Source organism: Gopherus flavomarginatus, chromosome 8, assembly GCF_025201925.1.
Source record: "Gopherus flavomarginatus isolate rGopFla2 chromosome 8, rGopFla2.mat.asm, whole genome shotgun sequence".
In the NCBI taxonomy this organism is placed as follows: Eukaryota; Metazoa; Chordata; order Testudines; family Testudinidae; genus Gopherus; species Gopherus flavomarginatus.
The window spans coordinates 35,267,393-35,555,750 of NC_066624.1; the positions used below are offsets into that span (position 1 = coordinate 35,267,393).

At 41.3% G+C, this 288,358-nt stretch overlaps 1 non-coding gene across 1 annotated transcript; it reads left to right on the top strand.

Moving 5' to 3' along the window:
• The first annotated feature begins 166,521 nt into the window (after nucleotides 1-166,521).
• On the top strand, nucleotides 166,522-166,604 carry TRNAL-UAA (transfer RNA leucine (anticodon UAA)). The gene has a single exon. It is a non-coding gene; the product is annotated as a tRNA-Leu (tRNA).
• The last annotated feature ends 121,754 nt before the right edge of the window (nucleotides 166,605-288,358 follow it).

Below are 288,358 nucleotides of genomic sequence, written 5' to 3' on the forward strand. Positions count from 1 at the left end.
AGGGTCTACATCATAAATGTGGTTTATCACATGGATATCACCCCTACTTATAAATATCTTTGAGGCAGGGACCAATCTTTATTAGCTGACTGTGAAATACCACCAATATTTTGAGTGTTCATAGACAAATACATTCACACTCACACACACAGATTAATCCAAGTGCTAAGATTTTACTAGCTCCTGAAAAGACTTTTTTTTCCATTTCCAAAACACAACTTTCTTCATTTGTATTCTCAAACATTCAGCATTACTTCAATCTTATTAAGTATCAGAGGGGTAGCAGTGTTAGTCTGGATCTGTAAAAAGCAGCAAAAGAGTCCTGTGGCACCTTATAGACTAGCAGATGTATTGGAGCATAAGCTTTTGTGGATGAATACCCACTTTGTCAGACACATGTAATGGAAATTTCCAGAGGCAGGTATAAATATGCAGGCCAGAATCAGTCTGGAGATAACGAGGTTTCAGTCAGGGAGGATGAGGCCCTCTTCTAACAGTTGAGGTGTGACCACCAAGGGAGGAGAAACTGCTTTTGTGAAACTGCTTTTGTAGTTGGCTACAAAAGCAGTTTCTCCCCCTTTGGTGGTTACACCTCAACTGTTAAAAGAGGGCCTCATCCTCCCTGACTGAACTAACCTCGTTATCTCCAGACTGATTCTGGCCTGCATATTTATACCTGCCTCTGGAAATGTCCATTACATGTATCTGACGAAGTGGGTATTCATCCACAAAAGCTTATGCTCCAATACATCTGTTAGTCTATAAAGTGCCACAGGACTCTTTGTTGCTTCAACCTATTGTTAGTTTTCATTTTTTATTTGTTTTTAGTTTGTCTGACAAAATTGCACAGTCTCCATAATACCAAAGGAAAAAATTAGTTCAAAAGTTATGTTCGGAATATATTTGACTCGAACTCGAATGATGAAAACAAAAAGGGAAGATAATCAAGTACAACAGATGTAGGAACTATGGGACAGAACAAAGAAATCTAATCTCATACATCAATTATGACAGTACACATTGGGAAGAAATAATAGAATTGACATGGTTCTGGACTGTTGTATCACATATGATCCACAAATATTCTAAAAAGAAATGTAGATAATATTAAATTAAGAAAACAAATTGCCCAGTTATGCTCCCTTCTCAATCACTGGTGTTGACTAAGTGACCCTATTATACTCGAAGGTTCACTTTGTTGCAAAAGTGCTATTACCAGAAAGTAGCTGAGCTCTACACAGTTTCTGTATAAATTGCTATATGACCCAGCTTGTGAACAGTATTTCATAGGAAGAATATTAGCTGCTGTATCTATAGGTCTATCTGGTGAAATAGCTCACTGTTTAGAGCAAACACCTAGTGTATTCTTGATAAATAATCCCTGTAAGTGCATTCTTAACATGTCCCTAGGTTCAATGGGCTCAGTGGAACACTTTGTTCCAGCTGGTTTCTTTACAACAGACAAATGATGCACTCCTGGTTCCCTACATATTTATATTTTACTACTGCATGTAGGACAATCAAAGTACAATATTCAAATAAGCAGGGGAAAACTGTGACCATCTGGAAAGAATTTCAAGGGACTCACATTTTTATTCTGCACTTGGCAATAGAAGCCAGATAATATTTATTTATTTTCACTGATTTTTCTCTTTTTCTCCATTTTACAAAGGTGAATTTTATTTTGCAACCTCAAACATCAGTACTGCTGAGATTCTGTATAGGCTTAGGTGTTGGCTCGCAAAGATGATTGTGGGCTTCGGGCCCTAATGATTTCATGACAAACTACTAGGAACCCAAATACCACAGCGTTTATGCAGGCAAAATACATGTAGTCTTCATGGAACTTTGGTTGCTGCACCAGAATGAAACAGCAGCCAGCCAGCCAGCTGATGGTATTGAGTGCATTTCTGCTATAGACCCAGCAAAGAGAGTGTAGTACTGAACTATTAAAAACAGTGTAGGGAAAAGGAACAAACACTTTAGATGTTTATAATTTTTATAAGGTTTTTTTTATATTAGTCTCCATCTTAGACTAAAAATATTTAACTAAATTTCTTACAAAAATATAAACATTGTGAGCATTGCCTTCAAGTTCAAGGTTAACAAGTGAAAAGTTCAAGATTAAGGATAACATTCCAGCCAAATTATTATTTCATTGTTGCCAAGTGGTTTTAAGATACACTCTTCCCTTTAAGTCACTATTTAGTCCTCTTTTTGAACAAAGAAGTTAAATAATATTGCAGAGCTGTGGATGAGTATCAATGCACGTGCAGTTATTAAAATAGCCATTAAAAATAATGTTTTACCATCATTGTTTGAAGTTTTTAACAAACCTTTTTTTCAGTGAATTTTCTAGTTAACTGGTCCAATTGCAATATAGTCTAGTACAGAAAGTAGCAGGGAATGGCAATTTACATTTGACAATACAAGTATTAATTTAATATCTGTGATAACCGCAATTTGATAAGCACACCTGTCTAGAGACACCCAAGTAACCCTAAGATGAGCTGATAGAGCTCATTACAATGTGCAACATTAATATACTGCAGCTTATAACTGTTCCTGCCTTTAATGGCTAGATAAGATGCCAGAGACCTTTTGTAGGATCATTCGTTGGCTTAGACTGAAGCTAAGGCAAAATAAATGTAAAGGCAAGTATTACAGCTACATGGTAGTAGTTTAAAAACAAAATATTACAAATTGGCAGCCAGACCTATTGCAGACTGTATATTTACAACTATTTCTATGCCGTTTAAATAGGATATTAACATACATAAATCTGATTACCTACTCACACACACCAAGGCATCATTCAATATATTTAACTATTTGCAGACTAGCTGCTCCTCAACACCCTCTTCAAGTTATAGATGAGACATTCACTTACCTTAAGTAAAATTTGAGGTTCCTAAAATTAACTTCTCATATGTATATTGTTACCACATTTTTAGCCTCAGGTTCTCACTTTGACACTGCTTCAGTAATGTTTTCTTATTTCTAATCCAAAAATTAGTTTTGAGTATATCATATGCTAAAGCACAAAGGAATAGTGTTTGGCCATGCTACTTACCGGAAAGGGATAAAGTATACAAACTTGCACTGTGTAATCCACTTATCTATCTCTATGTATGAATTCTGTGCCCATCTACTTAATATATTGAAACCTGTGCCCAATTGCCATCTTGAAACCTTCTATGATAATTATCAATGCCTGGGGAAATACCTCCATCGATGGTGGTTCAGAATATGCTTAAGGGATTCTTCTGCATCAGGTGTAGGAAGAAAAGTTAAACAGATAAATTGCTCCTACTTTTCATTTAAATTAGATAGCACGGTAAAGAGGAAACTCAAGGAAAGGAAATGGAAACTGCCCCAATGTTGGTTGAGAGTAATTGTTATCTCTTCCAAAGGGATCATGAGGTTTGCTTGTTTTCTACTACAATGTATTTAATAAAAAAGTAGATACGCTCCAAGTAATTGAAAAACCAAGTATGATCTATGCAGAATTACTAAACGTTTCACCAGTTCGGATATAAAAACCTGTTTTATCCTTTCAGGCAAATTTTATAATATTCTTTACAGCAGGCTAATTCATGTTCCAAAGACTACTTTTAGGGCCAAATCCTGGATGCATTCAGTTAACTAACATCTTTTTATTGGTCTAATGAGACTAAGATTTGACTCTTTCTTCTGTAATTTAAATATGGTCCTATACAGAATGTCTTACATGTGCAGAACAAGTTTTGTACCAGCTTCCGACTTGTGACTGTGCAAACTTGTCTTTCAATTGATAGAATTATTTTTCATTGCCTGATCAACTGAATTACCAACCAAAATGACAATAATCACTAAAGTTTCCAGTTTATCTGTTACATTAGAAAGAAAGCTACTAACCTCAGTGCTTACAGACTTAACCTCTGACAGACCTTCTCATATACAAACACTCATATATTGTATATTATTAGTACTGATGTAGAGACTTCAGAGTTTCTACATCAGTAGAAAGAGCAAATTTCTCAACAGGAAGCAAAGTACAGAGAAGAGTAAAAGAAGAAGATGATGATGAAGAAGCAGCTTCATCTAGACACTCAGAAGACAATACTCATCTCTCCTCAACCAGAAACACACTGTCTAATTAAATACAGCTGGAGACTGCACAAAAGAAATTCATTTAATTAACTGGCAACCTGCTGACACTGTAATTAAGCTATGAAAACGCAACTGCCTCATACCAGATTTTAAAAATTAGTCAATTACCTGTGCTGGGAAGTTTGCCTTACGCCTTAAAGACAACTGGCAAACTAGTGAAAATGAACTTTATCGGGAAGATGAAATTTCTTTATGTTTATATGTGCAGAAATAAAAAGACCTGCCATTGGTAGAATATAATGATATGAAAAGTTTTGAGTACAGCGACAAGAAGTTCTGCTACCCTATTTCTCCTCCAGAGAAGCGGAGTGTCAGACCAGTTTCAGAGTGTTATGGCCACCCTCCCTTTCTTTATGAGTATGTGAGAGGGGAACATGCAAACTTTCTCTTGTAACTTGGGGCCAAAAAATTTCCATATCATGTCAGAACATTCTGTGCAAAAAGCATTTTCCTTAACTGCTGCTTCTGCAGCTGTCTAGTAATGAACCTCTGGTTCAAGTATCAACTTGCTTGAATTTGCAATGTGCACTGCCAGTAGGAAAGTACCGATTTCAGCCATTTTATCAACCTTTGAGTCTTTAGCTGAGATCCAGAATAAAGCACCACTTACTGTACTAACAGTTAAAACAAGTTGGAACAAGGAAGCTTTGTACATTCCTCATGTTTCACTACCTAATGGAGCAATGATAATGCTTCAGCTGAGTGGACATTAATGGAAGCCATCTGGTACATTCTCACTCCTTTTCAAAAAGCCACCTCCATCGTGCCCTTTGAAGCCACTACTTACACATAATCCCTGTAATTGGTTTCTCAAGCAACATTTTTTGAAAAAATGTGTTGAAATTATGTTGACCCTGATCTGTATCCATGCCCTTTATTAATAGTCTAGACAAAATGACAACAGTGTGTTACTTTTTAACGATCTCAGGCTTTATAGCTTTGCAGCTGCTCTTAGAACCAACCAAAATGCAAAGTTTCAGAGTAAAATCTAATCCCAGAAAAAAAAAAGTATTGTGCAGATAGAACAGGTCTACAGTAGAACTTCTGTGTTCGTTTTCTGGCTATCATCCATGTGACTTGTCAGCCTGGGTGTAGTTGGAGGGAGAGCAATGCCTCCCTACCCTCCAAAAAATTGCAAGCCTCAGGCATTCATATAATTTGCCCCCTCCCCCAGGCACAGCTTCATTGGCCTGACAGGAGCTGCTCCCTGCAAATATAGAAGTCAAACTACACTTATGTTTATCAGCTATGTGTGCACTTAATAGAACTGTGTAGAGCACAGTGTGTGCAGCTACACAATGCAGTGAAAGGAGGGCCGGCGCTACCATTTAGGCAGCCTAGGCAATCGCCTAGGGGGCCAGGATTATTCGGGGGGGGGGGGTGTGTGGCATTTTGCCGGGGGGGGGCGGCAGGCGGCTCCGGTGGACCTGCCGCAGTCGTGCCTGCGGAGGGTGTGCTGGTCCGCAGCTCCAGTGGAGCTACGGCAGTCATGCCTGCAGACGGTCGGCTGCTCGCATGGCTGCGGTGGACCTCCCGCAGGCATGCCTGCGGCAGCTCCACCGGACCCACGGACCAACGGACCCTCCGCAGGAATGACTGCGGCAGCTCCACCGGAGCTGCAGGATCAGCGCGGGGGGCGGCGAAATGGCCGTGCACCTAGGGTGCAAGAAACCCTAGCGCCGGTCCTGAGTGAAAGGCCCCAGCAGAGGGGAGCTGCTGTAGCCTATCCCCTCTGCCTCCTTGCTGCTGCATGCAGCTATTCCTTGCAGTGGGAAGGCAGCAAGACACCCTGCTGCTCAAAATAGCAGTGACAGGGAGGAACTACTTGGGCACATAGAAAGCCTTTGTAGAATATACACCTGGGTTCAAGCATGTGGGGTGTTTTAGTCTCCTAACTTGTGCTTCACCGTCTACATTGCTATTTAGCTGGGCATGCACTATGTGTACTCTACATGCTGCTATTAGTGTAAATTAAAAAATTCAGCCAAACCCACAACTCCTCTGTAATACAGCAGAATTTACCCATCTCGCAAGCATTTTGTGAAATGTAATTAACTGATGCCTGTGAAGAGCTTTGAGATCCAAAAGGAAACAATTGCTTTATAATGCAAAATTAATGAAAACTTCTGTATAGGAAATTGAGGTTCTGCAACACATGAGAATCCATTTCCTATAAGAACTAATACTGCATGTATCAGTCCCAGAGGTAAGAAAAATTATCTATAATGGTCTAGAAGCTCAGCTGGTATAAACTGGCAAAGCTCCACTGAAGTTAATGAAACCATTGGACCAGCCCTGCTTACAATATTATTCATAGTCATCTCAGCTCCTTAAATAAAACCTGTAAGTTACAATATATGCCCAACAAATTAATCTAATTTCAAGAATTGAGGCGGACTCACAATTTCTATTTAAAAGTAACAGTGACAAGCAACAACATTTATGCTTAATATTTTTCATCCTTCAAGTCTCAGAGCACTTATTTCACAGAAGTAGACAATGCTTCTTATTTTACAAACAGAGGCACCATATGTCAACAGACAAATTTCAAAAAGAATATATTTTGGGGATGCCCCAATTTTTGTTCATACCACCTGAGACAGCAGGGAGCTGAAATTTATAGGGACAGTAGACATTTTTTCACTCTGATTTTTGCATGATTGGCACGTCTGAAAAATCATGCCCAAAATGTTTCAAACTCTGTACCAAAAAAAACAGTGGCTGCATCTGAAAACACTGGCATAAGTGACTTGTCCAATCTTTAAACAGCAGATATGTGGCAGAGTTGAAAATAAAGCCTAGCACCATATTAGCTGATAATCAAGGCCTCCTGTCTTGCCAATTCACCTAATCTTTGAATAATTGTCCTTTAAACTGCCACCACACTTTTTAGATACACTGTAGTCTAGATTAAATTACCATAAAGTGGGTGCAAAAATTGTTGCAAAACCATACACCAAGAATAGTTATCCGTGGTTTACTTTCAAACTAGGAGTCCCACAGAGGTCTATCTTGGCTTCAATATTTTCCTTCATGACTTCGTTAATGGAATGTAGAGTATGTTTATAAAAATTTACAGATGATACCAAGCTGGGAGGGGTTCCAAGCACTTTGGAGAACAGGATTAGAATTCAAAATTACGTTGACAAATTGGAGAACTGGTCTGAAACAAACAAGATGAAATTCAATGAAGACAAGAGCAAAGTATTACATTTAAGAAAGAAAAAATCAAACACCCAGTTACAAAATGGGATATAACTGGCTAGGCAGTAGTACTGCAGAAAAGGATCCAAAGATTATAATGGATCACAAATTGAGTATGAGTCAACAAAGCAATGCAGTTGCAAGAAAAGGCTAATGTGTATTAACAGGAGTGTCACATGTAAGACACAGGAATTGTCTGGAGATAGTCAGGCCTCAGCTGAAGTACTGTGGCCAGTTCTGGGTGCCACACTTCAAAAAAGATGTGGACAAATTGGAGAGAGTACAGAGGAGAAAAACAAAAACGAAAAAGGTTAGAAAATCTGACCTATGAAGAAAGGTTAAAAGAACTGTCATGTTTAGTCTAGAGAAAAGACTGAGAGGGACTCAACAACAGTCTTCAACTATGATAAGGGCTGTCATAAAGAGGATGATGATCAATTGTTCTCCAATGTCCACTGAAGGTAGGACAAGAAGTAATGGGTTTAATCTGCAGCAAGGGAGATTTAGATTAGATATCAGGAAAAACTTTCTAACTATAAATATAGTCAAGCACTGGAACTGGCCAGGGCTGCCCAGAGGATTCAGGGGGCCTGGGGCAAAGCAATTTCGGGGTCCCTTTCCATTAAAAAAAAGTTGCAATGCTATAGAATACTATATTCTCATAGAGGCCCCTGCAGCACCTGGGGCAAATTGCCCCACTTCCTGGCTCCTCCTCCCCCCTGGGCAGCCCTGGAACTGGCTTTCAAAGGAGGCTGTGGAAATTCTCATCCTTGGAGGTTTTTAAAAAAAGGGTAGACAAACACCAGTGAGGGATGATGTAAGTAAACTTGGTCCTACCTCAGCACAGAGGACTGCAGTGGTCTTCTTGAGGTCCCATCAAGTCCTATATTTCTATTATTCTATGATAACGTTAATATTGCAAAATCACTATTCTGATCAACAGTAATTTTCTTGGCTCAGCCTTAAATAGATTTACAAAGACCTTTTTCCCTTCATTAGGAACTACAGTTCTGTTCTGCAAAATATAACAATATCAGTTCAGAAGTATGCAACTATTTTCTTTCTGTTTGGTTTACGTATTCACAGCTGACTCCATATTCTCAAGATTTGGGGTAAATTTTGAACCCAGAAACTCAAAGTAAAACTAATTAAAATTCAGAATTTCAACTGATTGTTTTTTTCATTAAAGTACAGCTTGCTGTGAAGGGGGGACGGAGGAGGACTAATGTCAGGGTGTCCCCTCTCTTTTGCTCCTGCACCTGACTTACCCCTTCTCCATACAGCAGGGTGGGGACATCACAGGGCTCAGGAGGGAGGGAGCTTGCTGGCCGCAGCTGCTGTCTCAACTTCCTGATCTACTTAAAAAAGCAATGAGTGGTGTCAGCTTACTTAAAGGGGAAATGCACATCTCTCTCTGTCACGCAGGGTGTGTCTCTCTGTCTGTGTTTGCCACACTATCTCCCCTCCTTCCATTTGTGCTGCCTTGTAGAGTGTGAGGCTACATTAACAACAATGTGTTAACCCTTGAGAGCTCAGCCAAATGCTAGTTCATCATTTAGGCATTCCCCGGGAAATATCCTACCCTCTTCCACCCTCTGACTTCACCACCTCAACTAAGCTTCACAATCGTTGCTGTGTACAGTATTAAACTTTATGTGTATACATAGGTTTTTGTCTGGTGAAAAAAATTTCCTGGAACCTTCCCTCCCCTTTACATTAGTTCTTATGGGAAAATTGGATTTGGTTAACATCATTTTGCTTAAAGTTGCATTTTTCAGGAACATAACTACAACATTAAGTGAGGAGTTACTATAATTTACCCAATGAAAACTGCTGTTAATACATTTAGAACTAATCTGATCCTGTGAGAGTTCTGGATGAATGGACTGCAATTATAAATTTCAATGAGCTCTACATAGGTACAAGGGTTCATGCTCTTTGAAGGATTGGGGCCTAAATTTCTAAGAAAATCACCCTCAGCTTTTGGAGTATGTCAAAACAACTAAGAGTTGCATTTTGGAGCTTCCCTCCTTTTTGTGCCGTCCCTCTATCACCATTGTCTCAGCTCATGCTTATTCATCTTATCTGAAACAATTCAAAGGGTTATTTGTGAGTCTCAATAACCTCTAGAATGACATTATCAAGTTTAACCCTCTCTAACCTCACTTGTTCTGTAGTAGAACTTTCAGACTAAACTGAGATAGTGGTAATAATCAGAATGGTTTCTTGCATCCTGGCAGATTCACCTGTTTACACCTTTGCCGCCGTTCGGACACACACAACTATCACAAAAGATCTGCTGATGCTGCTCGTTCTGGTATTTATGAAACTGCTTGGAATAAACTGTTCACCATAGAAATGATGTTCACAAAGTAACTCTGGCTGTGTCCAATTTGTGGAAGTTTGCCACAAATTTTCCACCTCTTCAGGGAAACTGGTGGAAGATGCAGTACAAATCAAGTTCCCATGGCCAGAACCATTTTTACTTTCAGTTACACTGTGGAAAAGCAAGTCAAATAGAAACAACGGTAAAGAAATGGCCCTGGAGCAGGAGACTTATCTGCAGTGCAGCTCCCAAGGGTCCTAACCCTGATTCTTATCTGGTGGGAATTTAATGGCAAATTTCTGTATAGTAGACAGGGCTGAAAATGAGGGCTGAAACATCACAGTTTTTAAATTTACCATGCTTTATTTTAGTATAATTTATAGAGATATGATTAGTCCAGATATAGTACTAATATTAAAAGAGGCAATGAGAGAGGTAGATAAGTATTAATACAATTAACAATATTTACAACAATTTATGTCCCAGAATGTGCTGCAGACTGCCTCATATGCAGAGATTGCTTTATCCACAAACACTGAAACACAGTCTACTGCTGGGGTGGGCCAGGGGTCATTCTGTATCTCCAATACTACACAGTGTTGTCCCCATCCTTCATATGTGTATGCAGATTGATAATACTAGCTACTTGAAATGAAACTTCAGGTAAGTTATAATAATCTATCTTACTGAGAATTTTTTTCCCCTAAAACTTGATTCAGGCATGACTCATTTAATGTATACTATTTTCAGGTCTCCTATAAATCACATCCTTAATATGGGCAAAATCCTGTTGAGCAGGAGTTCTAGGTAAGAACATCATGTAGGAACCTCTTCCACTTTCCTCCACAGCCATGTTTCTCTTTCTCTCTCTCTCTCTCTCTCACACATACACACACAGAATACTCCACAAGCCTTGCAAACAGAGCTTGTAAGTTCCTTGAACCATGTCAATAAGTGCAACTGAGCTTACAGAAACCATAGCTGTTGTTCAGAGTTTACAAAGTTGACCGATACAGAGAAGCACAGCAATATGAGAGTCATGAATGGTCCATAATGGTCAGCATGGAGTCACACTGTTGTGTCACAGGGAGCTGGAGAAGAAATGCAGAGACATGGGACCTTCACTCAAATGACCCAGGCACTTGCAGGTTGACTCAGTTTTATGGTACTCCCTCACTGATGTTCGGGAGCATGTTCAGAGCTAGGGGCAGAATGTCCCTGCATATTCTGTGTGTGGGTGGGTTTGCCAAAAACTAAAAAAAAAAAAAAAAAAAAAAAAAAAAAAAAAAAAAAAAACCAAACCAAAAACCTGACACTCATAGCCAGCTGAATACCCTTGAAAGAAACTGAAGCTGAACTAGTGAGTTTTTTCCACACATAGGAGATAATAGGATCAACAATGGGATAATGAACATCATCTGGGTTTGTTTCAGATAAACATGCTGTCTCTACAACAAAAACCCACTCTCCTCAAATCCACCCTAGGCCTTTCTGTTTCCTGGGGGATAAATGGGAACAAATTGTATCAAATCTTCTGAGAACGGACTTACGAAATTTTCAGTCCTACCTGCTTCTGACAATGCTGGGAAAGAATAGCTTTTTGTGTGGTACTACTTCGCTTCCACCTCCAGATCTGGTCAGAAGATGACAAAATTGAGGAATATTTCAAGATGAAGGCTATACAAACATTTTCCATGGTTCAGTTTGGTTTTGCTTAGAGTTTGAGAAATGCTTAAAGGCTGAATGTTCTATATATCCTTTATGTAGACAACAATATTTACCCTCCCCAACAAAGATTTTATTGATGGAGTTGAGCAAATTAGAGAGACAACTGAAAAGACTGATAAATATACAATTGAAAACAGAAATATAATCTCTCTGTTTAACTATTCACAACATAAAGCCTCTCACTATAAAAAAAATCTTTTTCTGCAATAATTCTTGTGTTTTTTCCCATGGTATCAAAAGGTACATACATGAATAGATTACTTTTTAATGTCAATGAATGCAGAGAGCAAAGAGAAATTTTCCCTGGTTGAGGTTGCTATGGTGAAGAAGGTATACGCGAAGAGTCATGGCCAAGAGATATAGTTGGAAATGAAAAAGAAAAGCAAATGCTACAGAAAAGTAAGGGCACACAGAAAACTTGTGTGGCTGAAACCAGCTCATAATCACATACTTAAATCAAATATGAAGGGTACATTTTTCAGTGTGTTCAGTGGGGCAAAATGTGATAATAAGGGGAGTTGAAGTTTCCTAGCTAAAAGCCCATGCACTAGTTTTGTAATTACTACATGAACATTAGGCGCAAACCTGGAAGCCTTCCCACACTACAACCAAGTGCAGCGTTAGCATTGCATTGATTTACACTACATGAGTAGGTGGGAAAAAGTGCAGCTATGAGGAGAGTGTTGACAGTTCTGTGTCTGTAATACAGTCGCCCTCAGGTATCTTCCATCCCAGCCTTTTCTCGGGGAATTTCTCGAGATGACTGGGAATTTTCATACAGGTGCCAAACAGTTTACTTAAAATGTTGGCTGTGAATTACCAGTATTGCAAATTATCTTTCCTATCTGTAAGGAGGCAGCAGCTAAATGCAAGTCTTTTGGGGTTGCATGACAAACCCAACACACTCATTTCTAATTGAAAACATTCAAATATCCTCAAATTGATGACAACAAAGGAGAACATCAGCTGGGGAAGAAGAATAAGCAATGTTGCAGAAAAAAGTGTCTAACCTGCCTCTGCAGAATCAGACACTGTAACCCTGAGAGATTTACACATTCCTATAAAACATGACACTCACACTTCTACTTCAGATATTAGAATGGCCTAAATCTCACAGCAAAGGAATAACATTAGCGCTTTCAGGCTTGAGTTCTCAAAATATCTTGTAGCATAATTTGGTTTTACGTTGTTAGCAAGTCTATAGCCAAACTTTGCACTCCCTCCTGAGCGATTCTAGGGTATCTTGTGCAGCTGTGGTATAGGAACCTATGAAGGGACAGAAATGTGCCCACTTTAATTTGAAGAAAGGAAAAAATTGCATGCTGCTTGCCAGTTCCTTGACATTAAAAATGATGGGGTCTGACAGTTCTAGGGTTAAGTAGCCACTCATTCAGTACAGCATCGTTTATCTGCCAACAATGTATGTCTCTTGTTGTTACTTCAAAGGAAAAATTCAATAAAAATTTAAATAAAAACAGAGCTGTCAGTGTAATGCTTTAATATTTTAAACCATATGCATTCCTCTTCCTTTGCAAAGTGCTTTCTTACTTCCTGAAATAGTCCTATAATATACAATTCTCATTATTAAAATGAAAGAAAGCTAGTATTCTCTTTAAACATCTACACTTTCTGAAATACTAACATTAATTTTTAATAGATAGCATTATGAAACAGAGTGCAGTGTTTTAAGAATAATGTAGCATGTTTAAGACCTCTCTACATCTAGATGGAGAGGATTATAATAAAACACACTGCAGTACTCTAACATATCTATGCATATAATTCCATATACTATGCTGCATGGTTAAGCACTCAAAGTTGTGCGTACAATATCAATGGTTTCATTTCCTAACTTAAATTGCTCCCCCCATAAATATGCAATTACACACACAGTCTCTCAAATACAACACATTGTTAGTCTGCAGAGCCTTTGCTTTATACACTATACGAGTTTTGAAATGAATGAAGCAAGGGCTCCCATGTATTATTTAATGTCTGATCCAAAGCCCATTGAAATCAAAGGATCTTGCATTTTCCCTAAGTTTTTCACTGGGCAACTCCACACTTAATGAGTCTAGCAATTAAAAAGCCTGCAATATATATTGCCAGGATACAGAGTATTACTTTCAAAAGCTTCTAGTTCCATCAAATCCAATTCAGTTTTTACTAGAACACTAGAAGTCTCTCCCATATTAATGAGTGCATGTCTGTGTGTATTCTTTCTCTCTCTCCCTCCTGCCCCTTCCATAGTATGTATGTATGTACATAATAACAAAATAGGGATGTATTTGGAGACTGTTTCTTAGAATTCCAGAACTTAGCTCTGAAAGGTAAATACTTCACAGAAAACAGTTATTGGGCATGTGTAGGAGATTCAGAATATAATGGCTTTAATAAAACTGGGCAGTTTTGTACTAAATTGATAACATTCACTAAAAATCAAATTACCAGTCTTCCAAACCAATTAATACATACTAAGAAATAAAATTGTAAAATGTCATCAAGTTTATACACATACACCCTCCCACACACTTATATTTGATTTAAAAATTTACTCCCAGACAGAAATAATTTTGTTCTAGAGGAAAAATATTTCATTTCAGAGTAAAGTTTTATAGCTAAGTTACAAATTACAGTACTGAAGTTTTGCAGAGAAAATTATGATGAAAATTGACATTCAACATTAGCTTTACTGGTCCAAATATAATTATTAAAATAATAATCATTAACTAACTCAGGTATATGTTTAGTGCCTTGAATACTTATTCCCCATTAGGTGCAGAAATGTCCTCAATGCTTTTTGAGGGAAGTTGTAAATGTGCAAATTATCTAGTTAGTAAAGTGTTAACTATAAAATTCTTTTATAAATTAGGAAAGAATGGGCCTAAAATATAGGCAATAAAACTCAATGAGTATCTTAAATACTAACAAACCCATTGCTGAGCACCATGGTCACTGAGTTAATATAATTAGCAGCTCATGTAACGGATAATGTAATTAGCTTAACACATTAAAGTTATTGGCAAGGTCCTAGGGACCTTGGCAATAAAAAAAACCAACAACCTTGAACCCCATACAAGCAGTAGGTGTGCAGTGACAGCATTCAGACAGCTGCCCCATAACACTCTTAACATCACAGATTCAAGTTTGCTAAACAACAGATCAACCATTTCCACTGTTTTGCTGAAAACCCTGCAGTGAGGAAAGCAAAAATACTCATAAGTCAAAATTCCTTCACGCCCAAAATACAGTTATGAAGTAAAACCAAGGACAGTCATACGGGAACACACAAAACAAGACACCAAAACAGTCTTGCACACAAAACCAAATCAAAACCAACTATCAAGCTACAAAACCATGCCTGAATGCCCCACATTGCCTGAAGATACTTTGGAACAGAATTGAGGATGACATGATGTTCAGTTGAATGCTCCTTGATTCTGCATCCAGCCTGTGAGAATATGCCACCTTCTTAAAAGTGAGTGAAATAGAAAGAAATGAGTAATAAACCCCCTCCCCCCATAAATGGAGCTATATTACTCAGTACTAGAAAAGAAGAAGCCGCAGTCTAGAGCAATAATCTTATGGCCACAGCTGGTTGACTACTGTAGATTTAAAGGGCCAGCTGTCAGAGCAGAGCATGCTGGAAAGAGCTCCATTAAAAGCACTGAATCCTCACTGGAAATTCATTGATTTTTTTTTTTTAAAGAAAAGTACAGGCACATTTTTTTCACCTTCTACCAAATCAGTAATGAGAAAGGGGGGACACAAACTTGACACCAAACAGTAGGTAGTATAAATGGGGGCAGAGCAGTAGGGTCCCAGATAACTAGGTACCACTGTTCATTTAATAAATTATGCACTTTACCTAGTCTTATGCTGGACTCTGAATGGAATTGAGGATTGAGAAAAATATGCAGGCCCAGAAGGATTTGTTGAGAAGCTGAGCAGATTTGATTGCAAAAGATAGTCACAGAGTAACTTCTAGTTCCCCTGGGCTGGTATCTGCATACAGTGTTCTTCTTAATTTGCCCTGGACCCTTTTTGAATCACACTTTTCTGGTCTCCCAGTAGTTTACCCAACAAAGAATAAGAATCCCCCAGTTGTGCTGATAAGTCAAATAATGTCTTCATGCTCTCACTGGTCCCTTCATTTTACTCCTTTCATGTACTCCCCAGAGTAGTGCTTCTTCTTTATCATATAGGTCAAGATTTTCACAAATGACTGGTGATTTGAGGTGGCTAAAGTGAGACGCCCTCAAGGGGACTGATTTCTATGTTCAGGGACTGATTTATGTGTTAAAATTACCAGGTATGGCCTTAAGTTTTCCTGGCCCTACTTGCAGGCTAAGAAGCTCTATAAAGAAGTGTGCAAGCTGGGTCTTCAATAGTAAGTTTGTAAGGAGCCAGCCTGCACTGAGTTGTGCTTCTGCCTTAGGGAGAAGCCTGCTTTCTCTCTGCTTTTAGTTCTAATGTTAGCATTCTGGATTTTAAAAAATGGAGCAGTGTTAACATTGTTTTTATCAAACTTCTCTGTGTGTATGCTGTGAATGAAACAAATATGGTTCTAGGATTGGAATATCATTGTTCTCCACAAACACAAACCGGCAAATTTATAACTTCATTCTTTCACAGTTTGATATTTACACAATTTGCATGAAAACATGCCAAACCAAGGAAAAAATATACTCACCTGCCCTTTTCCAATGCCAGCACTGCTACACTGAGAAAAGGGATAAAAAAGCCAATAATCCTTCACTCAGTTGCTAGGAAACTATAACAAAGTTGCTAAAGAACTCCAGATGGACTGAGTATTGGCTGATGAGCCATTTATAAGTGGGGAAGTGTCATTGGGTTCTATGTTAAGTTTGATTTAATTTAATATCTTAATTCATGAGTGAATGGTAGGACAAAAGGGCATGTAAAATAAATAATAATATATGAAGATATACCTATCTCATAGGACTGGAGGGGACCCTGAAAGGTCATTGAGTCCAGCCCCCTGTCTTCACCAGCAGGACCAAGTACTGATTTTTGCCTGTGATCCTTAAGTGGCTCTCTCAAGGATTGAATTTATAACTTGGAGTACTGTAGGCTAATGTGCAAACCACTGAGCTATCCCTCCCCCGCCCCCAAAATGTTAATAATATTTACAGTTGACACTAAACTAGGAGATGTTGCAGACACTATGGAAGGTATAGAAATGAAACACAGGATACCTGGGAGATTAAACACATTGAGAGAGCAACAACATACATTTCAACTTGGAAAATACAGATTAAGTACACCTGGGAGAAACTAACCAGGAAGATGTATACTTCAGGGGAAGGAAAACCCTGAAGAGCTATGGAGTGACCCTGCACAGCAAATTGCACATGAGTTTGCAATGTAATACTGCAGCAAGAAGGCTGACTCAGGGGCCTGTGAACATGGACTCTTAGCATGTGGTAACCCAAGTGCACCACAGAACTTTTAGTGAGTAGCAGTAGGGTTCCCACAGCTACTTAGTATTCAGTGTGTTGCAGATTTACACACTGTCTTGCCATGCACTGTTTATGTTGACAAGCCCTCCATTTTGGGAAGAACAGGTCAGAAATTTTCATCTAAACTTTTCTTTTTAAACACAAAATATGGCATTTTGGAAAAATGAATTTTTTTATAAAAAACATTTGTTTTCTTAACAAACAAAAAATCAGGTTTTCAACTAAATTATAAAAAATAACGTAGAAAATGTTAACAAAAATGAACATTTTTTCGGTCAACATTTTTCCCAGGAAAGAAAAAATCCTGAGCAAATCTGCTTCGGAATCCTGTAAGAATAAGTGTTAGGTTACTGTAAAGGTAGTGACTATACAAATGAAATGTTGTACGGTTCGTATGGGCATGGCTATATTAATTACTGCATCAAGGCCATGGAAATGTGCCAAGTCTAAACTAACTAAAAAATATGGGAGCAGCAGTTACTCTCAATCCCTGAAGATACTGGAAATGGAGCCACTTTACCTAGGAAAGTAGGTCAGGCTTCTCAACACCTGAGAAGACAACAATGAGGGTAAGAAATGTCAGAGGTAGGTATGTTTTTGGATATTTGTATCTTATATGTATGGTACTTAGCATGTAGGATCAGAAGTGAACCTAATATTAGATTTTGTTTAGTCCAAACATATATATGTTTATGCAGGAACCATATTGAACTAACCCCAAATAAAAAGATTTGGATGAGAATGAAATTAACAACAAAAGGTTTCATCACCATGAAGGGGATCTTATCACTCCACAATGTCCACCCTAGCCCAGGTTCTCTGGTACTGTTCCCATTTGGCCCCGATATACAGAGTTGGTGAAGGTTCATTCAATGCAGAAGATCTACTGTGTGATCATAAAACCAAAAATGGAAACTTAATCCTCAATATAGTGACTGAACAAGCTTCCTTCAATGAGCCCAAAAAAGGATTGCATAATAGCAGAGTGGGCTCTTATTCTCATTGGCGCTTTCGTGTGTTACCACAATACAAACAGCATCCCAACAACTTGCTGGCTTTGTTTCCATGTTTAAAGCCCAAACTATGAGTGTTTCCTTCAGTTTTCAGTGCAGAAGCCTATAAAGCAGTACCATTAACCTTGTAATGGTTGGAGAAAGGATCAGCAAATTTCCTGAAACTTTTTATATGTAAAGTGTTTTGGATATTTGCTTCTTTTCCAAATTTACCAAACTGCAGAGTACTGAATATACCATACAGCAATATTAATTCTGTTTGCTGACTTCCAGTTCTTAAACAATTATCCTCTTGGTGGCCATAGCAGTTTTAAGTAGGAACACTTCATGTGCTTTATTGGCTGCCAGAAGGCTACACAAATCCTGAAGCAGAAAAATTCTAGGATCTAATAGGAGATCCATGCATAATATTTGATTGAAATGTCTGTTTATTTCCTCCCTTCTGTTTCATTACTAATTCAAAAAAATAATCTATGTGTTTGTTGACTACAAGCCAAAACTAGTAAGGAAGATTTATTTCAAACTTTTGAAAGGATATTGCAGATAAGAAAAGCTAACATGAGTTTTTAAACATTTAGTATCTTTCCTTCAAGACTAGGGACCACATTCCCATTTAATACCATGCACAGGGCTTGTACGGGGAGACTTTGACAAACCAGTAAAGTGCCTGAAACCACTATGGCTGATTGTTAAAGACAGCCTAGTCAGCAAGCTGTTAAAAGCAAGTCTCAGCTTGACCAAGGTGGGAGGGAAGGGAGGTTTAGGGTGCCACTGAAAGGGCGGCTTGACCTCGTGTCCTTCCTGATAAGAATTGGGTTGAAGTTGCTGATACAGCATTTTAAAAGAGTAGGATATGCCCCAGGAATGTCTATTGAGGTCTCAAGGCTGCAAGTTCTAGAATAACCCACACCTGGTTAATCAATAATCAGAAGGAACCTCTTGCTTGAAACTGCTTACTTAACAAGGTTTCTTTAAGGGACATGTGTCATGGTATAATTCCCCACTCTGAACCTTAGCGTCCAAAAGATGGGGTACCAGCATGAATTCCTCTAAGCTCAATCACCAGCCTAGAACCCGTAGCGCTGCCACCAACCAGGAATTCCAGTGCCTGGTACACTCTGGTCCCCCAAAAACCTGGCCTGGGGACCCCCAAGACCCAGACCCTCTGGATCTTACCACAAGGAAAGTAAACCCTTTCCCTCACTGTTGCCTCTCCCAGGCTTCCCCTCCCTGGGTTACCCTGGAAGATCACTGTGATTCAAACTCCTTGAATCACATAACAGAGAGGACAATTCACCTTCCTCCCTCCTTCTCTTTCCACCTCCCAGACTCTTCCTGAGAGAAAGTAATCCTGGCACAGAGAGAAATCAGCCTCTCTCTCCCTCTTCCCTCCTTTCTCTCCACCAATTCCCTGGTGAATCCAGACCCAGTTCCCTGGGGTCTCACCAGAATAAAAAAAAATCAGGTTCTTAAACAAGAAAAGCTTTTAATTAAAGAAAGAAAAAAACAGTAAAAATTATCTTTGTAAATTTAAGATGAATTAGGTACAGGGTCTTTCAGCTATAGACACTGGGAATACCCTCCCAGTCTAAGTATAGAAGTACAAATTAGAATCTTTTCAGCAAAATACCAATTTGAACTCCTTTCAGCCAAATACACATTTGCAAATAAAGAAAACAAACATAAGCCTAACTCGCTTTATCTACCTAGTACTCACTATTTTGAATCTATAAGAACCAGTATCAGGGAGATTGGAGAGAAACCTGGTTGCACATCTGAACCCTCTGAGCCCCAGAGTGAACAACAACCAAAACTAACAGCACAGCACAAAAACTTCCCTCCCTCAAGATTTGAAAGTATCCTGTCCTCTGATTGGTCCTCTGGTCAGGTGACAGCCAGGCTCACTGTTCTTGTTAACCCTTTCTAGTCAAAGAGATATGAAGTACTTCTGTGCTATTAACTTTTCTTATCTCTTTATGACAACATGTCACTGTATTACTAAAGTATAAATAAGTGAACTCGTTTCGGGACCGGTCTCTCCCTCTGGATGCATCTTTTGTTCCCCAGTGGCAGATGGGCTTCAGCTGTGTCACTCAAGAGCCACACTCAGCTTTGGTAATTATCAAAGGTTGGGGGTGTTTTACTAACCAGTTGCGGGCATGTGTAAGCGCTTGAGACTAAGTAAAGTTTAGCTTTAAGTGAAAGCACTCGTGTTGTCCTGTTTGTGTCAGCCATCTATCGGTTGGACGGCCGTGTCTCCCCTGATTTATTTCCTAACACCTCCTCGCACAGAGTAAAGTTACCAAGAGCTTTGGGTTGAAAGAACCCCGAGTAACAGGCTAGCATTAAATTCAGCATGTTCTGTCCCCCTTAAGGGACTGGGAATCTGGAGACTTATTAGGGCTTGTCTGCATAACAGTAGTTTGAGGTAATCTGGGGTGTGAATCTGCACCATGCAAGGCTGCTGCGCTCTAACTTTCCATGTGGACCCTGCTGATGTGCATTAACAATTAAGTAATGTGCTTAGATCTATTCCTGTTTCAAAAAGGGCTAGATGAAAGTGCATTAATGACTGTTAATGTGCATCAGCAGGCTCCACATGGACAATTAAAGCGCAGCAGGCTAGCGTGGCCTAGATTCACCCCCCGCTTGCTGTGAACAAAATGTTCGTGTAGACAAGCCCTTAGAGGATCTATCCCTGACTGTCATATACACGCAATATGACTTTAGCAAGCCACTCAATCTCCCTGTGCTTCATTTCCCTTACTTGTGAAGTGGTAAGTTATCGACATTGATAAAGTGCTTTGAGATCCTCAGATGACAAATACTATTCAATGAAAACTATTTACATACATCCAAGTAAAGAATCAGATCACTAGATCCCACTTTCCTTAAAAGTCTTGGGAAGTTTAGCAATTTTATACAGATAAAATTACACAATATCTTTGTTTTAGTTAAACAGGGGCAAAGTCTATATGAGAGTGCTTGCAAATGTAAGATAAAAAATGTTTTTGCCTCTACTACTGATTTATATTTGGCTAACAATCATCTTGTGGTATATGTGATAAACAAGATACCCTTTTATGAGGTAATAGTACCACAAAAATAAAGTTTGAAATCCTACTGTGGCGATCTGACCAAGCAATTGATGGAAAAGGCCTAAGATTTAAAAAGGCCTGCGATTTCGGCTTCTGCCTCTTCTGCTTTTAGCTAAAGGATGGGCCTAGGGATTTAAATGATAAAAGGAACCTGAGGATCAAGGACAGGACAGGCATTTAATCTCATATTTAACCATGTCAACTATTTACTAATTGGCCCGCTTGGCACGTAAATATATGCAGCTGTTTTCTCATGTATCCCCAAAGACATTTAATGCCAGAGGGTCAAGGCATGTACCTTATACTCCTTTCAAAATGACAAATGTATCCGCAACATATGTCTCTTGTATCCCCCTCCCCAAAATAATACATGTATTCTGTGTAACCTGTTATCTATAGGTCAGCATAATAACGTAAACGGGATGAGAACTAAAGTTGTTTGTTGCTGATTATAAAAGGGGCTCATGTCGCCCATGAAAGGTGTGTTCTTCTTCTCTGGCACTAGTCGAGAAGAAACACCCGTTCAGCTAAATGAGAATAAAGGTGTGGTACCCGTCTTCTTGTCCTCCGTGCCTCCTTGGTGTAATTAGGTAAATTCCAGGGGGAAACGGGCCCTATTTGGCTAACAAATGGCGACTCTGCCGGGACTTCTCTCCCTGTAGAGGGCGCTGACCGGTGACCGAGGGCGATTCCGAGGAGTGGCCATCTCGAGCCACTAGTTTGCTCGGGCCTCGGGTCGTTACAATCGGTCGGGGCGGCTGCGTCCTCTCTAAGAGAACTCCTAATGACACGGAGGCGAGACGGTGCCAGAAGAAGGGGAAGGTCCAACAGCCGGACGCGGCCACTCCGGATGGTAAGTGCGTTTTACCTCTTGGGTTTGAAGGATATAACGCCCCCGCAGTGTGGTTGGACCTCATAGGTAATCCCAGTGTGGAAACATACTGTGGATGTTTGATGGTTATGCTAAGTAAGCCAGGCAATGGTCAATGAATAATACCACTAATTTCACTAGCCCGTGGGTCGTATTGGATAATTACTGGGACATAGAACAGCCCCAGGGCTTGCTTTTGTTTTTGGGGGGAGTATTGCTTTTTCTCATATTGATGCTGTGCTGGAAGCCAAAATTGTAATAACCAGGTCTAGGACTTAAACCGACTCTAGCCGCCCTGAGACTCCTGCGAGGGGAAACCCCGTGACCACGATATCTTAATCGCAAGGGGGGTCGGTCAAACCCGTGACCAGGTTTAATTAAACACAAGCATTATGGGGTCCGGACAAAGCGCTTATGCTGGGACGCCCTTGGAATGTATGTTGAACAATTGGAAGGCGTTTAGACGCCAGGCTGATTATGGAGTGGCATTATGTAAGGATGACCTGATAAAATTCTGTACTGTGGAATGGCCAACATTTGGGGTGGATTGGCCCGCTGGGGGATCACTCAAGTTAAAAACTGTACAAGCTGTGCATAACATTGTAACTGGGGATGGACATTGGGACCAGTACCCCTATATAGATATCTGGCAGGATCTTGCAGCTAATCCTCCCCCCGGTTGCGAGAGTGTAGAGCCCAAGCCATTAGGGCCTTAATGGCTCGGACCCCTGATCAGCATCGAGGTCGTCCCCCTGTGAAAAAGCCCTGTCCACCAGCTGTGATTCCTACTGCCCCTGATCCTATGCCCCCTCCTCCAGTGTACCCTGGCCTTCCGGCCTCCCCGGCACAATCCCCTCCTCCTGTATCGAATACCCCAGAAAGCAGCCCCCCCCCTTTAAACCGACGACCCCGAAAGACAACTCAGGAGACAGTGACGAGGACGACCTTAGCGGTCAGGACTCCCCGATATCTGGCCGCCTGAGGAGTAGTCACGCTAGGACGGTCGAGGAGGCATGGAAAATAGTAGGCACCCCGGAAGATACAAAATTTGTTCTTACTAAGAGCCCCGCGGTAGACAAAACTGTGGCCGAGACAGTTCCGGTGCGTGAACTGCCCCTAAGGGAAACTGTGGGCCATGATGGTGGACTCACTATGATATATGTTCCTTTCACCACGAGTGACCTGTATAATTGGAAGCACCAGAACTCCTCGTTCTCGGACAATCACGCCCCATTAACAGCAGTTTTTGAAACCCTGGTCTCGGCCCATAACCCTACTTGGGGCGACATGAAAGTTGCTCTCAATACTCTACTCACTGCAGAGGAAAGGCGCTTGGTCCTTTCAAAGGCCCGGGAGGCACTAGTAGCAGGGGGAACGGATGTAGCTGACTTATCCAATCAGCTCCCTGAGGCTGCGCCCGCTTGGTCACATACAACTGCAGCGGGTCGAGAGCTCCATCACAAATATGCTTTAGCTATAGTACAGGGGATGAAACGCTGTATTAGGAAGACCCCAAATTGGGCCAAGCTGTATAATATTCGACAGGAAAAAAATAAGAACCCAGCCGCCTTTTATGAGCACTTGTGTAACACCTGTAAAAGATACACAAACCTCGACCCAGAGGATGCTAATGGAAAGCAAGTGCTCATTCCCCTCTTCATTGGGCAGTCCTATAAGGACATTAGGAAAAAACTGCAGAAATTAGACGGGGCATCGGGTAAAAACATAGAGAAGCTCTTAGAGATTGCGCTAAAAGTTTATGATCGCAGAGATGATGAGGAACGGAAAAAGGGGGCCCGCCTCCTGGCAATGGCCCTGAAAGGGGAAAGTGGGAAAGGGGGGGACAAAACTAAGGGATGAACAGGACTACAAGGGAAGGGAAAAAGCTCCCGTTTGGGGCGAAATCAGTGTGCTATCTGTAAGGAGGAGGGGCACTGGAAGAATGAATGCCTCCAGCGACATAGCAGAAGGGAGGGAAGCAAAAACAGAGTCCCACCTACGCCCGTTTTTTATAGCGAGGCGCAAGGCGAGACATTTGTATAGGGAGGCCGAGGGACCCAGCGGCCCCTCCTGGCGGCACAGCCCGCTGGCCTGGATCCCAGGGTAACAATTGAGGTAGGGGGCCGCCCAGTTAAAGCCCTTATTGATACAGGGGCTACCCTTAGCTTGCTTCCCCTTGCAGAGGCTCCCTGGGGGAGGGCTCAAGGGTGTACTATAGTCCAAGGAATAGAAGGACAAAATATAAAGTTAAAAAAATCTCTTCCCCTCCTAGTAAAAGTAGGAGACTGTCATATATCCCACCAATTCGTTTGTAGCCCCTCCTGTCCCATTGCGCTGCTAGGACGAGATCTGCTTACTAAATTGCAGGCAGAAATCTCGTTCAATAATAATGGGACTATGGAAGTTAGGCTTCCCAAACAACAAATTTCTAACTATCAAATGGCCCTTTTGAATGTTGAAAATCCTCCCCCGGCACAGCCGGAGAGTGAGAGGAACCAGCTGTCAGAGGTTAACCTTGAGGTCTGGGCTGAGGAGGGAGGTTTTGCTCGGGCTCGAAACGCTTTACCAGTACACATTTCCCTTAAGGAGGGAAGTCGCTCAGTTCGAATTCGACAATACCCCCTTAAGCTAACCACTCGGATCGGACTGAAACCTCTGATTCAAAAGTTTTTGCAGTGCGGTTGGTTAAGGGAGGGCACCTCCCCATACAATACTCCGATAATGGGAGTGCCTAAGCCTAATGGGCAATATCGATTAGTCCAAGACCTAAGGCAGATTAACAAGTTAATAGAGGCCCCCTATCCAGTTGTCCCAAACCCCCATACTATCTTGGGCCAAGTCCCCAAGAACCATAGCTAGTTTTCAGTGATAGATTTGAAAGACGCTTTCTTTTCTATACCCCTTGATCAGAAGTCTCAGAAACTGTTTGCCTTTGAATGGGAAGACCCAGACACCCATTACAAGGCTCAGTATCTCTGGACTGTTGTCCCCCAGGGACTTACTTGTGCACCCGAGATTTTTGGCAGCCAGCTAAAAAGAGACCTTGCCCCGTTCCTAGCTGGACATCCCTTGTGTAACGTAGTTCAGTACTGTGATGATTTACTCTTGAGCACTGAAACAGAGACAGCTTGTAAAGAACAGACAATAGAACTCCTTAACTTTCTTGGAGCACAGGGGTACAAGGTTTCCAGGGAAAAGGCCCAATTGGTTAAACAGCAGGTCACTTTTCTCGAATATCATCTTTGTCAGGGACGTCGTAGCTTAGGTAAAGATAGAATCCAGGCTATACTCGAAAGCCCTCAACCCCAAAATCCCAGAGAGCTAAGGGCTTTCTTGGGACTAACCGGTTTTTGCCGGCTTTGGATCCCCGACTACGGAGGGAAGGCTAAACCATTATACAAGTCCCTTACTAAAGAGGGTCTGCTTAACTGGGTATGGACCAAGGAAAAAGAAAAAGCATTTCAAGAGCTTAAAGAAGCCTTGGTTCAGCCTCCCGCTCTGGCTTTCCCGGATCCCCGGAAGCCATTCAGCCTATACGTTCATGAAAGGAGAGGGGTGGCATCGGGAGTCCTGTGTCAAAGGTCGGGACCAGCCTGGCGACCTGTGGGTTATTACTCCAAGGTATTGGACCCGGTCGCCAAGGGCTGGCCGGCTTGTTTACGAACCGCGGCTGCAACCGCTCTCCTGGTACAGGAGGCTGAGAAACTAACCTTGGGTGGGAATACTGAGGTTGTGGTGCCCCATGGAATACCCCAGATACTGGGAACAGAAGCCGGGAAAAAGCATTTAAACCCCAGTCGGCATACTAGATATGAGGTGGAACTTTTGTTAGCCCCAAACCAAACTTTTAAGACAGTCAGCTCCCTTAATCCAGCTACCTTACTGCCAGATCCCCAAGTCCCTTATGGGACTAATCCCCCCCATGATTGTATTAAAGTCTTACAACAAGAAACTAAACCCCGCCCTGATCTTTCAGATTTACCCTGGTCCAATCCTGATATTGAAATGTACGTAGATGGATCTAGTTATGTAGAAGATGGGAAGCGATTTACAGGAGCAGCTGTCATAGTTAAGGAAGGAGAAATGTACAAGTTTAAGCTTAGCCCCAACTTATCTGCCCAGGCGGTGGAACTGGTGGCTCTTATTGAGGCTCTCCGGATGGGAACTGAAAAAACTATTAATGTATACACTGACAGTCGTTATGCATACATGGTGGTGCATGCCCACGAAACCCTATGGAAAGAAAGGGGTTTCATTACGGCTTCAGGCCAAAAAATAGCCCATGAGGCCCTTATCAAATCATTACTTGAGGCCCTGATGCTTCCCCTCCGGGTAGCGGTGATACACGTGCGTGCACATGGGAGGGCCCCTGAAACTGAACAACGAAAGTACAATAGAATGGCTGATCAAGCCGCGAAAGAAGCCACACGAGAAGGAGCCATATGGCTCCTCTGGGTCCAGGATACGGAAGCCAGAACCCCTGATCCCCACTATACAGCAGAGGAAGTGTCCCATGCGCAGGCTGCAGGTGCCCAACAAACTCCCTCTGGGTGGTGAAAGTTGCCAGGGGGGGAGATTTTTGTACCTAGACCAGTACTTCAGGAGATTCTCCGATCCCTACATAAGGAGGGACATTTGGGATCAGGCGCTATGGTCGATTTGATCACCCGGTCCCTTCGGGGATTAGGTGCACACATGGAAGCCCAAAAAATTGTAAATAACTGCTCCGTTTGTCAGCGAACAAACCAAAAAGGGTGCGGTCCCCCTGCCCCAATGGGAGGTCAGCCCTGGGCTGCCTACCCTTTTCAAAGGTGGCAGGTGGACTTTGCTGAAGTCCCCCCTTGTAGGGGTTATAAGTATTTGCTTGTCTTTGTTGATCAATTTACTGGATGGGTGGAGTGTTACCCTACACGACATTGTCAGGCACGAGCCGTCACCAAAGCCCTGTTACATAAAATACTTCCCCGCTTCCACCTCCCGGAGGTGATTGAGTCAGACCGGGGAAGTCATTTTATCTCCCAGGTGGTTCAGCAGGTGTCACGAGCCCTTGGGATTCAATGGAAATTGCATACGCCCTGGAAACCACAAAGCTCGGGCCAAGTGGAAAGAATGAATAGAACTCTTAAGAACACTTTCACAAAACTGTGTATAGAATCTGGTTTAAAGTGGCCTGACGCTCTACCGCTCGCCCTTACTCGTATTCGAAGGGACCCACGTAAGGGTCTGAAACTCTCACCCTTTGAACTGGTCTTTGGGTTCCCTCCCCGAGTACTCATTCCGGGGTACCGAGAGGATGTAAACTGGGAAGTGGGGAATAACTCTTTGTGAAAACAGGTTTCTGCGCTACAATCTGTTTTGTTACAGTTACATCGATACGCAGCACCTTTCCAGACCCTTCCCTTGGAGCAACCTGTGCACTCCTTCCAGATCGGTAATCAGGTCCTTGTCAAAAAGTGGAAGCGTGATCCCCTCACGCCACGGTGGGACGGTCCACATACTGTATCGCTCATCAGCCAGGCCGCCGTTAAGGTCCTTGGGAGCGACAAGTGGACGCACCATACTCGAGTAAAGCGGTTACTGCACCCTGACCCAGAGGACAGCCTGACTGAAGAGGACATCAGCCCTCTGTCCTCTCCGGCTCCGGAAGCCCGGAGAAACACAGGCAAAAATTCTACTTGGAAATACCAAGGACTGAAAAAACTAAAAGAACTGTTTAAGAGACAGAAACAATGAAACCATCCTATGTTTTTCTAATATGTATGTTTAGTTATTCATATGGTTGGGAAAATAGGTTTATGCAACTAGGGGAAGTAATAGCAAATTCTTTTAATCTTACTAATTGTTGGGTATGTGGCGGTCCGGGAAAATTGAATGAGTGGCCCTGGGTAGCTCAGCCAGTACAGCCCAAGTGGTGGCTAAGCAGCTTAAGCATAGTACACAAGGGAACGGGGAGGTGGGCTGAGGACAACGGCCCTTAAAGACTCTATTCCGCTGAAGTAGGTGTCTTTTGCCTTAATCAAACAAAACATAAGGGAAGGTATATGGGGGAAAGTAAGTGTAAATGGACTTTATCTCTGGGATTTGATTGCTGGGATCCCCACTGTCGCCCATATAACTGTTTCAAGTACCAAGGACGATGGAACTTGACCCATGTAAAGCTAACTAACAATAGCTGGGTAAGATGTTCCTACTGAAATCACAGGGGCGATGGTAGTAAAGCAGTAGAATTAGATGGGTACTTTGATGCCCTCTTTCTAAGTTGCCAGCAAGATAACACCACTAACAAGCACCATGTGGTACGGTGGTATCAGTGGGCATGGCAACACCTTAATAAAACCCGAGTTACCCATTTTCGACAATTTTGGGCTAGTACCAACAGCCCAAAATTTGGTTGTAATTGTGTGTGGAAGGCAGGGGCTGGGGCGTGGAAATGTAACTACTGTAACCCAAATGTGGACAAATTCCTAGGGGGACCTATAGAATCAGGCAACGCCTTATACTATGAGGAACCGGGCCCTGCCAATTCCCCTGAAACCTGGGATGGCCCCTTTGCCAATGGAATCTGGGCCTTAAAAGGCCACTATTGGATCTGTGAATCCCATGCTTATCGTAGGTTGCCTCCAAACTGGTCGGGAATATGTTACATAGGATATATTAGGCCTCTATTCTTTTTATTACCTCAAGCCCAAGGAAATAAATTGGGAGTTAAAGTTTATGATGATTTAGTTAGAAAAAAATGGTCTTTGAATTCCACTTTAACCGCTGGAAGTTCTCAAAATTGGGGAGCTCAAAAATGGCCCCCTGAAAAAATCATCAAACATTATAAACCGGCCACCTGAAACCCCAGTGAGCTTGTATTCGGGGCCAGGAAACCAATTTATAATCTAAATCGAATTATTAGGCTACAGGCTATCTTGGAAATAATAACTAACCAAACAGCTGCAGCACTAGACCTCTTGGCCGATCAATCAACTCAAATGAGACACGCAATTCTCCAGCACCACATAGCTCTTGACTATTTGCTAGCAGAGGAAGGGGGACTCTGTGCAAAACTTAATGAGTCTAACTGCTGCTTACAAATAGACAATAATGGCCAGGCAGTAAAACAGTTAACTAAGGAGATGAGAAAAATAGCACATGTCCCAGTACAAACCTGGGACGGCTGGAACACAGATTGGTTTACCTCCTGGCTACCACAATGGGGATGGTTACGGAAAGGTTTCCTCCTTTTTATACTCTTTATCACCATCCTATTAACAGTCGCTTGCTTCACCCCGTGCTTAATTGCAGTGGTCCAAAAACTGGCTAGTCAAGTTACATATCAACAAATGATGATATTATACAAGCCGGAAGAATCTAAGGTGCAAGGCCTATAAGCTCTTAAAATGTTTTTAAGGGGGGAAAACTTGATGGAAAAGGCCTAAGATTTAAAAAGGCCTGCGATTTCGGCTTCTGCCTCTTCTGCTTTTAGCTAAAGGATGGGCCTAGGGATTTAAATGATAAAAGGAACCTGAGGATCAAGGACAGGACAGGCATTTAATCTCATATTTAACCATGTCAACTATTTACTAATTGGCCCGCTTGGCACGTAAATATATGCAGCTGTTTTCTCATGTATCCCCAAAGACATTTAATGCCAGAGGGTCAAGGCATGTACCTTATACTCCTTTCAAAATGACAAATGTATCCGCAACATATGTCTCTTGTATCCCCCTCCCCAAAATAATACATGTATTCTGTGTAACCTGTTATCTATAGGTCAGCATAATAACGTAAACGGGATGAGAACTAAAGTTGTTTGTTGCTGATTATAAAAGGGGCTCATGTCGCCCATGAAAGGTGTGTTCTTCTTCTCTGGCACTAGTCGAGAAGAAACACCCGTTCAGCTAAATGAGAATAAAGGTGTGGTACCCGTCTTCTTGTCCTCCATGCCTCCTTGGTGTAATTAGGTAAGCTCCAGGGGGAAACGGGCCCTATTTGGCTAACACAATCAATGGAAGTCCAATAGCTAATGAATGTGGCAGCTTCATCAGTGATTATTTTATGTATGGGCAGCCATCCTCACACTGTTGTTTTACAATCCTGATGTTGATACACCGGAACTGGAATCAATCATAAAAGCACTGTCTGGTGCCTAAAATAAATGTATATTTGCAAGTTATCTATCAGACAGTGGGAAATGCCTGGAACTAATTGTCAGAGAAAAACTCAGTTCTCGCTTTTTCTTTGGGTGCAGCAAAATCAAACAGGGTTACAGCTGGCCTAATTCTTGTTAACTGCTAGCCTGACTCTTGCTAACATGCATTAAGGTCCCCTACAAATTCTTGTCAATTCTTTCCCTATTTCCACATAATGTTTGCCATGAAATAGTAAAGAATTTGATGTTATAAGGGAAGATTAGCATCAATGAGGAGGGCATTATTTTTAAAATAAAGCTTTCCAATGTCAAGTATCAGAGGGTAGCCATGTTAGTCTGGATCTGTAAAAAGCAGCAAAGAGTCCTGTGGCACCTTACAGACTAACAGATGTATTGGAGCATAAGCTTCTGTGGATGAATACCCACTTCCTTGTGAGTATTCACCCACGAAAGCTTATGCTCCAATACATCTGTTAGTCTGTAAGGTGCCACAGGACTCTTTGTTGCTTTCCAATGTGTAAATGAGTTTGCTAAGATGAGAACTGTGATTAGCAAAAAAGAAGATTTGATCTAATAAAGGAAGCAATGGATCTATTACAAATGTAGTCTTTAGCAACCATTCATTTACCGTTGTGTAACGGGCATAAGCATAAGCTTTCTATCAAGTATTTGCGAGATGTTTAGGTGATGACCCCAGATCCCTTTGAATTTAGTGGCACTTCTTAGATAAACAGAATTTATTTTAAGAATACTCATGTAACAAAAGCACTTTTCACACTTCACCCCTCAAACCACTTCATATGAATGATTTAGTGACTGCATAGGCCAACTTGTCAATCTAAATGCTAACCCCCACACAAAGCTAACCTTCAGCAATGGAGAAAATGTGGCCAGGACACAAAAGTGATACCTCTGTTTTAAACCAACACCTGCCAATGAGCAGGAGCATGTTGTAAGGTGTCAGTTGGGCAAGTTCACAGCTGGTGCAATGATACAGCTATGTCTGAAGCCGCACTCCCTCAACAAAAGCCTCAGTTTGCCAAAGCACTAACACATAGGCATGTGCTTATGTCCACCTTTACGCAGCACAGGACATAACACATTGGACCTAAAAGGGGAACATAGCACCTGGCGTTCTAAGCCTATTTTTCTGTATGCTCACTAATTATTATTTTTCATGACAGAGTGCTACAAGCAACATATCAGAACCTAAGTGGAGCACAGAATCAGGTCCAAGAGGTGAATATAGCTGGACTGCTTGGTAATTAGTGACCATAATATAATTAAATTTAACATCTCGGTGGCAGGGAAAACTCCACAGCTGCCCAACACTGTAGCATTTCATTTCAGAAAGAGGAACTACACAAAAATGAGGAGGTTAGTGAAGCAGAAATTAAAAGGCACACTACCAAAAGGAAAATCCAGCAAGCTGCATGGACACTTTTTAAAGACACCAGAAAAGAGGCTCAACTTAAATGTACACCACGAATTAAGAAAACATAGTAAGAGAACCAAAAAAGAGTCACCATGGTTAAACAATAAAGTAAAAGAAGCAGTGAAAGGCAAAAAGGTATCCTTTAAAAAGTGGAAGATAAATCCTAATGAGGAAAATAGAAAAGAACATAAACTCTGCAAAATGAAGTGTAAAAATATAATTGGAAAGATCAAAAAATAATTTGAAGAACAGCTAGCCAAAGGTTCCAAAAATAATATCAATTTAAAAATGATAAGGTCATTGCAGAGAAACTAAATGAATTCTTTGCATGAGTCTTCACTGTTGAGGATGTCAGGGAGACTCCCAAACCTGAGCCATTTTTTGAGGTGACAGATCTGAGGAACTGTCCCAAACTGAGGTGTCATTAGAGGAGATTTTGGAATAAACTGATAAACGAAACAATAATAAGTCTCCCAGGACCTGATAGTATTCAGCCAAGAGTTCTGAAGGAACTCAAATGTGAAATTGCAGGACTACTAACTTTCATCTGTAACCTATAATTTAAATCAGCTTCTGTACCAAATGATTGGAGGATAGCTAATGTGACACGAATTTTTAAAAAGGGCTCCAGAGGTGACCCTGGCAACTACAGGCCAGTAAGCCTCACTTCAGTACCGGGCAAATTGGTTGAAACTATCATAAAAAACAAAATTTTCAGACATATAGATAAATATAATTTGTTGGGAAATAGACAACATGGTTATTGTAAAGAGAAATCATGCCTCATCAATCTACTAGAATTCTTTGAGGGGGTCAACAAGTATGCGGACAAAGGAGATCCAGTAGATATAGTGTATTTAGATTTTCAGAAAGCCTTTGACAAGGTCCCTCACCAAAGGCTTTTAAGCAAAGTAAGCGGTTATGGAATAAGAGGGAAGGTTCTCTCATGGATTGGTAACTCATTAAAAGATAGAAAAAAGGGGCAGGAATAAATGGTCAATTATCAGAATGGAGAGAGGTAAAAAGTGGTGTCCCTCAGGGATCTGTACTGGGCCCAGTCCTATTTAACATATTCATAAACAATCTGGGAAAAGGGGTAAACAGTGAGGTGGCAAAATTTGCAGGTGATACAAAACTACTCAAGATAGTTAAGTCCCAGGCAGACTGAGAAGAGCTACAAAAGGATCTCACAAAACTGGGTGACCGGGCAACAAAATGGCAGATGAAATTTAATGTTGATAAATGCAAAGTAATGCACATTGGAAAACATAATCCTAACTATACAAATACAATGATGGGGTCTATATTAGCTGTTACCACTCAAGAAAGAGATCTTGGAGTCCTGAATAGTTCTCTGAAATCATCCATTGAATGTGCAGTGGCAGTCAAAAAAGTGAACAGAATGTTGGGAATCAAGAAAGGGATAGATAACTAGACAGAAAATACCATATTGCCTCTATATGAATCCATGGTACTCCCACACCTTGAATACTGTGTGCAGATGTGGTTGCCCCATCTCAAAAAAAGGTATATTGGAATTGGAAAAGGTTCAGAAAAGGGCAACAAAAATGATTAGAGGTATACAATGACTTCCATAAGATGAGAGATTAATAAGACTGGGATTTTTCAGCTTGGAAAAGAAGTGACTAAGGAGGATTATGATGGAGGTCTATAAAATCATGAGAGGTATAGAGAAAGTAAATAAGGAAATGTTATTTATTCCTTCTCATAATACAAGAACAAGGGGCCACCAAATGAAATTAATCGGTATCAAGTTTAAAACAACACAAGAAAGTACTTTTTTATGCAACACACTATCAACCTCTGGAACTGCTTGCCAGAGGGTGTTGTGAAGGTCAATATTATAAAGGAGTTCAAAAGGGAGCTAGATAGATCCATAGAAGATAGGTCCATCAATGGATATTAGCCAGGATGGGCAGGAATGGTGTCCCTAGCTTCTGTTTGCCAGAAGCTGGGACTGGGTGACAGGGCATGAATCACGTGATGATAACCTGTCTGTTCATTCCCTTTGGGGCACCTCCCATTGGCCACTGTCAGAGGACAGGATACTGGGCTTGATGGACCTATGGCCTGACCCAGTATGGCCGTTCTTATGTTCTTATTGGTCTCATACTACTCTTCCCATCTTTCTCTTGCATTAGGATTGTTGGCTGTTGTGCCTATAATATAGTCTCCCTGAGAAACTGTCAGGTCACCTGAACTCCTTTATCCCTTAAGATTTTATTCCTGAGGGACATTATCTACCAGTTCTCTGAGTTTGTTAAAAAAGCTGCTTTTTTAAGTCCGTTGTCTATAGTGAAGCCCTACTGTAACATCACCCCTATTTCCCCCCTTTTATCTTTGTCCAGAGACTTTCAACTAGTATGCCTCTCACTTCTTTCTGGACCTCAGAACAAATATATATGTTCTTGATGTATAATGCAACACCATCTCCCTTTTTTCCCCTGCCTGTCCTTTCTGAACAAGCCATATCCTTCTATATTAATATTCCAGTCATGAGATTTATCCCACGAAGTCTCTGGGATGCCAATTACATTATAATTTAATGTATGTACTAATATTTACAGTTCTTCCTGTTCATTTCCTATACTTCTTGCACGTGTATAAAGATCTAAAATGCTGAGTATATTCCACTACTGATTTTCTTCTTGTTGCTCCTATGATCCTATTGCAATTTTCCATGTACCTCTCCACATCTAATCCTTTGTTAAGGTTCCCTTTTTTATGCTTACCTATGAGCTTTTATAACTTGCCCCCTTTGAACCTAAAGTCCTATTCACCCAATTGGCAAGTCAGTGTGCAAATATGCTCTCCCCACTTCATTGGTCAGGTGAATCCCAACTCTTCCCAGTACTCCTCCTTCCCAGAACAGCATCCCATGGTAAAGGAAGCTGAAGCCCTTCAGTCAACACAATCAGCACAGCCATACATTCATCTCCAGGATTCATGTGTCCCTGTCTGGGCCCTTACACTTAACCAAGAGGACAGATGAGAACACACATGCATTCCCAATTCCTTCACCCTCACTCCCAGAGCCCTGTGGTCATTTCAGACATGCTAAGGGCCAGGCCTTGCAGTATCATTGTTGCCCATGTGGATCAGCAGCATGGGGTACTGATCAGAGGAACAGATATGTCTCGGCAACCCTTCCATAATGTCTCAGATGTGGGTTCCAGGCAGCACACCACTCAGGACATCATGTCAATTCAGCAGGCGGATGCCTCCATTCCCCTCAGAAGGGAGTCCCTGACCACCAACACCTATGTACTTCCTTCTCTTGGGTATGGCAGCTGTGAGCCTCCCAGCCTTGGGGGCAGATGACTCATCTTCCTCAGTCACTGGGGTCTTGTTAGTTACTTCCTATTACCAGTACAGCATACTGGTTCTTGACCACAATGGACATGGGACCTGAGTGAGGAGGTGGAACACCATTTGTTGTCTGAGGTGGCCAGGAGCCAATCAGCTCCTTGTGATCAGCTGGTTTTCCTTTCTCCTCTGGTGCTGTTCCTGTGAGAGCACTAAACAAGATGAAAATAAAGGATAATGTTATGTATAATAATAAAGGAAATCAAAAATGAAAATTTATCTTCGAGTTAGACAAATCAAGGACCACCAGTCAACTTGAGACCATCTATTCTCCCAGAATTTATGTCAACCCATTGCATAGTTTTGGTAATCTTCTCCATCTACTCCTCTTCAAAACTGCCTCTAACTATAAACATTCTTTTAAAAAGATTGTTTCCTTTTTAATGTTTCTCCCTCTCACCTCCTTCAGATATTACTTAGCTTCCGGATTTTACTCTTTGCACCCTCCCTAAAAATAGAATTAAGTGCTGCACGCTTGGGTAGTAAAATTTGCTTGACAAATGTTGGTAAAGTTAAAGAAACAGCCACCTTAGTCTTTTCTTTTTTAAAGCTTGACAGTCATGACTAATTTGTTTTTCTGCTTTATTGGGGAAATTAGAGGACAATGGAAACTTTCCGGAAAGTCATCAGTTTTTGATAATTCCCAATGAACAAGCAATATTTCCTCTCACCTGCCATTGGATACAGCCTTGCAGTGATATTAAGTACTTTCAGTTCCCCAAAGCTACACAAATCCCAAACTACCCTTTTTATTACCCCTCTTTTATTGATGATGTTTGTCATTTTATGGGATGTGGTATAATAGGAGTGCAATTTAGTCACTGATGCACACAAATGTTACCTTATTGCAGTGTGTCAGCAGCAATAATCCTCTCTCAAATATGTTGAACAGTAGTCATAAACCTTCCCCAGCCAGAGGCAAGTTCTAGTGAGTGAAACCGTCAGCTGTGTGAAGAGATCTTCACAGGTTGGATTTTTTAATATGCATATTCATCAAAAATAGTAATAATTAAAGTGCAGAAGTGGATACATTCTTAGCATGGCCCAAAGAAAAGAGACATCAGAGTATCTCAGTTTTCAAACACTTTGATCTCTTTTTAATAGTCCCATGTGCAAAACTGTGAAGGAAGAGTTGAAGACCAGATGTTGTTTGCATTTCTCCATCATCTCGGGGAATGAGTGATTAGACCAGAGGCCCCGGAGTCAGTAAAGCTGGGGTGAAATCCTGATACTACTGAAACTGATAGCAAAACTCCCACTGCCTTCAACAGTTCCAGAATTTTACTTCTGGGTTCTGTGGACCAGAACCCACTCCCAGTAAAGTCAATGAGAGTTTGCCATTGACTTCAACAGAAGCAGACCCTATTGAGCCTCTGATTCACTTTGTCAGCTGGACAAGTCAGCTGGATAAAAGGTGCCACAGCAAGCAAGTGCACAAAATAGTAGCTTTAGTTAGAAACTGGCCGTACCTTATTTTTCTCTCTCATTAGAAAAACTCTTCACATTTCTGAAAATTGGAGTTATCACTTAATAACACAAGTTACAGAACTGACATTTTCACTTAAAAGGATCTGAATTAGTTCACTGAGTTGTAATTTATGTCTGGAAGTACTGGGGGTAAGTAGGAAGGGAAAAGGCAATTTGCTCACAAAACCTGCCTTAGTGCAGGCCAACACCATAAACTATCATCACTGTTTGCAGGAGAAATATCTCCAAGAGCCAGTAGTTCTAGGAGTGATAGAAAAGCATAGGAGTCCCTGTGACTAGTGTTGTGGACTGAATACAGAACTAGGAACCAGGCAGTAGAGAGTTATAATTTTGACTATCTGCATAAATTGCTTTGTGGCCTGGGACAAATAACTTAATTTCTGTGTCAGTTTTGCCATTTGTAAAATCAGGATATTTTTCTAAAAATTTCCCAGGAGCATTTTCAAGATTACCTAATGGTTGTAAAGCTCTTTGGAGTTGCAAATCTCTCATTTCCTTAAATGTTGTATTCAAAATAAACTTGCTATTTTCACAAAATCATTGGCTTTTTCTAAAAATCTCATTGCACAGGAAACATGACCCAAAAATTTAACATTTCTACCTGATGAAAACAAAGCTGATCCAAGAAGGCTGAAATCAAATATTTCAGTATCAAAAAGGGCACCCTGTGCCCAAGGGAATTTTGTGAGCCAACCAGTTGCTTTGGTCAGCTACCCTAGCTTAGCCTTCCTCTCAGCTTAGCAGAAATGAAATCTCTTCACCTGGTAGATTTTCCACCAGGAGAGTTCATGGTGGTGGAAGCCACTGCATTTTTTTGTTGTTGTTCATGTATTAGTCATCAGTGACTAAACTTTTTTTCTTTTGCTACTTACCTCTATTCCTAAGGCTTTGCCTTGTTTTGCATTATATGATGAATAAAAATAGTAGTTTACATTACATAGTGCCAGTCATCTTCTTTTCAAACCACCTATACATATCTGAATTATGCAGTTTACCTAGGATGGAGGGTGTAGTGGGCCGGCGTGGCTCCCCTCCTCCCCAGAGAGGGGTTGAGCCCCGGCAGAGGCCAGAGTGGGCAGAGCTACAGATCTCTGAGCCCGCCCCTCAAAGGGTCAGGCGGCGACCCGGAACTATAGAAGCTGGCCCTCAGAGCTCAGTCAGGCCCCAGTGGCTGGAGAGAACAGACGTCCCTCCGGGAGCTCGAAACTGGGAGATGCCGGCGACCCAGAGGAGCTGCCCAGACTGTCCGGAGCTTCCCCGCGCTCGCTACCAGGAGAAGCTGCCAGAGCTTCCCCGCGCCTACTACCCAGAGGAGCCGCTTGGGCTTCCCCGTGCCTGCTGCTACCTGGAGGAGCCACCGGTGCTACCGTAGCCCGAGTATCCCGAGGATCTCCCGGACCTACCACTCAGTCCTGGTCGTGACGAGCCTATGCTCCTGGACCCCGCTAAGGCCGATATTAGGACCCAGGTAGGTCCTGAGGGGGAGTACGGAAGCAGCCTGGGGGCAGCCGACCCCAGTCAGGCTGCGGAATTGCCGGAGCCTATGTCAGTGTGCTGCGGCCATGAACCCCACTGACTGACCAACGGAGTGACAGCCGCTGTTAGGGCCCCGGGCTGGGATGCAGTGGAGTGGGAGGACCTGCGTCCCCCCTGCCACCCCACTCCGGGGTGGCAGACTCCCCCTCTCCCTGGCCTGAGGAGGCTGACAACTGTTATCACTGAGCTTACTGCCTCAGCGTTTGCTGCCCGCCCTGACCTAGGGCTGGGCCTTAAAACTGCTACTGTTGCTCAGCCCTGACCGAGGCCTGAGCCTATTGACTCAGTGTTTTGCTGCCCCACCCTGGCCAAGGGTTGGGCCTTAAACTATTACCGTTGCTCAGCCCTGACCCAGGCCTGAGCTTACTGATTCTGTGTTGCTATCTGTCCTGACGTAGGAACTGGTGTCTCGCAGTTGTTACGGCTCAGCCCTGCCAGACGGCCTGAGCCCCTCGCCCGTCACGTGGACCAGTACCGCAAGGACTGCCGGGCTAACTTCCTGGGCCAACCGGAGCAGAGTGGGCCTGCGTGGCTCCCCTCCTCCCCAGAGAGGGTTGAGCCCCGGCACCCCCTGTTTACAGAGGGACATAGCCAGGCAGACAAAATGGGAGGCTGCCTGAGAGTGGAGGATGAGATTTTGGCCAAGATGCAGGGACATTGATTTTGACTTTATCTTGGCTCACCTTTCATGGATTGCTTCCCCCTAAAAATGAGTTTTTCTGGTGCTTGAGCACTTACCGTGAAGGTGATGATGAAAATAAAATGCGAGAAGATGATAAAAACACATTTAATATATTAGACATATTCTGATGCTTGTTAGTGTCCCTCTGTGCATAATGACCATTTCTGGCAGTCTACGCTAGCCAGCAGTGCTTGGCCCGAGAAACTGAAAAGCACTTAGTTTTTCCCCTGGGACTGGAAACTTCAACTCCCTACTTTCTACTAGCTCTAGGCCTTGAGACATAATTCCATTCTCTTAAATTGCAGCACTGCTTAAATTCCACTGGGTCATCCTTTATTTAAATTCTCATTAAGGGAGGCATGGGTAACATTACATTTACAGTACACTTTTCCCAGAAACTGTACTTTGAAATCCACCTATAAAGTTAAGCAGTTCTTTCATTAGCTCACAAATGCCAGACAGAGCACTCACTTGACAACCACATTCGGTTTTTTGGATTATTTACACAGAAAAAAACTTTACTCTTTTTCCAAAAATATAAAAGGAATTACACTTGCAGTTGGTGTCTGAAGATTATAACATATTAAGCAGGAGAAGACAGTTGAATATTAAATCATCTTGTCTATTCCAGCTTCATTCGATATTCCGATCCCAGTGATTCATAGTTTGACCTTTTGAGGGTGATGTGACAACAGTCGTTAATTCAAGTTGTGGAAATCTCAAGAGAGAAAATTGTGGTGCTTAATATTTTAAATTATATTTCTTTGCATATAGCAGTTAGAAAACAGGGTGAAGAATAGAGTGCTTGAAAAAATGGTGCTGAAAAATACATCTTTAAACAACATCTGGCTTAAAGAACTATCTACAAAGAGGCATTATTCCTCAGGCTTTGTCCACACTGGCTCGATATTGATCAGGCTGTGACACTGTGATCCCAAACCTGCACCAATTTACTTTCCTTCAAAATTAACTATTGTTACACTATTTGAGGCTGATTAAAATAATGTATTCCTTTAAAGCTGATGCAATATAAAGAAAGATTAATATGTGGATAGTTTTTTTAAGATTTGAAAGGTTTCTTTTTAATTAGGTGAGCAATCTGATAGTCCCCCATTGTTGATACATTATTATTTTTTTAAACACAAGAAGAAATTTGATTAATCTTGATTCAGTATATATACTCTGCCCAGAAAGAATATTCCACAAAAGTAGGCCATCGACCCTATTTAGTCTTGTGCTGCAGCAAATGAGACACAAGAATCTCTGTACCCATTATTTTGAGAGAGTTCTTTTTCAGTAATTAAAAGAGTTTAATGTTTCTTACCACTGACTGTGTTCTGTTCTAGTGGCCTACTATAAATGAATTGGATGTAGGGGTAGAACATTAATTCCATATGTTATGTGTAAAGAGAAAGCACTTTGGGCTGAAATTACAACTCAACCTACACACCAATCAGGCATGCTCCACAACTCCACAGCATCCAGAAGTATTCTTCTTCTATTCATTAAACCAAGTAGGGATCTGGAAATCTTGTTCTCTTTCTTGGTGACTTTTGGGCAGACCTATGAGGCTTTGTCTACACTACGAGGGAGATCAATCTAAGTTATGTAACTTCAGCTACGTGAAGAACATAGCTGAAGTCAGTATACTTACATCTACTTACTGCAGGGTTCACACTACGCGATGTCGACGGGAGACACTCTCCCATTGACTCCCCTTGTGCTTCTCATTCAGGTGAAGTACAGAAGTTGATGAGAGAGCGAGTGGCGGTCAATTTAGTGGGTCTTTATTAGACCCACTAAATCAACCGTCAATGCATCGATCGCCGCACATCAACCCCCTGATAACTGTAGACAAGCCCTTAGGCTATTTTCAAAGGTACTTAGGAATTTCTGTGCCAATTCCCACTGAAATTCAATATGATTTGGGTACCTAAATCAGTTAAAATCCTACCTTTAATCTCCAATTCAGCAAAGCTCCTAAGCACATGGTTAATTTTAAGTATTGTAAGCTTCCTCTTTACACATTAAATTTGGAATTAAATTCTGCACCTACCCCAAACTCATCTATATCATTAGTTAACTATATACTTAAAGTTAACCACATGCTTCAGTTTTCTCACTTCCCCTCCCTTTTTTGTTGGGCTCATTGCTACCTATTATTATTGTCATGTTTATCATTCCTATTGTTATGCTACTGTGCTTCCCAAACACATTGCCATGCCAGCAACATACTGCTCCAGCTCCACCAATTCCCAAGGCTCAGCTACGTTACACCTTCATAAAGATGCTAACAGACCTGCCTTCTCCATAGCATTTGGTGACTCTGACAACTCAGATCATCCCGTACCACAATCCAATACTTCACCTATCTCAGTCCAAATTAGGAGGGACTGCCCTAGGAAAAAGCAAAGCAGACATAAGAGACCCGTTTTGAGACATCTAACACTGCAGAAAACGCTAGCATAGGCTGGAAACAGAGCACATAGCAACACAAACTAAAATTGATGCTGATTAAAACAAGATCTGCTGCCAACAAACAATATATGACTTCATCAGTGATGAAGGACTGAGATATGACTGGATGACAGTGAAATCTATGTGCTAGTCTATTGTGTCCCTCCAGGGTACCTGGTACATCACAGGCCCAGATGGGACAAGGCGGCAGATGGTACCACATTCAACTTTGCATCAAACATCAAATCCAAAAGAAGTGCCTCAGGTAAGACAAATTCATTTGAATACATCCATCTAACAAAAGAAACCTGAACCAAAGATAACAGATTTCATACTCATTTATAGACCACCACTGGGAGATTTCTATGTGCATGTCAACAAGACCACAGATGCAAAAGTGCAAGAAATGATCTCCTCACCTGACCCCTTGGACTTTCCCAGGTCAGCTTTGGTCTAATCCATACAGCCGGTCACATCCCAAACTGAATCTCCAGCCTAGATGCCAATAGCTAGGACATCACAGCCCAGCCACTATCTTGGACTGACCAGCATCTCCTCAAGGCAGCTGTCAGGGCTCTTCCAGCTCCCATGGTTCCGGGAAAGATCGATGACCCTGATTTGACCAAATTGGACTCCACCAAATTGCAAAACATGCTGAAAGATAGCAGCCATCCACGCACAAGACAAGGAGTCAAAAATTTGGAGAATCATAATTGTATGCTAGCCTTGATCATCAACAAGAGCTCCTTCCAAACAGCTCCTTCCTCCCAAACATCCACCCAGATGCCCTTGGTATTTTGACAGTCTGTGCCAGATGATAAATTGGGGCAGAAACTCAAGCACCAATGGCATAAAATGAAGTCTGATACAGTCAAGATGAAACATTTAATCCCACCCCAAGCCTATTATGAGGCTGTATTATGGCCAAGAGAACCTTACTGCCTTTGCTGAAGTTGCCAAATTCTGCCCTTAGAGATGTATATGGTTGTAAAATGCTTTATCAGTCTGGCGTGTGTACAGCCTATATAAAAAATGATCACCAAGTACCCTGAAGAGTTATCATCCTACTTCAAGATAATGCACATCTAGGAAAGTTTCTCCAACAACCTGTACCAACCCACCTGTACCCACCAACCCATAGCCCACTGGCATTCCCAGAGTTCAGTAAATACAATCATCAGGAAGTTCTGGACACCATGGAAGAGTCACAACCCATGATTTGTGACTTTGACTCATGCCCTTCCTGGCTTGTGAAAGAGTCATAAGCAACTGTTACCTCTCATGACCAAAATAGCCAGCATCTCATTCATGGAAGGAATCTTCCCTTCTTCCTTCAAACAGTCCAATCACTGAACAAAACCACCGCTGATAAATCAGGTTTATCCAACTAACACAATCTCAAACCTCCTGCTCATGAGCAAGTTCAGAGATGTCAGCCAAAGGCCAATTACAAGTTCATGTAATTGAATTTAAAGCCCTAGACCCAGAATGATCTGGATTCAGGCCAGAGGATGTGACCAAAACCACTTTAGTCGCACTGATGGATGATCTCCTCCTGTCAATGGATAGAGAACATACATCAATTCTCATCCTCCTGTCTCTCCTGATAGAGGTAGCAGGGGTCCAGGGTTATGTGCTAAAATGAATCCACCAAATAAGTAATGATGGGAAACTGCACCTCCACCACTGGACATCTTGCTTGTGGAGTCTCACAAGCATCAACTATCTCACCTAGTCCTATCTACATGCATCCAGCAGGTGAGCTGATTAGATGACACAGGCTCAAGTGCCAGCAATATGCAGATGGATACAGCTCTAATTATCCTTCCCTACATACAACCACACTACTACCACCAAAGTGGCCCTCAGCTTTGATGAGATTAGCCCATGGAGCAAGAACTGCTGGCTGAAGCTCAATCAAAGCAAGACAGAGGTCAGACTGGTGAGCACAGGAAGGCATTTTGAAAAGTTAGGATCTATGGTGCAATCCTCTTTGAGTGAAGGCACACATCCACAATTGTTCAATTCAGTCCATAGTCTAGGGGCACTCTTGGATTCCTCACTGATGTTACACTCTCACATAGTGGCATTCATGAATACTAATTTCTACTATCTCTGCTTGGCTAGAAGTCTGCACCACAACCTGTAAGATGATGACCTGGCCTCAGTTGTACATGCCTTTGTCACCACTCAGCTGGACTACAGCAATGAATATACCAGGCCTGAAACCTTTGGCCCTCAGAAAACTCCAGCTAGTACAGAATGCTGCATTGTGTCTCCTCAATAACATGGGCTATTGTGAGTATATCAAACATGTCATCCACTCCCTTTGCTATATTCCCATAGAAAATCAAATCAAGTTCAAAGTCTTAGTTCTTACCTTCAAGGCACTCAGTGGCCTTGGCCCAAGATATCTTAAAGACTGCATAAGGCTCTGGGATGAGGACTGTGGTGGACAACTACACTCTTCTGGCACAGTGGAGCTTTCTACAGACAGGGTAAAGCTCATCTGTGTGGGAGACAGAGCCTTCTCAGGGCAGGCCCAACACTGTGGAATGAACTTCCTCAAGAACTGAGGCCATCACAAACCTCACCATCTTCTGCTCTTGCAAATGCATTCTTTAACCTTGCCTCTTCTAACATAAGCACACAGCAAACATAGCCACAAGACACACCACTGCACTCATTTCTTTCCTAGGAGAGAGTGTGAAGGAAAAAACATCACACGGCAAATGTTAGTCATCTTGCTTAATGTACTGCTGGAAGAAACTGATTCTATGGTGATGAGCATGGTATGAGAGTCTCTATAAAATAATTATACTTCTCTCAGAGTTATTCAGAGGCTACTTTAATGTTTGTAAAAACACTTTGAAATGTTCACATGGCAGACACTATAGCAGAGCGAAGTTTTATTTTGCTAAGAGTCTTTGCTGATCTTTAATGCATCCTGATTGGCCAGGTATGTAAAGTTAACAGGAATTACATTTAAACAGACAACTCAAGGGGGTGGGGGTGGGGGAACATGGGGAAATCACACAGACTTATCTCACCAGTTCTTTCAACTAAATAGAATCAGAGTCTCACACAACAAAATATCATCAGACATGCTCATATCAAGAGTGATAGGAGGCTATAGTTTCAGAATGGAATTGAGTGGTTGCAGTAAACAAAGGATTTAGTTTGGGTCTGGTGGGTCAGTGCTAAACAACTCTATACACCACTACTTTATGGTGGCTTCTTCACAGAACACATCAGCAGGTGTTCTAATGTCAATTTTAGGGACAAGTGCTTGTGAGAGCCAATTTGAAAATGGCAGAGTTCCAACAGCTGGAGCTTTCCCCAGGTTGCTGTGCAGCAGGGTAAGGCAGCTGCACTTGGCACTTCAACAATCATTCTGAGCAGCATTGATATATTTATTCATGTTTTCCTTATTTTAAATTTCTCCATTGATAACCAGTTTTGGGAAGATATTTTTTTCTGCAGAAGAAATGTATCATTCATATTTGTTTCATACTAAATGGAAAATAACTTGATTATGTTCAAGGAAGCGTAGATTCATTTTATGTTTGCACTAACAATATATTAGTTCTAATAAACTTAACCTAATTAAACTATTGTTATGAAAAAAGCCACACAGTTTCCCCTCAGTTGCAAATCGAACAAATGCAAAAATGCGTGATAAAATGTTTTCATGTAAACATTTAATCTTTACAGGTGACGGTTTAGTCTTTTATATATGCTTAAGAAGCGATCTCTTTGTGAAGAGCCAATATCTTTTGATGCTTGGTTGCTAATATAGTCATGCATATTACAACAAAATTTCTTTTCCTTGTTTTCAGAAATTCATCAAAAGCTCACCCCAGATTTCTAATACATGCTAAAACACAGTAAGTATATTTAGTGCAGCATACCAATAAATGTGTTTTGAACTGTATTCCTCAGGAAAATGGCAGAAAGCCACATCAGATTCTCTCCCATGATACTTCCCTTTCTACAGTCACCATCTCTCCTTTGATAAGTCATTAGAAGATGACATGTGTATCCTGGTACAACTAGATCCTAGGGAAAAGTTGACAGATGTTAGAGTATAAATCAGTCCTGATGCACAATGTCTTGCCTCCAGAGGCATCTTCTGGTCCTCTACTAAAGGTTACTGAACCATGTATAATACAAAAATGCAGACACAATTGTAAGAAATAAATGTAAGGTCTTGTTCTACCCCACTTAGAAAGTCTAATGTATGAATAATGTTCCATCTGCACAATGGTCAAATGTGAATGAAATTGATTTTAGATGTACAGCTTTGAGCAGCACTGACTAACAGGCTTAGTGACATGAGGGACCTTGTCAGGAATCTGTACAAAATTCATGATACAAGATATTTGTATGAAAGAGAAACTGGGACAGTGGAAGAGTGGGGTTATATTCTGAGAAACTTTTGTATCTAGTAATACAAACGGATCATACATTGAAGGCATTCTCAGGAAGAATCTAACAAAGTTTAGTCAGATGAAATTTGTTGTAAGCATGTGAAACATGTCAAATGTTGCTGTGCAAATACATATCCGAGCAATTAATGTTTCTGGATGCATAAATAACATGAAAGCAATGGGGACAAAGCCTGCAGCCTCAACCTTTCAGCAACCCACTTTTGTCTGCAGCATCAATTAGCATACCCCACCTGCACCTGTGATATTCTGCAGTTGCTGTGGGCTTCCTCATATCTTTCTTGAGATGCTAGACACTCATCCAATGACACCTGGCAATTCTGTAGAGGGAAGAAAGGAGAGTTAGAGTAATAATATTCCACCCTTTCTCTTTATATTGCCAAATGCTCTATGACACATCTATGCTGGAGGGAATTGATGTATAGAGAATTGCTTTAGCCTCATAGCTCTTGATCACACTCTTGCTTGTACAGTTCAGTAATCATTCAGAACAGCCATATTAGCAGAACAACAAGAGGAACCTGTGCTTGATCTTTATTTGATGGGAAGGAGACCATGTTACTGCAGCCCTTTACTGCAGAAGCTCTTTACAACATAATGGGACATACTATTCCACATCTTGTTAACTTGATTCCTATCTGATTTCATTTAGATATGTTATTCTCATCCAATTAAAATCACTGTGATTAATTAAGAAATGATGATTGGGTTTATTTGGCTCTGAAGACAAAATGCACTTAAAAAAGAACCCTGGTAACCCTATCAAGCTACATAACCATATGTTACTGGAATAAAAGTAATCAAAAGGAATTCTAAATTATATTATTCCTCAATATATGGTATTTACTTAAAATGGCTTCTTTGTAAAAAATGAGCTATTTTAATATGTTTAGTACAAAAAAATAGAAAACAATGTTCTGATATTTCATTTTAAAGCTGAGTCACTGTTAAAAGCATTTTTCTATCAAATTGTTGAGGTGGCAAGACTTATGTTTGAATCCTATCTACTTGTTTATATTTTTAGCAACTGATATACTTCATCTTCCCCCAAAAACATTATTTTATAAACCTGCACCACTGTGTAATGAAATGTGACTAGTAATCTTCCATTAGTCTCTGTATCTATTATAGACAAAAACCTGTATTAAAACAATAAAAAAAACCTGCCAAGTCAAACACCAAAGAGTTGGGAAATTCCAGAATGTACATACAGTCTTAATTAAAACTTCATGTGTTTATGCATTCTGATGCAACCTTTAATAACATAATCACACACTGCCACAAGACCTCTGACTCATTCAGTGCCCAGGATTGACAGTGCTCACTGACTGAGCACCTATTCAACTTTCCTTTTATCCTCTTCAATCAATGTGTGGACTCATGCCTTATTCACTGAACACTAGTCAAATGGTACTCTGAATCCAGAATTTCCTCATGAAGTTTTCTACGTCGCTCATAACTAAAGTATTTGGATGCTTCACAAACATTAATGAATTTATAATCACAACACTCCTGTGAGATGGTGGTATTATCCCCATTTTTACAAGTAAGGAGCTCAGGCACAGAGATATTAAGGTAAGAAATGTCCACTAACTTTGGGTGCCCAACTTGAGACATCTAGGACCTGATTTTTCTGGTTACTTACCATTATATAGCACTTCATATGTTCAAAGCACAGCTCACATTGACTTCAGGTGTGAATGTGAATGCTCAACTCTTCTGCAAATCAGACCACAAGATCTCACATTGGACACCCCAAAATGAGAACACATAATTAGTAACCATCTGTAAAAAGTTAGGTTAAGCAGCTTGCCCAGTATCACATAGGAACTCAGCAGCAGAGGCAGGGAGAGAATCTGAGGGCTTATCTACACACTGTGACAAAGAGCACTATGGGGGTGTGATTTCTAAAGCACACTAATGTGTTTCACACTAATTGGTCTGTGTGGACCCTGCTGGTGTGTATTAAAAGTTCTTTAGTGCTCTTTAAGGTAGTACTGTTTAAGTTCCATGTTAAAGTTCATTAGGGAACTTTTAGCATTAACTAGCAGGGTCTACATGGACCAGTTTGGGTGATTTAGAAGTCACACCTCTGTAGCACACATTGCCACACCATGTAAACATGCCCCAGTTCTCTCATGAAGCTTTCAAAAGTCTTAACCTTAAGGAAATCATTTTTCTTCCTGAAATCCCCTGCCTCATTCACTACATACCTTCCAACTTCCTCAGCAAATGAGGCATGGGTCCTGTAGACAACAACCTCCTTCATTAAACAACCCAGATTCATCCCTAAAGGGGACACATTCCATGCATTGAAGTAGGCAGGGATCTTGTGAAAAAATAACAAGTAATCATGTATTTAAAGACTACTAGAATGCATAGGCACAAGATGTCCCAATCTATTCCTCCATTCCCAGTAAAGCTCTAGTCCCCTCTGCATTTCAGTCAGGCCACTTTGTCCCCCATTAGATTTGCATAAAGATCTGTTTTTCAAAGTGAAATGTCTTGCATGTGATTGGCATAAACTGGAAAGCAGAATTTTTACCTTCAGAGTATGGCTGGCAAAAGGTAGATACCAATTCAGGCGGCTTGCTATAACATCAAAGTGAAAGAAACCAAATACATTTATTTGAAACCTATTCAATATGTAAATTCATCAGCTAGACCTAATTATATACCGTATATACTCGATCATAAGCCGGTTCGTTTATAAGCCGATCCCCCTAAGAGGGATAAGTAAAAATTGAAATTTTTATAATTCATTCATAAGCCGACCGTATAATTCAAGGGTCAGCAAACTTTGGCTCCCAAGTCATCAGGATAAGCTGCTAGTGGGCTGAGATGGTTTGTTTACCTCGCGTGTCAGCAGGCATGGAGGTAAACCTAAGTAAACAAAGTGTCCCAGCACGCCAGCTGCCAGGGCCAGTGCAAGGATGTTTCGTGCCCTAGGTGAAACTTCCCCTTTGCGCCCTCCCCATCCCCGAGCCCCCGCCCTGAGGTGCTCCCCCATGGCAGCTCCCATCCTCCGCCCTAAGCCAACCCCCCACGCCCGAGCTCACCCCCTCTCTGCCTCCACCCTGAGCACGCCGTCGCTGCTTCACTTCTCCCACCTCCCAGGCTTGTGGTGCCTAAGCTGATTGGCACTGCAAGCCTAGGACGTGAGAGAAGTGAAGCAGCCATGGGGTGCTCGGGGAGGAGGTGGGGCAGGGGTGACCTGGGGCGGGGAGTTTCCCTGTGTGCCCTAACCCTTACTTGCTGCAGATGGCCCTGCCTGGGCTCCCGGGCTCCAACTCCATATGCCTAAATGCTGGCGGCGACTGGAGCGGCCGAAGATCCAGACACCGCGGTCGCTGCAGAAGAAAATGCGCCCCCCAAATCCTAGCGCCCTAGGTGATCGCCTAGGTCACCTAAATGGTTGCACCGGCCCTGCCAGCTGCTTACCTTGACAGGTCGGGACAGCAACTGGTGGGGAATTTTTTTGGGGGGAGGAGAAGCTGGGAGTCAGGGGCGTAACCGCTGCGACCACCACCCACATGACCCCATCCCTAGCCTGGGACCCTCACACTTTCCTCATACCATCTCTTCTCACCTTATCTGGGGAGGGCCAGGGGAGGATGTCTCTGGCCTGGCTGGAGCTGCTCTGGCAGGCTGGACAGCCTGGCTGCAGCAAGTTCCAGTGGGCTGGGCTGGGCGGCATGGCCGCAGCCTGCTCTGGGGGGCTGGGCCAAACATCACGGAGGCTGGAGGGAAAGCAGTGTGGCCAGAAGCAGAGACACTCTGGCCCCGCCTCTTCCCTTCTGGCTCTGCTGCCTCTCCTTGCTCCCTCTATTGTGGGGGAGGGGCTGTGTCCCACCTCTCCCTCTCTATACCGTTCATAAACCGACCCCCTTCTCTGGTGCTTCTCTTTTTTACTAAACAATTCGGCTTATGAACAAATATACGGTACATATTGTAATATCTGAAATATGCATACATGCACGCACTTTGAACACTGATTTGTATATATAGGCCCATATACCTGCTTTGGGAATCAGCTAGGTGGGTCTTTGTCTGTGGATCATCTGAATCCAGATTAAATGGCATGAGGTCTTGTCATAAACAGATAGTTAAGGGTTAATAGAACAGGAGTACTTCATGTCTCTTTTGCCTGTAAAGGGTTAACAAGTCCAGTGAGCCTGGCTGTCACCTGACCTGAGGACCAATCAGGGGACAGGATACTTTCAAATCTTGAGGGAGGGAAGTTTGTGTGTGTGCTGTTAGTGTTTGGTTGTTGTTCACTCTGGGGGCTCAGAGGGACCAGACGTGAGGAATTCATGCTGGTACCCCATCTTTTGGATGCTAAGGTTCAGAGTGGGGAATTATACCATGGCATGGTGGTAGCGGTGGGATAGATAGATAGATAGAAGTCAAAAAGCCAGTGAGGTTTTTATTTCTCTCCCTGCTAGCTATCTGCAGGCAGACTGAGAGGTTTGGGTTTAGAAGCAAAAGCCAGTAGGATTTTTTCCTTTCTCTTTCGCTGCTAGCTGTGTGTAAAGCAGGGTAGAGGAGTTTGTTTTTTAAAAGCAAAGGTCTGCAAGTTTTTTTGGTCTCTCCCTTCTGAGTACTCTCAAGGCAAAGGCATTAGGATTTAACAAGGATCTTTGTTAAACAAAGGGACTCCTGTTGTGAGTCACCATACACCAACAAAACACATTTGCAAATGAATGGGTTTTTTTTTCTTTCTAACTCTGTCGGGAATAGCTAGGTAGAAGGAGTTAAAAAAAAAGACTCTGTTGCTAAGCAACCCGAAGAAGGCAACAGAAAAGCAGCATTTCAGGCAGTAAACACCAGAGGGCGCCCCAACACAAGAAAGCAGAAACCATGACTACCAAGCACACCCTGAAACAGGAACGGGCAAAACTAGAGGCCGAGGAATAAATCAAAGAAGCAGACCACAAGCGAGACATGGAAAAGAAACAAAAAGAACTAGAAATAAAACAAAAAGAGATGGAACTGAGAGAAAAAGAGATGAGCTGAGAGAAAGAGAAAGAGAGGCTGCCCACAGGAGAGAGCTGGAGATAAAAGGAAGAGAGGGAAAGAGAGAGGGAAGAGAGAGAAAAAGAGATGGAACTGAGAAAAAAAGAGATGGAGTTGAGAGAAAGAAAAAAAGAGGCTGCCCACAGGAGAGAGCTGGAGATAAAAGAAAGAGAAAGAAACCATGAACTGGAATTAGCGCAGGCTAGGCAGCATGCTCCAGCCAACCCTAACAACCCTTCTCCAGTTATTGTTCCACATCCCAAGAAATTTCCCACCTACAAGGCAAGTGATGACACTGAGGCCTTCCTAGAAAATTTTGAAAGGACCTGCCATAGGTACAGCATCTCTGAAGACCAGTACATGATAGAGCTGAGGCCACTGCTCAGTGGACTCCTAGCACAGGTGGCGGCTGAAATGCCTAAGGAGAACATGAACGATTATAAACTTTTTCAAACCAAGGCCAGAATCAGAATGGGGCTAACACCTGAGCATGCCTGTCGGAGGTTCAGAGCCCTAAGGTGGAAACCAGATGTGTCATTCAGCCGACATGCCTACCACATTGGAAAGAATTATAATGCCTGGATATCAGGAGCCAATGTTAAATCTCTGGATGACATGCACCTCCTAGTACAATTGGAGCAGTTCTTAGAGGGTGTTCCTGAGGAAATAGAAAGGTACATCCTAGATGGGAAGCCCAAAACTGTAACTGAAGTGGGGGAGATTGGAGCCAGATGGGTGGAAGTGGCAGAAAAGAAAAAAGCTACTATCAAGGGGAGCGAATATCACGGGATCACACCAACAATAAACCCTATACCAGAGGGCAACCCAAGACTCCACCTACAATCCAAGGAAAGCCGCCAACTCCCTATTCTCTCACTTCACCAATCTCCAGTAACCCACCTCGGCCCAGTGGCCAGTCAGCTGGGCAATGCTTCAAGTGTAATGAACTGGGACATATAAAGGCCAACTGCCCCAAGAACCCCAACCGAGTGCAGTTCATTATATCTCCATCACTCCAAAGATCCCCAGGCCCAGATGATTCTCAAATACCCTTGGAGCAAAGGGAAATTTTGAGAGTGGGTGGAAAGAAGGCTATCGTGTGGAGAGACACGGGGGCACAAGTGTCAGCTATACACCAATCCTTAGTGGACCCCAAATTCATCAACCCAAAGGCCCAAGTAACAATTTACCCCTTCATGTCACAAGCTGTAGACTTGCCTACAGCTAAACTGCCCGTCCAATACAAAGGCTGGTCAGGAATGTGGACTTTTGCAGTCTACGACAATTATCACATACCTATGCTACTGGGGGAAGAATTGGCCAACCAGGTAAAGTGGGCCAAGAGAGTGGGAATGGTTACACGCAGCCAAACCAGGCAAGCTTCCAGACCATCACACCCAAGAGGCTCAGCCAGAGCCTGAAATACCGCCTGGTGCACCAGCGGAGAGTGGTTCACCAGCCACGAAAACAACCCCATCACCTACATCGCTTCCAAAGGGACCAAGCCCAAGTCCACAGTCTAAGAAAGAACTAGTGTCTCCAGCCTCCAGGAAACAGTTCCAGACTGAGCAGGAAGCAGATGACAGCCTTCAGAAAGCTTGGGCAGTGGCCCGAAGCACCCCACCGCCTCTCAGCTTTTCTAACCTTTCCTGGTTTGTTATAGAACAAGGGCTTTTATATAAGGAGACTCATTCTGGTGGACACTGGGAAGACTGGCATCCACAAAAACAGTTGGTGGTTCCAACTAAATACCGGGGAAAGCTCTTAAGCTTAGCCCATGATCATCCCAGTGGCCATGCTGGAGTAAACAGAACCAAAGACCGGTTGGGGAAGTCCTTCCACTGGGAGGAGATGGGCAAGGATATTGCCAAGTATGTCTGGTCTTGTGAGGTGTGCCAAAAAGTGGGAAAGCCCCAAAACCAGGTCAAGGCCCCTCTCCAGCCACTCCCCATAATTGAGGTCCCATTTCAGCAAGTAGCTGTGGATATTCTGGGTCCTTTCCCAAAAAAGACCCCCAGAGGAAAGCAGTACATACTGACTTCCGTGGACTTTGCTACCCGATGGCCGGAAGCAGTAGCTCTAGGCAACACCAGGGCTAAAACTGTGTGCCAGGCCCTAACAGACATTTTTGCCAGGGTAGGTTAGCCCTCTGACATCCTTACGGATTCAGGGACTAATTTCCTGGCTGGGACCATGAAAGAACTGTGGGAAACTCATGGGATGAATGACTTGGTTGCCACCCCGTACCACCATCAAACCAATGGCCTGGTGGAAAGGTTTAATGGAACTTTGGGGGCCATGCTACGTAAATTCGTGAATGAACACTCCAATGACTGGGACCTAGTGTTTCAGCAGTTGCTCTTTGCTTACAGGGCTGTACCACATCCCAGTTTAGGGTTCTCACCGTTTGAGCTTGTGTATGGCCACGAGGTTAAAGGGCCATTACAGTTGGTGAAGCAGCAATGGGAGGGGTTTACACCCAGGGCCAGCGTTACCATTTAGGCAGCCTAGGCAATCGCCTAGGGAGCCAGAATAATTGGTGGGTGCTGTTTTGCCGAAGGGGGCGGCAGGCGGCTCCGGTGGAGCTGCCGCAGTGGTGCCTGCAGAGGGTCTGCTGTTCTGCGGCTCCGGTGGAGCTGCTGCAATCGTGCCTGCGGACGGTCGGCTCCTCACGCGGCTCTAGTCAACCGCCCGCAGGCATGACTGTGGCAGTTCCACCAGAGCCATGGAGCACCGGACCTTCCGCAGGCACCACTGCGGCAACTCCACTGGAGCTGCGGGACCAGAGCGCGGGGCGGCGAAATTCCCATCCGCCTAGGGCGCTCAAACCCCTAGCACCGGTCCTGTTTACACCCACTCCAGGAACTAACATTCTGGACTTTGTAAGCAACCTACAAAACACCCTCCGACACTCTTTAGCCCTTGCTAAAGAAAACCTAAAGAATGCTCAAAATGAGCAAAAGACCTGGTAATATAGACATACCAGAGAGCGTTCCTTCAAGGTAAGAGACCAGGTTATGGTCTTAAAGGCGCAACAGGCCCATAAGATGGAAGCATCATGGGAAGGGCCAGTCACAGTCCAAGAGCGCCTGGGAGCTGTTAACTACCTCATAGCATTTCCCAATTCCTCCCTAAAGCCCAAAGAGTACCACGTTAATTCTCTCAAGCCTTTTATTCCAGAGACTTACAGGTTTGTCAGTTTACAGCCCAGGGAACAGATGACGCTGAGTGCCCTGACGGTGTCTACTACAAAGGGAAAAGTAATGGTGACGTGAAAGAGGCGAACCTCTCCACAACCCGGGAACGTCTGCAGCAGCAACAGATCAAGAAGTTAATGCACTCTCCCGTGAAAGTTTCCCAGAATCAACTGATTAAAAATTGTTCTTACAATGTGAAAAATCTTGTAGTTTTACATAATTAGTACTATATGTAAAGGTGCATGTGTTTATTAATCTGTTTATTCTAAAGTTCTAGAGAGAAATCACTGCCAGTGTGGTTCCACACTGTCAGCGATTTGGGGGGCATGTCATAAACAGATAGTTAAGGGTTAATAGAACAGGAGTACTTCGTCTCTTTTGCCTGTAAAGGGTTAACAAGTCCAGTGAGCCTGGCTGTCACCTGACCAGAGGACCAATCAGGGGACAGGATACTTTCAAATCTTGAGGGAAGGAAGTTTTTGTGTGTGCTGTTAGTTTTTGGTTGTTGTTCACTCTGGGGGCTCAGAGGGATCAGACATGCAACCAGGTTTCTCTCCAATCTCTCTGATGCAGTCTCTTATATATCCAGAATAAGAAGTACTAGGTAAATAAAGCGAGTTAGACTTATGTTTGTTTTCTTTATTTGCAAATGTGTATTTGGCTGGAAGGAGCTCAAATTTGTATTTTGCTGAACGGATTTTAATTTGTACTTGTATACTTAGGCTGGGAGGGTATTCCCAGTGTCTATAGCTGAAAGATTCTATAACATATTCCATCTTAAATTTACGAAGATAATGTTTACTGTTTTCTCTTTCTTTAATTAAAAGCTTTTCTTGTTTAAGAACCTGATTGTTTTTTTATTCTGGTGAGACCCCAGGGGACTGGATCTGGATCCACCAGGGAATTGGCGGGGAGAAAGGAGGGAAGGGGGAGAGAAAGGTTAATTTTCTCTCTGTGTTAGGATTACTTTCGCTCTCAGGGAGAGCCTGGGAGGGGGAGAGAGAAGGAGGGGGGAAGGTGAATTTTCCTCTCTGTTTTAAGATTCAAGGAGTTTGGATCACAGTGATCTTCCAGGATAACCCAGGGAGGGGAAGCCTGGGAGAGGCAACAGTGAGGGAAAGGGTTTACTTTCCCTGTGTTAAGATCTGGGTCTTGGGGGTCCCTGGGCAAGTTTTAGGGGGGACCAGAGTGTACCAGGCACTGGAATTCCTGGTTGGTGGCAGCGCTACAAGTACTAAGCTGGTAATTAAGCTTAGGGAATTCATGCTGGTACCCCATCTTTTGGACACTAAGGTTCAGAGTGGGGAATTATACCATGACATGTCTATCAAAAAACCTGCAGATAATTACCTCTGACTATTCATCACACCATCTGGCTCAGGGATTACTCATCAGGCTTAAGCAAGCTCAGAGGCAACTAACACAAACACTGACAGGGACCTCAGTCTTCAATTTCATGTTGCTGTTGATTTTTCTTTATATATATATTTAGTGATCCTATTGTAAACCATGCACAGCTGTGCACAGAAGCCAAACGGTAATGCCATTTTTTCAAATCAAGGGTCAGATTAATTGTATATATATTGATTGCACAACATTAGACATCCTTTTTTTATTACATGCTTCCTAATTTTAGCTTATCATCCGTGGATCTTACAGACACAGAACCTAAAATAAAAGTTCATAAAGTCAAAAAATTTAGTGCATCTTAAATAACTAAAAATAATTAATACTTAGAATAATCACTTTAATTTTCACTAGAAAATATTAAGAAATATGTCCCAAGGTTATTTACTCCCTTTACTTCCCCCAGCTTGACATACTGGATATTATTTTGCTTTGTTTTCCATCACATTTTCACATAAGGAGTTTAAGGTTAGTATTCCCTGACATGTATAAATCTCTATTTAAATTTTTTTTTACAATGGGGAGTGCAGCAGCTTGGAAGATGTAGGCTAATAACTTCAGCACAGTATGAGCATCATTTTATGCACAGAAACTTGGCAAGAGTAAGAGTGTTTTTAGTGGAGTATGAATATGCTAATACTCCCTCCTGTGAATAACTCCCTTGCATGGTATAATCGAGATCTCCATGCAGTGCTCTGAAATGCCTTTTTCACAGAAGCTGCTTTTTAAAATCAAATTATGATCATTATTATTAATTTTACTATTATGAAAGATTTTGAAGTATATTGCTAATTACTGTCACTATCGTCTAGCCTGCCTGGGGGAGTTGAATATCTTTGATGCAGTAGGATCTGAAATGTAATAGTTATGAACATTCATGAACTAACAACATAGACAGGGATATCAAAAGTGTATCATAAAATGGAAAATCTGTCATGAGACTAAAGTATCCACTAAATATAGCAGTGCATGATATTTTTCCTCTAGAGTTTTATACAATACAGTAGGGTTTTTGTGAATAAATTAGTGTTAAATCTAAACATCCACTGCTTACCTACTGTATTTCCTTTATTTTTAGGTCTTATATAAATGGGCACATGTCCAGGGACTTTGCAGATATGACTCTGGCCCTCTGTCTTTCACAGATATGATTTTCCTTGGAATATTTATTTTTGAACTATTATAGGACATCCAACATATATTGTTGATTATTGAGATCACTATATTGATTTTATTTACAGAATAAGGGCCCTAACCACTGCTGAGTGCAAAACCTCCTGACTTCAATAGCAGTTCTGTGCACGGAGCATTTCTTGTCATAAATGCTCTATTGCCAAATTCAGGAATACATTTAAGCACATGCTTAAGTCTCTCCCTATTTGACAAAGTACTTAAGCACAGGCTTACATTCTGTCCAAGTCAGAAGCATGGTTTGCATGCCGTCTCCTTGCATCTTGGCATAAACAATGTAAGAACGGGGAAGTCTGAGACAGTTACTCAGCTCCCTATGCTTAGAATGGCTTCCTTTGTGATAGTCACTCTACAAGAAAGAATTAGTCCCATGATTCTTCAGGACCTTTTAATCTGACTAGAGAGCAGCCCAGAAAGATCTCCTTGGAGAGACAGGAAACCACACAAAGGCATAGGAAAAGCTACTATACTAACAAGAGCTCAGCTCCTCCAAAACTGGCAAGGTTTTGAAATAACTAATTTTGTTCTTTGGCCTTAAAACTACAAAGAGAAAGAGTAAGTGATATTTAGGCAAAAAAAAAAAAATGCTGCACCAGTTTGTGATTATTTCATTGGAAGAGCAGATTCAGAAAGCTGCCTGCACAAAAAGGGAGACATTGCTTACTGGTCTTAGGGGCTGTGTAGGCTATACAGCCAGCCTAGCTTTAAATGACGTAAAATTGCCTATATAAAAATAGTGGTAATAATTAAGGAAAATAAAGAATTAAAGGAAGGAGAATTAAATATTGTCTCCCCACCTCCATCCCATTAATTTCATGTACAATATCTGAGGGCTTATTTTAGTCAGGAGATCATGTCAACATACCCTTCAGCTATTGATGTGTTTGAGTTTTCAGCCTAAAGTTTCATTTTGATTTGAATGACTCCAGATGAAAAGCAAATTCAGTAGAAACCTTTGAGTTTTGTGAAAAATCACAAAAAGTGCAAAACATTAATGGTTTTGACACAAGTATGTACTGGTTCAGTTGTCTCCAGTCAGAGGCGGCTCAAGGCATTTCACCGCCCCAAGCATGGCAGGCAGGCTGCAGCCTTCATCCTACTTTGGATGGCAGAACCCATGTTCCAATCCTGAAAACAATTAAGCAGGTGCTTAGCTTTACTGCTTGAAGTCAATGAGACTGTAACGAATGTGCTTTACTTTGAGTCAGTGTTGAGGGGAATAAAGTAAATCGCATGTGTGTCTGTAAGATTGAGTCCCTAGTGGTTTGGGAATTTCTTGAAGACTATGCAATTTAAATTATTGGATTTACAAAAAGTCTTCAGTTTTACAGAATAATTTCTCACTTATTTTAAGCTGTTAGAGGGCTTTCCCTTCATTCCCTCCCCTGATTCTTTTTATGCAGACAGAAAGCAGAAGACCAGAAGTCTAAAGTGCAGGCAATGCAATGTTTATTGGGATTAGTTCCAAGCTCTACATGCCAGTAGAGTCTGTTTCCCAGTGTTCCATTCCCAGCTCTGATACCTCAGAGAGTTTACCCCGTGTTCTCCTTCCCAGATCTGATGCCACAGAGCTTTTCCTGTGTCCTCGTTCCCTATTCTCAATTGCCTCCTCCCCATTCCCTCCTCCTCCTTTTCAGGCCCAAATATACTTGCAGTGCACACCCCTAGTCCACACCCTTTACAATTTATGTTCATGTTCCATTTTGGAGGGTTGTGAATCTAGGGTCATTGTCCAACCTCTTTCGTATCCCATGGGAAGGGTAAGGCGTGAGGTTGTGTTCGGGTCAAAGCCAGGTTTTTCTTTGGCTTTTAGTGTGTCTTACACCTTCCCCCACCACCCAATCCCCCTTGCTCCCCTAACTGGTTGCTTGACCCTGACTTGAGAAGAGCCAGGCAGCCTTCCAGTGTACGCTCATATATTATACTCACACCATACCCTGTAACACTTTTGCTCTATCCTTTATCTTTTCTCATTGTGCTAAAAGCCCCATCTGGCTGTGGGAAATGCAATACACATATTAGTATTAGAGTATCAAAAACTCAAACCGAAAATTCTATCTCAGGCTGAAAAACAAGCCTATATACTAACATAGACCATTGTGTTTTCTAGAGTTGTGTAACTAGATTGCCTATTTCAACTTTGGTTCTTGGTTAAGAGAACAAATGTGTAACATAGGTAGAAGTTAAACATCAGGCAAAACGACGAACAATACATCTGCCACAATCCAGTATGGTTAATTAAAACTCAGAGGCACAACTGAAGAATTTTAATTAGTGGCACTGGTGCACAGGTTTTCATGTTGCCTGAAGATAAGAGATTTGTGTCACTGATCCCCCTGTCTTTGAAGTTTGAAGCTTGCTTGACTATTTGGTTCTGTATAGCTACTACATGATTTTTTTTCCAGTTAAGAAATTGTTCCCCATAAAATGTTTATTTTTACATCTTGTTCATGATTAGCAGGTGACTAATTGGTAGCAAGAGGGTTTGTTAGCAAGTATTGATTGGAGCACAACAATAAAAGAAATTTAATACAATAGAGGCATAATAAATGTCGAGAAAGATACTTTAATTACATTAAATCCATACTTCGATCTCTTATTAAAAATTACAGCTATTCCTTTACTTTAAGGTGTTTAATACAATTTTCCACTATATGCAAAATGTTAATAAGATTATTAAAACAATGTGTTTATTTGGGGGACTTGACTGGCCTTGCTTTTTTATATTATACATACATATATACTGTAAAAACAAAATATTTTATATATAGTCAGTAATAGCTGTTAACCGTACTTTCTGCAAAGAAGTGTTAAGTGCTGCTGCATTAAATTGCCTGCATGGGAGCTCAACCTGAAATCACCATGTTTCCATTTTTCCCCTTCAACATCTGTGAAGTATAATTAAGCATGTTTTGAATATTAATTGTTATAATGTCATTGACATAAAGTCCTAGGATACAGTGAATCATTATGGTTTCAAAGTACTGCTTTATTTAAGAGCTTTGCCAGATGTTCTAATAATTTCACTTAGATTTTTCCACCAGGAAAACAGTTGCTGAGACTTGTGAATTTCTTGCCTTTGCCAACTGTCAAGGAAATAATTTAATCTCCAAACAGTAGGTGAAATCTCTAAAAATTACTTTTTTATTCTTGATGTTTCAGAAACATTTGTATTGATGCTGGCTCATAACAAAAGATTTTGCTGAGAACAATGTAATTAGTGTAATTATGGGCAACCATGTGCATTTTTATGAGGATGGCTTATACAGTATAACTACTAGGCAATCAACTCGATTTCCTATTTGCATCTTAATTTTTCAGACTATACAGTACAAAATTCAACATACTTTGTTACAGTGTTGTAGAACTGATTATCTGCCATGGGCCATATCTTAAGCTGGTAGCTCTATTGACTTCAGTGGAGATATGCCAGTAGTGTAGAAGCTGTTTTATCTGGCACTTCACCAACTGGTAAGCTCTATATACTGGCATTTCTGACCTTCATTGAAATTATGGTTTATAGTCCGGTTGGCATAGAGCTGGCAGGTGGTTAGGGGGTGGGAAGAAGTGCGGCGCACAGGTCCTGGGAGGAAGCTTGGGTGCGAGAAGGTGCTTGGGGCAGTGGGTTGTGGTGCAGAAGGGAGTGCAGGGTTCCAGATCTGAGGGACGCTCACTTCAGGCGGCTCCCCACAAGCGGCAACATGTCCCAGCTGCTCCGAGGTCAAGGCATGGCAGGTGGCTCTGCAAGCTGCTCCTGCCCCTGCCCCCAGTGCTAGCTCCACAGCCCCCATTGGCTGGGAAACGCAGCCAATGGGAGCTGCAGGGATGGCACCTGTAGGTGGAAGCAGCACTCAGAACCACCTGCCACGCCTCTGCCTAGGAGCAGCCGAGACAAAGCACAAGAGCTGCCCTGAGCCCCATGCCCTGCACCTCCTCCTGCGCATCACCCCCCAGCCCCACACTCCGTCCTGTACCCAAACGCCCTCCCTCTTAGTTAACCAGCATTTTTTCACTTACAGGCACTGCCCATTCCTCCAACATACCGGATAAAAGATTTTACTGTATATACCTTCTGAAGCCCTAGGACAGTGGTGAGCAACTTGTGGCCCATCAGGGTAATCCACTGACAGGCCGTGAGACAGTTTTTTTACACTGACCATCCACAGGCACAGCTGCCCACAGCTCCCAGTGGCTGCGGTTCACTGTTCCCAGTCAACGGGAGCTGCGGAAAGCAGCGCAGGCTGCAGGGACATACTGGCTGCCACTTCCTGCAGCTCCCATTGTCCAGGAATGGTGAACCATAGGCACTGGAAACTGAGGGCAGCTGTGCCTGCAGACGGTCAATGTAAATAAACTGTCTTGTGGCCTGCCAGCGGTTTACTATGACAGGCTGTGTGCGGCCCGGGAGCTGCAGGTTGCCCACCACTGATCTAGGATCTGATCCAATGGCTCTTTGAATGACCTTATTTGTAGAAGCAGTAAGTATATCACAACTAAGTCTGTCAATTTATTGCCGTTAACTCAGGATTAACTCAGAAAAATTAACCATGATCAAAAACAATTAATCACAGTTAAACAGAGTTGTAATCGCACTGTTAAACAATAATAGAATACCAATTGAAATGTATTAAATATTCTGGATGTTTTTCTACATTTTCAAATATATTTATTTCAGTTACAACACCAAATACAAAGTGTACAGTGCTCACTTTATATTTTTATTACAAATATTTGCACTGCAAAAGTGATAAATACTATTTTCAGTTAACTTCATAGAAGTACTGTAGTGCAATCTCTAATTGTGAAAGTGCAAATTACAAATGTAGATTTTCTTTGTTACATAACTGCACTCAAAAGCAAAACAATGTAAAACTTTAGAGCCTGCAAGTCCACTCAGTTCTACTTCTTGTTCAGCCAATTGCTAAGATGAGCAAGTTTGTTTACATTTATGGGAAATAATGCTGTCCCCTTCTTATTTACAATGTCACCTGAAAGTGAGAATAGGCATTTGCATGGAGCTTTTGAAGCTGGCATTGCAAGGTATTTACATGCCAGATATGCTAAACATTTGTATACCCTTTCATGCTTCAGCCACCATTCCAGAGGACATGCTTCCATGCTAATGATGCTCGTTAAAAATAAATAAATAAATAAATGTGTGACTGAACTCCATGGGGGAGAACTGTATGTCTCCTGCTCTGTGGTCTACCTGCATTGTGTCATATATTTCATATTATAGACATCTTGGATGATGACCAAGAACATGCTATTCCTTTTAAGAACACTTTCACTGCACATTTGACAAAATGCAAAGAAGGTACCAATGTGAGATTTCTAAAGAGAACTATAGCACTCATCCAAGGTTTAAAAATTTGAAGTGCCTTCCAAAATCTGAGAGGGATGAGGTCTGGCTCATGCTTTCAGAAGTCTTAAAAGAGCAACACTCCAATGCCAAAACTACAGAACCCGAACCACCAAAAAAGAAAATCAACCTTCTTTTGGTGGCATCTGACTCAAATGATGAAAATGAACATGTGTGGGTCCACACTGCTTTGGAATGTTATCGAGCACAACCCATCATGAGCATGGATCCATGTACTGTGGCATGGTGGTTGAGGCATTAAGGAATATATTTTTGCACATCTGGCATGTAAATATCTTGTGACGCTTGCTACAACCGTGCTATGTGAATGCCTATTCTCACTTTTAGGTGACATTGTAAACAAGAAGTGGGCAGCATTATTTCCTGCAAATGTAAACAAACTTGTTTGTCTGAGTGACTGGCTGAACAAGAAGTAAGACTGAGTGGACTTGTAGGCTCTAAAGTTTTACACTGTTTTATTTTTGAATGAAGTTATTTTTTTGTACATAATTCAACATTTCTAAATTCAACATTCATGATAGAGATTGCACTACAGTACTTGTAGGTGAATTGAAATACTATTTCTTTTGTTTATCATTTTACAGTGCAAATATTTGTAATAAAATAATAATATGAAGTGAGCACTCTGCACTTTGTATTCTGTGTTGTAACTTCAATCAATTTGAAAATGTAGACAACATTCAAAAATATTTAAATAAATGGTATTCTGTTATTGTTTAACAGCACGATTAATTGTGTGATTAATCATAATTAATTTTTTCAGTTGTGTGATTAATCATGATTGTTTTAATCATTTGATAGCCTTAATCACAACTTTTCATAGTGAACTTGTTTTAGCTTGCTATTCAGCCATTCATAATCTCTGCTTACACAATGGAGAAAAAGAGCTAGAGCGCCCTCTGCATTTAGCACTCTTTCCCACCATTCATCCTAACAGTTGTGGCAAAATGGCTAATGTTGGTCTCGTGGGTGCCACGCTTTACTTGGCAGGGTGGCTAGGATGCCACCCTGTGCCCCGGCTCTTGGGGTACTGAGGGCCCTGCTAGTGGCCTAGGAAGGTGGTAGAGAAAGGAAGTGGGAAAGGGGTCTGGGTTTGTGCCTTATTCTGAGCCCCAGCCCCTCTCAGTCCCTTCAGGTTTCTTACCCTCTTCCCGCTTGGGTAGGGTTACCCTTGGTCCTTGATGCTGGGGGAGGGAATCTCCCTGCCCTGCTGGGGCAGGATCTCCCTTCCTCTGGTTCTCTGGTCTTTCAATTCTCATCAACACACCTCCAAACTCCAGTCTTCTCTCCTTCCTGACAGGGCCTTAATTGACTACAGGTGCTCCAGTTAACCTGTAGTAACCTTCCCTCATCTGCAGGGAACCATGCCTTAATTAGGCTAGGGCTTATATATCTTCCCTTTCCCACTTCTCCCTGGCCCTGCTATATCACACAGTCTTAGGCCATTGTGTAAATCACTTACATTTTTAAAATTATACTGCTAAGAAGGACTGCAAGCTGTACTGATTTTCCAGTAAAAGAAAAAATACAGAATGACTTTGGGTCAAGGCACAACCAGTGCTAATATGTACAGCAGTTTAGTGGTGCCTTAAATTGAGGTCTCAATAGGATTATTTGTTTGGAAAAGCTCTTACAAAAATACTACTTTATAAAACCCCTATTTAGCACCATGCTATTTCAGTGCTTACTCCTGCAACGATTAAGTGCATGTCAAGAGGCAATGAGCTCCCTCAACTCTCATAGACTTCAATAGGTGTTTAGATACCATGGAGATGAGTGCAATTTAAATGCATAGATAGCTTAAAAGACATTTTACAGGATTAGGCCATAAGTGGTTAGTTTTCAATTTATGTGAGTTTGGTATGTGGAAAGAGAGAGGTGGGTTGCAGTTGCCATCATGATATTCCTTATGAAGCATAAGACAAACACAAGACATAGGCTGCCATCTGCTTGGGATTTGGTTGGATGAGTTTTTGTGTAGGCACGTTTCAAGTGCATCCATAGGTAAGCACCGTTTTTTGACTACACAAGGTAGCAGCCTGTGTCTTTGCTTGCCAAGTTCACTTCACACAGTATTCATCTACACAGAAATAGCTTTAATTAGCACACAGTAGCCAAGATGAGTTTGGCTAGTTGCATAGAAAACCTGTCTCAACTGACTTTGCTCTTACTGTGCTAACTGCAAAAAGAAAACTAGATGTGCCAACATCTCACTGTGTCTGCCATATTCACCTGACTAACACGTTCAGTACAAGCCGTAAATGTACCTGATAGTAGAAGAGGTATTGTGCCCACAGGGACATTCCTTTTCCACAGAGCTCCATTTATACAGTTAATTCCATTTCCAGCCCTTGTCTATGCAAAGAACTTCACTGCATTTAAATAAAAGCAGCATCTATTTGGAAGGGGGAAAATAATGAGAAAATTACAATCAAAATTATTAATGAGCACCATATAAACACAGGATGATAGAGCCTTATGAGAAGTTTACATAGTTAACTCGGAAACCTGGTAACAGACAGTCTTCCCTTCCTGTGGTGAAAGCCACAGAAATAGATTAGAGGGCTAAAAAGGAAGGTGCACAAAGTTCTCACAGAGTTTCCCCCACATTGTTCCATCAAGGGTGTGCAAGTAACACCATGATTCTTTACCCCCTCAAACTGAAGGGATGTACAAGGGACTAGTTTCACCCATCCAAGTGAACTATATCTTTACACTGACTGTGGGGCTGGGTATCCTCTCATATCCATTGTGAGGCAACTCCATTAAAATCACAATACCAAGTGCTCTCCTGCTCACAGCTCCCTCTAGGACTCTTAAGGAATGGAAGGGCATGGAAAATGTAACCCTGGTCCAGGGTCATACTGTCATATTGACATTGCTTGAAACAGAGGTCCCTATGCAACCCAAAATCTAGTCTGCCTATTCTGCCTCTCCATGCTGAATAGTGACCTTTCTTTGAAGGATTTACAAGAAGGATTGGGGAACCAATGAAGCAGTGGATAACCCTTTTCCCATTCAGCACAGGGGAAATTTTGTGAGTATAGATCCCAAATAGTGTATACAACCTGGTTCCTGGAACATTGTCTAAACAATGTGAAAACCCAAATTATTTCACTAATATATATAATCACTTCAATGCATAAAGGTTTGTTGACTATATTATATTATATTTTTATTTTAATGTCTGAATCAACATATTTTACAGAAGTTTTAACAGATGATGAAAATAATAATTTTAAAAAAGCATATATTCAATTCAAAACCTATGTTGTACCCTGCATAAATATCTTAACATTTCATATTAGACTGATAAAATTAATAAAGGAATGAGTTCTGAAAAGAATCTTCAAAGCAGACTGTAATAGGAAGAGAAAAAAAAAAGTTTTATGCCAGACTCAAATTAGCAGATGGTATTATCCTGTGCATCATATAAACAAAAAGAAAAAAAACTGATGAAGCAGCCTAAGCTTGGAACATCAGAACATGGATTTTTAAAGCAATCAGAATTCTAAATATTAATTTTCATGTTAAAAGATAAAAGTAGAAGAGAAAGATCTGCAATAGAAAGAACATGACTGAACAAGTAGAAGAAGGAAGATATTCTGATATTATTGAAAAAAGTCCTAAATCCTCACTGTTTTATCTAAGTTTTTTTCAGATGTTTTAATCATCTCTCCTTGAGTTTTACAACAGAAAAATAGTTGGTAAGAGTAGTAAATCCTGTATTTGGCCAATTATCAATGAAATAATTCAATAAAAAAAAAACCCTCCACCATCACCACTTAAATTTTTTCCTCCATAGAAATTAAAGTGCTTTAGAAAAGTAGAAAATGCTTTACAAGCTTCATCCATAGGTTGGGGACTCTCAATACTAAAATATTAAGTGATTTGCCCAAGATCACAGCAACTCAAAAGCCGGGGAATAGGACTCAAGGCTCTCAAATCACAGTTGGATCAGTTGGATGCTCTACCTGCAGGCTGCCACTAAAGAGTCAATAGATTTCCTTTTGTTTCTGAAATTTTTAGAAATATTTGTATTACTTCATCAGACAGAGAAAAGCTGTCATGGAGAAAAAAGAAGGCGCCTCAAAAAGATATGTCCATGTGCTTCAAACAGCTAAAACCAATTGAAGTTGGAAACGAGATCACTCATTTTCCCCAGTGTTACCTTACTTTTCTTTCAGTAAAGACAAGCAGCTCATTTCTCTTTCAGAAAGATTGACACAGATGCAACAAGACAACCTGCAAAAGAAAATGTGAGAACAGAAACCCGTGTACTGATTTCCTTCTAGTAGGGCATGCTGGAAAGGGAGGAGTCTTGGGTCCTATATCATACAGGTTGTTCTACTTCCCATTCATTTCTATCTTAAAGGAAATCAGAGATGTTGATTTTCAAAGAACCAATAGTACTTTGATTACCAAACGCATTTGCAGCATTGAAATCTGTGTAATGTATGCCTGCTGGTATAATTAACACCCTATGTGTAACAGATTGGAGGATATCTCTGATCAAATGATGAACTCCATTTTGTATTCTGAATGCCATTCTGTAATTCAATCTCCATTCTGATTGCAACCTTCACTTAATGCTATATTCTCCATTTTGGATTAGAATATCCCTTTTGTGGTGCGGACTAGGCTCCTACATGAATGACTATGAATGAAAGAGATAGACTCATAGATTCTAGGGTCAGAAGGGACCAATGTGATCATCTAGTCTGACCCCCTGCACAAAGCAGGCCACAGAACCCTACCCATCCACTTCTATAACAAACCCCTAACCTACATCTGAGTTATTGAAGTCTTCAAATTGTGGTTTGAAGACCTCAAGTTGCAGAGAATCCACCAGCAAGTGACCCATGCCCCACACTTCAGAGGAAGGCGAAAAACCTCCAGGGCCTCTGCCAATCTGCCCCGGAGGAAAATTCCCTCCCGACCCCAAATATGGTGATCAGCTAAACCCTGAGCATGTGGGCAAGACTCACCAGCCAGCACTCAGAAAAGAATTCTCTGCAGTAACTCAGATCCCATCCCATCCAACATCCCATCACCGACCACTGGGCATACTTATCTGCTGATAATCAAAGATCAGTTGCCAAAATTAGGCTATACCATCCCTTCCATAAATGTATCAAGCTTAGTCTTAAAGCCAGATATGTCTTTTGCCCCCATTACTCCCCTTGGAAGGCTGTTCCAAAACTTCACTCCTCTAATGGTTAGAAACCTTCATCTAATTTCAAGTCTAAACTTCCTAGTGTCCAGTTTATACCCATTTGTTCTTGTATCTACATTGGTACTAAGCTTAAATAATTCCTCTCCCTCTCTAATATTAATCCCTCTGATATATTTATAAAGAGCAAGCATATCCCCCCTCAGCCTTCTTTTGGCTAGACTAAACAAGCCAAGCTCTTTGAGTCTCCTTTCATATGACAGGTTTTCCATTCCTCGGATCATCCTAGTAGCCCGTCTCTGAACCTGTTCCAGTTTGAATTCATCCTTCTTAAACATGAGAGACCAGAACTGCACACAGTATTCCAGGTGGGGTCTCACCAGTGCCTTATATAACGGTACTAACACCTCCTTATCTTTGCTGGAAATACCTCGCCTGATGCATCCTAAAACCGCATTAGCTTTTTTAACGGCCATATCACATTGGCTGCTCATAGTCATCCTGTGATCAACCAATACCCCAAGGTCCTTCTCCTCCTCTGTTGCTTCCAACTGATGTGTCCCCAATGAATATCTAAAGTTCTTATTATTAATCCCTAAGTGCATGACCTTGCACTTCTCACTATTAAATTTCATCCTATTACTATTACTCCAGTTTACAAGGTCATCCAGATCTTCCTGTATGATATCCCGGTCCTTCTCCGTGTTAGCAATACCCCCCAGCTTCATGTCATCCGCAAACTTTATTAGCACATTCCCACTTTTTGTGCCAAGGTCAATAATAAAAAGGTTAAATAAGATTGGTCCCAAAATCAAACCTTGAGGAACTCCACTAGTAATCTCCTTCCAACCTGACAGTTCACCCTTCAGTACGACCCGCTGTAGTCTCCCCTTTAACCAGTTCCTTATCCACCTTTCAATTTTCATATTGATCCCCATCTTTTCCAATTTGACTAATAATTCCACATGTGGAACTGTGTCAAATGCCTTACTGAAATCGAGGTAAATTAGGTCTACCGCATTTCCTTTGTCTAAATAATCTGTCACCTTCTCAAAGAAGGAGATCAGGTTGGTTTGGCACAATCTACTTTTAGTAAAACCATGTTGTAATTTGTCCCAATTACCATTGACCTCAATGTCCTTAACTACTTTCTCCTTCAAAATTTTTTCCAAGACCTTACATACTACAGATGTCAAACTAACAGGCCTATAGTTACTCGGATCACTCTTTCTCCCTTTCTTAAAGATAGGAACTACGTTAACAATTCTCCAGTCGTACGGTACAACCCCTGAGTTTACTGATTCATTAAAAATTCTCGCTAACGGGCTTGCAATTTCATGTGCCAGTTCCTTTAATATTCTCAGATGAAGATTGTCTGGGCCCTCTGATTTTGTCCCATTAAGCTGTTCAAGTATGGCTTCTACCTCAGATGTGGTAATATCCACCTCCATATCCTCATTCCCGTTTGTCATCCTTCCATTACCCCTAAGCTCCTCATTAGCCTTATTAAAGACTGAGGCAAAGTACTTATTTAGATATTGGGCCATGCCCAGGTTATCCTTAACCTCCTTTCCATCCTCAGTGTTTAGCGGTCCCACTTCTTCTTTCTTTGTTTTCTTCTTATTTATATGGCTATAGAACCTTTTACTATTGGTTTTAATTCCCTTTGCAAGGTTCAACTCTACTTGGCTTTTAGCCTTTCTCACTTTATCCCTACATGTTCTGACCTCACTAAGGTAGCTTTCCTTGCTAATCCCACCCTTCTTCCACTCCTTGTAGGCTTTCTGCTTTTTCTTAATCACGTCTCTGAGATGCTTGCTCATCCAGCTTGGTCTACAACTCCTGCCTATGGTTTTTTTCCCCTTTCTTGGGATGCAGGCTTGTGATAGTTTCTGCAGCTGCGACTTAAAGTAATTCCAGGCCTCCTCCGCATTTAGATCCACAAGTTCTTAAGTCCAATCCACTTCCCTAACTAATTTCCTTAATTCTTTAAAGTTAGCCCTTTTGAAATAAAAAACCCTAGTCCCAGATCTATTTTTGTTTATCCTTCCATCTAGTTTGAACTGAATTAGCTCATGATCACTCGAACCAAGGTTGTCCCCTACAACCATTTCTTCTATGAGGTCCTCACTACTCACCAAAAACAAATCTAAAATGGCATCCTCTCTTGTTGGTTCTTCAACTACTTGGTGAAGGAATCCATCAGCTATCACATCCAGAAAAATCTGAGCCCTATTATTCTTGCTAGCACTTGTCCTCCAGTCTATATCTGGGAAGTTAAAGCAAGGCCCATCAACGTTGATTAATTCTCCCCTACTGAAACAATGTTTTTGCAGTTGTTAGAGACCAATGACTTTGAACAGAATATATCAGAAACCTGTTAGGGAGCAGGAGGTTGGAATTTCAGAGTCTAAGCGAGGGAGGGCAAACTACGGCCTGCAGGCCACATATGGCCTACAGGATGGTCCTGTCTGGCCTCTCCTCTGCTGTTCCCCCTCTCCTGCAGGCTCAGCTCGCTCGCTTCATTATCGGCGCAATGCTCTGGTTGGTGGGGCTGTGAGCTCCTGGGGCAGCACAGCTGCAGAGCCTGGCCTGAACCGGTGTTCTGTGCTGCATTGTGGTGGTGGCAGCAGTGAGGCCCGGCTCCAACTGGGCGGCACAGCTGTAGCGCCACCAGCCACTGGTGCTCCAGGCAGCGCAGTAAGGAGGCATGGAGCAGGGTGGGTGGATAGAGGGCAGGGGAGTTCATGGTGGTGGTCAGGGGGCAGGGGTGTGGATGGTGGTTGGAGGAAACAGGGGGTTGAATGGGGGCAGGGGTTCAGGGGGGTAGTCAGGAAGGAGGGGTGGTTGGATGGGGTGGCAAGGAGCAGTCAGGGGCAGGGGTTCCAGGGGCAGTCAAGGGACAGAGAGAAGGGGTGGTTGGATGGGCCAGGGATCCCGGGGGAGCAGTCAGAAATGAGAGGAGAGGTTAGATGGGGTGGTGCGGGTCCAGGGGAAGTCAGGGGACAGGGAGCGGGGGTGTGTGGGTGGGGCAGGGGACCCAGAGGTCCTGTCAGGGAATAGGGGGTTGAATGGGGCAGGAATCCCGGGGGCGGGGGAGATAGGAGGTGGGGGCTGAGCCACGACCCCCTCTCTTAAACGGCCTCCCATACAATTTATGAAACCCAATGCAGCCCTCAGGCCAAAAGTTTGCCTGCCCCTGGTGTATGCACATAGCTGGGAGGGCTGCAGCTTCTCCTCTTGAATAAAGAGCAGAGAATATATTGAAGAAGTGTCTTCTATGAGGAGGAAGCCAGTTCATTGCTACTTGTAGGTACAATTTACTGGGGATAGTGAAGCTAAGAGGGAGACAAGGGTGCAATCAGATCCAGGATATTGATATTTTCCAAAGATCCGTAACTCTAGTGTTTCCAAGAGTATGTCCCTGTGATTAAGAAATTCCTTTGCTAAGCTTGCCATCCTTGCTTGCATGCCACATTGTCCCTAAAGGGGTTCATTGGGAAGCAGGAGTTCCCACAGTGAGTTGGAACGCTGGAGAAATAAGCCTAAGCAATTGCCATGGCACTGGTTCTGGGATCTTGGCAGCTGGATTGCAGGGTCTCACTGCCCAGGAAGCATCTCAGACACAGGATCAGCACCTGGGACTGTTCAGCTTTTGGAACACTGGCCAACCACTACCTAGACCCAGGGGGTATAGAGCAAGTCATTCACAACAGACTGGACCTGTCCAGAGAGAGGAGGACTGGTCAGGTTATAACAGCATGTTTAAATAATTACATTGTAGTCCTCTGTACACCACTTCTGTGATGGGGGAGAGTGTTTTCACTCCTTGATGTGGTCTGAAAGCAGCGTGGTATTATCATCAGCCTATAACTATGCGGTAACGTACCCTTTGTGATAACTACATACACTTGAAATCAGATGAAATATTAGTATTGGATTCTAGATTGTTGAAATCACAAAGAACAGGGACAAGCTATATTTATATGAATAAATGCTGAGCATCTCAAGAGAGAGGTGAAACAATGTCCTGCCCAGGCTGAAAAAAAGTTTTTTAGACACATCAAGTACTTTTAGCTTGGAGACGGCTGGGAGGTGTTTTTCATCAGTTGTGATAGTTAAATTGTGCTGACTGAACTAGAGATTACCTAACTACTGGCAAAAATGGTTCTTGGGTGTTACCGATAAATGGGATTCAAAGAAACACACCGTATATCAGTAATAAATGCTTAATTATTTAACAGTGAAACTATTTAATGGATCATTAGAAAAGGTTAATAAAAATCTCCCTTGACATAAAAATTAAAATGAGGTGACTTTGTAGATTGTGCCAGAATTCAATGACAAGCAGAACAGCAGAATAAGTTATACATTTTGATAGTTATTTTATAGCATGTATCTGCTAAAGTCAATGCAATGGATAAAAGTTTTGAAGATGGTAACTATTTAAGGAAAAGGGTGTTCTCACTGAACCAGAGCAGTAACATTTAATATACCTTAAGTGGCTATTTTCTCTTTCCCGATCAACTAATTTTGATTTGGCTGGCTGTTGAGGAAGTGTTGGATATGAGCCAATTGCAACTTTTCCCCTTTCTATCTTGTTACTAGAAGCTTTTAATTAACATTTAAGTACTTGGCACAAGTGCACAAACTGCAACATCCTCTTGACAGCTGATGCAGAAAGCAGAGGAACCAATTTCATCTTGTGGATCGTGGTTTAGCCGCTCACAAATTTAAGGTCCTAACTAATTCTTGCATATGCTTGTTTATCTGGAATTACTGTGTGACTAAACAATAAACTAGCATGTTGGATCTTTTATAATAATTAGCACTTTTACATACCACTTTTCCTTCCAAGATTTCAAGGGCTTTTTGAATAGGTCACTCTGGGAAGGTTGATTACCAGACTTGATTTTTCAGAAGGCTAAATGATTTGCACAAGTCACACATCAAGTCAGTGGCAAAGATGGACACAAAACGTACAAGAAGTCTGGAGCTTCCTGTTCTCTCTAACCCTAGACTTCCCTCCCTCCCTCCCTCTCCCTGCCTCACAATGCTCTCTACTATTCTGTTGAGCACACTAGAAGACTTTTCTTTTGAGAGTCGTGTTGAATGTGTGGGGTGCATATGATTGTTTCATAAAGTTTCCCTCTTTAATGGTCTCAGGTCACTGTGCTTCTCCATAGTTAACTTTGCTAATCAGGGGGCTAATGTCTATTCTCCCATCCCATTTTTAAATCAAAACTGCAGTCTGATATAAATGAGGCCCTCTTTTTAATTAAGGTTGATAAGCCCACAACTCGAGAGCAGCATCATTACCAATAGCACTTCCATGAGGAGGTCTGGTTTCATCCCAAAATTGGATTAGAAAAAGGGTATGCTCCAAGGATGAAATGAAATGTTCTAGAGGCCCTAACACTAACACTACCCAGTCATCAAAACAGCAGTACCGTGAAATGTGGTAATTCTGGCCACTAGTACTTACTAGACTGACCTTTTTAAAGAAATATATATTTTAAAATAAGAAGTCTCTCCCATTAGTTACAAACCCACAGAGAGCTTCAATTATTTTTATAGCTGTAAATTACATAGTCAGAAGGGGCCAGGTATTATTTTGATTTAATTATATTTTGTTTAAAACCCGTCCCCTCAATTTGTGAGGAGAAGGACGTACACATGTGCAAATATTCAAATCCTTCTGATCATTTCACCCCCTAATGATAAGAGCCCTGGACAGAAGATGTCTGAAGTTCTGTTACTGTTTATCGGGTCTGAGGTTGACATTGGCAAAGTGCTTATGAGACACAAAGTGGGGTGAACAAAAATTGCATCTTTGTTAATTACTAGAGCTACCTGAAAAGCAGCACATACATGCAGATACGCACATGAATTCCCTCCCTCCCCTTCATTCTTTAAGGTGTTGCAGATTTTGCTTTCCCTGCAAGGAAATTTCTCTGTCTGACGTTGCTTTAATAAATTTTATATTAATATGACATAACCCTAGATAATCCCTCAGATCTGGTATTTTATGCCACAGACTACTCTCAGAAGGAGGCAACACTTTCCTTTTTCCTCTGTGTATTAAAGGATTCTTGAGATGCAAAACTCTTAAAGGGTATTCACTGACAAAAGGCATTCCTAATAAAAGAGGAGCAATCACTTAGATATGGAATGTACTGACAAAAATGTAATGCAATGTATAAATCATGCCATCCTTATTTTACATTTAATATCACTTTTTTTTTACTCAACAGCCGTAGAATTTTGTAATTGTAATTTGTGTTATCCAAATTTGCTCAAATATTAGTATATTCTATACCACAAACATTTATAAATTATGCTTATTCTCAGGGCTACATGACCTATAAACTTTCACTTTCCAATAAAATTATTTTAAGGGACTTTATTTAAGTTTTCACAGTAGGTGATCTACCATTTTGGAGAGCAAAAGATTCTGGCTTTGGAACTCTCCCTGAGTTGTATTTACTTTGTTCCATAGTGAGCATTAAACCAAATGATTTTCATACCTTATTTTTTTCTAGTGCTATATTTCTATTAATTATTATAGGGTAAATGGGTTGCATTTATCTTTCTGCAATATTTTAATGAAATGCAAGAGAGCATTAATAAAGAAATGTAACTAAGGAAATATCAAATAGCAAATTACCTATGAGTGAAGTTCAAATTAATTCTCATTGATTTCAAATTTGTTAAGGGCTGACCAACACAAAATCTGACTCTCCAGCCTCTTGGTTTCATTGCCTATTGTGCTTGGCTGAACGACAGACTTTTGACTTACTTCTTGCCTTGGGGGATGGGGGCTTGGAGGTACAGTAGCAGCCACCACTTTGGTTTTTGTGAAGCTTTTTATTAAAGGCAGAGTTGCAATACAACATTAACATACTACATAGTACAATACATATTCTGGCTCAGATTAATATTCAAAGAAATTGGCTAAAGATTCTGGCTCACTGTCTGAGGAACCTGCTCCTTTGAAGATGCTTAAAAGGGTGGCCAAATTTCTAAATACCCATCCTCTTTCTGGCACGACTTTTGTGTATGAACGTGGTATGAAAGCTTTTCCATGACAAAGACTACCTATATTTTACCATAGGGAATAAGGGTTAGACTATCTGTTAACAATAAGGAAAATAGTTATTCTGTTTAAAACATAGGTCCTTTACTGAAGCATTAAGTGAAGCATTAAGGGGATCTCTGGGAAGCAGCATTTTATCATCTGATGAATCTCTCTGATAATTTCCTCCACAAACCATTTAATTCCTGGGTACAGCCACTACACATGCAACTCTATTCCCCTTTCTCTGTACTGCCTTCTAACAGAGTGCCTCTCTAGTTATAAAAATATGATGGAGTCAAATACCATCTATATACAGTAGTTTATTAAAAAAACTTCTTTCTGAGCTACACAAGTTGATGATGTAGATCCCCTTTCCCATAGAGAGATCCACTGACCCTGATCAATTTCTTTGTCCAAATCCCCCAGAAGTTACCTACTATAGGACAGAACCAACAAAGAAAATAACAGAAAGCCACTAGTCATCACCTTCAGCCTCCAACTAAAACCTCTCCAGTGCATCATCAAGATCTACAACCTATTCTGAAAGATGATCCCTCATTCTCACAGATCTTGGAAGACAAACCAGTCCTCACTTACAGAGAGCCTCACAACCTGAAGCAAATACTCACCAGCAACTGCACACCATACGACATGAACACTAACCCAGGAGCCTATCCTTGCAACAAAGCCTGATGCCAACTCTGTCCACATATCTATTCAAGTGACACCATCATAGGACCTAATCACATCAGTCATGCCATCAAGGGCTCGTTCAGCTGCACGTGTACCAATGTGATATATGCCAACACGTGCCAGCAGTGCCCCTCTGCCAAATACATTGGCCAAACCAGACAGTCTCTACGCAAAAGAATAAATGGACACAAATCTGATGTCAGGAATCATAACATTCAAAAACCAGTGAGTGAACACTTCAAGCTATCTAGCCACTCAGAGACAGACTTGAAGGTGGCAATTTTACAACCAAAAAAACTTCAAAAACAGACTCCAAAGAGAGACTGCTGAACTTGAATTAATATGCAAATTAGATACAATTAACTTAGGTTTGAACAGAGACTGGGAATGGTTGAGTCATGTCACTAATTGAATCTATTTCCCCATGTTAAGTATCCTCACACCTTCTATGGGTCACCTTGATTATCACTTCAAAGATTTTTTTCTCCTGCTGATGATAGCTCATCTCAATTGATTGGTCTCTTACAGTTGGTATGGCTACTTCCACATTTTCATGTACTCTGTATGTATAAATATCTTCTTGCTGTATGCACCAGTCTGTGTCTGATGAAGTGGACTATAGCCCACAAAAACTTATGCTCAAATAAATTTGTTAGTCTCTAAGGTGCCACAAGTACTCCTGTTCTTTTCTCGACTAAAATTATGTGTGTGTTTATTATCTATATCTTAGAAATTATACCTTTTGTTCCAGCTTTCTCCTGAGTCAACTCCTCAGATATCATTAAAGGTCTAGGTAGAGTTACATTACATCCAGAGTTCACGATAAAATATTTGACTTGTAAATATTGAAACTATAGGATCTTTATATTATTTACATTATTTCATATCTCTTGGTATGTTTTCACATCAGGATCCAGGAACAGGGTCTTACCCAGAAAGAATGGGCACTTTGATATGTCCTTCCATAGTTTTTAATGCTGACTTATTTAAGATATCAGTGGGTACTCATTAGGTAATTCCTGTTTCTAAACTAAAGCTTGTTACAATTGTTTTAAGGTGGATTTAAATCAACTCTTTAAAATTTTTACTTTTCTTCTGCAAGCAAAGTCTCAGGTGAAGATAAATGAAGCAATACTGACAGAAAATGATCAGTGTTTAATAAGTATCTTCCACTCTACCCAACTGAAGTGCCTAAATGTTAACCTGAAGGAATGACCTTAAAAGGGGAAATGTTAACTCCATCTGAATTTGGTCCTCAGCTGTCTGCCAATACTTCAGGCAAAGCTGCCAGTTAGTGCCAGAAGCGATGCTGGTGGCATAGACTAATCTCCAGTAACACATTGAACAACAGTCAAATAATACCAAATGTGGTCACATTTGAATTGTATACTTCCCATGATTAAGATATACTCAGTACACTATTTCCATCACCTGCCAAGTACCCCAAAGCTTCTCCTGTAGTGTAGTGACAGGATTTTTATATGATTTTAGTGGTGTAATTATGTTCTTTAAATAAGAATTAATTCAGTATGTAAAGTTATACATTTAGTATTCTGATATCTAGTAAAAAGGTAAGAAAGACAGAGGCAATAATGATGTGTAAGGTTGAATAAGCAACCATTGCATGTATATTAATTGAATGGTGCATTTGTGTGGTGTTCCATCTCATTTATGTTTGAGAAATTTTTGCTAAATAGGTTCTTAGCATTGTTAGTATTCATGGCACAAATGTGAATGTTCATGGAATTATATCCATAGTACATTTGTGCCCTTTATTTTTCAATAGAAAATCAAGCCATTCTTAACAGTTCATTTTGGCACATGAAAGCTAAAAACGAGAGATTTAGCAATACAGTGGTTTTATATTGCCTATGACACAGGACAGAGTAACAAAGTCAGATAATTGATAAGATAATTGTTGATGCCTGTCTAATGATAAAGAGGCCAAAGAAAATAAATCTATAGGGTAGACAACTATGTTCATTTTCTCATTTATTAAATTAAATAAAAACCATCTATAACCTGTAGAAACAAGCATTTTTCTTCATATGAGACCAAACTAGAAAATTACTCATGTTTAACCAACAAAAGTGAAAAAAATATATATTTATTCTTGTCAAAGCAAGAAAAAAATGTTGGTAGAAAAAGAGGTTTAAATGAAGACAAAAAATGTTGGAATCAAATGTTTAAAAAGATTGATAAATGGTTTGAATCTTAACACATAATCTGAGCTGTGTGAACAAAGAACTCATGACTCAACGTTAAGGAGTAAGTCTTGAATAAAAAGTGATAAATACCTGTGATAGTAGGTCTGACAGCCTGATAGCACATACATCACAGTAATCCAAAATGAAAACAGTATCATTCTATCTTCTAGTACCTAACAGACCCAAGCTATTAGTTGCTAGGAAGTCTCCCTGCAAGTTACTCAAAAGAGAGTTTCACTGGTTCTCCCATTGCACCCCACCCAAAACAAAAACAACACCCCCGCCGAAACAAACTTGATAATTTAATCAATTTCAATCGGCATGAAGCCACTAGAAACCTCATTCTACCTCTGACTTTAGTGTGTGATCTTTAGCAAGTCACTTACCTTCCTATTGTACCTTTCAGATTTCTTTCCAGTGTCCCATAAAACTGCCTGAGGATTAAATGAATTCAGGCTGATAGTGGCCTGAGTAGAGGAAGAGTATCAGAGGGTAGCCGTGTTAGTCTGGATCTGTAAAAGCAGCAAAGGATCCTGTGGCACCTTATAGACTAACAGACGTTTTGGAGCATGAGCTTTCGTGGGTGAATACCCACTTCCTCAGATGCATGTAATGGAAATATCCAGGGGCAGGTATATATATGTGTGCTAGCAAGCAAGCTAGAGATAACGAGGTCAGTTCAATCAGGGAGGATGAGGCCCTGTTCTAGCAGTTGAGGTGTGAAAACCAAGAGAGGAGAAACTGGTTCTGTAATTGGCAAGCCATTCACAGTCTTTGTTCAATCCTGAGCTGATGGTGTCAAATTTGCAGATGAAGTGCTATATAAAACACTAATGATTATATTATGCTTTTGTCTCAAGGTTTCAGTTTACAGATCATTAGTTCAATTGTGCTATTTTAAGATTCAGAAATGATTATGATTTGGTTAATTTTTGTAAGAGTTGCTGTCAATAGGACATTTTTTCTTACATAGTTAGTGAGAGCAGATGTCAGACATCACATGACACCAGAGATCAGAGCTAAGGCTAGTTTTGTTAGCAAGCAATTAGTTGCACCTTGTGCTTCAAGTCCACAATTAGTAGGGTGACAAATAGCTTGAAGGAACCTAACAGCTGCATGCACCTAATTACCCTCAAAAAACCTCTGTGTACTTAACACTAATAAAAGGGACAAAGAGAGTAGAGGAAGAGAGATGTATGTGAGATCCACTGTCCAAAACTGTAGGAAAGGAACAGAGTGCAATTCCAGTAGTAGTCCTTCATAAGCCTCCCAGGAAAATGCTAGGATTTGCTAAGGTGGTATGCCGGGGCCTAATGATCATTTATTTCTACATAGATCTAGGGCTCACAAAGCAGAGGCAGATATTCCCACTGGAGTCAAGACAGCACAGCTCTTGGCTAGGAAAAAACTGTTCCTTTGGCACTAGAATGTAACATGACATTAATTCCAGTTCAGTTTGGATTCCATCTGAATTGTGTGTGAATGGTGGAATCAAGTTGAACACATTCTGGGCTGTCAAACACAGATAACTACTTGTATGATGTGATGTAAATATTGAATCTTGTCCTTCCAGTAACGCATCTTGAACTTACATTTCCACTCAGTGTAATGTTCTGTCTCAGAGCGTGTGTAACATTACCTTTTACTAGGATACGATCTTCTTCTGTCCCTTGGAGGACATAATAAATACTTTGCTGCTGTGAAAATAAACTCTCCAGCCTACTGTATTATAAGTCACATATCCCTCCTTTAGTATTATTTTAATATTATATTCTTAGAACAAGACATTTGGTTCAGCTCTACTATTTAAAGAGCAGTAGGAATAAAATGTATTACTTTCCAATGTACTTTTAAGCCTTTTTTTTTTTGTTCACATCATTAGCAATGACCATGGATAACACCTGCAAAAGCTGGAGGGAATGCAGTACTTTAGAAGGAAGCATTCCAGTTGGGGTTAAATGCTATAGTTTGGTCTGATTTTCTTTGACACTTTTATCCATCATTGTGTGAGGGTTTTTAAGATGGTGAAAGAAAAGTTTGCCTCTTTGAGACCAGCGTGTTCTTCACTGTCCAAAAGAAAACTATGGCGATTTTTTCTCCTTACTTCTTCTCTTTTTCAGTTTATGAATTTAATGCTTACAAAAGTTGAGACCTGATAAGAGTGGGGAATTTGGAAATCTTTTTAATCCTCAAAATGCTCAGTGTGTGCATTTTGTAGTTCACATCTCCTAAGGATAAACCCAATAGGCATGAGCTTGAAATACAGTACCTGCTTATCCATGGAAACATCTCCAAAACATCCATGGAGAACAAGTCTAATAACAAAACAAAACAAAACAAAAATTTTGTTTGTTCAGTGTCAGAACTGATTAACAGAAATTAAATACCTGTTGTTAGTGTCCCTGCCTGCAGGTATATGGGATCTTGGGGAGCAATAACCACACAGCTGGGGTTCCAATTAATTTCTTTATTAAAGAAAAAAAGGAAGTGGTGGGAATTTAACAATGAAATACGATGGGATGGGGTATATAGGGTGTTTACAATAGACAACGATGGGGGGGGTTCTTCTTATTGAACAGTGTAGGGAGTTCTAATAGTGGGCTACAGCAAGTGGGGTTCAGCACAATGGGATACAGTACAGTCAATAAGCAACTCTAGATACAGTGCGGAAATGCAAAGCGTACCCAAAAGAAATGCAAAATAAAATGGTAGCTTCTATTTGAGTTAATAGCTAGATACACAATGTAACACAGTGGCATCAATATAAATACAAAGTATATCAGAAAAGAGGAGGGAACCAATGGGGTGTTATAATTACAAGTAAAATGTGAGTTACAGTACAACAATACAATATCAATATAAAGGCTGGGTCAAGAAACAGGAGAGGGGGGAGTGAGTGATTAGTGGTATGCAGACGAGCGGCTGGAAGCAGCGAGAGACTCTGAAGCCCTGTAGGGTAAGGACAACGGAGCAGTGTGATGGTGATCTTCGGTAGGGGAGGGGCAGCGGAGAAGTGTAAAGAAAGGCTAGAGAGAGGTTTAAACAACAAGCGGACACCAAAAACAAAGGTAAAAAAAAACAGCAAAGGGTTTGGGAAGCTTCACAGGGGGAGAAGCAGCAAGGGGTTTGGGAAGTTCGGAGGGTGATGCAGACGCGGGCTGGGGGGAAGCAGCAAGGAGTTGGGAAGTTCGGAGAGAGTGCAGATGCGGGGGGAAAAGCAGCAAAGGGTTAGGGAAGTTATACAGGGGGAGAAGCAGCAAGGGGTTTGGGAAGTTCGAAGGGTGATGCAGATGCAGGGGGGGAAGCAGCAAGGAGTTGGGAAGTTCGGAGAGAGTGCAGATGCGGGGGAAAAGCAGCAAAGGGTTATAACAGGGAGACACGGAGGAGCACACAGAGGAGGAGATTGGAGCGGGGGAAAAACAGACACGGGAAAGTTCAGGGAGAGATCGAGACAGCAGGAAGGCGAATTTAAGCAGCAAAAAACCTTATCTATCTTAACCAACGACTAGGCAAAACAACAAATATCATAATTTTAAGCAAAGCTATAACAAGCAACTATAGGGAGCAACAAAACAGTAAACTATAACAAGGCAGTTGAAACTTACAAGCTCTACAATCTTAACAAACTATGACTTATTAAACTAAAAAAAACAAGACCTATGGTGCACCTTATGCTATGGGGAAGTTACAGAGGGCAGAGTGGTATGTGTCCAGGACCCAGCTCCCAAGGAAGCCAAGGGATGGTGGCTACAGCGGTGGATACAGCTGAAAGCAGAGAGCCCCAAGGCAAAGCCCACAGGAGCAGAGCTTAGCAGCGGCACAGACTTATTTTTAGCGGCAAAGAGCCCTGGAGTTTAAGAGAGGTTCTAAGACACAGACCAAGGTTTAGCTTGAGTCTGTGTGCTGGGGAAACAGAGCCAGCAGCTAAAATAATAAAATAAAAATATAGAAAGTTTTACAGAGGGATTCTTACCGGTCCCCAAGGCAGCAGCAAAGGCAGAAGCAGCAGCAACATCAGAAGAGGCAAGGAGGGCTCGGTACAGTCTCAATAATCAGGAGATCTCTCAGGTAGCAATTCGTTCTTCGTGGGGGGGCATTCAAAAAACGGAGGTACTCTCAAAAATAAAACGAGAGCGGAGAAAGGACCCCCCCAGAACCCCTGGCTGATCAGACCAGGCAGCAATGCAGGAACCTTTCTGAGGTGTGTTTCAAAAATGTCTGGTTTTAAAGGCAAACTTGGGCAGTTTCCCGCCAGTAATCCTGATAGGCTCCCTCTGTCACAGGGGAGGGGGCACAGGGAAAAAACTGAAGGTAAGCCCAGAGACATGCCTGGACATAGTCCTGTGCAGTAGGTGACTCAAGAGCACATGAGGCCTATGACTCATGCCCAGGATTTTAAAAACACATTAGGTCTTGCAGCTCTGGACATTGCCTACCCTACACCAAGCCCAGGCTCAACGAGGTGATAACAGGACTAACCCTTTGAACAGGGCAGTGGTCCCACTTAGCACGCAGCACAAGTGGCCATCCCTTTGAGAAGGGCAATGGCTCTTGTTAAACAACTTAAGGGGCCCTCCCTTTGAGAAGGGCAGTGGCCCTGGTAAACAACTTAACAGCCAGGGAAGGGCAGCCACAGGAGAACAGAAAACAAAATGGAGTCTGGGGACAGCTGTAAGAAACAAAATGGAATAGGGGATAGCTGTAACAGACAGTTAGAAAATCTTCTTACCTTCCAGTTCCTCTGCCATACGATAAGGGGGAAAAAACACAAACCTGGGGATAAGAGATGAGTGAAGTGCAGTGAGAAGTATACATCTTAATTATTTTGTTTTTTGTGATTTTAATTCTTCTGAAGTGTGTAAATCTTGCAGTCCTAAGACATCTTTGTCCACTGATAGGGTGAAGTATGCTTACTAAGAGTACAAACTTTTTAACACTGCTTAAACCAATGTGATTCAAACATGACCAGGAAACTGCACCCTCAGAGAATGATTCATTCCTCATGCTGAGGCTGTCAACCTAGGTACCATTTGTAATGCTACTTCTCACCTGGATAACTGTCAACTAGGAACTCCTTTAGGTTTATTTTATAAACAGAAGAGACCAGACAACTGATGGCTATCCTTGGTATGATACTGGAACTACTACTGAAAAAAAAATATTTTCCTTAGAACAAAGTATAACACAGGTTATAGGTTTTAGCCAGTGATTCCTGGGCTACTATTTACGGTTGAAAAGAGTCAGAGAATGTAATTTAAAGACATCAGGTGCTTGAGAGCCTACCACAATCCTTAATATTTACATGTACATTTCTAACAAGTCTTACTTGAAAATTAATTCAAATTTCTCGGATGTAAACACTGTAATATGGATTGAAAACATGCTAGAAGACTAAGTTTAATAATAAGCAAGGCCCTACTTGATTTGCAATATTACAGATCCAGCAATATTAGGCTTCCACTGCAATTTTGTCACCCACCCAGGGCTGACAGCAGGTGCTCTGGACATCAGCGGCTGTCATCCCCCTGCATTAACAACTGTAATATAGCTGCAGCAAAATGTCTGGTGATCCAAAAAACGAGCAGATATTACCTAATATTTGAGTGTTTATATTGTTCCATCAAATTTTTCTTAAACAAATACATCTTCTCTGGCTTTCCTAATTATTGCAGTTAATAAAGGTCCATTATTACTTTTCTGCAATTTTCATGTCTTGTCTGCAACTCAGACACGATTATTTGACAATCATTCTGCGATTCAAATTAGGCCTTAATAATAAGTAAAATACCATGTTTGAGGTAAGTATGTAGTGTTTACTGCAAGGGAAGATAAAATTACAATCTTCAGTTATGATCTGGAAGATGAAGTGACCAGCATACTATTGAGTTGTTCACAGAATATAAATAGACCAAGAAAGAGGGACAGACAGGAAGCTATGCAGCACTGCTATTTGCTAGCATGGTGTCCCTGCAGCTGGTGCAGGAGTTCTAGGGAAAAGCTAGCTAGATGGGAAATTCCAAGAGAGATGTACTGTCTTGCAATGTGCTTGCCAAAATAGAGCACTATCTTTGACCTAAGTTCTCCTTTGTGACACCTACAGATCAGCATAAAGTGCCCTGTAAAATAAACAGAATTCTGCAGTAATTGTTCAGAACCCCCTGGGTTCAGATAGTCATATAGTTCAGATAGTTAGTCTCAAATTAGATAAAACTGAGAGAATTAACGAAACTGAGCCAAAGTACTTTTTCTTGTTCTGCATCTGCTATTACAATAAACATGCCATACAATGCATTTTATTTTTCTAACTGAAACCCTGTGGAGCCAATATTTTGAGCACGGGAAGATTTGGGGGAGACAGCAGATGAAGAAGAAGCAGCTTGTGAAGGTGGGTGTGATGATGACGTGTCGCTGATGGTTGCAGGATTTGGATACTGCAGAGAAATAAACATTTATAGCTTTAAGTGTCCAGCAAGGACATCATTTTGAGCATAGTAAGGTGTGGACGGATAAAAAGTAGAGTCGGCAGAGAGAGGCTCCTAGCACTGTCTAAAATGGTAGTAATTAGCTGGTACCCAGAAAAAATTTTTAATCCTCCTATACAGTTGTATTGTAATACAGCTCCTTAATTTGACTCAGCACTGATCCAGCCATACCCCCTTGCCTTCATTTGCTCTGACAGTGCCTTATCTATATCTGCATTATGGTGACATCTCCAAATACAACTGGACATGCAACTCCTCAAAGAGAGCACTCAAGCCCAAGAGATATGAAGGGGCAAGAGGGAGTATGGTTGATAAAATGCATATGTGACGCCACTATCCGGTATCAAAAAGAGGCAGACCTAGCTAAAGTGACATACAGTCAAGGTGATCCCAGAGTAGTGGAGGGCACGTCGGTGTGCAAACAGGCCAACCCAGGTATGAAGCAATGCACTATGGGATTATGGGAAGACTGCTAAAAGTGGAGTAGCTAGAAGTCCACCCACACAAACCTACGAGCAAATAAACTCACTGTGAAATGGAGTTGCTCCTCTTCCCAGAAGAATTACTTACCACAACCCGAGACACCAAATAATTATTTTTAAATTTTAAAAATAGTTGCATGTAGATACAAAGCACTTTACAGTGAACAAACTAAAGTTAATGCCTGTGTAGAAAAGCCTTAAGCTACTAAAGCCTTGATCCTGCTTTCAAAGCACATGAAGAGCCCCATTAGGTCTCTGCATTGAATTAACTGCTCCTATTGACTTCAACAGAAGAAGAATTAGCTCAATGCAGAATACTTCTGAAAAATCCTATCCAGAGAAAAAGTTAAATTGAGTGTTGGTTGCGGAGTCCACACTGTATGTTGAAAAATAGATATCAATGACATTAAGCACTCATGAGGCAAAAACAAACCTATTTTTATGGCTAAAAGTTAGTAACATGAATACAATGGCTCAAGCTGAATGCAAATGTGAAGGTTACTTTAAAATCACAATAATAGGTGAAAATCCCTTACTGTGAGTTTGGGGTCTCAGATTACAAACAGCACCTTGCATCTGATCCTTGAATTAGAGTAAAAGTAAAGCTGAACTCAAACATCCATGTGCTTCAGTTCTTCATTTTTAGTAAGAGAACACTGCCAGGGTACTTATAATGCACAACGCTACATTTTCTTGTGTTTTTTCTCCTTTGAGTGAAATCTTTTTACCTTGTACATTTGAGCTATGTTTTTTTTTTTTCATTCTTTACTTCATTTAACATGAAGATGCCTGGCAGCAGTAAAATCTTTTCTCCTCCTCATTTTGTTGTCAGCAGCATCACTATGACCTTATCAAACAAATTTATGTTGACAATTTTCTCAAACTGTATATTCTCCTGTGAGCTACAACAACATGCATCTTTAAATTATCGGATGTAATTTAGATGTGTGAGGATTTTTTTGTATTAACTTTGTCTTATTTTTAAATGTGTATATATAAAAAAGAGAGCAATCCTCGGGTGAATAAAATGTATGTTATTCTTTATGAATAAAATTGACCAATGCATATTAATGTCCCTGTTTTAGTGATTTGAGAATTTTTTTTAAATGTAAAGCTTGAGGATTTCTTGTAATGAAGTGAAGTTTGTCATCTTTATATGTTTCCATAAAAAATCTACAGCACTTTTTAAATTTGGAGGCAGGGGAGCTGCAAGTTATATTATAATCATGCAATAAGAATGAAACAAGGACCCAGACGGTTTGGTGAATCGTCAAAAAATTATAGAATCCCTTTCAGAGAGAGCTTTTAGTGACACTTGGGATGAATGCAGCTATCAGTTGACTGACATTTTCTAATTATTTCAACAGTGTTTTATTAAACTGCACTAAAATGTTGATGCTGAAGAAAATACTGGATGTGTTATGGGCCTGCTGCATAAGCCCTTTCAACATTTTTTAAAACTTTTGCAAAAACAGAACTGTCATGGTTTAGCTGAAGTTGGAAAAAGGTGTGTGTTTGGACCAATCTGCTTTTAGTCAAAATCCAAAGAAAAGGTTTAGGGTCACAGGGTTTAAATCCCCTCGCACTTCCATTGGAAGTGAAAGACTTTGTTTAGATGGTAAAACTTGACTCTTTTCTAAAGAGACTAATTAATTAAGATGCATAAATTAATATGCAAACTAGATAACATTAATTTGGGCTTGAATAGAGACTGGGAGTGGCTGGGTCATTACACAAATTGAATCTATTTTCCCATGTTAAGTATCCTCATACCTTTTCGTCAACTGTCTGACATGGGCCATCTTGATTATCACTACAAAAGTTTTTTTTTTCTCCTGCTGATAATAGCTTATCTTAATTAATTAGCCTCTTAGAGTTGGTATGGCAACTTCCACCTTTTCATGTTTTCTGCATGTATATATATATCTTCTTAGTATATGTTCCATTCTATGCATCTGATGAAGTGGGCTGTAGCCCACGAAAGCTTATGGCCAAATAAATTTGCTAGTCTTTAAGGTGCTGCAAGCACTCCCGCTGTTTTTGTGGATACAGACTAACACGGCTGCTACGCTGAGATCTGACAAAGTTTTCCTTGCAAAACTGACACACAATAAACTGGAGAAATTATAAGACAATTATGTACTCGACCCACTGCCTGCCACGGTCAGAAGTGTTAGGATAATTTTGTAAACCACTTTCCCAGCTAAATCATAGAGATCAAGTGAAATGCAGGCCTTCTTCCATTAAACCAACTTCAAATTATTTTAGTGAGGGGGCTCCAAGTGAAGACATTGAAAATTCTCAGCCTCAGAGATAAATTCTGAGTCTTCCATCTTGTGATTCATTCCAAATAAAAAGGCTGTCCCTCTATCAAGGTGGAACATATCATCTATACAAGAAGGTATCAACCCCATAGCAAGACTTTTACCTCAGCAAAGTTGAGTTAATGATAAATAGTTACTATCCCATCTATGATTTAAACCGTCCTCTATGATTTTGCTGGGTCAATAGGCATGTGTTATACAGTTGGACTTTCAGAATCTTAAGGATACCCTATACTGAGAACATAGGTATGGCCATGCTGGGTCAGACCAATGGTTTATCCAGCCCAGTAGCTTGTCTTCCAATAGTGGTGGGTGCCAGACTCTTCAGAAGGAATGAAGAGAACAGGGCAATTATTGAATGATCTAGCCCTGTCATCCAGGTCTAGCTTCTAGCAGGTGGAGTTTTAGGGACACGCAGAGCATGGGGTTGTGTTCCTGACAATCTTGTCTAATAGCCACTGATGGACTTATTCTCCACTGTTTTAGGAAGTACTGTCATCTCCCTAGTCTATTTCTAATTGAGAATTACACATTATGGAGTTAGAAATAGTCAACAAGGAACACCTCCATCCAGCAATTAATGCTCTTGCATGTCACTGGGAAACTACCACAATAGAAGAAGCTGCATTAGGAATAATACATGAGAAAAACTTATTCCTACAAAGCCTGCAAAACCCAAATCCATGTGAAGGACATTCATCTGAGAAGCTAAAACAATGACTGAAGTGAGGGTTATTAAAAAATCAATATATTGTCCATGAGAAATGTAAGTTTTTAATTGAAAACTGTAGGAGGGATACATTTTCCAGGGGGTCAAGTATCAGAGGGTTAGTCGTGTTAGTCTGGATCTGTAAAAGCAGCAAAGAGTCCTGTGGCATCTTATAGACTAACAGATATATTGGAGCATGAGCTTTCGTGGGTGAATAACCACTTCGTCAGATGCATCTAGTGAAAATTCCCAGAGGCAGGTATGCTTGCATATTTGTACCTGCCTCTGGAAAATTCCACTACGTGCATCCAGCGAAGTGGTTATTCACCCCCGAAAGCTCATGCTCCAATACGTCTGTTAGTCTATAAGGTGCCACAGGACTCTCTGTTGATTTGCCAGGGGACTCCTTACATTTACATTCTGACCTCACTGTAGTTAATGGCAGAACTCCCACAAACTTCAACTGGGCCAGGATTTAACCTTCCATTTCCATTTTTTTCCTTGCCTTTTCTCTTCATTGTATGTTTTCCCCTGCAGCCTTTTCACCATCAAGGAGTAGGCTTGATTTGTTTGTTTTTTGGTGTTCACAGTTTAATATTGTACTTTTATGGTCAGACAAACATCATGAAAAATTCATCACTAAGAGACTTCACATGTATATTGAATTACAGGGGAGATAGAAATGCTCTGTTCCAAAACCCAGTGTCAACATATGAGTTCCTATCAGTCTTAATTGCATTGATTGGTATCAAAGTCAGGAGCTGCCCCTTTCATGCTGAAGCTCTGTAGGTAGAATTGCTTGTGTAAAGGGGAGAGACTTTGAAGCCTTTTCGACCATCTCAGCACAGACCTTGCCTACCTGCTAGCTAGAAGCAGAATTTTTTCCCCCTCATGGATGCTACAGGGGGCCTTTGTTTTTCCCAGAGATTCAGAACACTCTCAGTTAAACTTTCCTGCTTGCACTGCAACTAGTGGGAATAGGGGTCATATGCCTATAGGAGAGCCAACAGGACTTTGAAAAAAAACACACCTTACCCCCTGTTCCAGGCCACTGATTCTTTCTTGCCTGGTCTCAGGGAAGGAAGCTTCCTTGCAGCCTGCTCAACTGTTTCAGTGTGGACCTCACCAGAGGATTCAGGGGGCCTGGGCCAAAGAAGGGGAGCTTGTACTCACCGGGCGGTGCTCTGAATCGTCATCGTCGGTGGCATTTTGGCGGCGGGGGGGCCTTCAGTCGCTCTACATCTTTGGAGCACTGAAGGGCCCCCTGCCGCTGAAATGCTGCCACCACAGACTTGGAGCACTGCCAGGTGAGGACAGGGATTCTCAGGCAGGGCTTGCGGGGGCCCTGTGGGGCCTGGGGCAAATTGCCCCACTTGCCCCCCACTCTGGGCAGCCCTAGACCTCACTCACACATCAGCTGGAGGCCACATTTCACTGTGGTTTGCTCAGCACAGACCTTACCCACACACCAACTGTATTCCATGTATGAGGGAGGATAAGCGCTGTCCTTCAAATCCTGTGCAGGAAACCACATGATTGTTTTGAATTTAGCAAGTTTGATGAGAAAAACTGCAAAGCCAATGAAGAAAGTGAGAGACAGTTGAAAATCTTTTAAAAATCCTGTGAAAACTCTGCTACTAAGGGAGATCAGGGGGCTGCTATGTGGAGGCAGAATTCAGGAAAATTCTTAAGGGCAGTCAGAACAAAGATCTGGTCTACCTCCAATTGCCCTGCAGATGGGGAACACCCCACCGTGAAGACTGCCTGACACAGAGGGGACTAAACAAAGCAATATTTATTATGTAGACAGTTGTAACATGATCATTTCTTTGCTAGTAGCTGGAATGCAAGAGGCAACATGTTTCCTCTCTCATGCTTTGGATTAATTTACTGAGTTATGCCATCTTTTGTTATTCAAATATTACTGTGTCCAGTGCCCCTTAATGATTTAAGTGCAACAGATACTAAAATTAATCAGCATCTTCAAATTATGCCCATGAGCACAATCTAAGGACAGAAATAGCGTTTAAATTTTAATGTAGAATCATGCTAAAATTTCTTTTAATGAGATGTCATCAAAATGAAGATCGCAGAAACCTATGACTTACCAGAGCAAAAATACAAAATAGAACTCCATCGCACAGTATCATTTCCAGAATAAATTTGCAGTCCCATAGTTTGGCAGTGCTGCAGCTTTCCAATTGAATCTAATTATTATTTAATGGGAAAGTTGCCAGATGCTTCTGGCACACACAAGACTGTGGTGCTATTCTGTGAAAGTGACTCTAACATGACTTGAGGGTAATACAATCACTTCATCCACAGTACAGGATATCACAATGGACTAATGCCAACAGTGGAAAGAGATTCAAAAGGTATAAAAAAAGAGACAAAGTGAATCTATGAGAGTGACTTAACACCATTTGGCTGCTGCTCCGGAAAGTTACATAGGTATTTCAGCCCATCGGTAGGTATTTCTGTACTGGAGTACTGGGATGAATGCATGATATGAACAGTACAAAACATCTTTAATGCAATGAGTGAACTTCTCAATTTCCATTTTTTATTTTTGTATCCGACTATAACTTAGTCTGAACCTGGTTTGGTGTTGATATGCCTTAATCCTTGCAAGAGAGGCTGAAGCAAACCTGTCTACTCAACTGGGGGAGCTTTGTCCAACTGGGCTGAGCACAAGACTAAGACGCAGGAGACCTGAGCTCTGCACTGACTCACTGTACTGTAACCTTGGCCAAGATACTTAGACCTCTGTATGCATCCGTTAGCCCATTCGTAAATGGGGTTAGTATCCAATGTTTTTTTGTGGGTTTTGTTTGTTTTGTAGTGCTTCACAACCTATGAATTCAAAAACAAAAACAATCTGAAAGTGGAGAATATGTTGGAAAAAATATAAAATCCACGGTGTTTTCTGAACCCATCTAGCAGTAGGTCCAGAAACACTCAAACTTTAGATCTGCTGATTTAAACAAGGCAAATAGCACACAATAGAGTCATTTAGATGTATGGGATAGGTGATCAAAAGACCAGAGAGGTTGAGGTGAGAGGAGAAAGATTTGAGGATAAGAATAGGTGCCATATGGACTTTAAATCAGTCACTTTGAAGAAGTGGGCACTCATCTGTAAGGATGCAGGATAGGTAGGAGCAAGTTTGTGGGAGCTTCAAAGCTTTGTAAAATCTGGACTATTGTTCATCCATTCCTGCCCTAAACACTTTCCAAAGAACAAGCCAAACACATTTTTGGGTGAAGATGAAAGAATCTGGCTAACTTTTTCATTAGTCTTACTTTTCTAGGTTTGTTTTCCAGGGTGTAACCACAAAATGTCAAAGTATCTTAGGAAGGCTGTTGAGGAGAGGCTGACCATAAGCAGGAAATAACTAACTACCAGACTCCCTGTTTCTACTGCTTGTCAAATCCGCATGCTAAACATGCTGCACTTTTGGATCCTGATACAAACAGAACCTGAACTATAGACTTTTTGAGGTCACTACTACTTAATCACCTTAGCTCCCCAGTATTGTCTGTTTTACATTTTTGCTTTTCCCATAAATGTATAAAGCATCAAAATCAATTATATATTCTACATTAATGTTTGTCATGCACTTGGAGATCCTTGAATAAAAGGGAATAGAGTAGTGCAGAGTACCTCATTACAGTAAATGTGCAGGGAAAATACTGTAAGTAGTAAAGAAACAGTCACATGCAGATAATGTATTGGACTTGGCAGCACTTAGAATGTCAAACCTGAAGTCTACACATACATACTAGCTACATCAGAGTCTGCCACTGCCACAGTGGTCATCTAACTACTCATACATACCTTTGTAAAGCAGTAAGAATTCACAGAACAAACTCACAATTCTAAAGAATCAAATAGCTTTTGATATTGAATCTTTCAAGTACTGAACACATTACTGATAGCAGGCCATTCCCCTGCAGTAATAGAAGATTATAATGTCTGTGATAATGTCAGGGGGCTAGATGTGCAGCATTAACCAACACAGCAGCAAGCAGTAATGTATGATGCTGTTCTACTCATTTTCTGGGCTTAGTCACTTCACAAACAACCTTCGATAAACCACAAATCCAGTTTAACAGCTGCTCTGAGCAATCAATCATTCGGAAACAAGATTCAGAGCATTCCTAGTGAGCATGCGGAAGGCAATTAGATGCCACATTTGTGAAATAATATTGGTGGGAATTCTTCTCCCTCATCTGATTTATTTCGATCAATCTGTAGTTTATATTCTGTGTCATGATTAACTCCTTTATCTTGGGATGCTCTATAAATGTAAGAAAGCCATTATTAAATGATTCTGAACCTTACAATTGCTAAAGAAATTGATTTAAAAGACTGAGTTAGCATTGCTAATTTGCAGCTGGCTATTTCTAAGGCAGACTGAAAGTAAAATGCTAAGCTTGAGTGTAAAACTCAGTTTATGTAATATATTAACTTGTACAGTACACATTTACATAAACACTTGGTAGGATAAAATGAGTCTTGGGTAGTTTAGAATATTCTGATAGTTACAGGGGATATAAAAAAAATCAGTCACTGCCGTACAAAAACATAGTACACCATCATTCATAAAAAGCTTCATTGAGCTTCATGAATCTTTAGATGGAGATGGGGAAAGGTCAGACAAACATGTACCAAGCTTTGACTGGACCTCTTCTTTCTGCTTGGTTTGTAAAAATTAAGCAAACTCAGCTGTGTTCCAAGTACTAAATTTTGCATCTCTATTTTAAAAAATAATATGATTGTATCATTCATACCTTTGGAAAATATTTATTCAAAAAGTTTATGCCTTGTTCCTAGATGTAATGGGCTACATTTTCAAACAAACCGTGTACTTATTTGATGTATAAAAGGTAGTCCATACACTGGCAGCTATTTTATTTTCATTCCACATTGGAACAAACATTTTCATGAAAATGGAATTGTGTTGAAAGTTCCATTTTTGTATTGTAATCTGAGCAGTCTGATTTATGAAGAGGGATGGGTGTGTTGTTAGGTCACTAGTCTGAGCTGCGGGAGAACTTGGTTCAAGTCCCTGCTCTGACTGTGTCAAAGCAAAGATCAATGTGAATCAGGCAGACCTGGGTCTCTCACATATCAGACCAGGGTACAGAGAATGAGAATCCCTCTGTAGGCCCCCATAAAAGTTGTCAAAACTAATATATCTCCACACAATGTTTCAGCTTCAATAAAATTTCAGTTATCTGAAAATGTTCCAACCTCCTCTACACTTTACATGGTGGGTTTTTTTTTACATTGAAGCTGGCATAAATACACACTGAACATAAATACCAACTTTGGCCATCTGACACAATGAACTGAAAAAAAAAATGTACTAGAGTAATGTATGTGTGCATGCTTAAACAGAAAGGATCCTGGGATACAATGCACAAAATATTTTGGAATATGAGACCAGAAATGGAAAAAAAAAAGTTAGTATCCTTTTTTCTTGATAAATATCTTCACATTTAGTTTATGTTCCTGATAACATGTTCTTGTCTGTTCATTTACCCAGCTAGCATACGTACACATATACCTACTGAGCATATGTATCTCCCTTTCCCACCCCTATCCCCGCATACATACAATGTTTTAGCTCTGTAGTCCTGACTCCTAAATATTCAGAACTACTGCTCCTAAATATTCAAAATCTTACTGACAGGAAACAAGGAAGAGCAGACATCCTAAGTATCAATATAAAATACGCAGTCATGAATTAGTTAAGCAACACTTAATAGTTGCATTATGCAAACAAATCTATAATTTGTGTTGCTCTTCATACAATATCAAATTCCCCCTATTGCTATGTTTTGCCATCCATCTTTCACCTTCTCTAAACTAAATATTTTAGACCACTTTATGTGTGTGACTAATTCTGACAAATACAGAAATATGAAGTACAGAAGCCAGACATGGGGCCCGAGTCAGGTCTCAGTAACACCAGTGTATACATCAACTCTGTACACAGAGTTAATGTATTCTGGATTTATACTAGTGAAACTACTGATCAGGATCTAGCCCATTGTACTTGAGTAGCCTGATTCTGTTTTCTCATACACGATTTGCATAGCTAAAACTCTATTAAGTTCATTTCAGCTACTCATAATTAACACTGGTGTGAGTAAAACAGTATTTTAAGATTTTTCACCTTCAATTGATTTTTTGAATTTCTTCTGAAAACAAGTCCTGCAATGTCATGTTCTCACCTCCAATCGTAGTCACTGGAGGTGAGGACTGATGTTTGTGAGTGGGGCAGCCTGGGAAGTCTTGCATTGCTTCTTTCTATGCCACACCTGTTCTATAGATAAAAAGGTTGCTGTTGGATGCCATTTACCAGTACTAAATTCTCTTCCTGCCAAATCTTGGCCCCATTCAAGTTAATGGAAGTTTGCTTCTTCACTGGGAGCAGGAGTTAGTTTTCTTCTAACTGTTCAGGAATTGAATTTTTAGTAGAGCTAGATAAAAAGATGGGATTGAATTAAAAAAATCCAAATTTTCATGGGAAAATATTTTAATACAGATGTTCAATGAGAAATTTTGAAGCAAAATAAATAGTTTCAAATTTAAATTTTTGATTTGGTTTTCAAAAACATTTTCAAAATGTCAGATTTGTTTTTCCTTGTTTTTTTTCTGTATGCAATAGAATGGATGATGTCTAGAGTTATTTTCTCGATTCCCCCTCCCCCTTTTTTTCTCTGGCTAACTTCTCAAAAGTTCTCCATCTTTGGAAAAGTGAGTGGCAAAAGAGAAGATAAAACTCTAACTTTGCCACTCTGTAATGCTCCCAAAATTGAAGACGTTTTGAGAAGCTAGAGTAGTAGAAGAGTTTCATTTCCCTTCAATTACAAAACTACACTGTGAGATTTCACAGCTACCTTTTTACTAGATCTTGGGTCAACTATGAAATTTGTGTGTATCTGATGGATATTGGTAGCATATGAGTGCAGGGGACTGGACTAGATGACCCCTCAAGGTCCCTTCCAGTTCTATGATTCATATGACCTCCTTGTGCAAGGCTCAGACATTTGGAATTCCCATAGAACTGTATGGACATGTTGTGGCTTAGGGATTAGCAGGGTTAGAGCTATATAAGTTCTCTGTACACAAAATACAGTAGAAATTGTAAGCAATACAAAATAAATCTCCTTAAGGTCCTAAATTATGTTTAAAACTGTATAGAATAAATTCTTTTTAAAACCACAATGTTTGAAAATTACTTGCTTGTTTATTTGCCTGCTGAGATCTGAGATCAGAATCCTATGCCATGCAACTTCCTAATGACTGAAAATCTAAAACAATTCAGGGAGTAAGGGATATTACTGTCTGCATGGCAACAGCCATTCGTGGTGTCCTTGACTGATGCAGGAGAAACACAGAATTCTGAATACTAATCTTTAAAGGAAAACAATTTGTATTTCATCTTTAAGGTATGGAAGTCATCTTCAAATCTAGATATGTAAATATAGAGTTTTTTTTTTATTTACGTAACAGTTTTGTCTGGTTACAATGCACTTGCTAAAGATAGATAAGTAGCATCATCTCCTTTTACCAACATTCCCCAAAGTTAATTAGCTGCCAGTACCATCCCAGGTACAATTCAATGTCTTAATAAGCCAAGCTCTCTCTCAGGCCATCTCCCTCCATCACAGCAACACAATGGCTAATGAATCCCTCATTTAAATTCAAAGCAGGCACTCTCAGTGAATGTTTGCCGCCCAGGAACTCATTCCAAACAGATCAGGCTGAGACCAGCCAGGAAACTTTAAAAACTTGGTGGAAGACTGATACTTTCAGCAGACATTCCCTTAACAAGACACGCTGTTGAACAGCATTAGTAACATGCCCTTAGAACTTAAACCTAACTAAAAGGAGAGAATAACTGGCTCCTGTAGCATGGGATTATTGATGTATTATTTTACTCTCTCAGCTGTTGCCTAAACATGCCACTGATGGGTGCCAGATACACATGATTAATTAATTAAGTGAAACAATAACATGACATATTTGCTTAGATTAATATAACTGTCATGGGGTTTACTCACCTCCTGCTGGCCATCACAAGGATTAGCTCTGCTAGCCAGTGCATCATCTGCCTGTGGTGTCTCACCCATCTTTGTCACCACCTGCAGACCCACCTCAGTACAAGTACCGCAGTGTCCCCTTCCTGACTCAGCCCTCTGGCTGTGTCACTGTTCATGTTTTCCCCCTTCCAGAGCAGTATCTAAATTCCAGAATCCAACCTCTTCCCCAAGGATGACTGGGGGGAGATCTGGGCCCACCCACTACTCTGGGTCTTGGCCCAGGGACCATGTAGCTAGCAGCCTCTTGCTGCCTCTCTTAAACTTCTTACCAGTCTGCTTCAAATTCCTTGGGCCACTTCCCCCTGGGCCCAATCTAGGGAGATTTCCAGAGATAGAGGTGGGTATGATCTCCTCTCCCCCCAAAGACAGTGGCTATGCAAGGGAAGAGGAAGCAGGTGCTTGGGGCAGCCAATGGAAAGGGGCCGCATGTCAGGGTCTTCAGTGGCAATTTGGCAGTGGGTTCCTCAGTCCCTCTCTTCCTCTTTGAACTGCCACCAAAGTGCCACTGAAGAGGAAGAGAGGGAGCAAAGGACCTGCCGCCGAATTGCCGCTGAAGAATGAGGTGGCACGACTGAGCTGTCACCCAAGTGCCACCGATCACAGCTTTATTTTCCCTCCCACACACACACTTCGCTGCTTGGGGCGACAAAAAAGCTGGAGCCAGCCCTGCCCTGCATGGCCACTTTTTTGGGGGGGGTAAGGAGGGAAACCAGAACCACTTCTGGGTACCTCCCCCTGGCTGCACGAATCTCCACTGCTGACTCCCACAGTTACACCACGAAATTTCAGGTGTAAACATCTGAAAACATGAAATTGATCAATTTAAAAACTCTCATGACATTGACCAAAGTGGACTGTGAATTTGATAGGTCTCCACTCACTATATGTCATTTCTAAATCAGGATCTATTACTAGTGTACTACTCTCTTAAATCAAGCTTCATTCTGATTTCAACAATAGAAGGCTGAAGACAATGGTAGCAAATATGTTTATTTATTTATTTATTTATTTAACAGAATTGGGCTCTTTTGGCTATTTCTGCATTTTGGGATACTGTGGAAGGGCTGTTCCTCTAATCTTATGGTAAAGCATTCCTCTTATGCCATAAATATTCCCCAATGGGGAGATGTGGTTGGTTGCTGACCCTTCATAAAGTGGTCAGGATGCAATCCAAAATCTTAATCAGAATTACAGACACAAAGCTAACCAGGTTATACAAATAATGCTCTTTTTAAAGCCATTGTAATCTGTTTTTATACTCAATTAGAATATTCCTTGGATAAAGTCTCTGTACCATAAATAGAGATGACTCTTGCTGAGTTCTGGCTTTGAACTGAGCAAAGCAATAATCAGCATCCATGAGATGGGCACCAGAATAAATAGTGTTAGTATGGCTGAACAATACAAAGAAACTACAGGCAACTTTCAGCAAGCTCTGGGCACCTCCTCACAGAGAATAAAATGTTTACTTACCTTCTCATAACTGTTCTTCAAGATGTATTGCATATGTCCATAAACTGTAGATGTGTGCATGTCTTGTGCACCAGCTTTCCTTAACGGTATGTACAGAAATGGATCCATCCACAGCTGAGCTCCATGTGCTGAAAGTGATGATATAAAGTGTGAAGATGCCTCTGATGTCCTCCAGTTTCTTTACATCAGAACCTGATGGCAGATGCTGATGCACTAAAGAAGGGGTCTGGGTCATGTAATGGACATATGCAACAAATTTTGAAGAACAACAGTTACGAGAAGACAAGTAACCACATTTGAGTGCTTGCATATGTCCATTATACTGTAGATAACTCCCAAATTGTTATCCAAGGAGGTGGAGCCTGGAGTCTCATTGGAAGAGGGACTGTAGGCCCACTTTGGCTACATTCACATCTTCCCTTGAAGCAGGAGACAGCTAATAATTTCTGGTGAAAGTATGGATCAAGGACCATGCCTCTGCTCTATAAATGTCTACAGCTGAGACATGTGCCAGAAATGCAGCAAAGGTGTTATGTGCTCTGGATGAGCACACTGTGAAATCTTCAAGAGTTATTACTTCCTTAGCTGCGCAAACCAGTAACATGCAGCTGGTGATTCATTTGGAGGGTTTCTAAGTTATTATTGGATGACCTCTCACATGCTCTGTGTATGTCACAAGAGTTGGGAAGAGGTCCAAAAGGGCTTTGTTCTATCCAGGTAAAAAGCCAATGAGCAATGATCACTGAGGACTGGGTTTGTCCTCTTGTGCAACTTTAGAAAGAAAACTGGAAGGTTGGTAGACTGGTTTGATGTGGAAATCAGAAACCACCTTAGAGAGGGGAATCAGGGTACTGTTTAAGCTGGACCTTGTCCTTGTAAAAAAAAACAAAGAAACAAAAAAAAAACTGTGTATGGTAGATCTGTCATCAATGCTTTTAGTTCACCTACCCTCCTGGCAGAGGCAATGGTTTCTAAAAATGCTACATTTCCTGATAGGGCAGAGAAGAGCATGACTCCAATAGCTCAAAAAGGAGGGCCCATAAGCAGAGACAACACTAAATTCAAGTCCCAGGAAGGTGTCGATTCTCTGACCAGAAGAAATGGTCTCCTGAGACTTTTCAAGAATCTAGTGATGATGGGTGAGTAAAAATAGTCTTGCCATTTATACAAGGATGAAAACTACGTATTGCTTGTGGTCGTATTCTACTATGTACCTCAGGAACTTCCTATAGTCAGGATGAATTGCCAAGTGAAAATAGGTGTCCTGTAAGTCAAGGGCAGCATATCAGGGATATTATATGGTACATCTCCATACATCTTCTTGATGTATCTGTTCAGTTCCCACGGTCTAGGATGATTCTGAGAGCTCCTCTGGCTTTGGAAATTAGAAAGTATCAGGAATAGAACTCCCTGACCTCATGAAGAGAGAGAACATCTTCTATAGGTCACTGAGAATGTAGAGTTTGCACTTCTTCTGTGAGCATACACTCATAAGAGAGGTCCCTGAATTCTGGATGGAGAGAGGGGGAATAGTGATGAAGTACAGGTTGTATCCTGAGTAAATTGTCCTTAGCACCCATATGTCCAAGATGAGGGACTACCAGGCAAGTAAGAAGTCAAACAACCTGCCATGGAAAGGCAAAGAAGGGCCAGATCGATCCAGGTCAAGTGACACCATGTCCTTAACATAAGAGTCAAATCTGCTATTTCAAGGCCTGGGAATGCCTGGAACCTGAGGAAGTTGAAAGTATCTGCCACCTCCTCCTCTGCAATCCTTGCCTCCTCTTAAGTCGGTAAGCCTGACAGAGGAGGGTAATATTGTTATCTAGGCTGGTATGGAAGATGATATTTTTTCCTTTGTCACTAGGGTGTAGAGGCCCAAGGCTATAAGAACTGCTCTTGTGTCCTTTAGGGTGTGAAAAGCTCATCTGTTTTGGAAGAGAACTGTCCCTGCCTGCAGGTATATGGGATCTTGGGGAGCAATTACCACACAGGTGGGGTGCAAAATAAACTTTATTAAGAAAATGCAAAAACAGGGAAAATTTAATAGTGAGGGGTATGGGGTTTGTTAAGGTAGGCAATTGGGGAGGGAGTTCTTTTAGTATAGTATAGGGGGTTTCAATAGTGGGGTACAATACAGTGGGGTACAATACAGTTGGTAACCAACTAACACTGAAGTATAAATGTAACAGGTAGCTAACAATTTCTAGGTAAAGGGTGTGTCACAGCAGCATATAACCAACTAACAGTTATGGGTAAAATGTGTTAAATAACCAACAACTCTAGGTAAAAATGTGTCACAGTGGTGTAAATATAAAATGTGAGGTGTGTGAGAGAGAAAAAGGGTAACCAATGGGGTTTTATGCTAGACTTCAGTAATACAATTGAGGTTTGGCAGCAGTAGGAGCGGGGTGAACACGTGGGGGAAGGGATTAAAAGAGAGAGAGAGAGAGAGAGAGAAAGGCAGTGGTAGAGGAATGAGGTTAGGGGATGGGGGAAGAGGAGCACGTGGTGGAGCAGAAACCAAAGATAGAGGCGCTACAGAGGGAGATTTAAACTCAGGGAGACACAGAGAGCAGACAGGCTGCAAGTTTAAACAGCAGAGAGACTGCAATGAGTGACTGGGGAGCTCGGGGGGGGGGATTGGGGCAGTGGGAAGACAAATTCAAATAGTAAAAACCTTATCTATTCCCTAACTTAATCAAACTTATATAAAATGACAAGCAGCTACAGAATACAACCAGGCAATGATTTTCTAAACTTATCTTAACCAACAATTAGGCAACACAACAAATATCACAGAAACTTACAAGCTCTACAATCTTAACAAACTATGACTTATTAAATTAAAAAAAAACAAGACCTATGGTGCACCTTATGCTATGGGGAGGTTACAGAGGGCAGAGTGGTATGTATCCAGGACCCAGCTCCCAAGGAAGCCAAGGGATGGTGGCTACAGCGGTGGATACAGCTGAAAGCAGAGAGCCCCAAAGCAAAGCCCACAGGAGCAGAGCTTAGCAGTGGCAAAGAGCCCTGTAGTTTAAGAGAGGTTTTAAGACACAGACCAAGGTTTAGCTTGAGTCTGTGTGCTGGGGAAACAGAGCCAGCAGCTAAAATAATAAAATAAAAGTATAGAAAGTTTTACAGAGGGATTCTTACCAGTCCCCAAGGCAGCAGCAAAGGCAGAAGCAGCAGCAACATCAGAAGAGGCAAGGAGGGTTCGGTACAGTCTCAATAATCAGGAGATCTCTCAGGTAGCAATTCATTCTTCGTGGGGGGGGTTTTCAAAAACGGGGGTACGCTCAAAAATAAAACGAGAGCAGAGAAAGGACCCCCCAGAACCCCTGGCTGATCAGACCAGGCAGCAATGCAGGAACCTTTCTGAGGTGTGTTTCAAAAATGTCTGGTTTTAAAGGCAAACTTGGGCAGTTTCCCACCAGTAATCCTGATAGGCTCCCTCTGTCACAGGGGAGGGAGCACAGGGAAAAAACTGAAGGTAAGCCCAGAGACATGCCTGGACATAGTCCTGTGCAATAGGTGACTCAAGAGCACATGAGACTATGACTCATGCCCAGGATCTTAAAACCACAATAGGCCTTGCAGCTCTGGACATTGCCTACCCTACACCAAGCCCAGGTTCAACGAGGTGATAACAGGACTAACCCTTTGAAAAGGGCAGTGGTCCCACTTAGCATGCAGCACAAGTGGCCATCCCTTTGAGAAGGGCAATGGCTCTTGTTAAACAACTTAAGGGGCCCTCCCTTTGAGAAGGGCAGTGGCCCTGGTAAACAACTTAACAGCCAGGGAAGGGCGGCCACAGGAGAACAGAAAACAAAATGGAGTCTGGGGAAACAAAATGGAATAGGGGAATAGCTGTAACGGACAAGAACAAGTCACACTCTTTAAAGGGGAGGCCTTCAGTGTGTGTTGCAACTCCACAGGAATTCCCCAGGACTTCATACAGTAAAAACGATTCATTTTACAGCTGTCACCATGGCCCTGACTACAGAATCCATTGCATCCAGGGAAATCTGCAATGTTTAGAAAGCAACAAGGTGACCTTCAGCCCTGAGTGATTGGAACTGCTACCATGAATCTTCAGGCAGCTCAGTAACAAAGCGTGGTATGGCTTCCCAATTGGAGAAGTTGTAATGAGACACTGGGGCATGATGGTTGGCAATTCAAAGTTGTAGACTTGTTGTGGAATACATTTTTTCTGTCAAAAAGATAATCTTTTTAATGTCTTTGTCATTGGGAGTATCCTTCGCATAGCCCAGATGACATTTCTCATTTATCATAGCCACAAGTAATGGGCAAGAGATTGGATGTAGATAGAACTGCTCAAACGCCTGGGATGGAACCTGGTATTTCTGTTCCATTCATTGACCATTGGAGGAATAGAGGAAGGGTTCTTCCAGATCAATTAAAGCCTTGTTTATAGGAAGGGCTAATTTCCATGCTGCAACGGGATGGAGAATGTCAATAAGCTTGTGTGTATTTTCTTCTGCAAGCTCTACCTGTGTGCCAAGAGAGTCTGCCATTCTCCTGAGTAACTCCTGTTATAATTTAAAGTCATCTGATGCCAGGGATGAGGCTGCTAGTACCAGGGCCTCATCTGGAGGAAGAGGAGGAGGAGAAGAGGCTTGAAGTGGAGGCAAGGGACCTCTGGGTAGGTCTTGCAGTACCAGTATAGGCTGCAGTAACTGCGGTTGTTCTGGAGCCAGTAATGGTAGGCCAAATACGTGGGAGTGAGGAAGTTGTTTGGTATCAACTGTCACAGGCGTCTTGGAGCCCATGGGGAAATTTTTCCTCTTGGGTGATCTACTCGAATGAGGTGATGTAGATCTGGATGCCAGAGGCATTCCCCCAAGGCAACCAGTAGGATCACTGGTGGTGGGGTGCAGGGGATGGTACAGTACTGAGTCCCAGGCTTTCCTGGCCAAGCATCCTGATCCTTGACTGGATCCTCCTCTGAGATCTGGCAACAAGTATGATGACAAGAGTGGGATCTAGACTCTCAGTACTAGGAAACCTGACAGTAGACTTCAGAGTCCAGTGATGACTCCCCATACCTGGAGAACCGGGATGCCATATTGCTGGGAGGGGTCCACAGTAACCTCAATCAGGACTTATGTCTGGAGCACCATATTGAGGCAGTACTGAGCCTGAGGCAGATGGTACCAGGGACAAGCTACTTGCTGCTCACAATGTAGTAGGCTACATCAGTGCCGAGCAAGGGTCTTTCCCCTGAAGCAAATGTGATGGCGGCACTAACAGGCATAATCAATCACTAGCTGCAGCCTAAGCCTCTGGTGTAGTCAGTAGGGATATGGACTACTGACCTGCAGTGATCAAAGAAGACTATTGTATTGCCCCTGGAGAACTAGTCAGTCTCAATGGTCCTTGAGAAGGCACTGGAGTAGATAGTTCAGGTCTCTCTGACTGAGTTGATACTAGGGAATGGTGAGCCAAAGGACATGGTAGCTTAGCTAACTGAACAACCTGCTGTGGAAGAATCCTGCACCATAAGCTATGAGGAGCTAGATGCAGACTTTTGCTTGTGCTTCTGAGGCTAGGACTCCAAATCCCTGGGCCTCAAAGAGGAAGGTCCTGGAGATCTTCTTTCAGCTGTGTCTTCTTTCAGCTGTTACAGCTGGGAGAATATTTGGGAAGGATCCTTCAAAGAGCTCCCCTTAGATATCTGAAGATAGTCTCTATGATTATATATCAGCAGCACTTCTCTCTCAGCTTTTGTCCTAGTCTTGAAGCCGACAAACAGAGCCCGTATTTCTGATGTGGCCCTCACCCAAGCATGTGAGGCAGCATGAATGAGGGTCACTTCCAGGGATAGACTTCCTGCAGCCTGTGCAAGATTTGACCTTTCAGGCCTTGTCATAAATTCCCACAGTAATTGGTTCAGAGATTCACTGGACTGGAACAAAAACCCTCTAAGAAGGGCTATATCAAAAGAAATAAACTTAAAATTATAAAAAACTAAAAGGAAAAAAATTAAGATAATCTTTTGAGTACCATTAGGTAAACTGATGCTCCAATGCACCAACCACTGATGGTAAGAAGGAATTAGAGGAGGTGTGGGACATCTCCCTTCTTAATACCCTCCATCACAGCATAAGGAGCTTGGTCGTGAGTAGGGCTACCCCCTTCAGGTGCCCTAGTGAAAAATCTCCAGCACTGGTGCAGACAACTACAATGTAATGAACATATTCAAACTCTCAAAGAAGAATTGCTAGAGAGCAAGAGGATAATCACCACTTCTGTGTTCACAGAACTCCTCCTCTAGCTGCCAGTGAAGATAAACACCCATCCCACCTACTTCACAGTGTTTTTAAAGGAAAAGACTTGTCAGAGTGAATACATTTTGCTTGCAAGTGTAATTCAGGTGCCTTATATTAGGATGTGGGAGGACAGATGCATTCAATTCTGTAAACTGGGCAACCTTCCTCACCAATCTAGGGAATTATCAGCCACACCCAAAACAGTCTTTAGGCCTTGCCTCCAGGCTCCATTTATTATCAAAAAGGAAAACAAAACTTCCAGCTGGGACTTCCCACCTGGAGTCTCCATCCTCCAGGAGTGTCTCTCTTCCCACAGCTTCTCTCTGTAGCACCCCCGTTCTTACAAGGAACACCAGTTTCCCCCTTCTCAACTGGATCTGATCAGTGACCAGAACTGGCTGGCTCAAGGCCTTTGGCCCTTAAAGAGACAGGCCACCCTATTACACACTCCAAAGTTAATGAAAACATCTTACATACCCTTGTCTACAGGAATAACAAATCTCAGAAATATCAGTGGGAACTTTAGTAAGCTTAGCAACAAATGGAAAGGTGAGCATTGGCAAGTGTCTGGACAGAGTGGTGTAAGCTACTCTGAAAAGTTTAATGAAATAAAATGGGAACAAAGCATTTCAAAGGAGGCAAAATGTTCTATTTACAGTGAGAAGACACTATAAGAAATGCTGCCAATGTCATATTAGTGGATAGAGATTGTAGCAGAAGTATAATGGAGCTGAAAACTTCATGGTGAATTTCAGATGTGTATGTGAGGTATTTCCCCTCCTCTACACAAATGGGTCTTGTGCAGGTGAGATGGGACATTGAATAAATGTGAAGTAGTAGTATAAAGAATAAGGAAAAAAATATGTTGTGTAGGCAATGTTTAAACAGCAGCAAGCAGAAGTTAATGATAACAAATAAACAAGTGAGTGGGCAAGGGATCAAAACATTTTCAGCAAAGAAATCAGTTAAACTAATATATGACTTGAAGAACAAAAAGCCAGAGGAGTCAGGACCTAAAATATGCCAGAAGGAAAGATATATGGTTCTAAAGTGTCTCTGCACAAAAAGAATGAGAAGAGGCATTCATGCATCTCCAGCAGGAGTGCATTACACAGACTTTAACCCTTCTCTTTGATGCTGTTTGTCTTTTTAATTGCTAGACAATGACAGTCTACTTAGGGCTAGAACTCTTAGTGCTGGCAGAGGAGTGAATGCCATCCTACTCAATGGGCATTCACCCAAAAGGAAGGTAGGCATTGGTACCGCTGTCCCATCCACTGGGGTTTCAGTGAGCTGGGGAAGCTATAGAGTCAGGGCTTCACTGGAACTCCACTAAGAGATTGTGAAGGGGACGCACTGAATTAATTTATTAGCCAACTCTTTACACCTGCCCTGGCAGTTCACCTCATTTGGATGTTCTAGCTCTTATGAACCTTCTGGGGCAGAGGAGATTATCACTATTTGCCATTGCTATTTCCCTGGCAGAACTTCTACTCAGGTATTTCCAGTATTAAAGACCAAAGGCTGAATGTAGTCCCATCTAATACATCATATTTAAACAAATATACTTTATCTCACTCAATCTTTCTTCACCTTGCCAAAGATCCAAACATTTGAGGTTCTCCACAGTCCATGCATACACTGAGGATATTCCCAGATACTAATACAGAGTTTTGACTTCATGGGAATCTTCTCTTTGAAGATTTCCCTGCACCAGTTGAATAATCTAAGTATCAAACAAGATTTGAGAAGGGGTAGAAGGACTTACTGCTCAGAGTTAAAATTTATGAACAGAGCACTGTAGATTTCTTTTAGCTGGTTATAGCTATCAGAAACTCAATACCTCATGAAATAGCCACTAAGCAGCATTTCTTTAAGACAAAAATTTAATGCATTCTATTAATAAAGATAATTATATTATTCATGCTGCAGCAGGAGCAGCAAACAATGCACTGAATCATCAGAGATCACACTCACTTGAGATTTGCAGGCCCTGTCAAATTGCTTGCTTCTGGCTATCTTCAATCTTGTAAAATTTTCACATTCATCTTGGACAGTATGAATCACCACACTATTTAACCAGGAGTCTTTGGGGCATTTAAACTTGTTTGGAAATAAATAATGAATGCATTGGACTTTACTAATTAGCAAAACTCAGAAACAGCTACTGTTACAGCTCCTGGAAACCTTTTCTAAACTTGTCAGGCAGTTAATAATAAATAAGTTGGAAATCACTAATTAACACAGTGTAATAACAGCTAATGTAAATTGTGAAAGGATGCTACTTTCGGTTCATAGTTTCCGCACTTGAGAACATTCTGACCTTGATATGTCAGCCTTCTACTTTAATGAGAGTAATGTAGCTACACAATCTGTCAGTAATGCCACAAAATCTTGTAGGAAGAGAGACCTTTGATGGTAAACTTCTGGAAAGGTGCACATGAAATGAGCAATCAAAAGAAAGACAGAATAGACACTATGGCCAAGAGAAAGGCAAGTTTTTCAAATTTAAGTTTTTAGAGCTGTTACCTGTGCTTTAACATTGAAGGTACATGTTACACACTATCCATCTATCTACCTTTGACACTGTACAAATCTAGCAGATATTTTACTAAATACCTGTATGCAGCAGTAGTAGCTATAGGGAAAACTGCACAGCTATGAAATAAAGTTGGATGTAACTAGTGTATCAACATTTTGCCAGTTGGAGGGCTTGAGAGAAGTGGGTCCCACACTGTGCAGCACAGAAGACTTGAACTCAGCTAAAACTGCCTGCCTTCCTGTGCTTGATGGAGACACACAGAGTATGGTGGCTGGACAAGGAGTCCGACAGACAAGCAGAGCCACCGACTAAGACCTTGAAGAATCCGCACCTAGCTGGGCCTGACCAAACACTTGAGCTGTGTCTGGACAGATTGTATATTTGGAAGGAGAAACTGGGTCAGACTCTGACTGATATGCATGTCCTGGATAGCCTGCACATGACTGGGACTGCTCCAGTGTGTGAGCTGAGCCTGGATAGGGACAGTTTTCTGGGAAACAGCAGGCAGGTTACAGCAGTAGGAGGAGAAGCAGTCCAGATTTGCTCCCAGAAGCAGAGAGACCATTTGACCTCTTTCGACCGGGGGCTTGACACTGACCTGCAGCCCTCTTCTCCAGAAAGGAGAGTTCTTAGTGCTCAGTGCTTAACCCAGTGCTGGAGGGGGAAGAAAAAATGGTTACTCACCTCTCATAACTGTTGTTCGAGATGAGTTGCTCATATTGATTCCAATTAGGTGCACAGTCATTGGAAAGGTTTTCCCGTAGCAGCACCCATCAGGTTGGCTATGGAGCCCCTGGAATAGTGCCTTCATGGTGCTAAATATATGACCCTGCCGACCCGGTGCCTCCTCCGTTCCTTCTTACCGGCTACTCTAACAGAGGGGAAGGCAGGTGGGTTTGGAATGGATATGAGCAACACATCTCGGAGAACAACAGTTATGAGAGGTGAGTAACCATTTTTTCTTCTTTGAGTGATTGCTTATATCAATTCCAATTAGGTGACTCCCAAGCCTCATCTAGGCGGTGAGGTTGGAGTTAAGAGAACACTGATTGCAGCACCACTCTGCCAAAAGCTGCGTAATTTCTGGCATGGTGACTGTATGCACCAAGGACCAAGTTGCTGCCCTGCAGATTTCTTGGATCAGGAACTGGGCCAAGAATGCCGCTGACGAGGCCTGGTCCCTCATGGAGTGTGCAGTAAGAGCCGAGGCCACTATGTTGGCCAGTTTGTAACATGTGCGGATGCACGACGTGATCTAGGAGGATATTCTTTGAGATGAGACCTGGAGTCCTTTCATCCGGCCTGCCACTGCTATAAACAGCTGGTTCAACTTTCTGAATGGCTTAGTGTGCTCGATGCAGAAAGCTAGTGCTTGGCAAACATCGAGGGAGTGAAGCCACTGCTCCCGGTTACTGGCATGAGGCGTAGGGTAAAAGACAGGTTGGAAAATGTCTTGACTCATGTGGAAGTGCAACAGCACCTTGGGAAGAAAGGCTGTATGTGGCCTGAATTGCACCTTATCCTTGTGGAAAACTGTGTAAGGTGGGTCAGAGGTAAGGGCCTTTAGCTCAGACACCCTCCTCACAGACATAATGGCGACCAGGAATGCTACCTTCCAAGACAAGTACAGGAGGGAGCAAGTTGCCAGTGGTTCGAATGCCCACTACCCCCAGGATCCTGGAAAGGACCAGGTGAAGATCCCATGGAGGGACAGGCTGCTGGATCTGGGGATGTAGGAGGTCATTTCCTTAAAGGTTTGGACTGACCATAGGGTTGGCGAAGACAGATTGACCGGATGCTCCTGGGTGGAAGGCCAAGATAGCAGCGAGGTTTATCCTTATGGAGGATGCCGGAAGGCCTTGCTGTTTCAGATGTAGGAGGTACTCCAAGATGAGAGGTACCTATGACTGGAGAGGGGTGTGCGATGATGGTCACACCAACATGAGAATCTCTTCCACTTCGCCAGATACGTGGCTCTAGTAGAGGGTTTCCTGCTGCTGAGGAGGACCTCCTTTATTTGTTTTGAGCACAGAAACTCCATGGAGTTCAGCCATGAAGCTGCCAAGCTATGAGGTGGAGGGACCGTAGGTTGGGTGATGGATGTGACCATGCTCCTGACTGAGTAAATCAGGAAGGAGAGGGAATGTGACTGGTGCCTCCACCAACAGCTCCAGTAGCACAGTGTACCAGCGCTGTCGAGGCCATGCTGGAGCTATCTAAATTACTTTTGCCCCCTCCCTGCAGACCTTGAGCAGTACCTTGTGCATGAGCAGGAACGGGGGAAAGGCATAGAGCAGGCAACCTCACCAGGGTAGCATGAATGCGTCTGTGAGGGAGCCTGGGCTGTGACTCTGGAAAAAGCAGAACACTGGGCACTTCTTATTGCATCGGGTGGCAAACAGGTCAACCTGGAGAAATCCCCACCTTTGGAAAATTAGGTGTATTACATCCAGCCAGATGGACCACTCGTGCATGCGGAAGGACCTGGTGATGTGGTCCGCTAGCGTGTTCTGAACTCCTGGTAGAAAGGATGCTTCCAGGTGAATAGAGTGGGCTGTGCAGAACTCCCACAGCCAGGGAGCCTCGTGGTGTAGGGGAGAGGAATGGGCTTCCCCTTGCTTGTTGATGTAAAACATATGGCGATGGTGCTGTTCATTAGAACCGCTATACACTGACCTTGTAGTCAGGCCTGGAAGGCCTGGCAAGTGAGGTGCACTGCCCTCCGCTCCTTGATATTGATATGTAGGGAGAGCTCATCCTGTGACCATAGGCCCTGTATCTGGAGGTCCCCCACATGCACCCCCCATCCCAGAGTCAGTGCGTCCATAACCAGGGAGAAGGAAGGTTGTGGAAGGGGACTCCTACACACACCACTTTGGGATTGAGCCACCAGCAAAGGGAAGTGAGAAACTGCCCTGGCACCGTGACCACTGAATTCAAGCTGTTGTGCCCTGGGTGGTAGGCCGACATGAGCCATGCCTGCAGCAGTCTGAGCTGCAGCCTGGCGTGGTGAGTCATGTAAGTGCAAGAAGCCATGTGGCTGAGGAGACTCAGGCACCCCTTTGCTGCTGTGGTTGGGAATTGCTGCAGATTTTGAATTATGTCCGTGATGTCTTGGAATCAGGACTCCAGCAGAAGGGCTTACACCTGAATCTAGTCTAACATTGCCCCAATGAATTCTATTCTCTGGGCTGGTTTCAAGGTTGACTTCCCCAAGTTGAGGAGGAGACCCAGCTGCTCAAACGTACACCTGACCAAACAGATTTGGAACTGCACCTGCACCTGTTGAACTTCGGGTGGTAGGGCCAAGGCTTGCAACCATGAGGTGTGCCTCATGGTGATACTGGATGACAAGGTGCGCGCCGCCGAGTCCACAGCATCCAGTGAGGCCTTTAAAGAGGTCCGTGTCACTGCCTTGCCCTCCTCTACTATGGCTCCAAATTCCTCCCTGGACTTAGTTGGCACAAGCTCCTTGAACTTGAGCATCAGATTCCAGGAGTTGAAGTTATACTGGCTTAGAATTGCCGGCTGGTTATATCCAAATGAGTCCAAGCATTTGGCCTCCTTGGCTTGGGTGCTAGGGCTTGCTGCCTCTGCCTCTCCTTTTTGTTTACTGCCTCCACCACCAATGAACAGGGCTGGGAGTGTGTAAAGAGGTATTCATATCACTTTGATGGTTCAAAGTACTTCCCCTCAATGCCCTTGGCGGTAGGAGGGATGGAGGCCGGGATCTGCCAGATGGGCTTGGCATTGGTCTGTATAGTTTTGATGAGGGACAGAGCCATGCTCAAAAGGACCCTCTGGCACCAAAATGTCGACCACTGGGTCCTCTGACTTCACCACCTCCTCAGCCAGCAGACCCATGTTGCATGTCACCCTACACAGGAGGTCCTAGTGGGCACGGCTGTCTATAGGAGGTGGTCTGGAGACAGAAGTGCCTGCAACGACCTCATGTGGGGAGGAGGTTAATGGGGATCAGGGTCCTCCTGTCCCTTCTACTTATCAGGAGCCTGATAACCTATCTCACTGGCTGTACCAGGCTCAGGAAACAGAGTTGGAGCTGGTTCAGAGAGGTGTGGCAACTGGCTGAGGCCTCCAGCATCCTTGGTTCAGAGGTAGCCGATTGGGAGCTGACTGGGCACCCTGGGCATGGTGGTACAGGGTCCAGAATGGCCACTGCACTATTCTCTGCCATGCACAGGCCATGGCTCTACCCCCATCTCAGAGTGTCCCTGTCCTGACAGGTGTCTGCTCTACTCTGAGTACCTAGATTACACCTCTGAGTCCGAGGACTGGGAATGGGATTGCCAAGAGCCAGGGCAGTGCCAAGCGGACCTAATCTGGTAAATGGTGCCGGGAAGCAGGAGAGCGGTGCTGTGAAGCTAGAGCTATGTGGGGTCATTGAGCGGCATCGGGACCGGTGCGGGACCTGCTGCGTGATGGGGAACGACGTGTGGATTTCGCTTTGTGATCAGGAGTGCTGGTGCAACTTGGAGCGGTGTCATGAGTCTGACCAGTGCTGTGAGTCCAATCGGTGCTGCGATTGTGAGCGGCACCAGGAACTCCAAGCAGCACTGGGATTCTGTCAGTGGTGGTGAGGGCCAGATCATTGCTGGTTTGCCTCGAGATGGTGCCATATGATGTGGTCCCAGAGGCTTGGCATGAATCGTAGGTGCAAAGGTGTCTGAGGCGGACGGCAGCTTCACCTCCTTGATGATGTGGGCTGGGAAGTCTAACGGCACTGGCCTCATTGGTCCCCCTTCGGGGCCGAAGTCAACGGTGATGTCTCCACAGGTTTTGGTACTGGGTGCTCCTCATGAGGACATGCCCCATTGGCTGGCTCCAGAGGAGTGGCTTCTGGGACGGAGTGCTGCTCCTCCCTTGCTTCTGGTGCCGCTTCTGTGCTGGGCAGCGGGAGCGGTTCCAGGTCAATCCAGCAGGTTTCGGCACCAGAGAGTGTCAGTGCCAGGTCCTGCTGTGCCAATGGAGGCTGAGGTCTAAGTGCCACCTCGATAAGGAGCTGCTTAAGGTGAAAGTCTCACTCCTTTTTGGTTCTGGGGTGAAACCCTTTACAAATCCGTCACCGATCAGTTTGGTGAGCCTCCCCCAGACACTTCAGACAAGCATTGTGGGGGTCGCCTGTTGGCATGGGCTTGGAGCAGGGCTTGCAGGGCTTAAACCTGTGGGAGCTGGGCATGAAAGCCCTCCCAAGAAAAAGTGGTCAGGATAGAGGGTAACCCCCCCTGCCTAACTGCTAAGAAATAATACTAACTAAAAATTATACTAACTAAAATGCATCAAGAACAGAGACAAAAATGAAGAGGCTAGGGAAACATGGTAGACCTTACAGAGCAAGATGCCACAGTTCCAACAACCATCACTGGCGGTAAGAAGGAACTGAGGAGGCACCGGGTCGGCAGGCTCATATATTGAGCAACATGAAGGCGCCACTCCACAGGGCTCCACAGCCAATCTAATAGGTTCTACTAGGGAATAACTTTCCAATGACTGTGAATGTGGCGCACGCACACCTAATTGGAATCAATATGAGCAATCACTCGAAGAAGAAGGGATTTGAACAGGGATCTGCTCTCTCTCAAGATGAGTACCTTAGCCACAGGGCTATGGGACTACATTGGGGCAGGGGGTTATTAATGATTCTTTCAATATTTATCCAGAGTGCAACAGCTTCAACACTGAACCAGGAACCACGAGTGAGCAAACATGAGAATGAATGTAGCCTGCTGGTTAGAGCACTCACCGGGGCCAGGATCCAGTGTCCCTGCCCTAGTGATTTTTTTAAAATGTATTCATAGCTTCAAAAGGAAAGGCTGAGGGAGCCCCACATCAGTATATCAGAATACGCCATAGCCCAGTAGCAAGGGGACTCACCTAAGAGGTGGCAGCTCCCTGTTCAAATCCCTTCTCCTCAGGAGGAGGGGGATTTTAATGGGGGTCTCCCACATTCCAGGTGAGCACCCCATCCACTGGAGAGGGGTGAGGCTTAGTACACACCTCTCAGCATGGCACTTCCGATTTCCTATTGGCTAGATTAGGTGAGAAGCGGCCTGGCATGTTGGCTTTTGAGAGTCCCATTGTAAGGCTCCTATCTATCCCCATGCATTGCATAGAGAACGCACACAGGCTTAGTGAATCCCAGCGACTGTCTAGGAGACTAAAAGTTAGATGTGGTGATGCTCAGCATAATACAACACAATAAACTATCAGTAGCACTGTACATTGCATTTTAAGTCAACCCATGTTATAGAAAACAAGTACCCATTCCACATACAATACAGTATAAATGCTATTTTTATTATGTACAATTAAGGATATGCAATGTTATTGTGTTTCTAGTCATGCTTCATATCTTTACTGACCAAGAGTAACATGACTTCAAGAAAACATTGTTTGGTAGATTCTGTCCAATCCAAATATTTGATAACTTTTTTTCCCTTTTTACCACATGGCCAATTTCAAAGATCTTGTTTCAGTCTGGCTCCTTGGTTTTGAACGTGTGAAGGGCAGGAGGACATATGTTAACAACTTGTAGAATTTCATATTGTCAAAAGAGGAGGGAAGTTTGGATCAGTTTTTCAGCCAAGCACTAAACAAGCATTTTTTAAATCTGATCCTGCCATAAAAAATAAAAATCAAAAATAATATACAACAAGTGGAAGAAAGGGGAAGATGATAATAATGAGTATAAATCAGAACTTTGAAATTGCAGAAAAATGGCAAGGGACGCAAAGGGACACAAGGAAAAAACTACGGTCAGCTGAGATAAGGATAGTAAGAAGGAGTTTTTAAAATTTATTAGGAATAAAAATAATCCTGACAATGGTACTGGTCCATTACTAGATGGAAATGATAGAATTATTCATGATAATTCAGAAAAGGCAGAATTGTTCTGCATTTGGTAGAATACAGATGATGTAGTTTTATCATATGATGATGATAATATTCTTTTCCATTCCACTTGTATCTCTGGAGGATGTTAAATAGAAGCTACTAAAGTTAGACATTTTTAAATCAGTAGGTCCTGATAATGTGCGTCTAAGAGTGCTAAAAGAGCTGGTTGAGGAACTTGCTGGACCATTAATGTTAATTTTCCAGTAAGTCTTGGAGCACTGGGGAAGTTCTACAAGACTGGAAGAAACTTAATATTGTGCCAATTTTTAAAAAGGATAAAACAGGATGATGCAGATAATTGTAGGCCTGTCAGCCTGACATTGATCCCAGGAAAGATAATGGAGCAGCTGATACAGGACTTGATTAATAAATAATTAAAGAAGAGTAACGTAATTAATGCTAATCTACATAGATTTATGGACATCAGACCCTGTCAAACTAACGTGCTATCTTTTTTTTTGATAAAATTACAAATTTGGTTGACATAATATACTTCAACTTCTATATGGCATCTGACTTTGTACCACACAGTATTTTGATTAAAAAATTAGAGCAATATAAAATTAACATAACCAATTTTTAATTCATTTAATATGTGCCAACTGGTAGGTCTCAAAATGTAACTGTAAATGGAGAACTGTCATCAAGTGGGTGTATTTCCAGTAGGGTTCTGCAGGAATTGGTTCTTGACCTAATGCTTTTTAACATTTTTGTCAATGATCTGGAAGAAAACATAAAATCATCACTAATAAAGTTTACAAGTGACACAAAAATTGGAGGAATAGTAAATAATAAAGAGGTAAATTCACTTAGAGCAATCTCTAAGTAATTTGCTTATTTGCTTAGGAAACTGGGCGCAAGCAAACAATGTGAGTTTAATATAGCTAAATGTATACATTTAGGAACAAAGAAAGAATGCAGGCCATACTTACAGGATGAGGACTCTATCCTGGGAAGCAGTGACTCTGAAGAAAGATTTGGGGGTCATGGTGGATAATCAACTGAACATGAATTTCCAATGTGATGCTGTGACCAAAAGAGCTAATGCGATCCTGGGACGCGTAACAAGAGGAATCTAACGTATGAGTAGAGAAATAATTTTACTTCTGTATTTGGCACTAGTGTAACTGCTGGTAGAATATGGTGTCCAGTTCTGGTGCCCAAAGTTCAAGAAGGATGTTGCTAAGTTGGAAAAGTTACAGAGATGAGCTATGAGAAAGATTAGAGAATTAGAAAACACGCCTTATTGTGATAGACTCAAGGAGCTTCATCTATTTAGCTTAACAAAGAGAAAGTTAAGGTGTGACTTGATTATAGTCTATGGATACCTTCATAGAGAACAAATATTTCATAATGGGTTCTTTAGTCTAGCAGAAAAAGGTCTAACAGGATCCAATGGCTGGATGTTGACAAATTCAGACTGGAAATAAGGTGTACATTGTTAACAGTAAGAGTTAACCATTGGAACAATTTACCAAGGGTACACAGTGGATTCTCCATTACTGACAATTTTTTTAATAAAGATGGGATGTTTTTCTAACGGATCTGCTCTAGGAATTATTTTAGGGAAGTTATATGGTCTGTGTTATCCAGAAGGTCAGACTGGACGATCACAATGGTCCCTTCTGGCCTTAAAATCTGTGAATCAGTGACTGACCTGGCCACATTTGATATTTGGAAGGAAACTACTCAAATATCTTAAGGTGTGCAATATGTAACCGCAAAAGCTAACATCTCTGTACACATTGCAGCTACTTTGCTCGTTGATTATGGGAATTCCACTTACAATGACAGCATGATGCTAAAAGTCCTGACAATGAGACAAATAATTTCAGTGGCACTGTTCCCATGCACGGTTTGGCTAAAGCAAGAAAATACATAATTAAAGCAAAAGTATCTTACAATAAGCTAACACGGTGTTATGATCTGGAGAAATTCAAGTTTAGATGAATATTTTGCCTGAAAAGTGAAGTCGACAGTGTAGTGAAATCAGGCCTTTTACTTAGTCTCACTGTCACCACTGAATATTTACATGCTCTTTATTCAAATAAGCACTGAAGGTTACTTTTTTATTGCATTCTCCTAGAGGAATAGTAAAATTAAAGTGTTCTCCATCAAACCAAATTGTTTTCCTATTTCCTTTCAATTTAAACAGGTCACTTTGAGCAACTCCAGTGGCTTACTCATTGCATGGATAGTGTGTGATAATGGAGTACTTTGCTCCAACATCACATCTTTTGTTAGACCATCTTAAATCATTTTACAACTGGGTATCACAACACACCTGCCGAGTGTTATTTCCACAGTCTTGCATATGGGCTCACAGTGATTCTCAGCAACTTGACAACGGTAACAAAGTACTTCAGTGGGAAAACAGCAAATCCTGACTCCCAGCCCTGTGTTGTAAGAACTAGAAAACACTTCCCCTGGTAGTTCAGTGCATTTATTTCCCACACACCTATAAGAGAGCAAGAGATTTTGCAATGCCTGTGAGAGGCAGCTGTTCATCTATTTTAAAATTTCCTTTTCAAAACTATGGAAAAAGAAAATATACACACAGCCTGGTTATCACAAGTCCAAAGTGAAATTTCCACAAGACTGCTTCCAATGAGTTGCTTCAGCCACCCTCACCCAGATGCTAGTCCTTTTAGCACTTCCCAATTTAGTGGGCTAGTGAGATGCCCTCTGGATGACAAGCTTTCAGCCAGAGTTAGATGTATAGTCACAACAGAAAAAATAACTTTTTTTGTTTTTAAATCAGTATTTTGCTCAGTGAAAAACAGATGCTTTAACACAGTTCTGTGCACCCTGCAACTGGAATATAGCATACCAGTCAGAGCTCACACCTTACGTTTGCAGATGCTGATTATCTTCTAAGGGAAAGTACAAACTGTAGTGTAACCAGAACCATGTTTCAAGTTACGAGTGTATTAGCAAAGGCTGTTACTCTCAGCAACAAGACAATCTATATGAGATAGAGAAAGAGAATATGGTTGCTCAGAATGAAGGAGTGGGTGGAAGTTTAGGATTCTACTAATAGTCAATGCATAAAGAGAATGTATTGGCATGCCCTTTGTTGGGTTAGCCAATTAGACTGCATCTCTGAATGCCTCAGGAATTCCAGTATAAAAGAAATAACAGATAAAGAAATCACCTGATCAAACAGTTGCATATCCCAGCGTGTGACCACATGCATCAGGAAATGGTGCATGAAACCCTATAGGGTAATAAGAAGACATTCTTCTAGTTAACCTCTTGCAGCTTGTGGTTTGCTTATACTTTGTAGCATGAGGTATTTCTCTCTTTTGTTCTCTTTGCTTTTTTTAAAAATTGTATTGTGCATGACTTTGGAAGTTCTTTTCCATTACAATGTCTAACCTTATATTAAGTGTTCCTAGGCTCAATGAAATCTGGTGGCAGTTAATTTCAGTGGTCAATTATGTACAGTTTTAAAAACAATTTTCTTGGCATATAATTTTCTTTTATCATTTGCACTTTTTTTTGTCTTTCAATTTCATTAGGTAATTCCATGTACTTGTACTGAAAGAATGAGGAAGTAGGAGTACATGACTAATGCTCTCTAGAGAATCATTATTTTAATATCTCTGTTATCTCATATTTTACTTGTTCCCTCTCTAAACAGTCCTAATCTTTTCAGTCTCTCTTCACAAGGATGTGTCTCTATTTTTTTAAACCTTCTTGCCCATCTTTTGACTCCTTCTCTTCTAAATCTTTTGAGGGATGATCTGAGCAGATCTGGACACAGTGATCCAGGTGTGACCTATCGTCAGTTTATAGAATGACAGCTTAGTACTTTCTATCCCATTTCCTTTAACCTAGCACATGGTTTGCTTTTAAGGAGACTGCCGTTGATTGAGGAGACATGTTCATCGAGCTGTCGACACTGATACTGAAGCCATTTTCATGAGTGTTAATGTTCATTTGGAACTCATGCTTAGGAGTGGATTAAATGATTCCTTCCGATATATACTACCATGCACTTATGTCTATTGAACTTCATTTCCCATCATGATGTCCCATTGCTTAGCTTTGCTAGATCCCTCTGCAATTCCTCAATGTCTCATCTAGGCTTAACTAAACAGTCATACACAGATTTTACCACCTTATACATGATCTTCTCTAATTCATTAGTAAACACTTGTCCAAATATGGATCCTAGTGAGCATTCCCCTGTTAACTTCTATGCTGAATATTCCCTATTTATCCCTACTTTCCTGTTTCTCTGATCCTGACAAGATCCTTTTGAATGAGTGGGAAGGATGGAAAAAACCTGATTTTTCCAAATTTTTAAAATTGTTTGTAGCCCCTCTGAAAAAGCACTGTCCATTGTACAAAAAGTGCCTTTGGAGAATACCAAAAAAATCTAAGGTAATTTTGTATTTTTGTTTGTATGGAAGCTAGCACAATGGGGTTCTGGTCTAGACTAGGGCTCCTAGGTCCTACGAATACAAATACTACTACTACATACACACACACACACACAAACACACATGAGTTCATAGCTAGACAAGAGCACCATCACCAATATCCATCTAGATAGATGGACAATTATATACAATTGCTAATTACATCACTTGAGCGTTTGCTATACTATTTTGACCTAAGCTACTATGAAGTATGATGGTGTTTATACATCACACTGGTGCATATTTCTTTATACAGTGTCTAGATGCCAATCTATAAAAATAGCAGAACACTGTACAATAAGGTTGTTGCTGCTCTACCAATTCTTTTAATCATGAACTGTAGAGGAAAATAAGCATGTGGAATGTGTACAAATTGTCAGTTCAAAAGTTATGGTCATCAAGGGACAGCCTTAAGTTATGCTCTATCTTTAAAATATATATATATTTGTTCCAGGAATGCATGCATTGCATCCAATGAATCTATCCTTTGGTGTGTCTCTTTTGAAGTGAAGTGTTTGTTTGATGCTTTTGGCTTATGTCTTTTGAAGTATGTAAATGAGAAAAAAAGAATTTAGCATTAGCATTTCTAAACAAACACCTTTGGCTTTTATCATGTATTTTTTTCAAATTGCTAGAATTTTTTTTTTTAAATCTATCAATTACTCCTTTGCTGGCTACTCTTGATTTTTTCATGTCATCATCCAACATAAATATTCTGACATCTTAGAGCATGTGTACAACAAGCACAAGGTGACAAAACACCAAAGTCCTGATAGTACCAGGGATCCCACGCAGGGTAAGAGTGTTTTTTACAGATTTTGGACTGAGTTAACAATACCTGCACAAAGCCAGAGCACCATATATTCTTACCACCAAGTGGTTTCTTTTAACCATCACTGTAAATGACAATTTACTGTTTTTCACTATATATTATGACTAAAGTGAAAACTTTCCAAATATTTTGTCTTCAGATCTACTGAGTAATAGTAGCAATACATTAGGATCCAGGCACACCAAATGAAATTGGTGCTAGGTGCTGTATAAACCAAGTGAAAGATGGAGATGGTCCATGCTCCAAAGAGCTGAACATACACTAATCCTTAAATTGTAACACTTTACTGGTGTGATATGAAAAACTGTGTATTATGAAGTAAAATGCAATTCAAAAGATTATCAGAGGGATAAAAATGACTTTAAATGTTTGGCTGTGATAAATATATAGGGAATGGTTTTATTTTTCCTTCCCTTTTCAACCTTGGATGAAATGCTTCTCATTGTGATATTATAAAACAATTTTCTTCCCATATTTTAAAAGAAAAAATCTCGACTAAGGCCTTGATTCTGAAATGACCTATGCATGTAGGCACCTCGCTGCTGGATTATAACTGGGCTATTTCTCACTCCTCAAATATCAGCCAAATGGCCATATAGTAAGCTCTAATCTCCCACCCCTTTAAAAAAAATTCTAAAGTCAAAATGAAATGAATTTTTCAAAAGTGTAAGATTCGTCTAAAATGTTATCCAGCTTTAAATAGACCTAAATCATCATCAATACATAAGCTCAGCTAGCTACAGCTGAGATAGAATAGAGCTTCTTTCCTAAATAGACTGTATACATTCAACTAACAGATTATGAAAATTAGAACCAATTACAATTGAGTGCTGATCGAAGTGTGTGTGTGTTCCATTTTAGAGTGAACAAATCAATGTAAACTTTCAAATATGAAAAATTAAATATATTCTATCAATGCAATGGTATTGCAATTTATAATCTATATGCATTTAATAAATCACCTGACATCTTAGTAAGAGTTGCTGTGGATACCTATGTAATTTTTAATGTGAATCAGTCAAGATTCAATGATTACATTAAGTTATCTCTAAAAAGTTCTGCTAACACACATTTCAGCCTTCTGTGATGACACCAATAAAATATATATTTTTATTAGTGAGTAACAGTATTATGTATATCAAGAAAATATAGGTCTGAACTTGTGAAGTTTTTTTTAACCTGTGTTTCACAGAAGAAGCATTTTCATGGCTGAGAAACAACTTGCCAACTACTGAAAACCTCTCAGAGGAGTTTCCATTTTCAATGAAATATGGAATAATCATTTCATGTTTCTTTATCATTTACCAGTGCAAATTACAGAAATTAACCCATTTATAAGAAGCTAAACTTGTGTCAAAAATTAAGCTTGACAAACTATCGTAAAAATTTGAGGTATTCAAATTGTTCTCAGAGACAAAACAAGGGTTATTTTGATGTTGTCAAGGTATTATTCCCACTTTGAACTTTAGCGTCCAGAAAGTGGGGACCTGCATGTACCCTTCTAAGCTTAATTCCTAGCTTAGATCTGATAGCGCTGCCACCAACCAAAAATATAGTGTTTTGGTACACTTCCTGTCCCCCAAAACCTTCCCTGGGGGACCCAAGACCCAAACCCCTTGGGTCTTAAAACAAGGGAAAATAAACCATTCCCCCACCTTTCCCCCTCCCAAACTTTCCCTGAGAGATCACTGTGATCCAAACTCCTTGAATTTTAAAACAGAGAGGAATTAACCTTTCCCCCCCGTTTCTTTCCCTCCACCACTTGCTGGTGAGTTCAGACCCAATCCCCTAGGGTCTTACACAAGAAAAAAAATCAATCAGGTTCTTAAAAAAGAAAGCTTTTAATTAAAGAAAGAAAAAGTAAAAAACTATCTCTGTAAAATTAAGATGGAAAATGTTTACAGGGTCTTCAGCTTATACATAGACTAGAGGGACTCCCTTCCCCCTAGTCTAAAATACAAGTTACAGCAAACAGAGGTAAAACACCCTTCCAGCAAAATACACATTTGCAAATTAAGAAAACAAACATAAAACTAATTCGCCTTTTCTAGCCAGTACTTACTATTCTGAACATGAGAGACTGTTAGAAAGAATGGAGACAGATCTGGTTGCATGTCTGGTCCCTCTTAGCTCCAAGAGCGAACAAAGAACAAAACAAACAGCACAAACAAAGACTTCCCTCCAACAAGATTTGAAAGTAGCTTGTCCCCCGACTGGCCCTTTGGTCAGGTGTCAGCCAGGTTCACTGAGCTTGTTAACCCTTTACAGGTAAAAGAGACATTAACCCTTAACTATCTGTTTATGACAGATGTAATTCTCTTGCTACGAGAAAGTAATCACAAAATGTCAGGAAAATGTTTTATTTTATTTTTAAAATGTTGGTTAACAAACATATTAACAGATATCAAAGGGAAATAGATTTATACTAAAGACCAAGAGAAATATGCAGCTGATGAATGGTGGGGATGGGTGTCAGGGATAGGACCACCGTAACATGAAGCAAAAGCCTTCAAGGTTAGCCCAACCAAACCATGGATATGAGAACTGAACACTCAAAAGACTTGTTTTACATTTCACTTGAGTACTATATGTATATAGTTAATGAGAATACAATTATAAATCACCTATAATTGAACCAAATGGTGACTATTCAAAAAAGTTAAAAATAACTTTATCTGTATTCTTCAGTCAATACACAACAATGGTGAAAAGGAAAGAACTAAAAGATATTTGATCTATTGGATCTTGATAAATTGTAATAGCCTGCATTACATTAATTCAATTGAAAGTTTGCAAACACTGTCATATCACCATCTTTGTTTTATTTTCTACTTCCTTATTTAACTTTACATTCTATATTGGTGAACAGAATGTATACATTTATGGAGGTCTATTGAGTTTGTACTGTAACTAAGCAACCCCAAACCCAACAAACTGATGAGGAACATAAATTAAGTAATATTAATTATGTGTATTTTACATTGTAGCTATCAGAGCGTGTCATACCTGATGCAAGACTGTGCATATTCTCTCTCTTTCACACACTCTCACACACACTATCAAAATGAAGAGTTGTAGCAAAAGAAATGTAGCAAACTTTTGGAGTAGTTGACATACGATCAGAATTCTGATTACCACCTGCTGTACCATTTAACTGGAAACAAGACCTAAAAATCTCTCTAGAGGATATATGACTGTGATTTTGCTAACTGACATCTGGATGTTCTACATAAATATAGCTGAATGAACATTTTTTCTGGCAGTTACAAGCCTGACTGGTAAAATAAGCAGTTTGAGCATTAAGGCTTCAGGTGGCTCATTATAATTCTATTGACAACCCAAATATTTTTCCCTAAATTTCAGGCTATGTTGTTAAACAGATACTTCATACTTCAAAGTTGGTAGGCTACTTTCATTTCCGATTTGGGGGGTTTGATATTTCTTTTTGAAGGGACTACTCACAAAATGTATATAGTGCGTAACAAGTTACAGGTAATACAGGATTCAGTTTTGCTTCAATAAAAGGCACATACCTATTCTAACTTAAAAATATATATATTTTTGCAACAAGGATTCTGCAACATATTTCCCTCCTACAATAGCAGTGACAACTAAAACATATTAAATCTGTAACTACCTGAGATCGTATTTTGATATTGTATACACAGACCAAGTCAGTGGGAAATTCAAACCAGTGCTGAAGAATGCACTCCTTAATGACTAGATTTATCTGTCTGCATTTTTTATAAGGTTACTTATCATTATGGCATCTGAATATCTTCCACAAAAGGAGCAACGAGAACAAAGCCAGAGATAACAATTCAAAGGTAGAAAGACGCCCAACCTTAACTCCCAGAATGGTACTTGCCATAAGAGGAGAGTTGATTGCACTCAGTCAAAGGTACCACTGGTTTTACTATTGTTGCTAATGAAAAATGAAAGCTTGCAGCTAAGATTTTAATGTACTGTCTGCTTCCTTGACTCTTCCAGAGCTCTCATTTTCTGAACCCATTCAAAGGGCTTGTCACACACATTTCATTTTCTAACAATATAATTTAAACAGATAAGTGAAATTTACCCTTCTCAAGTCACAGAAAGCCAGGTCAATGTGATGGACATAGTAGAATCAATAATGGCTGCGGAATACACGTTCCATAACAATAATACCCAGTTCTTATAAGATTAAAAGAGATATTTGGGATTCTTATAGGACAATAATAGTGTATCGTCTCTTAATGCAACAGTAAGGTGGGTTTTAAAATGCAAAACAAAAATTAAGTTGCAACATTACCTGAATCAATCTAATTTGTTAAAGCCCATTTAGCCAAGTCTGAGAGCTCTTTTCTGTCAGCATCAGCTGCTTTCCTTGCAGTTGGTAATAATATTACTACTATAGGAGATAAAGGTTATGTGACTGGTACCATTATAGCACAAAGTATTAGTGGTTTCTGCAAATATGTGTGTTCAGTTAAAAGCTAATTTACTCAAAAGCTTCTAAACAATCTCCTTGCCATATTTACTTTTTTAATTAATATAATTCACCCAAAAGGGAGAGCTAGATGACAAGTGATGTAGCCAGCAAATGGTTAACTGAGGATACTGTCGTATACTCTATTCTGAGAATAGGCAAAGGGAACTTGGAATTTAGGAGCAAATACACTGGAGTAACCCAGTGAAATAAATTAGGCCCAATTGCTTGAATGGGATATTGTGTGTCTTTGAGCAAGAAAAAATATCACTCGTTTCCTAAAAATATTCAAAAATCTCCTGGAATGACTCTTGTGACTAAAGCACTGTGCTCTGTTCCTGATTCTGCCTCAGGCTGTGTGTGTAACCTCAGGCAATTCACTGATTCTTACCTTACTTACCCACCATACATGTTTAGTATGAAGAATACTTCAGGAATGCTTTTTGAGAACAGACAGAAGATGTTATACTCTGCAATAGAGAATAATAGCATTACTTGAAAAACTCATTATATAAAGGCCAATACACAGTTGGAAAGCAACAACTTTCAGTGTCCCCAGTTGTGGCTTTCCAAATTTGCACGTATTTTGTACTTCTTGGTCCCTGTATTCCCTGCTTAATTTTGATTATAACAACTGACTATCCAGCTTTGTTTAATAATTAAGGGTGGGATTTTCTAACGTGCTTAAGTAAATTGGGACAAAACTCTCATTGAAAAATCAGACACTTGCTTCTCAATCATTAAAGAAAAATCCCAGTCCTGTTCTTTGGTGATGGTTATTTAGCTAGAAATAGCTACACAAATGAAGTGGAGAAGGAGTGTTTTTTTGGAATGCAGTCTTCTTTATGTGTATTGGTCTCAAAAATGAGAATCATCTTTATTTAATAAAAAAATCTACTGCCTTTCCACTCTTGAAAAGAAAAATAAACCTCTAGTTGAACTAGATAAGAAAGGTGCACACACAATTTTCACTTTACAAAGCAAAGTGATTTGTGGTATGTAACCTCATCTATTTATGGGTTAGCTCCCCTCTTTTCTCCTGTCCGGTCTCTGATAAGACCACACTCAGGCACAGACATAGGAAGACCTCACTGTGAATATTCCATGATAGTTTGAGTGGCACACACTAGGCCTGCTCCCCTGATTGTACTTAAAGCCATTTGAATTTCTCTAATGAATTAGGATGATCTTTGGCACAATTCAGGCTCACTCTTGTTCAGCATAAATGGTCCTGCCAGTTCTTGAAACAGTCAAAGAACCAACCACATATTTGATTACAAGACCTAGCCTTCAAAACAATGGTAATCATGCTCTACAGTGACATTATGCAAACAGGCAAGTACCTTCCTCAAAAGCAGGGCTTTTGGGACTCATTTCAGTATGCCAGACAATGCTGCTTGACCAATTATTTGACATCACTCCTAGAAATGCTTCTTAGTGTATCACTGAAAAATTAGAGACAGACAGACATACTGGACATGACGACTGCATACTATGTGTGGTTGACAGCCAGCTGAGCCTGGTATCCCACTACATATACACTTGTTTCAGGCAGCCAACTCCTCGGCCGTTTATTAAAAACAGGACTTGAATTATGCAATTTGTCCAGGACTATGCCACACTCATACCACTGCCTGCCACACAGACATAATCTTCTGCAAGTCCCAGTGGTGGTAGTCCCTCTACTATAGAGTTTTGGGGAGAATTCCTCCAAAGTTTGCCAGGAATATTGGATATTCCTTAGAATCTGGATCCCAGATCAATTACTCCATCACTTTACCTCCTACTCCTTCAACTCTCCATCCACACATACTCTTTAAATGAAATGAGGTGTCTGCCCTCTTTAAAGTGAAAGTCATTATGAGGAATAATTTAGTTAAATGTGAAGCTGTCCAGAGAGACTGCCATCCCCATATATGTACAATATCATGAAGTACTGTAGGGAAAATCCTGCAATAAAGTCTGACAGAACTGTAGTTTGGAGAATGAGCCAGTAAGGGGTTCCAAGACTTTTTGGTTGCTATCGTCCCGTGAGGCTGCCTTTTGCCTTTAGGCAGAGCCTAAGTTTAATTTTGTTCACATGTTGTATAATCAAGGCTGTGTGTACACAACAAGATGTTCAAGGTTCAGACATGCTCCCAGAGTTCCCAAGAAGCATTGCCACACAAAACCTGCACACAAATATACTTCGACATGGAAGAAAATTGTTTTTCAAGTTCTAAAATTAGAACATCTTTTTATAAATAAACAATATGTTACTCAATTTGAAATATCTTGACTGAGTCACCTGCTTGCTAATTATAGATATTACAGATAACTTTAAAATTACATAAAAGTATTTCTTTGTTAAATAAAATAAATACCTTGATGTGTCTGTCATGAGATGAATGAAAATCCTGCCCCAAATTGATACATTCAATATTGTTTTAGAATTTCAAATTGTTACAGCCTTTTTATATATTTAGTAAGGCTGTCAAGTGATTAAAAAATTAATTGTGATTAATCATGTGATTTAAAATATTAATCACAATTAATTACATGATTAATCATGCTGTTAAACAGTAATAGAATACTATTTATTTAAATATTTTTGGATTTTTCTACATTTTCAAATATATTGACTTCAATTACAATACAGCATACAAAGTGTACAGTGCTCATTTTATATTTATTTTTTACTACAATTATTTGTGCTGTTAAAAAGAAACAGTATTTTTCAGTTCACCTAATGCAAGTACTGTAGTGCAATCTCTTTATCATTTTATACAAATGTAGAATTATGTACAAAAAAATAACTGCACTCAAAAATAAAACAATGTAAAATTTTAGAGCCTACATGTCCACTCAGTCCTATTTTGTGGCCAGCCAATCGCTCAGACAAACAAGTTTGTTTACATTTGCAGGGGATAATGCTGCCCACTTCTTGTTTACAATGTCACCTGAAAGTAATAACAGGCATTCACATGGCATTGTTGTAGCCAGCATCGCAAGATATTTATGTTCCATATGCTCTAAAGATTCATATATCCCTTCATGCGTCAATCACCATTCCAGAGAAGGAGAGTCCATGCTGATGATAAGTTTTGTTTGATAACAATCAAAGCAATGCTGACCGATGCATGTTAATTTTCATCATCTGAGTCAGATGCCACCAGCAGATGGTTGATTTTCTTTTTTGGTGGTTTGGGTTCTGAAGTTTCTGCATTGAAGTGTTGCTCTTTTAAGACTTCTGAAAGCATGCTCCACACCTCATCCTTCTCAGATTTTGGAAAGCACTTCAGATTTTTAAACCTTGGATCGAGTGCTGTAGCTATCTTTAGAAATCTCACATTGTTACTTTCTTCACATTTTGTCAAATCTGTAGTGAAAGTGTTCTTAAAATGAACATGTGCTGGGTCATTATCTGAGATTGCTATAACATGAAATATATGGCAGAATGTGGGTAAAACAGAGCAGGAGACATACAATTTTCTTCCAAGGAGTTCAGTTATGGATGTAAATAATGCATTACTGTTTTAACGAGCATCATCAGCATGGAAGCATGTCCTCTGGAATGGTGACTGAGGCGTAAAGGGGCATACAAATGTTTAGTGTATCTGGCACATAAATACCTTGCAATGTCAGTTACACAAGTGCCAGGCAAACACCTGTTCTCACTTTCAGGAGACATTGCAAATAAGAAATGGTCAGCATTATTTCTCATAAATATAAACAAACTTGTTTGTCTTAGCAATTGGCTGAACAAGAAGTAGTACTGAGTAGACGTGTAGGCTCTAAAGTTTTGCACAGTTTTATTTTTGAATAAATATAACAAAAGAAATCTACATTTGTAAATTGCACTTTCACAGTAAAGAGATTGCACTACAGTACTTGTATGAGTGAACTGAAAAATACTATTTCTTTTGTTTATCATTTTTACAGTGGACATATTTGTAATAAAAATAAATATGAAGTAAACACTTTATACTTTGTATTCTGTGTTGTATTTGAAATCAATATATTTGAAAATGTAGAGAAACTTCCAAAAATATTTAATAAAAGTCAATTGGTATTCTATTGTTTAAAAGTGTGATTAAAACTGTGATTAATTGTGATTTTTCTTAAATTGCAATTATTTTTTTTTGAGTTAACCGCGTGAGTTAACAGCCCTAGTATTTACACTAGGGAAGATGAAAACGTGTTGCATAAGGAATATGGTTGTCCTCATTTGATAACAGTGGGACAGTACTGTGGTATACCATGAGAACATACTGCAATGCAGTGGAATGATTCACGTCCTCTTATGTAAGGATATCCCAGATTTGGCAACCCTAAAGTATTGTGCTGTATTAATACTGTCCTCCAAGTCACTGATGGTTTGGGTCAATAGTCTACAGCCATATGTCTTTAGGCTCTGACCCTGTCAGATCTCATAAGCTAAGCAGGATCAGAGAAAAATAAAAAAGCACTATTTTGTCTTAAAACAGGCATTGTTTCCTATGGACTAAAAGAAAAAAAGTAACAGGTAAAAATATCAAGAGTGACAAAGTGACTTAGGAGTCTAAGACCCATTGAAAGGCAATCTAATGTAAGATCCTAAGTCACGTTGACACGTCTGGAAATTTTAATCAGTGTATATTTCCTTTTAATACTCCTTTCTTGAATGCCCTCTGCCTCTGGATTTTGTAATGACTACAGATGAGGTAGAGGTTTGTTTTAAATGTGATCCTATAAACACACACCTCACTAGCAATAAGCATCCGGTAATTTCATGCTTGGTCAATGAGTTTATTGCTGACTCAATTGGAAGATCATCTCCCTCAGAATCACTAATATCGCTTCTTGAAACATCCTGGACTCTGGAAGTCTTTCACTCCAGTTGCTGTCCAGGTTAAATTATACCATCTGAGAAGATCCTAGACCAAGATGGGACCACTGCAGGACATTATATCACCCAAGACTTTAAACTGGACATCTTATATTCAGTGAGTGCAACTCCACTGACTGAGTGAATAGGGAGTCCCTGCCTTATCAAGCCAAAACAATTATGCCAAATTTGCTTCAGCCGGAAGTCATTCTCTGCTTATCTTATTTATAGATAAGTAATACTCTGTATTGGTTGTCAGTGTTCATTATGAAGCAACTCAAGCATGTTGCGTATCATAGAGTTATGAAATTTTCCACACTTCACATTCATGTGTTTCTGTACTGCAAGCCAGCAGTGATTCTCTGTGGAGTTGCAGCAAGAACTGTTCAATGAAGATTGCACCTACACACATGCCTAATAGGATATTCATATAGGGTTTGAAAAGGCATTTTTGCCCATATGCCTTAGCAAATTGAAGCCTTTCTGCTTTATTTTCCCTGAATGCCTTGCAGCATATAGGAACTACATCGAAACAATCCAAAAAATAGCCATTTGAAATTGAGAGACACATAGTAAGGCCAAGTCAGAGAACTTTCTCTGTCTAAAGTAGGTGAAAGAAAATTAATGAGGTGACAAGTCAAACTGAGATACCTTTAGGATTCTAGAAATAAGAAAACATATCAACTATGTGGCAGAACAAAGAAAGTAGAGCAAGAAATCACACAAGGACAAATTGTCAAATTACATGTAAGATTCATTTTTGTCCCCTTTTTTTTAAAACTTGCTCGGCATAGTGCTTGTGAAACGTGAGGATCTGAGAAGACCGGAGACTGAAGTCCTGCTTGTATCCATAGTTGCAGCATGAACAGCAGTAGTGTGATATTTCCCATAATAGCCCATCAGTGGCTCTCTACCCAGTCCTAGATGGACCTCAAAAGGTTAAAAAGTGGCTAAGTCTCCAGGCCAATTAAATCTTTGGACTCTGTTCCAAGACTTGTAATTAATGCCAGTTGTGCTGGTGGGTCACCTAAGCATACGTGCATCCCCCAAGAACTTACACTATTGAACTCACACAGACCAAATACCCAATGGCTGGCTTTGGATCACTGCTGAAATGGACTGTATTTGAACTTGTAACTTAGAAATGAAGGGCTCTGTATGACATCACCAATCCAGTCAGCCATCCAGAACTCATCTATGCAATTTTCATAGTGAACATTGTAAGATTTTACTCTGTAATTTGACCTTTGGCCGCCCTCACCGCTCCTCCCTTCCCCTCCTCCCTCACCAAAGATGGCATCTTTTTCTTGTTAAAAATGACCACCACCACCCCCTTGAGACTGAGAGGGAAGAGTAATTCAAGAAGCAAAATCCCTGCAGTACAAGTGTCAGATGAAATTCTACTATAAATTAAATAAAATGCGTAAAGGAGAGTTAACCAGAAAATAGCAATATCAACCCGGTGTTTGGAAAGAATGTTCTATGCTAAAATTTGACAGTATAACTACAACTCATGATAAAAATGGATCAGCTTCTGTAATGATCTTCACTTTTGCATTCCTCCTTCCATGCATTTCAAGTATTGCATGCATCTCAAAATAAACTGGAAATACAGCTAAGGAAACTCTTGGAAGGCTTAGAAACACTTTCACTGGAGAGCTTTATCATGCTCAGTCAGATCAAGCAGGAGAGTTTGCATCCCTTACATTTTCTACCATCTTATGGAATGACTAGTAGTGATCCCCAAAGAACGCTGGCTAAAATATCAGAGAAAGAGTTTATCTTTTCTCATAATTTCTATTAGTTGACAGCTATGGGAGATAGCAATTGTTCTCTGAGATATTGTATAAAAACAACTCAGGGTGGTAAAGTGACTGTATTTTTGTTTTAATTTAGGGCAGGGTTCGGCAACCTTTGAGAAGTGGTGTGCTGAGACTTCATTTATTCATTCTAATTTAAGGTTTCACGTGCCAGTAATATGTTTTAAAGTGTTTAGAAGGTCTCTTTCTATAAGTCTATAATATATAACTAAACTATAGTTGTATGTAAAGTAAATAAGGTTTTTAAAATATTTAAGAAGCTTCATCTAAAATTAAATTAAAATGCAGAGTCCCCTGGATTGGTGGCCAGGACCCAATGCCACTGAAAATCAGCTCACATGCCGCCTTTGGCACGCATGCCATAGATTGCCTACCCCTGATTTAGGGGGAAAAAAGATGTAACTCTCCTGAATAAACAATGTGCACTCAGAGGACAACATAATTTTATTGTGCACTAGTTGTTTAAATGAATGCAGCATCTTCATATGACCGTATGGATGTTGGCTGCATCTTGTATACTCAAAGGACAGTGAGGGTTTTAGAGTATATATTTACCAATAATGCTGACTGGTGCATGACTATTGCCTGTTTCCACTGAAGCATATTCTAATTTTGTGCTTGTTACTTTTACTTTCTCTAATGGTAATTTTCAGTGGATTAAAACACATCCAGTGATTTAGAGGTAACTTTCCCTCATAGGCAGATTATTCCATAATTGTCCATTGAGGATTTCTTGCACCATTCTCAGAAGCATATGGTTACTGTAAGTGGCAGAATATGATCTGCTTTGGTATAGTAATTTATAATTTTCTATACATTACTGAAAATAAAAAGTATAGACCAAACAAAACATTTACAGATGAACCAATACTGAAACTTCAGATTTCTTTACAAATTACTTTAAACAATAGCTATATCTACAATTCCAGACAAAGCTCTCAGTATTAACAGTTCTCATGTATTATGATTCTACACTGATTTGTGCCAGATGGAGACTATTCAAATGTTCCTCAAATAGCAGGGTTGTTTCTCAGCAAATAACATCCTAGATTTAAAGACCAATGATGAGGTTCATAAGGAGAGAAAAAAGCATATACAGAGATGGGCACAGCTGGATCAGAAGAGTTCAGGTACTTCATAGCATAGAGGGTTATGGTAAGTAATGAATTCACAGCATACCATCCACAAATTCACTAGAAAGGTAGATTAGACTTGTCCCAACTGGCTAGAGAGGAGTGTTTTCTATGCCCAACCCTATTTTCAGATTTCTTTTTTAGTTTTCAGCAAATAATTGCAGTTTCTCTGTGACTGAGAGATAAAAACTTCCACAAGGTGGGAACAATAGTAAAGACATAGAAACTCAATTCTTAAATCTTCCAGTTCATTGTAAGGTCTATCTTGTATAAGAGCACTGCTATGGGTGGAAAGAGAGAGGAGTGTGTGTGTTCTGGGAACCTCTTCTCCAACTAGCACGCTTGTGCAGAAGCTGGTAAGGATACAGATCTAGCACTAACCTTTAATTGTGCTACCATACACAACTGAAACTATACTACTGTTTTACTCCTTTTAATTCTGGAGGGGTATGACTCGGACACTCATTTCTCATCAGTGCTTCCCATTGGCTGGGTGCAAAGCTGCACTCTTTCCTTTTCTGTCACCTCTTGTTGGCTGTTGCCCGAATCAGGTGGGTCTTCATCAGCTCAGCCCTCTCGCTAAGTCACACATTTTCTAAACACCTGAAGGAAACCTTTCTGGGGTAAAAGGACCAACAGGTTACCATCTTTAGCCCTGTCTCTGGGCTCAGTCCTCAGCCCCATCTGGGCTAGTTTTAAGTCCGTGTCTACCCAGGTATAGAGCAGTGACCCCAGGGCTTCCTCTCTGGAGACATTTTAAGTCCTGCCCTTCACTTTGGCCTCTAAAGAAATCTTATCCCCTCTTGGGGCTTAGACAACCCTGGCAGTGGCTGGCTAGGTGACCAAGGCCCACCCACTACTCCGGGTCCCAACCCAGGAACCCTATAAATGTGAGCCATGTGCTGCTTCCTGTAATAGTTGCTGCTGCTATCCCCTGGGCCACTTCCCACATCATCCCTCCCTCTTCACCCTTACCTCAAGGTTCTCTGTCTGTTCCCTGCTTAAGTCCCTGCCTCCTCACCTGGAGAGTCTCACAGCCTTCCAGGCCTTCGTCACTCTTCTGGTCCCAGCCAGCAACTGGTCTGCTCAGGCCCTGCAGCTCCTTTTCAACTGGGCCTTGTGTGCTCTTATTGGCCGTTTCCCTGTAGCCTCTTTAGGCAGGCCTGGAGGACCTACCTTCACTGCTCCTTTTCTGGGTTGGACTGTGATAGGACCGCAAGTCTTTCAGCAAGGGTTGCCAAAGGGCCCAGTAAACCCCAACACAAAGGGTCTTAGTCATAGTGGCCTATAGGCTCTCTCCGCAGGCTAAGGGTATCTCTACACTGCAACCAGAGCCTGGGTACATACTTGGGTGGCTAGCCTGTGCTGTCACCCAGGCTGCTGCAGTTTCATTGCTATTTTTAGTGAGCTAGCTAGATCAAAGCTAGCATGGATAGGCCTACCTGTCCTGCAAATCACACCTCCCAATTACATTACAGACATATCCTAAGTAGCTCTTAACCTCTGAGTAAGCCTGTCCCTAATAACTACTTACATTGGAAGGGGAGACCTGTATGGGAAAATGAGCATGGACTTCATAAAAGTGAATTTTTATGATGAACTAACACTCTAGTTGTATCAGGACTATCTAGTCATATGGGGCATGAGTTAAATTTCACTGTATCAGAAAGCTTCCTCTCCTTTCCTGGATAGGTTTGTTGCTCCAGCAAATGTATATTTGATTATGATGTGTCCTATGTTTTTTTCACAGCTATCCACAGGACCTCACTATGATGGGAACAGAAAACATCAGGTTTACATCATCTTATTTTTATTTGGTATAAATTAATTTATAAATGCTAAAAAATTCAGTCTGATATTTTTAGAAATATTAGAAAACTAATTTCATCAGTTTCCTTGACAGATGTAATTTAATTTTTTCATTCTTTTTTATGTATCTGTCTTATCTTCCCAGATAAAAGTCTCAAAAATAATATTCAAGGTCATAAAAAGAGAACATTGGCTACCACCACATGTACACATTTCTCAGGTCCTGAAAATTCGTTTGGTTGATCTGCTCAATTTATTTTTGAGTAACATACTCCCTCTTTGGGGTTTTAGGGTTGTTCAGGGCCAGGATACTGTCCACTAGGGGAAAAAATGACTATACATTTTGAATTATCGTCTTAGAACTGGCTGCTGCAGCACTGAAAAGACAGTCATAATATTTATTGAGCATTGCCAGTAGTGATGGCAGTATTTCTCATCCTCTCTACTAACTGAATGTGCACAGGAAATGAAAACCTGTTGGATGAGATAATAAGACATGTGTTCGGACTGATAGCAGTAACCCTGGTGATAATCCTGTGAACTCCCAAATTATGTCCCAGAATGAATCACAGAACAAATGTTACACATCGAGGAAACAAGTTGATTTCTCAAAGAGACAGCTACAACAAAGAAAACATCTGAGGCACTGTTTGAGTAGACAATCTGAAAACAGGAATTCAACCTTCTGGTTAAAGTCAGCTAAAAAATCCACATCACATCTCCTACTAACATGTAGATCAGTCCTAATTTAGTTCAGCACTATTTGCAAGGTTTACAATTAGATCCCTAAGCAATGTTTACAATTAGAGCTCAACAAATAACATTTTCCAGATTGCTGATGGTTCTGGAAAAAAAAATAGTTTTAGTCAAACTGAATCTGAATTTTTTAAAATTTTCAGTGAATCAAAAAAGTCCTCTAAAAGTACTTTTGAAGTCAACCAAAACATTGTGTGTTAGTTTGTTAATAGTTTTGGGCTGACCAAAGCTACATTTTTCAGTTAATAAACCATTTGTTCAAAAAAGTTCACCCAGCTTTATTTACAATACAGCTTTACAGAGTGATTAAATGTGGATACTGGCATAAAACTAGGCTGCATTCTATCTCCTCTGTTGATTGTGTTGCTAATAGACTTCATTCTATGGTCTGCGGCAAGGCCAAACACTGTCATAACATGAGTAGGTCACAAATACCTCAAAGAACTAGACTTTGCTGACTATACCATGCTATTGAGCAACACTCCTGAAAAGGTTACAAAAAGACAGATACTGTGGCAAAAACAGCAGGCCAAGTAGGGCTCACAAATTGGTCACTCCAAAACAAATATCCAGCCATCAAGCTGTAACATCATATTAGAAGACAAAAACCATCAAGAAAGTAAGACAGTTCATTTACTTGTGCAGCACCATACTAACCAACAGAGATTTCAAGCAAGAAGTGACGTCAGAGATAGGAAAGGCATCCGCAGCTTTTTATAAACTCTGCAACATCAAATCAAAGATATTTGTAGCAAAACAAAACTGAGAATTTTCAACTCAAATGTAATCTTAGGGCTAACGTAAGGTTGCAAGATCTGGAGATCTACATGCCTTTGAAACTAAGTCTCTGTGGATAGTATGGGCATTGGATAGAGACATTTCAACACCAATGAAGAGATCTGAGTAATTATGAACCAGCAGCTTCCCTCCACTAAAATTAGAAGGAAGCTTTGGACATCTTTGGGGCCAATGCTCTGGATGCCAATATATAGACTCCCACATGAAGCTGCAGGTGGAAACCAATTGGTGTGAGGAAATGAGGGTGCCAAAGAGAAACCTTAAGAAGAAGCCTTAGCAGTGAGGAAAGAACAGTCAATATCAACACCATAGAGCAGATGGAAGAGCAGCTAATGACAGAGAGGAATGGAAAAGACTAATTTCTACCCTGTGCACCAAAATTGGCATGAGAAGGATGTAATAAATAAGAACAACAGATCAGTGACAAACTTTGTCATACACAGATAAGTAAGAGTTAATAGAACAAAAGTACTTCATATCTCTTTGCCTGTAAAGGGTTAACAAGATCAGTGAGCCTGGCTGTCACCTGACCAGAGGACCAATCAGGGGACAGGATACTTTCAAATCTTGAGGGAAGGAAGTTTTTGTGTGTGCTGTTAGATTTTGGTTGTTCTCCTCTCTGGGTTCTGAGAGTGACCAGACATGTAACCAGGTTTCTCTCCAATCTCTCTGATACAGTCTCTTATATGTCCAGACTAGTAAGTACTAGGTAGATAAAGTGAGTTAGGCTTATATTTGTTTTCTTTATTTGCAAATGTGTATTTGGCTGGAAGGAGTTCAAATTTGTATTTTGCTGAAAGGATTTTAATTTGTACTTGTATACTTAAACTGGGAGGGTATTCCCAGTGTCTGTAGCTAAAAGACACTGTACCTATTCCATTTTAAATTTACAAAGATAATTTTTACTGTTTTCTCTTTCTTTAATTAAAAGCTTTTCTTGTTTAAGAACCTGATTGTTTTTTATTCTGGTGAGACCCCAGGGGACTGGGTCTGGATCCACCAGGGAATTGGTGGGAAGAAAGGAGGGAAGAGGGGGAGAAAGGTTAATTTTCTCTCTGTGTTAGGATTACTTTCTCTCTCAGAGAGAGTCTGGGAGGGGGAGAGAGAAGGAGGGGGGAAGGTGAATTTTCCTCTCTGTTTTAAGATTCAAGGAGTTTGAATCACAGTGATCTTCCAGGGTAACCCAGGGAGGGGAAGCCTGGGAGAGGCAACAGTGCGGGAAAGGTTTACTTTCCTTGTGTTAAGATCCAGAGGGACTGGGTCCTGGGGGTCCCTGGACAAGGTGTTGGGGGGACCAGAGTGTACCAGGCATTGGAATTCCTGGTTGGTGACAGCGCTACAAGTACTAAGCTGGTAATTGAGCTTAGAGGAATTCATGCTGGTACTCCATCTTTTGGACGCTAAGGTTCAGAGTGGGGAATTATACCATGACAAACCTGGATCCAGGTTGGTAAACAACACATGTTTTCACACCTACCAGTGCATCCAGACCAATATGCTTTGGCTGTGTGGGAAAGGCAAGATATAGTGCTGAACTCTATGGACAACCGGCTATAAACCCTAAGCCTATGTTTTTCTTTAAAGTGCAAAATACCAAGATCTGCTGTACAGAAAGCAGGAAGCAAAAGAGGTGGTAATACTTGTTCTTATGACCATCTATTGCCAATGATCCCTGCAATAATGGCTGTTCTCTACTTTTAGCCTTCTAAAGAATCTCTTAAATGTAGTGATGAAGGCATATGAAACATTATGCACATAATTCAAAACACGTGATTTTTTTATATCTAATAAAATACAACTTTTTCACTCGTCCATGCTTTATTATGAAAAACTTTAGCCTTCAGAGCAACAGAAAAAAATACATTGTTAACTCAATGGGAAAAGCAACAGTAACACTTATAAACTAATGACTAATTTGGTTAAAGAAAAAGAAGACGTTTCATATACTGCAAAGATGTTTGCAGCTTTTTGGGAACTTTTTTCTTTGCTGAGTAGTTGTTTTTTTAGTGGAGAGAGAAATTTTAAATCCTCTACTGGCGATGGTTTCAAAGAAAATAAAGCTAAACTGACAGGGTATTTGACTGGACTTTTGTGCCTTATAGAAATAATATGCATCTCATTGGGCTCGATCCTGCTCCATTAAAGTCAATGGAATTATTGACGCTGAATTCAGTGAGTTCTAGCTCAGATGTATTGTGAAGTTCTTGCCTAGAGGGCAGATCTATAGCTGGCATAAATAAAAGTTGCATTGACTTCAGATATGATAATTTACACCCACTGAAGATCTTCTGGTAGTGTTAAGTCTTCCATGAGCTGTAATTTAGCAGATAGTTTCTTATACTGAGTGGTAATCATTTGTTTATTTGCTTAGTTAGAGATGTTTTAATGTAATCTGTCCCTTGCAGCTCAGTGAAACTTCTCATCCTCTTTGGCACTGTGAAATATTTGCAAAGCAAGAACTATGCACCACATAAATATTTTGTATCCATTGCTACAGAACAAATTATGATCCCCTCAAACTTTTAGGTTGTGATCTATCCAGGATTAGAGGTTTGAATCATGACTCCACAAGTCTATCAATGTTTTATAGCAGTTTGCCAATGTATTTCTTCCAGGATCCCGTCCATACCATTGTGCATTCTGACGACATTTGTGGTGGTCTTACAAACTTGAGTAAATTTCTGAGACATACTAAATTATTTTGTGTTTTTCCCCATTTTAAATAATTGGGTCAAACTCCTAAATAATATCTTCTTCAGCCAATGTTGTTCTTCCCTGAGTTCATACAAATTCCTCTCCATAACCAAGAAAAAAATCACTCAAACATGTGGATTTCTGCTTTTCTGCATTGCTCTTTCTGGTAAACCCCTATGAACTAAAAGTGATCATTTTATATCCCAACATAAATGCAGGGCACTCCTCCATGAAAAAAATGGGCATACAGATAAACAGTTCAAATGATTTAGAAATATAATAATCTCTAAGCAATGAAAGTGTAAAGAGAAGCTTTTGAAGGTTAACTGCAAAAGCTGCAAATAGTGTGTGGCCAGTCCACAGCAGTTATCAAGAAACTTGTAACACCGGCCTCTGCAATTCTAATACACAAGGCTTGGGATTGGGGGAGGATATGTTGTTATAGCAGATCTTTACATTGCAATGTGGGATGCGTGCGCACACAGACATGCACTAGAGTAGTCACTTGTTTGCTTACATATTTTGAGCAAAAATCCTCTTGGCTAGTTTTGGGTAAAATCATAAATGGCTCAGGAGGTTAGATGGGATTTGGAGACACTTGAACCTCTAGATCAGTGGTTCAACTCTGGCCCTGGTTTGCAATAATCAAAATCCATAAGTAGTTAACAACTGCACAATGACTTAGGAAAGGTATTGTTCTGCTCCAGGTGAGCAAATGTTCACAACCCAGTAGTGTGAATCTACCTATCCAGACATCCCTACAGAATTTAAGACAGTTCTACCAGAAGTTTGGGGGCAGAAACTATAGAAAGGATATAATGTTCTCTTTACATCTATTGTATTTTCTATAGACACCTATAGGTTTAAATCCTAATTTCTACAGGACTTTCCCCATAATGGATGAGTCACCAAGCAGTGCCCCAAGAATACTTCCAAAAGATAGACCAATCACAAATCAAAAATTCTTAAAGTACAGGAAACTACAGACGCAAAGTCAAAAATATTACACACCATGTTGTCCCCTTCTAAAATTGAGTGAATAAATCAGTGTAACTAATTGCAGTGACTCACACAGTTTAACTAAAATGTACTTCCCTGTATGAAATTTGCATTCCTCCAGTTACTTTGTGAGTAGAAGTATGCTTTACTGCACTACAGGTACTTGCCAAGATTAATAATGTCTCAATCTATGTATTTATAATCTAAAACCATGATTCCCTTCAGGGAATGCAATGGGACTACAGGATGTTAATTAGCCTTACGGTACTATACTGCTATTGTGTGTTCAGAACAAACAGTGTTGTTGCATTACCAATGCCTATTCCTTCAAACACTCATGAAAAAGATCTGTACTTAGTCAACTTGAAGTATATTGCTTTCCTGTTAGAGAAAGAGACTCATGTAGGACATACCAGGTTTGAAGTGAATTTCACTAAAACATTCATGTGTGTTCTTTAAATAGGCTTTTCTTTTATGTTCAATTTATTCTAATGTCATGTGAAACTGCACAAGGCTTTTTTATGTATTTTTTATTTTGCCTGGCTGTTCTCTCCATCCAACTTGTGGGCCCTGCAGACCATTCATCCAATTAAACAACTGCAGAAGAATGTAAAACAGAAAACGTGCTTTTAGGGGTTTTGGAGGTATTGCCTTCCTAGAAACCTTTATATAAAATAGAGGCAAATCTTTTGGTGCAAGCTGGTGCATTCCAAAGAAACAAATTAGCTCTTCAAAATCTTTTAATCAGGTAGTAAGGAGTGTTTCCTGACTGCAATGATCTAGCAGAAGATGAACTGTACCAGACATGGAAGCTCTTATCATCACTTTCTAGTCTAAAATTTTCCCTGCCTGTCACCTACAAAATGAACATGGGAGACAATTCATGTGTACATCTCTCCATTGCCTGCCAGCTTCAATAGCTGAGCACGATTCACTGCCCTTCTCAGGTCTCTTTAGAATTTTCTGCTTTACATTTTGATAGTGTTATGCTATTAAAACCTGCAGTCACTGGCCCTTCAAACCCCTCCTCCTATCACAGAGACACCACCACGTTCAGGGAGATTTCTTGCTTGTGCTCTAACACAGTGGTTCTCAAAGCTGGTCCGTCACCTGTTCAGGGAAAGCCTCTGGTGGGCTGGTCTGGTTTGTTTACCTGCCGTGTCCGCAGGTTTGGCCGATTGTGGCTCCCACTGGCTGCAGTTTGCCACTTCAGGCCAATGGGGACTTCAGGAAGTGGCGCAAGCCGAGGGATGCACTGGCCGCCACTTCGCGCAGCTCCCATTGGTGTAGAGTGGCAAACTACGGCCACTGGGAGCTGCAATCGGCTGAACCTGTGGATGTGGCAAGTAAACAAACCGGCCCGGCCCACCAGGGGCTTTCCCTGAACAAGCGGCAGACCGGCTTTGAGAACAACTGCTCTAACAGCCATGTGATGTTCATTATAAGCTGCTTCATGTTGACTGAGAATTTTGGGAAACATCATGATTGCCCTAGAGAATAAAGAAGGCCCCAGCTGCATGAGTTCTCAATCTTCCTCCTCTTTAATGGGAAAATCCACTGACTACTCCCATAATGCTGTCCTCAAAACACATGCATCAAATGCTGTAGACATTTTATTACTATCTCCCCTCCTATAACCCTATAGTATACTCCTTTTCCCACAACAAGGGACCAATCAAACAACTTCAAATGAAGCCCAAGGTTTGTTTGAATCAGGCCTTAGAATCATATTTATTGACCTGAACAATGCGCTATAAAGCTATAGCTTGTTGCAAATTGATTGGCTAGCTGACTGGGATACTACAATGTGTAGGGGTGACTATTTCTCAGCCACCCCCACAAACATTTCAATTTGTCTTTCGCCTGCTAGTCTTGGGCACGTAGGATGATTGTTGCTGACTAGGGAATTTTTGATGCTAAGAAGTGTTCACACTGCCTTCTTTCTATGTAGAAATAAGTTATTGCTCATTCTCTCTTGAGATTTATGTGCCACACTCTAATGATAAAACTAGAGACGCGGGGGTAGTAAAACATCTGCCAAAGTAAATCATGTTCTGTTATGAAAAATCACCTATTTCTCACAGGTTTTAAATTTACTAATTATCAACAAAAATGTTGATCAGAAGCCTAGCCTTCTAATTTGTATTTGACAAACAGGATTCTTGGCAGAGTTTCTTCCAAACAAAAGTGAGGGGAAGGGAATCCCTATGGTCCTATATGTATTCTTCACAAATATGTGTATAGTGCTGTTATATGTGGGCAAGAGCTGCCGCTATTTATGCTTTAGTTTCTGGGTACAAGTTTTTCTCTCTGATTCAAGGGCATTTTACAGTTTCTACAGCAGATATTTTCATTTTTAATATATAAGATGTTGCATTGAGAATTAATTTCTCTGTGCCTCGCTACATGCTGGATCATGACCATTTCAATCTCAGACAGTGCTTCTTAATTAATTTCTTAATCCCAAATTTAAAGGCATATATTAAAGCTAAAAATATGAAAAGTACTGAAATGAATTGAAAGGAATTATTATATTAATTCCTAGGGATTTGCTTAATTTTGACGTTTGTCATCAATTTCTGATTATCAGTGAGTAGAGAAGTATTTACTAATATACTGTTATTACCGATTGCATGCATATGCACACACACATTCCAGCTTAATCTAATTTAATTCATAGTAGAACCATTTGGTTCTGTTGTCTGATTTTCAATATCTTTGAGGAAATCTCTTGTGCTCTATAGCAGAGATAAGTAGATAATTTGAAATAAATAAATTATTTCACTGAATTTTACTTCAGTCTATTTACAGGATGTGTGTAAAATACTCATATTTAATCAAAATGATTTTTAATTGCTTCTCAATTCTGGTCCCATTCAAAGTGAAAAAGTCATTGAAATAATATTTAAAAGACAAAATTCTCTAAATTGTTTACTTAAGTCATGGATTTCTATTTACTGATTTCATGACTAACATCATGAACATCAGCATCAACTTAGAATATTGTAATCTAATACAAAAACTGATTAAATAGTCAAGGTTAAATTTCACATTTCATAAATATTTATGCTAGTAAATATCTATTTAAATGTTTGAAGAAAGTAAACATAAAACAGCCATGAGCATGATCAAATCCAACCTGCTTTTCCCCCACCAGTGAATAATTATATTTTATTTGATGAGCTCCATTCTACAACAATTAATAAGCCTTCATCTTCAAACAAGAGTACTAGCTTTTCAATCTCTCTTGAATCAGTATGAGCAGGTCACAAATTTCATGCTTATTTATCAGTTTCTTATATGAATTTATAATAGCAGGCATTTTTCTTGTCTAATTTGGTCAAATTACGGTTAATTAAATCGACTTATGCCTTCCTGATGCCAAAATAATGAGTCAAGTAAACACGTCATTTCAGAAACAAATCTCAAAAGATACGATGTTCCAGCAACAAAGTATTTATAGCACTAAACAAAAAATCATAGTATGAATTTTAAAAAAAATGGTTTGAAGTGAGTTTATGATAGCTCTGAAACACATGCTCACTAAGCAGCACCTGGTGGGAAGTAGGGACGCAAACTTTTGAGATATATTCTTGTTCCTGCTAAGTAAGCTCCTGTTGTATGAGCAGTATTTTTTAAGTCTGAAATACCATACTCTTGTCTCCTCCATATCGCACTCATGACCCTCATTTTCCTCCCCATGTGTGCCCCATCCTGACTGCAGAATCTTATTCTGAGTCAAGCTAAGCAAAATAATTGCATCTAACCTCCAACTTGTGCAAGCAAAGCCCATATTCCAGATCTGATACACTTCAAAGGGTGGAAATTTGTACCATGGTAAAATATTTGATAGAAAAGTCTCATCTTCAACTAGCTATGTGGCTGGTCCCCCTTCCATACCCCAGGGGCTACACCATAACCATTCCTAAGTGTCCCCTTCTTTTTCCCTGCCTGCTAACATCGGTGTCCTTCCATGGATCTTTGGAAGGCAAGGGCTAGTCAACTCTGTAATTCCTGGTGCATATTTGAGAACTCTTGAGGCACAACAGAACCAGAGTTTCTAGGAATGGGTAGAAAGTGGCTCAAAAGAGGGTAGTTCAGTGTGCCCTGGAACCAAAAACCCACCACACCACCTGAACCAGATGATTCTCTCAATTTCTGTGAATACGTTATAAGCTGGAGCAAATCATTTCATTCAATATGTGTGAAATCCGCAAAGGCAGCTAAAGGCAGCTGGAGGTGCTTCAGGAATTTGTGGGTACATAGAGGTTCTGAAAAATCAAGCCTTACAGCTCCAGCTCTAGCAATCTGTCAGCTAGCTGCTTGTGCTATGAGGGAGCGACCTCTTCCAACCAGTGGAGAACCAACGACCTTCTCAGCCATACTCAGGGATTAGGCTCTTCAGAAGCCACAAGGAGACAGAAACAAAACAGTGCAACAATTGGTCACATCCAGAAGATGTGGGCACCTGCAGCACCAGCATCTGATACTACCATGCTGTAGCATACAGTTCAGTAAAAATTCATAAAAACTTGCCCTCTGCCTACCAGCCAGCTTTCCCATAACTGGGATACCTTGGGAGGTCTCCCATTTCAAATACTGATTGTAGTGGCAGTGTTTATAATGAATAAGATCTGACCTGAACCTAGTGGATTTGGCACAGGGCCTATCTCCTGGGAGTGCCTTTTCCCTTTGGGTGAGGTGCTAAGATTCCATTCCTTTGTGTTCCTGTCAGTTTTGAGCGCTGGTTATAGGCCAAACATTTGTTGTGCCTAGCGAAGTGTGTATCTAGTTAGCAAGTAATAAGATTGCTTTGGATAATGGATTTTAGATGTATTATTTTAAACTCTGAGTAGGTAGATTAAATTAGCGTAGGAGGGAAACAGATAATGAATGTTGTATTTTAGAAACTGTGGGTTTTTAAAATATTATAAGAATTACAGTTGATCCATAACAATTTTTCAATCCCCTGTTGCTAGAAGCGTCTGTTCTTAATATAGATTTTTATTAGTGGGAAACGTGTTTAATTCCTTTTCTTTGATATGTTTTCTATTTTCAAAGTCTATTTACTGCATTATAACAGAGCTCCCTGAAAACAGTTGGGCTGGAGAAATAATAAAGAAATGAGAGTATGTAGGGAAACAACAATACTGTAAAAATATCTACAACTAATCTTAAATTTGTTGGATAACTTTAATGTATAGGACCATGATGATTAAAGATAAGAGTGATTGAAAATATCCACAAACCTCTTTTCCACCCCCTAAGGTAATAATCTGAAAAAGTGAGAGAAAAAAAACACTTTTCCTTCCGTGTTGTGAGAGATAAGAGGGAACATTTAGAACTTTTTGTTAAGGGGCATTTATTTCTATGTGGGAAGGAATTTTGGACATTGGTCTACATAAGTCTGTTATCAAAGCATTATGGCAGTCAGTGATAGTAAGAACACTATTACATTTACACTCCTGTTGCATATCTGTATTCTCTTTTGGAGAAATCATCAGCGTTCTGTGGCTGTCAATAGCTGCAGTTATATTGAGCTCTGATGTTTCTGTCTCTTCTGCTATAAGACTCCCCGCCAAACCCTTTTCCTCTTTCAGGGTGGACAGCAAGAGTTATTTGCCCATCTTGTTTCAACGTTCTCCTGAGATATTATGCTTTTTTTTTTCCTGTTTTGAAAGAGCCCTCAAGGTAAAAGCTGACACCCGCCAAGTCATTATTTTCTCTTTCTCCAACCCTCAGGCTTAGCGGGAAGGTTTGTGTAACAGTGACAGTCTGTCTGGTTTTCTTTGCATTGTTTTTCTCTGTTTCTTTCTATCGCGTTTCTGCCGCTGTGACTTAATTTGTGCAATTGACGGCATTGTTTCACTCTCCTTCCTTCTGCCAGCAGGAAAAGAATTAGCACTTAGCAATGACAGCTGCTGATGAGTCTGTAGACTAAACACATTTTGGTTTAATTTAACTTGGTTGAATTACTGCTACTCCGCCCACTAGAAGAACTGGCACTAATGTCCTATAGGCAAATGAGGATGCAATACTCACAAAACTGCTTCTTTGTGCAAGGCTAAAAGTTGATTTGGTTTTTGTGACACCCACATTATTCATTCTTCTCCCTCCAGTGTAGCAAGAAAGAAGATGCAATTGGGACAGGCAGTATAAACAGACTGAGATAATAAATGGAAAAAAATAAGCAAGCAATTTGGATCCCTTTTTTCTCTGATTAATTCCTTCATCCCAACTCCCCTTCACCAGTGGATGAACACTGACAATTATAAATCTAGAAGGAGTTTCTGAAAACAGATGACTTTTTTACATATCACTTTCTAATGCTGTCAGTAAAGGTGGATCTCAGATTTAGACAAAATAGTGTCAGCTCCCAGTAAATAACAAAGAATCCCAGAACATCACTGCAGGCAGTGCAGAACCATGAGAAGCTAATGGAGCTGAAGTATTTAGCTAAATAGTGAATCAAAGATGAGAATGCTCTTGGTGCTTCTTGATGCTGTTCTTCCAGTCATTACTAAGACTGAGTCCTATCAATGGCATTGAGGTGACTGCCCCCAAATCAATATGACGACAAAGCAGGACGTGGATGCAGGACTTCTTTCAAGCTTGACCGATTGTAGAGCACAGCACTGCAAACAGCAGAAACAGGTTGGCACTGGTGATGGGATATCACCCTGTGGAGGAAAAGCATTGTGGAGGAAAACAAAGTCCTCACTCTCTCATATCCCATGGAAAGAGTCCACTGGGCCATCGGTTCCACCAACTAGTGGCTTAAGTCCGGACCTGGTCAGCGGCTCATGAATAAGGAAAAATTCCTATCTGCTGGGTCACAAGTTTTGGCTGACCTCCCTTGCTTTCAGAACTCCTGCATGGGGTAGGTCTAGAGTGGTGGGAGTCAGCTTAGTTCTAGACCTTGTCAGCAGCTCATACCCCCTCTTCATTCATTTATACCAGGGGTTGGCAACCTACAGCATGCGTGCCACCTTTGGCACACAAGCCGATTTTTGATGGCACGTGGGGTGGGCTGAGCCACTCAGCCCACTGCTGCCCTTGGGTTCCTGTTGCTGGCCCCTTGCCAGCTGGGGTCACACTCAGCACCCGCTGCTGGCTTAGAGAAAGGAACCCCAGGCTGGTGGCAGGCTGAGACCCCGGCTGGCAAGGAGCCAGCAGCCAAAACCCCAGAGTGGCAGCAGACTGAGCTGCTCTGCATAGCACCGCTCTGGGATTTCCACCACCGGCTCCTGCCAGCCGTGGTCCTGCCGCCGGTCCCACCTCAGCGCCAGCTGCTGGCCTGGGGGAAAGAACCTCAGGCCACCGCCGCTCTGGGGTTTCCGCTGCTGGCCCCTTGCCAGGTGGGGTCCCCCCCCGCCGCAGCCCCACTCAGCACCCGCTGCTGGCCTGGGGGAAGGAACCCCAGGCTGGCAGCAGGCTGAGACCCCAGCTGGCAGGAGCCGACAGCTGAAACCCCAGAGCAGTGGCGAGCTGAGCCGCTCAGCCCACCGCTGCTCTGCGGTGCTGGCTGCTGGCCACTTTCCAGCCGGTGTCCTCTCCGCAGCCCCACTAACCTTGCTTCCAGTTGGAGTTCCAGCATAGGCCCCATGCCAGACAGGGTCCAGGCTTCCAGCCCTGCTCAGCCCTACCAGCCGCCAGCTCCACTCACCTCAGCTGCCGATCTGGGGTTCCAGCCACTGACCTCCTGCCAGCTGGTTTTCAGCTTATAACTCAGAAGCCTGTGTGCAGCTTAAAGTATCTAAATACATGCCACCAGACATTGGAAAACTCAGCAAGGAAAAGCAAGGGCAAGGATCACACTAAACTAATAAGATTTGCATTTTAAATAAATATATTATAGACTTATAGAGAGACCTTCTAAAAAACGTTCAAATGTATTACCGGCATGCGAAGCCTTAAATTAGAGTGTATACATGAAGACTTGGCACACCACTGCTGAAAGGTTGCCGACCCCTGATTTATACACACACATTTATTCCTCATATCTGGATGCATCTCATTTAACAATAACCTTAATTCATTCTGTCAGGTCTCAATAGAATGTTTCCCTTATTTGAGGTGGTAAAAACCCCTCAGCACAGGTGCATTAACCTTATTGAGGATCTCAGAACCACAATAACTAACCTACTTGAGGACGGCAACAAAATCCTCAGAATCGCTCTGCATCTGGTCTTGTTGCAAAACAATAAGTTCAGATGACATAAGCCCCAAAGGGAGAGACGGCCACGCGCAGTCCTCCTCTGATACCCCAATAGAGATTAAAAAAAGTCTTACGTCTATTGTGGCGCCACGGGGTTCGAAGGGGAACGGTCTGCAACAGCTACTGCTGTCTCGGCCAGGCATTTGCCATCTAAGTCACGGCACCAAACTGGGGAGGAAAACAAAGTCCTCACTCTGAGTTTAAAGCAACAAGCCGGAGGCAGCTTTATTACGAGCAATTGCAATATGCATGGGAGAGTATACACTGACAGGGATTCCCCCTCCTGAGGCAAGTCTCCATTAGATAAACTTTGCCTGAGGAGCCCAATCTAGTAGCTGTGCTCAGAGGGCCCCTGCCGGATTGGGCTCCTCATGCAACTTAGATGTTTGGCGGCCTGTCTTACCCCAGTCTATGAATCACTCTGGGGCTTAGGAGAAGCTAGGCTCTTGAGACACCTAGAAGGAGTCAGCAGTGCATATGCCCAAAGGCAGACACATAAGCTAGGGAACTTCAACTGCAAAAACTTGGGTGTCAAGTGAGTTTAGGCCCTTACACGGGTCAGCAGGAATGTCATGCATTGCAGTGAAGACAAAACTGGGACATGGGTATCTAACTACTTTTTGTGCTTTTTAGACAAGAAGGGATGTACACAAGAGATGGAAAATACAGGTCAGATAATCTTGGATTAGATAAGAAGATGGGAAGATACAAGGTGTGGTATAGTTTACCAGATGGGATAACATCAAGCCACGTACTATACAGTACTGGAAGAGAGTAGAAGTTGTTGTCCGTGGGTAAAAGATATACCCTTGGAAAAGTGTTTACTATGAATAAAAAAAAAAAGTCAAATTTGTGGGATAAATAATGCCAAATAAAAGTATGAAGAATATATCCTAATACTCATAAAGAATCTTTTGGAATACTTTGTAGAGTTCAGAGCATCTAATTATTGGAAAAAAAAAACAACACAATAAGCTACAAACACTGACAGTCCAGCAATGGGTAACCAGAACAATATAGAAATTCAAGGCTTTTAATTGTTCAAGAAATTAAAGATGTTAGACCTGTCACATTGTTGGCAAAGGGGAAGTGGGGGCTCAGCAAGACAACCAGTTCTAAAATGGAATAGGGAGGCAAATTGTTAAGAGTGCTGAAGCTACTGTTGGAAACAAACAAAGAAACAAGAACAGAGGAAGAAGCATGCATTAAGGTAGAACTCATCAGGATGATGGAAATATAAACTTAGGGCTTATTATGCCTTGTTTGGTGCTGAGATATGCTAGGAAGTGGGAAGGAGTCAGAGGTGGTTGGAGGCACTTAATTGACTTCAGTGAGTGTCATGATTTCATCATCTGTAATCAATGAATTGAACTGATTGTATTTGGTCACCGTGCCCTTCAATATTTCAGAACTAGGAGATCTCATCCTTTCATATTTTGCTTTTTTTCATAGATAGAAAGAGGAAACAAGCTTTCCTGCTTTTTCAACTCCCAGTGCTTTCTCAACATTAAATGAATTAGTCATTGAACTGAACTAGTTGAATAAACTGAAATGAAGAAAATATTCTCTCTGCACCCACAGAAGAGGCTACTGGTGGCAAAATCTGGTTTAGCACCTCAACAAAAACAGGCTCAAGGTGCTTAGCTGACTTCCATCAGTTCACTGGTTTTACTTTCTTTAAAACTTCAGCTGCAAACACGTACTACTTGTTTTAAAAAAAAGATATTAAAAGTAATAGTAAGTTTAGGTACTTAAATAGGTCATCATAATTCAATTTTAATATGTTTAAATACATTTTTCTTTTTAATATATTAAAATAAAAATGTAAATCTGATATTTTATTTATAAACTAAGCAAAAACTCCTTTGATTTGTATCTACTCTGCAAAAAATATAGGAAGCCGAGGTGAAATACTGGATCCACTGAAGTCAATGGGGGCTAGATTTCATCTCAGGTTTAGAACTTGGATTTTACTCCAAAATAACCACATGCATGGTCAATACAGTACACAAGTGCACCATGTAAGCAGGTGAAGAAAATGCAACTGTCATTGCTGTTAGGATTATGTTGCATCTTTAATGCAAATGTACAATCTAAAAGTCTTTTGAGACTAATTCTTATAGATACAGCTGTGAGCAAGAATGGAGAAAACTCTTGTAGATGATCTAAATTGTCCACTGTTTACCTTTCTCTACACTTAAGTACCATTTTGTTTTCACTCCATAATAAAGTAAAAGTTTAAGTGACCAGTCCAGATTTCCAAACCCTTTCTATGTATTAGGTTCACTGCAATAATATAAATCTGCAGAACAAAAAAACCTTCCTGCATGCTGTATTTGCTGAACAATTATGTCCCTTTTTAATCAAGGATCAGTTACAGAAGGAAAATGAGTGTTATGTTTTTCATAGACAGTACAAAACAGATTCCTTCAGCTGGGATAACATTTTCAGATTAAGGAAAACAACAAACCAATATAGGAAAAAACATAAAACCTTTGTAAGAGAGAAAGTAGAGGGTACTTCCCTTCAAAAAAGCCTCCATCTTGAATCCTCTGATCCTAGCAGGCAGACTTAATATTTGCATTAAAAGCACAAAAGAGACAACAGCATCACAGCTGCATTCCCTTTAAGAAAGATCACATCTATGACAGTGTCCTTCCTTCTTCGACTCTTCAATAATGACTTACAATACAGCAAGAAAAAATGGTCATTATGTAGCTACCGACTTACATTCCTATTTTTCTGGTATAACGGATAGACTGAGAATTAAAAACTGTCTGTAAGTTTAAAAGAGTATTGAAATGAACATCTGGAGTGTGGCGTGTACAGCTTTCCTCTTCAAGCTGAAATAGAAGGTCACAGTATCCTACATTTTTGAACTGCAGCAATATGGAAGGGCCATTAAAGATCTTACATCTCTGAACAATATTACTGGCTGCTATTGTGCAGAACTCCAGAGTTGGCCCCTGTTTATTTAAATAACTGGCCCTTTAAAACCAACCCAAATGTTCTGAAAGAGAAGACAAGGTCTGTGCAGAATTTCTGTTGATTGGTGAGTGATGATATTGAGTTAGAAAGAGCAAAACAGCAGATGATGGTTTCAGGAATGAAGCCCAAGGAGGGGAAAGGGATGACTAAGACATATACTTTGTTTTGAGAAGACTGCAGGGAAGAACAAACAAACAAACGAAATTCAAACAAACAAAAACCCTCTGCCAACATATAGTTTAAACTAACAGGTGCAATAGAAAACAGAGAAGAAATTATGGACAGGAAGTGATATCATTATAGCATGTAAACAGCTCTATAGTAGCTTCCTCATGGCTTTGGAAATTTTCAGGCCAAATAAACTTTCCTGTCCAATTTATTCAAAAGACAAAGGAAAATGTTTCTGCAAACTTTGAAGAAAATTCAAACCACTCGAGAGTTACAGGGCATTCCAAATTTACTCTGAGGTTTTGACTACTCTTTGTTTTCCACTCTCCATCTAAAATCAAAGAATCATGATTTGGATTTTTTAAAAGCAGTTGTGACATTAGAGGACAGGTCCCTCTGAAAGTCAGTAGGATTCACGTGCCTAACTCACTGAGGTGCTTTTGAAAAATCTCACCCCTGCTCATTACTTCTGGTGACTGTGTTGCTCCAAAAAACTTTTCCTCCTAATTTTGGTAAAAAATTAGGGGTGAAGGAAAGAGGATGTTTCACTGTCTAAAATAAGTGTGTTATAAAAACATATTCGTATATATGATATGATTACACATGATAAGAAAAAGTTACTCTGATGAGCAGAAATCTAGGATGTGTAAAAACCCAAATACATGTTGTGAATGGACTTTTGGACTTGTAGGATTAAAAAACAACAAAAACCAGAAAACTATTGGGCTAATTTGATGCCTTTCCTTCTGTGAGTGGAGAGGATCCAGATATTCTGGAAGGTTGGAAGAAGCTGCAGCTCTGCAGGATATATCCTAGATTTGCAAAGAACTTAGGCTTTTTTTTTTTTTTGCCTTCCTCCACAGCGTATGAGTGCCAGGATTACCTGGGTCTCTCTCACTTAATCGTTTTCCTGCCACTGCCAGGGCCTCAGGCACTGGTGCATCTCAGTCCCTCCCATTCTCTGCCTGTAGCACATAACAGTCTAGTCTCCTGTGGTCTGTAATACTGTGGTCTGAGTTTGGCTGTTGTGTTTAGTGTGGGTGTGCTGGGTGGTGTTGGTGGCTGTGATAGACAGGAGGTCGGACTAGATGACCTGGTGGTCTCTTCTGCCTTAAACTCTGACTATGCCATCTCCCATGGTTGCATCACATGGCTCAGATTCCTCATATGAAGAAGGGTGGGGGGCATTCTCGCTGGTACGCATTCTGCTCCACTCATCCCCAGACACACTGATCATTTTGTTTCAAGCTAACGCTGATGCAGTTAATACTGTGTTATGCAGGTTGGGCCACTGCATGATAACCTCCCTAGTGTACAAGAGGTGCTGTGGCAGTCTTTTTAAAAATGTGTTAGATTAAATTATTTATTGTCCTTTTTAGCATGTCTCTTGATGAAGTAAAAAGTAACTTGCTAGCAGGTTTTTTGTAAATTCTGTAATAAAATAGGGATTGATTTTCATTATTTGATGCACGATTGGAAACCATTAAATTCTATAGTATAACAAGTCAGAAGTATATATAACTTAATTTAAAGCATCTAATGGAATGATTTAGATACGGGTTACTTTAAGAAGCCATTTCATAAATCAATAACATTGTAAAGTATAAAATAAATGATTACAAATGAAAGCAATAACAAAGGAACTCCTCTGTCTTAGGATGGGCAGAACTTGATGAATGAGTCACTGCTGTAGCTTGCTCTGAAACGACCCCTAAGGTTGATACATTTTCCCTAATAAAGTTTAGGCAAATACAGGTAATTTATTAAGAAAATACCTAGATGCCTCCTCCTCCAAAGTAAATACCTTTACTTATTTCCACAAATGATTGTATTTTAACATGATAGCTAGCCAATAAAAATGCTAGGATAATGCATCAAAAATGTGCTATATGTGACAAGCATACTTTAATTTTAATAATTGCTTATACTGCATTTCACAGAGTCATGAATGGTTTTTACTGTATTTTGTAGAAGTAAAAGTGTCATAAAGGAGATTCCAGTGCCCACAGAAAACTCCATTGGGTGAGAATCTACGAAGTGCAGGGGTCTGACAGTTCTCCTTGAAGAATAGGTTCTTTAGTAACCTCAAAGCAGCACTTTGTCATAATCTTTCCTGGAAAAGGAGTCAAAACTCCTATTTTGTGTATATAAATTATGTTGCACACAGATTAGTGAAGTGCGAGTTAAAGAAAGTCTCCTCAGACTACATTCAGTGGAACATTGTTCTGGAAAGAAAGACAGCAGGAGAGAATTCATTTTTCAACTATTAATGGGAGTTCTGTAAATAAGCAGGGGGAGGTAGAGGGTTCCATTCTAAAAAGAGTCCTTTCAGTGAAATGGCTTTGTATTTGTCACCTAACCAACTTTTCTAAAAAACAAAAACAAACCAACAACAACAACAACAACAACAACAAAAACAGTCATGTCTTCTGTCCTCAGCAAAACTAAACATGAAGAATTTTATAACATGGAGTTAATCCAAGAGAAATACCTTTAAATTCTTGAGGTTCTAATTTGTACTTTGAGGAATTTTTAACGATTTTTTTTTCTTTCTGCACTGCACTTTTTAAATTTAGCTACAGTGAGTTTCCCTGCACAGGTCTCTTCGCCAGATTGGGCCTTTATTTATTAGTGGACTTTGAGATTAAATAACTTGCTTTCTGATCTTACACTTTCAATAGCAAATCTAATATTTGAAGGTAACTAATATTCTACTCAACATTTTAACTTTTGTTCAGATTTAATTAAGGATTATAACTTGCTCATGAAAAAAATAAGCTCAAGAGCTAAACTCCTTAGTCCCTTGCTACTGAACAGGCTTACTTCCATCTAGACAACAATTTGAAAGTGAAGAGTTTTCAATACCTAGATATAATTCATACTAAACCAATGACTGGGTGTTTATAAAATATATTTTTCCCTTCAATATTCAATTACATAGTAAACCCCTGATCTTGCAACACACCTGTAAGAAGTACCATATGGACAGTATTGGTATACATCATTGAAACACAACAGGGTATAATCTGGAGGATGGCGTGGACTGCACTCTCAGCAAGTTTGCAGATTACACTAAATTGGGAGGAGTGGTAGATATGCTAGAGGATAGGGATAGAATACAGAGGAACCTAGACTTAGAGGATTGGGCCAAAAGAAACCTGATGAGGTTCAACAAGGACAAGTACAGAGTCCTGCACTTAGGACAGAAGAATCCCATGCACTGCTACAGAGTAGGGACCAAATGGCTAGGCAGCAGTTCTGCAGAAGAGGACTGAAGTACCGTGTCCAGTTTTGGGCCCTATACTACAAAAGGATGTGGAAAAATTGGAAAAAAAGAGTCCAGCGGAGGGCAACAAAAATGATTAGGGGGCTGGAACACATGATTTATGAGGAGCGGCTGAGGGAATTGGGATTGTTTAGTCTCCAGAAGAGAAGAATGAGGGGGGATTTGATAGCTGCTTTCAACTACCTGAAAGGAGATTCCAAAGACGATGGATCTAGACTGTTCTCAGTGGTAGCAGATGACAGAATAAGGAGTAATGGTCTCAAGTTGCAGTGGGGGAGGTTTAGGTTGGATATTAGGAAAAACTTTTTTCACTAAGAAGGTGGTGAAGCACTGGAATGGATTAGCTAGGGAGGTGATGGATTCCTTAGCAGTTTTTAAGGTCAGGCTTGATAAAGCCCTGGCAGGGATGATTTAGTTGGGGATTGGTCATCCTTTGAGCACAGGGTTGGACTAGATGACCTCCTGAGGTCCCTTCCAACCCTGATATTCTATGATTCTATGTTGAACTCTTAGACCCTGATCCAAACAATTATGCTTAGTCCAATTGAAGTCAAGTTGAAATATTTGTTTAAATTAATGGGGCTGAGTATTTGCAGGATTGGAGCATAACAATTTAATATATACAGCCATTTTACAAAGAAAGGGGGATGTTATCTTGGAAATGGTAATATAATTTATTAACAGTAAGTCTCCTTTATTCTGAACTGGAATACATACATTTTCTTCATGTACACAACATGCATGCCAGTATCACTGTCCATAGTGAAACTATTGATTGCTTTACTATTATTTTGCAGTAAGTATTGTTACTAATACCATTTTTAGACTAAAACCTTATAATCTTATACAAGCAGCAGCATTTGCACACATCTTATGTTTGTCCTAGATCCTCTTCCAACTTTGAAATTTATCTAATATAATTAACTCAAGTATTTTTTTTTTAAAAAAAGAGTTTGATAAAGCCAAGATTCTTCAACTGTTTCCAGCAACTAAATTACTCTAGCTGTTTCCAGCACAGTACAATCAGCAGTGATCATTGCCATTATATTCAGCCTTCCTGTGCTTTAAAAAATAATTGTGCTTTTTTACATTCAAAAGAGGACAGTATTTCTTGAACCAACCTTGAATGCCATCAAAGTCAATTTTAAGAATTTCCCTCAAGTCCTGTATTTTTCCTGGTGTTTTATGTATAATTTGCATTCACAAAGAGGTAATTCTCTGCATGTCTTTAATAAACAGTACATACAAAAGGCAACAACACAGAGATCTTCAGTAAGCTCATTTTGCTCTCTCTAAGACCACGCCTTAAAGCGGAAACTTTTCCTCTCTGTTCTCTATGAAGATTTCCAAAGCATTTCACTAGATGCCCAGTATCAGTGTTTTAAAGTTGTAATTCTTCTTGTGCTTATTTTTAATACATACCATTTAGCAACATGAGAAGTTACATAACCCCCTCCCCAAGATTTCCAGAAGTTGGTTTGTAAAAGGTCCAGAGTATTAACACATAGGACAGCATAGAGGACAATTCAAATATTCTATGAAGTGAGAGTGTTTGTTGACTATGATTACTCCTCTGAGGAGCAAAAGAGATGGAAATATTTTGGCCTCAGAAGAAAGATTTAACAGGAAAAGGCACCAGGTGTATTATGCCCTACTCACCATGGGGCAGACTGAGTCACAAACCTTACCCGGAATTAGTGGTCAGCTCAGCCCATTCTGAGGATGCCAATAGTGAGAATTCCCCCAAAGGAAAGGCAGCAGTAGGAGGGCAACTGAATGGAAGTTCAGATAAAGCACAGAGGAGATTTAGATATATTCTGCTTCAGAGAAACTGACTTCCACAGTATGAGCAACGGTGCCAAGCAAAGATCCCACCACCCTCCTACAAGTGACTGTATAATATCACACACCTGCCTTGACCTCATCAGGACCTGTGGTAACAGGGAGTAAGACTGCTAATGGCTCAGAAGCAAATACTAAGCACTTATCCCTGATTCAGCCCCTCCCCCACACTAGGTGCCTTAAACCAGCTCATTACACAGTCAGTGTTCTGGAAGAAATGACTCACTCTCCACAGCTTGCACAGCACACAATGTCAGTATGTCCTTTCAACTGGACAACATTTCCAGCCTGGAAAAAAGTGAGTAAAATCAATCCTTTGCCTCAGGCGGAAAGGGACAGAGATTAAGAACGGGAAAAAGGAGAGTCACAATGGGAAAAAACTGTCTCAATCTACAATCCTGCTTGGAAAACACAGAGGAATATGAAAGATTAAGCAGATTCTACCTATGAAGTAGGTCAGCCTCAGGCAAAGGCAGATTAACAGAGGGAAACAATCAATGATCTCAAAAAAGGAACGTGCAAAATTTTAAAGTCCCATGCTTCAGATTTATGGCAAAATTAAGATCTTAAATTTGCCACTAAAGTGCAGAGACGACTCAGGGCAGAGTCTTTTCCAAAGACAACCAAAGCTACTCTAATACTTGTTAATAACAGAGGGAAGAGAGACATCTAGTTGCTAAAGAGAAACTAGCAGGATACAGCTTAAGCAATTGATACAACAATTTAACAGTAAAACCCAAAGTGTTAAGGGACTGAATGATCTATGTGTAAGGGGAATGTTGCCCCCTTACTAACATTCAGTGGGGGTGTTTTGGTTGCTAGCTCCCAGTACTAAAAGGGGAAGGGTCGATGAGAAATCAGTACCATGAGACTGAGTCCCCAGGAAGAATAGGGAGAGGCCAATGCTCCAGGTCAGTCTGATTGACAGGGAAGGCAGGGTAATCAGGGAGCTGGGAGGCCAGGGGTCCTGTTCTCTGTGTGACCTGGAATTGCCAGACAGAGTGGGGCTGAGCTAAGGAGAAAGCAGGGGCCCAAGCTGAGCTGGGGAGCAGAGCCGTGCCACATCCAGAGGGGCCAGAACAGCAGCCCAGGAAGCAGGTCAGAGTTGGGAGCAGAGTCACAGAAGCAGCCTACAGAGCAGACCCTGTGCTGGGAGCAGAGCTGCAGCCACAGAGCCAGAGACACAGCCCAGGGGGAGCAGATCCTGTGCTGGGAGCAGAGCTGCAGCCACAGAGCCAGGTGTTTTGAGCAACTGGGGCCAGCCAAGCGGGGGACCCTGGGAAAAGGGCCCAGTGCAGAAAGACACCTTCAGCCAAGGGTCCTTGCAGGCCAGGCTGGGAGGAGGATGTTAACTCAACAGGGGGCTGTCATGGTATAATTCCCCAATCTGAACCTTAGAGTCCAAAAGATGGGGTACCAGCATGAATTCCTCTAAGCTTAATTACCAGCTTAGATCTGATAGGCTGCCACCACCCAAAAATAGTGTTTTGGGGCACTCTGGTCCCCCCAAAAACCCCTTCCCTGGGGACCCCAAGACCCAAATTCCTTGAGTCTCACAACAAAGGGGAATAAACCATTTCCCCTCCCCCTCCTTTCATCCTCCCAGATCTTTCCCGCCCTGGGTACACTAGGAGATCACCGTGATTCAAACTCCTTGAATCACAACACAGAGAAATCAGGTTTTTTTCCTTCGCCTTCTCTCCCCCTCCCAGGCTTTCCCTCCCTGGGCTATCCTGGAGAGAGAGACAGATTCAAGCTCCGTGAATCTAAAACATAGAGGAAATTCACCTTTCCTCCTCCACTCCTCCTTCCTTTCTCCCACCAATTCCCTGGTGAGTACAGACTCGGTTCCTTTGAGCCTTAACAAGGAAAAAAAAAATCAATCGAGTCTTAAAAAGAAAACTTTTAGTAAAAGAAAGAAAAAAAGTAAAAGTTGTCACTGTAATTTAGATGGTAAATGTTACAGGGTCTTTCAGTTTATAGACACTAGAGAGGAGTCTTCCCCCCAGTACAAATACACCTTAAAATCATTCCAGCAAAATACACATTTGCAAATACAGAAAACAATCAAAAGACTATACCCGCCTTTTCTACCTAATACTCACTATTCTGAATATAAAAGACTGTAGCAGGGAGATTGGCAAGAAACCTGGTTGCACGTCTGGTCCCTTTCAGGACCCAGAGAGAACAAAGCAAAACCCAAAAAACACAAACAAAGGCTTCCCTCCACTGAGATTTGAAAGTATCTTGTCTCCTGATTGGTCCTCTAGTCAGGTGTTTCAGGTTCACTGTTTGTTAACCCTTTACAGGTAAAAGAGACATTAACCCTTAACTATCTGTTTATGACAGGGGCTGAAGCTGGGAGGAAGGGTCCCACCGCTCAAAGCCTGGAGGTGTGTGGTCACCACCATTCCAAGTGTCCAACCCACAGCATCCCTGCAGCACAGCCAGAGTCTGAGAAGCTGCCCTGGGACCTACAAGGAACAGACTGTGAAGTGCCCAGAGACACTGTAATGTTCCCTGCCATAGAGAGGGGTGATGTGTTTTCCTTTAACCTTTCCCATTTTTCCTTATCCCTTTTTAAAATTAATTGTTAATTAAACCACCTGTATTTGCTTTAAATTATATGAAATTATTAGTGTGTCAGGGAAATGTCCAGTGCAGAGAGAGTACCCCAGAGTGGGGACACCCTAGCCCCTGTCCTGGGTAACCATACCAGGGTTGGGGGTCGAGCCTCCCAGAAATCCTGGACCCAGCCTTGTTGGGGTTATGAGGACTCAGCCAGACAGGAGAGTGGAAAGGGAGTCCTCAAGGGTAGGGAGGCCTCTGGATAAAGGAAGTGGGAAAGAGGACTCAGATCCTTTCGCTAGCCCACTTCACTGGGATAGTGCAGAAGCCAGAAAAGTTCCCCACAATAGCGGGACCATTCCCTCGCTTATATATGGGGAAAAGTTGAAGGCATCTGAAATCAAAAGTCCACATCACAATAAACACAATCACAAAAACTGAAAAGGAGATGCATTGGACATGCACTCTCAGAATAAATCTGAGGTTGGGGAAAATGGAGTAACATAAACTTGAAGTCTAAAAAAAACCCTCATACTTCTCACTACTCACAGTCTTTCCTCTATTCTTTCCTCCAATACAGAAATTCAGCCTATTTGGTCCTACAAACCAAATAAATCTAAGATAACAAAATTTCCCCCAAAATATATTACTTTAATTCCTCTACCTAGTGGGCCATAGCGTAATTGCTGCAGATTGTCAAAATCCACAGACCCCTGCACTGGATTGATGGACAGTAACTTTTGCTTCGTACTTAGGATGGAGATATTCAGCTTGCAAATGGTCACAGATCTGTGGTGCTATTTATCAAGTACTCAAAAAAGAAGTTGTCTACCCTGGACAACTTTTTATTACAACTAATGTGGGTCTACAAATAACTGGGGTAGGAAAGAAGAGAAGTAAAAAAGAAGTAAAAAAAGACATTTTACAGAATATATCTGTACTCAAGAGGATTATTTGGAGAATATACAAGAAAACATGCATGCCATAGGGTTTTTAACAAGTTTTTATGTTATGCACCATACTTTACCTTCCTTCTCACTCCATATATGCCGCAGATAATTTAAAATAAGATCATATTTTTAAAGACAAGATAGACATTATGTTCTTAGCAAACTCGAAAGTTGACTATAGCCTTAATATTTGTGTTTAAAATGGGAAGGGAGACCTTCTACCACCTAGCTGGGGTTCTGTTCCTCATCTCTGCCATTGATGGGCTTGGTGACCTTGGATAAGGACTTTACCTTTATATGTTTCACTCTTTTCATATGCAATAGGGGACAATAGTGCCTGTCCTCACAGATGTGAAGCCTAGTTCATTCATGTTTACAAAGCATTTTGAGATCTTCAGAGGAAAGGATACAAATCTGAAATTTAAGAGTCAGTTCCATATCTTATTAAAAATATTTAATGTCCTTTTAGATCATTAACAGACATAAGTACCTTTCTATACAGTTTTCTTGCCATATATGTATATTGTGACAAAGTTCCTCCTCTACCTTGGTGGGTCCTGTGCTTATTGGCAGTTTTGCTCACCTCAGAGATTTTCCTCTCTGGTGGAACCCACAATCTGGGTCAATCCTCCTGTGTCTGATCAAGAGTTGGGAGGTTTGGGGGGAATCCGGGCCCACCCTCTACTCTGGGTTCCAACCCAGGGCCCTGTGGATTGCAGCTGTCTATAGTGCCTTCTATAACAGCTGCATGACAGCTACAACTCCCTGGGCTACTTCCCCATGGCCTCCTTCAAACACCTTCTTTATCCTCACCACAGGACCTTCCTCCTGGTGTCTGATAATGCTTGTACTCCTCAGTCCTCCAGCAACTCTCACTCTCAGCTCCTTACACACGCACCACAAACTGAAGTGAGCTCCTTTTTAAACCCAGGTGCTCTGATTAGCCTGCCTTAATTGATGCTAGCAGCTTCTTGATTAGCTGCAGGTGTTCTAATCAGCCTGTCTGCCTTAATTGTTTCCAGAAAGTTCCTGATTTTTCTTGAACCTTCCCTGTTACCTTACCCAGGGAAAGGGGACCTACTTAACCTTCTATAACTCTCCTGTAACCATCTGGCCTGATCCTGTCACAATATATATATTGCAAAAAAAACCCCAACAACCCTGTTTGTATATATATAATAGATGGAACAGTTCAGTGAGTGAACTAAAACACCTTTGATAGCTGTGGTGTTACACAGAAGCATATAGCACCTTTAGCAGATCAGCCCTAGTTGGTTTCTGAAGCTCAAAGATTTTGGTTGTTAATATATTTACTTTCAAACTGTCTATTTTGAACTGAGTGTAATGTCCAGACCAACAGCCAAAAAATACAAAAACCAAAAATCCTTCTCTGGCCACCAAAGCCTAAACTGTTGCAGGAAGCACTGATGCCATGGTGTTGCCGGCACAGATAGTGCCCAAGGCCAAGCAACAGCGGGGGGTCTGTCGCCCGGTGTGCCGCGCCAATAAACACACCAGGGTGGAGAAGCAAAGAAAGTTTTATTTGAGATCTCAAAGCGGTGCAGGGAGGCTGACGCCTCAAATCATGCACACCTAACACAAGCAGTTTCCTCCTTTTATGTCCCAGTTGCTTTCTGAGAACTTTTTCTTGCTGACTAGCAACAATTCCGGCCACAAGACAAAACACCACAAGACAGAACATAGAACACAAAACATAATTCCTATTGTGCCAGTAAATGCATGGTACGTTGAATGCTGTTCAGCTGGCATCAGTTTTCTCTGATTATCTGAAAGACAAAAAAAACCAGAGGTCTACCCCTTCTAGGCAGACAATCATCACTTAAAATATACAAATACCCTTGTTGACTTCAGGCAAAACAGAGGAATTACCCCATATTTTCTTGTATTTGTTTCATAGGCAGCCCAGGTTTTCAATTACATAACACTATACATTTTTTAGCTAATTCAACTAAATTGTTCATAGCCAAATCAAATGATTGCAATTCAATAATTTCTTTGCCTGAATTTATTTACAAACATTTCACAGACACCAAGAACTTTCTTCTTTAGCATTTTTACAAAGTTCAACTACTGTTCCCTCCAGCAACTACAGAGTTAACTTCTCACTCTCCCTTAAATCACTTGCTTGTCTCCCAACAGCCACTTTTATCAACTTAACTCACCATTCCAAGTAAGTCCTGGGTATTTGAAATCCCCATGCTTACACTTACTGACTCCTTCCTTCCACTACACCCTCAAAGTTTTCCAACCTGTTTTACAATCTCTTGGTCTGTTGCCTGCCTGCCTGGGCCCGATCCTGCTTTTCTTGCTGAACCGTCCCTTCCATGGGCACCAACTTGTTCCACTACCAGTTTAGCTAGGAGGGTGGGCCTCTCAACTAGCCCCCACTCCTCCTGGTCTCTTCCCTTAAACATTCTTACTCACAAGACTACCCAAGTCCTCCCTCGTGAGGCTTGTCACCTGGACAAAAACACATGGCCCACTGGGCAAAGGCCATTTACTTAACATATAATCCAACCCCTTTAGAGGGTTTACCCAGAGACCCATCCGTCTGCTGACACTTAAACAGAAAAGAGAATTACACAGAGAGCAGAGGGAATTACAGTCTAAGCCAGGCTTTCCCACTTCTATACACTGACCGCTACAGGGGACGGGACAGAAGGATCTCAATTCAACCTCAGAGCTTCCTCGCACGCATGGCTTCCACTCCGAGGAATTACGAACGAGAAGTTCAGTTCTGCCCACACTCCTAACGCCCAAATGAACAGAGCAGAAAAACAACAGTAACCGGTTAAATAGAACAGAACCAGAACCAGATAGCGTTTCCTTATCCTATTAGGACTCACTTTTACTCATGCAATTCTCAACATATAACACCAACAGTACCAAGCAAAGCAAACATAAAATAGCAAGGGTAAAACAAATAGATGGTGTAAATTCTGCAGGGCTCCCCCCTTTTTAATTGCTCACCAAACTGTGACAAATTTCTGTTACCAATCTATCCCTCGTGTCAGGTGATCAAGCTGACACTACAGGATCGTTGGGGGAAGATAAAGAAAACACACCATATAACTGAATTTTAAAGCTCCATTAATAATAAAATAAAACAACAATGGAGAGTGTTGGAAACGCTCCCTCATCACTCAGGAAAACATTAATGCCCCAGGCCCTAAGCCCCTTTCTTACTCACACACATATGTCCAGACTGGCCACTTCTGTGTTTAATGTTCAGAGAAGGGGGAGAGGTGGATGGGAGATTATTCTGTATACAGCTTGTCCAGAATTTCCAACATGCTTCTGCTCTTGGGAGGGCTGTTCTCATACACCCTGGAATCTCCTGCGGCATCTCTTTCAGAGATTCCAGTCCAAGTCGGCTGCCTGTGGCTTCTTTGGTGTCACCAAGCCACACTGACTCCAGGGTCACAAAGGCACACTGTTGGATCTTACTGGACAGTTAAGCTTTGCAAATGTAATCTCAGTTCTGTAACTTGTATTGCCTTTGGTTCGCCTCTGTCTATATTTTTTTCACAGCCAGCTGGGGCTGAAAGCAGCCCCTCCCTGCACCAAGCACAGTCCGCGCCGATTCCTGACCCAGAACGCAGAGCAACCCCCCCATTCCATCCCTGGGCCAAGATGATTTTTAAATTAACCCGTTCCTTTCCTCAATAGACAAATTTGCTCACACTGTTTCAGGGCTTTTTGGTGATTAAACGTTCCTCTTAGATGTATGATCTTATCTAGATTGAAGTACCTTCTAGTGGGCATTGTTTAGATGGATTTTCACGCATATAAATATTCCAATTCTCTAAATACCTGCAGGTTGATGAACCATAATGTACGTACATGTAATATGCTGGGGTACCCTTAGGGGGTGAGGTGGAATGTTTAGACTGACCCCCACCCATTTTCCACTTACACACAGAGGGAGGGTCCGCGCTAGTGGCTCATAAACTAAGGATTTTTCCCTAAAGGGTACTCACACAGGAGAGGCTAACGAGGATGGCCACGACCCTCCTACACCTCCCTTCAGCAAAGAGTGTCAGCTAGTCTCTGGGAGACGGCGCTGCTTACTCTGATTGCATCCAGTGAGATGACCAGACTGTCAGTAGCCCACACGGAAAGGAAAGGGGAAGGGAAGATGGGTACACACACTCCTAGACCCAGGTAGCTTCCTCACTGGACAATGCCAGGCCGAGTCGGACCTCCTAAAGATCCACTTGTTACCGGGCTTGCGTTAGAGTAGTCCTGGTCACGAGCTTTTGCTTCACAGGGTACTCTGGGCATCTGCCGGTAACAGTCACTCACACTGGCCCCCAGTACCATTCTGCATCTGATCTTGCTTTTTAGCTACAACAGGGAGAGAGTGCACTAGGACATAGGGTCTCCCCTTTCTAGACAGGTCCCTCCTTTGTCCCTGCACTATCCCTAACCTGCTTTTGAATCCTTGCACTCCGCCAGACAGGGGGAAGAACAGGAGCTATGGTGGGGGATTTTTTTACAAGAGCTCTTCATACAAACAGCTTCAGAAGCTACCCGTTCACTGACAAAACAGGAGTAAGTGGAGGATTGTGTTATAACTAAGTGATCCTTCAGGTGGCCACCTTTTCTGGTCCTCTAGTTGATATTGAGGCCAGTCTACTGTACAGAACTTTTTCAGTTTATTCTTAGTCATCGGATCTGAGCCAAACATCTTCCAATTCACTAGAATGCATTCTAAGGGTGTACACCATACCTGGCGCCCCATACCATGCCCTTGACCCATTATATGATGCTCTATCGTCTAATGGGAATTACAATGACTAGGCATCCCCAGCCTCGAGCCTAAGTCCACACTACTGGACAGTTCCTACCTTATCCAAGGGACCGGTTCCTCACTGTCACCCTCAACTGCTTCTCCACTACTCAAGCACGTTGTACCATTGTGCCCTCTGGGGTCGCTCACACTGAGTCTCCGCTGAGGCCCCCGGTGAAGTCACCGGTGTGCACTGGGCGTTGGTCATCACCGTGATCCGTTGATCACCAAAAGGGATCCAGGCAAGGCTAATTTTACCCTTGAGCCCACCGTTGAGTGCAAAGAACTGTTGCCGGCACAGATAGTGCCCAAGGCCAAGCAACAGCAGGGGGTCCATCGCCCGGTGTGCCGCGCCAATAAACACACCAGGGTGGAGAAGCAAACAAAGTTTATCTGAGATCTCAAAGCGGTGCAGGGAGGCTGACGCCTCAAATCATGCACACCTAACACAAGCAGTTTCCTCCTTTTATATCCCAGTTGCTTTCTGAGAACTTTTTCTTGCTGACTAGCTGATCTCTCACTCCCCCCTCCTTTCCTATCCAGCTGCAGTATCTTTTCTCACTCAATCTTTTGTCTTCTCCCTTCCTCCCCCCTCTCCGCTGCTGAGACGATTATACTGTATCTTGAAACGGCCTTGAGCGTGCTTTAGCGTAGCTTCAACGTATTACAGCAGAGAACTGGCTGTTACAACTGAAAACTAACTGCTAACACTACATTTTTGCAGCTATTAGTACATTAGGTTACACTAGGTTACACAAAGTGTTTAACATGGAGAAACATTAGTTCATTGAGGCCTGAGCAGGAGGGCTTCACCGACACTCGTGATCGTCCACCCTCCCGAGCTACCTAGATTTATGCCTAGTGACACCAACAATGGTAACCCCATTTTTCATACACAATCAATCATACATAAAGCAAGAATATCTGTGACTAAGCCAGTGTACTATGCCAATCAGACAATGTGCAGCCAACCATAAAACCTATTCTGTGATATGTGCAACAAAACCAGTTCAGACTCTACTGCTTTTCAGCACATGCTGCCATGTAACCAACTGAACTTTGCATACTCTTAATATTTCCTGTGGGTATGACAGAATAATTCAAGTGTGAATCTTGCATTTTGTCATACATGGAGTTCTTGTTGTTTCACCTTTAATACAATTCAACAAGTGCTGCAATAATATTGAACTTTCCTTCTGCTGGTCAGCTGTTTGTTTAATATCTAATTAGTTAATCGCATGCATATCAAGAGGATAATCTGGCTCCTTGAGACCTGTTTAGTAGTGAAACTGTGAACTGCCAGCCAAAACTGCCTTAACAAACCCTACTAATGCCATCATTATAGTCTGCGGTTTACAATGCTGAAAGCAAACAGGCAGCTCAAAAACCATGGCATGAAAAGCAATTTTCTTTGCAAACAATTGATGTAAAATATCACATGGAAACACCACATGCAATACCAGGGAAACTGTTCTCTGACTGAAAATGTTTGAAATGCTCATTTGCTTTGACTGAATGATGGAAATATCCACAGATCTGCCTACCAAAAGGAAAGATATTGATCATGGCCTGTGAAGATGCTCATTCAAAGAGTTTTTAATAATGATGCAGTGTATATGAACAGCAGTGGATGTTCCAAAACCCCAAACTCCAAATTGCCTTTTAGAGATTATAAGAACACTTTGTGATAAGGAAACAAACTTTTATTTGAACAGTTTCATAGATCTGCTGGTTCATCATTTTTGTTCCAATGACTTCCAGTCTACGGCTTTCAGGTAATACTTGACCAACATTCTGTGACATACAACACTTTGTGGCCTTTCATTATGGTTAGATTTTCTGCTGCTCATTATTTCTTTGTACAATGAGGACCAATGTATTCTCAAAGGATTTCTCATGCATGATCTATTTTTATAGGTACAATTATCAGCAGTGAAGTCCATCATACCAGTCTTGACCAAATCTTAATTTGATCAGTTACTTCTCCCTAGGAGTCAAATATACATGCAGCACATAGCAGTGTGGCTAAAACTGTATCACATTTCAGTAACAAGAGTCTAAACATATGGGGCTAGATTGTTGCCAATCGCAGGTGTGCATGTGGACTAAAGACTCAAAGATACTCTCCCACGCTCTTCAGGACAATCACAATGTGACTGGGAAGGTTAAGACCATGTCCTACTCCTCTTCATTTGCCATAGTTACAGGCAGGGTGATTAGAGTGTCAGCCAGTAGGAAATAGAGGTCTGTTGCCCTGCCTGTCTCACACTTCTAGTGGAGGCTACCAGTTTCTTTGGCATTTCACTAGTTTACTGTGTGGATGTGGTGCTGCTCTACAGCAGATAGAGAAAGAACATGTGATGTTGGACATAATCCACATGCACACCTGGGATTGGCAACAATCTAGCCCCATATGTCTGGTGCGGTTTTGATGTTGTGCACAGTGGGTTGTCAAAAAACAGCATCAAATGTGGACTGAGGAGAAAAAATGAGATTCCAGTTTTGAAAAATTAAGGGAGTGGGAGGAGAGAGGGAGAAGATGATCTGACAACAAAGACCAATCTCAGCTTTGGGGATGGTGACCACTTAGGTAGCACTTTACAGCCATAAAATTTTGCACAAGCACTAACCAATTTACTCTTACATCTCCCTTGTGAATGAAAATAGCTGAAAGGAGCTAATATCTTCATCAATGACTTAGATGTTGGCATAGAAAGTATGCTTATTAAGTTTGCAGATGATACCAAACTGGGAGGGATTGCAACTGCTTTGGAGGACAGGGTCATAATTCAAAATGATCTGGACAAATTGGAGAAATGGTCTGAGGTAAACCAGATAAAGTTTAATGAAGACAAATGCAAAGTGCTCCACTTAGGAAGGAACAATCAGTTTCACACATACAGAATGGGAAGAGACTGTCTAGGAAGGAGTACATCAGAAAGGGATCAAGGGGTTATAGTGGACCACAAGCTAAATATGAGTCAACAGTGTGATGCTGTTGCAAAAAAAGCAAACGTGATTCTGGGATGCATTAACAGGTGTGTTGTGAGCAAGACACGAGAAATCATTCTTCCGCTCTACTCTGCGCTGGTCAGGCCTCAACTGGAGTATTGTGTCCAGTTCTGAGCGCTGCATTTCAAGAAAGATGTGGAGAAATTGGAGAGGGTCCAGAGAAAAGCAACAAGAATGATTAAAGGTCTTGAGAACATGACCTACGAAGGAAGATTGAAAGAATTGGGTTTGTTTAGTTTGGAAAAGAGAAGACTGAGAGGGAACATGATAGCAGTTTTCCGGTATCTAAAAGGGTGTCATCAGGAGGAGGGAGAAAACTTGTTCACCTTAGCCTCACCTTAGAACAAGAAGCTATGGGCTTAAACTGCAGCAAGGGAGATTTAGGTTGGACATTAGGAAAAAGTTCCTAACTGTCAGGGTAGTTAAATACTGGAATAAATTGCCTAGGGAGGTTGTGGAATCTCCATCTCTGGAGATATTTAAGAGTAAGTTAGACAAATATCTATCAGGGATGGTCTAGACAGTATTTGGTCCTGCCATGAGGGCAGGGAACTGGACTCGATGACCTCTCAAGGTCCCTTCCAGTACTAGAGTCTATGAATCTGTGAATAAACCCATAGCTTTAGCTGGACTTATTTCTGGTTCTGACCAGGCCACAAGAGAGCAATATGCTAGGGAGGGAGGATGATCTGCAGCTTGAGAAGGATAGGGCTTATGTAGTACTCTTTCCCATAGCGAGTCTCACTCTTTCTGCCTTCTCTCCTATCCCAATTGTCGCCATCAATGAGATGCTCTTCCACATGCTGATAGGACCCATCCTGTATCATAGCCCTAGAGAAAGGAAGATGCAGGTATTGTATGTCTAGAAGAGAGGCTGAGGGTGTGGCCTGCTGGAATGGAATCTAAAGTCATTTCATGGTGAAAAGCAAGGAATATAATCTGGTTATCTGCCCATAAGTGGAGGTACGTCTCATTAAATAACCCTGCAGAACTATACTGAAATGGGGAATGGACCATACATTAGGAATTCCTTCCCCTCCCCCGGCCCTCCCACTCCAGTAAGGGCCTAGAGTGAGTACACTTCTTCAGGTCCTAAGGACATAAGGACCACAGAGGAAGTAGTGGAAGAGCCAAGATTTCATTTGAGTTATTCCTGGCCCCCAGACTTGCAGCTGCACATCACTTCTCTCCCCCACACTCACTGCCTCCAGAATTAAGTGCCTGAAAGAGTTAAAGAAGATAACAGTCATCTATCCTGCTTTGTTATTCTATGCTTAATGGAGTGTCTGTGTTGTTGGAAAAGGTTCTGCTGCACAATCTAATATGATTGTTGCAGTTGTCTCTTTGTTTGTTTGCTGCGAGTTATTGTTTTCCTTGGCTTTCATTTCTGAACCATTTCCCTGGTCTGCTGGGTAAGTGGATGTTGCTGAACTGTTTTTATAAGCTTGTAAATGATTGGGGAGCTGTTGCTCTAACATAAGTCCAGGGCTGACGAGAGGGAAGTGGAAGGGGGAACAATTTTAATGGGGCCCCAAGCTCGGGGGGTAGTGGTGGTGGTGGTGATGGTGAAATGTCTGCAATGTTTGTGTCAATGAAATGGGCAGGGATGAGTCCCCAGAGAACATGTACCAGGTCTCCAAATGGGCCTGCATAAGAAATTATGAGTGTGAGAGAGAAATGGGTTGTGATGCACTGTGTAAAATATACACTGCAGCAGCATATGATGTTCTGAGTGTGGCCAAAATCCAAGAAACCATAGGAGTGCTAGGAAACAGGTGTGGATTTAAGGAAAACAAGCCAGTCGACAACTGAACAAGGGCAAATGGATTGTGACCCCACCCAAGAGTCATTCAAGGCTGCTCATCTCATCAAATAAGGTACCTGGAAAGATGCAGGTAAACATTTGCCAACCATGCAATTGCTACTTGCTTATATCTGCTCCTGATGCAGAAACTAAATATATCTATACCAGGATGGCTGAGTGCTTAAGGTGTTGGACTTAAGATCCAATGGACACATGCCCACGTGGGTTCAAACCCCACTCCTGGTAGTGGGGGGAGGGATAGCTCAGTGGTTTGATCATTAGCCTGCTAAACCCAAGGTTGTGAGTTCAATACTTGAGGGGCTGTTTAGGGAACTGGGGTAAAAATCTGTCTGGGGATTGGTCCTGCTTTGAGCCAGGGGGTTGGACTAGATGACCTTCTGAAGTCCCTTCCAACCCTCATCTTCTATGAATGTTACATCTTGGAACCATAGTTCTGGCTATATTTAGGGCTACAATCAAAATTCCTGTCTACACCAGATTTCAACCCCCAGCCCTCAAACTTTGCACTAAACACAACAAGCTTCCTTTTGAAATGACATTCTCATTCTTCATCTCAAATCTGGGAGGAATATTTTGGGTAAATCTGGTACAAATTAGCCAAATAATTTCTGAGCTGCAGGAGAGGAGAAATTTAGTATTTGGGACTTTGAAAAAAGTATCTGCCCTTTTCTGGGAAGGGAGACATTATAAACGGCTGGATTTTTCAGTCTGAATTTCTCATGCTTAATCCTTTCCAAAGCACTAAAGGAGGTAGTTTGAAAGATAAGAACAAAAGTGGTCTAAAAAAACAAAGTGTATTTGTTAATTGACTGGCCCAGCTTTCTAGAAGTAAAATATCTCACAAACAACTAGGCAGTCATCTCCTTAAATGGCAGTGCTAATCTGAGTTGTCATTAAAATAACGGCTTTCACCCTTTAACATCATACATTTAGCTTTCAAAATATGTAATGATTTCTAGAGCTGAAAGTTTGCCGGTGTGATTCTCCTAAAATATATTAAATATGAATAACTGGTGCTTTAGAATTTCCTTTTCAGCATTGCCCTGTGCTACAAGAGCTCCTAACCCATGGTGGCCACTATCGTCATATGCCTTCAGTGGGGCTATGCAGTTGAACCTTCAGCCCCTGTTGCACAATTCCCCTATATCTGTGTTCTTAGGTTCAGTGGCTCCTTCTGCAGACACTATGTGATCAATCTTCATTGCCCCCTCTCCCACCCAACACATCCCAGAGACCCTCCCTCAACTCCTCCCCAAAGTGCTAGAATACCTGTGAGTAGAGCTATGAGAATAACTGATTTTTTGGTATGCTGAGAATTTTAAAAAAAATATTTTAGGTCAAATAAAATGTTTCATTTTGGGCATTTCATTTAGATTTTGAGCATTTTTTTAAAAAAAGAATCTTTAAAATAAAATTGAAGGAACTTTTGCAAGGAAAAGTTGTTTTGAATAGAAAAAAAATCAAAATATTTAGTTTAGACATTTTTAGAATCCCCCCCACCCCCGACATGAACAGATTGGTGAAACCAGCATAAAATTGTGAAATGTTTGCGTGTCGTCAAGTCTGCATATTTTTGCCAAACATTTTTTGGATGAAAAAGTTAACACTGCTCAGCCAATGAAAGGTGCGAAGAAAAGGGAGTTTCTGGGGGACACGCCATCTGTCCATTCCATAGAAGAGCATTTGTCTCCAGACCCCTATGTACCAGGCATCCACCCTCTCCCTCCCAGGGATTTTTTCCCAATAGAATCACTTAGGTAGAAGGAAAGAGAAATTCATTTTGCTGGAAGCAGCATCTTCAGCCCTTCCTAAGGGGAGACAGAAAGTGGTAGAATCTTCACCTTCCTTTCTTTCTGCTCCTAACTCCCCTATCACTCCTCCATGGGAAAGCACAAATGATGCTAGAATTTCTCCCTCACACACAAAAACAAAGTTTCAGGAGAGCTGTTTCCTCTAGCTTACTAGCATCAAGCTGGTCCAGTCTGGACTGAGCTTCTGTCAGTTATGCCTCATCCAGGCCACAGTATTGGCTTGGCACTGGGAAAGCAGAGAATGTGAAGTCAGTGTAAAGCAAAGTATTATCTGCATATTGATGGCACTGTTGGAAAAATTGACTCTATTTCCCCATAAGCCTTATATACACACCGAACAGGATGGGTAGCAGAATGGAGTCTGGTACTGTTTCACACTGGAGAACCTTTTTAGGCATAGACATCATTACCCAACTCTGTCCCCTCACAGAGGAAAAATATTCTATCTATTATTCCTTGTAGGTTCTGGAGCCATGTCAGCAGGTCCTCATGTTCCACAGTATTATAAGTAAGGGTGTGAGAACTGGATTAGCATGGATATTTGGTCTTTGGTCCATATCCTCCTGCAGAGTTATTTGGTCACTACTATACGATGTAATAGGGCCAGCCAGCATTAATGAATTTAAAACTAAAATTGATTGTACATTTGGAATCCACATAGCTAGGGCATGTCTAATGAATAGCAAGTTGCACCTGCTATAAGGAAGCATAATGGGCTGGATGCACTACTAGCTCTTTCCATCCGTAAATTATATGTTTGCAAATAATATTTCAGAGTTGGCAACTGGGAAGAGTGGTGGCTCAGTTCATTTCATTGGCAGAACACAAAAGGTTTTATCTGTCAACAAATGGGTTTCATGATTCATCATTAACACATGATTGATTGGCCCAGCACACTGGCAGAGTAATTTTTTAAAATGCATTTTCACTCCAGAATGTGCTTCAAGAGCTATCATGCCCACTGATTCATTGGAACAGGGGCATATTGGCAGAGGGCAGAATGTTCCATTGAATTCATTGCTGGTCAATGTCAGAGTATTCAGGAGACAAGTATACGACCATGTTGCCTTTCTGCTCATTACAGCTGTTTCCATTGTGCTGAAACCTGTCACTCCTCTTATCTGTCAGAAAAAATAATCATCTCCCTAGTAATACATAAACCACTTTCTCTTCAAATGTAAACAATTGTATCAGCTACTTCTAATACATTAACTAAAATATACCTCTTCACTAAACTATAATATAGCTCTTCTGTATTTCTCTGTGCAATAAAGAATAGATACACTCAAACACAAGAGAAATATGCTAACTTACTGTGACAGATTGGACTCCATCTGTCAAGGTTTCATGTTTGACAGAGATTGGAAATTGTGGCTAATGTGAAAATATTCAAGTACTAGCCCTTTAAATGAATGTCCCAGGGAGAGAGAGAGAGAGAATGATAACTTGCTTAAGGTAAGACCCTGAGCCAAGCAGTCAGAAGCCTAATTAGGATCCAAAAGGATTGAAGCCAGAAAAGACAGATGCCTGAGAGGGGTGGTAGTGGGGCAAAGGAGGTTAGTTTTGACTAGGACAGAACTGATATACAAATGACCTTTACCATCTGCCAGGAAAGCACATGCATGGTTAGCAGATACCTCTGTACATTCAAAGAAACTTTTGATATTAACCTGGGAAGAGACAAGGATTGATGGTACCTGGTTTATCAAAAAACACCTCTCCAGAGGGGAAGGGTAGTCCAGTGGTTAAGCAGTTAGCTTTTTTGACTCAGGAAATGAGGGATCAATCCCTTACGTTGCTACAGATGCTTATGTGACCTTGGCCAAATCACTTAGTTTCTTTGTGCCTCCATACCCCGCAGTAAAATGAGAACAACACTACTTACCTGCCTGAGCAGCGTGTGGTAAGGATAGACATGCTAAAGAGTGTGAGACTCTCAGATACTGTTAGGAGGCTGTATAAATACCTAGGAGGGAGAGCTGGATACAATACTGAATACATTTGGATGAATATAATGGCTGTTGTATTGGGGAAGGTGAGAGCAGCTGAGCAAATATTAATTTTAACTTGGCCAAGACAAAACAGGGGACTTGAAAAACTCATTCTTACTTATTGCAAAGACTTCAATGACTAAAACTGAAAGACCAGCAGTGTTGATAGAGGGCACTCGATTCCTGAGAGACTGGAAAGTGAACTTTTGACTGACTTTAAAGCTTACAAGATACAAAGGGCAAAAGCAGCTGATGGACTGAGTTGACCACCTGCACTTAAGATGTACAGTGAGTGAATACAAGATTGGTCATTAAGCTGTTGCTCAGTTTGAAGGGCAGTCAACATGAGGGCTGCAGTGGGCATGAAGAACAGGAAAAGGAAGAGCTGAGCACAGAGGAGCTTTGAAATATTTTGATGATGATTATCCCAGAGTTACAAGTGTTCAGATGTGGTACTGGCAAGCAAAAATGCAAAAGTGACATTGGCTTTTTCTATGTGTTCCATCAAAAAACAAAAATAAAATCACTTGGCTCCATGGTTGTAAGTGAAAATCATTTTTCACCAAGTGGAATAGACTTTGCCCTCCTAAAACATGTACAGACAGACTGGTAAATAGATAAAAGCAGCAGAAGCACACAGCTGCTTGTGGAAGTATTGTGCTGATACCCCTGTGATTCAATGTAGTCGCTGCACTTTATTTTGGCATCTGTAACAGGGTGGCTCACCCTCCTGAGGAGGAGCAGGGCAACTGCCCTATAACGAGCAGCAGGAGGCGTCAATGAAGTGGGGGAAATGTGCCAGGATCAGAGACCACTAAAAGCAAGACGACTTTAGCAGAGAGCCCAGGGAGTTGGGACTGCAGCCAGGTAGGGCCTGGGAATGGCCTGCCAAAGCAGGAAAGGCCCAGGCAGAAAGGCGTAGGAGGAGGAAGAGAAACTTTTATTTGTGTGGACTTTTGGATGGACTTGAAAATTTTATTGTGAAGGTTTGTTTATTTAATAAAGCAGAACCTGGGAAGGGATGTGAATGAACAAAAGAGCTTTGTGAGCAGTTCAAGAAGGAAAACTGAGGCAGCCTACCTGCAATGTAATGCTAGACCATGAAGGGGCAAAGGGAGGCTTTGAGAGACCTGCTCAAAACTGAACATACTTGTCAGTAAATGAAACAAATTACTGAATTCCTAGACTACCAATTCATTTGTCACAGAATAAAACAGTAAACTTCCATAGTCTAAACCTTTCCTGACCACCTAGAAGCTCTGATCGTTGTTTTGTTTTAGATGTAGAAGAGGAGACGTTGCTGCTTATTTTCCCATCCATGTAGTACTGAGGAATAAGATGTACAGACCCAACCCCTATTCTTGTTCACAGCAGTAAAGAGTGAAAAACACCAATTATTTTGGATTTTTAAGGAAGCTTCTGGTAACAGTGAGTGAAAATTTCTCAAACAATGAAATTGCTACAAAATTAGGCAAGATTGCTACTGGGCATTAGGAAGAGAAACCCATACATTTTCCTCACCTGTATGTATTTTTGCCCCTAATATGTAATTTCCACATCTCTACTAAAATGCTGCTTATTTCTAAATATATTATTTCAGGGCAGACATCCCTTCCCCACCTGCAGGGGACTAGATGGACTAGATGACCTCCTGAGGTCTCTTCCCACCCTAATCTTCTATGAATCTATGATTTTGTTAGAGCTACTAAAATTGAGCAGAAGACAGCACTTTCTGCTTAATTTGTTTTCTTGTTTCTGACTGATCAAGCTAAGAAATGGACTGTGCCATTTACAAAACTAATTGCAAATTTTCTTACACTCTGGAAAGCTGATAAGGAACTAACACACAACAGGAACTTCAGTAATAATTGGTGTTTAATGTCAGTATGTGCCAATTAACTTCATGCTGAAATACAAAATTTAATTTAACAAAAGATCACACGCAGAGTCTAAAAGGCTCACCCATCACAGATCTTTGTTAAAATGATATCAAGGTGCAAATTTCCAGCAAGGTGCATAGCATGTTACAGAAATTACCCTCATTAATAATGATGAGTATTGGGCACATAATTATCATGTGTGCAACAATTAAATTTGCTCCTGTGTGATCACTTGCAAAATGCAGAGCTGCTGACTGTGCTGCAGGTACAGTAGAGAACTAATAGGCAGACAATGAATGTAATTAATGTAGAAAAAGGATGGTCCAAGAACCCATAGCACATTATTTGCAATAGGATCTTAAGTCACTTTGGATTAGGCTATTCCTCTGCCCAGCCCAACCCTGCCAGCAGTTATGCTGCTGAACACTTATTGGTATATTGTAATTTGTTTTGATCATGAGACTATTTGGACATAAAGAACCACATCACATACTAGTGGATTAGCTATACACATTTTATAAAAAACCATTGCTCTTCAGTATTTCTGGGAAGTTCATCATATACTAACAATGTGATTAAAGATTTGAAGGAAAGGAGTTCCTCATTTTTGGCTATTCAAGGAAATTGCATGTATCCAAATTTACTTTAAATGGCCTGTATTCACTGACTTGAGTCCTAATCTAGATGGATGCTGAGCTAACCTCAACTCTTGTTGAGGTCAAGGGAGCGGAAGTCATTCAGCCCCTTGCAGGATGCTCTCAGCATCTTGTGGTATTGATGTCTGGGTTCATAATGCAAAGATAATGGCTGGCTTATGGATTGTGTAAGTAAACTTACTCATAACATTCTACTGCATTTGTTCTGGCAGGTTGTCTCTTCCTACCAGTCCTGCTTGCTTTCAAGATTCATTAGGATTAGCATTGCATAACACATGGTTTTGAATCTTCCCATTGCATCCTAGATGGCAGTGGCCACTGAAGTCAACATTTGCCTAAAATGGCCATATCACTGGTGTGTTAGATATCAGTGTGGGGTATTTATTGGTAAATGCCTGGTTTATTTTTTAAGATAGGACTACTATGTATGATGGCATGGAAAGAAAGGTGAGCTTGGTAAATGGGAAATCTATTAAATTCCCCAATGATTAAAGAATTCATATAGAATGTCATTATATTCCACCAGTGGCTCAATGTCAAGAGACTAAGCAGGCAGAAATTAATGAGGTGTGGATGATGATTCTGCACTCCACCCACATCCTAAACCTGTAAGAAAACATGGAACTCAAATAGCGATTTTCCTTTTTATAAGAGACCGCAATTGTTTTTCTTCTTACAAAAACAAAACAAAGACAAACAAAATGGATTTTGAATGTAGGCCTGAGACTACGGGTAAGTTTGTTTGAAGAAACTGTTCAAAGAACAGTTCATAAAGGGTTATTCCTCACATGCTGCCAGAAAGTGAAAAAGACATTTTGTTATCTGCCAAGTGTTCAGATTTATTGTTAACTTGCCAAGTTATATCCAACATCTCTTTTAATTGGCATTTGATGCTTAATTCTTTATTCTTTTGTGTTTACATCCCACTTCTTATCCTTATATTAAAAAGCTACTTTATTCTATATTACTGCTCCAATGCACAGGTTCTTGCTATCATGTCACAAATGTTGGGCTCTTACTCAGCTATTTATAAGACATCTATGCCCAAGGTACCTAAGCACCAATATATTTACCATAGTATACCACAACATTTTTTTTAACAGGCCTCTCTAGCGCCTATATTGAAAGAGTCCCATAGCCACATGTGTAATTCATAACGATGTATTCCAATTCCAGGTTATTGCACAAAAAAGTCTTCAGGGATTTTCAATGTACCTTGTATAGGGAAATGTGCATATACAAAGTGAAACCTGTTCATCATAGGTTACTAACTAAACAGCCCAAAAAACAAACAAACAAAAAAAAAAACCCTTGTCTTTGAACCTGGCCTAGTCTACCTTAGCAGCACTGGCTTAACACTGTCTTTATTGTAACCCATGCTCATGCTTTCAAACATTTTACCGTGATTACTGAAACTCCCTTTCAGAATGTGCAGAATACTGCTTTCTTCCTTCCAATATGTTAAAAGAAACACAATCTCATCATCTGATTCATTTCAGGACGCGATTAAAAATCACCCCCTTAATTTTTAAAAGGGCTGCAGTAAGATGGGAACCACTGAAGTGTCAAACAGCATTTGATATGAAATATATAGCTTCTGGTATGACTACTGGAACATAAAAGGCATTATCTCACGTCTGTGCACGGGAACATAAAACTCCCTTTCCATAACTATATAGGCAGGTAAAACCTGTTCACTTCAATGTTGATGGAAATCGAACATAAAAGTTACGTAATCACAGCTATATGGAACTCATTTTAAAATATGGGTCTGTGCTTGGAAAATTTGTTGTGGTATTTGCCCATCGCTAGCATTTACCTCTACTGTCTTGTATAGCAGACTCCCAATCCATAGGTGAGCTCACTCAGAAGGATTCTGATTTAAGAAGGCTGGACATTCTGGTTTCTTGCTGAATTATTACATTTGTTTTTGCTGAACTGAAGAACCATCCTGAGAAATATTATGACTCTGCTGTGGACTTTACCACTTGTTTAACAAGTGAGGTAATTCACTAACTGCAAAAATGTGCCGTGAAATACAAAGTCTTCATTTTGGGAGATGGAGGCAGAGTGAGATATGTTTAAGATTTACTAGTCAAAGATACTATTAGGATTCAGTCACTGGTGGTATCACTGCACACATTTAGCCAGTATAAAGCCATCAATAAAAAGAACTAATAAAAAAGTAGCTTAATAAAGACAGTTAATGATTAGGTGCATAACTGTTCACAATAGCCATTCAGAAGACAAAAATATTGCCACACTGAGATATATTGTGTGCAATCAACAATGTAAAGCACCACACAACGAGAATTATTGCTTGTCTCTAAAATACCATATAAGTCACAGGATGGGAATAAAACTTGCTTGCTAACCATTAAAAAACACAAAAGGAGGAGAAGTGAATAGAAAGAGAATGTCAGCAAGGGAAATACCATGGCAATCTACCTACATTGACACTAGCAACACTCTCCTATTCTGTTCCTTTTAACTTGCTTTTATAATACAGATCCCACAGATAAAGATCCCACTACTGAAGAATTTGAGGGGAATCAGAACATTCTTGACCCTACTTAATATTTTACCAAACATTCACCGAATAGGATATATGAAATGTTAGTATTGTTCTTGTCTGTGCTATTATCTCTCTATTCTTGTTCTGCCTCTTTTCTGCTCCATCTTCTCTTATTCCCTTGCTACCTCCCATTACCACCCTTTCCCTGGTTGCCTCTTCTCCCTTCACATACAACTTTCTTTGGGTCCTACTTTACAACTCCTCAATACTGAATTGTTCCTCCTCTACTCTGATTGCTTCTCATTCCTTGTACCCATCTCCCTATTCCTCTATTCCAGCTCCAACCCTTCTCTTCTGGCAGCAAGGATATACCAACAGCACAGTGAAATGGCAACGGAAGGGCTTTAGGACTAAAATTCCACCCTCCACCTCTGTGATTACCAGAAGCCAAATTATTATCCTGAGATAAACTATTCAATATTTAACTAAAGAAAAGGGGAAATTGTGAGAATGTGCATCTTCTCAGGGATAAGAAGGGGCAGCAGAAGAGAAGTTATGAGTCGTTACCAGCTGGAAGAAAGGAAGATGATACAGCAACTAATAGCCAGTTATAAAATGGCTGCTTTGATACTGCATTTTATAGCTGCACTTTATATACTCTTTCTGCCATTTAATTTAAAGGGGCTAGTGCCCAGAATGCAGACTGAGAAATAAATTCATATAACAGAATAACCCTGTAGAAGGGAAAGGTAAGGAAGGACCAGAGACCAAAATCACACAAAGATGCTTCTGTATGTGTTGCAAACCACCAATATCATGCACATATTCATTTATTTACTGCTGCATCTTTTATAAATTGTACAATAATTTCAAAGTTAGCAAGGAATCAGCCCAGTGATCCAGCTAGTTCAGTATCACATCACCAATAGTGGCCAATGCCAGATTTTTCCAAAGAACGTGCAACAGGTCCTGCAGAAGGAAGTTATGGGATAACCTGCCCCAGGGCCACCGTCTACCAAACCCCCAATAATCAGATGTTGGCTTATGGTCTGAAGTCTGAGGGTTTATATTCCTTCCAAAATTATTGTTCATTTTATAATACACAGTTACAACTCTATATGTTCTTGTTACCATATAAATGCCTAATCCGTTTTTTAATGCTAACATATTGGCTTTACTGGTATTTTGTGGTAATGAGTTTTATAGTTTAAATGGGAGTTATGTGAAAAACACAATTTCGTTTTATCACCTTTCAAATTTATTCAAATATCCCTAATCTTTTCCCACATACTATTAGCTATTTTGGATACTTTTACAATGTCCCTTCTTATTTGTTTCCTCTCTAAGATAAACAATCTCAGTATTTTCAATCTCACTTCTCATGAGAATTTTCCCAAGACTCTAATCATTCTCCTCACCCATCTGCGATAAAAAGAGTCTAAGAAATGTATCCATTTGCAGCATTGCCACATAAAAAAAGCTAATTTTTCTTAAAATGAATCATCTTTATCTCTTTAAAAACAATAGTTTGGTGAAATATTTTCACTCAGGTTTCCGAAGACGGGCTTTAATTGAATGAGAGATATTCATTCCAAAAGCAGAAGGAGTTAAACATCTACAGAATTTTATTTTATTTGTAAAATATATTGTAGGGCCTTTGAATTGTGTTGGACTGACAACTCACTAGTCATTAAGCAAATATTGTGCATAGTTAATTTTCCCACAGCAATTGTAGCTGGCACTGCATATATTATTTTATCTCAGCAGTGCCCACCTTGTACTAGGAACTTTCCACAGGAAGATACAGTTCCTGCTGCAAAGAACTTGGAGTCATTGGCCAGTCTGTACAGCTTCACTTCCCCAGGTAGCGAGGAGGGTAGCAAGCTTTACTGTATCTATTTCAGTAACGGAAAATACTGTTTGTAGGAATTTGTTTAACTAAAACCTGGGGGAAAGTCCTGAAAAACAATAACACAGTAATAGCAAAAAGTCACCCGGCACAGCAAGAACTGAAGGGACTGTCTTCAAATGCACACATCAGCAAACCCGGGTCCTCTAAACAAAACACACCATTTTCAATTTAGCTGTAGATTTCTCAAAAGAAGGGATGGAGGCTGAAAATAAAGGGAAATATTGGAAACAAATGTCTATATTAAAGGTATTCCTATGTAAACTGCAAGTGTTAAGCAGTTTTTAATTGTACCTTCAGAAATATTCAAAGTTTAAACGTCAGGGGAACAGGGCTGGATGCAAAACTCATTGAAGTCAATGACAAATCTCCCCTTTGCTCCAGCCCAGTCCCATATAGAACGTTAATGATGCTAAGGAAAATAATTTAAGTGTTGTGCTCTTAAAGACTTCTCCTACTCTGCATGACTTGATATTGCTATTTGTTAATATAGAACATAATTTGATTTATTAATTTTAATACTATGTTTAAAAGTAAGATCAATTCAGAGCTTCTGTGCCTTGATATCCATGTGGGTTTACTTTACACTATGACTGATTAACTTATGTCCCCTTCCAAATGCACATTACAGTGAAATATTAATATTTACTCAGTTTATTACTATTACTAAATGCACTATTGTAGTATAAATCTTTAAAAATGTGTCAGGCCCTACCTTAGCTTTGTGAAGGATTGAAAATCAAGGCTTTCGCGGGCCTTAGAACAATCTAATTTCCCAATATTATTACTGCCCTACAACATGTAAATGCCGAAGTTACTGATTACATTTATGTAAAATATTTATTTACCATCTGACAGACTGTTAGTCATGGAGAGAACTAAAAAAAACCATGATGCTAATTAAAGAGACAGCTCTAGCTTGCTGGCACCCAGCATGCCATATATCAACTTTTCAGATGAGCTATCCTGTTGTTTTAAAAGACTAAGGTCATCTCCTCGAAAAACATTGCTCTCTGTGGCATGGTAGTATACCATGGTAGCATGGTAAACTTCCACTTCATATGTAAGTGTTTTCTTTGCAAGGTATTAGTAACAAAAGATGTCCTCTGCCTTACTGAAAAGGTGATCAGGTGGCAGGAGATGAAGAGGTGATTAACTAGCAGGCACGATTTGTGTAGAAGTAAAACAGTTATGACGGGCCAGTAACATAAATGTCCACCACTTTACTTAGTACTGGAGAATATTTACAACATCTTTCTGCTGGGTAGGGTGAACAAAAGTACAATGATATCAGAAAAAGTATAACAGGAAGAAGTCCGTAACAGCAGAAGTGCTGAGGTCCTGCTGAAAAAGGGAATGAGATACTGAGGGGTCATTCATGTTGGTCTTCACAGCCCCTAATGAAAATACGGTCAAGCAGTGCAATGTCCCAAACTGTGGGACCATGAGAGACTGAACAGCAAGAATCAGGTCCAGTTAGGAGAAGGAACCCTCATTGTATCAGCATTCAATGCATCAGCATTGAACCCATAAGAGAAGGAGTTGACTTCCCAATAATTAGTATACAAACCACAAGATTTTTAAAATTGTAATTTTTATTTTTCTGCTGGCTTTTGAGCCATTAGGTCATATTTTCAAACTCAAGGTAAATTTTCAAAATCATCTAAATCACCAAAAGCCTAAGTACCATTTTCTAACATGACTTAGGAGCTAAGTCCCTTGGAAAGAGAGAGAATTAGATACTTAAATCTCTTTGGAAAACAGAACCTAGGCTCCTAAGTAAATAAGATGGTTTTGAAAAGTTTACCTCTTCTCTACAGGCATGAGGGCTACAGACTTACTTTCATTTTTTAAATTAAAGCAGCGATTCTCATGTAAGCACAAGATTCCAGGAAACGGGACTTTTAGGAAACACTCCCAATACCATGAGATTTGTGATAAAAATCACAAAAGGTGGTGTCATGTTTCCCTCCCCAGTCTGAACTCTGGAGTACAGATGTGGGGACCCGCATGAAAGAACCCCTAAGCTTATTTCTACCAGCTTAGGTTAAAAACTTCCCCAAGGCACAAATCCTTTCCTTGTCCTTGTCCTGCTGCCACCTCCAAGTGATTTAGACAAAAATTCAGGAAATGGACTACTTGGAGTCTCTATTTCCCCAAAATATCCCCCCCCAAACCCCTTCACCCCTTTTCCTGGGGAGGCTTGAGAATAATATACTAACCAATTGGTTACAATGTGAACACAAACTAATCCGCTTGGCTTTTAGGACACTGAAAATTAATCAGGTTCTTAAAAGAAGAACTTTATTATAAAGAAAAAAGTAAAAGAAGCACCTCTGTAAAATCAAGATAGAAGGTAACTTTACAGAGTGATAAAAAGATTTTAAACACAGAGGACTCCTCTCTGGATTTAGCTTCACAGTTCTAAAAGCAGGAATCAATTACCTCTTAGCATAGGGAAAATTCACAAGCTAAAACAAAAGATAATCCAACACATTTCCTTGCCATTACTTACAATTTTTGTAATCTTAGATGCTCATTTTAGGTGTGTTTTTAGGAAATGTTTTTTCAGCCTGGTCTCTGTCTCGGTCCAGAGAGGGAACAAAACAAAGATAGCACAAACAAAACCTTCCTGCCCTGCCTCCCATATTTGAAAGTATTTTCTTTCCCCATTGGTCCTTCTGGTCAGGTGTCAACTAAGTTAATTGAACTAATTAACCTCTTACAGGTAAGGCAATTCAGTGCCGCTGCCCTGTGTGTATGTATGACATGCCCCACAAATCACAGATGGTGCTGGACAGCCTGTTCCACACTGGCTGTGATTTCTTCCTGGAGCTCTGTGTCAACAGAGTGGTATGCCCACTCGGTCCATCCTGGGGTGGCTGACAACATCGGCGCAAAGCTAGTGCACAACTCCTTGATCTGCTGTCGCTGCATACATCTGAGGGTCCTGAAGAAGTTCACCTCTTTCATGCCACCGTCACTTTTTCCTTCATAGTAGACACCTTCAGGCCACTCAGTGTCATCTCCTCCCTGGGCTGCAAACTGAAGAATCTTTAAGATTCTGGAATAGAAGGACTTTAGAGAATTAACATGGTACACTTTAGGCTTTAGGTTGGGGACGCTATGAGATAGTTAACAGCTCCCAGGTGCTCTTGGACTGTAAATGGCCCATCCCATGACACTTCCATCTTATGGGCCTGGAGCACTTTCAAGCATGACCTGGTCCGCCACTTTGAAGAAACACTCTCTGGCATGTTTATCATGCCAGGCCTTTTGCTCTTCCTGAGCATCTTTTAGGTTTTCTCTATCTAGGGCTAAAGAGTCTTGGAGCGTGTTTTGTAGGTTGTTTACAAAGTCCAGAATGTTAGTTGCTGGAGAAAGCATAAACCCCTCCCATTGCTGCTTCACCAACTGTAATGGCCCTGTAACCTCACGGCCATACACAAGTTCAAATGGTGAAAATCCTAAACTTAGGATGTTTTGAATTGCATAACATTTCTCAACTGTGTTGTTCATGCACTATTTTTTCAACCTGCCATATCATTCTTCATTCCCTTAGCAAAAACAAACTACTAAAACTTTAAATAGAAAAGACATGAGTGTGGATGGGTTTATTTGCAGCTCCCATATGACCTCTATCATCACTGTGCAAGAGATTAAAACAGAGAAAGATCAACTGTTGAGACCTCTATATATTACTGTAGGGGTCTGGTGTGGGGGCTCAGCCCTTTCAGGCGCGGCTGGGAGCCAGGCCGCCTCGCTGCACGAGTTGGATGAGCTGTCGACCTCGTCTGGTGAGGCGGAAAACAGTTAGGAGCTCAAGCCCTCCAGCAGGGCTAAGCAAACAACAGTCTATAAGCCCAGGTCCTTGGGCAGGGCAGGGCAGCAAGCAGTTCAAGGCTCAGGCCCTTAGGCAGGGGCTGAGCAAACAATAGTCTGTAAGCCCAGGCCCTTGGGCAGGGCGGGGCACTAAGCAGTTCGGGGCTCAGCTCCTTCAGCAAGGGGCTGAGCAAACAAAGAGTTTACAAAGCCCAGGCCCTGGGTCAGGGAGGGGCACTAAGCAGTTCGGGGCTCAGCTTCTTCAGCAAGGGGGCTTAGCAGCAGTTCCACGAGGAAGTCTATAAAGCCCCAAGCCCTGGTTCAGGGCGGGGCAATAAACAGGCATAGGGCCCAGACCCTCAGGCAGGGGCTAAGCAGCAGTTCAAACAGTAAGTCTATAAAGAAGGCCTCCTCAGGCCAGGGAGAGGGGGATTCTGCCACCCTTGGAAGGGTGGCAGAGGGAACGCAGGCCCTCCCACTCCATTGCGTTCCAGCCCGGGGCCCTAGCAGCGGCAAAGGCACGCTGCTGTCAGTGGGGATCCTGGCCGCAACACACTGACATGAGTTCAGGCTCTCCGGGAGCCAACCAGGGTCGGCTACCCCCGAGCCACTTCCGATCTCCTCCTCTCTGAGTACCTGCGTCTCGCCGGCATCTTCCGGTGGGTCCCAGACCATGGGTTCCTCAGGATACCAGGCACAAGGAAGTTCGGGCAGCTCCTCAGGATACCGGGCATGGGGAAGCTCAGGCAGCTCCTCAGGATACCGAGTGCGGGGAAGCTCAGGACGGGCGGGAGCTTGGCCACCCGCATCTGGTCTCTTCGGCGGCCGGCCTCCAACTGAGCACTGGGGCCGGGTCTTTATACTTCCTGTCCCGCCCCTTGACTTCTGGGGGGCGGGGACAGGCAGCAGTGGCTCTGCCCACTTTGGCATCTGTCGGGGCTCGGCCCTTTCAGGCGCGGCTGGGAGCCAGGCCGCCTCACTACAATTACTTTAAATGGGACATCCAAAACAACTCCTCAGTAGGGTTTCTGGCAGTATAGCCTTTTCTCCTCCTATCACAGCTCTGCTCTCTGTCATGAGCTCTCATTGTCTCTTTGACCCAATGACTGTTAGGCCACAGAGAGAGAGAGAGAGAGAATACAACTCTGTAGCTGGGTAGTTAGGGCACCCACCTGGAAAGTGAGATACCCAGAGTCCAGTCCCCTGTGTCCGATTATTTTTTAATTGTTCATCCACAGTGGAACAGCTCCAACAGATGAAGCAGAGAGTCCACATCAGAATATCCCACAACTCAGTGCACTTCTCCTAAGAGGTAGAAGACTCCTCTTTAAATCCTTTCTTCTCATCAGACAGAAGGGGATATTGAACCTGGGTCTCCCATGCCCCAAGTGAGTGTGCTAGCTATTGGGCAAATTCTCCTCCACCCAGATTTTGAATCAGACCCAATCTGATAGGCAGCCACTGAGCACACCTACCAGCTTGATCCCCGCACACGAGGTAGGCAGGCACATGCCTAGCTCCCTCCAGTTCATGGATTGACTGACTCTGGGAATTAGGGAGGAGATAGTCATCTGGACTAGAAGGAGGCAGCAGTGTGTGCGCCCAGAGTCAGGAGCATAGACTCCATGGGAACTTTTACCCTGAAAATTTAGGCGCCAGGTGAGTATAGTTGCCTACAGGGTTTAGCAGGAATTTTGTGGACTGCAATGGACTCTAAAACCTATGTTTTGTGGCTCGGAGGCTACTGTTCCCCAGGGCCATTTGCCTTTGTCCCAGTGACCACTTCATTTATTTCTTTTGGTTTTATCCACTTTCCTTGGACACATGAAATAAGTTAACTAGTCTCTGAAAGGTTTCAGAGTGGTAGCCGTGTTAGTCTGTATCAGCAAAACCAACAAGGAGTACTTGTGGCACCTTAGAGACTAACAAATTTATTTGAACATAAGCTTTCGTGGGCTAAAACCCAATTCATCAGGAGCATGCAGTGGAAAATATAATAGAAAGATATAAACTCTAAGATGCAACCGCATTTGCTCCAATCCCTCAGACAGAGACAAACACCTACAGAATCTTTATCAAGTGTTATTAAAACTACAATACCCACCTGCTGAAGTGAAGAAACAGATTGACAGAGCCAGAAGGATACCCAGAAGTCACTTACTACAGGACAGGCCCAACAAAGAAAGTAACAGAATGCCACTAGCTGTCACCTTCAGCCCCCAACTAAAACCTCTCCGATGCATCATCAAGGATCTACAACCTATCCTGAAGGATGATCCCTCACTCTCACAGACCTTGGGAGACAGGCCAGTCCTCGCTTATAGACATACTCACCAGCAACTACACATCACACAACAAAAACACTAACCTAGGAACCTATCCCTGCAACAAACCCCGTTGCCAACTCTGTCCACATATCTATTCAAGGGACACCATCATAGGACCTAACCACATCAGCCACACTATCAGGGGCTTGTTCACCTGCATATTTACCAATGTGATATATGCCATCATGTGCCAGCAATGCCCCTCTGCCATGTACGTTGGCCATAACAGACAGTCTCTACGCAAAAGAATAAATAGATACACAGCTGACATCAAGAATTATAACATTCAAAAACCAGTCGGAGAACACTTCAGCCTCCTTGGACACTCAATAACAGACTTAAAAGCGGCAATTCTTCAACAAAAAAACTTCAAAACCAGACTCCACTGGGAAACTGAAGATCTAGAATTAATTTGCAAACTGGACACCATCAAATTAGGCCTGAATAAAGACTGGGAGTGGATGGGTCACTATAAAAACTAAAAACTAAAAAATTTCCCCATGCTAATTTTCCCCTGCTGTTAATTACACTTTCTTATCAACCATTTGAAATGAGCCACCCTGATTACCATGACAAAAATGATTTTTCATTCTGTTGATAATAGCCCACTTTAATTGAATTGTCTCGTTAGAAATTACCCCCCACTTGGTAAGGCAATTCCCATCTTTTCATGTACTCTTACATATATTTTCCTGCTGTATTTTCCACTCCATGCATCTGATGAAGTGGTTTTTAGCCCACGAAAGCTTATGACCAAATAAATATGTTTGTCTCTAAGGTGCCACAAGTACTCCTTGTTAGTCTCTGAAAGTAGTTCCTGCAGTCTTAAAGCACCAGTAACCCATTACAGGCTCTATCATACGAACACCTCCGCCCCCCCAACACACACACACAAATACTTACTAAAATCATTTAAGATTTTTTTTTTATTTTTTCATTTCTTCTTATGGATCTTTTGCAATCTACTTTGCAGTTCACGTGTACTAGAAGACAACAATAAGTCATTATATGTCATATAAACACAACCTAATTTGCCATAGCTAATACTAGATATTATGTATGTAGACTGGAATCATTCTTTTTAATTTCACATAGTACTACATGCACTTCCTCCCTGTCACACATATAATATCCCCTGTATGACTAATAAGATAAATTTATGACTAATCCATTGAGAAAACATGTATAGCAGCACAACATTTGTCATTTTCAGTATCTAAAGATAACAGTGTTTTACAAATATGATGGAAAGAGGATATAAGAATGTGCCCTTCCCTGTTAAGAAGAAATGATGTGTCAAATTAGGAGACAAAATATTTGTACTGAGAGAACTGGAACTTTTATTGCTCTAGGAAAACTGGCATGCCAAAGTCAGTGACCTTTCCTTCAAGGAAAAAAATTAATATGGTTGCCACATCAAACCTGTCATCTATAGCTGTATTGTGTCTACTGTGGAGTTTTTTAAAAGCATTTTTTTTCCCTTGGAGAAATACTGTTCTCCATTTTATCAAGCCTCTTGCCAGGTCAGTTAGTATTGAAATTGATATTAATAACCTTTGACTAATAAACTCCATCAGTGTTTTCATTAGGTTGTTTTTGGCAAGAATACCATGTGTCAATTAAAGCTCTTTTCAGGATTTATAACACAGGGAAAGGCTGGCATTTGTCAAATCAAAAGCATCGATTTTAACATGTAAATATAAAAAAAGTGCCATACAGCAGGGAGAAGACATAAATAATGTTCCAAGAGAGTGTCATTCTGAATTAATGTGAACAAGTGTTATCGCATAGAGCTCAGTTAAAGGCATTATTGCACTACTACTTCTCTGTGCCTAGAAGCAGATAGGAGGACTTTTAATTAATCTGGGTGCCTACTAATTGATTAGCTGAATAATGTAACCACCAGGGAGAGTAACACTGGTCTTGTTTCCCAACTGATTTAAACTGGTGATAAGGCTTTGGGGAAAAGCCCAATCTACAGCCAAGAGAACTTTCACAAAATATGCTAAATGAATTAACTCAAAATGAACTAGATCAAATTCATCTCAGGTGTAACTCCACTGAAGTTACTCCTGTGAAAAATTTGGTTCATTGAATGTAGCCAATGGCAGTTTGGTGTCCTATTGATACTGTAAAACTAACTTGGCCTCATATTGTTTGTTTTTCTCAGTTTATCCTCATATGCTGGATACTTTTAAAAGGGGAATTCATCTTCATGGGGGATTGGTAATGATGGGGGAAACAAAAAAACGTTAAGAGGACTAATTCTAAGTCTGGACTCTGCACCCAATTGTGCTAAACTCTTGCGTACCAAAAGAACCTTGGAAATCTCATGAAAACACACTCTAACAAAAGATATCTGGTAGTCATCTGCTTCTGGGTGGGCCAGAATACAAATTCCACAAACTCAAGATGGGGTGGGGGACAGGGCCTTTGTCTTGACTGATGGTAAAGAAATAGTGATTCCTCCTCACACTTTCTCACTCAGAGGAGAAAGGCATCACCTGAGCTGGTGGGGCTCAGGTAAGCCATTGGCCCCTGTGTGCCTCAGGGAAAGTATGTCAACATGATGCCACCAGCATAAGCTCCATCTTGTGTCTTGGAATTTCTGACTCAGGATCTTCCAGCTCCTAGAGTCCACATGTTAAGGAGTAGATAAGAAACCCCACTGGATCCCTGCAGGCCATGGATGGGTGCAGGATGAGAGTAGTGGCAGCAGCCAATCAAGTGTAATTTTCCCCAGCAGGTGGAATGTTACAGATCCAGCTCCTCTGATCCAACTTGCAGAGGTAAAAGAGGGACAGAGGGTAGAGGCCACTGAGTGCTTGTCTATACTACCTCTTAAATCTACATAATTTACATTGCTCAGGGGTGTGAAAACGCCACCTCTCTGAGTGTCACAAGTTACATCAACCTAAGTGCTGTTCACACTAGCACTACATTGGCAGGACACACTCTCCTGTCAGCATAGTGCGTCTTCACCAGATGCCCTACATTGGCACAGCAGCATCGGTGCAGCTGTGCTGATGTAGCATGGTAGTGTAAACTAGCCCTGGGAGCACTACCCCTGCAGGGAGAGGTCATACAGTCTGATGAACTCCTTTGTAGGTAACAGTCTATCTTCAGTGAGTTTAAACAGGAGAGGCTGTTTCATGCAGATGACTCTGCAAAGGGAGTTCGAAGCCCTACCAATATCCCCATAGATGAGCACCAAATGCTTTTGCTTTGGGGGACACTGAGACACAATTTATTATTGCTGTGACTAAGATGCCAGCCAACAGTTCTATGTTGTTGCAGCTAAGATCCCAGCTGGAGCTGAAGCACAGCTCAGTGTTGGTGCAGCAAAGATCCCAGCTGATATTGGGGAATGGTTCAGTGATGCTATGACTAGGATCTCAGCTGAAAGAGATGGCTGAGTCAGTTAAGGAGTACTGCATGATATTCAATTCCTACCAGAGAGTTGGAAGAGTCCAAGATACATGTGAAGCTGTCATGAGGACACTGCCTACAACAGAAGACCCTTTACACGGGGTGGCTATGGATACTCTGACTAACAGCCTACATGGAGATGGAACAGAGAGAGGAGCTGGTCTTGGGGAATGGAGCACCAGGTTAATCCATAAAAGGGAGATAGTTCCTAATGTATGCACACAGCCCAGAGGTGGAGACAGACCCCAGAGAATACATGTCATGAATCCCTTCCCCACCTGACACTAGGTAGCTGTATACCTAGTGTCACAGCTGGTGAAAATCCAGTGCACAGTTGGTGGGCCAGCTGGATACCCTTATTTGCAGCAAGTGTAGATTCAATGGACAAGTCCACCCTGCCCTTCCCTGCTCCCCTCCCTTCCCAGGCTGGCTTGACTGGAGACTGAATAAAAAACAGGTGAGTTTCTTTATATGCTGTTAATAGGATTGCAGGAGTTGGCTAGGAGGTCTGCATCATCCAAGAAAATTACTTCTCATAAACTACAAGCTTGGACATCGTCAATTTCACACCCCAGGTGGTGCCTTTTGGGATGGGTATTTTGCACTTGGGCAGACAGCTACTACCTCACTCATGGCCAGAGCTAATTTATTAAGAGAAAATTAAGAGATAGAGGAATTATTGAGCACTGGACAATCCCTCAATCACTGCAGCAGGGCTTCCTTGAAGGCAGGAGTGCCAGAATTGGACCTGAAAGTTTATCTGAATCCAGTGAAGAGGGACTGGGAGCATTGAATCTGGGGTTTCCAGCAGGGCAAGTGGTGCTCCTTGTATCTGGGAGGGGATGGAAACATAACCCTATAAAAGCTCTTTCCCATCATCATGGTAGTGTCTACGTACAAGAATGAAGTCAGAGGCAACACAGGCAGGGATCCACAATGGTAACTGCCAGTTCTTCAAGACACTCAGCGTATGAGAGGGGTGGAATTTAAGAGCTGGTTCTGGGATTCAAGTGAGATGGCCATTCAGTGCAGTTAGACCTCCAGAAGGTTGGTTCCGGACTGATCATTTTTGCCATAGTGTAAAGCTACTAGCATCTTGTACAGTCAGATGCATGTTGGGAGTTGGGAAATTACTGCACTCAAGGGCAGAGATGAGCTTGCTCAGAATTTGACATTACAATCTGTGGTGCCTTGGCTATTGAATGCACTGTCTCCCTCAAGACAAATCAGAGGCTCAGCAAAGAAGGTATTTCCAATTTGGAGCTCTGCAATGGCAGAAAGCTGAAAGGGATCTGAAACCCAGACTCAGTGAAATAAAAAAGGGAAGATGGACGGTAGTAAGGTGAATTATAATACTACCAAAATGTGAAGAGGCTAGGATTTGCAGTTCCAATTTGCCTAGGGTACTCTCTACTCTTACTTCCTGGGGAAGAGAGTTACCTCAAAAAAAGGAATTTTCAGTTCATGACAGTGTCAAAGAGCAAATATTGTTGAGGTTCCTCTGAAGACATGGGATCCTATTTGTTCAGGGTTGGATTGGTTACATCCACATCATGGCTTGCAATGGGATCCCAACAGATTAGGCCTATCAACAGTGGCATCGGACTGCATAGCTGGGTATGAAGACCGTTGCTAGGGATGACAAAATTCAGTAGTTTACGTGCTAAAATGCTTCTTGCTTATCCGTTCCTTCAGGGACACAGGAGTTGGTGACTGGTGAAGTGCAGCAGTTGGCAGCATGAGCCATGAAATTTGGTCTGAAGCTTGCAGAGCTCTGGATTTTGCAGACACAAACCTAATCCCATCAATGGACATGGTGGAAGGAGGAGTTTAGACTATACATAGATCTGGCCATACAGGAGTATGACACAGCAGGAAATGTTCCTGCCTTACACATAGTGACTGCTATGTGCAATTTTGGGGATTTGCAAGACTCCCTGATTTGGGACATGATAGTCTGTGGCCTTGGGATTACCACCTGCAGGAATGGCTGGTCTGGGAAGGAGATCTCCCAATAAACAGATTCATTGGGGGGCAAGGCTTGTCCCAGAAGCCTCAAGAGAAAGGATGTGCCGCCGAGGGTTTTCAACACTCCCAGAAGTACAGTCCATGAGATAACAGCAAAGAGGAAGATGTGGTCAGGTCCCATACCTATAGTGAGATGCATTTATTGTGAGAGACAACATGTGCAGGTAAAAAAGTGCCCCCAAAAAGGACAGCATTGCAAGGAATATAGCAAGTTGAATCATTTTACCAATACATGCAAGAGGAGGGGAAAGTCCCAGCAAGATTCAGTCAGACTTGTAATAGTAAGGGGATGGCAGATTATGACTCTCTCCTTGACTCTGAAACATATCAGGTTCAGGCTAATGGGACAGAGAAGTAACAAGGTACAATACCAATCTCTGTATATGCAACAATGTTAATAGGCAAAAGCTATGTGTAATTTCAGCCAAATAGTGAGGCCTCCAGTGTGATTCCTTGGGGTGAATTGGACTCTAACAGACCCATTACAAAAAGCAGGCACACTCTAATAATGCAGCCTCTAGGAATATGTGACCTCGTAGTAACTAACTAAAAAAATAATAAATGGTGCCAACTGAAGTTTTTGGTTGTGATGAGTAAGGACCAGAGACTCCTCTTTGGGAATACAGTGATGCAAGCCACAGCTCTGATCGGGGGCATCAGAATTTTATAGCTGTAGTGCAAAGTGTTCCCCATTTTAGAATCATATGGGTGGTGTTTTCAAAGATGACTGTTGCCTTGAAGGAAAACTGTGCCTGAAAATAGATCCCACAGTGGAACCTGTGTGCTTACCATGACAGAAAATTCCAGTGGCACTACATAATCCAGTATGCAAGGAGCTAATATGTCTGCAGAGTAAGGGTATCATATGACTTGAAGAGGTTAGTACAGCCTAGCAGCATGGTGGAGATAAAGTAAACATCAGATAATTTACTCATCTGCATAGCCCCAATGCCACTGAACCAATCATTGAAAAGATGTCATTATCAACTGCCCACTATTGATGACATCTTGCCAGAACTTTCCAAAGTTAGAAACTTTATGGTCTGTGGTGTGAGGACCAGGGTTTGGCACATACCCTGGTTAAGGAGTCCAGCATGCTGACAATGTTTGCAATATCGTTTGGTCACTACAGTTGGCTGTGCACATTGATGGACATAAGCCCATCAATCAGAGGTGTTCTAGAGAAGTCTCATCCAAGCACTGGAAGATCTGCCTGGGGTGCAAATAATTGCAGATGATATCTTCATTGTAGGTGAAGGGAGCAATGATACAGAAGCCGAATGAGACCAGGTCATAAAACAACAAGCTTTTCTATAATGATGAATGGACAAGAACTTAAAACTGAACCCTCTCCCCACAAAATCTGACACAAAGAGCATGAGGTGACATACATTGGACATCTGCTCACAGCAGAAGGACTGAAAGCAGACCCCAACACAATCAGAGACTTGCCAGCTCCAGTGGATGTGAAAGGGGTACAGCGCTGCATAGGAATTATAAATTTCCTGACAAAGTTCTGCCCACACCTGTTTGCAGTAACGGAACCAATACACCATCTCGCAAAGCAGAATGTTGAGTGGGGCTGAGCAGGTCTCCAACATAAAATACTTGATATGCAGAAAGAAATGATAACAGATGCCCCATCCCAAAGTACTACCAGCCAGGAGAGTTATGGACATTCCCATGTGATGGATTGGAGAAAGGATTGGGTGCAGGTCTTGGGCAGGGGCAGATAGTCACTTATGGCAGCAGAGCTCTGTCCAAGAGTGAACAAGGGTGTGCCCAAATAGAAAATGATTATTCTGCACCAGGCTGAAAACAAATTGTGATTGTTTGTAGGTTGACTTAATCCTCAGGACACAGAGAGATCTAGGGCAGATCCAGGACCTTTTCCTGGAGGGTAACAATAAATTGATCTTGAATGCTGCAGTGGAGGATATGGTAGGAAGCCTGAGGCCCTCCACAGATTCATAAGGCCAGGAGACATATGATGCATCTGGATTGTGGAGGATTGGTAACTATCCACCAAAGAGATCATATTTAGTACCTGAGTTTTCAGGGATGGTGAGGTACACATTTCCAGCTGGGGAGCAGATGGATTTTTGGCTGATGTCCTGGAGGGAATTTTGACTCTCTGAGAAGCTGGCTGGAGTGTGGGAAAGCAGCTAAGCTAATTGCTGGCACCTCTGCATGGCAGGTGTCTAATGCAATCACTCCAGAAAGGATCTGGTTCCCTAATAAACTGGAATTGGAAGTGGACTTAAGGGAAGACATCCTCTAAAGAAGCTGGGAAATGGGGTAAGTGCTGCTAGTGTCTGGAACAGCAAGGAGACAGCCCCCTTTTCACAGCCCCTTAACCTTTTTATGAGGGGACTGGGACTAGCTATAGAGAGATGGGGAGTTGATGTCAGCCCTCCACCAGGTGAAAAAAGTTAAGGAAGGATTTATAATCTGCACTAGATGAGTTATTACCAGATTAATTAAATAATGAAGTTTTGGGCAAATTAAAGCACATTCCTCACATATAGCCTCTCTTCTCACATGTCTGGGACAAATACTAATGTGCTTATGTGTAAAATGCCTGTGTTTTCTATTTCACAAAGCAGTACACAGAGGCTGGTTTGTTTGTTTGTTTAATTTGTAAATGAAGCACTAGATACAACACAGAAACAGGTATTTCACCAAAGCCTTGTTACTTAATTGTTAAAATTATTCCTTATAATGTTGCTCAAGTTAATCAGTTTCAGTAGTCACTAAATTGTGGTCTGCACAAACTTTTTTCTTCAAGTTACTCACCATTACACAACCACTGGTAGCTACATATGAAACACTAAATCAAAAATATTTCCATCTGCATTGAATAGGTCAGGAGTCAGCTAACTCCTTGAATGACTAGATTCCTCAAGTGTCCCAGATCCCTAAGTACTCTTCAGTCATGTTTCACACCACAATCCACTGTGTGTAAATTTCTGATTCAATTTGCTGTGCTTGTGGGTTTTGTATGTTTCTGCTACATTCACCAGCAAATTAATTGCTGGCCAGAGGCAAGGTATCCAAGTCCTGAGGCATAATAAACAAATCATATGTATTATTAGCTACAGAAAACTCTAATTGCAGCATGTACAGTTATGAAAAGTCTGAAATTGCCAAATTTAAGGTTCCGATAGCAATAGTAACCCGGCCATACTGAAAATTGATATATTTACTAGTGTAAACTTTGAAATACAAGTAATCCAGTTAGAAACATAGTTAAAGAAAAACAAGAACAAAAAAGTAATATATGGGTCAGAGTATTAGTCCTTAATGAGGTCTATGTTCCTGCCTAAATCAGCTTAATGTGATTAAAACTTTGCTTTTACAATGGGAAATGTGTGTTTTGGTCCATTCTCCAATTGCAAAGAAATGGCTGATGGTAGTGAATGTGCTTAAATAAATAAATACATAAATAAATAAATAGACAAACCAAAAGACACACATATTTTAGGCAGAGACCAAGCATGCATATCTGTGTGTGCATGCGTGCGCATGCACACACACTCACACAAAATAGCCCCCAAAGTGATTTGTTTGCAAGGATGGGCATGGAAAAAAATCTGTTTATAATGGAAACAGTATGTGCTTGACCAGTAATATAGACTTAATAGTTTACAGAAGAAAAATCTATTTATTGTGAAATGTGAAGTTGTGCTTATTTGAAGTAATATGTAAAATTGAAATATTGGCCACATCCATTTCACAACATGGTAAGTATCCAAGATGAGTTGAAACTTAAATTTTACAAGTTAATTTATTTATATGTGACATCTTTATAGAAAAAACATGAGATAGTCTTTCAGTGTACATATAGTCTGAGAGAACTGAACAGTTCCTTGCTAGCTAGCTTAAAATATATTTCCTTAATTGATCAATGATTTTGTGGATAGGGCATTGGTCTAGGATTCAAGAATTTTGGGTTCAGTTCCCAGCTCTGCCACAGACTTATTGTGTGGCCTTAGGCTAGTATTTTCAAAAGCACTTCAGTGATATAGAAGCATGAGTCCCACTGAAAGTCAATGGGAATTGAACCAAGGACTTCAGAGTCCCAGTTCAGTGCCTTAATAACAAGATCATCCTTCCTTTTCCTATTACTTGTTAAAGTAATTGTTGTAATTGTCACAGGATGCTCTCAAATGATGAAGTGGAGGGAAGTTGTTTCAGATGCTCATGAGTAGAAGCAGAGGTGTCCACAAGACAACATCTTATGAGGAAGTGTGAGAACTTCTACCCTAAGTTTTAGATCTAAAGTTTATAAAACAGAATATTGTTTCCAAGGCTAGCTAGGGTGTGTTAGTACTTTTTAATTGGAAACTTCATTCCAAAAATGAGTGACATTTTCATCGTAACATGAGCACTGGAATGCTTTTTGCATGTCACCAATTCTTCAGGTTTAATATATCTTGTTTTCTGAACACTTCTGTTCCTTTTAGAAACTGTGCTAGTTTAGCTGTCTGTGGAATTATACAGTGCTCAGGCACAAACATGAGAAGAACCATTAGTTTGCAATTAAAATGAGATTTCATAAATCACAGGGAATGCAAAATTACATAGTAGGGGGAAGGCTCGTTCCACACTATTTTAAAACACATTTTAATCAAAACCTAAAATGTTCTTGTTTATCAATGGAGCCAACAGCATGATCCCTAGTGCCACCTTTCACATGAGTACTCCTGGTTTCATACTACAATACATAGTTTTGTCTCTCTTAATATGATCTTTTTAAATGTGTAATAAGTCAATTGTACTTTTATTTTAAAACTCTCCTTTTTTGTTTTAAATCTACAATAGTTTTGTAGTTAAATATTTTTTCACTCTGTGTGCATCTTCTCCATGTCTTGCCTCAGCAACGTCTTATTTTTACTGTTTTATATAATTGTTAACTAATGCCTCATTAAAGCAGAACACCTATGGCTTTAGTTAGCTTATAAATAAATGAATTAACATGGAAAAATGCTCCCTAGGGAAGCTTGTTTTATATACTTGAACTAGAACTATTAAAGTATTTTACATCTCCAAATCTGTTCACTGGTTCCAGTATTTCAAACTGTTGTTCAAGCGTTAATGTCAGGTGGGGATAGAGGTTTGCCAGATGGAAACAGACTCAAAAAAGTATCTTTGCAGTTATTGAAACATTGTAATTTGGGATTATTTGTAACAAAGAGGCAGTACATCTAGAGGCTTGGAATGCAGCTCTGCAATAAGACAACAATGTATCTGCACTACTGTCCTTGCATTTGAAGATCAGCTGCTCATGACTCCATCACAAGGCTCCTTATGAATTAGATGAAGCTAGTAGCAGTAGCCACCAAACTCTGCCTTTCGAGGGGCTAAGTATGCAGAATAGCCTTAGGCTTTGTCCAGAATGGGAGTTTGCCCAGATTTCAACCAGAGTCCAGCTACTTGTGTGGCCTTAATATGGAGAAGGGAAAACTGCTACTTCTGCCAGTGCACCTTTCCGCAGCTTGAAACAAGGATAAGCTGCTTGAATACAGATTGCAGTTTACCATAATGCACAATTATACCAAGGTTTACATCAGAGTAGTTACTCTGTCACTGTTGTTCACCAATGGCTAAAATTGAGGCAAATCCTCACTGTAAACAAGGCCTCAGAAATATTTAGCACAGAAGTCAATAGAACAGTGCCAATTTACAACATCGGATGATCTGACCCATCAATTTGTTTGAACATTTCTTCTTGTTCTTAACAACCTTTTTCAAACCAAACATCCTGAGAAATCACAGTCTCTTGCATGATGAGAATACAGTGGTTTGGCACTAAAAATTGTTCTGTGCAGTCATTCAAGAGCTGTTGTAGAAATTAAAACAGAATAAACTGCAGAAATAATTTAAATATATCAAACAAGCCCTTAACACAGTCAATAGACATTAGAAATTAGCTCTCCGCTGCCCACCATGAATCCTACCCTGAATCAGTAAGATTCCTGCATCCCTGCTCATCCATGCTGTGCTTCCATGAATAATAGGATCTGGCCTTTAAGATAGATCAATATAATGGAGGCTAAGTTTGTGGCCTAAAACATTATAATATATTGTCACGGCTTGTTCTAAAAGTGGTTCTCTGAGCTTTTTCATGACTGACTGTAAAATAAATAGACTCATAGAATTATAATGAAATAATTCCATGTCTAATTTACAAATATGAAAAGAAAGCATTAGACTCACAATGACAAGTTGTCAGATTTCACAGAGTAACAAAGATCAGGATATATGCCTAGTTTAAATATTGTAAAATAAGGAGGGCCCAATTCAAACTGTGGGCAAAGGGCTTGCATGTTGTCAAGTTTGAGTGACAGGAAAACAGAAAAGTGTCACAAACTAATTAAATTCTATTCATCACTGATTTTGGAACTTCAAGACAGGTTTGTAATGAAAACTTTTTTATTGTCTTCTATAACTATGCTGAATGATCTGAGGCTTGATAAATTCCAGATCTCTTGGAACAACTGTGCCACATTGAGAGCTCACAAAATCAAGTATTTTATCACACACGGAGAGCTAAAATGCCACAACAGATTATTTCAAAATGAGGCACAAAGAGGACAGCAATCTCTTAATCAAATGGGTCCTACAATATATAGGGTTTTGAAGATAAGACCTTAATGTGCAACTGGAACTGGATATGTCACTAGTGCAATATTCCATATGGACTCATGGCCATCCATCCCATTCAAAGAGTGGAACGCCACATTCTGCTAGCTCGAGCTTCTGGAAGCTAATCTATGGCATCCCCAGGGACTTCTAATTAAAGTAATATAAAAGTATGTCACCTTTCACAGAGGTGAAAAAGTATGATGACTATGGTGAAGTTCATGAGCCACAAGAAATAATCATAAACTTTTTATCAGCCATATCAGGGGGGAAAAAACAAACAAACTCAAACCACCACTGTGGCCCAGGGCTCTAGAAGAGGGAAGTAAACATAAAGACATTCGTACTGCTTATCTTTTTTGGGGAAAAAGCAGAATTACATGCCTTGTGAAATATGTAGTCATAATCTTCCTCTGTCTCTCTGCATGGACCCTTTGATCCATAGTTATCTCCATTTTGTCCAGGCTTCAGCTGCAGACACTCTTCTTTCATTAGGATCCAAAACACAGTGACCTGCTGAGGAAACAGGGAAAAATAGTTTGTTCGCATATTGGTGATAGCTCCCTATAGAATGATAGAATCATAGAAATGTAGGCTTGGAAGGGATCTTGAGAAGTCATCAGGTCCAGTTCCCTGTGCTGTGGCAGGACCAAGTAAACCCTAAACATTTACTCTCTCAGTGTTGTAAGCACACTTGTAATGTTTTTCTTTTCACCCCACACCTCCATCCGTAACCACGTTCAGATGCAATTTCACTCCCACTGAAGAGAATAGAAATTAGGTTGCAAGAATTCTCCTTGGCCATCATTTAGCGGTTGCCAAGGCCATCAAATTACCCCTGTTACAGCAATCTCATCCAGGTGAGTGATGAGCTAACAGGGAGACAGATACACACCTGAAACACAGATCAAATCCATTGAATTGTTGAATAATGATGAAACCAAGTGATCCTCTTTCATTCTATTGTCACAAGTCACTATTACTGTTGTAAAATTGTCATTGATATTATAGTCCTCAATGTTAATCAATAGTTTTGTAAATAAATGAAGTGCCTACTTGTCCACTCTTAGATGCTTGGTGCTTTAGTTAGTGCTTTAATTATTCAGTTAAGTGGCCCTATACACAAGTACAGATTTTATTCATAACTTATTAATGATTTACATTAATGACTGAAATCCTGACACCCAATTAACAAACAAGAAAAGACATCCGCAAGTAACAAAGGGTAAGTGAGAACCAGCCATATATGTATTTTTTATCATTAAAGTTGACATAAACTAGAAAAAATCCAGTGATTCAAATTAAGATGGACATTTAGTTTTTAATCAGTGCCACAGTGCCTTCTGTATTTGCTCTGGTACATTTCTCTATAGAAAGGTCAAGCTCCTTCCAAAGTAAACAAACCAAAATAATGAAAATCACAGAAGCTTTCAAATACCCTGCACATTAATATGTTAAATTAATTTCAATACATAAATACTGAAATGTATGTACTCTATATTACAAATTGTTACACAGACCTGCTGGTTAGGCACTTTTGGAAACAGAGTTAATTCTCTGTTTAAAAAGTGGCTCACAGGAACATGGCTGGAATAGTGGTCAGGTTCATTTGCCATGACAGGACCATACCCTGCATGACCTTGTGGATTCTAAAGACCTCTCAGAATTGGGCCCTTATAGATAGCCCTCTCTTCAGTAAATTAAAGAGCAGGAGCTTCTTAAAAATCTTCCGTTCTTTCAGTTTATACACTCTCTTAAGAGTATTCCATGCTTTCAGCAGAGAAAATCTCTCAGACAATTTTGTAATCATTGGTATCTATGTCCATGCACTCATACTAAGAACTTCATTTGCTGTCAGAGAAAGAAACTTATTAAATTGAAAGCCAGGTTGCAAAGTTAGGTAGACTGAATGTGCATGTTTCTAAAGAAACATGCAAGCTTAATTTCATACTTATTTCTTCTCTCTCTTTTTTTTTGGCAGAGAATCTAGTTGGAAAAAGACACATCATTTTATTTTAGTTAGAATACTTCTAACTGTCCTCTGTATCTAAGCAACAGTGCACGGTGGAAGACTTGAATTTAAAAGAAGCCGTAAGACCTAGATTCGTTAGAACTGTGAAGACTGAAAAAAGGTCACATAAAAGTAGATCTAGTTTGTGTCTTTCTGTAGCATGCCAGAAAGCACTACGTGGAGAGCCCTTGATCTCAGAGTTAAACATATCCTCTCATTTAGAAGCCAGAGAATACTGTGTGTGTGGTGTCATTGCACCTTGCCAAAGTGTAACTATAAGTGGATGGAGGGAAGGATGATGAAGAGGAGCACAAAGAAAATGCTGACCTACAAGAATGAATCAAGAGAAATCTTTGAAGTTTCTAGACAACTGTCCCAATAGTACACAATTTTCTACTATCTCTAATTATGACATTTGGGGTACAATCCAAATCAGTGAGGGGCTGTATCACTCTTGTCCTGCAACCTGGGGTGCCTCACAATGGTTTGCTACTGTATCTCCCGCCTGGGCTGCTCACACACAGCCAAACAGCATGTCGACAGACATCAGTCACACTCTGGCTTCCAGCAGCCTTGGCACTACTTGCAGGGTGACCCCAACACACTCCCAGTCCCAGATTTTCCCCATTTTGCCCTGTAGGGTGACCAGATGGCAAGTGTGAAAAATTGAGATGAGGGTGGGGGGTAATAGGAGCTCATATTAAAAAAAAGCCCAAATATTGGGACTGTCCCTATAAAATCAGGACATCTGGTTACCCTATTGTCCTGTCCAGCCCTCTCCTGGACAGTCCAGGTATATGAGGCCCATTGCCTCACTAAGTGGATCAGTGTACAACAATCTGTTATCTGAAATAAAGTTATCCAAACAATTTACAATGCTGCAATAGTTCTAATTAAAGACTAAAATAAGTGAATTTAACTATAAGAGAGAGAAACTGTAAGCGAGTACAAGCGTAAGACAAAGTCAGAAATAGTTACAGGAGTAATAAAGATAAAACAGTTTCTAAGCTTAACCAACTAGACTTGGTTCAAGGGGAATTCCTTTACCACAATTTTCCAGTGATGTTGCTGACCAAACTCTCAAGCCAGGGTCAGCTCCCAAAGTCCAACAGCTGGTTTTGTCTGTTTAGGTGAAAAGAGAGAGCTGGATGGGGAGAGAGACATTGGGGTGTTTTTGCCTCTCACTTTTATAGTCCAGTCCCTCTTGGAGATGAATTTTCTTGACAGTTAACTGCTCAAACCCAAGTTTGTTCAAACAGTAAAAAGATGGCATGGTGTCTGGTAGTGAAACAAGTTCCATGCTGTTTCTTCTCATCTCTGTTTTCTGAAAAATGAAGATTTTCCTCGTCACTCATCTTCCCCTTCTCACTAAGGACCCTGTTTACAACTTACATATAAACTGAGTTATCAGTTTTCAAATGATTCCTCACAAGGCATATTTTGCACTAAGATTATTACAATAGTTTGTATGGTGTGAATAGGGGGCTGCATTCAGTCACAATGTTTGTCCTTAGTAACTGGTATAATAATAATACCAAACTCTTACATTGCACTTTTCATCAGTAACTCTCATAAGCACTTTACAAAAGAGGCGAGGGTCCCATTTGACAGATGGGATACAAGCTCAGAGCGGTGAGTGAAGTGACTTGTCCAAGGTCACACAGAAGGCCCAGGGCAGAACTGTTTCCTGAGCTGCAGAACAGTGCTCTAGCCTCTGCCTCCCAGTATGTACAGGGTTCTCTCTACAATGGGAGGACTGGAGAAACTATACGGCTCTGGAGCTGGGTTCTCTGTTTTACTTTCATGGTGGCAATTGTTCTGCTTTGACTTCAAAAGCTTCATGGAGCTATCAAAATAAAATCATGAGTGGGAACATTGCTAGACAAGAGAGAGGTATGCTAAAACTCAGTGGGAAGAAAATAAGTAAGTAATTATATACTTCAGAGCTCTTGTAATGCAGTGATTTCACTGTGTAAAGAGAATGGGGAAAAATATTCATCAGATGTGCAAAGCAGTGCACCTGCTAATTTAACAGTGACAGTAATTTAAAGGTAGGTAAACTCTCCAGATATGCCATTTTTAGATTTGTGTTATGCACATTTTAGTCACCTGTTTTAGCAGGGATGTCTGTCTACACTGAAAAGTACCCTCAGATCTGCTTTCTTCCAATGGCATTTATCTTCCACTCTCTCAGCAGCTTGAGCCAGACTCCAATGGTGCAGAATGATTGGAAATTTTTTCTCCTCCTGTGAAGAACAAGTCAACCATCTATCTTAAACAGCAGAGAATATCAACCCCTCCCTTTCTGTGATCTGCAACAGATAGGTAGAAATTTAACACATTCTGATTGAGAGTTTTAGCATCAGCTTAAGTTAATCTTTGGAATTAGTGTATATGGGAGTCTATGAATGAATGGACCAGTGCTAGGACATGGATACATGGGGATGATTCCAAAATACAGGCAATACTATTCTTCACAGATAGTCTATACCTAAAAGTGCAGTGATAAGTAACAGAACAACTTGATTGTTGTGCCAACACGGAAGTAATGACAAGATGTGGCTTTTGGGCAGTGCCAAGTACCACAAACATCCTAAAATTCTATTGACTCCAATGGATTGTTGCAGCTCAGCAAATGGATTTGTAGCAGAGAATCAGTCAAAATGCTACTGTCAAGCAGCATATGTTAGTCAAGTGACTTGCATTCAATACCCATAAAAAGTTATGGGACTTATATATGTTTGAATTAGGGCAACTACAGAGTGAAACAAGGCATTGGGAAGAACAAAGAGCTATAGAAAGAGGCAGAAATAGTGCAAGACTGGATATTGGGACAGAGGTTTATTTTACTGCTTCTCTCTATTGGTTTTATTTAAACATGACACTTACTGAGTTTTATTTTGTCACATCATTTGCCTGGCTAAAATATCCCCAGGCTTAAAATTAAAGCCAAAGTCCTACAATGAGCTGTTTGGAGGCAAATTCACATTGTGTCTCCTAGCTTTACATGTAGGGTTTCTCAAAACTTGAAAATACTAGCCTTTGTATGGTTTTTCATTGCAGGGGGACTGGCAGCTACTGCTGCAGTTACAGTTGCTGAAACAGTTTCCACAATAAAGCCTTGTTTTTAAACTCTCATGATGCAAAAATATAACAATGGAGCTATGTATGAATATAAGGTGATTATTATTTAAGTTAGAAGTAATTATTAATTATTGTCTTATACTTATATGGCATATTTTATTTGGAAGGATCCCAATGCACTTTACAGGCTACATTTACAACTATCACTTCCCCAACCATGGAAAAGCAGCTCTCTCTGGGGTGGAAAGCAGCAGCTGTTTAACAAGAAAACAACAGTTTAGTCCCATAAGTGAACACTATATTGTATACCGTTGAATCTAGAGGGGAGAATTTAGGTAGGCAAGAAGCAGTGACAAAGCAATGTAATGGGTATTGTGCAACTCTATGCATATGCTTAATTCTTCAATCTATATTTTGAAAGGGCACATATAACCTTAATTCTACCCAGATAAAATGCAAGGTACACAAATAGACAGATGTTCACACATTATGAACTTCTCTCATGCCTGTAAATGAAGCACTAACTTTCATAATACAGATGAACATTATTCTATTATTCCATTGAACATTTTACTAAAACCAATATGAATATGAAAACATTTTTACTTTGCAATTTAGGCTTTGGTTAAATTTTGCCCTCACTTATGCTCATCCAACTCTATTGACTGGTAGTTGACATCAGAACATCCAACTCTTAGGACTATTCTGTCCTTACTGTAGCCCAGCCACTAGGTCCATAAAACACAGGGACCTTCCCCTGCTTACTCTTGTCTCCGTTGATACACTTATTGGATTTCCCTAATAATTCCATGTTTTACTCTACTTTGTACCATGCGCACAGAGCTGAAGTGATTTGCCCCTCAGATTATTCCCATTTGACAGATGCAGATAATGATGGTCATGTCTGTTGTAAAGCTCTTTGAGATCAGCTACCACAAAGCACTGTATAAGAGAGCTTTATTATTATATGCCTACTTCACTTTCTTAAAAGCCATTGATGGCAATGAATTATTGCTAGGCAATCCCTAGCAATATGCATGCTGCAACCTGTCACTGCTTTTCATGCTTTAGACCATTACTTGCATGCTTGAAACATCATAAATAGGTTCTGCTAGATTTCAAATGTCCATTTGCATGGCTAACGGTAGCATACCGTTGGTGATACCTCTGATATACAATCATGTTCAATAATTTGGCAGACACTACATGAAATGACGACTTACCTTATAGTAACTATGGCTCTTTTGAGGTGCATTGTCCATGTGGGTTCCACTCCTGGTACACACATGCCTGGTATGCCTAAGATCAGAATCTTCTGATCAGAATATTTGTTGGGGCCACGCTTGAGCTCTCAGTGTTCTTGTGCCATGTACCAAGGTCTTAAAGATTGGAACAGGCTCAACTGCCCTTCATGGGTACAACACATTTGGACAACACATCTCAAAGAAACAAATACTTTAAGGTAAGTAACTGTTTTATTCTTTAAATGACTGTCCATTTATTCCACTCTCGGTGATTCACAAGCAGTGGCCTGGTAACATGCAGGTGGATGTTCGAGTCTACCTAAACAAATATTGCAGTATAAATCTGCTAAAAGAAGCATCAGATCGTGTTTGTTTCAACTAGAGAATAGTGCTTCATAAAGATCTAGACTGAACCACAAGTTGCTGCTCTGCATGTTTCTGAGATGGGTATGCTTTCTCGAGGAAGCAGAAGATGGTGCCTGAGCTCTAGAAGAATGAGTCGTAATCTGAGCCGGAGGATCTAAATTGGCTAGCTCATAACACTGTAATGTAACTGGACACCCATTTTGAAAGCCTTTGGGTTGAAATAGCTTGCCCCTTTAACCTGTCTGCAAATGATATAGGATATTTAAAGTCATCTCAAAACTCTCTCACCCTATGTAAATAGAACAGGAGTGTGCTAAGGACATCTAAGGCATGCAGTCAAGCTTCTCCCTGACTTGTATGTGCTTTGAGAAGGAAAACTGCTTAATGTAGCACATGATTCAAATCAAAATCAGAGACTACCTTATGGATGGGGTCTAAGCATGACCTTATTCTTATGGTAAATTGTATACTGAAGGTTTTTCATAAGAGCCTGAATTTTCCAAAATAAAGCAAAGACTATAAAATTATTTTAAACTACTAGTTGGAAGGAAAGTCTACTCTAGCTATATTAACACTAATCCTAATACTATTTATATACACATTACGTACAATATATTTTTTAGGAATTTTAGACAGGTGTTAAGGAGGAACTGAGAGGTGATTGGGCTTGCTCCATCCTTAATGCCATTCATATGAGGCACAAGGACATTCAGAGCAAATGGGTGACCACTTCTAGCCAGAAGATTCCAATCTGAGTGCATGGGACACATGCACATGAAGAATGGAACGGATATGGACAATCACCTGATGGACAAACTTTTTTTCACAAGCTGAGATGTGTCTTATTCCCTGTCATGGTTACTTCTAAACATTTTAAGTAGGCCTCACATTTTAAGTGGCTGCAAAGTTTAAGTGTATCCATGTAGACTTGCATACACAAAATCAGTGAGTGGATGTATAAATGCAGACTTGTTGAAGTCACAAATGGGGGGGAGGTTTGCAGGTACAACTGAGTGCATTTGTAAGAGGCCTGCTCAAATTTTCCCCTAAAACTCATGCAAACACAACAGAATGCAGTTTGTGATGGAGCAGTTCAGTACATGAGTGATTATGAAATGAACTCTTCTCCTTCACTTAATGATTTAAATTTCAAGAATTCAGATCCTGAAGGAAATGTGCCACTTACTCTCATGATTCCTCATGTCAGAGTAATTTTTGGAAAGGAAAGAGTTACCACCACCATATTCAATGCCTCCTGACTCCCAAGAAGGTGTCAGCTGGCTGCTTCAGTATCTGTGGCTGAGGAAGCAATTAGATGGCACTACTACCTTCCTCAAAATAAGAAACCTACTGGAGGATGTCCAGAAAACAGCTCAATTCCATATGGGATAGGGAATCCATTCTTTACCCACCAGTCAGTTCGATAAGAAGGCTCAGCAGCAGGGAGCATCTCATAAGGAGTAGTACTGTTTAGAGCAGGGGCAGGCAAACTTTTTGGCCTGAGGGCCACATCGGGTTTTGGAAATTTTACGGAGAGCTGGTTAGGGAAAGGGGGCATGGCCCGGCCCTCACGCCTTATCTATACCCCCTGGGACTCCTGCCCCATCCAACCCCACCCCCGTTCCCTGAAGCCCCCCCAGACCTCTGCTCCATCCACTCCCCAAACTCCCTATTCCCTGACTACCCCTGGAACTCCTGTCCCTGCCTGCCCCCTGCCACTCCATCCAACCCCCCTTTCTTCCTGACCCCCCCTCCCCAAACTCCCTTACCCTCTATCCAACCCCCCTGCTCCCTGCCCCCTTACCGTGCTGCCTAGAGCGCCGGTGGCTGGTGGTGCTACAGTCGTGCCGCCCACCTGGAGCCAGCTATGCTGTCACCACGGTGCAGCACAGAGCATCAGGTCATGCCAGGCTCTGCAGCTGCACTACCCAGCCGCCCAGAGCATTGCCCTGGCAGCAGAGTGAGCTGAGGCTGCGTGGGAGGGGGAACAGCAGGGGAGGGGCTAGGGGCTAGCCTCCCGGGCCAGGAACTCAGGGGCCAGGTGGGAGGGTCCTGCAGGCCAGATGTGGCCCGCGGACCATAGTTTGCCCACCTCTCGTTTACAGCGTATAATTACACTGCCAGAACACCTTGAGGAGGATAATACTCTTATCCAAGTCCATCTCACATACTAACCTTTTCTGCATGGTTGAATCAAAAAATGCAGCTTTAAGGTTTGCAGTTGCAGACACCTCTGATGTTACTGGAATGTTCAACATAAAGACGTTCCAGTGTTTTAAATGGTCAGGAGTTGGGCAAAAAGCAAGCAAAGAAAAAAACCTAGATCAAGAACCATTTGATAGCTATTTGAACTTGAAAGACTTCAACAGTGACAGCATTTACTGCTTCATTGATGAATGTAGCCAAAGGGCACATCCATTAAATTATTTAAAAACAAACAACATGGCCACTTGTTAGGTTGCTTTTTTTTTCCTTTAGAGAACCCTCTGCAGAGAAGTCATGTGGCAAAGCCCAAACAAGGTAAAGTTCTCCCTGTCTCTGACAGTAGCTACAGTTCCCTCTCTTGTTGGAGAAAGGCTGTTCATAACCTGATAATGTGGGAAAGCCTACAAATTCCAGCTACTCTTGGAGAGCACATCCCTTACGGCTGGCTGAGACAGAGGCAGGAGCTTTGCCTCATCTACTCTTTGAGAATTAACATCCTGGGCTTTCCTGAGATCATAAACTTGCTCTCCTGGGACCACTTCTCTCCTGCCTCTTCGGTTTTCAGAAAAGCTGCAGGAATGGAGTGGCATGACCCTGGAGAATTCCATCTTCTGTCTTAAAGGGCCAATATGCATTGTTATGCAGATTATTTAGCAGATGAAATAGTGAAGAGTGTGCAAATGAAACTTATGGAGTCTGGGAACCGAGAGTTACTACACAGAAAAAAATGTAGAGGAAAGGAATGAGAAGACATGCAAAGAAACAGAAGATGAAGAGGGGAAGAAAAAGGAATTCAGCATAAAAAAGAAAAGCTGGACAGAAACAGCAGTGGTTGTAGAGGACAGCATATTTTCTCAGTCAATGAGGCTCAATGTTACAATAAGGCCTTGCTGCCTAAGAAAGTTATGCCTGTTTTATTCAAGCTGTTATTTTAAACCCATGTAGTTAAACCAGTGCAAAAAGCAGAGACTTATTTCAGTTTATTTTATCTTGATTGGAAATCCATTTGAGCAAAACTCAGATAAGCTGCTCAAATTCAAATAAGACTGTTCCCACAATGATTTGCCCTGGTTTAACTAATGTCAGTCAAAAGTAATAAACTTTAGCTAAACCAGTGCAACTGTAATGCATAGACAAATCCTTAGCCACTGAACAAACAACAGATAGTGAGAGTAACTAAATAGCTATTATGAATGGGTCATGCTTTGCTTTTGATCTTTGTGCTAATTTCCCACTGAAGTCTGTGGGGCAAATGCACTGTGGATCAAGGGGAGTATGGAGTCTAAGTACATACCGGGCTAACAGACCAGAATTAAAAATGGAATTCAGCCCTCTTCATAAAATCAGCTTGACTCCCTTTTCCCATAACACACATTAACAAACTATAGAAGTGGCAGGGGTTGGGAGTGAGAAGAGACTCTTAAAATGTCTGCATTACATTTCTTAGTTGACCCACTTTCCAAATTCTGCTCTTTCCAGATGCAATATAAAAAGGTTTCTATAAGTTGCAGAAATGAGAGTGAACAGTGCTTTTCTTTTTAGTTAAGAAGGTCAGACACAAGGGATCTAATGCATGGGAACTATGTTTTAGACGTTACTATTCATTAATGTTTATGTTCCAATTCATTAATATATAAAAGTTAATCCAGTAAAGAAAGCTTTTGGGTTTGCCTCTAGCCTACAGTGACAAAGTGTTCAGTCCTATTTGGTCATCACTTACCACTTCAGCTAATTTGTAACAGTCGATTATCACTCTTTTGTTATGTTGTGAGGTTAATGTTTATATCTGTTGGGCAAAGACGACATATTTGTTCAGCTAATGATATTGGTTGAAAGGAAGATTTAAGATTCTAGTTCTACAATTTACTATTTTTCTCCCTGTGTACAGAAAGGAGTGTTGTGCTATATACATCATGTAGAGCCTGTGAATTTCTCTTGGCTTCGATGCAATAAAATTCTTGTGTCTGCTGGATGTTTTGATCTTTTATCACATCTCTGCAATTTATTCACTACCAAACTCCTATTCTCAGTGGGAGTCATGAATTCAGATCTGAAGGCAGAAACTCTCTAAATGTTTATTCCACTCATTCAGATTTAGGGCTTTTTGTTTAGAACAGTCCATTGTGATTTTACTTCACAGGTTTGGACTATTGTGGGTTTTGTTCAGTGAGGTATAGTGTACTGGTTTCTGTTCTTTGGTTGAACAGACAGATGGGAAAGCTGCAGTGAAATGCTAAACTGCTAACTAGCAGACTGCCTACTGCTTCTGCCTCCTACCTCAACAAAATATCCTGTGGATCTAGGATGTGATGATATGGACCTAGAGAAATACAAAATGTGATTTTAAAATGTACAATGTAAATTAAACAAAAACACAAAAGTAATCCAATGAGAACCGTATACCAAGAGAGCTACCTATTTCTGCAGAGTGGGTGAAGGTAAAAATTAGAATATTCATTTAAGAGGGCCAATACGTAGGTTTTTAGGCTTTGAAAAAAATGCTTGTATGGTAGTTAATCTGGTTATGGAAGGGCTATAGTGAGCAGCCAGACAGTTTGGTTTCTTCCTTAATCTCTTTAATTGGAGTCAATTCTTATGGCAGAGTAGCTTGATAGGAACCAGACACTGGTATTGGGCTGAGATTGCTGTTTATGACCATCTCTGTTCCAGGACTGATGTATGTGTGTAAATAAAACAAGTTACATTTGGAATATACCCAGACTCTACATCACCGATTTTAACTCCACGGAGAAGCAGATTTGCCAGGTCCTTGAATTCTGCTATAGCTTAGCAGAGGAGCAATGCTTGTATTAGAAAAAGGACACTGGTATTGGAAAACAGAGCAATGATGCTCATCGTAAGAGCGGGAATAAGTAAAATGAAAAGAACTATGGAGAAGAAGAAGATAAAACTGTTAGTCAGAGGAACAATTTATCTGTTTGCCCAATGAAAGAACATACAATATATCAAACATGATCCATTGAAAACTGATGTTCAGTGTATTGCTTAGTGCAGGACAGCACTGTTGTCAATAACATTGATGTGTTAATACATTTACAGAGCTGGCCTTACCATAAGGCAAACTGAGGCGGCTGCCTCAGGTGCCAGACTGTGGGGGCGGCGCATACTACTAGGACCCAGAGTGTAGAAAATTGTATCTGCTACTTGTACATATGTATTCTCTCTGCTCTGTATGCACAGAGATGGTGGAGTGCTGTGCTGGAGGAAGGAGGGCACAAGAGGCATAATAGGCAGGCAGGAGAAAGCGTGAGAGGGAATAACAGAAAGCAGCAGGAGCTGCAAAGAGAGAGAAGAGGAGGAGCCTCTTATGTACCTCTCTAGCACCCCCAGGAGCCTGGACTGATTAACTCCAGCTTCTTAGGGAGCTTCCTGTTTCCTGCTACTTCCCTGAACCCACTTGAGGAGAACAGGCAGTCAACTGAAGTAGTAGGAGCCAGTTAGGCCCTTAAGACGCTGTTATCTTCCCTCAGTCAGGCCCTGCTATCAGCCTGCTTACTTGTCCCCTTCAATTAAGTATTGAGAGCCACTATAGCTGGCACAGAACAGCAGTCATGAGAGAAAGAAGAAAACATCCCTCTGGGGCAGCATTCACAAAAAGAAAGCAAGCAAAGGAAGCTTTTCTATCTAAGCAGAAAGGAGCTCTCCTGAGATACACAGACAAATGTTCACGGTGAGCCTTCCGGCCCCAGTGAGGATGTGAGTGGTGAGGAGATGCCTGATTTTCCAGTCAGTCAGAGTGCAGGTGACCTGGCAGCTACTGCAGCATCCATATCTCCATCTCAAATGGATGTAACCATGCACATTCCTGCAGAAAAGTGTAGATCAGAGAAGAGTGTGGTGGAGGTACAAGAAACAGCTGCTGCTGAGTTTAGTTCCTTAAGTCTAGATGATCCAGATCTGTGGACCACTTGAGCAGTAGCCTGAGGGACTTCCTTGTACTGCATGGGCCACAGCAAGTGTAAAACTTCATGTTCCCCAAAGACAATGAAAATATAAGTTTCCATCCAACACATTACTGGTGTGAAATCCCCAATGGTGACTAAGTGGAGAGGCCATGGCTTACGTACTCAAAAACCGAGAATGCTGCATACTGTTTTTGTTGCAAACTCTTCCAGTCTAATGTTCCAGTCACATTGGGTTCTACAGGAACAAAGGACTGGAAAAATCTGGCTAGAAATCTGCCATGCCATGAGAAGGCAGCAAATCACCAGAGAGCATTCCATAGGTGGAAAAAGCTCAGGGGTGAAAGTAACTTAAATTACTTACCGGTACGACGGAGTCCTGAGCAGGGGCATGGCCTCGGCTGGAAGAGGTGGGGCCTTTCAAGATTTAAAGACCCTGGGGCTCTGGCTATGTTTGGGAGCCCCAGGGCCTTTAAATCACCCCGGACCTCCCAGCTGCAGAGGCGGCTGTGAGCCCCGGGGCTCAGGAACAAATTAAAGGGCCCAGGGCTCCAGCCACCGCAGAGCTCCATGCCCTTAAAATCACCATGGGATCCTGGCTGCCGGAGCTCTGGCAGTGCTTTAAAGGGTCCCGGGCTCCCTGCAGCGGCTGGAGCACTGGGCCCTTTAAATCACAGCCCAAGTCTGGCTGCTGGAGCTCCAGCATGGAATTAAAGGGCCCGGGGATCCCCACAGCGGCTGGAACACTGGGCCCTTTAAATCACCGCTGCAGAAACTGGTCCAGTCCAGCGTGGTGTACTGTCTCTTGCTGGTATGCCATACCTAACCGTACTGGCTTACTTTCACCTCTGAAACAGCTTGAGATGAGAGTAAGATTAAAGGACACCATAGATGATCAGCATCAAGAGAAGATTGCATCAGAGTCTCTTTACTGGCAAAATGTTCTGAAAAGGCTCATTGCCGTTGTAAGAATGCTTGCTACCCAAACCCTAGCACTGCATGGCACTTCAGATCAGTTGTATGTCCCAAACAATGGAAACTTTCTAAAAATTGTGGCGCTGATGGCTGAGTTTGATGCTGTACTCCAGAAGCATCTAAGAAGAGTCACCACCCAAGAAATGTATACACACTACTACCTTGGAAAAACAATTAAAAATGAGATCATAGAGTTACTGGCAACAAAAGTCAAACAGAAGATTGTGGCAGATCTGAAGTCAGTAATATATTACCTGACATCAGCCATATGGAACAAATGACTTTAATGGTGCGTTTTGTAACCACAACAGAACCCAGTGAAAATGTCCCTGCAATGGTGACTGTCAGAGAGCATTTTCTAGAATTTATTGACATTGATGATACTATAGAAGCTGGTATGACAAATGTGCTCCTTAAAAAGCTGGAAAATACAGGAATTGTGATAGCTGACATGAGAGGTCAGGGCTACAATAATGGTGCCAACATGAGAGGAGAAAACAGAGGAGTGAAGACAGAGATCCAAGAGTTAAACCCTTGAGCTTTATTTTTCCCATGCAGTCTCATTCATTGAACTTAGTGGTCAGTAATGCAGCATCAGCTTCTAGTGAGGCTGCTGAATTTTTTAATGTAATTCAAAGCATCTATGTATTTTTCTCTGCATCAACTCGTTGATGGCAAATTTTGAAGCAACATCTGGGAACATCGTCTCTGACACTGAAACCACTGAGTGCCACATGATGGGAAAGTCCAGTAGAGGCGATAAAGCCTATCGAACCCCAAATTGTGAAGCTAGATGATGGCATAGTTGTCATTATGGAGGATAATGCTATGACAGGAACTGTTCGTGGGAGGACAAGAACTGTTCCTGGAAGAAAGTGGCAGAGGGAAATGGAATAACCAGAAACATACATAACTTCAAATTTCTGTGTGACTTAGTGTTGTGGCATGACATACTGTTTGAAATAAATGTTGTAAGGAAGAGACTCCAAGATGTTGGTCTTGATATATCTGGAGCAATGGAACAACTGGACAAAGCATACCTAGTCTTACTGGTCAGATGAGAGATTTCAAAACATTCTGAAGAGTGCACAGAAGTTGGCAGAGGAACTTCACACTGAAGCTATTTTCCCACCCATTCAAGTATACAAGAGTCACCGAAGAAAAAGATATTTTGATTACGAGGCATGGGATAATCTCACAAGAGACCCCAAATAAAAATTCAAAGTTGAATTCTTTAACCAGGTGCTATATTGTGCAATACAGTCAGTTGAAGAACGTTTCATGCAGGTCAAGGAACACAGCAGTATATTTGGGATGTTGTATGATATTCCAAAACTCCCCACTATCCCTGAAGAGGACCTACACCAGCAATGCAGGGCACTAGAGACAGTGTTGACATGATGACATGCGCAATATCGATGAGATGATTTGGGTTATGAACTGAAAGCCCTTTCAAGATACATTTCAGTAGGATCAACTCCTGAGGCTGTTCTGGAATATATGTGCACAAATAAGATGACCACCCTCTTTCCAAATGCTTTTGTTGCTCTGCGCACACTTCTAACACTTCCTGTAGCAGTTGCCAGTGGAGAAAGTAGCTTCTCCAAGTTGAAGTTAATAGAAACACATCTACGCTCCACAATGACACAGGAGAGGCTAGTCGGCCTTGCAAGCATCTCAATAAAGCATGAGCTGGCTCAGACTGTGGACCTTCAGGAAGCAGTTCAAATCTTTGCAGCCAAGAAGGCACAGAAAGCATCATTTTGATTATTCAAACAGATAAAAGTGCCAGTGTTTACTATGCAGACCAGAAAAGTTTCATTTGCTGTTCAGGGGTTTGAAAGTTAAGTGTTACTTAAAATTTTTGAACAGGCATTTTAAGTTGTTAGTTCTCCTTTATTGGGGTAGGTAGCAGAGCAGTACCGTGAGAGGAGTATAACAGGAAGTAGGCAGAACTGAAACCTTTCAAAGTTTTGGCCCAAGCGAGGGGGTATGGAGGTGTTATTTGAGCTCCCCACCTCAGGTGCCAGAATGTTGTGGGCTGGCCTTGTACATTTAGGGAGAGGTATTAAAAAAGGACTCTTTTTTTGTAAGCATCAAGTGTTTTCATTGAGTGTTGCATTTCCCTTTCATAGTCTGTTATTTATTTACTCCCCACATCTTAACTAATCTTTTAATTTTATGAAATTGTGCTGTTAGTAAAATCCAGCATAGCGTAATTTGAATGTATACAGATTTTCAAAAAGTGTTTTTTTTCTACTTTTATTCAAAGGCAATAGAAGTTTTCCTCTGCAAAGTAGGGACTGAATAAATACTCCTGGGCTAGGTACATAGTGACAAATACATTTGACTAAATTGGTTTGAAAAGGATTATGTCTTGCTGACTACATAAGGAACTCTGATGAATTTCTTCCACTATGTAGGAAGGATAATTATATTTGTGTCATGGAAAAAACAAATGCATAGGAGGAACTAGTCTCCCTATGTGGGATTTAAGTCAATTCCCATTAGCATTGATAATAGTTACCCTCATAAATCTCTATGCTTTGATTGCAGAGAGAACTAACCATGTGTAAAATGCATTGATTTTCACTATATAACAACCTCCATTCAAATGGATAGATAGTGTAAGTTAAAAGACTCCATACAGAGATTTCAAGCATATTAAAAATTGGTTCTATGAATTACCCAATCTATTTTTGACAGGGTTACAGGCTTGACAACTTCAATCGAGTCTTCCAAGTTTTGAAAATTCTTTTTTTTTTTAAATTAAAATATCAGGGAGATTGCTATACTATGCCTAGTTCCTCATAGAGGACTATTGAATCTTATCTGCCTCCTTACTATGCATAGTTTCCTTTAGATTCAGGGCTAGCTTCAACCTGGGCTGTCAGAGTAACAGCAGGAGAACACTGCTATGATGGAAACATTTTAAAAATGATAAATACCCCCACCTATTACGAGGCTGAAAATAAATAGTTACCCACAGAGAACAAGATTATTTGAAATGTGGCCCTCCATGATCAGTGCAGATCAACCCCCATGGTGCAGAAATCTTCCAAAATGGATTGTTATCACTTATTTCTTTTCAAAACGGACTATTGCCATCATATTAAATGACATTTACGATGGTAAATAACGGTCCAGAATAACAAACGAGAACCTATAAGCCATACTGACAGAAAAGTAAAAAACTGAAGAGACTAATTGCTATGTAGTAGCAATATAGTGTATTCAAAAATAGGCCAATAAGGGTCATCTTGTATCTTAAAAGATATTAAGATACTGCAATATGAATGAGGAATAAATGTACAGGGCTGACTACCGCAGTCTTTCATATTAGCACCCTATAATCCCTTGAATTCTTCCCCCCTCAATATGTCAGTGTGATCAGGGTCCCGGGAGGGCAGGGTTAGGGCAGTTAGGGCAAACTGCAAAAGAATAGGGCAGGCAATCTCCAAAGCCGGTGAATATTCCAGTATTTAGATTTACCAAGCCAGCACAAAACAGCTTCTACAATACCTGATTACACAGAAGCCAGAAATAGTTCCCTTATAGCAACCCAGCCTTGGTCTCCCTTCCAGACAGCCACGTCAAATATGAAAGTTCTATCAATCCCAAAGGATTGGACACATTACCTCTCAAATTAACGAATATTTCAGATCTTACCCAACTATACACTTACAGCAAATTCTTATTAACTAAATACAAATTTATTTTAAAAAGAAGAGAGAGATTATTGGTTAAAAGATCAGTATACATACAGACATGGAGTACAGATCATTTTCATAGTAGAGATGATGAGCTTTGTAGTTACAAAGGCTTCTTTCAGAATTAGTCCATAGTTTATAGTCCAATGTTCATATCTAGGGTGATCCAGGTGGGACTGGAGATCTCAGTCTTATGATATAAGCTTACCCTGCATAAAGCATCAAGCAGATCTGAGATAAAAAGGATGAGGACCCAAGGTTTTTAATACAGTTCCAGGCCTTCTCTTGACAGTTTGATGTCCTTAGTCAAACAGTAGGAAATCATCCTGACGTTGAAGTAGACCTAAGTAGACCATAACTGACTGGAAAATCATTCCCAGAGAGTAGTTATGTAGAGTTCACAGTCATGCTGGTAGGGCATAATGAGTGGGATCCCACAGGGATAGGTTCTGGATCCGGTTCTGTTAAATATCTTAATCAATAATTTAGATAATGGCATAGAGAATACACTTATAAAGTTTGTGGATGATACCAAGCTGGGAGGGGTTGCAAGTGCTTTAGAGAATAGGATTAAAATTCAAAATGATGTGGACAAACTGGAGAAATGGTCTGAAGTAAACAGGATGAAATTCAATAAGGACAAATGCAAAGGACTCCACTTATGAAGGATCAGTTGCACACATACAAAATGGGAAATGACTGCCTCGGAAGGAGTACTGCAGAAAAGGATCTGGGGGTCATAGTGGATCACAAGCTAAATATGAGTGAATGGTATAACACTGTTGCCAAAAAAGCAAACATTATTCTGGGATGCAGGAGTATTGTAAGCAAGACACAATAAGTATTTATTCTGCTCTATTCAATGATGATTAGGCCTCATCTGGAGTATTGTGTCCAGTTCTGTGTGCCACATTTCAGGAAAGGTGTGGATAAATTGGAGAAAGTCCAGAGAAGAGCAACAAAAATTGTTAAAGGACTAGAAAATATGACCTATGAGGGAAGATTGAAAAAAATGGGTTTATTTAGTCTGGAGAAGAAAAGAAAGAAAGGGGACATGATAACAGTTTTCCAGTACAAAAAAGATAGTTACAAGGAGGAGATAGAAAAATTGTTCTTCTTAACTTCTGAGGATAGGACAAGAAGCAATGGGCTTAAATTGCAACACGGGCATTTAGGTTGGACATTAGGAAAAACTTCCTAACTGTCAGAGTGGTTAAGCGCTGAAATAAATTGCCTAGGGAGGTGAAGGAATCACCATCACTGGAGATTTTTAAGAACACGTTGGACAAACACTTGTCAGGAATGGTCTAGATAATACTTAGCTCTGAGCTGAGTGCAGGGGACTGGACTGGATGACCTCTCGAGGTCCGTTCCAGTTCTGTGATTCTATTTCCTGAGTATCACCAGTAATGAGCTACACAGATTAATATAAGTCAGTTGTCTGTTTTCCACCATTTGCAGGTGATCTGCTACACACTTCAAAGAAAAATCAGTACAGTGATATCACTATATTTATAGTTCATTTAAATGTTAAGATCTTTTGATTTCTGAATTAACAGAGTACAGCATAGACAGGAACTGTTCATCTCTAACAATATATATGTTTCCACAAAAACAAACAATGTCTACTTATATGTCTCTAAAGGTTGAATTTGGGTCATTTATCCTGCAGGATGCTTAACGCTTTCTAGCCACGTATCACAGTCAGCATTAGCCTATGTCAGCTTTCTTACAGAACAATTAGAGAAAGGATCCTGTAGTTCTATTGGTCTTAGACCAAGAGATCAACCTATTAATTCTGGTCTAGTTCTGCCTCCTTTGAGGTCAGAAGTCTGATTGTTCTCACTAAGTTATCAGACAGTGCTCATCCACAATAACAGGAACCACCCCCTAAATCACATCACCTCAAACAAAACTAACTTCATCAGTACACAAAGAAAATCCTGAAGTAACAGATACTTAAATATCAGTATAATCAGTCTACGAGGGCTAAAACTTCATAGGCAGGGCAGCGTTCCTGTTACTAACCAGCTCAAAAAGAACTTTCCCACTGTTCAGATGCTCTGCCTGCCTTAAATTTACACAATTTGTCATCTCAGGGACAGAAACACTGCTTACACATAATGTACACATTTAAAAATACTTTGTTCTAGTGCATGAAATGTGACACTAATTGCCTGAGTTCTAAACCAAATACCACATTTTAGTGAAGTTTTGTGTGTAGTATTAGCTAAAGATGCACATTCTACACATGAACTTGACTGCAAAAGAAGCATTATGAAACTGATATTCATTGGCGTGGATTGACAGGACAAATCAGAAATAAGTACATTCCACGTTCAAATTGAAATAGAAGTGACTATAAACTATAGTAAAACTAAGTTATCTAGGCAGACTCTAAGAGTCACTAATTCATATGACAACAACTTCACCTTTCTATTCTTCACCTTCTTTATTCTACAACCAGAAAGAAAAAAGAAAGTTACAAATCTAGGCTCAGCAGAACTAAGTAAAGTAACTTGGTCAGTGTCACATTTTTGTTTCTAATACTATTATGGTGCTATAACTATTTTAGTACTCCTGACAATTTTGAACAATGGCAACATAATTTTGAGTGGGCTGGACTTAGAATGAATATTGGTAAGACCAAGACTATGATAACTGAGGGAGGAGAACTTAGCGTAAAGGATATCACAGGCAGAGAACTTGGAAGAGTGAAAGAATTTAAATATCTAGGATCAATGATTGCGGACCATGGCTGCCCTCCTGAGTGATGCCAGGCATCATACTAAATCTGCTTGGTGCAAAAAGCAGGAGAAGACTCCAGTTCTCTGTGACAAAAAGGTGCCAATAAAGTTAAGCAGTAGAGTGTATAAAACTATAATTTGACCCAACTTCATGCAGGTACAGAGACTTGACCAGCCACAAGAAAGAAAAACAATATGCTCTCCACCACGGAAATGAAGATGTTGAGATGGTCAAACAGTTGGACATTCCATGACAGGAAATGAAATTATGTTGTATAGGGCCTAACATGGGTTGCTCCAACTGAAGACAAGTTGAGAGTGGCTAGGCTATATTGGCATGAATATACCCAGCAAAGACCTGAGAATTATATTGGAAGGATGGTACTTGCAATGATGGTGAATGGAAGATGACCAAAGCGTAGACCAAAGATTTGGTACACAGATTGGATATCAGCAGATCTCAGAGAGAGCAATCTGTACGACATCCTCGCATACGATCATGAGGTTTGGAAAAAGGCTATCAATGTCACTGATGCTGAATAGAGAAATGGTAAGAAAGATGCTCGGAGTAGTCTACAAGTGTGGCAGCAATATAGTTTTGAGGGGAACACATCACTCCAGTTTCCCATTGCATCACTTGCCAAGTGACAACTTTGCTTGAAGGTATTAAATGTGCCGTGCAAAACAAGCTATTGTTTTTCAAATTACTATTTGTGAGACTAAACTCTGTTTCCAATTTATAGTGCAAACACAACACTTTTAACTGGCAGTTTAGCAAAATCTTACAGCAACAGACCGTGTCCATTACTGTGATAACCCAGAAAATCTAGAACATCATTCTGTGTTAGTGTCTTTTACTGAACTTTCAAATGCCTATCCAATAATTCAGCAGTACCACTGCTCCTGTTTGCATCTGCCTATGGCCTTTCCACCATTGCAATGTCTGTAGAAATGTCGCAAACTCTAAATGCTTTACACATGAGTCAGCTCAGGGGCTGACTCAAACACAGAAGTTGATTGATATTGTCTTTTCTACTAATGAAAACCCCTTTCCTTAACAGAGGAGATGTGATTTTCCCAGAAATAAGAAAATAAAATAAAACCCCACTGTTACATGAAACAAAACATCAAAACTCATTGTTTGCATCACATGCAAGTCTCTCCATACAGCAGTTGTCTCCCATAAAGTAGATGAGCCTGAATCAAGATTTCACAATAAAGTTTTACTATTGTTTGATTGAGATTTTTCAGTGAGCATGCAGTGTAATTACAGACCAAGAGGGAAAATGGCACTTACTGTGAGAACCTGAAAAAGGCATGAATTGGATTATTTAAAAGAAAAAAAACAAAACAATCCTTACCATTGTGCACCACTACTTAACACAATATTACATTCAAGTTTCCACTTCAAATAATCTACATGACTCTGATATATTACCTATATGGGCTTACTGGTACAGGAACCTCAGAAGCACACATGAGCATTCACCACACCCAGTTCTCATACTAGAAATTCTTTCAGCCATTTCTGAATATCCAAATTAGAATCAATCTTCAATATATGAGAGATTAACACCCCAATTCCTAAATACATAGAGTACAAATGTGAATTGGTCATTCCCTATCAGATACCATATTTCTGTTGTCTGTTTGGATGGGTGATTTCCATATTCACACTTGGAAGGTCATGATCCAGCCTGCCAGGAGCTTGATCAATAAGATCAAGATATATAGAAGTGTCTCCTAAATATAATATATTGTGATCCTGGGAGCCCCTCAATGCCAACTGTGAGAGGGCATCCCATCCTATCTAAAAGGTGTCATGTAAGGGGTCATATGCAAACTGATAACACACTGGTCTCCTATCCTTTATCTTGCGAATTTAGATTGTAAACACTAAGAGAAAGGGATTATCTCCTATTATGTATTTACAGTGTGACTACCACAACGTTTGGATCTTGATCCAGATTCCAACATTCCCTACATTCAGGATCCAGAGGTTTGGCTCAAGCTCATCTCAAAGATATTTTTGATGTGTATAGTGGAATTTAGAATTCTTTGTAGCAACAATTTCATTATTTTGTACAAATATTCTAACAAAATAATGTTGAAATAAATTTCTTTTTTTTGTTAACACACTTCAGGATGTAGGCTACAAGTTGCATTTGTACTCTGAAAACATAATGATGACCATTTAAAATTATAATTATTGACTTTTTTTGTGATCTGCAAAGCTTAAATTTTCAGTAAAGGGTGAGTTGAGATATTTAGGGTCCAAAAGGTGAGGTCTCCATCACTATTATTATACTTGGCAAGAATTATTGTGGGTTAGTACTGGCAGATCCATCCATGCCTTTTGTGAAATTTATCCTGCTAATGGTCTATCTTAACCAGCAAAATAAAGCCAAGGGTTGGGGATAGTCGCCCACCTTAAAGAAGCTGATATAAGTTAGCAATAAAAAAAAGTCAGAGGAGCATAATTCAGAGAACTTCAAATTTACAATGAAACATTATACACAATTTTAGTGATTCCTGTTGGTTTAAAATACAGCATTCAATAGCCTTTAAAAATCAATTCTTTAATTTAAACCCAATACACAAAGCACTTAAGCACACGTTCAAGTCTATCCCTATTCCGCAAAGTTCTTAACCACGTGTTTAAGTCCTATTAACTTGAAATGATTTGCTGAAATACAGACTCAGAAACTTATTCAGCATTTTACATAATATTTGATATAACTAACAACTATCTATGCATTTGTGTGACTATCACAGTAACTGAGACAATATTTTTTGCCGTTTCAACAACAGTGTGGGATTTGAACCTAAGGCATTTTAAATCCAAAACAAGAACCACTCCATTAAGCCAACAACTCATGCTTATGTGTGAAGAAAATTATTTGTAGTATAAGGTTTATAGGCTGAAATATATCAATATTTGACAATCATCTTTAGCATGAGAAATACACCATATACCCAGCTAGTTTACACATACATAATTTAGGTTAGTGTAGAACAAATACCCACCCACCCCCACGACACTCTTGTTCTTGTTGTTAATCAGTGTCTATGTTTAAGATTAAAACATCATTTCTGAAAGCTGTGCTAACCGGAACTGGCAGCTACTCCATGGAAAGCTGCCATTAATGATTAAATGATAATGAAGAAACAACCTGCTGGGGCACCTGGGATAAATTTAGTTTTTTGAATCTTTATTATTCCACTTGAATGAGAGAATAGATTATACTTTCAGGGGAAATGACATATGGAACATTTATGAGACTTTGCAATGATCATTTGAAACCTTTAATTTAAACTCCAGATTACAGAGGGCTTTTTTAAAACAAAGCAGAAAAAAAATCTTAACCTCAGTGCAACTGACATGTCTAAGCACATGTGTGGTCACAGAGACTTCATGGAACTACTTATATGCTTTAAATTCATTCTTTCATTCATTCATTCTTAAGTAGCTAGTTGAATCAGGGGGTTCAGTACCTACTGCGAGGCCAGGCTGCACCAGGCTCCTGTGTGGGTTCAAAAGATGGCGGAAGGCATAAAGAGCCTCCTGCCCCATATAGCAGGGTTTCTTAAACAGGGGTCGCCGCTTGTGTTGGGAAAGCCCCTGGTGGGTCAGGCCAGCATGTTTATCTGCCCTGTCCTCTGGTCCGGCTGATCCCATTGGCCCAGAGCAGTGATCCACAGCCAGTGGGAGCCGCAATCAGCTGGACCTGAAGATGGGGTAGGTAAACACACTGTCCCAGCCCACCAGGGGCTTTCCCTACACAAGTGGCGACCTCTGTTTGAGGAACACTGCCACGTAGCCATGCAGGGGAAGGGCACAACTGCCCCCATATGACAGTTAAGGAGCGGGAGCTATGAAGAAGTTCCTCATGCTCCCCAAAAAACAAAGGCTGCTACTCACTAGAGCTAGCCACCCCAAAGTAGACAGTGTAGGTCGAGAAAGAAGACGGATACACTCAACCTGTTTTCTGCACAAGACAGGGCTAGCCAACCCAAGAAGAGACTTACTATTTGAGCTTTTATTAATATTAAAAAGAAGATACTAATTCTGCACACATAAAAATATGTTCTGCTTCCTTTAATTTACAGTGGGAACCATGCCCTGAAAGCCAAAGGCAGCATCTGTTCCAAGGTCCTACAGTAAGTCAGTGGCAGAGTCTTAAATAGCACTCAAGAGTCCTGACTCACATTCTCTCTGTTCTTACCACTATGCAATAATCTCTGGACTAATCTTACGTCCTTTAAGACACGACCATCACTGTCAATGTTTGCTATTTTCCTATTGATTCAAGTGCACGCAACTGCTAATGCATTTCTTTTACAGAATAAAGTCCTCATTGTAATGTACAGTTTTCCCACTACAGTAATCATATAATACCGCTTATCCCTGGCAGCTCAATTTACATGTTATTAGCTTCAATAATGTACAGCATGAGATGACTACAGGAAGTAATAAAAGAGAAGGAAACAACTGTAAATAAGCTATTAAGTCTTTTCAATGTCTAGTTTCTATAACCTAATCTCATGCCTATTGCAGTGGAATTTCCCAGACTAACAGAAGAATCTAAAACAGTGAGAACACAATGTCTTAATCTAGGTAGTACAGTTTTTAGCTTATGTAATACAAGTGGATGTATACATGGGGATGAATGTATTTCCATGTTTGCTTCTCCATCACATTCAAAACTATTTCTATTGAGTTTATCAATGGCTTCAGGGCAATATGCTTTATCCTTGTGCATGAATTTTCCAACTTCACAGTTGTGTGTTGTCTGTTTATAAATGAACCATTCATAAACCTCAAAAACAACACCACAATACAACTGCAAATAAAATATCAAAGTGAAAAAGAACTAACAATTCCCAAGCCAACGACTGTTCCTATAGCCTACCGGAAAATTATCCATATTGAAACATACACTTGAGGGACACTAAACACTGAGATGTTATCTGACAATGCTGGAAGAAGGACAGTAAGCACGGGATGTGGTTTAATTAGGCCACAACTTTATTCTTAAATTTCTAGGAGTACCCAGCAGATAACATTGTACAGTGCAGATAATTCCAGAATCATTTCAGTATATACCCAGAGACTGCCATCAACTCTCCCACTTTCCCATTCAGAGACCATCCAACACGCTCCTGGGATCCTGCCCTCATATGACAGTTAAGGAGTAGGAGCTATAAAGAAGGATGGGTTGATTCCCTGCAGTACCTGTCGTGGGAGCCCCAAAACACCATTCTCTGATCCTTTAAAGAATGTCTCCTTTAAATCCTTTATCAATCCATTTTATCTGATCACTATGTCCGTTTCCTATGGCACATCTGCACTGGAAATTCACCACAAGCAGGCATCAGCAATTAGCTTGGATGCCTCTTTGGTCTAAGGAAAACACTCAGGAGTGGTGCTGAATAGGATCCTATCACAAAAGAGGCTGAAGATAGCAAGGCCTGGCTACTAAATTCCTTTAGCAGGGCATGCTGAATAGAGGAGCAGTCGGAAGCCTTAGTTAATACAGGCTTTTCTGCTTTTAGTCATTGATAGACAAAACAGCACCCAGGAAGCAAATGTTGCACCAAGGACACAAGATGTCATCATCTGTTGGAGACATGCAAGTCAGTGTTTTAGAACAAACAATACACAAATAAATACACCACCCTACTAATTATTAAGGAGAAGCCATTGGAAAAGACAATAGTGATGTTTATCTAAGTACCTTTGGGGCACTGGATTCTATTGTTTGTCTGCCAGTATAACACAGCATTGTGTTTAATAATACAATTTTGTTTCTGTCCTCTTTTATCACACCACTTCCATGGTACGAAGTTGTAGCTATGCAGTTACCTAGACACTCATTCTAAATAAAACTGTGCTGATCTACTGCAAATATTTCTTGCTCATGCATTTTCACAGTGCTTCATTTCTTACCTGTAGTGGGGTGATTAAGCTGTTCCAAATTTGGCTGAAGTACAAAAAAGCTTTCAGGCATACTGGTAGCAGGACTTAAAGAGAACTGCCTGCAAGGTACACCTGTGATTTTTTAACTGCTAGCATATATTTTTAGAGTTCAGTATTTATATTCATAAGGGGTTCAACAGCCAAAAGATAAGGTGTTTGTTAAAAAGCACACAGAAACCATGTAAAAATCTGAAAAAAAATCTTAGCTGAAAGAACAGAGCTATAAGGCTTTGAAATTGTGAGCATGCAATAACAAGCTACATGAGCAAGTGACAAATTGGATGGGGAGGGTTATGTTTCTGGCTCTGTATCCATAATCTATTTACCTCAAGGTACACTTGCACATCTGCTAGGTATTTACTTATGTGACTAGGAAACGAGAAGATTGTCAAGCAGATGAGTGTTTAAAAGACCAAATTGACTCACTTTACAAGGGGCTGTGAAATGAAGTCAGTTGGTGATAAAATACTTTCAGCTATAATATTATTGAACTGTGGTCTAGTTTAATAAAAAAGAAAATAAAGGCAAGTATTTGTATTACACAATTACCTTGAGAGGAAGAGTACAGTTTTAGTTTTAACTCTGAATGTCCTTTTAGTCAAACCTTTGAAGGTATTTGAACAATATTTTTTTAAAATAATTAAATAGGAAAAGCTTTCTTATACTTTATAAGTCTACCTAGTGTTCACAAAAATTATGAAGTATGAATGACTGAAAGACCTGAACATGGTATGTTATGGAAATACCTCAGTTTAGGGGTGATGGATTCTCATATCCTGTTTTTAGGGGGGATAGGTAAGTGTCAAAATTTAAGACAAATGCAATTTTATAATAAAGGGTAAAACAAATGAGCCATGTGTGATATATTGGGGATGTGTCTGTTAACTTTTAGCCTCCACGTTGTTTGGTGAATCCCATTTTGGTTCAGAGGCTGTGATTTGTTTTGGAACTATTTTGGAGTGTGACCCTTATGTTATACTGTAACTTTCTTTATTGATTACAGCATTCATTCTGTAGCAGAGATTTAACACTTAGTGGAAAAATGTCTGAAAAATTGTGACAGAACCATCAAGGGCCATCAACATCAAATGTCTCTTCACTACTGGAACAATTAGTTTTCTACTGGCATGACCATTGACTTTGAATGACTCTCTACTCAGGTCTACACTACATAGTTAGATCAATTTAAGACAGCTTATGTTGACCTAATTCTGTAAGCGTCTACACTAAAATGATGCTCCCATCAATGCAACTCACCCACTACGCTGGACTTAAGCACTATGCTGTTCACATAGGTGGAGTTAAATGAATGTAGTTAAGTTGACACAATGTCAGTGTAGATGCGGCATTGCTTACATCGACTGTTGCAGCCTTTCAGAAACTGTCTCACAATGCCCTGCATAGGTAGTCAAATTGGTGCAAGTGCTTCTGATGAGGATGTGCACCGCTGATGCAAGGAGCTTAGTTTGTTCATGTAAAACTGACTCTATTACTGTGATGGGCTGTACACCAACATAACTTAGTTTGCCTTAATTTTGTAGTGTAGACTTGCCCTCAGAAGACAACTGGGGAGGAGGGTGTGTGTGAGTGTGTGCACATTAGCTTACCAGTGGTGGGTGTTATTAGACCAGGTAAGTTTTGAGTACTGCAGTTTTCTTAAAGAATTTCAGAACACAGACTTTTCTTACTGTGTTTGCTTACTTCTTAGTCAAAGATTTTACTTATCTGAAACAGAAATATATATATTGAAATGCTTGCATATGAGTGGGCACCAAAATCATAAATCAGTCCTCTTTTCTGTATCAGATTAAGTCAATGGAAGTTTTGCTTGAGCATGTATTACACAATTTGGATGAGGAGAAATACTAGCTATGTTAGATGAAACTTGAAAAGTTGGAGGATAACAATATTTGCAAAAAAATTGAGGGCACAGGTACTTTTGGTTTTTTTGCTTTGGGTTTTGCAAGAGCACATGATGTTTGCAATTTTTGTGCATGCATGTCAGCCACAAGCATTTGATAATTTGATCTAAAAAACTGCTTAGCTAAAACAGAAAAAAATCAATTTCAGATGCAATATCCATGTATAGTTTATGTAAGAATGAGTATTATATGCTGCAGGACACCATGGATAGCAAGTACCTGTCCTGTAATAGTAACATCATATCTGAAGCGACCTTCACTTGATAGATTAGTTGCTCCTCTTAAATCAGCAAAATGATTGCCAATATTATGCAACTAGAGTGACACAATATCATGCCTGACCTCAGAGTTCTTTGGAGTGCCTGTAAAATCACCCCGTCCCCACATACAAACTAGTGAATAAGGCACCTGGATACATGGGCCATTGCCTCTTGCAAAATAGCCCTATACACCTTATCTGTCATGACTGGCAATGAAGTAATTGCCCAAAGATGCACTGCTGAAATTAACCTATTCGGAAGATAGCTATCCATCCATATTTAGATATTACTCAGAGGCCAATAGCTTGGCTATTTGAAATAGGCGTTTGGGGGAGGATGTGCCCCTTATATGACCTGCAGCAATAAAATCCAGGATAATCAAGTAACAATCCAAGCAAACCTTTCATCACATACAGTCCTGCTGCAAAAGCACCTTCCTTCCTTTTCTATCTAGTTCTTCTGATTGTCCCTGACACCATGACTGGAATGCAGTCAGTTGTGTTCATCCAAACACAAATTGTCAGCCTATTTTTTTAATGGGTCAGTTTCCTGTCTGATAATTAATATCTTTGTAAACTAAACTCTGCATCATCTGAGAGTGCTGAGAATAAACTGTAAAGGAATTAGACAATTCATAGATTTGCAGTTTGTCTATTAAGCATCTGGAGTTTGAGCTGAATCCTCTCTACTTCCCTTCCTATTATCTCTGTCACTCACAAGCACTTCACCTATGAAAAGAAAAAGCCCAACTCAAGAAAAAAATTTGACGTCATTGTTCTCTTTTAGATTCTCAATCCCCTGAGTAGTCTCTTGCCCACAAGTGCTTCTTTTCTCCTTTATACCAATTACCATTTAACCATCAAATAACATAACTAGCGAAGAAAGTTAGTTATGTATTTACCGTACTGTACTGGAAGTAGTAAGCTGCTTTTACACTCGGTATATGCCAAAGCTGAGAAATAAATAGAAGCAATTAATATCAAATTGTAAAGGAAAAATATTTGTTTAATTAGATGATTCAAATTAAAAGAGAAACTTACTTACAACAACATATTATAACTGTCTGGCATGAATTACCAAAAGCAGACATTTCTCTTTGGAACCATATTTTATGCTGAACTGTCATGTAGCCAGGCTGGCTCAGGAATCCAGCAGATAACCCTTACCTTTCTCAAAGATACCAGGGAAATCATTCAAATAAATCACCGCTGTAGTGTTCTTAAATTCAGCAAAATCTAATCACTATCATTTCCAAGCTAGCATATAGCATGCATCAATGCCCTACTGAAAAGAAGGAACTTGCAACATTTCTCAGGTTGCCCTGAACACTTTACTTAAGAATAAATACACCCTAAAGCCTTGGGTCTGCTGCACGAAAGTAATTTGCTTGAAGTGACATCAGTGAAGCTAAGCCACTGAGGCTTAGCCCCTTCCCACCCTGGGAAGGTCTACCACCTGCTCTGAAGAAAGCTTGAGCACACTGGAAGCTCCATGCAGAGAGTGTTCCCTGTCTACATGACATTTCCCAGTGAACAACTCCCCGAACTTCTGTTGCATTTTGGTCCTCCTGCATTCCTGGAGGATTGCATGAGATCTTGAGAATTCAACAAAATCAGAGGACTAGTAGCCAAATGGCAAAAGAGAAGAATAAATCCCTGACACAACGCTGAGTGTTCAGGCAGTCTACCCCAGCATTTCTCAAACTTTGCGGGGGGTTGTGAGCTCACAAAAAATATTGCTGGGGTGGGGGAGGAATTCAAGGGGGAATGGCAGCATAGCAGCAGCCACACTGTTGCCGCCCAGCTCTGAAGGCAGTGCTGCAGTTACTATTTTCAGCAGTAGTGCAGAAGTAAGAGTGGCAATACCATGAGTATGCTCCTATGAGTATGTAGAGTAATTTGCTATCATTTTTGGGGGGTTGGGGGGTTATCACAGCCTGAAATATTTCCAAAGAGAAGGGGGCAGCAAAAAAGTTTGAGAACCCCAGTCTACCCTGTCCTTCAAAGAGCTGTTTATTCTAGTTTTGAGTTGATACTTCACCCTTATTATATGTTGCTATTTAATATAAAGTTTGGATAAAGATTTCATCACCTTCATCTTTTCAGAAAGAGGCATGTAGTGTTAGCTATGAATATTTAGAGAAGCCACTAGGGGAAAAGAGCATGGAGGAAAGAGTGCATAAATGGGAAATAAAGACAATCTGGCCTTCATCCCAACTATGGTGTGGTGCATTGGTAATCTCTATAAACACCTCATGGGATTAGGCCCTTGGTAAATTTCAGTGCCTTGTGCTATCTGGCCGGTGTTATACAGGAGGTCAGACTAGATGATCGCAATGGTCTCATGGTCTCTTCTGGCCATGGAGTCTATGAATCTATGAGTCCTTATTGCTTACCATTTTGTCCTCACTATCACTTATTTGCATAGTTTATAGAAAATAGCTAATTAATTCAGAAAGTGTCTTCATTGCAGGGCTGCAGTCCTATGCATACAGAATAGCAAAATTGTGGGGGGGGAGGGTAGGAGGCGAGACATTACAAACAACAGGTGAAAATCCTACTAAAAACACATGCTAGGCCTTAACAGTCTTTTTTACTGAAAGAGTGCAAAAAATTAAACTTGATTTAATGTAAAGAATTGGGTTTCTAAATGCAGATCAGGGCCACCAAATACACAAATGTCTCCTTCAACAAACATACTGCATTTTTAATCTCGGATTTCCCTATATTCTACTCCTACTGTATCTGAGAAATTGAATGAAACAGGCAGCTTATCATTGTTAAAAAACATACTACAGAAAAAATCAGAAGCACATTAAAAGAGCTGGTTATGTTATAACTGCAGCTGCTCCCTGTAAATTCCATCTTTTGAATAATAAAATTACTGTGCAATTAAAAGCAATCGGCACTTCTGTTTTCCTACTGATAAACTTTTAACAAAACCTCACCCCATAACTACCACCATCTCTGTTCATAACAAAACCCAGCAGCATGGTACTTCACAGTGGCCTGTAGAGGTAAAACTGGGTATACAATCTAAGCTTTAATAAAATTGGCTGATTTCAAGTTGCTTTTGGTGGCCACAGAGTCCACACCACTAAAGCAAGCTACTGTAAATATGATACCTTACTGAGCAGTTTACAATACAATCCATGGCATACGCTTTTAGTACAATTTGTTGTCAAATTACAGAGTCAAATTCTGTCCCTGTATAAATAAGCACAATAGCCACTGAAAAGCTGCATGGTGACATCTGAGGGCAGAATTGATATTATATGTATACCTGAACTAAAAAGAATATTTTATAATCCTGGGAACTATTCTTTCTTCAATTTGCATATTTATGCTTTATTGGTATATAAACAAACACTTCTGACAGAGAATTACATTTACAATGAAAGTATAGCATGCACATTTCTGTATTTAGTATTTGCTTAAAACTCTCATTAAATATAAAACAGTTTCTAAAAAGGCCAAACTCTTTGCTACTATTCCCTCATGCTAAAACAGATGTCCTCTTCTGGCATCTGTGGACATTGACAGACACAAAACTCAGTGGATTAAATTGTTCCCTCGGCTACACTGATCTAACCCTATAGTAGCTTCATTAATTAAAGGAGTTAGGATTTACACCACTGTGACAAGGCAGAAAATGGCCAAGTATTTTCAAACACAGGCTAATTAGATAATCTGGACAGTTACCATCACACTTAAAAGTGATATTGATTAAGATTCAAGGGGTGGAATCCTGACCCCATTAAATTCAATGGCCAAACTCCCATTGACTTCAGTGGAGCCAGGATTTCCCCTGTGTCACCTTGTCTTAGGCACAGCTGAGCTTCAAAGTATTTAATAAATACCTCCAATGATGTTGCTTTGTGAAACAATAGATCCAACTTTGCCTTGGCTTCTTCCCTCATGCTTTGATTCTTCTTCCTTAACTGACATTTATTACGATGTCTGTTTTTCTTCCAATATTTGATCACACTTGTATAAAACCTTCTGGGTGAGGAATACCTGTGCCAGAAAGACTATTGTTGTGTATTTCCAAAATAATGCACCAGAGTAGATGCATTAAAAATTCACATATTTTCTAAGAGGTCTAACTTTGTTTTTTAAAAAAATAAAAATAAAATGAAGGATTCATTTTAGTGGAAAACAACACATCCATATCTTCACCTTGTTATGCCAGTCATTGAGTCTCACAACTCCATCTTCACACATCTCTGTAAAGGAGAAAGTACTTTGTCCCAACGGAGGAAGGCTGGGATGGGATTTAACCCCTTTTCTCAAGATGATTCCAGTGAGTTTAACTACAGTCCTTCATACTGTCTGGCAATACTTGGGAGAGGGGCATGCTTGTGCATGCATGCTGTTTAACTTGTAATGTGTTACTAGCCAAAGACCAGCACAAGCGTCCAACAAATAATGGCCTAAAAAAGTTGAGCCATTAAATAGGCAATCAAAACCAATGGCAAAAAGAAGGATATTAATAATGGTTTAAGACTGGCAACTGCCTGTTACAGATGTCCCTTTGTGAAAATTTCAAAGAATTTTTCTCTTTGCTATCCACAGTTTGTCCTGGCTAATGCACAATGCCATACTTAAGAAGAGGTTTTAAAGATGTGGGATTTTGTATGACAGATTTGAGTTAGAAAAGGATGGAACCCTCTTGTTCTGTGTTCTAAGAAATCAAACATTTAAAGAAAGTCTTCAGGGCTGGGAGGCTGCACCTCAATCAAGCAGTGCCAGAAGGAAGCAGAGCCTAACCCACTCCTTGGCTCTTCTTTCCTAGGGGAAGGAGCTAGAATTCTCTGCTCCTTTACTGCCCACAAGACAGCTGTCATCTTAGACAGAACTGGGTTGAATTTTCAGATAAATAGTTTATTTGACATAAAAGGCAGTTTCGATTGACCCAAAACTATTCACAAATTTGACAGGAATGGTTTCAGCCATTCACAAAAGTGGCCAGAATTGGAGGTGGAGGTGTTGTTGATATTGCTGCTGCCTACTCATAACTTTTAGCCCAGTGATTAGGACATGAGACACCCAGATGTGAATGCCTGCAATGGATTTTTTCAATTCCCCCCAAAATTTGAGCTACACATAGAATCATAGTACTGAAAGGGACCTCGAGAAGTCATCTAGTCCAGTTCCCTGCACTCATGGCAGGGAGTAAGTATTATCTAGGCCATTCCTGACAAGGTGTTTGTCTAACCTGCTTTTAAAAATCTCCATTGATGGAGATTCCACAACCTCTCTAGGCAATTTATTCCAGTGCTTAACAACCCTGACTGGAAGTTTTTCCAAGGGTCCAGCCTAAACCGCCTTTGCTGCAATTTAAGCCCATTTCTTCTTGTCCTATACTCAAAAGTTAAGAACATTTTTTCTCTCTCCTCCTTGTAACAACCTTTCATTTTCTTGAAAACTGTTATGTCCCACCTTAGTCTCCTCTTTTCCAGAATAAACAAACCCAGGATTGTGAGTTCGATCCTTCAGGGGGCCAATTAGGAATCTGGGGCAAAAATCAGTACTCAATCCTGCTAGTGAAGGCAGGAGACTGGACTCACTGACCTTTCAGGGTCCCTTCCAGTTCTGTGGGATAGGTATATCTAATGATGTTTGCTTTTTTTGCAACAATGTTACACTATTGACTCATATTTAGCTTATGGTCCACTATGACCCTCAGATCCCATTCTCAGTACTTCTTCCTAGGCAGTTATTTCCCATTTTGTATGTGTGCAACTGATTTTTCCTTTCTAAGTGGAGCACTTTGCATTTGTCCATATTGAATTTCATCCTATTTACTTCAGACCATTTCTCCAGTTTGTCCAGATCATTTTGAATTTTAATCCTATCCTCCAAAGCACTTGCATCCCCTCGCAGCTTGGTGTTGTCCACAAACTTTACAAGTGCATTCTCTATACCATTATCTAAATCATTGATGAAGATATTAAATAGAATAGGACCCAGAACTGATTCCTGCGGAACCCCACTCATTATGCCCTTCCAGCATGACTGAAACACTGATGAGTACTCTCTGGGAATGGTTTTCCAACGAGCTTTGCACCAACCTTATGCTAGCTCCATCTAGGTTGCATTCTCTAGTTTGTTTATGAGAAGGTCATGAGAGACAGTAGCAAAAGCTTTACTAAAGTAAGATATGCAAAAAAAATGTTTTTGATTTTTCTGAATTGCCACTGAACCAAAAAAAAAATCAATGATTTGCCCAGCTCTAGCGAGGAAACTGCCGCACAGCAATGCATGAGTGGGCAATAGAACTTGGCAGTCCTCACTGCACCTCTGCCATCCCTTCACAGGTGCAGGTTCTTTGCTTTATCACTCCTCTAAGGCCATCTTCCTCTTCAGGGCCAGAGGATGGCTGAGACTTTTTTTCCTAAATAATCTCCAGTAAAATTGAAAAGCATTCTGCATCTTCAATGCCAGAGTACACGAGTGAGGTCAGAGATGCCCACCAGGAGGAGTACTGGCTAACATGACACCTAGCTGCTGTGTTGCTATGCACAGGAACAAGTACCAGAGCGGGCAGTGGGCCACCCCAAGAAGACAGTGGGAATAGGGACAGCAGCAGGGGTTTTGGTACCTTACTGGCAGTTTTTCCTGGTACTGTGCAGAAACGTGTACAATAAATATAGTTGTCTTTTCAGGACAGCTTCTCTTATTTGCATTTTGAAATTTTAGGCTATCAGAGCCTAGGAAAGCAATTGTAAAAATGAAACTGTTACATATCAATGTCACACACAGCACCACTTAATGCTTTGCTATGTTAACACTGAAAGCAGCACAACGGAATGTAACACAATTAAAGTTTCATAATGCACTTAAAGATCTTTGAAAAGATCAATTATCTTTGTATGGATAAGAGAACTACTAATGATTCCAACGGTGTTATTGAAATTAAACTTATTCCAATGAAATACATTACATCTCTATCACAAAGAGTAATGCATTAGACCGATGCAACCCAATTCTTATCACAACCAGAAGGTATGTTGCACGCCCAGAATTGTAGGTCTTTTGTGGCCAGGGGGAGGGAGGGATGCTTTCCAACACTGATCTCTTTCTAGATGAATGAAATTTAAAAGCTATTTACTTTACTAATGCTTTATTGTGGGAGTAAATGGTGGAAATATAGCAGTTGTGAAAGACACAAGATGCAACCCATCACTAGTATATGTGCAATTAAATTTATGGGACCAAGAGTATCTGGTTGTTGGGTGAGCATGGGTTCCTGCAAGGGCATAAGAAACCTTAGTCACCTTGTGGCCCCCATGCAGGGACTGCTTTCTGCTACCAGCATTGGAGGCGTTAAGTATCCCAAAGGGAGGAAAGGCCAGCACAAGTATCTGTATCACCAGCAGAGCATGCAGTGTTTCTCCTGGATTGCTTGACTCCATGCTGCCTCCAGCTCAGTGACTTAATGGCAAAATCTAGTTGTAAGACAATGTGCTCTTCCCCACTGTCCCAGGTATAAGGAGAGAATGTAATTAGGAAACTATGGTAGGAGGAAGTAGGAAGGTCTTTATATCTTGGGGACACAAGTTGTGTGGATGATTAGCACATGGCTTATCACTGATGCAGGACCAGATTAAAGAAGTTTTGGGCCTTGACCAGTATGGAAAATTGCCCCTCCCACCTTCCTTAAGGGACCAGAGAAACTGGACCACTTACAGAAACCCCAACTCTTATATGGCTTGGTCATCCATGAGGGTGCCAAGAAGAGGCCCAGCTGCCTAAGGCGCCGAATCTCAGCAGCACTGCTGTCTCATGTCCCAGATTGCACTGACATTTAGCCCGTCAGCCCCATTGTCATGAGTCATGATGGAAATGGGGGGATCTGGGCCAAACCAAGTTGAGGACCAAATAGAGTTGCCACCCCAGAGAGGCAGAAAAAACACACTGCTATCCACACCAGGCTGACTCTTCTTCTCCTCCCAGGCATCCCTGTCACCAGCCTAGCCCCTTTGCCCCAGAGCCCCCACACCTACACCCACACTAACCCCTCACAGGAGCTCCTGCTTCCCCCTCCCTGGTCTCTTCTCTTGCTGGCAAACCTAAGGTAGGTCCTGCTTTCTGGCATAAATGGGATTAGGAGCATCAGATGCCACATCAGCATGTTAAGGTCCTGGTACACGGAACAGTTGGCAGTATTCTCAGGAGCCATGTAACCTGCACATTGTAGCTGAAGCAGCCGCTGTTGACCCTGGGCAAGCATACAGCAATGGCTTCCAGTTGCAATGTTCCAATTTTTTTTCACTTGTAACTTATGAGTAAGTTACAAATGGAGGGTGGGGGTGGCGGACTGGCACATTGCAGCCAGGAACACAGGAAAAAAAATCTTCCAGGTGAGTTAAAGATTGGTCAAGTAGCAATCTTAAGCCCAAACCTGGTTAGGTGCTCTACTAAAATCAACGTCCATGTTCAAGTGCACACTGGTTAATCTGACCCTGCTCATATGCCAAGGAAAAGCTCTGAAGAAAGACATAGGATCATTATGGCACTTCACTACCTTTTGCCAAGGGCAGGATTATGTCCCTGTTGCTCCCAGTGGTGAGCAGTTATCCTCACAACTAGTTCAGTTGGCTTTAATGGAACCACTTTCAGTACTCACCCATGGGAACAGCAGATGCACAGCTGGGCCCTAGATTTTATTAACTTCTACTATACTATACTATACAGAAGGAAAAGGTCAGTTACTGAAACTGAAAACTTTATCCATTGTGCAGGGCAAGACATCTGGAGGCAGAAAGGCTGAATACTTCTATGTTTCAAGGATTGTCTTTAAAAATCTTGAAAAATGACTCTTACATGACACAAATGTGTCCTATTAACAACTTGCCTGGGTGAAACATTCATCTCTGGGGAAAGGACAACTGAGGCTACTTGAGCTCCTGAATCTTCTGGGATCAGACAGACACTTGAGATACAGTGTGGAGGTGTATTCACTCTACCTTCACTGCTACCCACTAATGTCCTATTCCTCCTATGAGCTCCATTCAATCTATTCTCATATGCTTTTTTCCATCTTCTTCCAACAGTGCCTCATCTTCAGTACTTACTTGCTCTTTTCCTTTGATCTCCTGGAAACACTGAAACACTAGTGGAAACGAACTGTTGACCTGCAATTTGTCTTAAGGCCATTTGTGGCAGTGGCCTTGTATGGAGGGGAAATCTATCTTCATTTTTATATTTCATTCATCACCATGGTATGTAAGCACCCATATTCCTTCTTTCACTACTGAAATTTTATACAGATGCTACATGTTATTTCTGCAACTCTCCCTGCTCCTCTGAATCCTTCATCTTGATAGCCAGCCACAAGCTGTCATCCATTTATTTTCTAATACCTCTATATTATTAAGTGTTATTAACTAAATGTCCTGATTGTTACATTTTGACTGAATTTCTGTAAATAACCCTGTTGTCAATAACAAACACTGTCAAATACATGTGCACTAATTTGAAATAAAAAAGGAAAATCCACTTAATATCCCTCTTTTTTCAGACATATACCAACAGCAACCAGAAGTATTGATTATCTCCCACCCAATATCAAATAAAGCAAGTTGACAAAATATATAGGCTAGCATAGCACAGTTATACATTTAACTACAGAAGGGTAAGGCCTCTACACGATTAAAATTAAGGCATTAAAAACGGGTAATGAAGAAGGCCAACTTTGTCCCTGGTAATGTCAGTGGAGTTACTCCACAGATGATTTTTCTAGACATTCTAAAATATATTCATAAGGTTCTGATTTACTTATTTTAAATTGCAATCATTTATAACCCTATGTCTAGATAGCTTGAACTTGAAAGCCCATGTTGATTACCTTCAGTGTAAAGAACAGATTGTACAGAGGAATCATATGCAGGAACAAGTTTAATTGGTCCTACAAATCTAAGGAACCATACTACATATTCTTGAGTGCCATATACTGCCACCTTATCTATTAAATAACTACTGTAATAACAGATAGAGAGAACTCTTTCAACACCCATGACACCATATCCTTCCATTAAAATAGACAAACCTTCAAACACCACTTCTAAAATAATACCTGAAACAAAATAGATTAGAAATGCATTGTAATCCATAGATTTGAGGTTTACTGCTCTACTTCACATTTGCTATTTCATCTCTAAGTTTGGGGAGCATTTGACAAGGTCTATTAACTATTCATGTAGCCCTGTCGTCGTATAAGCCATTTTCAAAGCAAGCACACAAAAAACAAACCACACACACACTCCTCACTACCACCACCACAACCATGACAAAATCCCACTCCCTTTTAACCACAGGACAAAACTGTTGTGAGAGGATTTCTACAAACAACTTCAAAATCTGCAGTTCTCATTTCTCCTTGCCAAGATCACACCAACCTTTGGTTCATACCATCATGCTTTAGGAAATCATCCCTGAAAGGCAGATAGCAGGAGGAATCTGATCAGTCAGAAGGTTGCTCAGCAGTTCAGATTGTCAAAAGTGCATACACATGCATGATTAAAACAAGACAAGTCACCTCCCACCAATTAAAAAGTTGACTGAAAGGAGTATTTAAAGAGACTGTGCTTGCTTTCAGCCAGGCGTGTGCTCATAAACTCACTAGAACTGCCACAAAAACAAGATGCAGTTCATAAAGAAAATGTTTTCATTTCATGACTCTTAGGGTTCTCCTAATAGGTATGAATAGAATTGGAGCAAGCTAATCATATCTAGAAGCAGAATCTAATTCAGAAAAAAAAATCACCTGAAATATTAATTTACCTCTGGAATTAAACTGAATTTTGGAATGTCCTGGTGTCAGATGGGACAGAATGTAAATGAATTACCAAAAAAAAAAAAAAACCAAAAAAAAACCACACCCTATTCTCACAGTACTTCAGACATACTGAGAAACAGGGATGTAATGGATGTCACATAAGAGCCTGCTCTTCAGAGAGAAAAAAGCAACAGATAAATACCCAAATCTCTAAATCTCCTGCATTTCTTTCAGCTACACTCCTTGTGTTGTCACCTACCCATTGCCAATCTAGCTCCATCCACTATCTAGCAAAAGAAACTGTTTTCTGCTCTCACTCTCTTCCCTGCATAATTCAGTCCCATATAACAGAGCAGAATCTGTTGCTGAGCTCATGTCAACTTTAACTGTTGCTTTTGTTCTTGGAGGGAAGAAGCTGTACAATAGTGAGGCTAGTTAGCAATGTCTTTTGCTTTTTTGCATTCTCAGGGTGACTGCATAGATCACACATTCTTTCCAACACCTTGATTCCTTTGTGCATAAACTGGTCTGCTGTGAGCTTTCAGTCACCCAGAGAGTGCTTAAGGGCAGTACCTTGATGTAAGGGAATGTACATTTTGACATCCCACGAGGCCATGATGGATTTATCAAGTTTCTCAAAAGCATTACAGTTAGTCTGTCAGTTTTCAGTGCCATAAACCTTGGATTTCATTTTTCCACTAATCAGGAATTCTATTTTGGCATGATTACCAGGATGGGTGACAAGATGAAATGGTGCGTGATGCCAGCATTGCATGTCCATCACAACTAGGGTGACCAGATGTCCTGATTTTATAGGGACAGTCCCAATATTTGCGGCTTTGTCTTGTATAGGTGCCAATTACCCCCCATCCCCATCCCGATTTTTCACTCTTCCTATCTGATCACCCTAGAAATGACAGACTTTTGACTAACGTGGTGGTTGTGTATATGATACAGCAGTTCCCAAACAGTGGCCTGTGAGCTATTGATGGTCGGCAGAGAGCTGGCTAGGCACATGTTTCCAGCTGATAGGTCATAAAAAGGAAGCTAAAATTATATTAGTTGCCTCTATAATGTTACTGCTTTACATAGGCAGTTGCTGTAGATGGTATAATGATGCTATGCAATCATGAGAGAAGGTAGGATGCAATGGCCTAATGGGCTACCCCACTAACATGCTCTACAAAGATGTGGTTCACTGTATGAAATGATTTGACAGGCCATGGACTAGAGCAGGGGCAGGCTAATTTTTTGGCCTGAAGGCCTCATTGAGTTTCCAAAACTGAATGGAGCAGGGATGCCCGGGGGGGGGGGGAGTGGGGCAATTTTCCCCAGGCCTCTGGCCCCGCAGGGCCCCATGAGAATGTTGGAGGCTCCCCCCCACCTCTGCCTTCCCCCATCCCCCAGGGCCTCTGCGCGCAGCATCCAAGAGCGGCCCTGGACAGAGCTAAAGTGGCGTGGCTCCAGCATGGTCTGAGCTCCTCCCGCTCAGAGTGGCGTGGTAAGGGGGTGGGGCTGTGAGCTGCGTCCAAGTGGCGGGAGCTCAGGCCCCGCTGGAGCCATGCCGCTGTGGCGCTGTCCAAGGCAACTCCTGGACGCGGCATGCTGAGGCTCCGGAAGAGGAGGGAGGTGGGGGTAAGCAGCATGGTAAGTGGGCTGGGGCCAGGGGGGTTGGATATGGGGTAGGGGGTCCCGGGGACAGTCAGGGGACAGAGGTTGGGGGGTCAGTCAGGGGACGGAGAACAGGGTGTTAGATCATGGGTGTTCCAGGGGTCTGTCAGGACTTGACGGCGGGGGGGGTGGATAGGGGTCGGGGCAGTCAGGGAACAGGGAGGGTTGTGGAGGGCGGGGTTCTGGGGGGTGGTTGAGGGGTCTTGGGGGGACGTTCGGGGAACAGAAGCAGGATGGATTGGGTATTCTGAGGGGGGAAGTTGGGAGGCAGGAAGTGGGTGGGGGTCGGATAGGGGGCAGGGCCAGACTGTTTGGGGAGGCTGTCATAAACAGATAGCTAAGGGTTAATGTCTCTTTCACCTGAAGCACCTGACCAGAGGACCAATCAGGAAACCGGATTTTTTCAACTCTGGGTGGAGGGAAGTGTGTGTCTGAGTCTTTTGTCTGTCTGCCTGCTTTCTCTGAGCTTTGGAGAAGTAGTTCTGCTTTCTAATCTTCTGTTTCTAAGTGTAAGGACAAAGAGATCAGATAGTAAGTCATATGGTTTCTTTTCTTTGGTATTTGCATGAATATAAGTGCTGGAGTGCTTTGATTTGTATTCTTTTTGAATAAGGCTGTTTATTCAATATTCTTTTAAGCAATTGACCCTGTATTTCGTCACCTTAATACAGAGAGACCATTTGTATGTAGTTTTCTTTCTTTTTATATAAAGCTTTCTTTTAAGACCTGTTGGAGTTTTTCTTTACTTCAGGGAAATTGAGTCTGTACTCACCAGAGAATTGGTGGGAGGAAGAAATCAGGGGGAGATCTGTGTGTGTTGAATTTGCTAGCCTGATTTTGCATTTCCTCTGGGTGAAGAGGAAAGTGCTTTTTGTTTCCAGGACTGGGAACGGAGAGGGGGAGTCACTCTGTTTGGATTCACAGAGCTTGTGTCTGTGTATCTCTCCAGGAGCACCTGGAGGGGGGAAGGGAAAAAGGATTATTTCCCTTTGTTGTGAGACTCAAGGGATTTGGGTCTTGGGGTCCCCAGGGAAGGCTTTTCAGGGGGACCAGAGTGCCCCAAAACACTCTAATTTTTTGGGTGGTGGCAGCAAGTACCAGGTCCAAGCTGGTAGCTAAGCTTGGAGGTTTTCATGCTAACCCCCATATTTTGGACGCTAAGGTCCAAATCTGGGACTAAGGTTATGACAGAGGCACAGCCTTCCCTACACTAAAACTCATTCAGCAGTTTGAGGCTTACAGACTGCTATTTAACACAAAGAGCCAAGCTGTTATCTTTTCCCTTAGGGCTACCATCCCTTTCACGTCTCAAATGCCAAATTATAGTCTATATTTAATTTCAGTGCCATAGGGAAATTCACTTCAGGGGAGGGTAGCTTCATTTAAAATTAGACACTTTAGATTAACTGATAGATCCAAGAGAGCCATAGGGGAGTGATCACATTAGAAGAGCAATATCCTACACCACCTACCTCCTTCCCAACCCAACCAAGGGAGACCGCCCCCCTGCATTCCCCGAGGCTCCAGAAGGGTTAATTCAGTTGTTCTCAAACTTTTGTACTGGTGACCCCTTTCACATAGCAAACCTCTGAGTGCAACCCCCCCCTTAGAAATTAAAAACACTTTTTAAATATATTTAACGCTATTATAAATGCTGGAGGCAAAGCAGGGTATGAGGTGGAGGTTGACAGCTCACGACACCCAGTAATAACCTCATGACCCCCTGAGGGGTCCCGACCCCCAGTTTGAGATCCCCTGAGTTAATTTAATTTTAGCACCCTGTGTCCATTCACATGCATGTGCTATTTTGACCATTTCAGTTTTCATAACATAGGTTCATCCCAGATTCTGGAACAAGCTCAAATGCTCAGTTCGTGGAGTATGTACATAAGCTGTACCAAAGACAAACCCACAGTAACTGTCTCCAGTTTGTGAGGGACTCCATGGAGCCAGTCTCTAGGAAACAGATAAATTCATGGAGGTTAAGTCCATTAATGGCTATTAGCCAGGATAGGTAAGGAATGGTGTCCCTAGCCTGTGTTTGTCAGAGGGTGGAGATGGATGGCAGGAGAGGGATCCCTTGATCATTACCCTGTTAGGTTCACTCCCTCTGGGGCACTTGGCATTGGCCACTGTCAGTAGACAGGATACTGGGCTGGATGGACCATTGGTCTGACCCAGTATGATCATTCTTCTGTTCTAACCTAAATGAACCCAAAGTTATGGGGACAGATATGAGTCAAGGAAGCCAGCAGAGTATCAGAAACCTGGAAGAATCTCTGACTGTATGGGCTTGGGCCTTTGGTCACAAGCTGAGATGGTTCAAAAGTTTTGGCTTTATTTTAAGCAGAATTTTTTTATTTTTTCTTTAAACAATCAAACACAGCAAGCAGCAAATATTTGGCCACACACTTCTGAAAACCCAAACCATATTCAGGTTTTGCCAGACTAATTTTACCTTTTCAATTAAAAAAACCCACAAGAAATTTTGAAGGAAGGCAGACATTGTCCGTGATTTTTTCTGCTTTTTAAAAACTCCCTCAATCCAAAAAAAGTTTTGATGGAAAATATTTGTCCAACCATTTTAATGAGCTTTAGTTCTTTTTAGCACTAGCTGATGCTGAGAACCAGTGATACCTTGTAAAGTTGACTTGAAAAGAAGTTTTCTCAAAACTGGGTTTGTGCATAGATGCAGAAGGTTTTTAAATGTTTATTTTTCCCAGGGCTGCCCAGGGTGGGGGTGGCAAGTGGAGCAATTTGCCCTGGGCCCTACAGGGGTTCCCATGAGAATATAGTATTCGATAGCATTGCAACTTTTTTTTATGGAAGGGGCCCCTGAAATTGCTTTGCCTCAGCCATCCTGAATCCTCTGGACAGCCCTGGAATGGAGGGCTGGTTAGCAGAGGCTGTGCCCCCCAAACAGCCACATGTGGCCTGGCCCCCTATCCGACTTCCCTGCTTCTTGACCCCTGACAGCCCCTCCCCCCCGGGATTCCTGCTCCATCCAACTCCCCCCATTCCCTGTCTCCTGACAGACCCCCTGGGACTCCTGCCCCATCCACCACGCCCTGCTCCCTGTCCTCTAACCACCCCCCAGAACCCCTGCCCCTGACTGGCCCCTGCCACCCCATACAACCCCCCTCTCCTTCCTGACTGCACCCCCAGGACTCCTTCCCCCATTCAACCATCCCTGTTCCCTGCCCTCTGACCGCCCTGTCCCCTAGCCACATCCCCACCCCATGACCACCACCCTGAACTCCTCTGCCCCCTTACCGCACTGCCTGGATGACCGTGCTACAGCCGCACCTTCCAGAGCACTGGGTCAGGCAGCGGCTCTGCAGCTGTGCTTCCCGGCTGCCCAGAACATTGCACCAGGGGCGGGGTGAGCTGAGGCTGCAGGGAAGGGGGAACAGCAGGGAAGGGGCTGGGGATGAGCCTCCCAGGCCAGGAGCTTAAGGGCCAGGCAGGGGGGTCCAGCGGGTTTGCACCATCTCTGGACTAGAGAAACCTATATCTGGGTAACACCTCTGCTCTTAATGGAAAATGAAACATTTTATAGATGAATACATCAACTTAATACATGGGAATGTGTAGGACTAGGCAAAACACAATATACAAAACGAACATCAAGCATGTGTTGCCAACACAATAAAATCTCACCTGGGAATAGAAAAACAATCTGTTCTTGCTGAGACCAAGTGGTAATGCCATCACCAACTGCTGCTCAGAGCAGGGTAGTCTTCCTAAATGATGATAAAAAGCAGTGTCTGTGGAAAACCTTGTTTTCAATTCAGGTTAAAAATGAAATTGGTATTCTTTAAAGAGAGCACAAAGAGATATATTTAATGATCCCCTGTCTTTCTGCTTATGTGCTGAAGATCTTCAAGGAAGCAGCCAAGAAATAATTCTGTAGGACAGATGAATTTCTTCTGAAAAGTTAGTGAGGGTGAAATCTATTACATGGGCTTGAGAACAACATTTCTAATGAGAATACTCTCTAAGACAAAAATATTGTATTAAATCTCTGCCTACTGTTCTTGAGAAACCATCTTTCACTATAAGGCAACCTTTTTAATTGCAGTAATCCCCTCAGCCATAAATAGTGTGACCAGACAGACATGCCGATATTATTGGCACTGTCCTGATATTAGGGGCTTTGTCTTCTATAGGCAACTATGCCCTCTTTCTTCCCTCCCCCCCCCCGAAAATAGGTGTTCTCATTTTTCACATTTGCTGTCTGATCACTCTACCCATAAGAACAGCTAAGCATGTCAAAAAACTAGTTTCAATGCACAGAGATTAGCTGAACTGCTCCCATTAGAGTTAACTGAGTCATGTGCTAACTCCCTACACATTGAGTTGACAGGCAATAACATTCCTGCAAGCTTCTAGTTACCGAAGTTTTTAAAGTCACAGTATGCTGTGTAAATTACAGTTACTGTAATGCATAGCTTTCTTGTTTTTCCTCTGTACATTAACCACAATGAAATCTTACCTTCGAGATTTCCCTACTTCTTGTAACTTTGCAATCAAGAGCATTTTGAAAGGCCCATGGGATCCTCAGTAGGACTAAATGGCATCAAGAGAGAAGTTCTCTTTCAATGACTCAACTGGTATCCATTTTCAGTGGAGAGGTTTCTAGGTTTACTGTGCAATAGTTTGACAAAGCATTCTTTGCTCTCTGACCCCATGCAGCAATGTTGGCATCTCAAAGTGGAAAACAGACTTTAAAATAATTAGAATTCTGGTTCATGGCCTTGCTATCAGATATTTAAAAGTATTCTACATTTTTTAAAATGAAGGTTCTTTCATTCTCATAGAACTTCTGTGGCTGCCTTCTCCTTTTAGATCTTAATCTTTTCCCCCACCAATCCTCTGTTGGGACAAAATCAGCCTATTTTGTCAAACCTGGTTATGAAACTTCTCCATGCGTAATAGAATTTAAAATGATCTTAAGCTTATTCTTGCACACACAAATATTAGACTGGAGCTTTCTGGGACAATCTATTCTTAGCAATTAGCAGCTTTAAGGGTTCTGAGACCAGTTTAAATTATGCTAGCAATGATATCTGGCAGTCTTCAGACTGTCCACAGTTTCCTAAGAACTTTTTAGAAAATGCACTGTCAATGCACTGACTAGAGAAGATTATAAGAAAATGTGTCTATGGTAACCATGTCCTCTCTCTCTGCTTTATGTCCCCCTGGCTATTAACAGATTCTAGAATGCATCCTAATCTACATATTGATCAATTAAAATCTATGTATGAACTCTGCCATAGTTTCAGAAGTGCTCCCCACTGCCAAATTGTACCTGTAATGCCAATTAAAAAGAGCTAATTGCTCTGGAGTACACGAGTTTAACAGGCAATCTTTTCAAGATGAAATATGATTTCCAATTGAGTAATTACTTCCTAGAGAGATTCCACTATGGAGGTTTATCCAGCTCCAAAATCCCTTTTTTCTAGGCATGCCTGCTACTGGGAGATTGGGGTAGGGAAAAGTGGGAAGCAAGCAGAGAGAACATGTTGCCCAGTTTTTAAGTTGTCCAGAAATTTGGACCAACTCAAAAGTTGGAACGTGAGAGCAAAAAGTGCCAGACTTCAAGGATGCTAGGATTGGAGCCCAAGTAATTAAAAAGTCTGTCACAAAATATCAAAATAGCTTTATGGCATAAGAGAATCTTGATATTTAATCAGTTAATGTTTAGAAATAAAGAATAATCATATAAATAGGCAATTTTTACAATTGATTAATGGATGCCTAAAAAGGTGTCTAATCTCAGAAAGTATGTATGAGCAAGTTACATGAGGATTTTGTACACAAAATACCTTTTTCTCCAGTGTGATACACCTGGGCAGGCTTCTAGACTCAACCAGTCATCTCCCTAATTCTACCTCACTGTCCACTCTCAACTTTATGCTTTATCATGCTGCCCCAATGCCCACAACAATCTCCTCATCTTCATCCACCAAATGTCTGTCCTCCTGCAAAAAACAACTCTTCAAGCAATCTGCACTGAATCCTCTCATCTTCCTTCTCCTGGAGTGTTGACCTAGATTGTCTCTTGCATTCAGCTGTCTTATTTAGCGTGGAAGATAGTTGTGGCAGGCAAGGTGTTTTTTATATTTGCCATTCCAGTAGGCAGGCAGAGAACTCCTCTTATTGGTACTGGCAGCACCACAGCAAAAATAATGCATTGAACTGAGATGATGTTCCTGAAAGTATGTTGATGTGCACACTGTTTTAGAGGCAAGGGAAAAATGTGTATCAACCATATAGTAAAGGTTGGTGGCACAAGTTATCAAGAGGACTTTATTATAGTATTCATTATAAATGTTGCGCTGAAGCCAAGGTAATAGATTTCATCCCCAGTTCTCTCTCAGAACAAAAAAAGTGTGTATCGTGCAGAACTGTTTCTTACCTGCCTCCTTGAGGGCCTTCTACACACAGTTAGAAAACAGGGAGATCATTAAACTTCTCTCTGTGCCTCCCTTAAAGAATATAAAACTCATTTTTAATGTGAGCCAAACATGGCTGTTCACAGCCACAGAAGGTTGTTATTGAAGTACACCCAGCTCTGAATAGGAAGGGGGGAATGCATGAATTCATCATTGCAAGCGTGTTTTGTAACAAATACTATGAATAATTAATGTCAGCATTAAAGCTGCTACAAAGTCCTTAGTGGATTCTACTATGACTTAGCTATTGTGGTAGTTCTGATTACAAGGCTTTCAGAACAAAGGGTAGGCGATGTTAAATCCTAGTTGAACACTGGGGTCACGTTACACAGTACTGCACTTTTTAAAGGTAGGCTAAATAAAGAGAAATAAAACTAAAAAGATTTCATTGCATTTGTTAAGTCCCTTTTATAACCTGACCCTGCTTGGCTGGATTTTCAATAGTCTCTGTTCCCTTCAGGGTGATGGGGAGTCCAATATTCCATGGTTATAGCAGGGGGCTACTCAGCCTATGTCTCCTGGGTTTAGGATCTTCTTTTGCAAAAACCTGTGGGTAGAGTAGGTAAGGGAACCCAGGCCTGCCCTCTCCCCTGGGTTCCCGCTCAGGGCCCTTGTTTTGAACAGTCAGAGCCAGGCCTTCTCAGTCCCTTACTGCTCCTTGGGCTGCTTTCTACCTTCCCTCCTTTGTAGACTTCTCCACCCTCTTGCCCTGCTTCTCCCTCTTTGGATTTGTCTGGCAGCTCCTCACCAGCTGCAATCCCTCTGCCTCTCTAGCAACCACCCCCTCCTACCTTGCAGCCCTTTTATCCTTACAGCAGCTGTGAGCCTACCAATCAGCTCTGGCTGAGAAGGCAGATGCTTCATTAACCCTTTGACTTCTGCACCAACATGGGCTGTATAGACCCCATGATACATCTTTTGCCTATGTACCTCATCCCTGTTCTGAAAGGATAATCACAAGAGTCAGGAAGATAATACATTATCTACGCCTACACAAACCTTAACTTCATGCCATCAACAACGCTAATTAGATCCTTTTGAATGATGCTGAAACATACCTATCAGGAACTCATTTTCTACTAGCCACAATACCTTTCAGATAAAAACTAACATAAACAGGTCTGACCTGGTAATATAGGAGTAAAAAGCTCCATCATTTTAAGTCTCCAGATCTACCACCATTGATGCTAATAGTTATTAACAACTTACGACTACAATATGTGTATAAGTGTCAGAGATTGTAGTTCCTTTACATTATTATTAACAGAACCTTTTCCTTTCACACCTCACAGAAGGCACTAACAATGGTCTATGGGGTAGGGAACACTTTGAGCACTTAGAGTTAAATAAGAATTTGATATAATAAAGGTAAGGCCATTAAAATATATTTTAAAAGGGGTGGATTTGTGTGTTTGTGATGCCTGAGCAGTGCAAGAATGAAAGAGCGGCTCTTTCTATGCAGTAATTCAGCAGCATAAGCTGCCGAGCTGCCATGGAAGCACACTTAACTTGTCATGAAGCTTTACAGTCTATTTGCAGTGAGCTACTGATTGCTCTGAAATTCTGTTTCTCCAGGTAATTTGCTAGAGACATTTAGAAACAATTTTTACGACGTGAGCCTTGAGTGCCACCTCAAAAATTCGCATCCACCCATTGCAGAGGGGATTGTTGCGGCCCGTACTTGGGCCACACAGGGCAGCATGACCCCATGCCTTGCCGCCTTACATGACTGAGTGAAGGCTGCTCAGGTTGTGACAGGTTATGGGGAAGGGAGACAGGAGAGGGGCAGGGACTTATTGGTTTTTGGAGGGCCTTCTCTTGTGTTAGAGGGCTCAGTTTTGCACCACTTAAATCAATGGCAAAGCTCTTATTGACTTTCAAAGTTCACGGTCAGGTTTGCTGGGCCCTTAGGATGTATGAGAGAATAAATTCTTACCATAAGTCCCCTTGACCTCTTCATTACTTAATAAAGACAGTTACAAATGTTTTAATATTCTACTTCCAATCCTTCCCAGGTTCTTTCCTCCCCAGGTGTTGTTTTAAAAAGGTGTGCTTTATCCTAGCCTTCCTTTTTCACTCCTTAACAAGCAGCAGACTGGGTTCTTTGCTGCCCTCCACATAAATGGATTGAGAGCTGCATGAGGAGAGATTCCCAGGTGTATGTTGGCAAGCTTGTAAGCAGGTGTGTGGGAAGGTAATTTACCTAAACTTGACAGCACAACTGTCACACCTCTACAGTACTTATTTTGACTCCCAAGAGAAGATCCTGCCTAACTAATCAAATCTCTAATGTAGTAGCTCATTTTCTGTTAAATACTCAAGTCAGCAGTGAATCAGGGATTTGCTCCAAGTTCTGCTGAGCCATTGCATAGACTGAAGGAATGGAGACTTTTTCTGATGAGTAGAAGTGTTTGACATTCAAATGTTTCTTACCCCATGCCCTGCATCATGCATCCATGTAAAATTATGTAAGTAGACTAAAGTTCTTCTTGCCACCTCCTCTCCCACATTCCCACCTTACATGGTTCTGTCTTCCTGAACATTTGGTTTAGCTTTTCAACATATTACAGCCTTAAGAAAAACAAAAACAAAAAACATACATAAAAACAACAGATATCTCACTATTTTTTGCACTAACTGGTCCTACATACACATAGCTGCAAAAAATGGTGTTCCATCAGAGCCGATTTCTACTCACATTCTTGCTTGACATACTATTCTCAGGTGAAAATGATTGAAGCTCAAGTGTTCATTTAAGATAACACACTATTAACCTGTGGAGTCTTATATAAAAGATTTTCTGCCCAGTCACTTCATCTAATTTTAACTTCAGTGAAGACTTTTAATTTCAGGCACAAATTAAAAAAAAATTGTGATTTAAAAATCTGATAGATCCAAAAAGATAATGACAATTCATTTCAAGATGTCAACCTGAAAGCTTTTTCATATGCTATAATATAAGTAGAGAAGACAGGAAATCTCTGACTTCGTGGAGTCACCTGTGTAGTGAAGCTAAATTATCTGATTTGGAAAAATACTTACAAGTGTCTTTGAAATTGTACAGTAACATTTATTAGCATTAGTGTAGCACAACCAGAATCGACTTCTTACACAGGTGTGTGTGCCACCCTCTCTATGAAAACATAGAGATGTTATACAATCTCATGTGAAAAACTATGTTTTATTGATCGGAGAAATGCATTAAGTGAAGAAAATATGGTAGTCCTGTTTTTGTGAGCATACTAACCAGCTCTGCATATGATTTACAATGACAATTAAGTCAGTTTAACTTACTTTCAGTTGGCTGGTAACATCAGGATCTCAGTGGTGGAGCAGAGCATTTTCCTTAGCTCAGGCAATTCAATGCCATAACAGTAAATTACTGCATATTTGTCTTTCAAAAACAAGAGAGCCATAAAAATCCCTGCATATCAGATGGAATATTTTAATGATTGCCTTGTATCAGATTATATGAACTCTCAGTTCTTCATTCTTGTGCTACATTCAGGGGGAAGCTTCTAAATGGCTTACTGGAAAAGTGACTCCAACTTCAAATTTAAGACGCACCAGAAAACAATTTTGCAAATTTCCTTCATTTTAAACGCGAATCATTTTCAGATCAGACAGCTGGTCCGAAACAGGGACAAAAAAAAAAACAACCTAAAGTAAGCAACATAACTGAAATATCATGCGTGGGAATCAGATAATTCCAAACTGTACACGTGTCCTCAGATAATACCAAATTCAGGAGCTTAGTGAAACGTTCATAACTAGCTTTCTGACGGCTATATTGGAATAACACTGTTATGTGTTAGGTTACACATCTCTGAGGCTGCCCTTCATTTAAGAGAGCTGTAAGAGGCCATTAAGCTCTCTTATGTAACCAGGTAGCTGAAACAATAGTGGCCTTCACCCCAAACACTGGCACATGTCACTGTCTAAGGCAAGGAGTATGTCTGCACTGCAGTGGGATGGTGTGATTCCCAGTGTGGGTGTACCAGCATGTGGTAGCTCTGCTTGAGCTAGTGCCTAAAAATAGCAGTGTGGCCATGGTGGTAGAGGTGGCAGCTTGGGCTCCCAACATCCTGGGTACATACTTGAAGAGGAGCCAGACTGCATCAACCATACTGCTATTTTTAGCATGCTAGCTTGAGCAGACTGCATGTCTGTTTACCTGTATTGGGAATCACATGTCCTAGCTGCTGTGTAGACATACCTGAACGCACATGCAAAGCACATGTGGGTGGAGAGGTTACACTGATTATTATTTTGTGAAGGTTTGTGTGACTGTCGAAGAGGTGAAAGACTAGAGGAGATGAGAAAGTGTCAGCAATGAAGCACCAGATACAGCCTGAACAAGCCCTTTGAATGTGGCTGTGAGAGAAGTGGGAAATAACATTTTGGGGGCACAATGCTGGCTGAAAGGAGCTTAGGAGCTATGAGCAAATAAACTGTCTCCTGTTTGATTCCTCCTGAATTCAAGGAAATGGAACTTTGTATATTCATTGTAAACAAACAGGAATGCATCAAAGAAATCTGACTCCTCCGCAGGACCCCCAACTTTGGCAACCGCTTGGATCAAAAAAGGGGTAACAGTTTTATAACACCTTCCATAATCAAGATCCTTTGTACTAGAAAAAGGAAGCTGTATGAGCCTTGAACAAAAATAGTGAAATAATGAATAAAAGTAGTGTTAAAGAGAAAAAGTCTATTTAGCTTTAAAAGCATGTACTCCTTTGATAAAACCATGAAGGCTGAAAAAGAAAATCTAATATATGGAACTACAATTTAAGGCTAGTGGGGACTGTTAGGGTCCATTTGGTTAGAGAATCTTCTTAACATTTCTTCAGTGTGAAAAAGAACACATTTCTCAGTCACTGAAGGCCAGATCCAAATCCTACTGAAATAGACTGCCATTGACCTCACTGAGCTTAACACACAACGTGATTTAAATGAAAAATTAACAAAAGCCTAGAGCCTGGTAAAAAGTCTACAGTGTACTTAGAACTGTATCTTATATTTAAGCCCTGATCCTTCAATTGCATTTGCCCAGATGCCAGTACCTCATATTCAGACTCAGTATTTTTAATCCGATGTAGTCTTTGTAATTTTTATTTTGACTGTCAGCAAAAAGAAGATACTCTGAAAATAGAAATGCTACTATATTGTATATAACAAAAACTTGCCCATACAAATCTTTACTTGCTGCATTTTTACTAATGCACTTGTAACAAATCATCTGACATTTTGTCCTAAGTAAAATGATATTTGAAATCTTGGAAGAAAAAAAAATCCCCTGACAAAAAATCTTTCTCTTTACAAATTTCTCCAAGCTTATGGTGCAAGGGAGAGATTAATGTAACCCTTACACAATCTACCAGAAGAAAAGAGTTTTTAAATGTGCTATTTTGGGTCTGGGTTCAGAAAAGTCTTACTAACTAGTTCCCCCATGCACACAAAATCATAATCTCTATATGGAAATATAGAAATATTTGCAGCGCTCATGCTTGTTTTTCCATTAGAATACTAGCAAGTATGGCAGTGAATTTTCAAGATTTGTGTGGCATGCCCACTGTGTGAAAGGTTCACTGTAGCAGGATTCTAAGTGCACATGAATGGCATAATTCCGATATGATCACTCTGCTTCGCCATAGTTAAGCATCCAAGCAGTTCAGGCACTTTCACTATTTGTTCTAATAGAGAGATTTATTAGTCACAGAATTATTATTTTATTGTTGATTTTAATACTATGATACAATATTAGAACCACTGAAGTCATTGGAAAGACTCCCCTTGACTTCAGTGGGCTCTTGATTGGGACCTTAATGACAATAATATAAATTCTCTTGCTAAGGTTAACACAATTCTAAGTTTGGGACAATAATGATGATTATTTCCCTCCTTTGGTTAGTCTGTTGCCAATATGGATGTTCAAATAAGCACAGGTTTTTCCAAATTTGTTGCATTTCAAATAAATTGAGGTTTTTTCAAACTTCATTTGAGAGGGACCTTGGAACAAGCAGTTCTCCATGGCATCTCAGTTTACCTTCTCATAGCATCCATATGCCTCAGCTTCGTCTGCAGCATCCTTCTTGTTTGTCCTTAAAATGTGGCGCTCCTTCCAGCTTATCTGCCATCTGTTAGAGGATTACAATATTATTATAATTGCTACATCCAGGCAAGTAACATCTCAGACCTGCCTTTCCCCAAGTGTTATGCCACCACTAGGTTATTGTTTGTTGTAGCAAACAATTGGACAATACAAAGCAAAATGAATTCTCAAGAAGATGACAAAGGAGCTTTCACCAGTGATAGGTAAAGCTTAGAAGTAAACATATTCATTCTAGTCAAACCTCTGTCTCTGAAACTCACAAAAATAGTGGACATTTGGCGTGACAATGTGCATCTTGGTCTCAACGAAAGCCGAAACAGACCTCAGGAAGTATTTAATACTTCTAAGCTATGCTCTATATGAAGTAAGTGGGAGGGGATAGAGATAAGGGATAGTATTCAGCAAAGTTTTTATACATCAAAAAGGTCTTATCACTTGGGGTTGTCTGATGTTTCAAGCTGATTAATTTAGCCGAAGAGGCATCTCCATTCCTTATTGCATTCAGAGAACTGAACAAATAGCAATTAAAAAGAAAATAATCTGAGAGACAGCATTGTCTGATGGACTGAGTATGGGACCAGGAGCTAACCATTTTAGTTTTCATCTTGGATTTGCATTAGGGCCTCAGACAAGTCAGTTAACTATCTTGGTTCTGTTTCCCTACCTGCACAATGGGGATAATACTTACATGTGTCAAAGGTTAGGGGAAGGGAAATTGTGGGGAAGTATAGCTCACCCCGCTTCTGCTGAAAGAGCTCATCCTCCTTTTTCCATTTACTTTAGCCCCTTCCTGCCTCATGGTATGTGTGATTAGTTAGTGTTTCGTACAGCACTTTGGATATGGAATTCACTGCCTACAATAATTTTTATCTCTCATTAGAAAATTATCATAGCACTGTTAGCTACAAAAAAAATCACAACTATTTTGGTAAAGCAGCAGAGTGATGGGATAAATGCTTCCATTTTAGATTTCTCTCTCTAGACATCCTAATGTCCTACAGACCAATGCCAGATGTGTAATTTCTAAAGAGCACGCCTTTACATGCCTCTTCCAACCCAATAAAGTTAGGGAGACAAGAATGAGAAGCCTGGCCATTAACAGCACCTTCAAATCTAAATACAAAAGTAAATTGGACTTTCCATTCCCACAAAAAGCCCTTTACACACACGAGGATCAAAAAGATTATTCAGTCTACTGTATTCAAGATTTACTTGAATAGGCCATGTTACTTGTTGAATACTTACCAGGCACTCTGATACTAATGGGAGGGGGCACATTAGCACCTGTGAATTAGATTAGAGACAGATCAGCTCCAGACAGACTCTGTTCAATGCAACAGAGCTGAAAAGAAAAACATTCTTTAAGATTGTGATGGGAGGCTGTACACATGTGGTGCTGGGGCTCGACCCTCTCCGGGGATGAGGGGAACCATGCCAGCCCACTCTACTCCAGTTGGTCTGGGAAACTAGCCCGGCAGTCCTGGCAGTACTTGTCCGCCCGGTGGGCGAGGGGCTCAGGCCCTCTGGCAGGGCGGAGCTGTAACAACCGCAAGGCGCCGGGCCCTACGTCAGGGTGGACAGCAAACACAGGGTCAGTAAGCTCAGGCCTGCGTCAGGGCTGAGCAACAGTAATGGTTCAAGGCCCAGCCCTAGGTCAGGGTGGGGCAGCAAACACTGAGTCAGTATGCTCAGGCCTTAAGTCAGGACTGAGCAACAGTAACAGTTATTGGCCTCCTCAGGCCAGGGAGAGGGGGAGTCTGCCACCCTGGAGTGGGGTGGCAGGGGGGACGCAGGTCCTCCCACTCCATTGCGTCCCAGCCCGGGGCCCTAACAGCGGCTGTCACTCCGCTGGTCAGTCAGTGGGGTTCCTGGCTGCAACACACTGACATAGGCTCCGACAGCTCCGCAGCCCGGCAGGGGTCGGCTGCTCCCGGGCTGCTTCTGTACTCCCCCTCAGGACCTACCTGGGTCCTAACGTCAGCCTCTGAAGGGTCCAGGAGCATAGGTTCATCGCGACCGGGGCTGGGTGGTAGGTCCGGGAGTTCCTCGGGATAGTTGGGCCAGGGTAGCACTGGTGGCTCTTCCAGGTAGCAGCAGGCGCGGGGAGGCTCCGGCGGCTCCTCCAGGTAGCAGCAGGCGTGGGGAGGCTTCGGCAGCTCCTCCGGGTAGCGAGCGCGGGGAGGCTCCAGCAGCTCCTCCAGGTAGTGAGCGCAGGGGAGCTCACGCCAGTCTGGGCGGCTCCCCTGAGTCACCGGGAGTCTCCCCGTCTTGGGCTCCCTGAGGGACATCTGTTTTCTCCGGCTGCTGGGGCCTGACTGAGCTCTGAGGGCCAGCTTTTATAGTTCCAAGTCGCTGCCTGACCCTTTGAGCCGGCTCAGAGCTCTGTAGCTCCGCCCACTCTGGCCTCTGGTGGGGCTCGACCCTCTCCGGGGAGGAGGGGAGCCATGCCGGCCCACTACAGAGGCCTTGAACAAAAAAAAGAACATCAGCATTGGTTTCAGAACAGGTGCTGTATAGTTTGTTGTTTTTTCTGCTGGCAGTAGTTTGGGTCAAATGAAGATCACACTTGTGAATAAACACACACAAAAAACACACACAACATGGTCTTCAAGGCTTCTCCATTTTCTGCAGTAGTGGAAAAAGAAAAATAAAGAGATAAGATCTTATGTAAGCTTTCTGCTAGCCTAGGGTATGTCTACACTACAGGATTACTCTGATTTTACAGAATTTGATTTTTGACAACAGACTGTATGAAGTCGAGTGCACGTGACCACACTAAGCACATTAATTCAGCAGTGTGCCCAGGCTAGCGTCGACTTCCGGAGTGTTGCACTGCGGGTAGCTATCCCATAGTTCCTGCAGTCTTCCCCACCCATTGGAATTCTGGGTTGAGGTCCCAATGCCTGATGGGGCAAAAAACATTGTGGTGGTTGGTTCTGGGTACATGTCATCAGGCCCCCCTCTCCCTCCCTCTTTGAAAGCAACGGCAGACAACTGTTATGCACCTTTTTTCCTGGGTTACCTGTGCAGATGCCATACCACAGTAAGCATGGAGCCCGCAAAGCTGACCGTCACCGTAAGTCTCCTGGGTGCTGGCAGATGTGGGACTGCATTGCTACACAGCAGCAGCTCATTGCCTTTTGGCAGCAGATCGTGCATTAAGACTGAAAGCCATTGTCATCATACAGAGATGGGAGTGACTCAGCCAGGTCATTTCCCATTTTCTGCTGAGCGCCCAGGAGATGTTGAGGGCTAGCAGTCATAATGTAGCATTTTCTGGTGAGCAGCCAGGAGATGATGATGGCTGGCAGTCTTAATGCAGCATCTTTTGCTAAGCACCCAGGAGATGACGATGGCTAGCAGTCACACTGCACCGTCTGCTGCCAGCCTAAGATGTAAAACATAGATGGAGTGAATCAAAACAAGAAATAGACCAAATTTGTTTTGTATTCATTTGCTTCCCCCTCCCTCCGTGAAATCAACAGCCTACTAAACCCAGGCTTTTGAGTTCACTCCTTGAGGGGGCAATTATGTGCGATAGTAGTTTGTCTTTCTCCTTGATGCAAAGCCTCTGCCTTTGTGGATTTTAATTCCCTGTAAGCCATGTCGTCAGTCGCCCCTCCCTCCATCAGAGCAACAGCAGGCAATCATTTCATGCCTTTTTTCAGTGCAGATGCGAAACCCCGGCAAGCATGGAACCCGCTCAGCTCAACGCAGCAGTCAAGAACATTGTGAACACCTTGCGCATTATCGTGCAGTTTAGGCTGAACCAGAACCTCAAAAACCAGGTAAGGAGGAGGTGATGGCAGCACCGTGATGAGAACATGGACACAGGACAGGACGGAGGAGGGAGGCTTGAAAAATTTGCAGCTGCGGGAGGGAAAAAGAGAGAGAAGTATTTAAAAAGATACATTTTACAGAACAATGGGTATACTCTTTCATGGTGAACAACACTATTTACATTATATAGCACATGTGATTTCGGTATAAGGTTGCATTTTGCATCTTAATATTCAGTGCCTGTGGCTTTGGTGTTAGAGATCACAGACGCAGGGCCAGGCAACAGAATTCAGCTTGCATGCAGCCATGGTAAGCCATTGTCTTTTGGCTTCTGCAACTTTCATAAAAGCAGCGCCCTCCTTTCCCATACCAAGCAAAGCCCATTGAGTGCTGTGGTTTTTGTGTTAACATGCAGCAGCAGAAACCAAACTACCCCCCACCCCATCCAATTCTCTGAGCTGATCGCTTTACCCCCTCCTCCCACCGCGTGGCTAGTATCAGGGAAGATCCCTGCTAGCCAAATGCAAACAGCTCAGCACCAATCTCCACCCACCACTCCCCGACTTGGCTAACTGCAGGAAAGATTTCTTTTCAGCCACAGGTAAACAGCCCAGTAGGAATAGCCACCTCTGAATGTCCCCTTAATTAAATTCCTGTATTTCAACCAGGTTACCACGAACGATATCACTTTCCTGAGGATAATACAGCGAGATAAAGAACGGATATTACTTGAATGGCAGCAAACACCAGGACCATATGCTGCCAGGCTTTCTCATGCAATGATACCAGATTACTTGCTACTAGTATGGTGTGGTAAAGTGTCCTACCATGGAGGATGGAATAAGGCTGCCCTCCCCAGAAACCTTCTGCAAGGCTTTTCAAGTGCCTCCAGGACAGTTTCATGGAGATGTCTCTGGAGGATTTCTGCTCCATCCCAGACACGTTAACAGACTTTTCCAGTAGCTGTACTGGCTGCGAATGCATCCCAAGTCCTCAGGGCAAATTAATCATTAAAAAAGCTTGCTTTTAACCCATGTTTTATATTTACAAAGGTACACTCACCACAGGTCCCTTCTCTGGCTTCATGGTCCAGGATGCCACCTTGGGAGGGTTGGGAGGCTATTTCAGTCAGGCTGAGAAAAAGATCCTGGCTGTTGGGGAGAATGGTGTGCTGTGTACTCTCTGCAAGCTCATTTGTCCTCCTCCTCCTCATCTTCCCCATCCACAAAATCCTCAGGTATGGCTGAGAATACCCCCTCCTCAGAATCCACGGACAGGGGTGGGGTAGTGGTGGTGGCCCACCATAGAACTGCATGCAGCTCAGCATAGAAGCAGCATGTCTTCAGCTCTGCCCCACAGTGTCTGTTTGCTTCTTAGGCTTTCTGGTACATTTGTCTGAGCTCCTTAACTTTCACGCGACACTGTAGTGAGTCCCTATTGTGGCCTCTCTCCATCATGTCCTTGGAGATTTTTTCAAATGTTTTGGCATTTTGTCTTTTGGAACATAGTTCTGCTATCAAGGAATCGTCTCTCCATACAGTAATCAGAGGCCTTTTTCGATTCTTGGACTGCATGGTCACCAGTGCTGATCAGCTCTCCACACTGGGCAAAAAGTTCCTGGGGCTTTTCCTAGCCGAGTTCAGATTGCTGTCCAGAGCGGTAACAATGATGCACTGTGGGATAGCTCCCGGAGGCCAATACCATCGAATTGCATCCACACTAACCCTAATTCGAACTGGCAATGTCGATTTCAGCGCTACTGCTCTCATCGGGGAGGATTACAGAAATCAACGTTAAGAGCCCTTTATATCGAAGTAAATGTGTGGAAGAGTACAGGGTTAATTTGATTTAACGCTGCTAAATTTGACCTAAACTCATAGTGTAGATAGGCCTTAATGTGTCTAACTGCATAATGCCATTCAATGATTAATTCTCATGCTATAGAAACATACCAGGCTTTCCATGAGAATAGTGACAATATCTCCCTCTACTCTTGCTAATTAATATCCTGTATGATCCCTGAAGATGAAAAGGGCATACAGAGTTCCAGTAAATTGACCACCTACTGAAGTGGAACTTTGTGGAATTATTTTGTGCTCTATGAAAGACTGATGACATAAGAACAGAATCTGAAAATCCAATAAGCAAATTAAAAATAGCTTAAGTCACTTTATCAATTTTCCAGTTATTGTCTCCTACCTCCAATTGTGTTATCCTTTTTTTGGGCCCTTGATTGCAATAAACAAGGAATTCTTGTGGTAGAATGGATCTTTGGTCACACTCCATGATACTTTTATCAGTAAATAAAATGTCTTAATCAATCTCTCTGAACCTCATCCAAACTGAAGTTGGACAGATGGAGAAAAATAAATAGGCTTAGGGTGAAATTTTCAATAGGTGCCATCAGTTTGGGGTGCCCAGTTTGAAACAGCCTTGGCCCAAGTTTCAGAAGTGGTGAAAACTCACAACTACAGCTGAAGAGAATGGATGCAGTTGATGTTCAGCATGCTGAAAGTAAGGCTCGAGGTGTCTGAAGTTGGGCACCCCAAAAAACGAGGTTCCCAAAATGAGAGACTATTACTGAAAATTTGGGACCAGCTGACTTCCCCAAAACAACTGTATATCAGTGTCAAAGCTGGGATTAGAACTCAGACATTCCAGCATTCCAGGCCTGAACTGACTACTAGATCATGTATGTCAGACAAAATTAACTTCTGAAACTTCACCCATGGTATAAGGACTTCTGGCTTTGAGCTCACAGAGTTATTGGCATACTTTAATATTCTGCTTTGTATATTATTCTGCTTTGTAGCTATTATGTCTTAGTGTTAGGAAATGCCACAGTAACTCGTACAATCCTACAGTTACTTGACATACTTAACTTAGTGGAAATACATGAACATGATTCACTAGCACATACTGGTGATACAATTTCAGTGTTCCCTAATTACCGCATGGCAGAATCTCAGTCTGATCACACTATCATAAACACTCACTTAAGTGTAAGTGTTAACAGAAAGATGAGCTTAAAAGCCTTGGAAAACAATATCTTATTTTTGTCTGATCACTAAAAAAGTGTCTTTAAAAATTCATCTCATACTGCCAAGATGAAAAGAATGTGCCTACAGTGATATTTAATTGCTTCTCCGTGGATAATTATTTGTTCAGAGTAAGCCAAATTTAGTTCATAATCTTTTGCTGCCATCTGTTGGTAAATAAATGGTAATAGCATGAATTTTTTTTGTGGTAGGCTTGAGAGTAACACAAAGGTGATTTCAATAACCCATACCTCACTTACAAGGGATTGAAACTAATAATCATGATTCCTGAGGGCTGTGCCAGCCCTAGATGTACAGGCTCTAGAACCAAAGCTTAAAACAGATTGTGCTACACAGTTGCAGACCTTGCCTATGAGAAAAAAATATTCTAAGATGCCTCTGAAGAGGAGTCAGTTGCTAACAGAGGGAGTGATGCAAGTGAATCTAAAGTAGCTCATACAGAACAGAAAGCTGGTTTCATTGTGTAAGTCACCCTCGCGCCAATTATTTCCCAGTTCTTCCAACACATGAAATAACTAGCACTGGGGTAAAACATATTAGGTGCATATGTCAGGCTGGAAATAAGCCACTGGCTTTATTGTTCTTTTGATTTCTGATTTCTTGAAGTTGACAGTGCTCCCATTAGTCATTCAGGAATCATGAAGTCTGGAAATGAACCCAGAGCAGCAACAAAGAACTTGCTGAAACAGCTAATGCAGTGACTCGGTGCTTCTCAGTTGGAAAATTGACTTTCACATTTTTCATTCTACCAAATATTAAGACACTTCCTTCTTTATCAAAGGGAGTGACAGCATTCAAGCAAACTTTGATCACCTCGAACGATCGGTCATTCAGCCCTCATATAGATTGCACCAATCACAATATGTCTTCCATTTTTCTCGAATCCTGGCCTTCCTTCTCCATGTGCGGCCATGCCTTTTCATAATAAAATCTAACTCTCTCTTTGGAGGTCGGCCGAGTGGTCATTTCAGTTCCCGTGGGAGAGCTGCAGTCCACCAATTGTCAGTGATCCTTGCTATATGCCCCAGCCATCACACTTTACTATGCCTGCTCTCAACAACGACATCCTTCACTCCACTCTGCTGTCTGGTCACTTCATTGAGGACTTGGTCGCAGATTGAAATTCCCAGAATTCTTCTGTCCATCACCTTCTCCATGACAGACAATTGCTGCTCCTCTGTCTTCATCAGCGCTCATACTGCACTGCCATACAACATTGATGGCAGTACTGTTGAGATGAAGAGGTTGGCACACGTTGCCTTGTTGATTTTTCCTTGGAGGACATCCTTGATAGAACTGAATGCGCACCAACCTGCTTTCTGTCTTTGTGAGAGATGACCTCTCTGATCATGGTGCATGGTAATTTCTTGGCCCAAATAGACATATTGCTCAACTTCTTCTATTTGTTCTCCATTGATTGTTATTTGGGCTTTTGGCAAGGTATGAGACCCTTTCATTTTGGAGTGGTTAATTTTCAGTCCAACTTGGCTGCTTTTTGTGTTGAGTTCTCACAGCATTTTCTGTAGTTTGATAGTATTTTCAGCAAGCAACATCAATATGTGAGGAACTAAGGTAATTCCTTCACTGAACAAGGCTGGCATCTGAGGCTCACACTGCAGCTGCTGCAGGACCCACTAGAGCTTTTCCAGTTCACAGTGCTACAAAATGGAGCCTGCATTGCCATGGGGATTGCTGTGTGTGCAAAGGGGATGTGATGTGTCGGGAGCAGGTTTGCTGACTGGCTCCCAGGGATAAGGAAGGCTGACTTATTTTAATGAGGTCACTGGTTCACTTGGAGGGAGATGACAGCTTCCCAAAGATCTAATTCTAAAACAATTAGCGAAGGTGAGTTTGGATGAAGGAATACAATGGCAGGGAAGAGGTAGGGAAAGCATTGGTTCCCCGCCCCCTCCCTGCAAGGCTATGTTAAGGGTCAGTGGAGAGGAGGATGGGAGTAGGCAAAGGAGCTTATTTTACCAGGGCAGGTCAATTAGTCTCCGTCACCGGGCTACTTATAGATAGACTAAGCTACCAAGACAATTAGCTGAAAATACCCTGTTAATACTGAGATCAAGCCTTTGCATAGGTAGTAATCCCCTTTGTCCCCTAGAAAACAATCTACTAGACTTGAAGGAGTGGGGGAGGGGGAGTTAAGAAACTGCATATTTTGGTTTAGTTTTTATTAAATTCAAGAGGACAAATTCCTCTCAGATAACAAGTAAACGGGAACAGGAGCTCCAGGTGGAAATCACAGATGAGATTTGTACTGAGGTTCATAAATACATAGCTGGTCCAAGTTGGCATGAATTTCAATACAAAATTATCAGTCAACTGTTTCCCACACTCCAGCCACACAAAACAGGAGAAATGACTAAAAAGGAATACATTTATCTCTGCTTTGTTTGTATCAAAATTTAATATTTTATGGAACCAATTTCACCCAAAAATAATTTCTCCAGACAAATATATCATCACCCTCCTTTTTGATTTAGTCCCAAGAGACCAAAGTAATTCCCTTTCATGGAAGCTCATGCTTGTGATACATTTACTATCACATGGGACTAACGGAATTAGTGCCAGGTTCTGCAACCATTGCTCATCTTGAATAGTAACTTTCTGCATAAATAGCCCCAATGGTAGTAGTGTATATGGGAAAGGGGAGGCAAGAGTATTGGCAAATTAAGGCCTCAGTTCAAAAACATTTAAGCCCATGATGAATTTTAAGCACATGACTATCCTATTAACTAATGGGATTTGTCACATACTTAAATTTAGGCACTTGTGTTTCCAGAGCTAGGACTTAAAGTACTACCCAAGGTGAGCAATAATAACCCAATCTGCCTCTTAGTTTCATGGCTGAAAAAATTATTAAGTGCCTCAGAAAGTGGAGAGGATAATCAACCAATTTATGACAACAGACTGCATAACCCTGGAATGTGCACACCAGACTCCCATCAAAATTAAGGGAGACCTGTGTACATATCCAAGGGAAAGTCTGGTAACATTAGATATGCATCTTCAAAGACTTTTGTTTTATAATCTGCACAACAAATTGCATTGATAATGAGACAACTGCCTATTTAGATACTTGCAGTAATAAGAATTACTCTAACTTATGTTACAGCACTCAAACCCTTGCCCAACAAAACAGTAACTGGTAGCATATACAGTGTGATCAGCCAAGAATAATTCTTATAGGGCGTTTGGATGTTGATGTTGCTTATATTGAGATTTTATGAACATAATAAAAACTTTAATTAGTCCTTTAGAAACAATAACTTTTATAATGTTCCATTACGGTCAGAAGCTATCTTATTTTGAGAATGGCAAGAAAAAAGCAGTAAGGTGCTTAGCACCACATAGTATGTCATTGGCAGGGTGACAATTAGAACTCAATTTCTTCCAACCCACCAGAGCATTGTACCACCCCACACTAGTAACCAAATGGAACCAGCAACCCTCTTTCATCAGCATTCAGTGAAGAACAAGAGTGCATGTATGGTATGAAGCCATGGTTCTCATATATGCGTTTCATCTTTAGAACTAAAGAAGTCCACTATCTGCTAGGATGCATTGTTTTGAAGAGAGAATCTTTTAAAATGTAGACTGTATTCTCATATGAAGTTTTGGTTTTCTTTGGTTTTCCTTAATGGGAAAAGACTGCAAGTACCTACTTTCCACAACAGAAAACAAAAGAAGGCTGCTGCTATTCCCTCTCTGGACACGAGGTGGCATTACAAAGTATAAAACAAATGCCAAGACATCCTCACCTTTTTCTTTGAATCCAGGCCTAACGCCAGCAGGATAGAATTGAAAGCCAACCAGATAATTGCATTTTCAAAAACATAGAAGGCAGCATATTAGGTTACATTCCTCTGCCATAGATCGAACAAGATAGGTATGGTGACCATATTTCCCAAAGAAAAAATGGGACAACTCTTGGGGCTGGTCCAAGACTTCCTCCACACACACACCCCCGCCACCCCCTCAGTAGGGGGCTGGTCTGAGCCTGGCTTGCTCCCCCATGCGGGACTGTCACTGGTCTCTTGAAACCTGCCTCCCCTGCTTGCGAGGGGCTGTCATTGCCACTTGTGCCCCACACATTCCTCCTCACTGCACCCCACTTTTTTGACAAAAAAGTGGGCATTTGTCTTGTTGCTCTGATCAAGTTTGCAAGAGCAAGTGGGACAACTACTCATTTTTGCCAAAAAAAAAGTTGGGATACGGCTTAAAAAGGGGACCGTCCCAACCAAAAACAAGATGTATGGTCACTTTAAAGATAGACAACTTTGTAGTATTAAAATCAGAGATAGATTCATGCAGAACCTTGAACGCAGGACACGCATTTCAGGGAAGTTGAGACCTGAATGTAGTCTGGATGCATTAATAAGGTAACACCTATGCCTGGACATGTATCACATGTACAGAAAGTTACTGTGCACTCTCTAGAACAGTGGTGGACAACCTGAGGTCTGTCAGAGTAATCTGCTGGCGGGTCATGAGAGTTTGTTTACATTGACTGTCTGCAGGCCTGGCTGCTCACAGCTCCCAGTAACCATGGTTGCCCATGAATGGCTAATGGGAGCTGCGGGAAGTGGCATGAGCCACAGGGTCTTGCTTGTCACTGCTTCCCGCAGCTCCCATTGGCCGAGAACGGTGAACTGTGGCCACTGGGAGATGCGGACAGTCAATGTAAACAAACTGTCTTGCAACCCGACAGCAGATTACCCTGACGGGCCAAGTGCATCCTGCGGGCCACAGGTTGCCCACCAGTGCTCTAGAATGACTTCATACATTTCAGAGCCAGACTAAGATACTTAGAAAAAGCACCTAAATAATTCCTTATGGTTTAGGTTTGGAAAAGCAGTGTGAAAATGGACACCTGCTTACTTAATAGATCTGCTCCCTGAGTCTATTCAGTCTTTATCATAGATTCATAGACTCTAGGACTGGAAGGGACCTTGAGAGGTCATCGAGTCCAGTCCCCTGCCCTCATGGCAGGACCAAATACTGTCTAGACCATCCCTGATAGACATTTATCTAACCTACTCTTAAACATCTCCAGAGATGGAGATTCTACAACCTCCCTAGGCAATTTATTCCAGTGTTTAACTACCCTGACAGAAACTTTTTCCTAATGTCCAACCTAAATCTCCCTTGCTGCAGTTTAAGCCCATTGCTTCTTGTTCTATCATTAGAGGCTAAGGTGAACAAGTTTTCTCCCTCCTCCTGATGACACCCTTTTAGGTACCTGAAAACTGCTATCATGTCCCCTTTCAGTCTTCTCTTTTCCAAACTAAACAAACTCAATTCTTTCAGCCTTCCTTCATAGGTCATGTTCTCAAGACCTTTAATCATTCTTGTTGCTCTTCTCTGGACCTTTTCCAATTTCTCCACATCTTTCTTGAAATGCAGTGCCCAGAACTGAACACAATACTCCAGTTGAGGCCTAACCAGCGCAGAGTAGAGTGGAAGAATGACTTCTCGTGTCTTGTTTACAACACGCCTGTTAATGCATCCCAGAATCATGTTTGCTTTTTTTGCAACAGTATCACACTGTTGACTCATATTTAGCTTGTGGCCCACTATGACTCCTAGATCTCTTTCTGCCATACTCCTTCCTAGACAGTCTCTTCCCATTCTGTATGTGTGAAACTGATTGTTCCTTCCTAAGTGGAGCACTTTGCATTTGTCTTTATTGAACTTCATCCTGTTTACCTCAATTTGTCCAGATCATTTTGAATTTTGACCCTGTCCTCCAAAGCAGTTGCAATCCCTCCTAGTTTGGTATCGTCTGCAAACTTAAGCGTACTTTCTATGCCAACATCTAAGTCGTTGATGAAGATATTGAACAGAGCCGGTCCCAAAACAGACCCCTGCGGAACCCCACTTGTTATACCTTTCCAGCAGGATTGGGAGCCATTAATAACTACTCTCTGAGTATGGTTATCCAGCCAGTTATGCACCCACCTTATAGTAGCCCCATCTAAATTGTATTTGCCTAGTTTATCGATAAGGATATCATGCGAGACTGTATCAAATGCCTTACTAAAGTCTAGGTATACCACATCCACCGCTTCTCTCTTATCCACAAGACTCGTTATCCTATTAAAGAAAGCTATCAGATTGGTTTGACACGAATTGTTCTTTATAAATCCATGCTGGCTACTCCCTATCACCTTACCACCTTCCAAGTGTTTGCAGATTATTTCTTTAATTACTTGCTCCATTATCTTCCCTGGCACAAAAGTTAAACTAACTGGTCTGTAGTTTCCTGGGTTGTTTTTATTTCCCTTTTTATAGATGGGCACTACATTTGCCCTTTTCCAGTCTTCTGGAATCTCTCCCACCTCCCATGACTTTCCAGAGGTAATAGCTAGAGGCTCAGATACCTCCTCTATTAACTCCTTGAGTATTCTAGGATGCATTACATCATGCACACTTTATTGTCAAATGAAAACTGCTAAAACTGCAGAGAACACAGCTGAAAGAGAGGGAGCAAGAGAGTTGTATTTTATCCCTACTCGTCCACTAACATCAGTGGTTGAAACTGTGCAAACTGTTAATCCCAGATGACACAAGGCAGAAGAATGGGAAACAATAAGCTAAGACACTATCCTCTCTAAAACAGATTTGCTAAGCATTTATCCCAGTCTTCCAGTACTATGAACACAGTAGAGTGACTGCTAGGTAACAGAAGAAAAATGTTTATTGAGAAGTAAATATAAAGTGAATAATGAGTCTGTGTTGAAAGTAGACAAATCACACCATGCTACACAGGGAAATGAGGCCAGAACTCTCAACCTTCTTCTCAAAAACAGACGCCTTTATAAAGGAGAACTTCTTTTGGTATTAGCAAGTCCCTTATTGGTTCTTTGAGTAAACTATAGAATCACAGAAGATTAGGGTTGGAAGAGACCTCAGGAGCCCATCTAGTCCAACCTCCTGCACAAAGCAGGACCAACCCCAATGAAATCATCCCAGCCAGGGCTTTGTCAAGTCGGGCCTTAAAAAACTCTAAGGATGGAGATTCCACCATCTTCCTAGGTAACCCACACCAGTGCTTCACCACCCTCCTAGTGAAAAAGTTTTTTCTAATATTCAACCTAGACCTCCTCCACTGCAACTTGAGACCATTGCTTCTTGTTCTGTCATCTGCCACCACTGAGAACAGCCAAGCTCCATCCTCTTTGGAACCCCCTTTCAGGTAGTTGAAGGCTGCTATCAAATCTCCTCTCACTGCTCTCTTCTGCAGTTCCCTCAGCCTGTCCTCGTAACTCATGTGCCCCAGTCCCTTAATCATTTCTGTTGCTCTCTGATGGACTCTCTCCAATTCGTAAACATCCTTTCTGTAGGGGGAGGGGGTGTCCCAAAACTGGATGCAATACTCCAGACATGGCCTCTCTGATGCCAAATAGAGGAGAATAATCACTTCCCTTGATCTGCTGGCAATGCTCTTACTAATGCAGCCCAAGATTCCATTAACCTTCTTGGCAACAAGGGTACACTCGACTCATGTCCAGCTTCTTGTCAACTGTAATCCCTAGGTCCTTTTCTGCAAAACTTCTGCTTAGCCAGTTGGTACCCACCCTGTAGTGGTGCATGGGATTTTTCTGTCCTAAGTGCAGGATTCTGCACTTGTCCTTGTTGAACCTCAGATTTCTTTTGGCCCAATCCTCCAGTTTGTCACCGGAGGGCACACACAGAAAAAGCCAGTAGACCACTTTACATAAATTCCCAAAATCATAGACATGTAGGAATGGAAGGGAACTCGATAGATCTTCTAGTCCAGTCCCTTACATTAAGGCAGGACCAAATATTATTTAGGACATTCATGACAGCTGTTAGTCTCACCCATTCTTAACTTTTATAATTTTCTTGTTCAAATCCGAAAGCCAGATCCTGCAGTTTCTCAGCATATAAAAGGAGTTCTGTAGGCTGAGCTGATGCAAGATCTGGCCCTCAAAGATCTTTCAGCATTTCTTCTGTTCACTTAGCAATATCACAGTGAATCACAAGAGAAAGGACTCAAAATAACCTCACAAAGTGGAAGAATAGCAAAGGTGCTAAATAATTTCAAATACTCTAGTTAACTGAAATTACTAGATCCATTATAGTTTGTGGTGGTGTAGCCATGTTGGTACCAGGATATTGGAAAGAAGTTGGTTGAGATAATATCAGACCAACATCTGTTGGAGAGAGAGAAGAGCTTTGTGTAAGCTCAAAAGCTTGTTTCTCTCACCAAGAGTTAGAGTAATACAAGATATTATTTCATCCATCTTTTCTCTCTCATATTCTAAGAGACTTTTCAAGGTGAAGGGGCCCTTTAACACATCAGAAGACAAAAACAGGGGCTAGCAGGTTTACAGATTGTTGTAATAACTCATAAATATAATGTTTTTATTAAAACCATGACTTTCAGTGTCTAGTGAAGTTATGAATTTAAGCTCCCAAGTTTGTCTTTTGAAAGTGTTGTCCAGGTTCCCTTTAAGGAAGAGGACTGAGAGATCAGATATGCAATGATAATTTTGTAAAGAATGTTTGCCCACAGGTGATCTAGTATTTTTGTCTTTTTAACATTTTCTGGTGTGAGCTTATGAGAGTGCAGAGTGTTTGTCTGATTTCACTCACATAGTTGTTATTGGGACAAATAATTCACTATATGAAGTACATCACATGCTGTGATAGGCATGTGTAGGACCCATGGATCTTAAAAAAGTATGTTGGGGGGAGTATTGATCATTGTAGCGGAGCCAATATATCTGAAGGTTTTGCAGCTGTTATGGCAGGACCTGGTGCTGCTTTGAGTTGGTGGGTCCTGGTCTGTGGGGAGCTTGCTTCTGATGATGAGCTTGGTGAGGACAGGGGGGTTGTTGGAAGGCCAGAAGAGGGGGAAAGATTTCTTTCAAGATGTGGTCCCAATCGAGTATGGGTTGTTATTTTTTAATGATACACCACATGGGTTCCACTGTGGGAAGGTAGGTGAAAAGAAGGGGTGTGCAATTGAAAGGTGCTTTTTTTCTGTTTGTCAGTTTGTCAGTTTGACCATGTGCTTGATTTGAAAAGTGTGAATTGGGAGTGCTTTGTTCCAGGTGGGCCTTGGGTGGGCCTGACTGTTATAAAAAGGCAGTCATCCACGGAGTGGCAAACAGTGGAGTGGCTAACAGAGGGAGATTGACTGGGAATTTGCCTGGGGAAAGTCCACTGAGGCTTTCATCTTGCAGGCTTCTCTGAGTAGTTACTGCAACAGCTGAGGAAGCTCTTAGAAGGAAGGTAATATAGATCACAAGCGATTGGCTGTTGTGACCTGCACGGGATGTGCCATGTTTGTCTTTCTTCCACAGGACAGAAGTGACTTTGTCTGTACAAAGTGCAAGCTGGTCTCCATACTGGAAGAGAAGGTTCAAGGTCTGGAGAAACAAGTATCAACCCTGCGTTACATAAGAGAAAAAGAAGATTTCCTGGACAGACATCAGGATATGCTTCTACGGGCACAATAGTCTGAAGAATCAGAGCAGGCTGCGCAGCTGGGACAGAAGGACAGTGAAGAAATTTGGCAGCATGTAATCTCCAGAAGAAGAAAGAGGAGCGTCCACGTACCAGCAATGCAGATACAGGTGAGCAACCGTTTTCATGTTCTCATCAAGGTACTAATGCGGAGAGTGGACTAGATGATACATCTGAGGGAAGGGAGCAGAAAGAGACTCCACCGACTGGAAGGCATGAGATGCACTGTCCTAGGGATGGGGGTCCCAAGAGAAGGAGGTGGGTGGTGGTGGTCGGGGACTCTCTCCTCAGGGGGACCGAGTCATCTTTTTGCCATCCAGAGGACAAGGAGGAGGAGTTGCATATATGTAAGAGAGCAATATGAATGCTCAGAGCTCCAGTATGAAACTGCAGAAAAACCTGAGAGTTTAGAAGTGTGAGCAACAAGGGTGATGTCATGGTGGGAGTCTGCTATAGACCACCAGACCAGGGGGATGAGGTGGACGAGGCTTTCTTCTGGCAACTAACAGAAGTTACTAGATCACAGGCCCTGGTTCTCATGGGGGACTTAAATCACCCTGATATCTGCTAGGAGAGCAATGCAGTGGTGCACATACAATTGAGGAACTTTTTGGAAAGTGTAGGGGACAATTTCCTGGTGCAAGTGCTGGAGAAACCAAATAGGGGTAGAGCTCTTCTTGACCTGCTGCTCACAAACAGGGAAGAATTAGTAGGGGAAACAAAAGTGGATGGGAACCTGGAAGACAGTGACCATTACATGGTTGAGTTTAGGAACCTGACACAAGGAAGAAAGGAGAGCAGCAGAATACGGACCCTGGACTTCAGAAAAGCAGATTTTGACTCCCTCAGGGAACTGATGAGCAGGATTCCCTGGGAGAATAACATGAGGGGGAAGGAGTCCAGGATTGCTGGCTGAATTTTAAAGAATCCTTATTGAGGTTGCAGGAACAAACCATTCCATTGTGCAGAAAGAATAGTAAATATGGCTGGTGACCTGCTTGGCTTAACAGTGAAATCCTTGCTGATCTTAAATACAAAAAAGAAGCTTAAAAGAAGTGGAAGATTGGGCAAATGATCAGGGAGGAGTATAAAAATATTGCTCAGGCATGCAGGAGTGAAATCAGGATGGCCAAATCACACTTGGAGTTGCAGCTAGCAAGAGATGTTAAGAGTAACAAAAAGGGTTTCTTCAGATATGTTACCAAGAAGAAGAAAGTCAAGGAAAGTGTGGACTCCTTACTGAATGAGGGAGGCGACCTAGTGACAGAGGATGTGGAAAAAGCTAATGTAATCAATTTTTCCCCCCTCTGTCTTCATGACCAAGGTCAGCTCCCATACTGCTGCACTAGGCAGCACAGTAAGGGGAAGAAGTGACCAGCCCTCTGTGGAGAAGGAAATGGCTCAGGACTATTTAGAAAAGCTAGATGAGCACAAATCCATGGGGTTAGATGCACTGCAACCAAGTGTGCTAAGGGAGTTGGCAGATGTGATTGCAGAGACATTGGCCATTATCTTTGAAAACTCATGGCGACTGAGGTGGTCCCGGATAACTAGAAAAAGGCTAATATAGTGCCCATGTTTAAAAAAGGGAAGTAAGAGGATCTGGGGAAACTACTGGCCTGTCAGACTCACTTCAGTCCCTGAAAAAATCATAGAGTAGGTCCTCAAGGAATCAATTCTGAAGCATTTAGAGAAGAGGAAAGTGATCAGGAACAGTCATCATGGATTCACCAAGGGCAAGTCATGCCTGACTAACCTAATTGCCTTCTATGATGAGATAACTGGCTCTGTGGATGAGGGGAAGGCAGTGGACATGTTATTCCTTGACTTCAGCAAAGCTTTTGATATGGTCTCCCACAGTATTCTTGCCGGCAAGTTAAAGAAGTATGGGTTGGATGAATGGACTATAAGGTGGACAGAAATCTGGCTAAATGGTTGGTCTCAATGGGTAGTGATCAATGGCTCCATGTCTAGTTCGCAGCCAGTATCAAGTGGAGTGCCCCGAGAGTCGGTCCTGGGGCAAGTTTTGTGCAATATCTTCATTAATGATCTAGAGGATGGTGTGGACTGCACCCTCAGCAAGTTTGAAGATGACACTAAACTGGGAGGAGTGGTAGATATGCTGGACAGTAGACATAGGATACAGAGGGACCTAGACAAATTAGAGGATTGGGCCAAAAGAAATCTGATGACAACGAGTGCTGCGCTTAGGACAGAATCCCATGCACTGCTACAGACTAGGGACTGATTGGCTAGGCAGCAGTTCTGAAAAAAAGGACTTGGGGATTACAGTGGACAAGAAGTTCTATATGAGTCAACAGTGTGCTCTTGTTGCCAAGAAGGCTAATGGCATTTGAGGCTGTATAAGTAGGAGCATTGCCAGCAGATTGAGGGACGTGATCATTCCTCTTTATTCGCCATTGGTGAGGCCTTATCTGGAGTACTGTGTCCAGTTTTGGGCTCCACGCTAAAAGAAGGATGTGGAAAAATTGGAAAGAGTCCGATGGAGGGCAACAAAAATAATTAGGGGGCTGGAGCACATGACTTATGAGGAGAGTCTGAGGGAACTGGGATTGTATAATCTGCACAAGGGAAGAATGAGGAAGGATTTGATAGATGCTTTCAGCCACCTGAAAGGGGGTTCCAAAGAGGATGGATCTACATTGTTCTCAGTGGTACCAGATGACAGAACAAGGAGTAATGGTCTCAAGTTGCAGTGGGGGAGATTTAGGTTAGATATTAGGAAAAACTTTTTCACTACAAGGGTGGTGAAGCATTGGAATGGGTTACCTAAGGAGGTGGTGGAATCTCCATCCTTAGAGGTTTTTAAGGCCTGGCTTGACAAAGCCCTGGCTGGAATGATTTAGTTGGGGATTGATCCTTCTTTGAGCAGGGGTTGGACTAGATGACCTCCTGAGGTCCTTTCCAACCCTGATATTCTATGACGCCCCCTCCCTTTTTCTGTATTGAAGTAAATTCTCTCCGGATATTTGTGTGGTCTGTTCCATGTCCTTGTTTACTGAAGGCAGTTTTATGTTGCTAAAGTGTGTATCCTGCACTTTCTCCTTGTAGCATATTTTGGTATATCTGAATGCCTGGCTGTAGATTTCTTGGTATCTTTGGGGAGAGTGGGGGTTTACTGGATCTGAAGGTGAAGTGTGGTGAGCTGTGGGTTTCTTGTTTATAGTTGTCTGTAGGGTTCGACAGTTGTTGATCATGGTGTCCAGGAAGTTGATCTTCTACAATGATGAAACTACTGGGTGCTTAGAACTAAGAAAAAAATAGTCTGCCACCTAGCAAAGTAAATGAGATTCCACCTATCCTTAAAACATTTAATTATAATTAGGAGCAGCTAATATAACCACCACAGAGAAGAGATGACAGTAAAATGTGCCACTGGCCTAATGATGAAGTGTGTGAGGAAAAATGATTAAACTTTATCTCAATTAGGTCCATTAATATCACACCAGTCTACTATACCCTACAGCCTATTAAAAAAGAATTGAAAAAATCACAGAGACATCTTCAGAGCTTTATGATCTTATGGAAATACTGGGAAATAGAGAGGATCTGACAAAGGAAGAGTTTAACTGACAACAATCTTTAGTAAAGGAGTCTGAAAAAACAGTGAGGGACATAACTAGTATTCAATATATTTTAACTGTTTCCTTGTCATAAAAAATTCTGGGCCAGTTTCTCAGCTGGTTAAAGCAAAATTTTAACTAACTAATCCACCACTGACTTCAGTGAAACTGTGTAGATCTACTCTAGCTGAGGATCTGGCCCAAATGGAAATTGAAGGGGACTTACATTCACAAAACTATTTTATAAGGTAAGTGTTTTGTTAATGGGCATATTCCAGATTATACAATACTTATATTCTAATGCTATTAGCACCTTTCTCTATAAGAAGAAAAATTAGTAGAATGTTTTAGCTTTGAGTCACGGGTGTGGGGTGGTGGAAGGGATGGAAATGCATAGAGGCAGACTTCCTCTTTCTGAGAAAAAAGGATAAAGTCTTTTTCCTTGGATAAGAAAAAGAACCTTGGAATTAAAAATGTAAGCATTTTACTCTCTCGTATCCTCAGCCAAAAATTCAACAAGCATACTACTGTCTTTCCATTATGAAACAATATTATAGTAAATCTAGTGTAGGAAGGAAACAATGACTCTTTTCATTAATAAAAGGCTAAGATAGAATTTGAGAATCAGGAATCTATGCCCATAACCTCTGAAGTGGGGAGAAATGTATGGCAGTATTTAACGTGCTATTAGTTGAGTGGGGAATCTAGAAAAAAAAGTGACTGATGATTTCTATTCCACAGCTGACACTATTCGACCACTGCCTTAAAATCTGAAGTCCTTGATACCACTGATACCTTCATACAGTCATTCTCACAACTGCCAAAGAAACTGATTTATGTTGCGCTATTTTAGGTCAGAGTTTTGTTATGGAAATGACTTAAAGTATCCAAATTTTCCCATCACAAATTCTGTGAAAGACAGTAAACTACACTTTGACCTTTATGATGTTCAGTAATTTTAACATGGGCCATTAGCATTCCCCCTTTTTCATAGGCCGTGTAACCAGGGGGGAACAAGTGTAATGGACATCCAATCAAAATGCAAAATATTTTAAAGGTCAAATATAAGAGGCATTGAATTTCTGAGAGGTAATAAATTATGATAAGCAGAGCACAAGAAATGGCAAACTTGAAACCATTCCTATGACAATGACTGACGTGAGAATATCCAGTGGAACAAATATACCAGTAGTCTAATCTGGCTAGAAAACAACACACCAAATCCTGCCCTCAATTCTACTGAGTTAATGGGCTTGTATGGACTGAGGGAAGAATTTAGGGCAAATGCCTTTTATGTGATCTTGGTAATTCTTCCTGAACATATGTTAGTCATGGCTGTAACCTATACCATCAGAGTTCAGGTATCAAGTATTTTAAATGTCCTCCTTTGATATACAGCTATGAGATTCAAGGTGTGGCTCTAGGGTATGAAATTAATCCACTTTACTAGCTAGCTAGCATTTTAAGTGTTTCTTTCCAATGATTTCCAAGCTTGTGAATAGTGGGGGGAAATAGCATGAAGAAACACAAATGGTGGGTTCAAAGAGTGCTGTTATAGTTGAGCTATCGTCATTTATTATCAACTATACGGCCACTGGAATATCAATTAATGGACATAATGTTTCATATTTTATAAAGAGCCTAAAGAAGTGATACACTGCTAACAGAACTGGGCAATTTTTTAAAAAATGCAAACCCTTTTTTCTGCAAAAATACGCAGATTTGAGTTGACTGAAACAATTTGCAAGTTCAAGTCAAATTTGCTGCATTGTTTCAGTTGAAAAAAGCAGAATATAAAAAATCTAAACATTTATTTTTATCTTTTTCAAAATGAAACATTTTACTTTGATTCCCTTTTTCTTTAGAATTTTACTGCATTTTTATACTAACAGGGTTAAAAAAAAAACCTTGATAATGAAACATTTCATTTTGGGCCAAATGAAATGTTTTGCTTGATCCAAAACAAACATTTTTGATGTTCAGTTGGCTAAAAAAACCCACCAAGAACAAGAACAAACAGATGTTTTAGTTCAGCTGCCAAACTGGAAAATCAGTTCTGCACAGAGCCCCGATTGGGAATAGAAAGTCCATCACCCCCATTTTTTAATGCTGCCTTTAAATAAGCAAGGGGAAATAAACAAACATAGCAGAACTAAATTAAACTAAAAAGGTCTGAAAAATAAGAAGGACTGAAAGTTTCCTCTATCATTAAAGCAATAAAATATAGGATCAGCAAACCATTTATCATTGTTTAAAACATTGTTTGCCCTGATCAATGTGAACTAACAGTTAGTGGAGCCATTCTAGACATATGTGCTCATTTAGAAATAAGCCAGAATAGTACTACTTCCTACCCTCCTCTCAGGCTGAATTCTTACTTTGACACCATGAGAAAATGAAACACTTTCCTCTCTCTGCCTGTCAGTTCCCTCGCCCCCCAACTCAGTCTAACACAGCAGATACAGTTCAAGGACCTGATCCTCCATCACTGAAATAAATGGCAAAGATACAGAGGTGAAAATGAGGCTTTAAGCATAAACTTACCCCAATTTCAACCATCAGGACAACACAACCCAAGTGTTTCTACAAGAAAAGAAGGCTCATGTTTTGTCCCATCATGAGACAAATGTCATCCTTAGTTTGATTCTAAGAGGAGTTTGTAAGAACACGTAGTACCTACATAATCAGAAACAAGCCACATTCTGATGATATTTTTAGCTATAGGCTTTTGACTGATTGCTTGTTCACAATAAAACATGCAATAATTCAGATAAAGCATCAAAACCACTTTTATAATCAGATGTAACTTTCTGGAATGATTACACCCCAGCTGTATACCTATTTTGAGGTCTATCTTGCAGGAATATAGTTATGCAGGTGTACCTAGCAGATGGCAATGAAAAGTCCTTCTGACAAGTCAACTAATCAGCCTATTCGCTTTGCAGAACATTCCATTTTTTAATCCTCAAAACAAGAAGGGTAGCAGAATTTTCCCCATTTCTAAGAGCTGCTTTTGCAATTCCCTTCCCTCCCGAAGAGACTTAAGTCCTTGCCTTTCTCACCAGAAAAACATCCTTGTCAAACAAATTGGTTGAACTGGAAACAATTGTTTATTAGCCCTGCAATGGAAAAGGCTGAGGTGCATGCACAGGGAGAAAAAGGAGTTGGGAACACGCACCTGGACTTACTTCCAGAAGCTCAGACAAACCAGCTCGTGAAACTGTGGCTGCTGAAGAGAAAATGATTTTAAAATTCGTAGGATTATTTGTGTGCCTACTGTAATGGCAGAAACTTCAGCAGTAAAATCGGAAAATCAAATATGGCTTGAGCTAGAAAATCAATTTGAAGGAGCTTAGTTGAAGGCCACAAGTACAAGAATAAGAATGATCTGATTATTCTAGAACCAAGAAAACTTTCTTGAACAATGAAATACAGCAGAAGCGCTGTATTATCAGAACTAACTTGCTCACCCATGCAGTAATATTGCCATTGATCTATGCTGTATCTGATTTTAGAATCAGGAAATCATGAAACAGGCAATGACGAGTGAATTAGAGACAATGCCACTCACTACAGTACCAATGCCTCCTCAACATACCAGCTTTCAGAGCATCAAAGAGGCTGGATAATACCTCCTCCCCCTCCTCCATGTTCTGTACTGTTCAGCCATGCCAAATTAAGTAACCATGTTTCATGACCATTGTATTTTGTTGGGTCCATATGGCCTACAAGGAGCAGAGTTTGCTGCATTGAGAGTGAAATTCAGCCATCTGCGCATGACTCCACAGTGTCATTAGCAGATGACAGCAGCCCCACTTTGTCTAAAAAGGAAAAGGAAACACTCAAATAGGTGATCTTAGAATCCATGTTGCTTAATGCTTTTTTGCATGTGAATGCAGTAACACTTTATTTAGAAGTCCATCTCCTACTGTAAGTACACAGATTATAAATAACACTAATCTAACCAGGCAACTGTTTGGTTCCATTAAAAAAAAAACCCACTAAGATACCAGTAACATTTTCTCAGAGTAATACACTAACCTCTAACAAGTGGGTGAGCTCATATAACATTTTGAGAAAAGGATTGACTTGAAGGCATCTCCCATAATCCATATCATATGCATGTCCACATTACCACAAGATTAAGCAACAGTGATCTAGTGTCAGAGAGCAGAAAAAATAAGGACCCTGTCCAAGTAGTTTCTAAACTACAAAATACAGTATTGTGAGCTTGATCTTGCATTTCTTTGGTATTTTGGGGTGTAGAAAGCAGGTGAGTGTTCAACATCTTTGAAAAAAAATCAGGTCTCTTTTACTTTGGTGCCAAGATACAGATTTAGGACCCCAGCTTCAGACGCCCAGCTTTGGAAGCATGTGTTCATATCCTTTATTCTTTGCAGTTGACAGCCTGGAACTTTGCCTTGTTCTGCTCAGTTAATACTGTCTCCTGGGCAGCATTCCTTTCTCAGAGCAAACGGATGAATCCTCTGGAGTTATCAAAAGATAAAAGATCAGGAGAAGAGACAGCATCAGCAGGCTCAGGAGGGAAAGGGACAGATACCAATTATATGTTTTTTTATAAGTCATAGTTTGTATTGTGCAAGAAAGAAGATTGTGGGGCTAGTTCTGCTATTTTAAAATATGCAAGCAGTGGAAAGTAAATAGAGAGGGCAGGCAGATATTGATTGCCAGACAGCACTTTCTTGGATTTTGAGATTACCAGGATGTGCCTGTACTGCCTGATGGGAGCCTGCAAGTAGAAAGTAGCCAGGAGACTGATGATCTATAAACAATAGGATTAAAGTGTTTTGTGCAGTTAGGACTACAAAACATTTGAATAATCCTTTCAGTTGTAATGGAGAAAGAAGGAACTAAACCTGTGAGTAAGTTTGAGAGCCTGAAAAGATTGTCACTTTTAAATATACTGCTAAATATGAGTTTATGAACAAAAAGTTATTCTTTATTTTATCAACATAAAAATAAATCACTTAATCACTTTGAGAACTGTAAGACACTGTTTGTGACTATTTTTGTGTTTTATTGTTGGCCCTAAAAATCAAGGCCAAACTTTCTACGGAGCGTGCTTAAAATTAGGCTTTGCAGGCTCCACACAAATATAGTAAGACAGTCCTTACTTTGAAGAGACAAGATCAATGATTGGGAGAAAGGAAGTATATTATCCCTCTCTTACAGCTGTCAAACTGAGTAAAGGACTTGCCCGAGGTCACACAGGTTGCTTGTGGCAGGACCAGGAATAGATCTCATATTTCTTGAGACCGAGTCCTCTATTTAACAATGCTATCCTTCCTCTCACTGAAAGAGAGTTTGATTTCCAGACAATCGGAGCACCAGCTGCTTCCTTTGTAGTCAATGGAAATACACTATAAGGCCACTGGAAATTAGGAACCAATAATGTAATAATGCTGATTGTTAGGTTTCTTTCTGTTTGTTGATTTAATCTGTGATCCCACATAAAGACATTTAAAATCTTAAAACTGTGGTGCCAAGACAGACATTCTTCAGAGTCTAGCCCCCCAAGATCTTCCCGCCCTGCATTTAGATGTATACCCAAGCAGCAAGCTGGGCTGTAGAGATTAATTTGCCCTAGCATTTGGATTCTGGAAGTTCAGTTCTTTACTAGATTAATATGCAAAAATTACAGTTAAGAATAGGTGCATTTAATGGATTTGCAGCTTCTACCATGCTCTCCAATTATTATTTTGAATTCATGAAATTAGCTACAGTTCCCACAAAGGAAAATCACTAATCACGCTGTTCCACTAGAAAGAAGTCCCTCTGAGGCCTTCTGTACACAAGACAGTTTTGTCAACAAACAGCAAAGGTGTACATACTACAATGCTACTTCTGCCGACAAAACAAAACCACCTTAACAAGAGGTGTAGAGATTTATGTGGCAAAGTTATATCAACAAAGTGCAGTGTAGACACTGTACTTGGTTATGTTGCTGTAAATGGTCTCCAGGAGGTGTCCCACAATGCCCATACGGACTACTCTGGGCAGCAGTTCAAACTCCATTGCCGTGCACCCAGCTACATAGGCATCTGACCCTCCCCCTTTAAAGACCTGGGAATTTTTGAAATTCTACTTCCTGTTTGCTCAGTGTGGCTAGCTCACATCTCATCTTTCCAGCTGACCATGGCAGCTCCATGCAGCAAATGCTTTCCCGCTTGGAGCACACCTGAGTTGTTGGATCTCCTGGCACTGTGGGAAGAGGAGGCCGTGCAGTCCCACCTCCGCTCCAGCTGTAGGAACTTTGATACCTACTGTCAGATTTCTCATGGCATGTTGGAGAAGGGTTGCAAATAGGATGTGCCTCAGCGCCGTGTGAAGATAAGGGAGCTGGGGCAGATGTGCCAGAAGGCAAATCATCACTCTAATGTTGCACCAAAGACCTGCTGCTCGTATAAGGAGCTGGACTCCATCTTTGGCAGTGACCCCACCTCCACCCAGATTGCTCTTATAAATGTATATATTTTAAATTCCTGACCTTTCTCCTTATCAGCACAAAAGCAGGCCTTCAAGATCCTTCAAAGAGGCAAAATCCCCTGCTGGACACCTTGACAATTTTGTCCCCACATTCCTTTCCAATCTCAAGCTGACAATTGGTCAGACTCACAACCTATGTCAAGCTATTCCTTTGTTTTGACCAGGCAACAACTACAGCAAAATGGCTAATGCATGCTCTGAGGGCTTCACACAGAGCAATAACCCAGTCAACTCTCCCTCACCCCAACAATCCTACACTAACTCACAGGGAGAGGCAGAAAAACCTCTCCTCTTCTCATACCTTCATTCCCCAACAAAGCATGATCCACATGTGCATTCTTTGTGGAAGCACATGGAACAATGAAGCAGACATCAGGAATTGTCTTTCCCCTGGTGATTTTCCTCTTCTCTCCTCTTCACTATAGCAAATAGAAAAGGGGATATATTATTTTTAAACTCTTTAATAAATGCCTTAAAATGTTTTTAAGTGTCTTTTTCAGTCAAAAAGAATCTTGCTATTCAGGTAGGGTAGTACATATGTTGGAGGAAGACATCATGCTCCTTAAGGAGTAGTTCATCCGCTTTGGTCCCCACCTACAGCCTACTCTCATCTGTGCCTCCAGGTAGCTGTTTGCACGCAACAGAAACCACACCCTGGAAAACCACTTTGACAAGCTGGCTAATCCAGGTGAGGGTAGCCAATGGGTTTTACTCTTGGCAAGATAAGAAAATTACCTTTCTTTAGCATGCAAAGACTGTTCTGGCAGACTGGGTGGAAAAAAATCAATTTATAATTCAATATCCATAAAGGCGGTTCAGCAGTTCACATGGGGAGCAGAGAGCATGACAAGGCACTGAAGATGTCCTGGTCACCCAACACAGCTAAGGAAGTCCCCAGCCATAACAATCGTTCATATCACTGGAATTTGGCTTCTGCAGCCAAGAGAATGGGACTGCCCCTGTGAAACAGCTTTCTCACAAATCTTATCCCATTAACATCATCTAGAGACATTTCTTTCCTCTGTTCAGAGTGGAAAATACTAGCTTGTATTTTACTGAACAGACTCATTGCAAACATATCTGAGGAGAGTCTGACAGAAGCACAGTGTGGTTTCAGACCAGACCGTAGGTCTACAGACATGAATTTTGTTGAAAGGCAGGTCCAGGAAAAATGTTTAGAGCAGAACATGGACCTGTATGCACTTTTCATCGACTTGACCAAAGCTTTTGATACAGTCAACAGAGAGGGTCTATAGGCTATTCTACATAAACTGGGCTGCCCAAGAAGGTTCATACAAATCAACCATCTGTTCATTGACCACATGACAGTGCAAGTGCTCTCCAATGGTGACTCTTCTGACACATTTGAAATCATGAATGGAGTGAAGCAAGGCTGTGTACTTGCTCCCAGAGCTGTTCAATTTGTTTTTGTCTGTGTCCTCAGAGATTCCACAACGGACTTGCATCAGGGGATATACATCTGCTATCAAGTCAATGGCTCCTTCTTTGATCTTCAAAAACTCAGTGCTAAGACCAAGATGCCGGAGAGACTTCACGTTGAGGCACTTTTTGCAGATGATTGCACTTTGACAGCCCATAGACATGAAGACTTTCAGGTCATCGTTGATAGGTTTTCTGAAGCATCCCAGCTATTTGGCCTTACCTTCAATTTTGGTAAGACTTTCTCCAACCAGCACCTCTTTCCAGTGCTCCAGCACCAGATTTCTTCATCCAAGACATACCGCTGAAAAATATGGATCAGTTCAAGTATTTGAGCAGCACCATCTTGAGTGACAGTTCCCTTGATAAGAAAATTGCCTCCAGAATTAGTAAAGCCAGACAGGCCCTTAGCAGACTCCAAGCAAAACTGCTTAACCAATACAACATTCATCTCCCCACCAAATTGAAGATCTACAGTGCAGTGGTTCTAACATCTCTCTCGTATGGATCTGAGACTTGGACTCTTTATAGATGGCACATGAAACATCTTGAGCAATTTCACATGTGCACCCTCCACTCAATTATGAGCATTTGCTGGTAGTACAGAACAACCAATATTAAGGAGCTTGAGAGAGCAAACACAACCAGCATTGAGCAAATGCTATTGATAGCAAAACTTAAATGAACCAGACATGTTATCATAATGGAAGAACACTGTGTCCCAAAATAGCTCTTTGTAAGAGGAGCTGAGTCAGGACAAAAGAAAAGAAGGGTCATCCATATAAGCATTTCAAGTATAACCTGAAGAGCAGTCTCCAGTGGGCAGGCATCAATCTCAAAGAACTCGAGCCAATGGCTCAGAACAGGACTCAATGGTTGTCTCTGACAAGATCAGGATGTAAGATGTTTGAGTGGGATCAACGAAATTATTTCCAGGCTGCATGTAAAAGGCACCACAGAGATGCATTGTCAAATATCATTGATACAGACTTCACATGCCCTCAGTATGGCTGACTCTGTGCATCTGAATTTGGACTTCAGAGTCATGTGAGTAGCCATAGATGAGAATTGTGACAATCACCGACAGCAATGGACTACCATCAGGAAGTAAAGTGAAATTCATAATGCCAAAAAAAAATGGAAAATTGCTATTTTTCAATTAAAGCAATTTAGTACTTGCTTTAAACAAGTAGGTATTAAGTTTTCATACAAGTGTGATTTTTGAGGCAACTGTGCCTTCAAGTTAATAAATTTTAATTTTTCTTTTCCTTTGAGTCTTTCTCAAACGGAGAAGAGAATTTTTCCATATGGAAATAATTATTTCAATCTATCTGAAAGACAGTCTACTCAAACTTAAAAAAAAAAATTCTTCAGAAAATTAAATTTAAAACTAGCAATTTGAATTACTTTTCAGTTTCATTTTGCATACACACATCCACTCAGATTTGTTTTGAATTATTGGATGTAATGTCAAAGAATGCTGTGACTTTTCGGGCATAAAATAAAATATAAAAATACTAAGATGGTAACTGCTATTGTGAAAAGAAAGGTAAAATGTACAGAAGGGCAGACTATGGAGAACTTCAGTAGCCTGTAATCCTTTGTGCATGAATAAAATGGCCCTTTCTAATGTTGTATAATGCCCTTAGGAAAATATAAATGGGCAATGCTTTCAAGCACTGCTCCAAGGTAGATTCCACTTCACAAGCCTTGCCAGGAACATCTAGCAATTATACTTCTGCCACCATTGGTCAAGCATTTAAAATCCTTTTGCAAAGCTAAGTCCCAAATGCTAATATCTAGTGCCACTATATGAAGCCTACCCAGCTGCTAAGGAAATCATTGCCTCTTAAGTTCTAAGTACCTTGAAAATAATATGTAATCAATAATAGATACTATTATTTTGAGATCTACAGATGGAGAGAGCAAAGCTCTTTACAGAACTATGGAAGTGCTATGCAGTAAAAGCTGGACAAAACAGTTTGCACCACTGGAGGAAAATAAATAGTTTAAACTGGATTAACAAAATGATATGATTCATGTTTTTACACAGTGTTTTCTGTAAAGACATGTCTACACTAGAAAATTTTGCCAGCATAGGTATTAGGTGGGTGGGAGGGATAATGAAGAGATGCTTTACTAACATGGCTGGAATAATTTATTTTGCCAACCAAACTGGTATAAGTCATATTGCAGAAAGCACTTTACCGCTATAGCTATGTTTATACTAGGAGGGTTTTCCTGGTGTAGCTATAACTTTCCCAGTGTAGATTAGGACTAATTTTATTTCCTTAAAACAAATCAACAACTAGTTGCTTGGCCTTGAGAGAAATGCAGTTATTTTAATGTCTAAAAACATGAAGTGCAAATTTCAAACATGTAGAGTTGCCTATTACTTAGAAAAAAAAAGTAGCCTGGACAGGGGACAAGAGGCATTTTAACACAGCATCTAAGTGTAGATTCCTCCTTTAGCAAATGTGTTATAGTGACTAAAAATCATTATTTCGAGTTAAAGTTTATCTATTTAAAAAAGTTCAGATGTTCATGTATTTCCCATGAGTTCCTATAGAGAGTAGAAAGAAAACAAAAATGAAATAGTTTTACACTGGAGGAAATTTAATTATGCCAAGAATACAGAGAAGTCTTCTGGCAGCAGCTTACTGAACCATGGGTATGAAAAATAAAGAAGTGAACTCTAAATTTCTTGTGTCACTCTGCTGATCACCTAATGAGGAATAAATGTAAAAGCTGTAAGCTGTGGCAACTCTGCTTGCTTGAAAACCTCAGAGACATATACCTAATTCAACAGTTACTAATTTATGCAGGATCAAGAATTGAGAAAACAAAAAAGAAAATAAAGCCCCCCACAACACCTCCAGGTGAACTGCATGAGGACTCATAGAGGGTAGAATCATAAGATTAGAAGGGACTGCAAAGGTCATCTAGTCTAACTCCCACCAAGATGCAGGATTTGTTGTGTCTAAACCATCCAAGACGGATGCCTATCCAGCCTCCTTTTGAAAACCTTCAGTGGAAGGTGCTCCCATAAACTCCTGAGACATTGTGTTCCATTTCCCTACTGTTCTTACAGTTAGGAAGTTTTTCCTGAGATTTAATCTAAACCTGCTATGCTGTAGTTTCAACCCATTGTCTCTTGTTCTTCCCTGTGGCAAAAGAGAACAACTTTCCTGCATCTTTTCATGGCAGTCTTTCAAGTATCTAAAGACTGCTATCATATCTCCCCTTTAATCTGCTCTTTTCCAAATTCAGCATACCCAGTTCCTTCAGCCTTTGTTCAGATGACTTGCATTCCATCCCTTTGATCATCTCTGTCTCTTGATTCTGAAGCCTTTCCATTTTCTCTACATCCTTTCTACACATTGGTGACAAAAATTGGACACAGTACTCCAGCTGTGGCCAAATCAGTGCTGAGTAGAGTGATGCTATTACCTATCGTGACTTGCATGCTATGCCTTTGTCAGTGCCACCTAAAACTGCATTTGCTTTTTTCACAGCAGGATCGCATTGCTGACTCATGTTGAGGTTGTGATCCACCACAACTCCCAGATCCTTCTCAACAGTGCTACTGTCAAGACAGTTTCCCTCCATTTTTCATTTGTGCATTTGCTTTTTCTTCCTTAAGTGTAGCACCTTACATTTATCTTTGTTGAATTTCATTTTGTTGTGTATAGCCCAGTTCTCCAATTTATCAAGATCCTTCTGAATTTTAGCTCTATCCTCCAAAGTATTGGCAATCCCCCTAGCTTTGTGTCATCTGAAAAGTTGATCAGTACGTTCTGTATACCTACATCCAAGTCATTAATAAAGATGTTAAACACTGGACCCAGAATAGATCCCCTGTAGAACTCCACTTGAGACCTCCCTCCAATCTGGCATCATTCATTAATAGTTACTGTTTGTGGTTGTTTAGCCAAACACGTATCCACTTAATGGTAGTTCTGTTGAGCTCTCATTTCCCCAGCCCACTTATCAGAATGTCATGTGGGACTGTGTCAAAAAGCCTTACTCAAGTCCAGGTATATTATGTCCACTGCATTCTCCTTAACCAGTAAATCAGTTACCATGTCAAAGAAGGAAATCAAGCTGATTTGGCATTATTTGTTCTATGATAAATCCATGTGAGCTGATTATCTTTCCTCTGGATCAGAATAGTTTGATGCTGAGCCTCTAGTATTACATCTTTTAAGAACTGCCAGCCCCCATCAACTCCTTTTCTTCCTAACTGGTCTTTCCATGGGACCTTGTCTACTAGTACTGAAAGTTGGCTGAAATCCACTTTTCAGAAGTCCAGTGTCCTTGTTTTGCTGTTCTCCTGCCCTCCTTCACATAGGATCTTGAAATCTATGAGATCATGATTTTGAATTCATCCTTGTTGGTCAAAATTGACTCCAAAATGGCTGACCCCTATTAAAAGCAATGGGAACAAAAAGCACTCAGTATTTTCTGCTCATAACTGTCATCAGTCAGACTGACCTGCTGTGTAACACAGGCCATAGACCATCCCCCCAAATAATTGCTAGGACATATATTTTAAAACAACATACAATCTTGATTTTAAAATTGTCAGACATGAAAAGTCCACCATGACCTCTATTAAGTTGTTCCAATGGTTAACTACTCTCACTGTTAAAAAATTATACCTTATTTCTAGTCTGAACTTTTTTAGCTTCAACATCCAACCATTGGATCATGTTTGTCTGCTACACTGAAAAGCCCATTATTACTCAGACTATAACCAAGCCATCCCTCAGCCATCCCTCAGTTAAACTAAATAGATTAGGCTCCTTGAATCTATCACTATAAGCCATGTTTTCTAATCCTTTAAAATCAATCTTGTGGCTCCTCTTGAATTGTGGACACTAGAACTGGACACACTATTCCAGCAGCAGTCACATCAGTGCCAAATAGAGGTAAAATAGCCCCTCTGTTCCTACAAGATTTCACTGTTTATGCATCCAAGAACTGCATTAGCCCTTCTGGCCACAGTGTCATACTGGCAGCTCATGCTAAACTAATGATCCTCCATCACCACCCAAATCTTTTTCAGAATCACAGCGTCCCAGGATAGAGTCACCCATCCTGTAAGTATGGTCTACATTCTTTGTTTCTAGATGGATACATATAGCCATAGTAAAACACAGTTTGTTTGAGCCTGGATGTGCCATAATATGTCCATGGAAATCTCACAAATGTTGGCTTTTCAACTAGATAGTATTTGCTATATTTCTCATATTTCTAGTAAGTAAACAATAGGACATTGAGGTTGTATTGCATTACTGAGTTATAAAGGAAATTGAAAAGTTTAAGCGTGACCACTGTACATCTTATCTACCTGTAGCAGGGTGGACTCCTGCTCCGGGAGAGAAGGGGTTAAAACAGCCCTGGCAAGGGACTGTAGCTGGAGCCAGAAGCCTGGGTTGATGGCGGGAGTGGCTGCAGCTGGGGGCCACGCCCCCAGCTGAGCCACAAGGCTGTATAAGAAGGCCAGGGGAGCCAGAAGCAAAAAGAGTCTCTCTCTGACTGGAGTGGGAGTGTCATAAACAGATAGCTAAGGGTTAATGTCTCTTTCACCTGAAGCACCTGACCAGAGGACCAATCAGGAAACCGGATTTTTTCAACTCTGGGTGGAGGGAAGGTTGTGTCTGAGTTCTTTGTTTTCTGTCTGCCTGTATGCTCTCTCAGATGAGGAGTGATTTCTATTTCCTGCTTTCTAATCTTCTGTTTCCCAGTTGTAAGTACAAAAAGATCAGATAGGATTTATATGGTTTTTTTGGTATTTACATGAATATAGTTGCTGGAGTGCTTTCATTTGTATTCTTTTTGAATAAGGCTGTTTATTCAATATTCTTTTAAGCAATTGACCCTGTATTTGTCACCTTAATACAGAGAGACCATTTTTATGTATTTTTCTCTCTTTTTATCTAAAGCTTTCTTTTTAAGACCTGTTGGAGTTTTTCTTTAGTGGGAAATTCCAGGGGGTTGGGTCTGCAGCTCACCAGGGAATTGGTGGGAGGAAGAAGTCAGAGGGAGATCTGTGTGTGTTAGATTTATTCGCCTGACTTTGCATACGCTCTGGGTGAGGGGGGAAAGAGAGATTAACTCTCGGTAATTCTGTTCTCTAGGACTGGGAACGGGGAAGGGGGGAGTCCCTCTGTTTAGATTCACAGAGCTTGTGTCTGTGTATCTCTCCAGGAGCACCTGGAGGGGGGAGAAGGGAAAAGGTTTATTTCCCTTTGTTGTGAGACTCAAGGGATTTGGGTCTTGGGGTCCCCAGGGAAGGTTTTCGGGGGGACTAGAGTGCCCCAAAACACTCTAATTTTTTGGGTGGTGGCAGCATTACCAGGTCCAAGCTGGTAACTAAGCTTGGAGGGTTTCATGCTAACCCCCATATTTTGGACGCTAAGGTCCAAATCTGGGACTAAGGTTTGACATGGTGTGCAGCGGTGGGATAGACAGAATCCAGAAGCCAGTAGGAATATTATATTTTTCTTTTCTCTGCTAGGGGCTTTTTAGCAGAGAGAAACAGTTAGGTTTTAAAAAGGAACCAGAGAGAATTTTTTTTTATGCTCTCTCTGGCTGTTGTGGCTTGCATATTAAGCAAGAACCCATTAAGGGGCTGTTAAGAGTCTTTTGTGACAATAGCACTCCCATTGAGAGTCATTACCAGCACTATACTCATACAAATAAAGTGGTTTTTCTGGTTTACTCTACATTGAAAAAAATTAGCTAGACAAAGAAAGGGAAAAGGCACTGTTGCTAGGCAGACCCCAGGAGGCAACAGAGCCTGCAGTTCAGAAGATAAACACCGGAGGGCACCCCAACAGAAAAAAACAGGAACCATGCCTACCACAAAAAAAATGGAAGCCGAAGAACAAATCAAAAAAGCTGAACACAGGCGAGAACTGGAAAAAAGACTACAAGACATGGAGCTGAGGGAAAGAGAAAAAGAGGCTACCCACAGGAGAGAGTTGGAACTCCTGAGAGAAACCCACCGACAGGCCATGGAATTAGAAAAGGCTAAGCAAAACACAGCCAACCCTAGCAACCCTGCGCCAATGATTGTTCCACAGCACAGAAAATTTCCCACCTACAAGGCAGGTGATGACACCGAGGCCTTCTTGGAAAATTTTGAAAGAGCCTGTCTTGGGTACAGCATCCCTGAAGACCAGTACATGGTAGAATTGAGGCCACAGCTCAGTGGACCTTTAGCAGAGGTGGCAGCTGAAATGCCTAAGCAGCAAATGAAAGACTATAAACTTTTTCAAACCAAGGCCAGATACAGAATGGGGATAACCCTGGATCATGCCGGTCAGCGTTTCAGAACCCAAAAGTGGAAACCAGATGTGTCATTTCCCAAACACGCCTACTACGTTGGGAAAAATTATGAGGCCTGGATATCAGGACACAATGTTAAAACCTTGGAAGAACTGCACCTCCTCATACAAATGGAGCAGTTCTTGGATGGTGTTTCTGAAGACATCACATGGTACATACAAGATGAAAAACCCAAAGATATCGCTGAGGCGGGGGAGATTGGAGCCAGATGGATGGAAGTGGCAGAAAGCAAGAAAGCTACGGTCAAGGGGAACGAATACCCCAGGGGGCACACCGACCATAAACCCTACAACCGAGGACAGCCAAAGACCCCACATACAACCCAAGTAAAGCCACAGACGCCCTATTCTTCCACCTCACCAGTCTCCAGTAACTCACTTCGGCCCAGTGACCCATCAGATGGAAGATGCTTTAAGTGTAATGAACTGGGACATATCAAGGCCAACTGTCCAAAGAACACCATGCGAGTGCAATTCATTACACCACCATCACACCAAAGATCCCCAGGCCCGGATGCCTCTCAAATACTCTTGGAGCGAAGGGAAAATTTGAGAGTGGGCGGAAAGAAGGTTACTGCGTGGAGAGACACGGGGGCACATGTGTCAGCTATCCACCAATCCTTCGTTGACCCCAAATTCATCAACCCAAAGGCCAAAGTTACAATTTACCCCTTCATGTCACAAGCTGTAGACTTGTCTACAGCTGAACTGCCTGTCCAGTACAAAGGCTGGTCAGGAATGTGGACTTTTGCAGTCTATGACAATTATCCTATCCCCATGCTACTGGGGGAAGACTTGGCCAACCAGGTGAAGCGGGCCAAGAGAGTGGGAATGGTTACACCTAGCCAAACCAGGCAAGCTTCCAGACCCATTTCTGTTCCTGAGCCGTCCACAGACACCCTGTGTGTGTTACCAGAGACCCAGACAGATGTAGTGGACCCGGATACCATGCTAACCACTGAAACCGCCACAGCACCTCCAGTCCCAGGCCCGGAACTGGAACAGCAACCAGCACCAGCAAGTGCAACCACATCTTCAAACTCAACGCCAGAGGGCGCCAGCGAGCCAAAACTGGCAGAAGCAACAGACAGCCATACCCAAAAGGCTCAGCCAGAGCCTGAAATACCCTCAGGTGCACCAGCGGAGAGCGGTTCACCAGCAACGGAAACAACCCCATCACCTACATTGCTTCCAGAGGGACCAAGCTCAAGTCCACAGTCTGAGGAAGAACTGGTGACCCCAGCCTCAAGGGAACAGTTCCAGACTGAGCAGGAAGCAGATGACAGCCTTCAGAAAGCTTGGGCGGCGGCACGGAGCACTCCACCGCCTCTCAGCTCTTCTAATCGATCCCGGTTTGTTATAGACCAAGGACTTTTATACAAGGAGATTCTTTCTGGTGGACACCGGGAAGAATGGCAGCCGCAAAAACAGTTGGTGGTTCCAACTAAGTACCGGGGGAAGCTCTTAAGCTTAGCCCATGATCATCCCAGTGGCCATGCTGGAGTGAACAGAACCAAGGACCGGTTGGGGAAGTCCTTCCACTGGGAGGGGATGGGCAAGGACGTTGCCAAGTATGTCCGGTCTTGTGAGGTATGCCAAAGAGTGGGAAAACCCCAAGACCAGGTCAAGGCCCCTCTCCAGCCACTCCCCATAATTGAGGTCCCATTTCAGCAAGTAGCTGTGGATATTCTGGGTCCTTTCCCAAAAAAGACGCCCAGAGGAAAGCAGTACGTACTGACTTTAGTGGACTTTGCTACCCGATGGCCGGAAGCAGTAGCTCTAGGCAACACCAGGGCTAACACTGTGTGCCTGGCCCTAACAGACATCTTTGCTAGGGTAGGTTGGCCCTCCGACATCCTTACAGATTCAGGATCTAATTACCTGGCAGGGACCATGCAAAAAATGTGGGAAACTCATGGGGTGAATCACTTGGTTGACACCCCATACCACCATCAAACCAATGGCCTGGTGGAAAGGTTTAATGGAACTTTGGGGGCCATGATACGTAAATTCGTCAACGAATACTCCAATAATTGGGACCTAGTGTTGCAGCAGTTGCTGTTTGCCTACAGGGCTGTACCACATCCCAGTTTAGGGTTTTCACCGTTTGAACTTGTGTATGGCCACGAGGTTAAGGGGCCATTACAGTTGGTGAAGCAGCAATGGGAGGGGTTTACGCCTTCTCCAGGAACTAACATTCTGGACTTTGTAAGCAACCTACAAAGCACCCTCCGACACTCTTTAGCCCTTGCTAGAGAGAACCTAAAGGATGCTCAGGAAGAGCAAAAGGCCTGGTATGACAGACATGCCAGAGAACGTTCCTTCAAGATACGAGACCAGGTTATGATCTTGAAGGCGCAACAGGCCCATAAGATGGAAGCATCATGGGAAGGGCCATTCACGGTCCAAGAGCGCCTGGGAACTGTGAACTACCTCATAGCATTTCCCAATTCCTCACTAAAACCTAGAGTTCACCATGTTAATTCTCTCAAGCCTTTCTATTCCAGAGACTTACAGGTTTGTCAGTTTACAGTCCAGGGAGATGATGCTGAGTGGCCTGACGGTGTCTACTACGACGGGAAAAAAGATGGTGGCGTGGAAGAGGTGAACCTCTCAACCACTCTGGAACGTCTGCAGCGGTGACAAATCAAGGAGCTGTGCACTAGCTTCGCCCCATTGTTCTCAGCCACCCCAGGACGGACTGAACGGGCATACCACTCCATTGACACAGGTAATGCTCAGCCAATCAGAACCCCACCCTACCGGGTGTCTCCTTATGCCCAAGCTGCTATAGAACAGGAGATCCAGAACATGCTACAGATGGGTATAATCCGCTCATCTACCAGTGCATGGGCATCTCCAGTGGTTCTGGTACCCAAACCAGATGGGGAAATACGCTTTTGCGTGGACTATCGTAAGCTAAATGCGGTAACTCGTCCGGACAACTATCCAATGCCATGCACCGATGAGCTATTGGAAAAGTTGGGACGTGCCCAGTTCATCTCTACAATAGACTTAACCAAGGGGTACTGGCAAGTACGGCTAGATGAACCTGCCAAGGAGAGGTCAGCATTCGTCACCCATGCGGGGGTGTATGAATTCAATGTCCTTCCTTTCGGCCTTCAAAATGCACCTGCCACCTTCCAGAGGCTGGTAGATGGTCTACTAGCAGGACTGGGAGAATTTGCAGTTGCCTACCTCGATGATGCGGCCATTTTTTCAGACTCCTGGCCTGAACACCTACTACACCTGGAAAAGGTCTTTGAGCACATCAGGCAGGCCGGACTAACTGTTAAGGCCAAAAAGTGTCAAATAGGCCAAAACACAGTGACTTACCTGGGGCACCAGGTGGGTCGAGGAACCATAAACCCCCTACAGGCCAAGGTGGATGCTATCCAAAAGTGGCCTGTCCCACGGTCCAAGAAGCAGGTCCAATCCTTCTTAGGCTTGGCCGGGTACTACAGGCGATTTGTACCACACTACAGCCAAATCGCTGCCCCACTGACCGACCTGACCAAAAAGACCCAGCCAAATGCAGTTAAGTGGACTGATGAGTGTCAAAAGGCCTTTACCCAACTTAAGGCAACACTCATGTCTGACCTTGTGCTCAGGGCCCCAGATTTTGACAAGCCACTCCTGGTAACCACGGATGCATCTGAGCGTGGTATAGGAGCAGTGCTCATGCAGGAAGCAACAGATCACAACTTCCATCCTGTCGTGTTTCTCAGCAAAAAACTGTCTGTGAGGGAAAGTGTCTGGTCAGTCAGTGAACAGGAATGCTATGCCATTGTGTATGCCCTGGAAAGGCTACGCCCATATGTTTGGGGACAGCGGTTCCAACTACAAACTGACCATGCTGCACTAAAGTGGCTCCATACTGCCAAGGGGAACAACAAGAAACTTCTTCATTGGAGTTTAGCACTCCAAGATTTTGATTTTGAAATTCAGCACATCACAGGAGCTTCTAACAAAGTAGCGGATGCACTCTCCCGTGAGAGTTTCCCAGAATCTAGTAGTTAAAAAGTGTTCTTAAAATGTTGAAGTCTGTTAGTTATATACTTAGTGGTATATGTAAAGGTGCATGTGTTGTAGTAATCTGTTTATTTTAAAGTTCTAGAAGGAAATTGCCGCCAGTGAGCTTCCCCACTGTCTGCAATTTGGGGGGCGTGTCATAAACAGATAGCTAAGGGTTAATGTCTCTTTCACCTGAAGCACCTGACCAGAGGGCCAATCAGGAAACCGGATTTTTTCAACTCTGGGTGGAGGGAAGGTTGTGTCTGAGTT